At 38.1% G+C, this 288,358-nt stretch overlaps 1 protein-coding gene across 2 annotated transcripts; it reads left to right on the forward strand.

The window, feature by feature from the left end:
- Positions 1-1,052: 1,052 nt before the first annotated feature.
- Positions 1,053-170,369, forward strand: ANTXR2 (ANTXR cell adhesion molecule 2). Of its 2 annotated transcripts, none has more exons than XM_061145723.1 (17): positions 1,053-2,040; positions 2,697-2,768; positions 4,870-4,941; positions 23,728-23,809; positions 24,521-24,628; positions 24,757-24,825; positions 26,190-26,270; positions 44,283-44,343; positions 46,433-46,531; positions 48,836-48,905; positions 64,710-64,788; positions 77,786-77,881; positions 94,143-94,187; positions 95,098-95,190; positions 100,202-100,369; positions 100,658-100,738; positions 121,078-121,353. In XM_061145723.1, exons 1-17 carry the CDS (start codon positions 1,889-1,891, stop codon positions 121,294-121,296), a joined length of 1,647 nt encoding a protein of 548 aa, XP_061001706.1. In that variant the 5' UTR covers positions 1,053-1,888; the 3' UTR covers positions 121,297-121,353. The 2 variants fall into 2 exon arrangements, with proteins under 2 accessions (XP_061001706.1, XP_061001707.1); XM_061145724.1 differs by lacking the exon at positions 121,078-121,353 and adding an exon at positions 168,455-170,369 and having other exon boundaries at positions 1,061-2,040.
- The last annotated feature ends 117,989 nt before the right edge of the window (positions 170,370-288,358 follow it).

Below are 288,358 nucleotides of genomic sequence, written 5' to 3' on the forward strand. Positions count from 1 at the left end.
GCCTGCCAGGCTTCTCTGTCCATGGGATTTCCCAGGCAAGAATACTGAAGTGGGTTGTTATTTCCTTCTCCGGGGGTCTTCCCGACCCAGGGACTGAACTGTGTCTCTTGCATGGGCAGGCAGATTCTTTACATAAAGTAGATCCTAAGGTGATGGATTTCTATCTTCAAACAGCTTGCAAATCTGGTTGTACTCAAAGACAATGTAAACGAAAAGTTAAATATGCACCACAACTATTCAAATTGCTGAGACAACATATAATGTAGTACTACATGAACTTTTTAGCATAAAGCCTTGACTTAATTCAGATGAAGAGGAGGTGACGCTGAACGTTACTATCCATCACTGGTGGGATTCTCTGGTGGCTCAGTGGTAAAGAATCTGCCTGCCAATACAGAAAACTCAGGAGAGGAGGGTTCAATCCAGGGTGGGGACGATCCCCTGGAGGAGGAAATGGCAACCCACTCCCAATATTCTTGCCTGGGAATTCCCATGGACAGAGGAGCCTGAGGAGGTACAGTCCATGGGGGTCACAACGAGTCGGACACGACTGAGCGTCTAACATACCGGTCAGATGGTTAGGTTCTACAAGCCAGTTTCCACTGGGGGAAGGCAGGTTGCGGTGGGGGCAGAGAGGAGAGGTTGAGTGCAGAATGGGTAAGCAGAGAATCCAAAATGCCTGCAAACTTTTGCTCCTGTGCAAGTTTGGCAAGAGTGACCCAGCTGGCTCCAAGATGAAATTCTTAATATCTGGAGCTTGAGATGAATGTCAGTGGGATGCAATGTTTTGAGATACAACTGTTCACTCCTGAAGAGTTTCCCACCTTTACTCTCCCCAACCCCCACACCGATAAGTTTCTAGCTTTAGTGAGATGAAACAATGAAGTAGTTTTATTTAAAAAAAAAAAAAAAAAAGAGGAAGTTGCCTTCTTTAGATACCGGAGCAGCAAGTGTGCTTGTGATAATGGGGGTGGGGCAGAGCGAGGGGGCATGCCCTTTCTCCAAACCGCTAGACCTCAGTCTCCCAACCCCGCCAAGGGCTGCTCTGCACAGCTGCTGCAACAGGCCGAGCCTGCAGGGTACAGGAAGGGGGGTTGTTTAGTTTCTAGAGGACATCTGTTTTTCTAAACTACTTCTCTCCTTTCCAAAAGCTGGCAAGCCTTAGTCATCTCGGCTCGGCACGAACCCACAAGTGTGCGTGTGTGGCTCGGCTCAGGCCCCGCCCTCGGGCGCACACCGCCACCGCGGGGACCCGGCCGGATTGCGGTTCTGGCCTTGGCTGCGAGTGGCTTCTCCGGAGCCGCCCGGCCTCCTCCCCTAAAGAGGACCGCCCGGCCGCCGCGCGGTGCCAGAGCTGAGTACGAGGGAGAAAAGTTTGCAGTGCCGGGCGGAGGCGGGGAACCCCGAGCCGAGGGGGTCTTCCGCTTTTTAAGTGTGCGCGGCGGCGGCCGCGTCCCGGGCGGCTCTCCCGGAGGACCCGCGCTCCCGAGCGGAGGCTGCAGGCTCGCCCCGAGGCGGCGGAGGAACTTCTGCCGCGAGCAGTCGCCGCGGGCCCCGGTCGTCTGCAGGAACTCTCCGGAATCGGGAGGGGGAGGGCCGGATCGCTCTTCCACGGGGATTCGTCAAGAGTTCCGGCTGCAGCGGCGGCGGCGGCGGCGGCGGAGTCTCCCTTTGTCCTCCTAGGACCTCCCTCCTTCCCCGTCTCCCTCCCTCTGTCAGCCTGTGGGTCCCGCTGACCCAGGCGCCGGCGCCCTAAGGGACTCGCTGTCCCCCCACCTCAGGGTGCGTCCCTGGTCACTCCCACCAGCCTAGCGTCGCCCCCGAGTGGAGCCGAGCCGAGCCGAGGGGGGCTGCGAGCAGGAGGGAGCCGCCGACCCCCGGCCGCAGGATGGTGGCGGGGCGCTCCCCGGCCCGCTGTCCCGGGCGCTGGCTGGTCCCCGGGCTGTGGCTGCTCGCTCTCAGCGGTCCCGGGGGGCTGCTGAGCGCCCAGGAGCAGCCCTCCTGCCACGGAGCCTTTGATCTCTACTTCGTCTTGGACAAGTGAGTGCGGGAAAAGGGATCCAGGGTCTCCGGGGAGCGTGGTCCCGGGTGGTGAGCTGTGGTGGGGGGAGGCTGAGATGTCCGTGCGACCTGGGGAGGGGTGAGGGGTAACTCCGGTGATGGGCGCCCAGTTGCTATTTCTGTCCGAAAGGCGAGCGCTTTGGGATCGGTGCGGGCTGCGGGGTGATAGGAGGAGACCCGAGCTGCTAGGCTCTCTAGGGAGATGGGCAGTCACTGCTGGCCAGTGGTGGGGTTTCTTGGGAAATGGGAATGCCGTCACTTGGGGTAACCTTCTGCGACCCTGGGATCCACGTAAGACTCCTTCTGGGTCCCTCAGCCCTCAACGCCTCACGCTGGCTAAAGTTTGCCGGGTTTTATCCTGAGCACAGCGCTTTCATTGTAGCTTGGCAGTCTGCAGTTAACGTACTCAGTGTGGTTTGCGTTTCCTTCTAAGGAAGGCTGTGTTTATTTGAAGAGCTGGCATCTTAACTCCGGACAATTAGCAGGCAGGTGGTCCCTGAAGATGGGTAGACTCCCTAGGTTCTTGTAGCACCTACCTTTCAGCTGCTGATCCTGTTAACTTGGCTTGAAGAAGAGGTCAGGTGACACCCCTGTAAATGTGTTGTTTTTCTGATTTGTTCAATTTTCTTTTTCAGGTCTGGGAGTGTGGCAAATAACTGGATTCAAATTTACAATTTTGTCCAGCAGCTTACAGAGAGATTTGTAAGGTATCTCTCCTACTTTCCTTTTCTAAGCAGGGGACTTTGAGGTGGAGGCAAGTAGACCAAAGGCTAGATAGGGTATCCTTTTTTGGAAACCATTTGCAGGGAAAGCCTTTCCTGAAGTGTTGATTTTTAAGTGCCTCAAGGTCTTATCACACACATGCTGTTATTAGGACAGCCCTTCAGTTGTTGAGGGCTTATTTCATCTGGATCCCAGCAACTTGGCTCAGGCTCTGGGGAAGTATCTTCAGATATGATTCCAAATGTCTTTTCCTTTGTGAGTTTTCATCTGTTTTGAATTTCATTTATGCTTTCTCATAATTTATCACTTTAAAAGTTTATGCTAATAATACCCATAATATATTTTCCATTCCACACAATTCTTAGCATTATTGAGGTCCTCATTAAGAAAAAAAAGTGTTGGTAAACTTCAAATGAGCATGTGTTAATAACCCACTACCAGAAAAGGCACTTGTGTGTGTGTGTATGTGTTTAAAGAAATGACTTGTGTTTACACAATGTGTGGGTGTGTGGCTGGTTTAAAATTTAACTGTTCTATATATGCAATAAGCCTTACTAGGAAAGATTGGTTTGTCTCCTATAAAAAGCATAACTGCTATGATAGCCAGCTTACTCTCTTATTTAGAGGTAACCAGAAATTAGTGGCTTTCTTATTTAAAAGTAACCCTAGGACACTAGGCTTTTGAGGCTTTTTTCCTCCTCCTCTTTTTTTTTTTTTCTTTTTAAAGAAGAAAAAATGCAATGAGGAAATGCAAGTTTATCAAGATAATGGAAAGGACATGAAAAGGAGCTGTATCATTAAATATTGCTTCTTTCAGTCGTGTTAGCCCAAATGTTTTCTTTAAAACAGGCTTGGATGATCAAAACATTTTGAAAGTCATGTTGCAAGTAACTTCAAACAATCTGTAGAGGCCTAGGAAATCCTTGCTTTCAGTTATTGGCAGCAGTAAGCTTATCCCTATAAAAATGTATGCTTGTCCTTGTTCAGTCATCAGTCTCCTGTTTAAGAAGCCAAGTATAACACTCATTTCTGGACAGGGTCTAAGGTAAACTTGTCTAGGAAAGAAAAATAAACAAGGCCTTATATCCTTAAGTGTCAAAGGCAGGAGAGAGAGTTGTTGATAAATTTTCTGATTTAAGCCAAGAGTGGGCAGAGTGTCTCACAGATTTTGATCAAAAGCAGTGGGTCATTTCAGTACCTTTCCAAGAAGTATGTCTCTTATTTGGTCTGGTTTACAGATTGGAATTCCGTAATACACAGTTCCCTGGCACGAGTTTAGTTGTTCAGTTACTAACCCATAATATATTGTAGGAAATGAGTAAAGGGTGACTACTGAAGAGAATAACTTTTCAAATATGTGTAACCCTTGGGCATCATTCTGCTCTTCAGTTTAGAGAGCTGAGTGTTACAGCTTCAGGTTCAGATCTTAATTAACGTTGCATAGAGTGTCTTTGAAACAGGAATCATTCTATGAGATCAAGGCTTAGAGCTTAAAAGGTGTAGCTTAACTAGGGCAGTTGTTGCCAGTCAGAAGTATTGATGCTTAAGACTTAGAGAACCGAACATGTCTAATCAAAATGTGATTTGTTCTTCTCTTTCACATTGTCCTTGACACTCTTTAAGTAATCCTACCTCAGGATAACTTGTATGAACTCCTCTCATAGTTGTGGTAATTAAATCAAACCAGCTTGTCTCCAGCCCTAAACTTGCAATGATAATCATTCTGAAGGGATTGGCCTCCTTGAAGGAGATGAGGTAGAAGGCCTAAGAAAGAGCTTTCTACAAAAAAAAAAAAAAAAATTCCACTGGCCTGGAATTTATCTTTCTAGGTAATTTCTTCTTAAAATGGCCCTGTGGGTCAGAGAGGAGTGCCTGAGTCTTGAGCAGCACTGACTAAATCCAGAATGACTTATGTGATGATGGTAATGTTGAGCAGAGTTCATGTATCTACTTAGGGGTTCCATTTAAAAGAAGGCTGGACCATTCAGTGAGACTGATTTTAAATGAGACTCCCTAGCTATACATCTGTATTATATCAATATTTCTTTTAAAAATGTTTTAACTGCCTCTTTTCTTATTTTGCAGCCCTCAAATGAGATTATCTTTCATTGTGTTTTCTTCTCAAGCCACCATTATTTTGCCATTAACCGGAGACAGGTTAGTGCATTAACACTTTGCTGCAGGCTTTTAGTAGAGATTGATCTTAAAGGAATGATGGATATTTCCAAGTGGTGATTCAGGCCTCTCAGTGGACTCAAGCAAGTACACACAGACAATTTAGTTCTCTTCACTAATAGAGGGAAAAGGAGGTATGAATAATATAAAAGAGCAGCTAATCTGAAAATCAATATCATTCATATTGCTGTGGAATGTACGAGACCCAGATCTCTGCCTTAGTTGTGTTTACTGCCTCCCACCTTTCCCCCTTTCTGTTACTGTAAGTAGTTCTACATCTTTCTTGTTTAGATGTAATATATTAATCAACTAGGAATTTGAAGAACCTTAAGGAGGAGAAAGATATGGATCTATTTGGATAATTTACTAGATGGAGCAGACATCCTGCATCTTTAGACTTACGCTGAGGTCCACTGATGCCGAATATGTTTACCTTTATGAAAGAACTTGCTTTTAACTTCATAAATATATGTATTTATAAATTTGAATTTAATTTCATATATATATAAATATAATTTCCCCCAAATCAATGTCATAATATTTTATATGACCATTTTGATGTCATTTGAACTAATCATTGTGGCAAGTTAGAAGTAATCATTGATGTTAGGTGGCAGCCTGGATGGGAGGGGAGATTGGGGAGGAATGGATACATGTATATGTATGACTGAGTCTCTTTGTTGTGCATCTGAAGCTGTCACAACATGGTTAATCAGCTATACTCCATCATAGAATAGAAAGTTAAAAAATTAAGTAGTCACTGACATTTTAAAGAATGGTTCTTTCCATAGTGGGAAGGGAAAGTTTCTACTTCATTTAACACGAAGTACACAAGGTAGTTTTTGATCAATTCTTGAATAAATGAGTGGGTTAGTTTTATTGTGAAACCCAAATTCTCCAAACTGTAGTTTCAGCAAGGAAGACTGTTGTACCTTGTTCTGTGTGATATGTGGATTTCTGAGAAGTTTTGTGTTTATAGTTCCTTTAAATAAAGTATTTTTTTTTTTTTTTTACTTTAAAAATGTCGAGAACACATAATATTTAAAAGAGCTTACAGAGGTAACTTATTTAAAATTCCCAGAATTGATTTGGAAAATCCATCAAACTTCTAATGTATTTGTGCTTTAAGTTTCACTTTTCCTGGAGAGGAAACCTCTCTGTAGGTGGGGAGTCCAGCTTATGACCTCAGTCTCCTCTCTGATACTTCGTTTTGTACTTTCTCATGTGCATCTGGGTCTCATCAAAGGCCGGGGCAACAGTAGTCCCTAACAACCCACATACAACAGCTGTTTATTCCCATTGATATAACAGTCCTTGCCTTCATGAAAAGAATTTTTTCCGTTGCCCAGCTTAATTTCCAAAGAAACAGCGTTTGATTCACCCCAGGTCGCTCAGTGGTAAAGAATCAACGTGCCAATGCAGGAGCTGCATTGATCCTGGATCGGGAAGATCCCCTGGAGGAGGAAATGGCGATCCAGTCCTGTATTCTTGCCTGGGAAGTCCCACGGACAGAGGAGCCTGGCAGGCTACAGTCCATGGGGTCGCAAAGAGTTGGACATGACTGAGCGACTGAGCATATACATAGCACATCTGTTAAGACAAAAAGAGAACCATGCTAACATTTGTGAAGTGCATATGTAGAGAAAAGCGTTTAGAATATTGCCAGCCACACAGTAGACTCTCAGTAATTGTTAACTGCATACTTTGTGCTAGGTTCTCTGTTAGGTACTTTATATGTGAGTTTTCTAGCACTTTGATGAAGTGTAATCACAGGTCAGCAAGATTGGTATTGCATCAGCAGACGTGGAAAGGGTTTAAATTGTGTTAATCTCACTAACACAATTTTTACTATTATCATACACTGTAGTAATATTAAATTTATATTACTGTACACAATCTCACTAACACCATTTTAACCCAGGAGTTGGTGATGGACAGGGAAGCCTGGCATGCTGCAGTTCATGGGGTCACAAAGAGTTGGACATGACTGAGAAACTGAACTGAACTGAATCTCACTAAAGATTTTCTGTTACCATTGGTTGAATCTAATAAGGCAGAGGTTGGGATAAAGGGGCTTCTGTTTCCAGAGGCAGCATAATATTGCAGCTGAAAGTTGCTGAACCAATTTCCTAGCCAAATGGTCACAGAAAAATGACAACCTCTTTATGCTTCACTTTTTTCCGTCTGTATAATGATGATGATGATGGTCATAATAATAATACCTACCTCATAAGACTGCTGTAAAAATTGAAGTCAGTGAGCGTGGACAATGTAGGACAGAGTCTGGCATATATGTATCTCGAAGAGAGCGTTGTTGTTGTTGTTATTATCTGCAGTTAGGGAGTGTGCATTATTTTAATGATGGGGAGACATTATCCTTATATAAAGGGATTATTGTACTGCTTGAAAGGATTTATAATAGTCCAGGAGAAATTCTAATATAATGCTACTTGCAACTTTTAAAAAAACATAGTTGGCTCTTCTGTCTCTTTTTAAATAGAAATAAGTTCCGTTTTAACAAATTTCCCTGTTTACCAAATTGCATTAGTTTGGGGTAGCAGAATGTACACTAACAAGGCTAAGAGTTCCAGTTTTGCTACCTACTGGTTAGAGACTTGGGATAAATCATCTTCTCATTGTGTCAGTATTTGTGTCTATAAACTGCAGGCATAATCTACTGTGTTTTCTTTCTTTCTTTCTTTCTTTTTAAACTGTGCTTTCTTAAGAGATTTGTGGGGATCAAAAATAAGACAATGCATAGAAAAGTATTTTGTATATTACAGAACAGGTTCCAGTAAAGGATTATTTTCTGAACCTAGTTGTTCTTTTACCAATTTTATTTAATTAAATTAGTGACTTTTCAAATTTCTGTGGTCCTCTATATTTGGATATAAGGTCACTTTTCATTCATTTACCCCCTTTTTCTAAAAAAAAAAAAAATTGGGGTATTGTTGCTTTAAAATATTGTGTGTTTCTGCAGTACAGCAAAGTGAGTAAGCTGTATGTGTGCATATAACCCTTCCCTCTTGGACCTTACTTTTCCTGCAACCCCTTCCCCCTCCTCCTCTCCTTCCACCCTCCTCTGGCCCCAGCATCTCACCCCTCTAGGTCATCACAGAGCGCCGAGCTGGGCTCCATATACTATACAGCAGCTGTCTGTTTTACACATGGGTGATGTGTTTATGTCAAGCCTAATCTCTCAATTCAACCCACTCTCTCCATGTCCACATATCCATTTTCTACATCTGCATCTCTATTCCTGCCTTTTAAGTGTGTAGAAACCATTCGCATATTTAGATGCAAGATCACTGAATGAATGTTGCGACAGCTATTGGGGATCCTTGTTTCAAAGTCTAGAAAGGGGAATTCTATGCATGAACTTTCTTGATGTCACACTTAGACGTCTGAGCACATAGAAAAAGCAAAAGTCAAATACATCAGGTTTCACAATTTTGTTTCTATTTCTCATAATTCTTCCGTACTTTGGTAAATATGAGAAGTACCTCTTTCATGTTTCAGAGTGTTGCTAAATATCTTCAGTAGAGAGGAAGCAAGATTAGAAGGCAGTAAGTCCTTACAGTTGGACTGTGTCTTCTGTTAGGGTTTCATCAGGAAGTCTGGTGCTATGTAAATGCATGAACAGAATAATAAAACATGGCAAGAAATGATCAGTTTTCCATTTTATATGCTCATGACTCAAAACCATTATTTTTTTAAAATTTATATTTATTTATTGGCTGCATTGGGTTTTCATTACTACATGTGGCCTTTCTCTAGTTGAGGTGAGTAGGGCTACTCTCTAGTTGCGGTGTGAGGGCTTCTCATTGTAGTGGCTTCTCTCATTGTGGAGCATGGGCTCTAGGGCACATAGGCTTCAGTAGTTGTGACACATGGGCTTGGTTGCCCTGTGGCATGTGGAATCTGCCTGGATCAGGGATCAAACCTCCGTCCCCTGCATTGGCAGGCAGATTCTTAATCACTGGACCACCAGGAAAGTCCTAAAAACATTATTATTTTGGATATTTCAATTTGAAACATTCTCTTATTTTGCCCTCATGATTTTTATTTTATTTTCCCTGTTGTTGTTGTTAATATGCTGAGTCCTGTCTGACTCTTTGTGACCCCATGGACTGTAGCGTGCCAGGTTCTTCTGTCCTCCACTGTCTCCTGCTCAGATTCGTGTCCTTTGAGTTGGAGATGCTATCTAACCATCTCATCCTCTGCTGTCTGCTTCTCCTTTTGCCTTCCAGTTTTTCCATCAGGGTCTTTTCCAATGAATGTCTCTTTGCATCGTGTGGCCAAAGTGTTGGAGCTTCAGCTTCGGCATCAGTCCTTCCAATGAATATTTGGGGTTGATTTCCTGTAGAATTGACTGGTTTGATCTTCTTGGAGTCCAAGGGACTCTCAAGAGTCTTCTCTTTTATCCTCCATATATCTGGTAATCCCTCCACTCACCTACCCACCATCCTGCTTTGCCTACCCTGTTATACCATGTTTTGAGCATTATGTGCTCTGCAGGTAACACAAGGATGGATAATTGTGTGTGTGAAAGTGAGGAGTGTACACAAACACATATAACTCAGGGCCGTATTATAGGATCCAATAAGAGGAAAGTGCTGAGTGTTGATTCAGTATGGAAATATCCAGCCTCTCAGTATTAGAGAATTTGAATCAAGACTCATTTAAAAGGATATTTTTGCTTATTGTGTTGAATAATTGGTGATCGTGAATTATGCTTAGTTCTGTTCAGTGTAATCTTAATGAGGTAAAAGTGATTTAGTTGGAGACATTTAGTGAACATTTTTATGTGCTAGATACTGTGCAAAATGCTTTCCATTCATTACTTAACTTAACCATTATATCAACTCCATGTCATAGATACTATTATCTCAACTTTATAAATGAGGAAACTGAAGCTGAGAAAGGAAATGTAGCTTGTCCAAGGACACACAGTTAATCAGTGATGAGGAGTATATTAGCCAGAATGGTCTCTTGAAATGTAGAGGAGATCATGCCACTCTTGCTCTTAAGACAATCTGATGGCTTAGAGTAGAAAGCACGCATTTCCCAGTGGCCTAAAAGCCCTACCTGACTGCTCACCCACTCCTGTCCTAACTCTGTATTCCACAGTCTGGCCCACTGGCCGCCTTCCCTTCCCTGCACGGGCCTCGCATGTTTCTGTACTAGCTGTTTTGCTCTTGGTCTTCCCTGGCCTCATCCCACGCGTCACCTCCCCCGAGAGGCCTTGCCTTGGCATCAGGTATGACGCAATCCTACCTCACCTTCCCAACAATGTCTCACAATTCTCTATTTGGTTGTCAGTTTTTGAAATTGTTCTGTTAATTAATCTATTTATTTTATCTCCATAACCCTAATGTAAACTTCATGAGAGCAGAGGGGTCTTCTTTGTCTTGTTTACCTTCACCTCTATATCTTAACACCTATAACAGAGCTTCAAACATAATAGATGCTCAGTAAATATATGTTGAATGAATGATTGGGTTGGTCTGACTGTACAACCTGAGTTATTAACTGCTATCAAATGTTTTCTCTCCTTGAGAAATAATAAATGATGATTTTATATTTGCTAATCTTCTCATTCCTATTGCTATAGGTCAGTTGCAAACATTTTCAACTCTCTTTTTGATATACTTGTCCCCAACTTGAAAAAGTCGTATACTTGTTTGACCTGAGAATAATAATCACTTAAGAAAAAATATTCCATAGGCAAACTTCTAGGAAATTAAAGATAAGTCATTTGATTAAATTTATATAAGAAGTGTAAGTAATATGTACATTTCTATTATTTGAAAGGATTTCTTCTAATTCCTTTAAATCCAAATTAAAAATTTACTTGTGATAGATAGTTGGTAATTTATAAGTTGGTTCATTCATTTTTCAGGGAAATTTGTCAGTATCTGTAAGCATTTAGAAGTCTCCTATCAGCAATTTTACTTTTTAGGACTATGCCCTGCTGAGATAGTAGCATCAGTGTGCAAAGATAGGTATGTGGGAGATTAAACCCTGAAGAATTGTTCATAATGTGAAAATGGTAGTAAATCTAAATGCTCATCAGTTGATGATACTATAATTAAATTAGAGTATATACATAGAATTGGATACTATGCAGTCATTCAAAGAATTGGAAACTCTATATATATTGCTATGAAAATATGTCTAAGATATACTAGTTGAGAAAAGCAAGTTGCAGAATACTCTGTTAAAGATGATAAACAAAAACAAAAATTTTAATGGTTTTTATGGTATGTGTATATGATAATGAATGCATGGAAAAAAGTCTGGAAGATGAGCAACAAATTGCTAACAACAATATTGTCTTAGCAATGAGATTCAGGGTGGGGGTTCCTTCAGTGAGATTCAAGGTGGGTGTTCCTTCATGTTTATAATTTCTATACATTTAGGTTATTCAATTTTATTTGAATAATGTACTATTTATAAAAAGCAAATGCTTAGGTTTAAAAGAAATATTACTGACTTATGTAGTCAGAGGCAATTCTCTTGGTATCAGAATGGAACTCAGGAGTTAGAAAGTATCAGTTCAGTTCAGTTCAGTTCAGTCACTCTGTCCTGTCCGACTCTTTGCGACCCCATGAATCGCAGCATGCCAGGCCTCCCTGTCCATCACCAACTCCCGGAGTTTACTCAAACTCATGTCCATCGAGTCGGTGATTCCATCCAGCCATCTCATCCTCTGTCGTCCTCTTCTCCTCCTGCCCCCAATCCCTCCCAGCATCAGGGTCTTTTCCAATGAGTCAACTCTTCACATGAGGTGGCCAAAGTATTGGAGTTTCAGCTCCAGCATCAGTCCTTCCAATGAATACCCAGGACTGATCTCCTTTAGGATGGACTGGTTGGATCTCCGTGCAGTCCAAGGGACTCTCAAGAGTCTTCTCCAACACCACAGGTCAAAAGCATCAATTTTTCGGCCCTCAGCTTTCTTCACATTAGGAATAGAGCATTATTGCTGTTCAGTCACTCAGTCCAGTCTGACTGTTTGTGAACCCATGGACTGCAGCATGCCAGGCTCTTCTGTCCTCCACCATTTCTTGGAGTTTGCTCAAATTCATGTCCATTGAGTTAGTGCTATGCTGTGCTTGGTCGCTCAGTCATGTCCGACTCTTTTTGACCCCATGGACTGTAGCCTGCCAGGCTTCTCTGTCCATGGGGATTTTCCAGGCAAGAATACTGGAGTGGGTTACCGTGCCCTCCTCCAGGGGATCTTCTTAAGCCAGGGATTGAACCCAGGTCTCCTGCATTGCAGGCAGATTCTTTATTGGTCTGAGCCACCAGGGAAGCCCAAGAATAGTGGAGTAGGTAGCCTATCCGTTCTCCAGGGGAACTTCCCAACCCAGGAATCAAACTGGGGTTTCCTGCATTGCAGGCAGATTCTTTACCAGCTGAGCTACCAGGGAAGCCCATTGAGTCAGTGATGCTTTCTAACCATCTCATCCTCTGCTGCTGATTCTCCTTTGGCCTGCAGTTTTCCCCAGTGTCATAGTCTTTTCCAGTGAGTTGGCTCTTTGCATCAGGTGGCCAAAGTATTGGAGCTTCAGTTTCAGCATCAGTCCTTCCAATGACTATTCAGGGTTGATTTCCTGAATAGAAATAGAACATATTCAGCTGTTAACTTGGGGAGTCCTGAAGTGAAGTGAAATGAAAGTTGCTTAGTCATGTCCAACTCTTTGTGATCCCATGGACTGTACAATCCATGGAATTCTCCAGGCCAGAATACTGGAGTGGGTAGCCTTTCCCTTCTCTAGGATATCTTTCCAACCCAGGGATCGAACCCAGATCTCCCACATTGCAGGTGGATTCTTTACCAGCTGAGTCAGAGGGGAAGCCTGGCGGGGGTTGCGGATCCTGAAGGTTGCTTGTTAAATGTAAACGTCAGGACTGGACTTTGGGTCAGAAAAACATAGGTGCTGTATACGAGCTGTGTAACTTTGGACAAGTTATTTCACCTCTTGCTACCCAATTCCCTTGTCTGTTATAAGGAGCTAATCATTCCTACGGTGTAGAAGTGTTGGGGTGATAAAATGTGGGGATGATTAAGTGCACGTAATGCATGAGAAGGCCTGATTAATGACTAGGTGGTAAGGAGGCTGAGGCTGAGATGGGATCTGGGTCTTATCACTGTACCTCCTCAGCACCATTATGTGCCCAGATTCTAGCAGAAGTTTGAAGTCAAGTGACTTTGCTTAAAGTGACACAGCCAAGTCAGGGCCAGAGTTCACCCCTGCGTATGGCTCTTGAGCATGAGCACCTACCCATTCCACTGCCTCAGAATCTTTGTTCGCCTTTCTCCAGCTGGTTTCCAGAATTAGCCAGAATTGTCATAATTCAAAGATATATTCATCCTCTAAATTTCTTCTGTTCTCTTACAAACCAGTGACGTGATGAGAGGAAGTGACTAGTTGTTTTTGTTTAGATTCTAATAGGGAAGTAATTTTTCCTGTTGAGAAAAGTCAGTGCTGGTCACACATTGTGCTAATTCTGAGAGGTCTGAGCATGGCAGCAACTCAGATTCTAGTCGTGGATATGGGAATAGTTGCTTTCAGCGAAGTCCCATGTTTGCTTTATGGGTATGTTCTAGAAAATTAAATGCATTCTTACTCATGTCTGGAAGACAGGCCTGGCACACTCAGGTGGTAAAATGCAGAGGTCATTTTTTTCATGGCCCAGTAAGGTGTTGAATGAGGAAATGGGGTATAAATATACAAGATACAGCAGATAGAGACTTTAGGTGTCATCTGGGTACCTCACTTAGATAAGTGTGAACTAAATTAGAGACGAATTTTCACAAATTTTCACAGATTGTATGGGGCATTTTGTAAGCAGATATTTTTGAATCTAGGTCTGTGACCTTGGATTCATTGGTCTGGAGTCTGTACCACAGAGACCTTGACATATATTGGCCTTAGAGTGACATGTTAAATAAAGAGTAAGCAAGTTTTTATATAAAGCATGAGTTCCTAAGATAATGTATTAGCAATGTTTGTGTCTGAAAAATCATCTTTCACTCTTTTGAAACCCTTGAAAATTTTTTAAGTTGAGCTAATAGGGAACAATTTTTTTTTTTGCAGTTTATTCTTCACACTGTATCATATAACAATATATAATGGCATAATTAAATAGATAGCTAGGATGGTCCCGCATTTGAAAGAGTGAGCAGATTTCCCCTCCTGTAATTTTTCTAATTTTGTCAGATTGATTATATAATATGTGGTTTATTAATGGAAGGAGACAGAAGTAGTAAAGTTTATTGAGCACTTACTATGTATCAGACATTTTGCTAAATGCTTTATTTGTAATTGCTCAGGTAAAGTACAATGCTAAGTGGATTATAAATCATTAGTAATTTTGTATGGACATGAACAACATCTTGAGAAGATTGTTTTGTCTCATATTCTACTCAATCTACTAAGTTTATTTTCCAAGAGCAATATTTATTTATGTTATGTAACTATTCTTCGGCCACCTGATGTGAAGCGCTGACTCGTTTGAAAAGACCCTGATGCTGGGAAAGATTGAGGGCAGGAGGAGAAGGGGATGACAGGATGAGATGGTTGGATGGCACCACTGACTTAATGGACATGAGTTTGGGTAAACTCCAGGAGTTGGTGATGGACAGGGAGGCCTGGCGTGCTGCGCTCCATGGGGTCGCAAAGAGTCAGACACAACTGAGCAACTGAACTGAACTGAAATCTTTATAAAGTTTCTGTGTATTCCTACATTTTGTTTGCAGTTTTGTTCATTTCATATCACTGACTGATATTCTCTTGAGAATAAAGTACAGTTCAGTTCAGTTCAGTCACTCAGTCAAGTCTGACTCTTTGCAACCCCATGGACTGCAGAACACCAGGCTTCCCTGTTCATCATCAACTCCCAGAACTTGCTCAAACTCATGTCCATTGAGTCTGTGATGCCATCCAACCATCTCATCCTTTGTCGTCCCCTTCTCCTCCTGCCTTCAATCTTTCCCAACATCACGGTTTTTTCCAATGAGTCAGTTCTTCCCATCAGGTGGCCTAAGTATTGGCGTTTCAGCTTCAGCATCCGTCCTTCCAATGAATATTCAGGACTGATTTTCTTTAGGATGGACTGGTTGGATCTTCTTGCAGTCCAAGGGACTTTCAATAGTCTTCTCCAACACCACAGTTCAAAAGCATCAATTCTTTGGTGCTCAGCTTTCTTTATAGTCCAACTCTCACATCCATACATGACTACTGGAAAAACCATAGCTTTGACTAGACAGACCTTTGTCAGCAAAGTAATGTCTCTGCTTTTTAATGTGCTGTCTAGGTTTGTCATAACTTTTCCTCCAAGGAGCAAGCGTCTATTTTAATTTCATGGCTGCAGTCACCATCTGCAGTGATTTTTTAGCCCAAGAAAATAAAGTCTGTCACTGTTTCCATTGTTTCTCCATCTATTTGCCATGAACTGATGGGACCAGAGGCCATGATCTTAGTTTTCTCTATGTTGAGTTTTAAGTCAGCTTTCTCACTTTCCTCTTTCACTTTGATCAAGAGGCTCTTTAGTTCTTCTTTGCTTTCTGCCATAAGTGTGGTGTCATCTGTGTATCTGAGATTATTGATATTTCTCCTGGCAATCTTGATTCCAGCTTGTGCTTCATCCAGGCCAGCATTTCGCATGATGTACTCTGCATATAGGTTAAATAAGCAGGGTGACAATATACAGCTTTGATGTACTCCTTTCCCAGTTTGGAACCAGTCTGTTGTTCCATGTCCAGTTCTAACTGTTGCTTCTTGACCTGCATACAGATTTCTCAGGAGGCAGGGCAGGTGGTCTGGTATTCCCATCTCTTTAAAAATTTTCCACAGTTTGTTGTGGTTCACACAGTCAAAGGCTTTGGTGTAGTTAATAAAGCAGAAGTAGATGTTTTTTGGAACTCTCTTGCTTTTTCGATGATCCAGCAGATGTTGGCAGTTTGATCTCTGGTTCCTCTGCCTCCATACCTATAACACTTATGCTTACAGAGTTATCTAAACTGGCATTTGGTAGCATAGATGTATGAGACTTTTAGGTTTTGTGATAAATTGCTCTTTTGTGACCTCCAATAAAACACAGAATACATATAACATATAAGCATACATGTGTGTGAGTGCACACACTCAGTTGTGTCTGACTCTTTGTGACCCCATGGACTGTAGCATGGCAGGCTCCTCTGTCCAAGGATTTTTCCAAGTGAGAATACTGGAGTGGGTTGCCGTGTCCTCCTCCAGGGGATCTTCCCAACCCAGGAATTGAACCCTATTCTCTGGCATCTCCTGCATTGACAGGCAGATTTACCACTGAGACAAATATGATTATATATGTAACAGGTATAATATATGTGTATAGAAGTATTTTTATATATTTATATATGTATATAAGTAAACACATGTTTATATATTAACTATATATATTTATACATACACATGTATTTACATATATGTCTATAAGTATTTTTATTTAAATATATAATTTAAAAAATGTGGGCTGGGCCTATGGCTCACTTTAACCAATGGACTGCAACAGATATGAATGAGCATGAAACAGCCTTCAGTAGCAATTTTCTCACTGCCTTTCCAGTCTTTACTATCCATCTCTTCAAGGTCATTTAGCTTTTACTTTAGTCACAACTTTTTATTTTGATTATCTATTGGTGCATAATAAACTACTCCAAAATTAAGGGTGTAAATACAACTGGTCATTTCTCATGATATTGTGCATTGAATGGGCAGTTCTTAGGCTTTGCCTGTTGTCAGCTGGAAAGCTGGAATGGCTAGAAGAGTTGAAATGCCCCCAGCCACATGGTTCGAAAGTTCGTGCTGGTGCTGGCTGTGGTCTAGGGGCTCAGCCAGGACTGTTGACCTGAGTCTTCATTCTGCTACACATGACTTCTACTCATGGCTAGGTTAAGTGTCCTCCTACCATGGTGATTTCAGGGTAGTGAAAGTTTTTGTATGGCAGCTAGCTACCAAGGGTACATAAAGGGAAAAGTCCTGTGCCTTATTTAGACTTAGTCCTGGAGCAGGCATGGTGATCATGAAAAACCACCCCAACATTTAGTGGCTTAAGCAGTGATTTTGTTAGCTCTCTCAATTCTGTGACACGTGGCTCAAAAGGAAGCTTTCTCTGCCCCACACTATATTATCTGGTGCTATAATCATAGAGGGTGGTTACTGTTTTGGAGCATAGCTAGTGCTGTTTACTGGAATAATATGTTCTCCTCCGTGGGACCTCTGCTTGTGGCCTGGGCTTCTCACAGCATGATCACTGGGTCCAAGAGTGAGTACCATGAGATGGAGGAAGCAGCGTCTCCAGTTCTCTTAAGGGTTGGACGTCTAAGAATATCACTACCTTGTTCTAGTGCCAGGTAGTAACAGGGCTGGGCCAGGTTCAAGGGGATGGGGGATAAATTTCAACTTTTGATGGGCGAATGGGTGGATATAGAGTGGGAAGAAATTGATAGAAGTCATATTTAGAGATTCTGTACCATAGTTTATACAGAAAGTAATAATGAAACTCCAAAAATGCATCTCTTTCAGAAATAAACATGCCAGCTAAGAGAGAAAAACAAAAACCCTTGTGTGTAACCAAAATAGCAAATTAGATTGGTAATTTTGGCATGAATCTTTAGATTCTGCTGTAACCCATAAACCATGTCAGCAAATTTTGAATGATGTGTTATTTACTTTTATTTTTTATTATTAGCCTCTCACTCTCATTCCTCTTATTCTTTTGTATGAATTAAAACTGTTTATTGACCACATTAATACTTTCTTTTTGTATTATCTTAATATTGTCATTATTTCCTTCTTAAGTTAGGTTGGAATAGATGGGCACATTTCCTTTTACTTTCATGACTTTGAATAGTATATCTCAATTCAAACTCTCAAAGTTTTAAGAATTAATATGTAAGGTAGAAATGTAAGGTGAGAATTGAAGTTTTATTTGTTAGAAATGATAATTTTCCTAAAATAGTTTAAAATTGTGCTGTGACAGAAGTACATTTTGGGATTGTTGGTATTCACCTATTCAAGAGCAATACTGAACACATGCATATGAGTTGGAGTTTGTATAACTTAATATAAAGTTTAAAAATTCTATGTGTTTTAGGAGCACTAGTGAAGAGAAGTTCTCAAATAAGGCTCCCAAACTGTGAAAAACAAAGGTGATAATTCCTATTTACATTACCTTCAATGGTTAAGAGGGCAGTACAGTGAATTGATGGGCTTCTTTGGCAGCTCAGATGTAAAGCATCTGCCTGCAATGTGATCTTTCTGAGCAACCAACACTTGGGCTTCCCTTGTGGCTCAGCAGTAAGGAATCCACTGCTGGAGCCATAGGAGATGCAGGTTCGATCCCCAGAAGATCCCCTAGAGGAGGACATGGCAACCCACTCCAGTATGCTTGCCTGGAGAATCCCATGGATAGAGGAGACTGGTGGGCTGCAGTCCATGGGGTCGCAAAGAGTCGGACATGACTGAAGTAACTTAGCATGCATGCACAGAAAATTGATAAAAACAGTTGGTATTGATTATGGAACACTTAGGTGCCATGCCCTGTACTCACTCTTTACAAGTAATAAGTGAAAGTTGCTCAGTTGTGTCCGTGGAATTCTCCAGGCCAGAATACTGGAGTGGGTAGCCTTTCCCTTCCCCAGGGAATCTTCCCAACCCAGGGATCGAACCCAGGTCTCCCGCATTGCAGGCAGGAGAAGCCCAAGAATACTGGAGTGGGTCGCCTATTCCTACTCCAGTGGATCTTCCCAAACCAGGAGTTGAACCAGGGTCTCTTGCATTCCAGGTGGATTCTTTGCCAACTGAGCTATCAGAGAAGCCCTGAAAATACAAGTAATAGTCCCTTTAATTTTTATAACAACTCTGCTATATAAGTACTGCCAATGTTCCCATTTTCAGAGGGTAGAAATGCAAGCTCAGAGAGGACACAACTTAGCAAAGTCACAAAATTACTAAGGCTAGTGAGTCTAAGAGCTGGGAATTAAGGTGGCCAGTGCACCATGTTTGACCTCTGGGTTGCGCTCATGGTATGATGCAGGGTGGCATAATGAAAGAACGAGGGCTGGCTGGCAGATGACCCCGCTCAGTTCCTGGCACATGTGATAAAGGAATAATAACTAATGTCTATGTCACACTGACTTTGTACTGAATTCTTTATGTGCATCGACTCCTTTAATTTTTCACAGCCACCCTGTGGAGTTAGTGTTGGTGTTACGTTTGCTTAACATGAAACAACAGAAGGATGCGGTGATAGATAACTGGCTGGAGCAGTCTGGACTCCTGTCCGTTGTGCCACCTGTCACCTCACATTCAGCTTGCCACAAATTGTAGGTTTTCTAGAAGAGCAACATGGCAATGTAGGGGAGAAGCTGTAGTGAAGAGGGTTTGTTTTGGGCACTAGCCACTTCCTTTCTCTGTTCTTATCTCCTGTAATAGCTCTTCTGTCCAGACCCCACAGCTTTCTGAATGTTCAAAGCTGCCAAATATAATAACATTATATGATAAAGATGATGGGCTTCCCGGTGCCTCAGATGGTAAAGAATCTGCCTGCAATGCGGGAGACCCAGGTTCGATCCCTGGGTCAGGAAGATCCCCTGGAGAAGGGAATGGCTACCCACTGCAGTGTTCTTGCTTGGAGAATTCCATGGACAGAGGAACCTGGTGGGCTTCAGTCCATGGGGTCGCTGAGCGACTAACACTTTCATAAATGTGATAGTAGTCATCTAATAAATGTCTGTGGAATGAGTGAGTGAAGACTCATTGGGGCAGCCATTCTTATTTACATTTTATGGATATGGAAGCTGAGCTGCAGGAAATTAAACAATTGCCAGTGATTACACTAGTTGCAGAACCGAAGTTTTAGTTTGTTTCTGATTTACTCCAAACCTGAGTCTTCCCACCTCATTCTATAGCTTTCCATATAATTTGTTCTCACTAAATCTTCAGCATAAAACTTTCTTTCCTCTATTCCTTTCCCTCCTCCTTTTTGGGTCTTTATCAAATTTTTTCAACCCTCAGTTTGCTGAGTGAGCTCTCCTTAGAATCAAGAAGAAAGTAAACTGGGTGAACAAAACCCTACGAACAGAGGAATGACCAGTGTCAATAACCATAGTAGCTACAACTAACTCTACTTTTTTTTTTTCTTGGCCATGCTGCATGGCCTGTGTGATCTTAGTTTCCTGACCAGGGATTGAACCCGCACCCCCTGCATTGGAAGTGTGGAGTCTTAGCCCCTGGACAGCCAGAGAAGTCCCCTAACCCAGTACTTACTATGTGCCATTTAATCCTCACAATGGCCCTGTGGTACAGGTATTTTCCTCTTTGTTTTATAGTTGAGAAAATGAGATTGGGCTTGGAATTAATCCATGGTCTCTCTGGCTATAAATCATACATCCCAGAAACTGCTTTCTACATTTTAAAAGATTATCCTAGTTACCTTCAAAACCCCTTCAGTAGAAGAACTTTCTGGCAAAATAGGTAAGGAAAAGAGCATTCCAACAACATTCCATGGAATTCTCCAGGCAAGATTACTAGAGTGGGTTGGCATTTCCTTCTCCAGGGTATTTTCCCAACCCAGGGATCGAACCCGGGTCTCCCGCATTGCAGGCAGGTTCTTTACCAACTGAGCCACCAGGGAAGCCCTTTCCAACAACTTGGAAAGGTTTTTAAATTAGATTGGATCAGAGTTTCATAATTCTTGGCCGCACTATAGAACACTCGGGAGAATTTCCAAGAAATACCCTGACCCCAGCACACATCAAGTAAATTATATTTTTTTCCATTAGTGTCCAGAAGATATATATGTTTTTAAGCCTTTTAGGTGATCCCAGTGTCCAGCCAGGGTGGAGAACGACATTGCCCCTGTAGATAGGTGAGAGGGTAGCTGTAGACTAGGCGTAAATTGTTCTCATATCACCGTGTAAGATCACAGCGTTCACATGTGTGGGTGCTCAGCCAATGTGTGTAGACTGACTGACTGAAACCTGGAAAGAGCTTTGAAATCAGGAAAGTTAAGGCAATGCACAGAGTTCAGTTTAAGTATAGAGATACATTTATAAATGTGTATCTTTAGTCACAAGTAGAAAGGACTTAAAATTATGCCTGAATTGTGTTAGTTGGGCAAGTCAGAATTTTCTGCGAACTATTTAATTATGCTACTATTTATAAAATATATCTTCACCTTAGTTGTGACATCATGCACACCTTCCACAGTTCCAAGTGTCTTGTGGCTGCAGAAAGGCCACTGATGTGGCACAGTGCCTCGCAGTTGTTGCTGTTTCCTTCCCGTCCCTTCTCTTGTCTGCTTATCTTTCCTCTTCCCTTCTTATCTCTTCTTTTCCGTACTCAGCAGAGAAATTTGAAGGATACTAACAGAGCTGAGAGTGTTAATTTTTTAGATTAAAAAATGAGTCAATATGTTTTTGCCTGTGCCACTGCCCACCTCTCTGCCTCACCCCCTCTTTTCAATCAACATAGTTATAAAGTCAAGAAGAAAGAGTTGATTATAGATTTTGGTTCCCTGGTGCCCAATAACAACAACAAAAAAAACAATAGCGACAGCAATCAAACAGAGGTTTCATATCCCATTTTATTTGTTTAAATTCTGCCTCTTTCCAAAAAGTATTTGAAGTCACACAGAATACAGTAACATTGCAGAAAATTAGTAACATCTGAAAAGAGAAGTTAAGATCTTAGAAAAGAGGAGATAGCAATATGATAACCATATGAGCTTAGCAGAATTTTCTGAATGAGGAAGACTTTTACCATGCAGTTCCTGATAGTCAGGGCAAGAAGTAGCTGTAGTTAGCAGAAAAGAGGAAGTGTGTAGCGATTACTCAGGGATGGTAAAGAAACTTCTGCCCTGTGAGCTCATAGGGGACTTTGAATGTCTTGATAGCTGCCACCTTGGCTACAGAGTCACAACAAACTCCAAAGTAGTTTCGGTATTACTGTTTGTTGTAGCTGAAGACAACGTTAAAGCCAAGCTCAAGTGAATCTGATATTGATTTGAGCTGATCTTCATAACATACACATTTTGTCTTCTTTTATTATTAAACATTTTCTCCCTTGCTTTCCTTTAGAACATTAAGTCACAGTATAAATGGACGAGTTGTGTTTTTGACCTACTACATGATTTTTTCTCCCTCAGTTCACCATTTACTAATAGAGAAAATTTAACTTATTTTTAGTTACTTGGGATCCCTCAAAGGCCCTATCTTGTTTTGATTTCCATTTCCCATTTGGTGACACATTTTTTTTTTTTTTCAATTTAAAAACCTTTTTATTTATTTGGTTGTATCAGGTCTTAGTTGTGGTGCACGGGCCTAGTTGCCCCATGGCATGTGGGATTTTAGTTCCCCAGGGATCAGACCAGCATCCCCTGCACTGAAGGTGAACTCTTTATCACTGGACCACCTGGGAAGTCCCAGTGATACTTGTTAGAGGAGAGGCTGACGGAGTATGTAGTTACTCTGGAAAGTGACAGACCTGGGCTCATGTATGTTGATGTTGTTGGGTGTGGCCAAGGGACACTTTTCCTCTTAAGACTCTGTAGCTGCAAAAGTAATGAGCAGTTCAGAGCAACTTAGAATGTCACAGTGGCTGGTATGGATACAGGCAAGAGTGCTCTGCTGCTTTCAGCGAAATAAGCAAGCAGAGACCTACCTTCCCACTCTGAATCCCACATTGGGCAAGTTCTTTCTGCTTAGAGTCTTCTACTAGTGTTGTTTAGTCCTCAGAAGTAATGATGATTAGAATCTGAACTAAATGGAGAAGGCGATTTTTACCAGGCAAAAGCTGTTTGTGTAAACTTGGATTTCAGTTGTCTTTTTTTCATTTCTCTTTTGGCAGCCAACATTAATGCTTGAGGACACGCTGCCACTCATTTCTGGGAAGCACCAAATATTTGGTTTTTATCTGCATTCAGACTGAGTCAGTTTCAAGTTGTTTCTGTAGATATTAAAACATAAATATTTAGATAAAACAAGTTTATAAATTATGTAATTTACTCCATCATCTGTGGAACTATGAATTTTTTTCCTAGGGTAGATTGAAAAATTTATTGAACACTTACTTTGTAAAAGGCATTATAATAAGTAATTAGTGCAAAGTTGGGGGGGTACATTATAAATAATAGACATGGAGATAGCCCAGTGTAGGCTTCCCGTCTAGTTAAGTGAAAACGTTAAATCAGTGAAATTATTTTAAAGTAGAATATTTTTGAGATACAGAATTGTTCATTGCGGTAAAAGTTGAACATGAATATATTTGGGGTACCTTAGAAAAAAGAGTGTACTGAAGTTAGTTAGGTTCAGAATAGGTAGATTTTAAAACAAGTATTAAAAGAGACAATCAACATGGGTTGGTGGAGGTGACTGAGTTACAAAGAAGTAAGATTAGGATTATACTTTGAAAGTTTTGTTTTCTGGAAACTTCCTGAGATGAACTTGTCTGATAATAATTTTTACTACAATATTAAAATAGAATCCTTAAAATTAAAATAAATTATTTTTATATGTGGGCGAGGCTCTGGTGAATGATTTTATGCTTAAAATACAGACATTATGAAATAGTCCATAAAATGACAGTATGAGGAGTTATCTGCCTTCAAAACCCAGGGCAAAACTGCCTTAATTGCAAAACTGCCACATTTTTTGAAAAGTGCTTATTGTGATCTTTCCCCATTTTTCTTTTGTTTAATTTTATACTGTATTATTTTCAGAGGCAAAATCAGTGAAGGCTTGGACAATTTGAAACGTGTTAGTCCCGTAGGAGAGACATACATCCATGAAGGACTAAAGCTAGTAAGTTCTTTTATACTTATAAGTATGGGAAAGAAGTTTTCCTTACTCTGTAATAAAATAAATTATAACTCCCTAGTAAAACTGGAAGATGCCATTACATGTCTACCTTAAAATTAAAAAAAAAATTCTTTTAGTTGTTCTAGGGATAAGACTGATAGAATTTACCATGGTGATAAAAGAAGTTTGGATGACAGTTTGCCTTTTAAGGAATTTTCCATTTTCTCTGTGACTATATTCAGAGAACCACATTTTCTCTGTGGTTATAGTCAGTCAAGGCTAAAAACCTTTATCATTTACACCCAATAGTAATTACTCTATAATGTGAATATATGTATATTTCAAATTAAAGTAGTTAATATAAAATACCCTGTTTTAAAGAAAGAAGAAAGAAAGTGAAGTCGTTCAGTCATGTCTGACTCTTTGCGACCCCATGGTCTGTAGCCTACCAGGCTCCTCTGTCCATGGGATTTTCCAGGCAAGAGTACTGGAGTGGGTTGCTATTTCCTTCTCCAAGGGATCCTCCCAACCCAGGGATCCAGCCCAGGTCTCCCACATTGCAGGCAGACGCTTTACTGCCTGAGCCGTCAGGGAAGCCCTACCCTGTTTTAAAAGCCAGTTTGATTTTGCCAGACTTAAAATTCAGCTTGATGGAACATGCTGGTTAAAAGTTAAGATTATTTTGTGAGTTGGACACTTTTTCTTCATTTTCAGGCAAATGAGCAAATTGAGAAAGAAAGAGGCTTAAAAACCTCCAGTATCATAATTGCTCTGACAGATGGTAAGTTGGACGGTCTGGTGCCATCATATGCAGAGAAAGAGGTGAGTATTGAACGGAAACTGCTCTTTACACCCCAGTGTATTTTGCTGTATGTCTCTGTATGTGTAGCCTGATGTGTGAATCATTCACCTGTCTCCCTCTCTCTGTCCCTCTCTCTTTCTCTCAATAGGCAAAGATATCCAGGTCACTTGGGGCTAGAGTTTACTGTGTTGGTGTCCTTGACTTTGAACAAGCTCAAGTAAGTACAGCAGATCTGCAGCCTTGAATCTAAATCACGTAATAGTCTTAAGCAGAGTTGATCAGATTTTTAAATAACGACTTGCACGCATGCTTCCTTGGTGGCTCCATGGTAAAGAATCTGCCAGGAATGTGGGAGACCCAGGTTTGATTCCTGGGTTGGGAAGATCCCCTGAAGAAGAAAATGGCTACCCACTCCAGTATTCTTGCCTGGAGAATCCCATGGACAGAAGAGCCTGGCAAGCTACAGCCCACAGGGTCACAAAGAGTCAGACATGACTGAATGACTAACACTTTCATGCATGCTAAGTTGTTTCAGTTGGGTCTGATTCTTTGTAGCCCTGTGGACTAAAGCCTGCCAGGCTCCTCTGTCCATGGGAGTCTCCAGGCAAGAATACTGGAGTGGGTTGCCATGCCCTCCTCCAGGGGATCTTCCAGACCCAAACCTGTGTCTCTTATTATGTCTTCTGCATTGGCAGGTGGGTTCTTTACCACTAGTGCCCCCTGAGAAGTGTTAGTCACTCGTGGGGTCTGACTCTTTGCAAACCTGTGGACCATAGCCTGCCAGATTCCTCTATCCATGGAATTCTTCAGGCAAGAATATTGAATTGGGTTGCCATTCTATTCTCTAGGGGGATCTTCCCAAATCCAGGGATCAAACCTGGGTCCCCTGCATTGCAGCAGAATTCTTTATCATCTGAGCAACCACGGAAACCCAATTAATTGTTGAAGATTTTCTGTAAAAATGGCCCCCTGTCTCGAACTCTGTGTTAGTAATGTCTGATTTTGATAGGTTTCATTACCTAACTAAACTGAAGACAAAACTCTGTTTTTCTTGAACATTAATAAAATAATATGCATGCTCCTCTTTAATCAGCTGACAAGGTTATCATGACAAGTCTTGTTTAGATGTTTTGGTTTGATTGAAAACTTGACTTGTAGGAGCTTAGGATTTGGGAAGTCTGTTGGAAAAATCTTTAAGGAGTTTCCTTAAAAAAATGTTTTTTTCATGAAGTTTACAGGGTTTATGTATTAAATTTTTTTTTCCCACTCACAAAATGTTTTTACATTTAAATGTCTGGTTGAGTGTGAGTGAAGTTTCTGTGTCTCATAACATTTACAGCTGGTAGAGCTCTGTGCTGTTTTGAAATTGCAACTTAAGGCCAGTTGTAAAGGGGCTGTGCCTGATCTCAGTTCATTTTGTTGTGATGCGTTTAGAGTACACCAGTTACTCCGGTCAGTTCCTGACAAGGAATTAATCCTCTGGTGTAAGTTTTCAGATGAATGTAACTAACAAGTAAGGAAGGGTATAAAAGGTTGTATGTCTCAGTCACCTCTCAGTGAACTTTTTCTCCTTTTTTAAAGCTTGAAAGAATCGCTGATTCCAAGGAGCAAGTTTTCCCTGTCAAAGGTGGATTTCAAGCTCTTAAAGGAATAATTAATTCTGTGAGTATTTCTTTGGGGGTAGGAAAGGCTCATCATTTTAGACATATTTTAAATTAAAAGACTTAAAAAATTTTTTTTATTTTGTTTGGGGATGTAGCTGATTCACACTGTTACGATAGTTTCAGGTGAACACTGAAGGGACTCAGCCATATGTGTACATGTATCCATTCTCCCTCAATCTCCCCTCTCATCCAGGCTGCCACATAACACTGAGCTGTGTTATACATACAGTAGGTCCTCATTGGTTATCCATCTTAAATATAGCATTGTATAGATATCAATCCCAACCTTCTTTACCATCCCTTCTCATTCTTTTCTCTGGCAAAAACTTGTCCCCATAAGTTTCTCTAAATCACAGATTCTCTGAATCTATGAGTCTCTTTCTGTTTTATAAGTTCATTTGTGTGATTTCTTTTTAGATTCCACATATAAGGGACACCTCTTAGATATATTTTAAACTATAGGAAGTAATCTTGTTATCTTGAAGAGAGAATTGAAGAAGGAAATTTGTTGAGTATTTTACCTGCAGGGAAATTCTAGAGATCTGGATTTTGTTTGTAAGTGAGATTTGGAATTAACTCTTACATATTGAGCACTGTGAGCCTGGGTTTGTGATTTCAAGTTTAAGATTGTCATCACCAGTCTCAGAGCGACCTTTGAGCATGAAGCTCCTCACCGCGTCGCTATCTTGAAAGTTTTATAGGCTTTATAGAAGTACAAAATAAAAATTTGGATTGGAATGTGTGATTGCTTCCTGTTCCAAATATGGGTATTTCTTAGCTTTCAGTCAGGCAACTCGACCCGGCGGCAGAGTATTTGACTGCGGTTGTTGTTCTTTCCATTTTAAATGATTAATAGTTTCACTGGAGCTCATAATATTTCTGTTTGGAATTCAGTTGAGCTGTCTCTGGTGATTGTTAGAATCTGGGCCATCCTAAACAGGGGAAGGGGAAGTGGAGTGATGAAATGCAAAGCAAAACTCCTGGGCTTTCACAGCTGAGGTTTATGTTTCGTTTTACTGCCTTTTGCTAGAAGCACTAGGAACAGTTGCTATTAAGTATTTATGATATTTTGGTAAACAACATCCTAAAATGGAAGTGAATAATATATATATTCTCTAAGCCAAAGCTTTTCCTTTAATCTTTGGATATTTATTGAAGGGAAAAAAAAAAAAATCTCAGTTTTTTTTTCTGACATTTGGTTTTGGCATTTAAAATTTCTTTTTAAAGATCATGTTTTTTTCAGAAACATAGGGTGAGATTTTTTTTTTAATTTGTTTTTGGTAGCATGTAGGCTTTTTTCCCTCATGATAAATGGGGCTTTTCAGGGAAAACATGCAATTTATTTCTATCACATATACGAATGGCCAGTGGACAGGCCAAACCTAAGTGCAGAATGGAACAGAGTTCCATTTAGGAACTCCATTTAGGAGTTTTACGTATGTATTTCGTTTCAGGAAAAAATTTCAATGTAAAATTAGTAAATATTTTTAGAGATGGATTCAAGGTACATATTGCACAACTGTGATTTGTTTTAAAATATAGGATAATGTATTGGCAATGCAAAAGGGAGGATAGTTTGACCCTGTAAAAAAAGTGTGCTGTGCTGTGGTTAGTTGCTCAGTCGTGTCTGATTCTTTGTGACCCCATGGACTGTAGCCCGCCAGGCTCCTCTGCCATGGGAATTCTCCAGGCAAGAATACTGGAGTGGGTTGCCATAACCTTCTCCAGGGGATCTTCCCAACTCAGGGATGGAACCCTCATCTCCTGCATTGCAGGCAGATTCTTTACCGTCTGATCCACCAGGGGAGCCCAAGAATATTGGAGTGTGTACCTCCACTCCCTTCTCCAGGGGAACTTCCTGACCCAGGATAGAACTGGTGCCTCCTGCATTGCAGGCGGATTCTTTACCAACTTAGCTACTAGGGAAGCAAGTGAAAAAAAGTGTATTGTATTTTAAATAGAATTTTATTGTACTTGGGAATTTTCAGTTATTTTTATAATTATAGTGTGAAGGAGAGAAGACCTCTGTGGGTTTAGCCCCTTTGGAATTATTTTCTATCAGAGGATTAATTCAGAATTCTCCTGGTGATTAACTGGCATCTGAAAACTCTCTTTTTGTGGGTTATGACTACAGATTTCTCCTTCAGGAAATTTAGTTGTTGATTATTGGAGGAGATAAAGTTGTTGTTATTTAATTATTCAGTTTCATTTTTAAAATTTGTATTAAGGAAACTTTAGAATGGGGTTCTCCAGCCAGGAATACTGGAATCAGTTGCCATGATTGTGTTCTTTGCAGTCAAAGATGAGAAGTTTTATATAGTCAGCAAAAACAAACCTGGATCTGACTATGGCTCAGATCCTGAGCTCCTTATTGAAAAATGTAGGCTTAAATCAAAGAAGGTAGGGAAAACCATTAGGCCATTCAGATATGACGTAAATCAAATCCCTTATGATTATCTAGTGCAAGTGACAGATAGAATTCAAGGGATTACATCTGGTAGACAGAGTGCCTGAAAAGCTATGGACGGAGGTTCATAACATTATACAGGAGACTGAGCCAAATCCAAGAGAAAACAAAACAAAGAAATGCAAGAAGGCATTGTGGTTGTCTGGGGAGACTTTACAAATTGCTGAAGAAAGAAGAGAAGTGAAAGGCAAAAGAGAAAGGGAAAGATATACCTAACTGAATACAGAGTTCCAGAGAATAGAAAGGAGAGATAAGACGGCCTTCTTGAATGAAGAATGCAAAGAAATAGAGGAAAACAATAGAATAGGAAAGACTAGAGATCTCTTCAAGAGAATTGGGGATATCAAGGGAACATTTCATATAAGGATGGACATGATAAAGGACAGAAATGGTAAGGACCTAACAGAAGCAGAAGAGTTAAGAAGAGGTGGGAAGAAGATACAGAACTATATAAGAAAGGTCTTCAGGACCCAGAAGGTCTCACTCACCTAGAGCCAGACATCCTGGAGTGTGAAGTCTGGTGGGTTTTAGGAAACATTACTATGAACAAAGCTAGTGGAGGTGATGGAATTCCGACTGAGCTATTTCATGTTTTAAAAGATGATGCTGTTAAAGTGAGGCACTCAATAGGTCAGCAAATTTGGAAAACTCAGCAGTGGCCACAAGACTGGAAAAGATCAGTTTTTCTTCCAATCCCAAAGAAGGACAATGCCAAAGAATGTTCAGATTACCATACAGTTGCACTCATTTCACATGTCATCAAGGTGATGCTCAAAATCCCTCAAGCTAGGCTTCAACAGTTTGTGAACCGAGAACTTTCGGATATAAAAGCTGAGTTTAGGAAAGGCACGGGACCAGAGATCAGATTGCCAACATTTGTTGGATCATGGAGAAAGCAAGGGAATTCCAGAAAAACATCTGCTTCTGCTTCATTGAGTACACTGAAGCCTTTGACTGGATTGCCACAAACTGGAAAATTCTTAAAGAGATGGGAGTACCAGACAACCTTACCTGTCTTCTGAGAAACCTCAGAAGCAACAGTTAGGAACAGAAATGGAACAATGGACCAGTTCCAAATTGGGAAAGGAGTATGTCAAGGCTGTATATTGTCACCCTGCTTATTTAACTTATATGCAGAGTACATTTTGCTTAATGCTGGGCTGGATGAATCACAAGCTGGGATCCAGATTGCTGAGAGAAATATTAACAACCTCAGATATGCAGATGATACCACTCTAGTGGCAGAAAGAGCAGAGCAATTAAAGAGGCTCCTGATGAGGTTGAAAGAGAAGAGTGAAAAAGTTGGCTTGAAACTCAGCGAAGTTTCAGAATACTAAGATTGTGACATCTGGTCCCACCATGTGTGCAGGTGCGTGCGTGCTAAGTTGCTTTAGTCTTGTCCGACTCTTTGTGACCCTGTGGAGTGTAGCCTGCCAGGCTCCTCTGTCCATGGGATTTTCCAGGCAAGAATACTGGAGTGGGCTGCCATTTCCTTCTCCAGGAGATCTTCCTGACCCAGGGATCGAATCTGTGTCTCTTAGGTCTTCTGCATTGACAGTTGGGTTCTTTTACCACTAGTACCACCTGGGAAACCCCCTGGTCCCATTACTTCATGGTGAATAGAAGGGGAAAAAGTGGAAGCAATGACAGGTTTTATCTTCTTGGGTTCCAGAATCACAATGGACAATGACTGCAGCCATGAAATTAGAAGATGCTTGCTCCTTGCATGGAAAGATTTGACAAACCTAGACAGCATATTAAAAAGCAGACATCAATTTGCTGACAAAGGTGCATATAGTTAAAGCTATGGTTTTTCCAGTAATCATGTATGGATGTGAGAGTTGGACTATAAAGAAGGCTGAGCACTGAAGAATTGATGCTTTCAAATAATGGTGCTAGAGAAGACTCTTGAGAGTCCCTTGGACTGCAAGAAGATCAAACCACTCAGTTCTAAAGGAGATCAACCCTGAATATTCATTGGAAAGACTGATGCTGAAGCTGAAGCTCCAGTACTTTGGCCACCTGATGGGAAGAGCCAACTTATTGGAAAATACCGAAAATACTGAGAAAGATTGAAGGCAAAAGGAGAAGAGGATGGCAGAAGATGAGATGGTTAGATAGCATCACTGACTCAGTGGACATGAATTTGAGCAAACTCTGGGAGACAGTGGAAGACAGAGGAGCCTGGTGTGTTACAGTCCATCGGGTTGCAAAGAGTCAGACACCACTTAGTAACTGAACAATAACAAAGTTATGTCAAAAGACTTAGCTTGAAGTTAGAAAAATTTGGGTTATTTTAGCCACCAATCATGAACGAAGCCTTTTGTGTTTCATCTGGAGGGAGCTGATGGGTATAGTTATTATCTCACTGTAGTTGAACTTTAGCTATTTAGTCATAAAAGGAGGAATAAGTGATCCTCAGGGAAGTCAACCTCTGGGGAAACCTTGGTGGTGACTTGGCAGAGGAGGCACGTGGACACAGAGCATTGCAATCAAAGTTGCTCACACTAATGGTTGAGATTTTTATCATCATGATGGTAACTTGGGATTTATGCTCATTTTGTAGAAATTTAAAGCAAGTCAAGTACTTTCTCTCTCTTCAAGGCAGAGACTGCACCACCTCTGGTAATATACAAAAGCTGTATATCGGCCTCAAATTTGAATTACCCTTTATATTTAGAATATCATCTTATCTTTAAAAATTGTATATGGTATTTAAAACAAATATAGTGTATCTATTTCAGGGGATAGAGCAGAGAGAAGAGAATTTCTGTCTGTTCTTTATGGTTTACCAAACTAATGGATTACACTCTACTGTGGAATGTTTTACACAAAGCTAAGCAGGAGACATGAGAGATGTGGGTTCGATCCCTGGGTAGGGAAGATCCCTTGGAGGAGGAAATGGCAACCCACTCCAGTATTCTTACCTGAAGAATCCCATGGTCAGAGGAGCCTGGTGGGCTACAGTCCATGGGGTGGCAAGGAGTCAGACATGACTGAGTCACTAACACTAAGCAAATGGAAGAAATCATAAAATTTAAATTTTTTAAATGTTTGGTACGCTGAAGGCAGAATATTTGTGAAATGGATTGATAATTTATTTTTCCTGTAGAATTTATTTAAATCCATCTGGCCTTATTAATTGTCAGTATATTAATTTCCATGACGTTCATCTTTAAGTGAGAAAAATTGATAACATGAATTTCTTGTTTATTTTGTCCTCCTTCCCCTGCCCACCAAAATTCAGTGACCTAATTGGTCTGGTCCCCTCATTGTGTAAGATATCACCTTTTGTTAACACATAGTTTGTTTATAATCGACTTCTTAATCAGCAAGGATAGGAGTTTAATTTTGGAGTCTTTCTTCATTATAGTTTTTTTTATTTGTCTATAATTTTTAATGTGAAATTTATATACAGTGTAACAAAACAGTTGCATGAAATGAACTACACAGATCTTTATTATGCATTCAGTGAGTTCTGACAAAGGCATGTACTTATGTTCAAAAACCCAATCAAGATATAGAACATTTCTTTCACCCTAGAAAGTTCCTTCATGGTTCCTCTTAGTCCATCTTTGCCCTCTCCCTCTCCACCCCAGAGGCAGCTGCTGTTCTGATTTTTTTGCAGCAGAGTTTAATTAAACCTGTTGTAGAACTTCATATAAATGAAATCATATAGTATATACTTTTCTATATAAGGCTCCTTTCACTTAGCAGAGTATTTCTGAGATTCATCTGCCCGTTATTTGTACTTGCAGTTTGTTACTTTTTATTTCATTGTATGACTATAGCACAGTTCTCCTATTGATAGACACCTATTTGGGGGTATTGTGAATAAAGCTGCTGATAACATTCATGTAGAATTCTTCTTGTTTCTGCTTTTATTTTTCTCAGGTAAATACCTAGGAGTGAAGTTTCTGGCCTGCCTATAGGGTAGGCATATGTTTAGTTGTGTAATATGCACATAAAAAGAATTTTTTTTTAACATCATTAGTCATCAAGGAAATGTAGTTAAAAATCATAAGAAGATACCACTACATTCCCACCAAAATGGATAAAATTTAAAAGACTGACAACACAAATGTTGGTGAGGATGTAGAACAACAGGAAGTTTCATGTATTATTGGAGCAACTCCAACAATTTAATCACTCTGGAAAAAGTTCTAACAGTTTTCATTATAGTTTTTCTAAAAAGAAGAAACACAGTAGTAGTTATAACTTTTATAACCTCAAAAACAAGGAACTTAAAAGGTCTTTGTTATGAATATATTAACAAATAACAAATTTTCTAAAATTTATTTGGTTCAGAAAATCATTTTAATGTTCTATTTTAATTTGGAGGGAAATGTATCATCAAAATTTTTAGATTTCTATCCAGGGAAATGATGTATAACTTTTTTTTTTTTTTTTTGCATAACATTTTTTATACCATTGGTTTAACCTCCATGCTTAATTAGCATATATGAAGGTTTAGAATTCATTATCTCAAGGTGGTACTAGTGAAAAACCTTTTCTCTTTTTCACCCTTCTTCTCCTAAAACCTAATGTATTCTTTTATTTATTTACTTAGTGATCTCTTTATATTAGGGCATTGTGTTAAGCTTGGAAGAGAGGACACAGACTTAAATAAGACAAATTCTCTGTTCTAAAGGGGCTGGAGAGTGACAATTCAGGTTTTGGATTATGGTGGCGCCCTCCAAGAATTATAAAGTATGAGAATTTGGAAAAGGAAAATTTCAGTGAGTTACCCTGTGTGATAAAAGTAATTCTGTAATGCAGTTTGTGGTAAAATGCCAATATGATTAAAGTTGACAGGAGGGTGGAATAAGTTGGGTTATATAAAGTCATGGGAGGCTTATTATGGTGGGATCTGAACTGCACTCTGACAATTAGAATAGATTAATTAGAAATAAAGAACACAGAACCTCAGAAATAGCTTAGGCTAAGTGGCTGAAGCACGGGGGAGTTTGGCCTGGATTGTGAAGTGATGTGAGGGATAAACATTGATAGGTAGGCTGGACCCAGATTATGGAGACTGTCCAATGCTTGGATGGTGAATTGGCACTTTTTGTGTGAATAATTGAGGAACCATGGAAAATTCATTTAGAGCCTGAAATTTATAAGAAAGCAGTGGAAATTCAGGTAGGATATTCCTGTGCTAATATATGGGATGATTTGGAAGATGAAAACCTGTATTATAAGTCTCTTGCAGTAGTGCTTGTGAGATGTGGTATCAGGAAGCCCAATATTGAGAAGACAAAATGAGACTAGAAATAGGAAGACCTGAGAGCGAGTTCCAGTTCGGCCAGTGTCTAGCCATGTGACCTTGTGTGTGCTATAATGTAATCTTTCTCAGTTTTAAAATTCTCATTAGTCAAATGAGGATAATGATATCTATGTCATTGGGTCGTTTTGTGAATTACATGAGATAATGATTAAGAATGATCTAACTCAGAAGCGCTGGATTTTAAAACATGTGATAGGAAGCTAGGAATGGCAAGAAGCTAGGACCATGTAGGATGGGGTTATTGATCCTTCTGTAGGGCAGATTGTCCGTATTCTAAGTGATCAATGACTTTAGATCTAAAGAGGGGTGATATTAGATGTGCAAGGATCAAATCTAGCAAGGGGTCAAAACATCAAGGACTTCTAGATTGTGTAGCTACCCAAAGTCAAGATCTAACTGTGCCTTAGTTCTAAGTTCTCAGGATTCAGGTCTCGGGTTTCCCGGGTGGCGCTATGGGCAAAGAACCTGCCTGCCAGTGCAGGAATTGCAAGAAACACGGGTTTGATCCCTGGGTTGGGAAGATTCCCTGGCGTAGGAGATGGCACCCCATTCCAGGCTTCCCAGGTGGTGCTTCCCAGTGGTAAAGAACTCACCTGTCAGTGCAGGAGAGACAAGAGACTCGGGTTTGATCCCTGGGTCGGGAAGATCTGCTGGAGGAGGGCATGGCAACCCACTCCAGTATTCATGCCTGGAGAATCCCTTGGACTGAGGAGCCTGGTGGGCTACAGTCCATAGGGTCGCAAAGGGTCAGACATGACTGAAGCAGCTCAGCATAGCCACTGTTCTTGCCTGGGAAATCCCATGGACAGAGGAGCCTAGCAGGCTAAACAGTCCATGGGGTTGCAAAGAATCAGACCTGACTCCAGGGAACAGCTGAAAAAGTAGATTCAGAATTCCCGTGGCAAAAGCTGTGTAGAACTTCAAGATTCTCCATCCTTGTTGGGGAGCTCGGTACTAATTAGTGATTCAGAGTAGAAACCTTACTTTGTTAGGGGGAAACCACACCCCAGTGTATCATAGGTCTTTAGGGCTTATTTTAGGCACTGGGATTCTAGGTCTTTCCCAATCAAACTAGGTCAAGGATGTCAACGGAAGTGCTAATAGATTCACTGTCCTGGTCAGAACTACATCAGGAGCAAGGTGGGGCTGATCCACTAGGTATAAGACTGTTGTCTCTTTCTGAGCCAGGCTCTGAAGACTCCAGTGAATGTTACCTGGCAATTAGTTGCTGCTGTTAAAGTTGTGATGGCAGTGAAACTGGAAATAAAATGGTGAATGTGGCAAGCTTTAAAAAATTAATAGAACCTAGGAGCTCAGTGGCTATAGGATGAAAAGGACAGAGGGGGGAGTCAAATACAACTTCCACTCCTGATAATGTGACCGAGTATCTAGAAGCATTGAAAGTGAAAATTGTTTTCACAGAAGGGCCAGAGTGTTAGAGGACAGAGTGAAATTGGGCCTGGGAAGAAATCCCAGTGGGGAATGTCACTGAGGAAAGTGGAAATCCAGAGAAATGTTCAGGCCAGGACACTGTAGACTTGAGTCATTCTCCATCCTCTTGATCTTTCTCCTCTCCCACTGCCCGCAGACACAAGGCTTTTATTCTGTTTTCCACTTTAGATTAACTTTAAAATCTTAGAGTGTTACATACTTATTTTCAGTTTCTTGGAAAGGCAAGTATGGGACTTTTATTTGAAGATGAAATTTTATTCAAGCCGGGATGGGTCAGACTAGCCTGTGGGTACCACATGCTTTCCAGTGCAGTGTTTCGTTATGCAGTGCTGGGGAAGAGAACATTGAAAATAGAACAAAACCATGATTAGTGAATAATAGGGGAGGAATAAAAAGCAAAATAATCTGTGCAAAACCTCCCTCCCTTTTTTTTCCCTCTAAAAACAAGGCCGTGAGATGTTGGTTTGCAGTTGGTTCCACAAATTTTCTTGATACAGTACCTCAGAAAGTATTAAGCAAAAGACATGAATTAGTTGTGGAGCTGGCTTTATAAATAACACCTGATCCAGAAGAATTAAGAACACTACGTCCTAGGTGATGGCAGCAAATGCTAAAAGTCCCTAAGTACGCAATGGGAAAATAAGAGAGCCTAAACAGGAAGAGCATGGTCACTCAGACATGTAGAAAATTTAAATGAAACTGTTTATAAAGGGAAAAAAGTGCAATATACATTTCAAAAGGTAACTTCATTCATAGTGCTGGGAATATAAGCTTCATTTGACCTTTGGAGCCAAGTTGTTTTTCTTAGCCATATCTGTTGTTATTATTATTTTTAAAAAGTATCTAAGAAAGATGTCTAAACTATGTTTGAATGGAATGAGAAAATATTGCAAAGTCATTTTCTGTACAGGAAAATCATTTTCACAGAAGAGGATACCTAATAAACTACCCGAAAAGACTTTAGCTTAAATACTTTTGGCAGGTTCTGCTCCAGATGTTGACTGCTTAGTTGTGGGAATCTCTACTTATAAAATCATGGCTGGATGAAAAACCTAAAGTCTGAGCTAACTATGAAGATATCTTCATAGGAAAACAACCTGAACTGGTGCAACTTACTCAAAATTGGAAGTCAGTTTCTAGGACTCCCTTTAAAAAGGGACAGGCTGTAATGTAGGCCCACTGTATGTCAGATTCTCCTGGGCTTCAGTTTATCCAAGAATCGTTAGTATTAAATGTAGATGAGGTGTCTCTTTTCATAACATCCTTCACATTAACAATAGAAAGGTTTGGACTGTATTTCCCTCTGCCTCCTTTTTTTTTTTAACCCAACTCTAATACAGTGTTGGGTAAGTAGACACTGCTCAATTCCCATTTATCAGTGAATGAATAAATAAAATCTATGCTCCTTGAAAATATTTTTATAATATAGTTATGGTGTATTTAAGCATCAGAAAAATCGACTCATCTTTTTTTTTTAACCAGAAAATACTTTATTTTGAAGTGACTTTTGATTCTACATTACTTTATTTCATCCTTTTGTTTACATTCCACTGTATTAAGACTTTTGGTTACAAGTGACAAAAACCAAGTGTATAGTAGCTTAAGGGAAAGGAAAAGAAAGTTATTGGCTTATCTAACTCATTGGTGGTCCAGAGGAGGAAATTACCCCAGGTGCAGTTGAATCCAGGGTACCAATCTACTCTTAAAGTCTTCTCCCTTTCTAAGTTTTGCCTATGATTCTGTTTGCCTCTGGAGAAAGCAATGACACCCCACTCTAGTACTCTTGCCTGGAAAATCCCATGGACAAAGGAGCCTGGTAGGCTGCAGGCATGGGGTCGCTATGGGTCAGACGCAACTGAGTGACTTCACTTTCACTTTTCCTTTCATGCATTGGAGAAAGCAATGGCAACCCACTCCAGTGCTCTTGCCTGGAGAATCCCAGGGACCGCGGAGCCTGGTCGGCTGCGGTCTATGGAGTCACACAGAGTCGGACACGACTGAAGTGACTCGGCAGCAGCAGCAGCTGTTTGCCTCATTCCATGCTTGCTCTGTTGATCATCAGAGGCAAGTTAATTGCCAAAGGTTTCAGCTTACATGGGCATCAATTAGCAAGCCCATTGTCTCAGCATTAGTATATTCTATCCCAGTTAAGGACTCTGGTTGACTCAGCTGGGTCAAGTGCTCATTCTTATAACAAATACATAGTCAACAGACATATTTGGACTAGCCTGAGTAACATGCTCACTGATATGGTGGAAGGTTGGGAACAAGGTGGAGAAAGAGAAGGTACCATGATTGATAGCCTCACCAGAACCACGTGGAATAAACAATTTTCCCAGGAGGAAGGCAACACTGTTTATAGACATGTAAAGATGAAAAAATGTTAAGGATAGGGAAGAAAAATCAATATCTATGAGAGTCCACTATATTAAAATATATTCAAAATATTTTAAACATATTCTAATAAGGTACTTCATTTTTTCCTAATTCCAATTAACTAAAAATTACAAATAGAAAGTTCACTTTAAAATATTCATTTAATTTACTGAACTTTTATAATCTTGACATCTTTTGTTCAATGGTCTATTTGTATTTGCATGATAATTTTGCTTAATATTATTCTTTCCTTTTTCATTATTTGGTGGGGATTGAAGTATAAAGAAATCAAATCCACTTTTGATAAATAATTACAACTTTGTGATATTTTGTGAGAAAATGCCAGTGGTGGTATTAGGTTGCATCGCCAAAGTTAAGTGTCAAATGTTTATTTTTTACGTTAATCTTTTGGGCTACAAAAGAAGATAAACTTTTAGAGGCTCACTTGTTTGTGAAAGTAAATTCGGTTAAGTAGGACATTGAAAAGGGGGATAAAATGGTAAGTTTTATGATTAAATGTACCATCAGTGTAAATCCCATAATTTTAATGCACTTTTAATGTAAAGTCTATTGTTCATCCATTAAGAAAGCACTAAATGATTATTCTGAGTTTGTGCTGTGAACAAAAGAAAAAAAAGGAGAGGCATATAAATTTTTGTTTTGTATCACAATCCAGTTTGGGGCATATTTTTATGTTATAGTGAGAAAGGAAGACCTGCTAATATGATTTGTTATGAAAATTGCAATTATAACAGGAGGAAGAACTTTAAAATGTCATTTCAGTATTTTGTTTCACAATTTGTGATATGGGCATAATTTTACTAACATTGTACTCAGAACTGCTCATCTGTTACGTTTGGAGCAGAGAAGAGTAGAAGGCAATGATTGTAACTTACATTCTTCCCTAGATTTATTAGAGTAGAAGTTTGTTTAGAATTTATCACTTGTGCTTATATTACTCAAAGGGAGAAAGAATCCATATTTAGAAATGGGTCATGCTGTATTGAGCAACTGGCGTTTTGAAGCTCCAAGCATTAAAAAAAAACAAACACAACCAAACATGTGACTACAAGTTATAATTGTTTTCATTGAATCATTACCTCTTAAAGAAAAATATATTTGGTAGGATGTTTTAAAGCTAGAGAGAAAATAAAAATTGCATCTAAATATTAAAAGGTAAAAAGCAAACAAGAAAAGATTGTGAGAAACATCTTTCCATTCGTTTTAGTTGCTTATTTTGTGTACATGTGTAGTTAATTACTAAAGCTTTATTTTTGGGGGAACTTCTTTTGGGAACTAATGTTCTTCAGTTATTTTTCCTTATGAGATTTAAACTTGGAATCCTTCATATTTGGGATGAACTCCTGTTGTGCTTAAAGACTCTCAGTGAGTCAGAAAAAAATAGATTATATATTTCAGCCCTTTTTATTATCCTTACTGATATTTTCTGGCATGCTGTATGTCATGCAAATTAACAGTTTCTATTTGTTAAGGATACACTGAGGGTACTCGTAAATTATCTATAATGTTCTGTTGTATGTGATGTTATTTACTCAAAGTCCGTATTAGAGAGTTATTACTAGAATGAATATTTTGAATTTTGAATAACATTGAAAATGTTGGAGATGTTTGGGTAGCATATAGAATTTAAGAGTGAAGAAATAATCCAGTTTGGGGGAAAAATCTTTTTATTTAAAACTGACCTTTAAAAAGGATGTCACAGAAGAAACCATTCAATGGGATTTAATGTCATTTTTCTCTTCCACATATCCTATCTAAAATTAACCCTCTTTGTAAAAGAAGGTGCATTTCTTAAATTTGTTTCTTTTTTGTATTTGGCTCAGTGCCTTATTAGTGCCATTGGTTACCACAATTTGAACTATACAAATACGTTTTCCTTTCCTTGTGTGTGACCAAAGATGTGATTTGAAAAGCACTTTAATTTTAAATATGTTTAACTGTCTATTGTTACACACCCTGTTTATTTATCTTATAGTCAAGATGCTTGTTTTTTACTAGAAAATTTTGCATTTACTCAGTTAATTCAATAAATATTAACTGAGCAGCTGCTGTTTATAACTTTGTGCTATATACTTTTTATATTAGATTGGTTTTAAATATGAGGTATTATCATTCATTAAAAAAAGTGTTTACCTAGTTTTATGTGTACTGGGCTCTATTCTGTTTTCCAAATATAGTATCCTTACCATCACCATTTAGAAATTGGAGGGACTTCCCTGGTGGTCCAGTGGCTAAGACTCTGAACTCCCAGTCCAGGGGGCCCAGGTTTGATCCCTGGTCAGGGAGCTAGATCCCACATGCTACAACTGAGACCCAGAGCAGCCAAATAAATAAATAAATAAATAAATAAAATAAAATAAAATAAAAAAGAAATTGGGAAAAATATAGATTTAAAAAATATGTCTTGATGTATATTAGTTGTAGGAAGTGGACTTTTGCTTGTTTATTTAAACTGGGTGTTTGCTCTTCAAATCATAAGACAGATGTTGCTCCCAAATTCAGTATAAACTTCCAAGACACTGTAGGTGCTAAGTAATATTTTGACTTTGTCACCTCATCTTAACTAATTCCTTGCTAAATTTTACCTTGGATGCAGCCCAACAACAATTCTCCACTAAATTAATCTCATTTTATCTTCAGTGCCAGAAGAAAAAGGCCAAAGGTCTATTCATTGTATGCATTTTGGGGGGCTATAATATGATTTACACTACTTCCTACATATTCGGTATTTGTTATTATAGCATGTGTTCATTATGTAAACATATTCAGAAACTTACAGATCTCAATCAAAATGTGGTTTCATATGTATCTTAAAATAGCTAAGAAAGAAGAAATCAAGTCTGATGCTTTCTGGTTATTTCTGCTGTAAATATTTCCTAGATTAATACTGTTAATTTATGTAGTTATTATTCAATAATTTTAAAGATCTGATCCTGACACTATAGATAAGCAAGATAAGAAATTGCTTTGTAGCCACTGGGATTCTTGGAAGAGTTGTGTCTCTGAGTTAGCGGTGGTGCTTACATAGCCATAAGTCTTGCCAATTCTAGCTCCAATGTACATGTCTGCCCCCTTGTTGCTCTGTATGCAAATCTGGCCTCTAGTGAAATCCTGCAACCTAAGTACATTGATGCTAGATGCAGAGTCAATTGAAATTAATTTGGAACATGCCTGGAATACCCAGGGTGAAACACCATTCTGGTACTTCATTCAAGTTGAACTTCAGGCAAGGGACAGCACAATGGAATCTACTTTCATCTCCTGCCAAACATCTGTAAGAGACCAGCTGGCAGTATGGTCAGAGCTGACCCCCAAGGCTACATCCGGTCTTTTGGCTAACCAAAACTAACCCAGAGAGGGGTGTAAATAACCTTATCTTATCCTGCCCCGCTCCCTTGCGAAATAGAGAAATTCCATGATACCCATGTTTACAGAGTTCACCGAACTGTTGAGAGTATTCTGATGGTCTAAATTGTGCAAATAACGTATCAAAATTGTATGCAACCAGTTAGAAACAACTGGTTTCTAAATAATTATAGAAATAATTATAGAAAATAAATAATTATAATTTGTAAGGCTGAATGCTCTTGTTCCCCCTGCATTTATTCCAAACAACTCAGAAGAGGGGGATTACTTGGATTTTCACTTTCTTGTGATCACGTGTTTCTGGCTTTTTACCATACATTTTACAGTAACTTTATTTATTTATGATTGTGCTGAGTCTTTGTTTCCGCACGAGTGCTTTCGCTAGTTGCAGTGAACAGAGGCACTCTGTTGCAGTGTGTGGGCTTCTCATCGTAGTGGCGTCTCTTGTTGGGGAGCATGATCTCTAGGCGCATGGGCTTCAGTAGTCGCAGAGCTCGGGCTGAGTGGTTGCAGCCTGCAGACTCTAGAGCACAGGCTCAGTAGTTGTAGCGTACCGGCTTAGTTGCTCCGCGGCATGTGGACTCTTCCCGGACTAGGGTTCAAACCCCTGTCCCCTGCCTTGAAAAGTCCTATCATACCTTCTAAAGGAGGCATTCAAAACAAATACATTTTAAATAGGACAGAAAGTTTTGATAATGAGAAAGGACTATGACTATTATTATAGAGATTAAATATATAAAACCATCTTCTAGGCATTTCACAGTTTGGGACAGTGAGCTGGAACATAGACCTTTTACACAAAGTAACAAAATTTAGAATTCTATATCTTTCGGCCTCTTTTTTTATTATAGATTTTTTTACTGGTTTATAAACACAGGTCTTGCAGACAGTCTTGGGTATACCATCAACTTCTCTGCCCAGACCTCTCCCCACTGGAAGGTCACACTTTTACCTCCAACCCAATCTGTGCCCTGTGGGTTCAACTATCGGTTAAAAACCTTTAACAACCCTGTGGTTCACACATACAGGAGGGAAAGAAACTGAGAAAAACAGTAACAGAGGAACAGACCTCCTTCAGGAAGACATGTAAGCAGAGGCATTATTTTCCACCATTGGCATCTCATTTATGTAAAAACATAAATTCACTTTATTCTGCTTTATCTTAGTCCTTTTATGATTATTGATTTGCATACTAGACATTTTTAATATTCTTATTAATTAGTATGTTTGGTCTTTATTCTCTAAGCAGTTTTTTTTTTGTTGTTGTTGTTGTTGTACTGTGAATACAAAACAATGTGGTACTCCTGGAAGGCTTGCTCAGTATGATATCCCATTTCTATGCTCTAAGAATTTGTGTTCTAGTAGAGGGGGTGATTCAACACTCAAAACATTTTTCTGTAATGCTGATAAAGGTGTGCCTAAAATAACTAGAGTAGTAAAAAGATTGTCAGCGCTAAGATCAGTCACTCTTCTTAATAGGATTTATTTTCAAATAAATTCTTTCAAGAATTGTTACCAGCTAAAATAGATTTAGGGGGTTTATGCTTTCCTTTGACCTTCCATTTTCGTGGCTCAGTTCTCACTGTTATCTCAGACTGGTCAAACCTGGAGCAATAATGCACCTATTTTGTTAACTGGAACCTTTTTAGCTTCTTACTCTTTTGGCAAAACTTTTGTATTCTGTTCCCTTCAGAGTCTTGTTATCTGAATTATGTCAAACAGTTTAAAGATGTTAGTGATTTGAGATTCTTTCTTTCTAAGAGGGCACATTAACTTTTGACAGTGATCCTCAATTCTTAAATGAACAAAAGTGCTTGCTCTTCAAAGGAATGAGTGTTGATTATTAGAGATAGAATAGCAGACCAAGAGTTGCTGAGGCCCGGACAGTCTTCAGGTGACGCTGGACTCTCTTTGGTCGTTTCTGAGTTTAAATGGCTCTCACTCAGAATTTCTCAGTTACAGTATTTTACTCCTCAATCACTATGTGAAAAGTGGGTTCACTGGGAAATGACCCTAAAAAGTACAAATGTGCCCTCTTTCAGAGAGGCATATTCAGCAACAAAAATTCCATGATTTGACCAGCTGATTTTTAGATTCTGACAATTTATATTTCTACTGTTATTAAAGAAAGCACGGAAAGCATTTCTATATCCTGCCACAGTCCTTCCTTCCTGTCTTAGTTATGAGCAGGAGACTCTAGAAACTACTGTATGTCGTCTGTCCTCAACTTCCAGCAAGAAAGAAATGCCTTTCAAAGATCATCTGGAACTTGTCTGCCTTTGCTAATGTAGTGCAGAGCAGTTCTAAAAATAAAGACAGGATTGTTGAGTCCATGAGGAGCAGCTTATTTCATCATTGTTGTTTTTCACTTGTAGCCTGGTGCCTTCTATGGTGGTTTCTGTCTTGCAGAACACGCTAAGAAGAGCTGTTCTGTTCCTGTGCTCTGGGAATGCTGGAGTAGAGAGTCTGTGCTTTTGAGAATAATATTTGGCTCATACAAGGGGCCTGTGTTCTGCAAGTGTAATGTTTGATGCGTGTAAGGAGGATTAGCATCCATGGGAATTGAGGCAGAGAAATTGAATAGAAATGCCAGAGTCAAATAAAGAAGTGTTTATTTATTGATATTATGTTGAATCTTTTAATAGAAAATGTTAAATTAGCATAATTAAATAGGAGGTCTGATTTTGCTATCTTGTTTTTGCTTGATGGGACAGTCAGCGTTGATTTTATGGCTATTGAGAAATTTTAGTTATCTTTTCATACCCAAGGCTCCCAGACTTTGAAGCAACAACTCCTTTTATCTGTGCTTGTCTGTATTTATTCTAATCAAATAAGCATTCCTACAGAATACAGTCTTGAAATATACACTACAAGGTGACACAGAAACTTCATAAGAGCTTGGTAGCTGTATATGTGGCTAACAAATTTTCTCTGCCATTTATTGTAAATGGAGGACCGCAGATTATTAGTAATCTTATGATTCATTTTACATATTATGATTTAGTTACATATCTTGGTCTTCTTTTTTATTTCCTTTTTAGATACTAGCTCAGTCATGCACTGAAATCCTGGAATTGCGGCCCTCAAGTGTCTGTGTGGGGCGTAAGTACTTAGAATTTAAAAATACCTTGTAAGAAATTGTACTTTTTTTCCCAGTTAAAATATATGGTTTGAAACTCATGTTGGAAAGAGAATAGCAAAATTAATTTTCTGGCATCTTTTTCTGCAAGAATTTTTAAATAATTCCTTGAAATATTTCTATTTTAAATTCAAATTTTTAAGATTGGAGTGTTATTTTAAATAATGAACATATTGTGTGACAGGCTTTTAAAATCTTCTGTATATTTAGTTCATGTTTGAGACCTTTCTTATGACAAGTAAAATAAAATAGGAAATTTTCTCTTTTATCTGATTATACAAACAGGCATGTATCTGTAGACTTTGAGCTCCATGTTTTGATGACCTGGCCAAAGTACGTCCCTGCCAGCTCAGGGTGGATGGCAGGAAAGAAGCAGGTGCCTTGATCAGCTGGTGCTAAAAAACAGACTCAGGTTTTAGCACTTTCAAGCCATCCAACCCAAAGAGAGTGGGATTCTCTGTGGCCTATATACTTTCTTGAGGTTTTAACCTGGAGTTCATTTTAACCCAACTTTTCTTTCGAAAGTTAAATATTGGGCCTGGTGGCCTCCCACCTGCTGGACATGGGATGAAGTTCCACATCTTTTAGTGTTCTGTCTTCTTACTTGCTCAGTCATGTCCGACTCTTTGCGAGCCCATGGACTGTAGCCTACCAAGCTCCTCTGTCCATGGGAATTCTCCAGGCAAGAATACTTGAGTGGATAGCCATGCCCTCCTCTAGGGTATCTTCCCAACCCAGGGTTTGAACCCAGGTCTCTTGCATTTCAGGCTGATTCTTTACCAGCTGAGCCACCAGGAAAGCCTAAGAATACTGGAACGGGGAGCCTATCCCTTCTCCAGGGGATCTTCTTGACGTATGAATCAAACCAGGGACGCCTGCATTGCAGGCATCTTTTAGACCCACCCTTCATTAATGGTTATTGAGATGTTTAAGAGGAATAGTGCATTTGAACATTCTAGAGTGGGATGGTGTTCTTTGCATTTGTAATTTGGCCTAATCCTTACAACAACACTATTCAGCAGTTTTATAATCCTGGATTCACAGATGGGGAAACTGAGACAGAAATATATTCAGTGGTTGCTATTAGTAAATGTCCTGTTAGATTCTTGTCTGTCTGACTCCAAAAGCTCATGTTCTTTTTCTGAGTCACATTTTACATTTCACTTGCACTTTATTGTGACTTATAAGAACATTCTTTACATTCAGTAACGCACTGAATGGAGAGTGGCCTGGCAGCATTTTCTTCCACAGTTAATTGTTAGATATGTGTTAGATTATCTTGGGTAGGGGGGGTCTCTGAAGAGGATTGAAAGTTAATTACTATTAAAAGAGTTGACATATCTTCTTGCAGCTAAGCAGCAAAGATATAAACATTTAAACTTTTCTTCTAGCATGTTATTTCACTCTCTAACATTTAGTGACTGCTCCTCTTACAGAGTATGAGTCAAATCAAGTTCTTTTACTAATTGGCCACAGATTATTATTAGTCCAAAGTGCCTGACTTTTGGTGAGTTACAAGTCTGTATGCAACAGAAGTTAAAAGTAGGATTAGATATGTGAAGAAGCTATTAAAGAAGAGCTCTGTATGGGGTGTCATAGGTTAAAGAAAATACAATACACGGCTGTTCTAAGAACCAGGTGAAATAAGGCATTAACTTCTTCACATTCTCATACCTCAGTGCCTAAGACAAGAGGAAGACAAAGGGTTTTTCTTTCCTACAGATATTTTCCTCAGGATAGAATTTGGGCAAGTTTGTACAGTATCTGTCTGGGATGACTGTTGTGCTTCAATTCTATTGGTCAATTACATTTCAATTCTTTTTGGTTACTATTGGAAAACACTTTGTTCATAAAGTAAAATAATGCATCTCTACCTGGCAGTGAAGGGTACCTCCACTGTATTTCCTTGGAAGATCTAAGAAAACTAGTAAGACCATGTCTTTTGTTATTAGTTGGCTGAATAGTATTAAAAAATTCCTTGTGCCTTGATGCTTTTTGTTGTTGTTTTTGTAAAGTAGTATTTACATTTTTTATTCTTCCTTTTACTTCTAGAGGAATTTCAAGTTGTTTTGAATGGAAGAGGATTCAACCTGGGGAGTCGGAATGGCAGTGTTCTCTGTACTTACACTGTAAATGAAACATACACAATGAGTATGTCTCCATAATTTCAGTATTGCTTTAATATCTGTGCAGTATTCCAGCATGAAGTATTTTTCTCAGCTGAAACCAACAGTGCCATATATTTTTAATCAGTAAAGAAAGGAAGTGCAATAATAATGCAAGTAGTAATAGTAGTTACTTAATAGTTATTTAATAATGGCAACAGTTGTTCATAACTTGGTAAATGCTGGACCATATCTGAAGTATCCTCATTATAGAAATTATGGCCTTGTGGCTGAAAGAGTTGTATAACTTGTCTCTGATCACACAACTAATAATGGGCTGAGCTGAGAGTTGAACCCAGTTTTCTTGACTGCACTCTGTGTGGACTATACCCACCCGCTGATTTAATTGTCTCTTTCTCCACATTTGTTTCCTGTCACTCTTGCTTGAAAGTCTACCGATCTTGGACTACTCTACTACTTATTACCTCATTTTATTGTCACTTGCTATCTTTGTCTAATTTGCAAATAAGTTGTCAGCCAGTTTCCTGAGGACAGACTTCTTGCCTTAAAGATATGTCTCCAATGTCTCCCTGGTACAGTATTTGTTTATAATTATCATATTTAAGGAATTAAATTTCACTTTCCCTAGCTTGACTTTCAAAAAAGCAGATGAGTGTAACATTTTAATCTTTATTCTGAGAAAAACTTCTCCTCTTTCGATAAATAGATCTTAATATTCTGGGCATTTTGGGTCTCTTTTAAGACTTTTCTCCTTGTTGGTGATTATATTGTCTTCTAAAATTTTATACTGTAAGGCAGATGCTGCAACTCTGTGAACTCTGGTAGAAATATTTTTTGAAAGGATCATGTACAATTTTATTGTTTATCTGATTGTTATAAACTCTCTGCTTAGCACAGTTTTGTCTGCATGCAAAGTAACTGCTCAATATGTTTGTTGAATTAAAGTATTAAGGGTCTCAGCATGGTAAATGGCATCATTAATTCCTGTCTTTTCTATTAAAATCATCATTTTGGTAAGGAAAGGCAATAATATTTGTAACAAACTCTCTTGTTAGTAGGTTCTACAACTGAAGAGGAAAAATTATTTCCATATTTTTATTTAGTAGTCATCTGTATCCAAGCATTAACTTTACCTAACTTCTTTTGATTATAGGTTGGAGTTTATTATAATAGAAACATACTTTATGTTTAGCTATATAGGATTAAATTTATTAAAATAAATCTCAAATAAATTGAGTCAGATTGTATTTTCATCATTTGCATTCTAAGATTATCCAACTGATTATGTAGCTTTTCTGAATATTTATAGTCTAGATCATTTTTCTCATATCTATTAAAATTTCAAGGCAACTTAAGTATTCTATAAAATGTATTTATATATTATTTGTTGTTGTTTAGTTGCTAAGTCGTGTCTGACTATTTTGACTATAGCCACCAGGCTCCTCTGTCTATGGAATTTTCCAGGCAGGGTACCAAAGTGGGTTTCCATTGCCTTATCCAGAAGATCTTCCAGAGGATCCAGGGATCAAACCCTCATCCCTCATCTCCTGCATTGGCAGTATTCTTTACTACTGAGCCACCTAGGAAGCCTGTTTATATGTAATAGACCCAATTATTTTATTAAGCTCTTTATTAAGCTCTATTAAATAAAGAAATTTATTATCCTTTGGATATTTATCTTCTTTATCATTTTAAAATTCTGCTTTTTAAAATATATATCATTTTTTCTTGAATAGTATATTGACAAAGTTGAGGGAGAAATGGTGATAATTTTATAGTATCTACAAACTATATGTGAACGTTATATAAAAAAATCATAATTTATGATTTACCAGTACTGTATATCAGAGAAGGCAATGGCACCCCACTCCAGTACTCTTGCCTGGAAAATCCCGTGGACGGGGGAGCCTGGTGGGCTGCAGTCCATGGGGTCACGAAGAGTCGGACTCAACTGAGCGGCTTCACTTTCACTTTTCACTTTCATGCATTGGAAAAGGCAATGGCAACCCACTCCAGTGTTCTTGCCTGGAGAATCCCAGGGACGGGGGAGCCTGGTGGGCTGCCGTCTATGGGGTCGCACAGAGTCAGACACGACTGAAGTGACTTAGCAGCAGTAGCAGCAGCAGTACTGTATATCAATGAGGCATCTCTATTTTTCATTCTGTGTTTCTTCTCTTCTTTCTTTAGATGAGTATCTTTTTGTTTTTTCATGCTGATGTATCTAATGCCCCACACTTGAACACTGATTGCTGTATCTCTTCATATCATTAATAAAACTGCATGAGATACATAAAGCCCTTTATTAATTCAGTGGCATCTTATTTTCTAGATGTAAAGCCAGTAAGTGTGGAACGGAATTCTATGCTTTGTCCCGCGCCTACCCTGCATGAAGTTGGAGAGTAAGTGCTTCATTAAAACATTTTAAAACTTTTTAGCTACAAATTATAAGGAAATTGTGACACAGTAGGCAGTAGTTGCTTTATCTATTGTTGGTATACAGATTGAACATGGGATAGTAAAGCCCAGGCAAATCACTCTGGTCAGTACTTTATACATTTCTTAGTAGATTTGAAATTGGTAAAGTCTGTTTTATCTTGTTTCTTAAATATTGATGAAAAGACTCTATACATATTTATCTGGGTAGATTGGAGAACTATTGTTAGAGTCGTCAAATAGTAAAGCCATGGCCAGTGTTTTGAATTTTAGTGTATTGAATTTACACACACACAAAAATTTCAAAAGTGGGATTTTGACTAATTACTATAGTACTGGAATATTAAGATTGAAGAGCAAAAGGAATGTGGCTCAGTAAGGCACAACTTAGATTCGGAAATATGTGTCCCAGTCCTGTTAAGGTCTATATTCTTATGTTCTTTGGTGTGCAATAAACCATGGTACCTGGATAAACTAAAAGCTATTTAGTTTATAGGAAGGGCTAAAGGGCTAAGATTTTAGTCACCTAAAATACACAGATAGTTTTATCAGTAACTTAATATTTCCATCTGTGACTTTTCCCTCTGCTCTCTTTATTGTGCAGAAAATGATCGTGAATAGTTCACATGTTCTTTTGTTCCACAGTGGTGGATGCAATATATTTAGGATAATGAATAGGATACAGTTCAGAGAGGGAGGATTATATTTTCCTTTGTGGAACCTAAGAAAATTATTTTAGCAGTTTGAAGTTGACTTGAGCACTTGAATTATGTGGATGCTTAAATACGTAAGATATCTATTGGACATTGGTTCTGGTCAACTGAGTAAACTGGAGTGGTATCAGCTTTCTATTTTAAATTGATTATAGAAGGCTGTATAACTTATAAAAGCAAGACTATCAGAATCTTTTTCTTTCTATAAAAAAGTATTTGTTTTCTTTGTCATATAATAATTTAGCTTTATTGATAACATGCTTATACCAAATTAGACTGCCTTGGGATTTAAGGCCAGTCCATTTTACATTGAGCCATCTTTACCCCAGGGGCACAGTGGGGCTCAATGTCTTTCTGAACAATACTGTCTTGTATTAATAATGGTAAATCTATTGACTTAAAGTTTGGTCTTATTTTATTGAATCTATGACTCCATATTGATTCCCCTGATTGTTCCCCCAGCTTTCAGAGCTGTCTTCTCTTTCTTAGTCATTGGCAGCTCCATCCTTTTTGTTGTTCAGGTAAAAAAAAAAAAAAAACAAAACAGAAAAACTTTGAGTCATTATTGATCTCTTTTATGTAGGCCGTCAGCAGATCTCAGCTCTGATTTCAAAATATATTCGGAATCCAGTCCTTCCCCACCACCTCTACTGATACATCCTAAAGCAAGCCACTGTCAGTTCTTGCTTAGGTTATTAGCCTCTCAGATACTCTTTCTGCTTCTGTCTTTGGCAAAAGTGGTTTTATTAAAACAGATCAATTTATATCACCCCTTCACTTATCCCTGATAATGAGTTCTGCATTACACTGAAAGTCTAATCACTGCAGTCAGTGTTCTACAAGGTTCTCCAGGATCTGGCCCGTGCTGCATCTCTGGCTTTATCCTCTTTTGCCGCTTCTGTGAAGGGCACACTGGCCTCTTTGCTCTTCATTAACCACGTGAGCTTACTCCCACTCCAGCGTCTTTTACACTTGCTGTTCTCCCTGCTTAAGAGGCTCCTCCCCTCTTGTCTCACTGTTCAACTTCTTCACGTTTTGTTTATATATCATCTTCTCGGTAAGCCCTTCCCAGTTACCCGATTTAATCACAGAGTCTACTCCCTCCTTTGAGTCTACCACTCTCTATTTCCTTTTCTTGGTTTACTTTTTCTCCAAAGCATTTGTTTGTTGTTGTGTCTCCTTCCTGCTAGAATGAATTTGTTTTGTTTCTTGCTGGACTCGATGCTGGACACATAATAGATTCATGAAATACTTGTTACATGTTTCTCAAACATTTTGATTCATTATTTATATGTGGACTAAAATAGTGCATTTGGTTACTGGGTATTTCAGGTAGGGGAAGGAGGATCAGACTTCTGTTTTGGGGGTCATACCATTTAAGAGAGCAGAAAACTAACTTGGATTTTTCATAGTAATGACTAGAAAGGGAAGACACCTTACTTTCTTTTCCAAAGTACTTACAAAATGCCATATGCCTGTTTTGTCCAACACTGAATTTGTTTTCTGTAGAACTTGCCTTGGGGCACAGTCCCCTTTTGAAGAGGCTGCCGTACATACTGCCTGAAATTTTTTAGTGATATGTAGACAGAGCCTCTTCTCAGCTTGCTTGTAGGTGAAATATTAACATCAAAAGCCAGACAAATGATTGCTTCTCATGCCTGATATTTATTACATCTTATATGGTATTTTTAAAAATACCAGGCACAAGAAATCATCATTTGTTTGGCTTTGGATGTTAATATTTCACCTACAAGCTAGCTGAGAATGTTTTGAAAGGAGATCTGTCTAAAATAATTTTGCTTTCCTCTTTTTTTTATCAAGTATATGATACCTCTGAGGCAAAATTGGAGAAGATTTTGTTTGTTACTGTGTTGGACATTTGGCAACATCATCATGTGTTCCACTAAGTACTTTGCAAGTCACTTGGACCTTTCCTTTGCCTTGCATTTCCTTCAGATACTTTTGTAGGTGATGAGCCCTCTTATGAGATTGGATTAAAATCAACACCACTGAAACAGTTTAGCCTTGTAAGGTGACTGATGCTTACTATGTTTGTCTAATTAGCTTTTGGCTAAGGATTCAAACCCATTAAGTCGCTAGTTAGTCTGTGTTTCAAATAAACACATCTGGCCCAACAATGAATGGAGGTTTTTCCTGTGTGAGGGTGACAGATGTGGTGATGGTTCCCCCTGTTCTCTCACTTAAATAATTAACAACATGCTGGTGAAGTAACCCTAGACAGACAGCCTCAAAGCCAGATGCACAGTCTCAGAGCTGGAGCCACGGACATGTGTCTCATCTCATTAGAGTGCTTGCTCGGTCCCTTTCTTATCTTTATGTTGCCTGCCGAATTACATTTTCTTTGGGGATGATCCCTTTAAAAATCCAGGGCTCATGAATTTTGGTTTGAAAGAGGCTTCACATGAAGATGTTTTCTTGAAGATGGGAATTAAGAATGCAGCAGGGTAGCTAGGACAGAAGTTTGCATTTGGAAATTGATGTCATAGAGAATCCCAGGCACTGTAGCCTGGAGGGCTTACAGTCCGTGGGGTTGCAACTGATGTGGCTTAGCACACATGTACAGCATGTCATGGCGTAACCAAAAGTTAAAGCTGTCTGGGCAGATCTTATCCGGGTATATCATTGCTTAGTATTGCTGGAATGGGTCTTTGGAGTCCTTTCTTTGAGGGGATATCTATGTATTACATTTCTTTATCTGGTGTAGAATTTTACACCAAAATGCACAGATTCTTAGTCATTAAACAGAAAGAATGTACAGGAGGTAGTTCTTTTCTATTTTTTTTTCCATTGGACACAATTTAATTTTAAAAAATGTCCTATGGTTAAACATGTTGTCTTACCTAGAAAGACGTATAGATTGGAAGGTAGTTTCTGTCAGTGGTTTATTTGTACCAAAATGTCTTGAGTAGGAAGGACTCTGTGAAGCCCTGCGGATCCCACCCTTTCGAGGGCAGTTGCCTTTCGAGTGGGATGTGCAGGTGTCATCATTCTCGCGAAATGGGCTTATTTGCTGACCCTTGTTTGGTGAGACATCAACAATAGCACAGCTGCTCTGCACTAGTTGAGATCTCAAACCTGTAATTTGGCAAGAAGAACAGAGCAAATTGGGTAAATATACATAAACACATTGTGAAGAAAGAAAAACAGAACAGAATGAACCAGAGCCTTATCCTACAGCTTGTTTGATAGAGATGATTTAAGGAGGCATATGGTATAGTTAAATGTGCTTTCAAAAACATTGGCCAGAATCTTCTGGCAAATATGAAATAAATATCTCAATCAGATGAAACTGATAGTATTAGTTCTCTTAAAAGGCTGTGTGGAAAGACAGTTGACAGTGTTTTGAGTAAGAGGAGGTGGGACATCAGTGTATCTGGAAAATTTGAAGCAGCTGATACTGAAGGATCATGGAGATGCATGTGTGGCAGACGGGGTTAGAGCCTGACTCGGTGATAGAATCTTCTTTTCCTCAGTGTTGTTATTTTTTCAGTATAATTAATTTTGCCTGGAATAAAATTAGTTGCATTTCCCTTCCCTGGTTTGACAAATTCTGCCTTTAGCCTAGCTTCTCACATGAACAGTTTTAATATATTTGTATGATTAGGTGAATTTCATCTTGTCAGTTTTTTGTTCTTTGAGAGGGAGATTTGACACAATTTTTTTATCAGAAAAATTCTTTAAAAAGCACTCCAAAACTGAGGTGATGAATCGGTCCTCGACAGGTGACATGGCGGATGAGGCTGTCTGGCTGCACTGGATTCCTGCTTCCTCCCTTGTTCAGCGTCCAGTCAGAGCAGTGCCATAGCTACTGGGCCCCTCCTGAGCTCATGGTTGGACCAGGGACCTGAACTGTGTGACCTGTGAGCCTAGGCACCTTGGCCATGGTTGTTCTCAGTATGTGTGCTGAGTCACTTCAGTCGTGTTCAACTCTTTGCGACCCATGGACTGTAGTCCTCCAGGCTCCTCTGTCCATGGGATTCTCCAGGCAAGAATTCTGGAGGGCGTTGCCATTCCCTTCTCCAGGGGATCTTCCTGACCCAGGGATCAAACCCATATCTCCTGCACTGCAGGAGGAATCTTTACTGGCTGAGCCACCAAGGAAGCCCATGGTTGAGTGCTTCCAAATAACAAGCTGGTTCTGAGCAAAACCATGGCCTGAGATGAACTCCTTATAGTAGGGGACCAGTGGATGGAGCGTGTCCAGAAGCATCCACAGCACTCAGGCCCCATAGCAGACATTCTAGATGTGAATGTGTCTGTCAGTGGGTTTCCTTCCAGTTGCCAGGACATTGGACTGCCAGAGACACCATGCTACAGCCTTGACAGCCTCTTGAGCTGGGGTGAATGTCTATAGGGGAACTCATCTACTCATTCCAGGAGCACTAGGCCACACCGTGGCCAAACGTACATTTTTATACATATACTATTATTGTTTTTAGTCACTAAGTCATATCTGACTCTTTTGTGACCCCATGAACTGTAACCAGCCAGTCTCCTCTGCCCAGGAGATTTCTAAGGCAAGAATACTGGAGTGAGTTCCCATTTCCTTCTCCAAGGGATCTTCCCAACCCAGGGATCGGCCCATGTCTCGTGCATTGGAAGGCAGACCCACAGGGAAGCCCTGTAAATGTGATAAATTCACCTAATCTGCACTGAATCTTGGTCCTAAATATGATTTTCAGTTCTGGAAATTACCTTTTAAGAGAAACAATAATTAATTAGAGTACATCCAGGGGTGGCTAACAGAATGTGGTCAAGTATTAAAATGTTAAATAGGATGTAGTTAAAATACTGAAAAAGACATAATCTAGATGTGGACACCTCAACTTCCTTCAAACTTCAGGTCTGTTGTGTGAAAGATAGATTTGATTTATTCTGTATTGCTCCAAGAACAAGAGAAGAATGAAAGGTAAAGGGAGGTACATTTCAGCTCAGTATAAGGAAGAGTTCTGTAAAAATTAGAATCATTTAGTGAGTGTTTTGGTAACTAAAAGTGTTCCAGGAGGGACAGCCATGCGATGATACGGAAGATGTGGTAGTTCAGTTGCCAAGTCGTGTCCAACTCTTGCGACCCCATGGACTATAGCCTGCCAGACTCCTCTGCCATGGGATTCTCCAGGCAAGCATGTTGGAGCAGGTTGCCGTTTCCTTCTCCAGGGGATCTTCCTGACCCAGGGATCGAACCCAGGTCTCCTGAATTGCAGGCAGATTCTTTACCAACTAAGCCTCTGGGGAAGTAAATATGTATTTAAATTCTCTTATATATCTGCTTCTAAATTTTATATTATTAAAATTTTGTTATTATTAAGACATTTGACATTTTTGGATGAAATACACTAAAAATTGAGTGATCTTTTCTAAGCATCTTTTGAGTACTTTTCAAAAATACACAGTGCAGTTAAAAAGGGGTTATTTTCAGTGTAGTACTGAAAGCATTTCCAATACAACTTTAGATGTAATATCCAGTACTTCTCTGATATAGCATTTTTTTTCTTCTAAAATCTAGCGATCTTCCTGAATGCAGTGTATTTCTTTCAGTTTTATATAAATATATTGAGTATCTCAAAAAGAAATTATTTATTTTATCCTTTTACCCTTTGAAGAAAATATTCTTAGATGAAACATTAATTTACATCTATATTCATAACTAGAAATTGAATCTTTATTCACAAATATGAAATTTGATTTTCAACTCATTATTTATTGTGCATAAAGCTAACTTTTAAAAAGCTCTATAGAGTATTAAATAGTAGCACTTGGTTTCAAAATATCTTCAGTTGACATAATTTTAATAACTTTTTGAGTAGTTACCAGTTTAATTTTCAGTATGTACAAATTGGAGGTAAATTATTTATTACTTTCAGCAAATGTCTCTCACAATTTTATTTTTAATTTTTTCATCTTTTTTAATGGATCATAAAATGGCAGTCTTTTATTGGTTATGCATAAAGTAAGCAGCAAATGAATACTTTGCAAATAGGTTACTGTGGATTGAAATGTCAACCATATTTCATGGAGTATGAAATTTCTCAGATCAGAGTAACCATAACACGTGGCACTGAGCTGTTCCCCTGTTTTGGAATTTCCTTACATCTTTAGACATTAAATAAAAGCACTGTGACCATTAAGACCTTGAATTTTACTTACTGCATTAAATATCCCAATACTATTGAATAATTTCTCATGTGGAAAGAATTAGTACATTTGAATTTAGTTTTATTGCTATTTCTTTGAGAAGCAATTGACATTAAAATGCACTTCCAACAATCTTTCTGTTAAGATGTTTAGGTTTATTCTATCCTTCTACTTAAAAAAATATTCTGAGGATGGAGCAAAGAGAAAACTAACATTTGTACATGATTCTAAATGATGTAGCACCAATTTGTAGAAAACAAAGTTGAAAGAGTCGTCGGTTCTGAGCCTCACCTTCCCTAAACACCCAGAATTGTCTGTACTGTGGGCCAGTCCTGTCTCAGAAGGTTCTCCCTGATCTTTCCCGACTTCATGGTCCCAACTCCCTGGCTGTTTCTTCTCTAATGTCACCTGTGCTTCCTCTTCTTGTGGTTCTTGTCAGTTTTCACCATGACTGGATTCCTAGCCCATAAACTCGCCTTCTCTAAGGCTTCCTTTTCTTGATGAAGAGCTCCCAATCTCCAAACAAGATCTTTCCCTTAGCTTTAAGCCAACTATTCAGATGTCTACTACCCAGATGTCAACTAACTCACTTGTATTTCCCCTAGGCACCTTAAACCTGAAGTTCCCAAATTAAACCCCTGTACTTCCATTTAAACCTATTCCTTTCATGATTCCTATTCAGGATTACCCACCTTCCTATGCAAGACAGAAACTCTGAAGTCATCTTTAACTCCTCCTTCTTCCTCACTTCCTGCATCCTATAAATGTCCAAGTCCTTTCTATTTTTAATTCCTTAATATCTCTCAGTTTTCATTTTTGCACTACCCCCATGGACACTATTTGACTCAATTCTATTTGGGTTTTTATTTGAAATGCACTAAGAAATTCTTTAAAAATTTTTTTAAATTAAGATAACATTGGTTTGTAATATTGTATATGCTTCATGTGTACAATGTTAAGTTTTGACTTCTGTATACACTACAGCATGTTTACCACCAGAAGTCTAGTTTCCATCCATTAGCATACAGTTAACCCCATTTACCCATTTCACCTTGCCCCTCTTCTCTGGGAGTCATCAGTCTGTTCTCTCTATCTGTGTGCTTCTTTTTGTTTTGTTTTGTTTGCTTGCTTTTATATTCCACATATGAGTGAAATCACACACACTTGTTTTTCTCCATCTGATGTATTTCGCTTAGTACTCTCAAGATCCATCCATGCTGTCATGATAGCAAGATTCTATCTCCTTTAGGCTGAATACCCTTCCATTGTACATGTACATTGTACATCTTCTTTAGCCATTCATCTCCCAGTGGACACTTAGGTTGCTTCCATGTATTGGCGATTCTAAATAATGCTGCAGTAAGCGTCCAGGTGCATAAATCTTTTGAGTTAGTGTTTTTGTATTCTTTAGATTAATACCCAGAAGTGGGATAACTGGATTTTATGGTAGTTCCATTCTTAACTTTTTCAAAAACCTCCATACTGTTTTTTGAAGTAGCTACACCAATTTACATTCCTACTAAGAGTGGAATACACCATGGTTTACTTAACTGGTCTTCTACTGTAGAAATTATTACTCTTCCAACCGTTACTCTACAATGTAACACATGTGATATTTGTAAAACATAATTATGACTGGATTATGACAACTACTTGTCTTAGAAGTTCATAAGACTGTTCCCAAACATCTAAATGTAGCATCCTGGGTTCTTCATGAGCCTTCTCCTATTCTCCTTTTCAGCCTCAAACCATATATTCTCACTCTCATGTTCTGTGTTGCTGCCATATTGAATGACTTTTTAGTTCCTTGACTATTCTGTGCCTTTCTTACCTTCTAGCTTTTCAAATAGTGCTCCATCTTCTTAGATTCCTTTATAATCTTCTTTCCTAATTCTTGATCATTCTTTAGGATTCATCATAGAGATGACTTCCTGCAGGAAACCTTTGTTGATGCCCTAATGCAAGGCTGAGTTGGTTGTATTTCCTACATTGTGCTCTAGTGCCTTTCTGCTGGTACCTATTTTACTTTTTTTTTTTTTTTTTATTAGTTGGAGGCTAATTACTTCACAACATTTCAGTGGGTTTTTGTCATACATTGATATGAATCAGCCATGGATTTACACGTATTCTCCATCCCGATCCCCACTCCCACCTCCCTCTCTACCCGATTCCTCTGGGTCTTCCCAGTGCACCAGGCCCGAGCACTTGTCTCATGCATCCCACCTGGGCTGGTGATCTGTTTCACCATAGATAGTATACATGCTGTTCTTTTGAAATATCCCATCTTCACATTCTCCCACAGAGTTCAAAAGTCTGTTCTGTATTTCTGTGTCTCTTTTTCTGTTTTGCTTATAGGGTTATCGTTACCATCTTTCTAAATTCCATATATATGTTAGTATGCTGTAATGTTCTTTATCTTTCTGGCTTACTTCACTCTGTATAAGGGGCTCCAGCTTCATCCATCTCATTAGGACTGGTTCAAATGAATTCTTTTTAATGGCTGAGTAATATTCCATGGTGTATATGTACCACAGCTTCCTTATCCATTCATCTGCTGATGGGCATCTAGGTTGCTTCCATGTCCTGGCTATTATAAACAGTGCTGCGATGAACATTGGGGTGCACGTGTCTCTTTCAGATCTGGTTTCCTCAGTGTGTATGCCCAGAAGTGGGATTGCTGGGTCATATGGCAGTTCTATTTCCAGTTTTTTAAGAAATCTCCACACTGTTTTCCATAGCGGCTGTACTAGTTTGCATTCCCACCAACAGTGTAAGAGGGTTCCCTTTTCTCCACACCCTCTCCAGCATTTATTGCTTGTGCTGGTACCTATTTTAGTTAACATCACATTCTATTGTAATTGTTTTATGTGACTTCCTTTCAGTTACATTGTAATTCTGTGTTTTCTTTGTTTTTGCAGCCCTATTACCAAGCACACCCTTGTTTGACCTATTGTAGGTAATTTATAAATATTAGAGCAATAGACTGATTGAGTGAGTGATTGAACTTATTGGCAGACATTCAGAAACCAATTTGGAGTGTAGTTTTAAGTGTTAAGTTCAAGCACACAGTCAACACAGTGGTAATGTTGGGTTTTGTCAAGATAACATTTTGTAACAGGAAGGAAATAGCTCTGAAAAGTTTCTTTAAATAAACTTGCATGATATTATATTCTAGGCATTTTTTGAACAATTTAGCTTTCTCTATTTTTATATGAAAGTAAGGGGAAGAGAAATTCTTTAAACAAAAAAGTATTGGGCAATTATCTCATTGCTGCAACACATTCTTCAGTATTATCTGTGTTGCTTTTTAACTTGGTATAAAAGTATCTTGATATTCTGGATAATTTTTTTGACAAGTAGTCTGATGTTACAGTAGTTTATAGAGTATATTCTGTGTTCTGAGCACTGTGTTGGACATTTTGTGGACATTATTTTGTCAAGCTTTTTCCCCCCAAACTCTGAAGCAGGTACAAGTATCCCCATTTTACAGACTGAGGAATGCAAGATTGAGAGTATAGTGACTAGGGTTCAAACCTAGAACTCCTGATTCCCCAATATGTGGGCAGAATCTATCCTCTTTTTCAATTTTATTTTATTCTTGGGACAAATAAAGATGAATTGTTGACTCACCTCTCACTGATATATGGAATTACATAAAAACAATGACTTTGATACATTTCTGTCCATAATAAAGTTTCTGTAACTGAGAGGATGAGTTCTACTGTTCTAAACATTACTAACCAGCAACAGAGGTTATATAGCAATCAGAATGAGAAATCCATAAATTCTAGCAGAATTACATAAAATGTGACAAAACATGATATGCTTATATTGGAGTCTTGGGGCAAAGAAAGGTCAAGGTATTGAGTCTGGGTTAGAGGATGAGGTGGCTTTATCAGTCTGTGTGCCATCAATGAAGGAGCAGAGCTTTGGACAAAGGTATCAACTCATAACGGTGCCATTCAGTTCCGTCTCTCAGTCACATCTGACTCTTTGAGACCTCATGGACTGCAGCACTCCAGGCTTCCCTATCCATCATCAGCTCCTGAAGCTTGCTCAAACCCATGCCAATCGAGTCGATGATGCCATCCAACCATCTCATCCTCTGTCGTCCCCTTCTCCTTCTGCCTTCAATCTTTCCCAGCACCAGGGTCTTTTCCAATGAGTCAGTTCTTCGTACCAGTTCAGTTCAGTTCAGTCGCTCAGTCGTGTCTGACTCTTTGCAACCCCATGAACCACAGCACGCCAGGCCTCCCTGTCTATCACCAACTCCTGGAGTCCACCCAAACCATGTCCATTGAGTCGGTGATGCCATCCTGCCGTCTCATCCTCTGTCGCCCCCTTCTCATCCTGCCCCCAATCCTTCCCAGCATCGGGGTCTTTTCAAATGAGTTAACTCTTCACATGAGGTGGCCAAAGTATTGGAGTTTCAGCTTCAACATCAGTCCTTCCAATGAACACCCAGGACTGATCTCCTTTGGGATGGACTGGTTGGATCTCCTTGCAGTCCAAGGGACTCTCAAGAGTCTTTTCCAACACCACAGTTCAAAAGCATCAATTTTTCAGCACTCAGCTTTCTTCACCGTCCAATTCTCACATCCATATATGACTACTGGAAAAACCATAGCCTTGACTAGATGGACCTTTGTTGGCAAAGTAATGTCTCTGCTTTTAAATATGCTATCTAGGTTGGTCATAACTTTTCTTTGAAGGAGCAAGCGTCTTTTAATTTCATGGCTGCAATCACCATCTGCAGTGATTTTGGAGCCCCCAAAAATAAAGCCTGACACTGTTTCCATTGTTTCCTCATCTATTTGCCATGAAGTGATGGGACCAGATGCCATGATCTTAGTTTTCTGTATGTTGAGCTTTAAGCCAACTTTTTCACTCTCCTCCTTCACGTTCATCGAGGCTTTTTAGTTCCTCTTCACTTTCTGCCATAAGGGTGGTATCATCTGCATATCTGAGATTATTGATATTTCTCCCTGCAATCTAGATTCCAGCTTGTGCTTCTTCCAGCCCAGCGTTTCTCATGATGTACTCTGCATATAAGTTAACTAAGCAGGGTGACAATATACAGCCTTGACATACTCCTTTTCCTATTTGGAACCAGTCTGTTTTTCCATGTGCAGTTCTAACTGTTGCTTCCTGACCTGCATACAGTTTTCTCTCTTTGTATCAGGTGGCCAAAATATTGGAGTTTCAGCTTCAGCATCAGTCCTTCCAATGAATATTCAGGACTGATTTCCTTTAGGTTTGACTGGTTTGATCAAACACTGCCATTATCATACCAATAATCTCAAAATATTTTTCTAAAGAAACAACAAATCTAAAAGCAGAAATAACTTTTAGAGTATGCTTTTCATGCTTGCAACATTTCTGAAAAAAACTACCAACAAATATATATCCATATAAAAATATACAGATATATTCACAAATAAGTATTTTATATAGTAACTGTTAGTTGCTCAGTCATGTCCGACTCTTTGCGACCACATGTACTATAGCCCCGCCAGGCTCCTCTGTCCATGGGATTCTTTAGGCGAGAATACTGGAGTGGGTTGCCATTTCCCTATTCATTATATAGTAAATGCCAATGTAATTAGCCATGAGAAATAACATGAATATTGTAAAAAGTTGGAGGAGTGACACAAAATTTTGCCAGTGAGCAAAAATTAAATATCAGACCCTAAAGCATTTATCAAGGACTAAGGTAATGTTCAATAGAAGTGAAAGCGTTTGACTACAGAGTCAAGAGAAGTCCAGTTTGGGGCAGGTTACCTTTTTAAGCTTTAAGTTCCTTATTTGGAAAATGCAGATAATGGTACAGGCTCCCTCAGTGGATTGTTGTGAGAATTAATTGAGAAGATGAGTTAGTGTGTTGGGTTTGACAGCTCACGGTGAACAATGTCAGATTCATGATCTCCGAAGAAGATTTAGCTTTGGAGCCAGGGACGAGGCTTGATCACTCAAGAGCTTTTGTATAGCAGAGTTTTATTAAAGTATAAAAAGGGACAGAGAAAGCTTCTGACAGAGACGTCAGAAGGGGGATGGGGAGTACCCCCCTTTGCTAGTCTAATGGAGGTCTTACATACTTTTACCAGACCCACTCCCACAGCATACATTTTAAGATAACCAGATTAGTCAGAAGGTCCTTGTGAAAAAGGAGCATGTCCTTGAGCAAGATACATCGTTGTTATATAATCCTTAGTACAGAGCTTAAGGAAAAACAACCCTTGAGCCATTAACTCTGGGCTTAAAGAAAACATTTTATGTGACTAAGATGAAAGAATGTAGAAAAAACCCATTTGTCCTTTTCTCTTCCTTGAGAACTCCAGACCCCTTTCTCCTCTCCAAGGGCTTTGGACCCCTTTCTCCTCTTTGAGGGCCCCAGACTCCTTACCAACCTACCTAAGAATTAACTCCTCAGGTTCATAGTAAGGAATAGGCAAATGCCATCATTGTTAATATTGTTGTTAATGGTAATAGTTTGATAGTGCTAACTACTGCTTTCAGGAAGTGGAAGGTTATATTGTTTCAACTGAGTCCATGTGTCCAAGGAATCATCAGGTGGATTTCCATGTCTGTGGAGACTTAAGTCAGTTTTATTTCACCAACCACATTATACTAGACTGAGATTTTAGGAATAATGTGCAGTTGTTTTGATTGCCTACAAGAGCTCATCAGCATGCTATGGGAAACTATAGAAAAGAGTGAACTTTGTTGTAAAAAATATCTTCTGTTTTTATTCCATTTGGATAAGCATTAAATGTTTTGAATGTTTCCTTTGTTAATTAGAGAACTGGTTCATGTCTGGTGAGTTCTACCTGCCAGATTATAAACAATTTATGTCAGTGTCTCCTGATCCCTTCAAAGTTGAATCAATAAGATTACTTGCAACAGTCATACAGTGTTATGACTCCAATAAATCTTCCCCAAAACCAAAACCATGCCTTCTGTCTCATGTGCTTTCTGGTGCATGCTTAAGAGTGGAGGAATTAAGATCTAGGAAACATTATTTTTGGATTCTACTATGCTTAGTCTTCAAAAAAGCAAAACAAAACAAGGCACTCAATTCTGCAGAATAAGCAAGTAATTTTAAGTTTACTTTCTTAAATAAGCCGCTTCTCATTCTGTGTTGGAAGTTCATAGAAGTTCAGTCAAGTTGACATAAACACCCTAAGTTGTTGCTTGTTTCTGGATTTAGTTAAACATATTTTTAAAAACAAAATGTTTTGAAGGGAATAATTTACAGGGAATATTTTTAATAGGAGTAATGCTGAATTTTGAAGACGAGTTTATCTAGAAGTTTACTAGTTTTATCTTTCCTGGAGACTCTAGTGCTGTAAAAACTCAAGCTACATATCACATTGAGAGAATAATAAAAAAGAAAAACACAGTAAGAACTTTCATTTCTTCAAGCCTCAGTGATATAATGGAAAGAACTTGAAATTTGTAAGAATCCTGTCTTAGCACTTTGGACAAGGTAATTAGCATTTTGGGGCCTAATGTACCTCAGCTATAAAACTGTGAAATTCCTTATTTTAAGAGTTATAAGAATTAAATGAGATAATATCATAAAATGCCCAGGATAGCATCTGGCAGGAACTGAATAATATTTGTCATCACTGGCATCATTATTGAAAATCTTACCAGTGGCTTGAGATTACTTCTGTTTTATTCTGTCTGTAACTAATAGTGTTTGACACAAAATTCAAGGCCTAAAGTAGAACTCTAATAAATTTAACAAGATTCTACTAATCCAGAGTAATTAAGGCAAAGTTTCTGGCTATTAATTCTTGGAATTTAGAATATTTTATGAACACTGGGGCATGGTGTGGTATAGAAGCTAAATTAACAAAATGTTGCCTGAACTTTAATGAATGGATAGCTTTGTTTTCTTGGTATATTGATTATTATAGGTAATATACTTTGTAAACTCTTTTGGAAAAGAGCTGTTTCCTTTAAAATCTCCTTGTCACTATTCCCCATTTGACATCTTCTTGTGGTGGTTTATTTGCTAAGTCCTGTCTGGCTCTTGCGACCCCATGGACTTTAACCCACCAGGCTTCTTTGTCCATGGGATTTCTCAGACAGAAATACTGGAGTGGGTTGCCATCTTCCTAAAGCTATGAAAAAACACATTACCAACTGAACCCAATTAATGAATTACTATAATAAAACCTGAATTAATGAAATTTTAATTATTTTTAATTATAATTTGAAATCATATTTTCAAAGTGAGAGCTGTATTTTAATTACAGTAGTTCTCAGCAATGGACAGAAATTATTCTTTCTTTTCTCTGCCTTTTTCAGGATATGTTAAAATCTTGGGTATTTGCAACAAATGCCTACAGATATTTAAATGTATTCTTTTTTTCCATTCAGCTTATCTCTGTCTTTCATTATCACTTTCTCTGTATTTTATCTTTGAATGGTTGGTTATTTTTGTATTCTTAAACAATAAGCTTGTAATAATTGTAATATCTACAGACAGGGAAAAGCGAAATGGGATGGAACAATTTTTCTCGTTTTTAAAAAGATTTTTGTGAACCTGAAAAATCTCAGCATTTTTCTGCGTTAAAGAATTCTTTTAAATCAACTTTTTGTCCAAAAAACAGCATTTTTAAACTATAAGGACAACCATAGGAATTTTTCATGTTTGTATTTACATTAGTGCCTCTTTTAGGAACAATTGAATCACTTAAGGAATTTGCCTTTAGCTACCGAGTAAGGACTGGAACTAAGAAAGAAAAAAGCTAAGATAAACCAACTGATCAGGCACTTGACTTTTAAAGTAGACTTTCTGGTTACTTTTGAATGATTTAAAGAAAGAAAAATCTCCCACAAAGCTCTACTTTTTAATTCATTGTTAATTATTGTTTCTTCATTTTCTTTCAGAACTCTTCATGTTTCAGTGAGTTTTAATGAAGGAAAGTCTGTCATCTCGAGTTCACTAATAGTCACAGCCACAGAATGTGTAAGTCACAGTTTGCATAAAGTTGCCTTTTAAAGATAACTCTATCCGGAAATAATTTATGGTCTTTCAGTGTTGCTGCATACTACAATAAAGTACAAACAGTAACACTGAAGACCATTGCAAGAAAACACTTGCACTTGTAGATTGTTTTGCATTTTCCTTTAGTTTCATTTTAAAAGGGATTTTAAGAGAGTATACGTTGTGTTTTGATATTTATAAATTTGGAAAGTCATATCAGAATAAGGTAGGAGAATGATTTCCAAATGAAGCTATTTTTTAATTAAAACAAAAACTATAAAGAAAGTAATGTCTTTCTCTTAATGAAGGTTGCATTGTAGAATCTAAGACATTTATCATGTTTTTGAAATTATTAGTGCATCTTAATGAGTGAGCTTATTATTTTGTCCATTTTAATGTTGGTATTTTCTCATGAGTAAGGAATTTGATTTTGAAAGCTTGAAAATATCTTGGCTTGAAACTATATTGAAGCTATAATTTAATTGAGGTGATAGTTTTGTATCATAGATCATAGTGGACCTAAAATGCAATATTTTGATATGTAAAGTCCATTGATAAGACAATGTTTTCCTTAATTTTTTTGGTTTAAGTCTTGATATTAGATTGTTGAACATGAAAACACAAAGCATTAAAAGGAACTGATCACATAAGACTGTTCATCTTATGATTGCATTTTCTTTGTAAAAAATAAATAAATCAGAGCAAAAAAAAAAAAAAAAAAGAAATTCCTGCCCTTCAAAAGACCAAAATCCCAAACCTAAACATTGTCCCACATCTCATGATTTCATGAGATGGTTTTACATTTTGATCTTTTATTTTGAGAGACGTCCTTCCTCCAGAAAAAAAAAAAAAGGCGACTCAATATTATCTGTATAGAGATAGTTTATTTCTTCTTGTAAAAAAACATTGCAGGGAAAACAGCATCCATATGGACTCTTGGGTCATTATTGAATTCCCTGGATAACTCTTTTTCAACACTCGTTTTCATTTTTTTTATTTTAAAAATAGCTAGGCCCTCCCCACTCAATCCCTGCCTTTTCATCTTCAATTCATGTTGCAATTTGTAGATTTTGTGGATGTTGCAGTTTGTATATTTTCTGGTCCCTCAGGATGTGGTTGAGATTACAAACATTTGTGGTTTATGGTTTCTCAGTGTTCCCTCACTGAAATGGCTTTCTTTCTCCATCCATCCTATTCTGCACCTCCAGCTGTTTTCTTTTTTTTTTTAACCTCTCTTCCACTCAAGTGTGGTTATAGGATCTTTATCTGGATCCTATAACCATACACAGTTTACATGTACAGGGATGCTGAAGTTATATGACCCATTTGGAATTTATAGGTTGTATGCTTCCTAGAAAGAGGAAGTCTTTCTAGGTCTTGCTTGTTTTCAGGGGAGTCTAAGATCATGGCATCTGGTCCCATCGCTTCATGGCAAATAGATGGGGAAGAAGTGGAAACAGTGACAGACTTTATTTTTTTGGGCTCCCAAATCACTGCAGATGGTGACTGCAGCCATGAAATTAAAAGACGCTTGCTCCTTCGAAGAAAAGTTATGAATAACCTAGACAGCATATTAAAAAGCAGAGACATTGCTTTGCCAACAAAGGTTCGTCTAGTCAAGGCTATGGTTTTTCTAGTAGTCATGTATGGATGTGAGAGTTGGACTATAAAGAAAGCTGAGCGCTGAAGAATTGATGCTTTTGAACTGTGGTGTTGGAGAAGACTCTTGAGAGTCCCTTGGACTGCAAGGAGATCCAACCAGTCCATCCTAAAGGAGATCAGTCCTGAACATTCATTGGAAGGACTGATGCTGAAGGTGAAACTCCAGTACTTTGGCCATCTGATGCGAAGAACTGACTCACTGGAAAAGACCCTGATGCTGGGAAAGACTGAAGGCTGGAGGAGAAGGGGACGGCAGAGGATGAGATGGTTGGATGGCATCACCGACTCAATGGACATGAATTTGAGTAAACTCTGGGAGTTGGTGATGGACAGAGAGGCCTGGCGTGCTGCAGTCCATGGGGTCACAAAGAGTTGGACACGACTGAATGACTGAACTGAGCTGAATGTGACTCGAGGTGGTTTAAGAGTAAGGTGATTTCAGGAAAAAGGGACATTAGTTGTATCAGAGATGGAGAGAGAGTGTGGGGGCATGTTGTAATATTAAACAAAGGATCTCAGTCACTTCCATGGAGAAGAGATTTGAGCAAAGACTTGAGGAAGGTGAGGGAGTAAGCCTTGAAGACCATGTAAGGGAAGAGTGTTTATGCGGAGGGAGCAGCTAAAACAGCCTAAGGTGGGACTGAACCTGGCTGGCTTAAAGAGGAACAAGGCAGCCGATGTGCAGGGAAAGGCAGCTAGGGGAGGAGGAGGCTTTAGATGGGTGGAGGAGAGGAGAAGGAGGGGAGAGATCATAGTGGGTTGTATAAATCATTGTAAGGACTTGAGTTTTTCTTCTCAATGAAACAGGGAGCCATTAGAAGGTGACGTGGCTGTTGTTGTTGTTCAGTTGCCAAATCTTTCTGACTCTTTGTGACCCCATGGACTGCAACACGGCAGGCTGCCTCATCCCTCAGCATCTCCTGGAGTTTGTCCAAGTTTGTGTCCATTGAATCAGTGATATCATCCAACCATCTCATCCTCTGTCGCCGTCTTCTTCTGCCTTCCATCTTTCTCAGCATCAGGGTCTTCTCCAGTGAGTCGGCTGTTCGCATCAGGTGGCCAGAGTAGTGGAGCTTCAGCTTCAATGTCAGTCCTTCCAAAGAATATTCAGGATTGATTTCCTTTAGGATTGACTGGTTTGATCTTGCTGTCCAAGGGACTCTCAAGAGTCTTCTCCAGCAGCACAGTTCAAAAACATCAATTCTTTGGCGCTCTGCCTTCTTTATGGTCCAAGTCTCACATCCATACATGCCTATTGGAAAGACCGTAGCTTTGTTATATGGACCTTTGTTGTCAAAGTGATGTCTTTGCTTTTTAATACACATAGTTTGTCATAGCTTTCCTTCCAAGAAGTAATCGTCTTCTAATTTCATGGCTGCAGTCACCATCCACAGTAATGACATGGTATGACAGTGTTTTAAAAGGATTATTACCCACCAGGGTTCTTGGCCTCCTTCATCAATAGAAATTGATCAGAGGCCAGACAAGAAATTCAGGCAAGGTTTTTTTTGGGGCCCCTGTTGCAGCAGCGGGGAACGAGAACAAACAACAAGTTCCTCTGTTTTTCTGCTTGCTGGGCAGGGAGTTTGTCCCTCTTATGGGGTGAGGGTAGTGGTGTGTCCAGGGGTTGGGCCAATGGGGTGGCTTAGGTGGTGCCCACCCTTAGGTGGTGTTGTATGCAGGGGGCAAGGGCAGTACCCTGCTTTTGTTCTGACTCTTCAGAAGTGGCAGTTTGGTTTTTTGGTCTCTTTGTATCTTTTGTGCAAAATTTGCCCTAACTGTGCATGCACACAGTTTCTCTGTATTTTGTTGTTGGAGGAGAGGCTTAGGTACAAGCATGGCAGCAATGTGCCGCAAATGGCCTTGGGTTCCATGTCTGTCGCAGGATCATTCTGGTTGCTGTACAAAAACAGACTTGGCAAGATAGGGGCCAAAGTGGAGACCTAGAGACCAATTCTGTGACTAGTTTAGTAATCTAGAAGTGGAGGGGCAGGGTGGTGTGTGTGGCTCCATTATCTGCTAGGGAGATAGCAGTGGAGATGGTGAGAAGTGGTTAGATTGAACATATTTTAAAGGTGAAGTCTATGGGATACCTAGACAGATTAGGTGTGGTTGTGAAAGGCAATAAGGACAGTTCCAAGCTTTTTCACTTGAGTAGTTAGAAAGATAAGTTGTCATTGGTAGGGTTGTTTTTGGGAAAAAATGAGGGGCTCTCTTTTGGAAATGTTGAGTGAAAGATGTCCATTTATTTTCATCTCAGGGGAAGTATCAGAAAGGCTACCGAACACGCAAGTCAGAAGTTCTAGAAAGAGGTCTGGATTGGAGGTGCATGTTTGGGAGCTGTTGTATGGAATGAAAGAGTTAACCAAATTCTACATGATTTTTAATGGGAAAAAAAAAGAAGCTTTAAGAGGTAGAGCATGAAGGGGGAAGAAAATGAGACAAAAGTTTTTATTTATGGAGAAATCTAGATAAGCTGAGTCTTGAAAGGAGAGCAGATCTTCAGCAAGGAGAGAGAAGTGGGGGAGCATTTTACAGATAAATAGTAAACAAATTGAAGCGGGTAAAGACAAATCAGGGGTCTGGGACTAACAGATATAAATCATTATATATTGAATAGATAAGCAACAAGGATTTATTGTACAGCCCAGGGAACTATACCTGTTATCTTATAAAGCCTTTAAAGAAATATTATCTGCAAAAATACTGAATCACTATTGTAAAGCAACTATACTTTAATAAAAAATTAATTAATTAAAGAAATTGAAAGTAGATACATTTGGTTGGAGTAAAAATAGTGGAAGGAAAGCTTGGAAATAGAACATTTAGATCAGATTATCAACAACCTGAAAAAAAAAAGAACTTAGAGTTCATCCTACAAGTCTGTGGTTCTTCAGCTTTAGTACCCAGAGATGTCACTATTAAAAATGAATGAAGGAAAGAAAATCTGTGTTCATGAGAGCTTGAGCTTAACTCTGTAGAGACAAAGGTTTAGAGAGTTTTTTCTTTTCAGTTGTATTAATATAATTGACATATAGCACTGTATAAGTTTAAGATGTAAAGCATACCTATTTACTTACATAAGTTAAAAAGTTAGTTAAGTCGCTCAGTTGTGTCTGACTCTTTGCGACCCCGTGGACTGTAGCCCACCAGGCTCCTCCCTCCATGGGATTCTCCAGGCAAGAATACTGGAGTGGGTTGCCATTTCCTTCTCCAATTTACTTACATAATCATGGGATGATTCTTTTTTTCTCATTAGATCTAATCATTATTTTTATTCAAGCTCAAATATGTCTGGTTTTATTGTTGCTAAGTCATGTCTGACTGTAACCCCACAGGCTGCAGCACGCCAGGCTCCCCTGTCCTTCACTCTCTCCCGGAGTTTGCTCATATTCATGTCCATTGAGTCAGTAATGCTGTCTAACCGTCTCATCCTCTGCCTCCCTCTTCTCCTTGTGGATGGTAGTAATATCACCATTTTATCGATATGGAAAGTGAGACTGGGGCTGATGAGAAAGGACCAGTGGACGTGTGCATTACATCTCTATTCCGAATAGAAGAGGACAGTGGGTAATACTATGATATAATAAATACTGAGCATTGTATTTATGTGATACCTAGCATGTTTCAGGCATATTTGGGTATGATAATTAGGGAATGTTTTGAAATATTCAGATATTGATAATTAGGTTAGTAATATTATTCATTCTAGGATGATGTTTTTGGCTCTTCATAGGCATTTGAAAGTCACACCAAATAAAATACCATCGCCTTAGCAGTTGATTAATCCTTGTGGAAATCCCACAAATAAAGAATCCCCTCTGTTCTCCAAGAGCATCTGGGCTTGGTCCTACTAAGGCACTTAAGTCACTGGTCTGTAATTTCCTGTTTACTTCTCTGCCTCTCTCTGCAGGCTGTGGCTTGCTCACCGCCTCCCTTTTGGTGTCTGGTGCTTACACAAGGCAGGTGTTCCAAAATTATTTGTTAAAGGAATGAATGACAGTACCTATATATTCGAAGTGGGGATCCTAAGGTTTAGACTTAAGAGATTTAAGCTTAGGGTCTGAGGAGGGCTTAGACTTAGGCTATCTGTTCTCTCTCTCTCTCTCTTTTTTTAAAATTTTGGCCATGAACATGTAGCATGTGGGATTTTAGTTCTCTGACTAGGGATCAAACCCATGTCCCCTACTTTGGAAGCACAGAGTCTTAACTACGGGACGGCCAGGGAAGCTCTCAGGGAGTCATTCTCTTCATTTGTCTCAGAAGGTCTCCTAAATGTGTCTCTGTTTTTAAAAATGCAGGGAGAGATATTTGTTCTCCCCTCTGGAACCACTGCTCTTCTGATTCAGAATAATATACTAAGAATGTATTTTCTGAACAAGAGTTACGTTTCACTGTGCTAAGCCCTGCACGTGTGCTCAGCACTTTATGATTTAATTCTCACCACTGAAGAGAAGGCTGTTATTATGATGAGAAAACTTAGGAACACAGAGAGCCACCTCCAATCTTTACTGCCCATATATGCACAGTAGAAGGTGCTTCCTCTTGTTAAGTGGATCTAACTCTCAGTAGGGTACACACAGCTTGATGTGCAGAATATTAAATGATTTCAGCCTTCACCACCCCCAAGAAAGGGGAGACTGGGAGCCTGGAGACTCTGGAGGTTAAATTATTTACTCAGTTTCATAATCAAGTAAATGCTAGAATTGAGAATTGAACCCGTCTGTCTGCCCCTGTTGCACAATCTTCCATTCATTAGCAGGTCCTGATCTGATTTATGTAAGATAAACGTTGGCAATTTTTTTTTGTTTGTTTGGTAAAAGGTCAGATAGTAATTATTTTCAGCTTTGGTGGCAATACGGTTGCACTACTCAACTCTTCCATTAGTGCAAAGGCAGCTATAGATGTATAAACAAATGGGCATGGCTGTGTTCAACCAACTATGTACACTAGCCTTTGAATTTCATGTAATATATTTTTCTTTCATTTTTTCCCGGCTATATAGTAATGTAAAAATTTATTTTAGCTTGCCAGGTTTCTTATGAAATTGTTGAGTTGATTTGGCCTGTGGGTCGTAGTTTGCTCCTTCCTGATATGGAACATTTCAAAAGAATCCAGTAAATAAAATCATCACCTATTTTATGACCTTTTTTTTTTTTTCTTTCCCAAGCTCTGAACTCGTGAAATGAAGTTGTAGAGATCTAGTTCCCCTTTTCTGTTTCTGTTTTATTCTAATGTGGTTGCTGTGATTATTTATTTTCTAGATAGATTGCAACATGCTGTTCACAAAGTTTTGAAATTTTTGAGTGATTCCTCTTTTCTTGTAGTTATTTTGCAAGTACAGTAGTAACTCTGATTTGTTTTATACTTCTTTAATGACTAGAATTTCACATCTGTTTGGCAGAGTAAAGTTTTTCATTGTACCTTAGAGCTTGCTTTGAATGAAGAAAAGGAAATTAGATGCAGGTAAAGTTAAAAGACTAAATGTGTCCAGGACAACTAGAAAATATATTCCTTTTACCCCAAATCAAGCTCAAGGTTCTGTCCCCAGTTGAAACTAAAAAGTTTTGGCTTCACAGCCTTGACCAACACTTGGGTTAGTTAGTTGCTCAGTTGTGTTCAGCTCTTTGTGACCCTATGGACTGTAGCCAGCCAGGCTCCTCTCTCCATGGAGTTCTCCAGGCAAGAATACTAGAGTGGATTACCATTCACTTCTCCAGGGGATCTTCCTAACCCAGGGATCAAACCTGGGTCTCCTGCACTGCAAACGGATTTCTTACCATCTGAGCCACCAGGGAAGCCCCAAGGTACTAAGTCTTTAATTTGCCTCCTCAGCTAACTTGTCTTTGTAGATACCTGAAAATGCTACTTGTTCAGAACTATAGTTAGGAAGAATTGATCCAACAGATAGCCACTTGGAAGGTCATCCAACAAATTTGTTAGGTATTAACCCAATAAATGGCCAGTTCTCTCTGTAATAAAGAGGATTCCTGCTTTCCAGAAATTTGTGTTTCATTAGTTTCTTCAGTTGCTTCAGGTCCCCTCAGATTGTTTTCCAGCCAAAGTTGTCTTTTCTTGTCCTTGCAAGAAGCCACTTATTAGACCCCTGCTTCTTCCGGGCTTTCTCATACTTTCCCAGGAGGTCCTTTGAGAACCCCAGTGCAGGCTAGTTCCTTCTTTGCCTGTTTCTATTGTACCGGCTTTCTGTCCTCCTCACATTTATGATTGTGTGTTCGAGGGTTGTCCCTCTAACCTGTGGGCTTCATGAAGACTTGCACAACATAGCTTCGGCAGCTTTTTAACTTTCTACTGTTTAAACAGCCTTACACCTAAACAGAATTGAGAGGCTTTTAGTTTCTCCCTATGATACAGATCTCTGTGTAATCAGATCTGCTTTCATCTGACTTTGAAGTCTGCACTTTGCATTACAGCATCTGCTCAGAGCACTGAAGTCTATGTGTTTGACCTTTTTTCTTAATTTGTTTATAAAGTTATCTGAACAATGAAATTATTTCCCTTTCATTGCTGAGGTCTTTCATGTTCTGATAACAGCTCTGGCAAATCAAAACAAAGGAACTGTGGAAGCCTGGATTTGTATCCAGTTAACTGAGCTAATGTCTGGGACCGGGACATCCAGGGAAGTGTTTATGGCAAGTTCCAGTTGCATTCAATTCTTTGCTTACTGCGACCTGTTCTCCATCATGCTTAACTTAAATATGATAAAGATGAAGTCTGTAGGTCTGTGGAAAGTGTATATTTTCATAGTTTTCTTGTATACTAATCTTCAGAATCAGTTGAGATGATAATATTATTATATGAAATGATATTTACATCTGGAGGTGCACAGTGTTTTGCGAGTGTTCCTCACAGGGACATTTTTGAAAGAAAATGCAAGAATTTTGACTGCCTGTCATGGCTAGCCCATCTACTTTATATTCTGTCAGTATGATTTTCTGAATTTCCTGCTCATGACACATTTGTAGAAAGAAAAAAAAAACACTAACCACTAAACTTGTAGCATATTCACACCCTCTAGTTTCATGTCTTTATTTCTGAACATAGGATTTGAATTCTAAGAAAAGGGGAAAACAAATGTTCGTAGTACCCTTTTGGAATTTGTGAGCAGAGCCAAATGGTAAGCCATTTCCATGGACACGCTGTGGCTTGATCCTCATGCCGGAAAGGTCTGGGGGAAAAGTTGTGTTCACTCCATACATGAACAGTCACAGATTGGGGGTATTTTATGGAAGAGCTTAAAGGTGGGATCATGAATTTAACACACTTGACAACATGTCTCCCATAAGATATCAGAGTTTTCTATGTATTCTGTTGACATTCTTTTCCTGTTATATTCTTGTTTGTCAGATTTCAGAGCTTAGTGTAATCATTGCATGATTTGTTCATGAATGTTTGGAATTCCACGTAGAAAGATGCACTTTAAGTGCTTTCATAAGTATCCTGATGTGTGCTCTGAATTACTTCCTTAGGTTTTGAGGACAGAGAACTTAGATAATTACCTGAACATTTTCTATAATGTATTTATCTTCTCTCTCTCACTGATACATACACACACACACACACAAATTTCTATCTGCAAGACGCTGACTTAGATCTTTAGGCTACATCAATAAATATATGTTGAGTTTGCACTTTATTTTTTTTTTCCATTTATTTTTATTAGTTGGAGGCTAATTACTTTACAATATTGTAGTGGTTTTTGTCATACATTGACATGAATCAGCCATGGATTTACATGTATTCCCCATCCTAATCCCCCGTCTCACCTCCCTCTCTACCCGATCCCTCGAAACATGTGTATTATCTAGAGTGAAACAGATCACCAGCCCAGGTTGGATGCATGAGACAAGTGCTCGGGCCTGGTGCATTGAGTTTGCACTTTAATTCTATCAAATTGTACATCAAGAAGTTACTAGATGACTGCATGTCTTTTCATTTCTTAAAATTAAAATTGATGTTTTATGGTAAATACTATGTAGTAGCATCTTCAAGTGCCTTAAGAGTGGGCTAATAGTAAATAATAGAGCTTTATGAAGATTGTATGTGTGTGTGTGAAGTTTCTGTACTTATTTTTGTTGTCTTCTGAAAATAGATTACATGACAAGTCAAAGATTCTAGGTGATATTTTGGTGGTGTCTGTTTTGGTTAATTTGCAACCTAACATCAGTTATATAAATAGCTTGTATGGTTATTCCCTCTTATATCCAGGTGCAAAATTAGAAAGCAAAGGATGGCTTTCATTGTTCATGTATATACTTGATTGTTAATCTTCTCCTAAAATTTCTGAAGTCAGTGCATGTTTTTATGGTCTATGTTGCCCTGAGAATTATTTTAAAAGTTTTTTTTAGTGGATTTATTAAAATTGAAATGCAGTTAATAATCAGTGTCTTTGAAAACTGATTTGTTTGGAGATAGTTTCCAAGTCACTGTATGGTAATCTCTCTTTTTTTTTTTTACACTGTGATATACTAACAGATGATACAGGGAAACTATGACTCATATTTCAAGATTTTTCTGATAAGCTATACAAAGAATATTTTGCTAATGCTTCTTAAACTATTACTTTTGCAAACTACCTTCTCTTCTCTTCTTCAATTATTTATAAATAACTATCTACATAAAGAGGCTTCCCTGGTGGCTCAGTGGTAAAGAACCCGTCTAGCAATGCAGGAGACACAAGTTTAATCCCTAGGTTGGGAATATCCCCTGGAGTAGGAAATGGCAACCCATTCCAGTATTCTTTTGCCTGGAAACTTCCATGGACAGAGGAGCCTGGAAGGCTACAGTCCATGGGGGTGGCAAAGAATCAGGCCCGACTGAGGGAGTGAGCAGTCAAGCATGTCTACATAAAGATCATTATCTCTTTGTGCATAAGTTATTATGCATTACAATTCAAATTCCATCATAAAATGTTCTAATTAAATAACAGCACCATTGTTACTTCAACATCCAAAAGTCTTTTCACTTTTTGATCAATCCTAACATTTCCCCAAATGGATACTGGGGGATCCTAGTTCTGTAGGATATTGATAATGTTATGAGAAAAAAATTGATTTGTGCTGATCTAAGTTGGACTTTTTTTTCCTACTACAAAACCATTTAGAGCTTTAAAAATATGTTAATGTGCACAGTGCTTTTCTAAGAGAGATATCCTGGTTATCACTTTGCCACAAAGAATTTCATGCTTTGGGAACAACTGACTTTATTATTGTATAGATTAGAAAACAGAGTCCCCTAAAAATTAAACAGTTTGTTTAAAATTAGACCTCCAGACTAATACTTGTAAGGCAAGGCCATTCTAAGATGAGTATTGGTAGGTTCTTTCAGCTCCAGGCTCTCTCTTTATCAGCTTTTGGGATAAATGTGAGTCTTGCTTTGATTTCTGGGCTTGTACTTCTTATTTGTTTTGAATGACAGAGTGTGTATCTCAGAAAACCTACCTTATGGAGACCCACATTCCCACCCAGACAGAATGTATTGATTTATTTACAGGTTTTTTTTTTTCCCTTTCTTGAAGTCTTTTCTTTAAAAATTAAAAACACAAACAGAACATGTTTACTGGGGAATCTCAGAGAGTAAGCATTTGAAAGAGACACTTTGTTCTCTTGGAAAATTGATCTCTGTGCTAAAAATTAAGTAAATACTCTTCTTTGTGTCATAGCTCAGTTGGTAAAGAATTTGCCCGCAATACAGGAGACCCTGGTTCGATTCCTGGGTTGGGAGGATTCTCTGGAGAAGGGGAAGGCTGTCCATTTCAGTATTCTTGGGCTTCCCTTGTGGCTGAGCTGGTAAAGAATCTGCCTGCAATGTGGGAGCCCTGGGTTCAATTCCTGGGTTGGAAAGATCCCCTGGAGAAGGGAAAGGCTACCCACTCCAGTATTCTGGCCTGGAGAATGCCAAGGACTGTATTCCATGGAATTCCAGGGGGTTGCAAAGAGTCGGACATGACTGAGCAACTTTCATTTCATGTTTGTGGCTCTTGGAGTCTCATTTATTTGGAGTTCATTCTCTTAGTAAATAGTTCTACATACCAGGCCTGGAGTATACCTGGATAAGTAGATTGGGAATAGGCCCTGCCTTCCTAGAACTCATAGTGAATATAGAAAAGACAAATAATAATTGTAGTTCATCAGAAATAAATAAGCAAATCAAATAAATAAATTGTGCTAAGTGCTGAAGTTTAAGGTTCAGAGAACCATGCCTTGTAAAGTAAGAAGGGGTATTTTCTAGTCAGAAGGTACAAGGAAGGCTTCCTGAGGAAGTGGCTTTAGCTACGCCCTGTAGGATGAATAGGTAGTTGGTAGATGAAGCAGGTAGGGGCTGAGCCCAGGACAGAGGTGTTAGGGCTGGAGGAGCTCGTCATTAGGAAGCGTAACAACACCAGTGTGGTTTGTGGTTGTGAGTAGGTTGTGAGTGGGTAGCACTTGAACTGCCGTGGGTGATCTTCTGACATCCGAATGCATACCGTTGCATCCTTTCGTTGACACGTGTGTACCACTTGCCAACAAGAACGTTGTTGCTGGTTTGTCACCTGTTTGGTGAGCTTTGGTATTCATCCTGTCCTGCCATTTAAGTGTATGAAGAAATAATGCTCCATCATCAAAAAGTCTGGGGAAATTCTGCATAAATTCTGCCTAGAGGTAATCGTGCTTGTAACCAGAATAATCTTTTCCCAAAGACATAAGATAGGGGGCATAGGGACTGTTCATGCGGCTTCCCAAGTGGTGCTAGTGGCAGAGAACCTGCCTGCCAAGGCAAGAGAGGAGAGTGACATGGGTTCGATCCCTGGAGGAGGAAATGGCAACCCATTCCAGTATTCTTGCCTGGAGAACCCCATGGACAGAGGAGCCTGGTGGGCTACAGTCCATTGGGTCGCAAAGAGTTAGACCTGACTGAAGCGACTTAGCAGATACAGTACAGGACCATTCACACAACTCCAAATTGTGATTTTTTCCCTCTTTTTCTTTAAGGTATAATTTCAAACACTTTGGGAGGGTTTTATACTTATCCTTGCCTATCTTAACATAATATATATAAGGTATAATGTGAGGAAATTTAATACAAATAGATTATATTTAGTATATTATGTAAATATAATAAAATGGGATATAATGTAATTAGTATATAAGTAGTAAGATAATTTATACAATTTAAAGAATGTAAAGGAATATATTAGCAGTCTGGTTTAATATTATGATGCTTCCTGTCATTTTTTCTGGTGTTTCCTTCAAAAGTACATGTTTGGGATTTGACTGTCAACTTTGCTGACCGCCTTGCTTTTGTTTTCGGCTTCCTCCAGTCTAGTGGGATTGCAGCCCTCATTGCTATTTTGGTGTTACTGCTGCTCTTGGCTATTGGACTGATGTGGTGGTTTTGGCCCCTTTGCTGCAAAGTGGTAAGTAAGAAGGATTTGCAGTCTTCTTCTTTTTTTTTTTTTTAGCATCAAGGTGTAAAGTACGGCTGAAATATGAATCAGTGCCACATTGCTCAACAACAGCAAAGTTTCAATTAGCAAATTGAATTTTAATAGTTATATATTTTAATCATTGTAAGAAATTCTATTCATGCCTGCTAATAAATGTTTACTATAAAACTTCTAGGAAGCACTTCAAAATCAGGTTTAGGGGAAGAAGAGAAGAAGAAGGTAGGAATGATGATAGGGATAAAGGGTTTCCCACTCAAGTACAAAAGAATTTCACGTAAATTGAATGATATTTTCTACTGGATTCATTGAGAGGGGTTGATAATCTGTCAGGTTTTGGGTTTGTTTTATTTTGTTTTCATTGCTTATTGAATGTTTCATTATCACTTTGAAAGATACACTATTTCAGGACTTTTTCTGTTTGCCTCTTGGAAAAACATTTTAGAAATAAGTCACATGAAAATGTTAGGGTATCTGTGAAATAGTCACTTTGAAGTTATGACAGTTGGTTTGAGGTTGTGTCATTTTTCATGCTTGAGTAAAACCTCTGAAAGAACATGGATATACACAAGCTTTCTAGTGCTACTGTAGCAAATTGCCACACATTTGCTGGCTTAAAGCAACACAAATTTATTACCTAACAGTTATGTAATCACAGATCCAACATGGGTCTTGCTGGGCTAAACTAAGCTGAAAAGTATCGACAGTGATACATTCGTCTCTTAATGCTCTAGAGGAGGATCTGCTCCCTTGTTTTTTGCAGCTTGCAGGGGCTCCTTCCATTCTTGTCTAGTAAGCCCCTTCCTCCAGCTTCAGAGCCAGGCATGCTGCATCTCTGTCACCATTCTTCTGTAGTCACATGTCTTTCTGACTCCAAACCCAGCTGGGAAAGGACCTCCAATATCAAGGAACCATGTGATGAGGTTGGACCCACCTTGATGCACACATGCATGCATGCATGCATCATCTCCCATCTCAAGATCCTTCACGCTGATCACATCTGCAAGGTCTCTTTGGTCCCGGAAGACAGCTCATTCACAGTTCCAGGGAATTAGAGTGTGGATATCCTTGTATGTGTGTGTGTGCTCAGTTGCTCAGTTGTGTCTGACTCTGTGACCCTATGGACTGTAGCCTTCCAGGCACCTCTGTTTATGGGGTTCTCCAGGCAAACATAGTGGAGTGGGTTGCCATTTCCTTCACCAATGGATCATCCCGTCCCAGGGAACGAACCCCCATCTCTTGCATCTCCTGCTTTGGCAGGTGGACATCTTTATGGGGCCGTTATTCTGCCTGTCACAAGGTGGAACTCTGAGTACATTTCAAGCAATATAACTTGGATTGTTCAGGCTTCATAGAAAAGGTTCTTCTGAAGAAGCACTCCTTCAAAGCATGCCTACTGCCTATTTTGGTATCCTCTTCTTATCAGCACATTATATTGAACTTTATGTTTTGTGGATCACAGTAGTGTTTTATGTAATGTTACTAGACTGACTCTTCCCCTGTCACCCTTGCTGACTGATTTCCTCTCCTTGCAACTTCAGGCAGTGCTTTGTATTACTTCTACATTTATTATTCATTGTACATCAGTCCACTTTCATGAGGCAACTTCACAATCCTTTATCTCAGAGCAGTTGGCCACGGAGGAGGCACAGAGTTAATTTAGACAGCAGCAGAGACAAGAAGCATCCTGTCTCTGCTGAACTAATCAGTTTCCTGCCATAGCAATTTATGCCCAGTTTCCTGTTGTAATCTTCATTATCTTAGATATGGTGATTTTGAGACGAGCTAACTTTCTTGCGTCTCAAATTAAAAAGCAAAAAGGTGCCTTAATGTGATTTGTACTCCTTACTTTTTTAATTTAAAATTCACAGGGATGGTTTTCATTCTTTTGTTACTTTGCATTTTCATTTACTATTGACCAGAGGGCTCAAAAGTGTCAAAGTGTATGGTTTTTTTAAAAGGACACTAGTGAACACTGAACTGGGCTTCTTTGTGAGGTTGCTGCATGCCCGCTCAGTTGCTAAGTTGTGTCTGACTCTTGTGCAACCCCTTGGACTGTAGCCCACCAGGCTCCTCTGTCCATGGAATTTCCCAGGCAAGAACGCTGGAGTGGGTTGCCATTTCCTTCTCCAGAGGATTTTCCTAACCCAGGGTTCAAACCCAAGTCTCTTGCTTGGCAGGCAGTTTTTTTTTCACAACACTTGATGTAATCAAATGAAGTCTTCACTGTCACATGGGATGTTATAGAGGGGATTCGATCATCAGATAGTGAGAATAGATCCATTCCATCCCTGAAACTCTGCAGATTGGGAATCAGGAATTATATTTCTTTATGCAGGGTGCAGACTTTATGCAGGACACCATTAAGGTGTGTTTTTAGGATGTCAGGAGGGCTTCCTATATACAGAAACATCATGAATGCTTACTAATTTCTGCAACTTATTTAATAGAGAGAATCATCCTTATTTTACATTTAGAAATAGAGACTACAGAGCAGTTAGTCTTGAGTATGAACTTGCATTTAGATCTAAAAATAAATGAATTGGGCTTTCCAGGTGGTGCTAGGAGTAAAGAACTCGTGTGCCAATGCAGGAGATATAAGAGATGCTGGTTCGATCCCGGGGTCAGGAAGAAAATGTAGGAAATGGCAACCCACTCCAGTACTCTTGCCTGGAAAATCCTATGGACAGAGGAGCCTGGTGGACTACAGTTCACGGGGCCACAAAGAATCAGACATTACCGAGTGACTGAGCACATAAATGAAGCAGAACAAATGTTCCCTAAAAACACAGATTTAAAAGCAGAGAGAAAGTAGAGGCAAAATTCTGCATTCAGCCCTTAGTAATCTGAGCCAGTACTGGGCTTGGAATTAGGGGTTCAGAAATGACTACCATATGATATGGAAACTCATATTTTAATAGTGAGAATGGAGGTTCGTGATTACACCCAGGAGCAACACATGTCAGGAACACAAAGGAAAGAGGGATTTGCCAGAATTGAGGGATTGTTTCAGGGAAACTGGGTGGAGCTGCCAATTCCAAACTGATTTTGAATATTGAACAAGACTTTGGCAGTTGATGAGGGACATTTCCTATGAAGTGTGTGTGGAATTATAAGTTATTCAGGCGTGCTTTGAGATGTCCCAGGCTGAGGTCTAGCATGCCAGGGAAAGGAGTGGTGGAAGATGGTTTAGGATCTAGGCATGAACCTCCTATGTCTTTGAGGAAGTTTGAACTCACCCTAGGGATGAGGAGAAAACACTGGAAATATTTGATCACTGATCCCCTGAAAGAAGCTTCCCTTGCTGTACATGCTGCTGAGATCTGGTCCCGGTGGGGATTAAGTCTTATCCAATTGAGTTCCATCAGCTATGGCAATACAAGCCAGTATAGATGGTGCGCTTTAGATATGGCAGTGGGCAGGGGAGGGGCAACATAGGGATGGGGGGAGTGGGGAGTACAAACTACTGGGTATAAGTTAGGCTACAAGGATGTATTACACAACACATGGAATATGGCCATTGTTTTGTAATAACTGTAAATGGAGTGTAACCATTAACATTTGTATTTAAAAAAAAGATACAGCCTGAGCAAAGTATCTCTAACAAAGTATAGAGAGCCGGAATATAACAAGTAAGCTAAATCAATTAGAGAAAGATGAGGAGGTGATGTGAAAAGGAAGGGTCAAAGGAGACCGTAACCTTATGAAAAACAGGATCTTGAGTATAACAGAAGGTGTACTATGATAGTACAACTGCAGGATATTTATTTATTTGATTATGTTTAGAGAATATATTTCCACAATGTTGGCATTTGAATATGATTAGTTAATTGTTAGCAACGTTCAATTATCAGGGATCATTTTGGACTTTGACCATCAGCTGTTACCAGTAATAATACTTTTTAATAGGAAATGAAATGTATTTATTTCAGCTTAGTGTTACTCACTCAGTTGTGCCCATCTCTTTACAACCCCATGGACTTGTAGCCCCTGTCCATGGAATTCTCCAAGCAAGATTACTAGAGTGGGTTGCAATTCCCTTCTCCAGAGGATCTTCCCAACCCAGGGATCGAACCTAGGTTTCCCACATTGCTGGTTTATTCTTTACTGTCTGAGCCACCAGAGAAGTCCTTATTTCAGCTTGGTATTGTGTAAATTCCTTTTGTTTGAGTGTCTTTTAAGTACTGGGGCAAACATTTAGTCTTTCAACTGAAATATGATTAAACAGCTTAAAATGTCTGTTTTCAGGCACATTTAGACTATGTCAGCCATCACCTCCTTGGGAATCATATGCTTAGGAGCTCTTATCGAGATAGAAATCCTGGAAAGGAAAAAAAAAAAAACCCTGAACAGAGGCACCCGTATCTGTCACACATTCTTCATTGAATCATTTCATATTTTTAAAAAATATCTTGTGAAATAATTTAACCATTCATTTTTCAGAGATTAAAATTTCACAGATATCTAATTAATGACTCAGAGATGACAGTGTTACCTATATCTTAGCCCAGATTTTTTTTTTCCTGCTCCTATAATTGAAAGGCTCTCAGAGTAGGTGCTGTCAGATTTCCACCTGTGGTGTCTCTCTCTAAGGGGAAAGGTCGGTTGGGTGATACATTTCCAGGGATCAGTATGGTTTAGGATAGCCCCTATGGTAAGGTCAATAATGATCCCTAAAGATATCCAGGTCTTAATTCCTGGAAACCGTGATTGTTGTCTTCTATGGCAAAAGAGGGCTTCCCTGGTGGCTGGGAGGTTAAAGCGTCAGTGAGACTTTGCCGATATGATTAAATTCAGGATCTTGAAATAGGGAGATCATCCAGAATGACCTAGCTGGCTCTAAATACCATCACTGTGCCCATATGAGAGGGAGGAGATAAGACCACGGATGGGGAGAAGGCAGTGTGACCATGGAGGCAGAGACCAAAGTGATGCAGCTTCTAGGCAGGAGCTGGAAGGGGGCAAGGAGCGATAAACTCCTGGAGCCTGCAAAATGAACCGGCTCTGATGACACCCGACTTTAGTTGTAAGACTCAGTATGGACTCCTGGCATCTAGAACTGTAGGAATATAAATTTATATTGTGTTAAGCCACTAAGTTTGTGGTGATTTGTTATTGCAGCATTAAAGATCTAACAGATTCCCTACGTGATTCTGATATTCTCCAGAGTTGGGGAATCACTGCTCAGGGGTATTGATTTGGGGGAATTCTTACATAATATGTTTTCGAATCAACTCATTACAAAAACTGTCTATGGAGTGCAAGAAGTTGTAAATGGGAGATAAGGAAATATTCTTAAAATGTTTGCAGTGATTCTGTGGCAGTGAAAACCTGTGGGCATTCTTTAAAATTAGAATTACCATTCTGTTTTGTTTTGGGTCAACTGTCAAGTAAATATGCGTAATGCTTTATATACTGAGTAGAATTTACTCACTGTTTCAGAGTGACAGGGATTTGTTGAAGAAACAGGTTTCTTATTTTAAGAAGTATCCAAGACATATATGTTATTAGAACCCATTGACAGCAAAGATCTGTGGTCAGCTTTCTCAGGGTGCCTGTTGTTTGATGGTAGAAACCAGTACAATTCCGTTCATATTCAGATATGTACCACTATTTCAAAATTGTGAGAGATAAAGACAAATACCATATGTTTCCACTTATTTGTGCAACCTAGAAAACCAAACAAAGGAACGAATATAACCAAACAGAAAACATGGATACAGAGAACAAACAAGTGGTTGCCAGAGGGGAAGGGGTGAGGGACGGGTGAAATGGGTGAAGGGGATTAAGAGGTCCAGAATACAAGTTGTAAGATAAATTAGTCATGAGGATATAATGTATGGAACAGGCAAAATAGTTGTATTGTTATAACTTTCTATGATATAAAAATATTGAACCACTATTCTATACATGCGAAACTATTGTAAGTTAATTAAACTTTAAGAAATCATGATAGTTCCTGGACCTATTATTATATTTCATTATTTGATGAATTAATAAAGAAGCACATAGTATTTCTGTTTCACAGATCTGGTTTCTTGTTTTTAAAAGTAGATTTGACAGTTACATTTCAATACAATTGGATTCCTTTTAATCCTGTGTATTTCAATTTAGCTTGTTTAGTCTAGGAAGGGGTTCGTTGGTCCCCTATAATCAGATTGCCATAGAGGAACATAGAATAAAAAAGGTTAGAAAAAAACTCCCCAGATAGAATATCTGGCTACCAATGATGCTTTTAACATGAGACTATTTTAAAATGTTAAATCTTTCAATTCATTTAATGAGTATATTCAAGGATAAAAGAAACAGGTGATATCATTAAAGACAGATTAAAATGTTGCAGATTTGTGTCCTCTGTGTGCCTAGGTTTTCCATGGCAAATAGGATCTAAATCAATATCTTTGGAGAACTTTCTCTCGTAGTAGTAATAGTAGTAATAATAGCAGAACCCTCATGCAAAGCTGGAATTTTTAGGCGTTATCATTAGCGAACTATAGAGTATGTTGAGTTTGCAAACTATTCCATCAGGGGGGAAGTTCTCATTTTTGTATAAAGTTATTTCTCACAACCTGTTTATGATTCTGTTTCCTACTCATTGAATAACCTCACATCCATCCTTTACAACTGCTTTTCTATAACAAAGATGTCAGCAGCATCCTTCCTTTTCCTTAGATTAAAAAAGGGGAGAAGTTAACAATCATGTACTGAATCATGAGGGAGATATCAGAAAATACGGCTCTTTACATCACTGTTTAACTCGTAAGATGTGTTGAGTTTATGGCAGGTTTGTTTTACTACCAGCATAGCAGAACTGAGCGTCCTGTAGTTGCATCACTTGGAAGAACTGGGCATTCTGCAAAATTACAGATGTAAGGCTAATGAGGTGGCAAACAAAGACTTTCTGGAGTGTTGTCAATTAGAGTGTGTTATCCAGCTGCAAATAAATATCTGAATATGCTGGAAATGATAAATGTTCACTTTGCTCTAGTGTCCTTGGCCAAAGTTCTCCCTCCACAGGGGAAAACTACAAGCTCATTTTTCCTCAGTACATTTAAGACATTGCATAAAGATCTCATAAATCTTTTTAAAACACCATTTTAAAAAGTTATCTTTTTAAAGCCCAATTTACTTATAAGTAAGCTGGGCTTTCATGATGAGGATATATCTGACTAGAGCTATATAGAATCATTTTCTTAGCCAGCAACAGCTGTGCTGTTCTTTCTAAATAGTAATAATGCTTCTACATTGCACTTGTTTTTTATTGTTGAGGAGGGCTCTTGGTGCCTTTATTGAGTTACTTTGAGAGCAGCCTGATTTTTTTTTTTAAGAATGCACAATAAAATAGAAGGAATTTAAATTTTAGTATGCCTTCCTTGTACCATTAATTAAAATGATTTATGTTTGGTTGCCTCTTTGAAATAGTGTGATGTTAGTGCTTATTGGTTCTATCGTGATGTTTTCCAACAGAGCATCATTACAAAACGGTATCACAGTCTTCCCGGTCTTAGTTTATTTACCTTGATGGCAGTACCTTTACTTAACTCCAGGAGAATACACTCTCATGGGGCTTCCCAGGTGGCCCAGTAGTAAAGAATATGCTTGCTGATAGAGAAGACGCAGGTTTGATCCCTGGGTGAGGACGATCCCCTGGAAAAGGAAATGGCAACCCACTCCAGTATTCTTGCCTGGAGAATTCCACGGACAGAGGAGCCTGGCGGGCTACAGTCCATGGGGTTGCAAATCAATTGGACACAACTGAGCATGCATGCTCCCCAACCCTTCAAAGCACACTCTCACATTGTTCTTCCCAGTCCTCATTAGGCATTTAAAATTTTATTTATTGTCTGGACTTCCCACTATTATTTGTTTATTCAAAGCAGTCTCTTTGAACATTAATGAGTCTGTCAAGGAGGAAAGAAAAGGTAGGCAGATAACCCGACCATATCTTGGTCTGATTGTTGAAAGCAACTCACTTTGTGGGATTTGGAAAAGGATTTCCTAAACACTAATGTCAGAGAACTTTGTATTCATGAGAGGAAAGGCATTGCACTTGTTCTATGATCTTATCAAAAAAGAAAGGGAAGAGTGAAAGGAAATCCCACATATATTTTAAACAAGTTTTCGTACACACTAAGAATGAGTTCTTGAAGTCTGTGGACCCTTAGGTGCTTAGATGACATTGCTGAAATATTGGACATTTGTTTCTGTCACTGGCAAGAGTCACTTCTGAAATACTACTTGATCTACAGTCGTTACACAGTATCTTTTTTTCAAATCCAAGGCAGTTCACTGTTGACAGTTCTTTTCACTCTTTTCTGAATATCGGAACATATGATTGCATCAAGCTGGCTGCAGGCTCCAGTGCTGACATTTTCTAGTGCAAAGAATGCCCACATCACTCGAACATTTGAAAAGTGTTAATGAGCAGATCAAAAGGACTGTTGCCTGAAGCAGCTAACTTTTTTTTTTTTAATCGGCTCTCCTCCAAACTGAAATCTTCATTCTAGCAGCTAAGTAGATGAGATGTAATCCTTTCTGATGATGATAATAACAAATGAAAAAAAAAAATTGGAGAAGAATCAAACTCTGCATATGGTTCATAAAGTGGTGAAAGTGTTTTCCAGAATCTTCAATATCGAGTTGAAGGATGCTAAGTAGAAAAAATCCTGGCAACTAGGCAATATTATGCCTTTTAAAATCTGCAAATTCTCATAAAATATGGTGCATGCGAATACATCCTTTTCTGAGATGAGTGTTCTTCCACTATTTAATACAAGAATGGGATTCTCATGACTGTTATTTTTAATGTATTTGGACTAACAATCAGGTTTCCTTTTCTCCTGCACTAATTTTACTGAAATGTAGGGACATCAGTGGACACAGACTTTTGCCATTTTTGGCTTTTGGACTGAATGACTTCAGATTATTTTCACTCTTCTTTGTTCCTTATGAGGCTGTGTGGTACAATGGAGAGACGGAGCATTTAGAAACATCAAACACACACAACATTTATTTCCTGTTCCAACATTTCTAGGGCAATGATGTTGGGCATATGAATGAAAATGTTACGTCCCTATAAAATGAGGATGATGGCATCTGTCTCATATAGTTACTGTAAATATTGATCTGTATCTGTTTGTCTATCTCTATCTTATCTACCTATTCATATATCTATCTAATCAGCCATCCATCCCACCAAGTAATGTTCTTCTCAACACATCTTAAACCTTTTCTCCTGTACCCTTTCCCTTGACAATCAAACCTTATTTTAAGAGAATGTCATGTGCCAGAGAAAGTTGAACCCGGAGTTTGGAGGTAGGTGGACCAGTGTCCTGGGTTTAAATGCTAATTCTAATGTTTTCTCTATATATCCTTGGACAAGTTACTGAATTCAGAGCCTCCCTCTCCTTATATTTAAAATAAGCATAGTAACCACATAGCACTATTACAAAAATGAAAAAAATATAGGGTGTGTGGCATATGCCAGCACCAATAAAATGTGGTTATTGTTAATAGTATTAAGAGCGCACCGATGAGCCTTGGGTGTGTTTCAGTTTCTGAAAGTGCTGTTATTTGTTGTGGTGGTGGTTGTGTCTCTTAATCTACAAGATCAAATTTTTATTTATGCAGAGTTTTAAGGGTTTTTTTTTCCCATTGTGAACAATGTATAAAGTATACTTACCAGGATTTCAAAATCAATTTAAATTTATAATAAGTCATGCATTTAGTCATACATACAATTAATTACACATTATTGGAAAAACAAACCCTAATGTTCTTTTCTGAAATAAGGTGAATACAAATACATGTAGACGTAGGGCCTACTTAATTATGTAAAGGCATAGAAGCAAAAGACCAATTGGGAAGTATTGTGATACATACTTTGTCTTTATTGTTCTCTTAGAATTTTCATTTTGGAAAGGACCTGTAGTGAATCAAATTTATTTCCCAGATGAAGAAACTTATCATGGTCTTATATTTTCCCATCTGTCTTTGAGTTCATTAGCTCTTGGACTTTATTGGTCAAAAGAGAAATTTGATACTTCATTTTCTTTGGAACTAGCAATATTTTATTTTCATGGAAATCTTTTATCAGTTATCATTTGCATCTTTTTTCTCCATTAAAAAAAAATAAATTTAGAGGTTGGCTATGAGCCTTTGCAAACATTCTCAACTAGTTCCTTCAACTCACTTTCAATCATGTTTTTAGTATCTGTTGTTTTCACAGCACTTTATTAGGCACCGTGATATTTTTAAAGAGGGAGAAATGATATTGCCCCTAAGAAATCAACACTTCTGAGGGGTAGTTGAAAAATTCCAAAATAAACATATAAACCCAAATTGATGAAACATGAATGGTTCAACTGTGCGGTAATGTGTATATTGTTAAAAGTTTTAAAGTTTCTAGGTAATGGAATGGAAAGTTGGTAGACTGCTCTGTGAAGGATGGAAGGGACTTAACATGGAAGCGGTCATTTTATTGGGGGTAGCAAAGGGGTCTTCAGTCAATCTGGAGTTAGAGGTACACAAACAGAGATTTTGTAGATAGAGTGTTAGGGCTGAATTGAGGGCCATGCTAAGGCATTTGAACAATGAGGGGGCAAGAGGACTCATGCACTCAAAAAGGACTTTTTGTTTTCCGGGTTGCGGCTTATGATAACAGATAAAGAGTCTCTGATAAAGAAGGTAAAAATGCCTCTCATTATCCTGTTGTGAGGATGTCAGCAGTGGTCATATGAGGATTTTAAATTGAAACTTGATTTGCCCATATCCATGCTAAAACTCGATGCTATGCAGGATAATGAGCATGACAAATATGACATAAAAAAAGAGGTGTTATGGCGGTGGATGTTCAGTAATTCTCAAGGGGATATAGTGTAAAGAACTATAGGGGCACTAGTGTAAAGAACCTGCCTGCCAATGTAGGAGACATAAGAGATGCGGGTTGCATCCCTGGGTTGGGAAAATCCCCTGGAAGAGGGCATGACAACCCACTGCATTATTTTTCCTGGAGAATCCCATGGACAGAGGAGCCTGGTAGGCTACAGTCCGTGGGGTCACAGAGAGTCACAACTGAAGCAAGTGAGCAAGCACATGTACATAATGTAATATAGGATTGGGGATACTGTTTCCGTTCTCAGAAATTCATATACCCGTACAAGATGTACATGTAGTAACCAGAGTTAATTTAAAATGCTCACAAGGAAATGAAAATGAGTACCATATATTAAACTTAGACTTACTGGCATGAAGGAGGTACCTTAGCCTCTGCCTAGTGAAAGAACTCTAGAGCACTTTAGGATAATTTGCAAAACTGAGTGAAAGCATCTTGTGTAAGGTTCCTCCAGAAATTCAGTCATTCCCTGATTTCAGTTGTGGTCACTGGAACATTTGATCCATTTTGACTAGAGAAATGATCAATTAAGCTCCTGTTGCAATCAATTAAGCTTCTTGAGAGTCCCTGGTACTGCAAGAAGATCAAACCAGTCAGTTCTAAAGGAAATCAACCCTGAATATTCATTATAAGGACTGATGCTGAAGCTGAAGCTCAAATACTTTGGCCACCTGATGTGAAGAACTGACTCGCTGGAAAAGACCCTGATGCTGGGAAAGGTTGAAGGTGGGAGGAGAAGAGGGCAGCAGAGGATGAGATGATTGAATAGCAGCACCGACTCGATGGACACGAATCTAAGCAAACTCTGGGAGATGGTGAATGACAGAGGAGCAGTCCATGGGGTTGCAAAGAGTCAGACACAACTTAGAGACTGAACAGTCAACAACAACAAGCTTAGAAAAATATTGACTTGGCTGCATAGATTAGAATGAAGGATGAGTTAGAGATAGAGAAGCAAGCTGCATGTGTAATTTAGCTACAAGTAAAACATGTAGGGGCTTCCCAGGTGGCTCTGGCGGTAATGGACCTGCCTGCAAATGCAGGAGACATAATGAGACACCGGTTCGATCCCTGTATCGGGAAGATCCTCTGGAGGAGGGCATGGCAATCCACTACAGTATGCTTGCTTGGAGAATCCCATGGACAGAGGAGCCTGGCAGGCTGCCATTCATAGGGTTGCAAAGAGTCGGACACGACTAAAGCGACTTTGCACACACACACGCAAAGCATGTAGACATTAATGCCAAAATAAAGCTATGGTAATTATAGATCAATCCTAGTTTTCAATATGTTATTAATTAAAATGCATGGAATGAAGGTGAGGACTGCCAGGGGTGCATCTGTTTTTTCTGAGTACCATGCCTTTAATTAATGGCTTGGCCACACTTAAAATGCTATTTATCAGTTCTAGAATCCACACTTTGAGATGTTGTACAAATGAATACATGCCAAAGAAACTGACCAAGATCACCCAATATCTCAGATTGTTACATGAAAAATGATTGTGAGGTTTAGCTCTCAGATGATATATGGTTAGTATTCAAAAACAGGAAACCCTCTCTTATGGAATTAAAAATAGTTGTCTGTGTGTGTGTATACATTTCACACTGTAGGATCAGGACTAAAAAGTGGAAACTACGAAGAGGGAGGCTTTGGCTTCATTTAGGGGAAAATTTTTCAAATGATGTGGGTTCCTTGCCAGTGGAATGAATTGCTTAGTGAAGTAGTGAATTTCTCTTTATTGCAGGAATTCAGACATAGTTGGATGACAACTAGGTGGGGATTTTTCAGAATAATGAAGTTCTGGTTGGATGCATTGGAGAAGTTGAAAAATATTGTACTAGATATTTTTAAGGTCCAAAGACTCTCGAGTTCATGATTTTAGGTAGTGATAATGGGAATGGATGTGAGAGTTGGATTATAAAGAAAGCTGAGCACCGAAGAATTAATACTTTTGAACTGTGGTGCTGGAGAAGACTCTTGAGAGTCCCTTGGACTGCAAGGAGATCCAACCAGTCCATCCTAAAGGAAATCAGTCCTGCATATTCATTGGAAGGACTGATGCTGAAGCTGAAGCTCCAGTACTTTGGCCACCTGATGCGAAGAGCTGACTCATTGGAAAAGACCCTGATGCTGGGAAAGATTGAAGGCAGGAGGAGAAGAGGATGACAGAGGATGAGATGGTTGGATGGCATCACCGACTCAATGGACATAAGTTTGAGTAGGCTGTGAGAGTTGGTGATGGACAGGGAAGCCTGGCGTGCTGCAGTCCATGATGTTGCAAAGAGTTGGACATGACTGAGTGACTGAACTGAACTGAACTGAATGGGAATGGAATGTAAAGAACCCTTCCTTCTTCCTGTCATCTTCCTCTCCTCCTGCCTTTCCCCTCGCTTCTTTCCCTTTCCTCCCTCCTTCCTTCCTCCTCTCCTCTCTCCTTCCCTCCCTCCCTTTCCTCCTTCCTTCCTTCCTTTCTTCCCTTCTTCCTTCCTCCTCCTCTCTTCCATCTTCTTTTCTTTTTCCTGCCTTACTCCTTTTTCTCTTTTTCTATATTTCTTTCTTCTCTTCTTTTCTGCTAGACACTTTGCTAAGTTCTGGGAATATAATCAGGAACAAAGCAGGCATAAATAAAATTCATCCTCACAGAAGTTACGGTGTTTTGGAGTTGGATAAAATTATCAGTTGTGATCAATTCTAGGGGAGAACAAACAGGCATCCGTGCATATTAAGGAAATCTGAACTACTTTGAGAAGACTGGGGAATTCATGGTGGGGAAAGAAGAGGAAAAGATAGGAATGTGGGGTGAAAGAAACAGATGCACACATTACATACACACTGCAGAGACTGGAATATTACAAAAAGTCTGTTGGCCATGGTAAATGATTTGGTGAAGTCATTCAGAGGTGAGAATAAATTATAGATTATGAGAAAATTTTAAGGCTGCAATTTTAAAGAAAATGGTTTACTTGAAAGAAATAGGGAAGACAGGAAGAAGAATTGGCTTTTAAATGAAGGTAATTAGGTTGGTTTTGACTCTGTGGAGTGTGAAATATTGACCGATCTGCTTTTCACTTATTTTGGACATGCACGTTGATAATGACCTGTGTGCTTCTTTTCTTTGATTTGCCATACTTTTATTCATTTATTTTCTAGATTACTGTTTTTATTTTTTAAATTTTATTATTGAAGTATAAGTGCTTGACAGTGTTGTGCTAGTTTCTGCTATAAAACAAAGTGAATCTGCTGTTTGTACACATACACCCCCTTTCTTGTGAGCTTCCCGTCCACCCTCCACTCCCATCCCACCCTCCTAGGTCATCAGAGCAGTGAGCTTAGCTCCCTGTGTGGTTTCCCACTAGCTGTCTATTCTCTGCATGCTAGTTATATATGCCAGTGCCACTCTCTCAATTCATCCCACTCTCTCCTTTCCCCTCACCTTGTCCACATATCCACTCTCTACATTTGCATTGCCATTCCTGCCCTGCAAATAAGTGGAGTGCTTCCTTTTTATAAAGGAAATGCACCTGTAGCATGATAACCTTTGTCTTATTTTACTCCAGTATTATTTTAAATCTTTATCCTCTCAGCATTTATTTCTGGGCTGAATCTCAAGATTCACAGATTTCTGTCCTTCATTATTACCAAAAAGAACTGGAATTTTATGTTTATTGATAAAATGAACTTGGATAATAAAAGGGTTAAGTAAATATAACAGCATTTCTTGTAGCATTCAAATGCTATGATGAATTAGTTTGAGATTCAATCAGATTAAATTACTGTCCAGTTATATCCATGTGATTGTGGTTACTGCCTGTTTTTTTTTTTCCTTCCTGAGATTTAGATCTAAACCAAAATCAGAATGATAAAGTAATATACATAGAAAATATTATGAGTCAGTTCTCTAAATATTTTTTAAAAACCTTTCATTATGGAAAATTTCAAACATATGCAAAGAGAAAGAGTAAAATAATGAATCCTCCATGTCTTCTTCACACACCTTCAATGATTCTCAATTATGGCTAATCTTATTTCATCTGTAACCCTATTCACTTCCCACCTCTAATTATTTTGGTGAAAATATCAGAATTATATCATTAACCTGGAAGTGACTTGGTATATATTTTTAAAATATAAGCAGTCTGTAAAAAACACATTCAGGGATAGTTAGGGAGTTTGAGATGGACCATGTACGCACTGCTATATTTAAATTGGATAACCAACAAGGACTTACTGTAAGCACATGGAACTCTCCTCAATGTTTGTGGCAGCCTGGATAGGAGAAGAGTTTGGGGGGAAACGGATACATGTATATGCGTGATTGAGTCCCTTCACTGTTCGCCTGAAACTGTTATAACATTGTTAACTGGCTATACCCCAATACAAAATAAAAAGTTTAAAAAACAAATAAAAACATATTCATGATAATAGGAAGATACCGGTACACTAAAAGAGTTCTTTGATGATATTCATTTTCAAAGCTACTCTTTTAAAATTTTAAGTATCTCATAACAGAATTGAAACATTTGACCTTAAATGAAGTGAAGCAGTTATAGTTTCAAAGTTTTCCTTCTTAGTATACAGACTCGGATGTGCACCCGAATTATCAGAAGCCATTGGCACTTGGTCAGTCATTTTCTATCAGGATGGTATGAAAGTCCAGATACCCCAATACCAGTGAAGATCATTTAAATCAGATTTCAGTTTATATTCCTCTCACATAAAGAATTAATCATATCAGACTTGATGAAATAATCTACTGAGTAATGATTCACAGGAAAGGAATCTTAGCTCAAAGGTTGATTTGTTTCTAGAAAAAAAAGGTGGGGAAAGAGAGTATATTCATTTCCCTTATCTCATCCAAAGCAAGCTGATTTTTATATCGTCAATTTGAAAAGAATCAGTGAGTCACAGCAGGAAGAGTTTGCTAGTAAATACCCTCTCCATTTGAGGGAACAAGCTGTAATCTAGTGAAAAATGTTTGCATTTTAACATTAGAAGAAACACCTAGTACAAGGTATTTGACAGTTTTCTTGTTATTTGACTGAAAAATGTAGCTATAATGTATCTACATCATAAAGATAAAGTGAGTGAATGTGTTGGTTGGTTAGCTAGTTAGTTAAAAAAAAACTACTAGTAGTTGCTAGTTAGTCAAAAGCTAACTAAAAAAACCTAGTTTAAAAGGGCGATAGGGGCATAAGTATTGAGAAGCTAAGTTGATCAGGGACATCTTTGGCACCACCACAGTATTTTACTAATCTAATTATTTTTGTACATTCTTATTGTCTCCTCTCGATGCCACTGAAGTTCCTACATTTTTTTTTTTTTTTTTTTTTGGTACAGGTTATCAAGGATCCTCCTCCACCACCACCTTCTGCACCAAAAGAGGTAAATGAGTGCTTAATAAGTGATGTGGGTATTTTTTTTTTTGTATTTAGATATTATGCCCAGATCTAATCAATTACATTGTTGTTAGGTAACTCTGATATACTGACTTTTGAATTTATGAAAGTTACTTGTTATTTTTCAAACCTTGTGGTTTCTTTTACATGTTAGAAGATGGGAACTTCATACATTGATAAACATAGACTGGCCGTCAGGAGCAATAGTACATAGAGATTTAATTTACTTTTATACCAATATATGAATAATATGCTGTTACTGACCTTATTTACAAAAAGTTGGAAGATCCAAGCTTGCAGTTTAAAGATATTATTACTTTCTTCAAAATTATTATTACTTTTATATTACTGCTATATGCTGTATTACTATACTATTAACATAGTATATATTAAATATTTTATTCCTAGTATATAGCATATACTAGTAATATTATGTTAGCAAGAAAAAACATGGCATTGTGCATTTTCGAAGCTTCTCAACTACCTTTTTCGTACCAATTTTGCAGGGTTCAAATTGACACATATGTTGAGACTTTAAATGATCATTCAAATGTGGTCCTAATTGTAATGTTTTATCTTTTTACATATGAAATGATGAATAAATCTGGAAAAAACAAATGAGGTTCATAGTTAAGGAGCAACTTCTGGTAGCCTAGCAAAATAAGGTAGATTCCATGAATTGTGGAATGAAAGGAGCCCTATATTCTGTAGAACTTCACTTGAAATTTATACACGTAAGCAGAAGTACATACACATGTGCTATGTGTAATTTTTACTATATTTCTTCCATACCAGTGGTATTATTCAGAAAAATATCTAAATGTGAGCCAGTTATGACTTAAGTAACATTTTAAGAAATTAATTAAACACATTTTTAAAAACTTGTATCTGCATAGGAGGAAGAAGAACCTCTGCCTACCAAGAAATGGCCAACCGTGGATGCTTCCTATTATGGTGGTCGAGGTGTTGGAGGAATTAAAAGAATGGAGGTTGGTATATCTTAAAAAAAATAGAAGCTGCTAATCTGGAATATATATTTTTAGAACTATTAAGCCATGGAAACTACTTTGCACAGCTCAATTTCCTAATACCATCCAGTATTTCTTAACATGTGGTATTTTTTTGGGCCGTTTTTTTCCATGGAATAATTCTAGCCATTTCAAAACTGTGCAAGAACTGACTTCATTAGCCAATGGACTGCATTGATAAGATGCATGAATTCTAAAGGGCAAAACAAAATTAGGGATTTTCCTCACTGTTTTGGAAAAAATGATGACAAAGAACATCAGCTTTGAAGAAGCCAACTACTTAAAGTTGCAACAATGCTTGTCTTTGAAAAGAGTCAGTAGTTAAGTACTGTTTGGGGAGAAAAAAATGTTAAAATATTCAGGAGAGTGGATATGACCTTATCACAAATGTAGAGGAAGTACCTTTAAGGCTTTTAAAAAATAGGTTTTAGTTGCCACTTATGAATAATCATAATTAATATTAAATATCATTTATAGAATGTATTAAATTTTTAGACTGGCAAAAAGTGTGGATTAAAATAGAACTTAAATATTATATCTTAACCATCAAATGAGGTCTTCTTATCACCACAGACATATTTTTCAATGTGATGGAATAATTAATAATAAGCAAGCCCCGTCAGCTCTGACCCCTTAACAGTGGCAGAGATAAGCCAGCCTCCCACCCAAGGGAGCAGTTGGAGGGATTTTGTCATTGATATCATGACTTTTTTATTAAACACAGATCCTGGCAAAGCGTGTATATAAGAAGATGTATGCAGGGGGAAAACGGTTAGACAGGAATTGGCACACGTGTTAGTAGTTTTCTTTGAATGGAGTGATTTTCAGTTTGTGTTATGTATTATTTCCCTGCTTGTTCATGACCTATTTGTCAGTGAGCATGTACTAATTTATATCAGAATAATAAGCCTAATTCCATTTTGAAATCCACACGTATAAAATAACACATGACAGTGGGGATCAAATACATTCCATGTGTGCTCCGTTGCTCAGTCGTGTCCAGCTCTTTGCGACCCTGTGGACTGTAGCCCGCCGGGCAGCTCTGTCTATGGGATTCTCCAGGCAAGAGTACTGAAGTCGGTAGCCACTCTCTTCTCCAGGGGATCTTCTCAACCCAGTGATGAAATCCAGGTCTCCTGCATTGCAGGTGGTCCTCATCTGAGCCATCTGGTATATTTGTTCTTATTGAAAACACGAGGAATTGTGGCAGAGTTTTGTTACTCCAATATTCTAGTATTCCAGAGATTAGGAGTCTCTTTCTACAGAAAAGAAAAGCATATGCATGAGCTCCTGAATGGGTTCCCAGTTAAAAGGCATATTATTGGAATATGGTCAGGAAAGCCACGGGGCCATGAACGACCTTGAGTAACTCACATTTCAAGTTTTAAGAGTTATTGACTCTTTTATTTAAAATTTAGTTGAATTGAAATTTATTTATTTGTGTTTTAGTTTTGACTTAATTAATATGAAATTACATTGCCCTTCCTTTTTAGCTGAAGAAAATTTCTGAGAAGGACTCATTTACTATTAATAAAGCAGAGTCCATTTTAGTCACAGATAATTTTTCTAAAGTTTTTTCTTTAATGTGGACCATTTTTAAAGTCTTTATTAAATTTGTTCAATTTGTTTTACATTTGATTTTTCGAAACAATATTGTTTGTTTCTATTTTACATTTTGTTTTTTTTGGCTGTGAGGCATGTGGGATCTTACCTTCCCGGACAAGGGATCAAATCCGCTCCCACTGCATTGGAAGGCAAAGTCTTAACCAGTGGACCACCGGGGAAGTTCCCTAACCATGGATAATTTTGGCTATATTTTATGGACTAGTCCATCAGTGAGGTGGAACTAAGGATGGGATGATGGAAAAAATGAGCAAGTAAATATGGGCATCACAAAGGGGAAACACAATATATAAAAATACACAATAAAAATATACTGAGAATTAAGCACCATTAGACTTTTTTAAGCATGAATTTATTTAAACTTGGAGAGGAAAAATAGAAAACATACCTTGTTTTAAAATCATGCCTATTCAAATCTGGAAAGTATTTTCCTTAAAAAATAAATACCTTAAAGGGAAAGTAAATGGAATTATAGAAATCATGGTACATCTGAATTAAAAAATAAGTCTTTGTAACTAAATGTTATTTTAAGCCAGTATAGGAATTTTAGTAGAAAGTCTTTCTTCCTTCTCCTTTACATTAAATATTTAAACACTGTGGTAATGGCAATTTGCAGAAAGCTAGAGCTGAACTGATGTTAATAACAGCTGTTAGCACAACTGATCACAGTACCTGATGACTTCACATGTGTGTTTCTGGCAGTGCAGCTTGAAACTGTTTTTGTTTCTTTTCTCAGTTCTGAAATTGCTCCTTTATAATACAACCTCTGAATATGCTCAGAAATTATGGGATTTCATTGTTTATCATGAAAACCAAATAGAATTGGAAACATTTAGCTATCAAACTTGCACTTTTTTTTAAATAGTCAAGAGTCAGATATATCAATTTTGTCAAGGCTGCCTTTAGCAACCTGTTCTTGTTATTCTTTTATCCTTTTTGGCTATCTCAATGTGGTCAAACTAAAATACTAAAATTTATACATATAAGGGTGTATATATATATTTAATTGTTTTTAAGAGTTTAAGGAAAACTATAGTGTTTCCTAGCTTTAGAATTTGAAGCTGAGTGAGAATTGATTGTGCTGTTGTTTGTGGTGATGGTGATAATGATGAAACAGCTATGATGAACTAAGAATAATGGATTTATGTAATGCATTTATTTTAGACCTCAGCAACTATAATTGGGGCTTCCCTCGTGACTCAGAGGTAGAGAATCTGCCTGCCAATGCAGGAGACATGGGTTCAATCCCTGGCTCGGGAAGATTCCCTGGAGAAGGAAACAGCAACCCAATCCATGGGTTGCAAAAGAATTGGACGTAATTTAGTGACTAAACAGTAGCAACACCAACTATATATTGGGTTGGCCAAAGCATTCATTCAGTTTTTTCCATAAGATGTTGTAAAATGGACTTTTCCACCAACCTAGTATCATACATTTAGTTGTTTAATAGTTGAGTCCTTAGAAATGCCATGTTGGGTGAGAACTCATGTTCATCTATCTTCGTGTTCTTTATCTGAGAATGGTGCCAGTGTTACTTAGAGGAAGGATACAATTACCATTACCTCTGTGATATCAACTGTGAATGCTGCACTAGTTAAAATCTAAGTTAAAAATCTATAACTTCTGAATGGTCCTAAATTTTACCTACTTATACTTCTACTCCGAATTACTTCTCTATGTTATGATACTATTTGACTATGTATCTCTCCCCCCCCCCCCCCCCCCCCTGCTTGGAATAGAGACTTTATAACTGCAGGAGATGGGTCCTGGTTTTAGAATTTTTTAGTTCAATTTAGATATGTCTAAAGATTTTTAAAGTTTTAATTAATCTGGGTGAAGACACTGATTTGAAAGAGAAGGTCATTTCTCTGGAAAGAAAGCCAACTATCTAGCTCTAAAGGTTTAATGGTGTTTAAAACAATTTTAACAACCTCATAAAGAACATTCTAGTACCACTGATCACACTGAAAGATACAGATACATTTTAATGACTCAACAGGGTCCACTTGAAATTGAAAACCTATTCTAAAATTGTAGTTAAAAAAGGTAAAAACATCTAGGTAAGCCTTATCAAAAAGCTATGAATAGATCTTTCTATGAACAGTAATCATCTGTATTCCTGTCCACTAATTCAGGTCATTAAAATGCTTTAAAAAATCTTATTAATCATTTTTTCTTTGTAGAAATTACTTAACACTGGTGACTCACTGCATGCCCAGACAGGCCTTCCTGTTTCTTTTTAGAGCTTCACTTATCTTTGTCTTCTTTGGTAACATCCTTGCTTTTTAGACTTCTCTGCTGCTCTTGGATGAACAAGGCCTTCCTCCAGGGGCTGCATCCTCTTCACATGTCCACACTTGAAAAAAATTTGGCTCAGATTTAGCCAATTTTCATAGAAAAATAAAGAAAACATCATTTGACCTTGCAGTTTTTTTTCAGTGTCCAGGGTTTTCAGAGAAAGGAATTCCCCCAAATTTGTGGAAATCTCTGATTGATGTCTCTGAATTCTTCTCTTCAGAGTCTTTTCAGATTTGTCTTTCTTAATGAAAAATGTATATATATGTCAAATAACCATATGCATATGAGCAGAGGAACTGAAGACTGAGAGCTGCTTTACAAAGTGAAGATGAAACACATATAATTATTTTTACTTCCAAAGGCAAAAGTTTAATCATATTTTTGTCCTTAGTCAAACTTGATGGAAACTTTGGAAGGAAAAATTAACTCCTTTTAGAAAATATATTTGTAAAATTCGAACCTAGTTGAAACATCTTGTCCACTTCAGACTAACATGTTCAAATCCCTGTCTTGCTACTTACTGTGTGGCTTTGGGCTCATCACTTAACCTTTCTATATCTTTGCTTCCTCCATGGGAAGCAAAAAACACAGTATTTACCTCATAGCATTTTTTGTATGGATTAAATGCAGCTTGGCACATGACAATTATTCAGTAAATGCTAATTATCATCATTATTACCATCTATTTCAACCATTGTCATCAGTATATAGGAGTGTGTGTTTAGCTAGAAGGAGAACATACCTAGAGAATAGAATTACACATTTCCCTTGTAAAATATAAATTAACTCCTTATTTGAAACAATGGAGAAATGGTTGTATCAAATTTAATTGATGCCAAATTTTTATAAAGGGTCTTTATTTCTAGGATCTTGATATTAAATACATAAGGAGTAGTGAAAAACCTGTTAAATCTCAGAAGAAGAGGAATTTGGAGTTAGGTTACCTACTCATTTTTTGACTCTGAGGTGTTGAGCCAAGTACCAACTGAACAAGAGTCTGTTCTCCTGAGCCACTATATGTCTGATAGCAATATTTCCCTTTTTTTTAAAGGTTCGTTGGGGTGATAAAGGATCTACAGAAGAAGGTGCAAGGCTAGAGAAAGCCAAAAATGCTGTGGTAACCCTTCCTGAAGAACCAGAGGAACCCGTCAGACCCAGACCACCTCGATCCAAACCCACACACCAGCCTCCTCAGACCAAGTGGTACACGCCAATTAAGGTGACTGTTCAAACTTTGTGGGATTTAACTGCAATTCCTAAAGTGTAATCCTTTTAGTCTCCCTGAAGGAGGACCAAGGTATATCAAACAGCAGATATTCAAGTCACCTTCTAACAACTGAGTCATTTCTCAGTAACAAGAAACTCTGTTTTTGTTATTTATTCATTTAATTAATGAAAGAAATGAGAGTAGAGGAAAAGACTTTATCTTCTTCATTTTAGCTCATTTATCTAGCAAGCAGAGGTTGAATACATTTCCCAGAGATTGACAGCTCATGTTTTCCTTTAGGGTCGGCTGGATGCACTCTGGGCTTTGTTGCGGAGGCAGTATGACCGAGTTTCCTTGATGCGACCTCAGGAAGGAGATGAGGTTTGTACCTGGGATCTGTTGGGAAAAAGCTAGATTATTCTTTTAAGGATGTAATAATTGATGAGATTAATATTTTCAGTGCCAAGCTTTATTTAGTGTTCTATGATTCTAGCGTGGTGTTTAAACTATCAAAACATCTAAATCTTAAGATTTTACTTCTATGAGATGGAGATAATTTTAAAAACATCTGAGTTCAACCATTTAGAAAACCAATTTGAGAAAATATTCCTGGAATATTCCCAACAGATCATTTACCCCTTGCTGTGACCATAGGTAGAGAGAATTAGGTGGTTTTTGAAGCAGGCTCTTTCATTACCAAACCACTGTGGTTAATACAAAGTTCTTGTATTTAATGAAGTTTGTGCCTCTGTTTAAATTAATGCATAATCTAGAGTTCTGCTTCTCAAACAACATACAGCAACTCTCTTCTTCAGTATGCTAGACTTTCACTTTATAGGTTTTAAAATTGTTTTCATGCATCATCTTAGTTTTCTGTCCCCCAACTTAGACATTAATTTTCAACATTTTAAGTGTTGGGTATAGTGGTAGCACTGAAGATGTACTAGCAAAAACAAGAGAGTGGTTCCAACACTCTTGTCAGCAACCTTTTATATTCCTTTATGATTAAAGGATTCCTTTATGATTCCTCTCATGACTAAAATTTAGTTTTATGGCCTTTTCTCATTTGTACTAATTTTGACTTAATTCACTAATTTATAGATTATAAATATGCACAAGTAATAGCATCTGGTAATATTGAGGGGTACAGATAATGGCCTTTGCCCTTAAGAAATCTAAAATTTGGGATACACACAAAAATAAAATTTATTCCAGAATATGATCTAAGCCATATGTAGATAAACATCAAGGACTCTTGAGTACATGGAGGAAGAGACATTAACTCTTCCTAGAGGAATCTGGGAATGTTTCATCAAAAATAGAGGCCTGCTATCTTTGAAAATGCATAAGGTTTCATCAGGTGGAGCTAGGTGGAATGAGTATTTCCATAGATGAAGCATCATGAGCAAAATCTCCGAGGTAGCCAAGAACAGTGATAGTGGCTTAAAAAATAGTCTGGGGGTTGGGGTTTCAAGCCAGAATGATGAATTGGGAATAGAAGAAATCTTTGAGTTTGGATAAATAGATGCGTTTGTGCTTCTGAAAGATGCATTATAATCATTCTTTCATTAATTCAAACAAATACCTATCTAATGTCTAAAATGTACCAAACACTTTGTTAGATACCAAGTAAATCTAACATTCTTCTTATAGTGCTAGAATAGTTTACATGTTGCCCCAGCAGGTTAAAGCATCATTTATTTTTCCATGATTGCAGAATAATGCTTTCATTATTTTGACCAAAATTTCCTTTGTTTTTTTTGAGAATTTGCTCATTCTTCAGTCTGATATAATCCTGGAACCTTTATCCTAACTCTTGAGGTTAAGTTGTTTCAAAACTCAGAATCTTTCAGATTTTAAGAATCTGATACAATCCATATATCTGTTTATATACTGTGGAAAGCATCATCTCCTGAGCTCAATGTTGAGACATTCTGCTACAGAAATATTGATTACTACAGGTGGATAATAATAGACCATAAATACTCTCCAGTTAGTTCAGGTCAGTTTTTTCTTCCAAATGTATTTTAGTGACACAGTTAACACAAAACTTTCAGTTTTTAAAGATTTTGTATTTAAAAAATATAGACAAAAGATAGTAAACTTTTATTGTTTCCCAGTTTTTTGTTTACCACTTTTTTCACTCTTCACATATATGTGTGATTTATGATTTTTAAATTTGTTTTTGTTTAAATGCAGGACTTTAAACTTAGTAAATATCAATTGTTGATTCAGTTAATTGATTTGCTTTTCCATCAGATATATATTATGATTCTGTGTGTGTCTGAAATAGTCTGATTTAATCTTTATTCATAATACCTATTCTTGATGGGTTTGCTGCTTCCAAAATTTTGTCAACTGCAAATTTTTGTCACTTAGTTCAAGTTCAGACCTCAGTGGGGTACTCCATGAGCACCTTCCACACAGACTGACACTCCACACCGTTAATTAAAATGAATATGGTAAAGGTAGAAGCCCACCAATAGTATTAACTCAATTTATCATCTTATTCACAAGGATATTTAATAAATTTTATTAGTTTTCTGTATTTAAGGTATAATGCATATTTATGTATTCCCCCATTCAACCAAATCAGTGATGCAAAATTATTTGGTCCTGGAAATCAAGTAATTTTGACATGATTTTTTTCTTACTTCTAATTCTTGCTATGATCTTTTATAATATTTATCATTTTTATAGACTAGGGTTTGATGTCAGACCTATAGTTTACAGCATATAACTTTTTCCCTTTAGACAGCCTGGGAAATCTTTGCCCTCCCCTCTTTTTATTTCTCATTTCCCCATTTTTCATGTTTCATAAAGATTATTAAGAATATCTGAGTTTCTGTCACCTTTGTATCATCTGCCAGGTGCTCTTTATTTGATAGAGTTAATTCCAATATTAACTTCCCATCCTCCATGTGCTAATTTCTTATATGGGTTTATGCATTTCTTATACAATATGCTACTTTTCTTTCTGGCTTCTTCTTCTTCTGAAGTCTTTTAATTGCTCTATTCTTTTTCCTCATGAGCTTAGTAGATACTATTATTGATAAGGCCAACTCATGGGACTTTGGTACTTGTGCCCCAAAGAATCTGCATCAAACATAGGACACTTAATCTTAGTAAATGTTTAGTGGGTTTTATTCTTAAAAACTTTACAATGACTGGAGTATATCAAATATTATTATTCAAAAATAATATTTAATTATTTCTCTAAATAAAATTGCTTGCATGGTACATGGCATAATCTGTGCTGATACGCCAGCATCCCACAAATTTTATTTTTAAAAAAGATCATATACTATTTTAAAAACTCCAGTACTTTTCTTTTGCTTTAGAATAGCTTTCATTTGAGAAACTTAATTTACCTAGTAAGAAATTGAGGACCCAGAGGAAGGAGGAGAATAAGTGATACAGAACATATTTGGCACAGCTTATTTTTATGTATGATAGTAAGATGGGATGCTTTGCTTTCATAATTATCTATGCAGGAGAAGAAGACCATGGCTCACTGTAACCTTCTATTTATTGTGGCTGGTTAGGTAAGCTCTCAAAAATTAAACTGTCTGAACTGCAAGGTTTTTGTCAACTTGGTTTATATAGATATGGTTTATCTCATAGGATTACATGGAGTAGAGGAAAATTTAAATTTAGAAGACAAAGATGTCCAAGTAGCAATGTCCTCTAGTTTTCTGCCTATTCTTTGTTTTGGATTTCCTAGGCAAGCGGGGGCATAATCACTTAATGAGAAAATTAGTCTTGGAGGTCTTTTTGTGACACATTTAGATAGCCAGATTTACCTATGACTAGGCTCCGCCAGCATAAGGAAGGATAAAATTCTATCTTCAACTTGACTCCCCTGAAACCAATCAGTACTTGATAAAATTAAGTTAAAATACAGATCTCTGACTACTCGGACAACTCATGAAATATTTCTTAAATATGTGTGTACTATATATATAGTATATATAGGTATATATATGTATCAATATTGATTCCCACTAAAAAGATTTGTCTCTGCATATCAAATAGTTCATTGGAATATATGTTATTAGCTGTTCAAGGCCAGTTCTTTTTAAGAAAAACTTAATCTTATCAACAAACTGGTAAATAAATTTTGCAAATAATTTTGTGATTTTTCTGTGCTTGTAAAGGCTTGAGTGTGTTTACTTTTGACTATGCTTCTTGTGACGTGTGCATAATGGTATAAGAGGTGTGTGTGTGTGTGTTTGTGTGTGTTTAAAGCAATTTGTACATTGCAGAGATTAGGAGGACTTTTGGAAACATTTTCATTTCGTTGGGCATGGATGCAGTTTTGCTGTATATTGTCAAGAAACAAATGAGAAGGCTTTCTCATTTCTCAATTTTAAAGAAAGTAATAGTCACGCTCTTTCTTTGGGGGGTAAAAAAAGACACAACAAAAATGCTTGAGAGAGAATAAAACACCACTGTTTTCAGATTGTGGCTGATGGTTCCAACATAACACCACCTCCCCTTAGTCAACAGCGCGGTTTTCCAGCCTGAAAACCCATCCAGTCATGGATTTATACATTGTTTACTGCAGACTCTGCCTCTTGAGAGTCTAGTTTCATAAACACATCCGCGCCCGTAGAACCAAACCCGGAGTCACGCACATTTCCCCGGCAAGGCCCGTCACGCTGAATTTCCAGCCAAATGGCTCTCCTTTCATGGCTCCGAGGCCGCAGCGGGCTCAGTGGCAGCATCCGCGGCCGCACTGAAGCCCTTGATCAAGTAACTGAAGTTCAGGCCTCGAGTATCAAAGCGGCGCCAGACACCTCCGGCTCGGCCCCCGCGCTCCGGCTACCTGTGGGCGCCGCCAGCCCCCGCCAGGCGGCGGGACGGCGGGGCTGCGGGCGGCCCGGGGGCCGGGCTTTGATGGCGGCCGCGGGTCCTCGGAGTCATGAATGTTTCAGCGCGCGGGCGCGAGGTGCGGGCGGCGCGTCCAGGTGTGAGCTCGCAGGCTGTCGCCGACATCTGTTGGCCGCGGCGGCCTCCCCCGGCCCGCAGCGAGCGGCCGGATTGTCAGCGGAGGTAGTTGAGAGCGGCAGGACCGTTTTGGTCTCCCTCTCGCTGCCTGCAGGCCTGAAACACCAAAGGTAGGAGCAGGGGGTGGACACAGCTGCGCTCCCGAACTTGCCTTAGGCGCGAATAAAGAGATCTAATGCAGTTTGACTCCGTGGCGGTGGGGAGACGAGGACGGAGAACCACTTCAGAGACAACTTAACGCGGCAACATCTGCCGCCAAGTTTCCAGGGAGTGACGGGGGACAGCAGGTACCGATCGAAGTCTCCACATAAACAGCCTCCGTGAAGCCGGGGACTCTTTTGAAGGGCCTCCATCAAACGGGCTGAGGTCTGCAGCAGGCGTTTGTTTGGTTTTCAAAGCGGTGTTTTGTTTTTGCCATAACAAGGTAATTTATAAATGATGCATTAGCAGGCGTTCTCTCTCTGTCTCTCTTTTCTTTTCCTTTTTCTATTTGAAAAGAGAGTTAGAGAAGCAGCAAAGCAAAGAAGAAAGCGCAGCCCTGGTTAGGGAGCCGTTCCACAAGCCCAGTCAATCTCCAAGGAGCTTCTTGTCTGTCATCGAGGTTATGTTAACCTTCAGACCGCAGCCCCTCGTTCACCAGTAAGCAGACAGAAATTGAAACAGGGCCAGAAAAGAATGCTGGGGATAGTAACACCCGTGAAGTATGCCCACTATGTCTTTGTTTTTTAAACTTAGGGCTTTTTATTACATGGAGATGAAAGAGAATTAGGTTTTCTTGCCAGATGTGTTTAAATTTTTAGTAAGACAAAATGGAGAAAATTGCACTGACTTTAATTTTCTTCTCATTTATAAAGGCTGCATAGCGATAGTTGGGTATTAAAAATCAAAAGTAAGAATAACATGTTAATAGGAGCGTTTTTTTCCCTTTTAAGGCAGTTTCCTCCTCTACTGTCTAGATTCAGCCAGAAACAAATCTTAAGGATTTGTAAAATTCGCTGAGAATATTGCAAAAACTTATAATTGTGCGCACACAGTATTGGCACAACAGATTTGTAAAAATATTAGTCTGACAAGTAAAGCTCCCGGGTATGGTAAGGTAATAAGGATTCTATGGTAGTATAAACTGTTATGGTTAATAATATTTAGGCAGCCTCACCTGAGAAACTAGTTGGGCCTCCACGAAGATAAAGGAAAGGAGCTGATCCAAAGTGGCCTTTGGAATGAGGGCAGCCAGGGAGCAATGACCTGAGGAGAAATGCTGGCACTTGGCAAAGTTTTCATTAGTCAGTGGTGAAATAAGCAATATAGGTGCATAGCGAGTTGCCAGTTAAGCTAAGTTTATTACATGGAGAAGATTTCCATTAATTGTGCAGATATTCTCATTTTTAAAAATGATTGATGGTAGCTGCTTAAAAAAAATGTTCATTGTAACAGAACTCAGTGCTAGTCCTCTGATTTTTAAAAAGATCTACAGAAAAACTCTCCCACCAAAACCCAGTCTGAGAACATAGGTAGCACGGGTTCATTTAGATGGCGCCAGAGAAGCCTGAGACCCTCAGAGGCAGATGATTCCGGCTGGACCTCTGGCTTCCATCTCCAGATCTAGATTGAGGTTCAGTCCTTTCTTTGTCAGTCCTGTTTCTGAATTCTCGCTCTCCAAACTCACGGCCTCACCTGTTCAGTGGCGGCTTTTTCAAGGATTCTTACCCTCCCAAGGATCACTCTGAACGCTCATGCTTACAAAACAGCGCTCTGTGCTATCAAACCACTTCATCTTCAGATTGAAGAGGCATCTGGAAGGCAGCGATTTCGTACCAGGATGCCTTTAAATTCCACATCACATTTGCAAGACGGAAACCACTTGTGGGTGTTTCTGAGCAGATTGAAGCCTTCACTCGGACGATTTGATGTGTAAGATGTCTTCAGTGCTTGGAACTGTGCTGCTAATAACTGCATTCTTAAACTTCATTTTTAGATTCCACGTAAACACTTTGTGTCATATAGCCAAATGTAGATTTTAGGGACTGTACTTTAGCCTTACTGAGTCAGTCCTACTGAACACAAAATGCCTGCAATGCTTTCACTTTTCCCTTTTTATACTTAAAGAGTAGAGAAAAATATCACTTGTAAAAACTCTTAAGTGACTGCTTGCCTTTTGTTTCTATAAGATCTGAAATTTTGTACGGTCCTTTAGGCCAAGTATGATGCAAAAGCACTTGAAAAGAGTACCAGTAGATGTTTCTATCCTTTTTGTTACCACCATATCTTTCCATTCTTACTATCTTTCTCCCCCCCCCCCCTTTTTTTTTTTTCAGAAAACAGCCTTAGTAGGTAGATTTCTTTATTTAATCTTTTGGCTGTACTGCATGGCATGCGCGAGGATCTTAGTTCCCCGACTAGGGATTGAACTCTTACCCCATGTACTGGCAGCATGGAGTCTTAACCACTGGACCGTCAGGAAAGCCCCAGTTCTTATTACCTCTTGTCATTACATGTCAGGGCATCCTTAAAATACCTTAAATATCCCACTTAAATTAGCAGAAAGAATTAACTTCGGTTTACACTTATTTGAAAGACAAATGTTTACTAGAATAACTCATGTTGTGAACACGCCATTGTTACAATTTCCAGTCTGATTTATGAGTGTGTGTGTGTATATATATATGTGTGTGTATAATGTTTAATATAAATGTATATGTATATATAATCCTACAGAACATATTTTTCAGTGTATATGTCTTTGACTAATGTCTGTTTCAGTGGAAAATAGCAAGTTCAGAAAATAGAGTGCTTTTTTGATACCATTTTATAACTTAAATAAAATTGTTGCTTAATTATGCACATAAGCTGGTGAAAGTGTTGACTCAATTTGATTCCCCAAAGTGAAAAACAGAATATGCAAATTTTAATCATTTAAATTACCAAAAAAGTTTTAATTTTTCAACGAAAGTATAAGTAGAATATAAGATATTTAATTGGCTTTTTACCCCTTTGATCCAAAAATGTGTTTAGTGGCCTCATGTATATGTTATATATTAATTTGTAAGTTTAGGTAGAGATATTTCTTGGTTAGAATTGATCAGCAACCTTTAGCAAATCATGAGACAAAAATTATTAAATTAATATAAATATCCTCTTCTTGAATTAATGCACTGAGTTTAAAAATAAGTCTCTCTCTGGTTTTTTTTTTTTTTTTGTCACCAGTGAGCTTTGGCACACGAAAAGAATGCTTTAAAAATATCAGCCTTGTTAACATTGGTTCCATGGCCAAATACATTATTGTATTTGTGGGGAGGCTGTCATCTCCCCGTCTTACTCCTCCACCATCTTCTTCTGCTCTCCCTCTGGCCAAGTACTTTATTTTCTTAGGCTCATATACAGTTTTGTTGTTAAGCATCTGGAGGGCATGAATTAAATCATCCAATTGGGAGTAGAAATGTCAGCAAAGGTAGAATTTTAACCTTTCTTTTTCTGTGTTTTAAGTACTTTTTCTGTAGCCCTTATGTAATTTTAATTACAATAGATTAAATTTATATTTATTTAAATGTCACCTTGCAATTTCTGATAATTTACAGAAATTTATATTATTCTGTATATCTTAAATATTGCTTTCAATTTAGAGCTCAGATGATATAGTCCAATGAAGGAAAAAAGTACATTGTTTTGTGGACAGTTTATTACTTTAACAGAGAGCCTAGTGATGGTGACTTTATGTCTACCAGGCCCCCATTTATAAGTTCAGTTTAAGGAAACCTTTCTAACTCAGTTAAGAAACTTGGCTTGAGTAGGATGCTTTCATTGTCCCCTTCTTTTAAAAATGAATTTATACTAATACATTGTATAAATGTATACTTTTAAGGAGAAATAAATTACATTTTTGGCTAAATAGCTTTCATTTCTTTTTATAAAACACTATAATTTTTATAATATACATTTATAATCTAAATCATCTTTAAAGTTGCTTCACATTATCCTATATTCTTCCCTGATTCCACTCTGAATCAAATCACAGTCTCTAATATATGAGGAATTTGAAACTGTTGTAAACTTTGAGGTAAAAAATAAAAATGATTTACTATTCAGACTTTGCAAAAAGTATGTTTAAGAATGCCAATGGCCATTTACTTGTTTACCATTTTTATTTATCTGACTTTGGATTAAAAATTAACTCCTTTTATTTCAAAGACTTGTAAGAAATTTTTTTCTCCTAATGCTTTTCTTTTTTCTTAATGGATTTGGAATAGTTTACAAACTCTTTCCCATTTCAAAATAATTTTGTTCACTGATATACTTTGTATTTCTCACCCTAGAGAACTCTTTTCACTTAGAAAATATGGGGGGAAAAGGTTGTTCTAATTTTCTAAACTTTAGATTCCCATATGCTTCTTCAAAAGCAGGTTAGTGTATTGAGAATAATATATATTATATATTTTTTTCATAATCCTGAGCAGTATTAAGCAGATTTTGGTTTGCAATCATACACACATACATCATATCATATCATATGATATCCTATCTTGATTGACAGTAAATCTGTAAAACATACTTCAATAAAATATTCAAATAGCACATCTATATACAGTTTAGAGGTCGATAGTAAAGAATGATTACTCTCCACTTATCTTTGCCTAACACTTTCATTTCTCTCCCTTCTCCTATCACCTAACATTGGTTGATTCCTACAGTTTAACCGTTGATCTTAAGTGTTCTCTCCTCCTGCTTTCTCTAGAGACCATATAGATTTTCACTGCCTTGCCCTCATCATGATACACACCATTTTAGACAGTTCTGGCCTCCTTCCTCAATTCCTCTTCCTTGTCTCTGAAGACGTGTATGAATTTTCCTCTTAAGTGTTGTATTATTACCACATTCTCTGTGTTTAAGTGGATTAGCATATTCCTTATGTGTGTTTTTCATAAATACTAACTTTATTTCTGTTATTCTAGCTACCCTTCCCCTGCTGCATCTAAGCTGAGGCTGAACAGACCTCATGGTTCACACAATTCAGTAAGCAGAGACAAGACCTTAACTTATTCTGAGTATGATGTCTTATGCCAAAAAATCACAATATTACCCTATAACGTATACAAGGTACTGATTCAATGAACAGAATTATGTGATTTAATGTCCCTTTTAGCTTTATTGTAATTGATTAAGATGAATTCTTGATGAATTTATGTAGTAAACTTTACTGATGTTGAGAGATACATATTTTGATTTTGTGGAACTTAAAAAGTTTTTTGTAAGCAGGACTAATAATTTTACCTTCATTTTTCCACCCTGAAACTAAGCTACTGAGAAAATTATGACATCAGAGCAATTCTTAAATTTGACAAATATGAATTGTCTCTTAATAATAGTATGACTGAGGATGCTGGTACATAAAAATGCTATTTCTCTGGAGCTAAGGTTTATCATTTGGGGACGATGATTAATTTTTAATTCATAATTAAATCTGTTGAACATGTTCTGAGTTATAAGAGCATGACACAATTATTTCTCCTTAGGTTGAATTCTAAATAGATGAAGGCTTATAATTTTTATTAATTCTCTTTATTGGGATATGTTTATTATTTTCTTGCTTGCAGTTGCATTCTTCTTGTTTTTTTTTTTTAAACAGATTTACTCTTTGTTTCATATTTGATCCAAGAAAAATTTTCAATGACTGGAATTATTGTAAGATGTATGTTTATCCCAGTGAAATTATACATTATGATGTCAGTCTTTTGCATTATCATCTTCTGTGTAAGCATACATGTGGCTTATGCTAGCTCTGAGTCTCATTAGTCCAGTTTATAGAAACACTGACTCTTCTCAACAAAATGACCAGAAAGCTGACAACTGAACTCAGTCCCTACTCTCCAGAAGAAGCATGATGGCTTTATCTGTTCTCTGAATCCAGATTTATGAACTAGTCCTATGCTCTTAACTAGATTAGTTCCTTTTCCATTAACTGCTTAAAGTAGGGCAGCTGTCTGAGCTGTTGGTTGTAAATTTGCTAATGTCTACTTCGTTAATCTCAGGTACAAAAGGCAGCACATAACAGGATCAGAGTTTCAGGACCTGGGGTTTTCACAGCCTGAAATGAGCATGGAAGGGTCAGTGGAGTGGGGAATTGAAGAGATGGGAGGAAGTGTTACATTAGGGAGAAAAGGATGACTTCTGTCATTAATCTTAATTAATTGCCAAGAGTTTTAAATCTGAGTTATTAACACTGAAGTTAAGCCCTTAATATACTGTTCATGCTTTGGCATCAGATGCTCTTTTATAAGATAAAAGGTTTAGGAGGGAGAGAAGAGTGTGTGTGTGTGTGTGTGTGTGTGTGTGTGTATCTTACATAAATATTTTCATTTACATCTTTCAAAGATTTCCCTGGGTTAATATTCAGGCCTTCACCTTTTGACAGTTACTGTAGGGCAGTTAGGAATTATAGACAAGTGACAATAAATCCAAATAAAATTTCTAGGTATAGCAACAGCAGTAAATCTGAATAATATTGCTTTCATGTTTACCAGCATACAAAATACTTCACTGAAGAGGAAATGTCAGATTATGGGCTGAAATAGAAGGAGGAAAGATCATGAGCACAAGTGGGAAAAGAAGCAAATGAAAAAGAAATGAATGAGAAAGAGATTATTCTTCTGAAAAACTTTCAGGCAATAGAATTAGTGTTTATTTAAATATTCAACTACATATTATATGTTTGTATAGTTCCATATTCCCCTATTGCAGCCCTAATCATTTAGAATTAAACAAATTGAACCTTTAAATGACTAAGCAGCCTTTCCTTTAAAATTCTTTTTTTTCTCCCCACTTGGCTGTTCTACTCATGTTTGTCAGGTTTACCCTACTTTGCTATTAAATCTCCCTTATTATTCCATGATACTTTGCAGTGTGAAATTGCAACTAACTGTATTAATTGTGAGTATTTTGGCTAAGGAGGCTATGGAATAAAGCTTGCAGTACTTCCAGGGAAAATCGCCAAAAAGCAGGTATGGCTTAAAGCTTCTGAATTATGATTTCAGAATTATATTTCAAATTCTCCATGTATTTGGACAAATGAAAAGGTCTATAACAAAAGTATATAATGCACTTAAGTTAATTTTTACATGTGTATCTTTCTTCTGATGACTCTGAACTGAACTGCAGTTAGCAGGTTATAGCCAGTGACTTGAATATTGTTGTCCACGAATTTAAAATCCCAAATTAGGTTTTGAGATATATAATGTTTTATTCTTTACAGAAGTGTTTTCTTCTTTTTATGATTAGCTTTAAATATAAATAAGATAAAACATGAAATAGTATTTATCTGGCTACCTATTTTGCACACTAATTATTGGAGAGACAGTGCAAAAATCTGAAGATATCAAGAGTTTAGATTTTAATTTATAGGCAGTGGAGAGCCAGTAAAGTTTTGGAGCTGGCTAGTAATGTGACCGAATGAAATATGGGACAGGAGTGTAGATAATTTTTTGTGTGTGTGATAATCTAGTATCAATGCTTTTATATTTATGTGTAGTCTTTCATCATGAGTTGCAGAAAGAATCACTTGAAAATTATAATATAGGAGGCCTGATGGATTGTCAAATGACTAAGTGGTTTTTGGATAAAATAACACTTTTTTTTCTAGTAGACATCCCATCCTTTTTTTTTTTTTTTTTAATATTACTTAGGTTAATTAGCTAAAAATCTGATATTTCATGGCTTCATGTATTTTTCCTGATTTGTCAGAGGTCTAGAGGTCTTTCTTGCTTCTTAATAATATTTAGATAGATAATTAAAGCTCGGACTAGCAGATCAAATGTACATGAATACTTATATTTATTCATACGTGCATGTGGGCATGCATTGGAGGGTGGTTATGCATCTGATGGGGGTGACAGCAGGGCATCACGGTTGTTGAGGGCACTCATAGTTTCAGGAAAGAGGGAACACTTTCTCTTGCTGGGAAGGATTTAGGACTCAAGTTCAGCTGATCATTGAGCACTTATTATGTCTTCCCTGGTGGCTCAGTGGTTCAGTGGTAAAGAATCTGCCAATTCAGGAGACAAGGGTGTGATCCCTGAGTCAGGAAGATCCCCTGGAGAAGGAAATGGGACTCACTCCAGTATTCTTGCCTGGGAAATCCCATGGACAGAGGAGCATAGCGGGTTATGGTCCCAGTGGTTACAAAAGAGTCAGACATGATTTAGCGACTAAACTATGGCAAATGTCTTAGGTATGTTCAGTTAGGTGTGTTCAGCTGTTAGTGCTTAGAATTAGGTGTCATTTCATTCCCATTTTATAGATGAAGAACATGAGACTCAGAGAAATTTACTGCATTTGCCAAGGTTACATTGCTGAAAAGTAACAGCCTAGATTCAAACCCAGGTTTTATTTATTTCCAGTTCAGTGAGTGCCCCACTATGCCATACTATCATTGTCCAGTGTTGCTCTTTGTTCTTCTTCCTAGTCAGTCAATAACTCAGTGAACTAGGGCTTTTATACAGGTAGAGAAGTGCTTTTTAAAATTTCCAATTTTGAATCTGATTCTCTTGGGCCAGAATGATCAATTTTGTATCTGTGTCTGTATCCGTAATTTTTTTTAGCATATAGAGTTGAAATTCAGTCCACTATTGGTTGAATCTGTGGATGTGGAAACAGTGGGTAGAACCATTTCAGATGAAGGACTTGAGCATCAGTGGATTGTAGAATCCTGAGGGGTTTTGGAGTCAATCCACTTTGGATACTCAGGACAGAGACACTGTGTACTCAGAATGCATCAGTTCAGTCAGTTCAGTTCAGTTGCTGTCGTGTCCGACTCTTTGCGACCCCATGGACTGCAGCATGCCAGGCCTCCCTGTCCATCACTAACTCCCAGGTTTACTCAGACTCGTGTCCATTGAGTCAGTGATGCCATCCAACCATCTCATCCTCTGTCATCCCCTTCTCCTCCTGCCTTCAGTCTTTCCCAGCATCAGGGTCTTTTCCAGTGAGTCAGTTCTTCACATCAGGTGGCCAAAGTATTGGTGTTTCAGCTTCAACATCAGTCCTAATGAATATTCAAGACTGATTTCTTTTAGGATGGACTGGTTGGACCTCCTTGCAGTCCAAGGGACTCTCAAGAGTCTTCTCCAACACCACAGTTCAAAAGCATCAATTCTTCGGCACTCAGCTAAAATTTTTTATAGTCCAACTCTCATATCCTTACATGACTACTGGAAAAACCATTGCTTTGACTAGATGGGCCTTTGTTGGCAAAGTCGTGTCTCTGTTTTTTAATATGCTGTCTACGTTGGGTATAACTTTTCTTCCAAGGAGCAAGTGTCTTTTAATTTCATGGCTGTAGTCACCATCTGCAGTGATTTTGGAGCCCCCCAAAAGAAAGTCTGTCACTCTTTCTATTGTTTCCCCAACTATTTGCCATGAAGTGATGGGACCAGATGCCATGATCTTAGTTTTCTGAATGTTGAGTTTTTTTTTTTTTTTTTTTTTTTTTTACACTGAAACCAACCTCCATACCTGAATGTTGAGTTTTAAGCCAACTTTTTCGCTGTCCTTTTTCACTTTCATCAAGAGGCTCTTTAGTTCTTCTTTGCTTCATGCCATAAGGGTGGTGTTATCTGCATATCTGATGTTATTGACGTTTCTCCCGGCAATCTTGATTCCAGCTTGTTCTTTATCCAGCCCTGTGTTTCTCATGATGTATTCTGCATATAAGTTAAATAAGCAGGGTGACAGTATACAGCCTTGATGTACTCCTTTCCTGATTTGGAAACAGTCTGTTGTTCCATGTCCAGTTCTAACTGTTGCTTCTTGATCTGCATACAGATTTCTCAGGAGGTAGGTCAGGTGGTATGGTATTCCCATCTCTTTCAAAATTTTCCAGCTTGTTGTGATCCACACAGTCAAAGGCTTTGGCATAGTCAGTAAAGCAGAAGTAGATGTTTTTCTGGAACTCTCTTGCTTTTTCGATAGTTCAGCAGATGTTGGCAATTTGATCTCTGATTCTTCTGCCTTTTCTAAATCCAGCTTGACAATTTGGAAGTTCACAGTTCACACACTTTTGAAGCCTGGCTTGGAGAATTTTGAGCATTACTTTACTGGCATGTGAGATGAGTGAAACTGTGTGGTAGTTTGAGCATTCTTTGGCATGCATATTACCCTATTACATGTATATATGTATATTATATATTCATGTGTATTACCCTATTCAGTTCAGCTCAGTTGCTCGGTCGTGTCCAACTCTGCAACCCCAAGAATCACTGCACACCAGGCCTCCCTGTCCATCACCAACTCCCGGAGTTTACTCAAACTCATGCCCATCGAGTCGGTGATGCCATCCAGCGATCTCATCCTCTGTCGTCCCCTTCTCCTCCTGCCCCGAATCCCTCCCAGCATCAGGGTCTTTTCCAATGAGTCAACTCTTCTCATGAGGTGGCCAAAGTACTGGAGTTTGAACTTCAGCATCAGTCCTTCCAATGAACACCCAGGACTGATCTCCTTTAGGATGGACTGGTTGGATCTCCGTGCAGTCCAAGGGACTCTCAAGAGTCTTCTCCAACACACACATATATAAATAAGTTAACTTTGCATGCATCTATAAATAAAAGCTGATGTAGAAGTGGCAGTAAATTGTACAGAAATTTCATGAGCTGCATGGAATAAGGAACTTTTGCATCATAAAAGACCTCAGAAGTTACATAATTCAACACCTTCTTACACTGCAACTTCTACCGCTACCTCAATTCTGGACTCTAAAGGAAGAGAATGTTCAAAGGCACAAGGGATGAAATAACTTTTATATTCCAGGAATTGCAGGTAGTTTCCTTGGCTGGAGCAACAAACTGGGAGATGGAGAGAGAGGTTCAGAGAGGAGGGCAGAGTTATAGCAATTCCTAAAGCTCTTGGTGGCATATTGGAAAGATCATTGCGTTAGGAGTCAGAAGACATTGTCTTGAAAACTGCCACAAATTTCCTCATCTCTCTGGTCCTCAGTTTTCTCATTTGTGTTAAGAGAAATAAATGATCACAAAGGTAACTTTGAATTCTCAAAATCTTGATTTTTATTTAATTCCAACCACGCCAGCTCCCCATGAACATGGCACTTGTCCTGTCATGCTTACTAGTATAACCCCAGGAGTTTGTGCATTGGCTCTTGGACAGTGGGCTTTGATAATCTTTGAGGAATGAAAAAATTTATGTTGATAGAATGTTTGGTTCATTGTTTACAAAGCTGTTAAATTCATACATTTTTAGTAATTAGACCTTTCATGATATCATCAATAATTACTGCATATAACCATATTACAGGTTACTACAAGAATTAAAACTGGCATATGTATCTCAATATTCTGAAATACACTTGAATAACTATGCCAATGCTATGATTATAGATCCATAATGGATATTTTACTACTATTATGCTTTAAATAAATTGATAATAACTGCACATGGAAGAAAGTAAAGAGGATACAGAATTAAGAGAGCAGTGTATTTAAATGAGTTTTATGAGTTTTCTATCTTTCTATAAGACATCTATTTTTTGCTGCTTCTTTCAAAACAAAAAGAGAAGATATTAATGTGTGATCTTGGATTATCTCCTTTGTCATTTTGATATGTGGCAGATTTCTGTCTTGTGTCACAACTACAGAATAATTTAAACACAAAAGTTTCTTTTATTTAATACTATTGTAAGCATTGAAGTACTAATGTGTTCTTGTCATTAAATATATATAGCTACATGGGACTGTTCTCCCATTGGGTCATTCTGAAATTGATTTTCTATCTTGGGCTAACAACAGTGGACAAATGTTAAATGAAAATCAATCACTTTGATTTAAATCAGTTAAATACACTCCTTTTATTAAGTGGTCTTTTCCCCTACAGCTAACTAGAAGACAACATTTGTTTTGATCTTTAGCCTTTGAACACGTTTAACATAAAACTCTGAGGACAGTGGTTTGATTGCAATTTTATTCTAATATTAAAATTATCTTATTCTTGATTAGTTAGATAAAAGTAGTTTTAGATATTTATAAATAGAAAATTCTTAATATTACTTAACCACAATTTCTTAGACTTTTATTTTTTTTTCCATTTATTTTTATTAGTTGGAGGCTAATTACTTTACAGTATTGTAGTGGTTTTTGCCATACACTGACATGAATCAGCCATGGATTTACAGGTATTCCCCATCCTGATCCCCCCTCCCACCTCCCTCTCCACCCGATCCGTCTGGGTCTTCCCAGTGCACCAGCCCTGAGCACTTGTCTCATGCATCCAACCTGGACCGGTGATCTGTTTCACCCTTGATAATATACATGAGACCTTTAGTATTTCAAATCTATATCAGAAATATCTCATTATGAATACAACATGGATATAAATAGTAACATGTTATTGTGAAATACTAGGATGTAGCAAGACATGATTTCTCCAATAGTCATGTACAGATGTGAGAGCTGGATCATAAAGAAGGTTGAGTGCTGAAGAATTGATGCTTTTGAACTATGGTGTTGAAGAAGACTTGAGAGTCCCTTCGACTGCAAGGAGATCAAACCAGTCAATCCTAAAGGAAATCAGTCCTGAATAGTCATTGGGAGGACTGATGCTGAAGCTTAAGCTCCAATACTTTGGCCACCTGATGTGAAGACTGACCCACTGGAAAAGACCCTGATGCTGGGAAAGATTGAAGGCGGGAGGAGAAGGGGACGAGAGAGGATAAGATGGTTGGATGGCATCACCAACTCGATAGACATGAGTTTCAACAAGCTCTGGGAGTTGGTGATGGACAAGGAGGCATGGCATGCTGTGGTCCATGGGGTCACAAAGAGTTGGACACAACTGAGCTACTGAACTGAACTGACTGAGAAAGACTTGGAAACAGTAATTTTTAATTTCTTATTTGCATCTAGAAAAGATAAATCAGGAAAGACCCCAATGTAACATATGCCTTAGATAACTACATTGATGTTGGGACAGTGTCAGGATCCAAAACTGTGATGGCTGGTATGGAAAGTCAAAACTTGAAGAATATACTTAACTAAAAAATTAAGCTAGTTCTATGGAAGTCAGTGTACATGGCTATCATTTCTAATATCATCATCAGTAATGAAAAAACGGCATAATCTATAGAGCAGCAGCTATGTGCCAGGCAATGTGCTAGTGACTTTGTGTGTGTCACCATAATTCTCAAAGCAACTCACTTTCCTTATCCCCATGCTTATGAATAAGGAAACTGAGGATCAGAAAGGTCAGGTAAGTTGTTAGCATCACACAGAGGAGTAGTGAGTGAGGGGTGTTGACTTTGTTTGAACTTTAGGTTATAGGAAAAATTAGTGTACCATTTAAATTCTACTTTATGTTTTAAAGTTAATTGGCCAGTTATATAGACAGGCATTCAGTGTTTTAGTTAACAATTTATAGACCCTTGCATTGAACTGATGAAATTAAATTGCAAAGTCCAATATAGAAATGGGAATTACAAGTCAACTGTTTAAATAACATAGGAATCACTAGTGACTATTTAGATACAGTATACCCAGCAAATATATATAAAGTATTTCAATCACATTTTTAAAATATTGAGGTCAGAAAATTATGTGTGGATTTATTTGGGGGTACTTGCAGGTATTATGGAGAAGCCAAGAATAAGGAATAATTATAAAACATTTTCTTTTCAAAAACAAGTGAGATATAATTAATGGTAGAAAATATATTGACAGGTTAATCTTAATATTAAACTTTTACAAATCAATGGTTATTTCTAATCTATAAAATCAAACTAGAAAGTAAAGTTCCATCCAGAGATTATGACACAATTCCAAGTTATGTTTTCCAAATGTGCTTCATATCAAAACTCATATTCACTAAAGAAAGGCCATAATTTTTAGTTTAGGATACTGTTGGCACAGTCGTGTAATTTATTGTTTAGAATCCCTCTTAAAATCTTGTTTTCAGAATATTTCATCATCATTTTCGACTTCAGTTAAATATTTATTGAGTCTACTGTTTTATTTCCTCGATCATTTTGTCCTGCTTGAGCTCTCATTTTGATCTATGGAGCAAATGATTCCACTTGTCAAATTTATCCCTTGATCTAGCTGCAAATAGCGTGCCCCAAATCATCCTATAAGAGCCCACTGAAATGGTTTTTAAAGTGTCTTCTAAGGTACATTAGTGAAAATTGAAGCAAACAGACTGTCAACCATTACTTTTAAGACAGATCCCTAGCATGTAAGTAGCAGGAACTGAAGGTTGACATTTGTAGGTTGATAGCTACATTGTGATGGTGTAAGTGGCCCTTATGTTCCTTCCACTTCACACGGGGAGGCCAGGGTTTCCTTGTCATAAAGCTGTCTTTGATGAGGCATCTAGAAAGACTTTTAAGACATGGCTTGCTGATATTATCATTACAACCGTTGTTGTTGTTTTTTTGCTGAGAAAATACCTTTTTAACAAATTATGAGAAATACTGTTTCCCTTATTTCCCAGATCTCATTCTATGTGCTCTGTCTCATATAAACTACTAATATTAAAATTAATAGTAATGATAATTTCTGTAACTGAAGGCATGAGAACAATGTCCTTATAAACTATGGTTTTTTTAAAAAGTAATTTTATTTATTTAGTTTTGGCTGTGCTGGGTCTTCATTGCTGCTCAGGCTTTTCCCTAGTTGCAGAGGGCAGGGACTGCTCTCTTGGGGTGCACGGGCTTCTCATCGCGGTGACTCTTGTAGAACACAGGCCGAGGGCACGTGGACTTCAGTAGTTGCAGCACGTGGCCCTTCAGTTGTGGCTCATGGGCTCTAGAGCACAGGCTCAGTAGTTGTGGCTCATGGGTATAGTTGCTCTAGGTAATGTGGGATCTTCCCGGATGTGGGATCGAACCCCTGTCTCCTGCCTTAACAGGCAGATTCTTTCCCACTGAGCCACCAAGGAAGCCCTAGACTATGTTTTAAAGCCTAGTTTATTATATTTATAGTAAACATTTCTTCTGATGCTTTATAAACATTTACTGATTTGTTTATAAAATCTTTTTTTAGGAATAAGAAATAGGGAAAACAATGGAATAGTTAATGGCATTAATGAAACTATATGGTCTATAAGATTGCTGGTGGATATCTTTGAATTTAAAAATTATTAATGCTAGAGTTTTTCTTTTTATGTGTTGGAAAACATGCATTTAAACACATTTCTCACTTTCAGTTAAAATGCTTTTCAGTAAAATTAGGCTGATAGGAAAATGAACTATAATGTTGTCAATAGACTCTTATCTTAATTAAGAGAAACATTAAAAAAAATTAGTGATGACTTAAAAAATTACTTCTTGTCCCTAACCTTCTAGAAATTTATGATCTATTTGGAGTAGAGGATAAAGTAAAGCCTCAAAAATTATAATTCAAAGCAAAGCAAGCAAAATTCAGTTAAAAACAAATCTAAAAAAATAAAGCCCATTGTACATTCTGGATGGATTCTAATTTCTACTCCAGTTTTCTACTCCAATTTTTGTATAGCCTTGAGATATATGATAGTGATGCTTTTGATAAATGCTATATTTGGAAAATTAATATTGCTGCTTTGTTAGTAATACATGCACAAAGATATTACAGATAATCTATACTGTATATTAATGCAGCAAATAAAAGTGTAAAATATATATAAGTTCAGTTCCATCGCTCAAGTTGTGTCCAATTCTTTTTTTTTTTTTTTCTTTTTTTTTTTTTAAGTTGTGTCCAATTCTTCGCAACCCCATGGACTGCAGCATGCCAGGCTTCCCTGTCCATCATCATCTCCCAGAGCTTGCTCAAACTCATGTCCATCAAGTTGGTGATGCCATCGAACCATCTCATCCTCTGTCGTCCCCTTCTCCTCATGCCTTCAGTGTTTCCCAGCATCAGGGTCTTTATATCTACACAGTTATAATTTCATATCAAATGGTAGTTTGACAAAATGAGCTAGAATTAGAATGTAAGAGGCATTAAAAATAGTAACTTTTTTCTTGAGCACCTTGTGTTTTTAAGCAGTCTTTGAGCTCCCAAAATATTTGGTACATAGTCTTCAGTAAATTTTTGATCTATTCAAAGGATCAAGAATACATATATAGAAAATAAAATAATGAGGTATTTAAATATCAGTTCAAGGCAGTAACAAGAGATGTAGCTAATGTGTTGCCTAATTAATTTCCAAATGAATGGTCTAGACTTTAATTGGTATTTGAGTTATCAGGGAAGAGCACTTCAGAAGAGGAGATAAGATGACAGTTTATAGAGGAAGAAAGGTTTGAATTAACCTTGAAGGATTTGTATAGGTAGAGAAGACAAAAAAGTTCACATGTGTTCCAGGACAGTGGCTCAACTGTATGCTTTAGTCACTTCCAAGTTACATGTTGGGAAATAATGGGGAATAAATATATGTCATATCTATTTCTGAGGGTTCCAGTATATTAGATTTACATTTAGCACTCAGTATCCAGCAAGTATTTCATTGCGCTGTTTCTCAAGCTTTTTATTTTTAAATCTTTTTAGATTTTTTTTTTAATGTAGACCGTATGAAATCCCATAGAGAGAGGAGCCTGGTGGGCTACAGTCCATGGAGTCTCAAAGAGTTGGACAGGACTGAGCACACATGTGCGTGTGCACACACACACACACATACACACGCACACACATTTTAAGTCTGTACTGAATTTGTTTCAATATTGCTTCTCTTTTATGTTTTAGTTTTTCAACCACAAGGCGCGGGGGATCTTAGCTCCCCAACCAGGGACTGAACCCACAATTTTGTCTTAGTCACTGGACTGCCAGGGAAATCCCCTCAAGCTTTTTAAAGTTTTACCCCATCAGACAAAAACATTTTATTGAATATTGCTTTCTAGTTCTATATTAGGGCCTCATGGAAACAGTTTTTTAGAGAGGATTAGCTTCACAACCTAAATGTCCATTGACCGATGAATGGATAAAGAAGATGGGGAATGTGATGAAATATTACTCAGTCATAAAAAGGAACACAGTTGGGTCATTTGTAGAGATGTGGATGGACCTAGAGTCTGTCATACCCAGTGAAGTAAGTCAGAAAGAGAAAAACAAATATTGTGTATTAATACATATATATATGGAATCTAGAAAAATGGTGCAGATGAACTTATTTGCAGGGAAGAAATAGAGATGTAGACATAGAGAACAGACGTGTGGATACAGGGGAAGGGGAGGGTGGGACGAATTGGGAAAGTAGGATTGACATATATACACTAGCACATATAAAATAGATAACTAGTGGGAAGCTTCTGGATAGCACAAGGAGCTCAGCTCCATACCCTCTGATGACCTATAGGGGAGGGATCGGGGGTGGGAGTGGGAGGGAGTGGAGATATATACATATACACACACACGTGCACACACACACACACGTGATTCACTTCATTGTGTAGCAGAAACGAACACAACATTGTAAAGAAATTCTACTTCAATTTTTTTTTTTTTTTTTAAATAAAAGAGTATTAGGTTCATGACAGATAGTATATTCTTGGATAGATGGAGGGAAAGATCAGGAGGCTGGACTAATGCAGGAACCACCAGGTGAGGGCACCAGTCAGGGCAGGGGACAGTGGGATTCCAACGGAATGGGAAATAGAGTGGAAAATGGGCTCTGAACAGGACTTGATCACTAAGGGGAGCTAGATGTGCGACAAGGAGAATAAAGAAAAGAGGAAGGCCCTGAGGATGGTGCCAAGCAATTGAGCTTGAAGAAAAAGTTGGAAATGTCAGTGGAAAGTTAAGAAATACTGGTTTGGGGGGGGGGAAAAAACAGACCTGGGCATGAAGATTGGAGAGGCTCCTTAAATAGTTGAAACTGTATTTAAGAGACTGAGGATTGGTTTTCTCCTTTAATATTGGGTATTTTCTTTCTTGTGAATCAAAACTGGCATCTGGTTTAATTTTTAAAAATTAGAATTAGCATCCCAACCTCTCCTTGGTATAGGTTTGTACTTTCCAAATCTTCAGCATTTTTGATAACACGAAATATACAGAAACTGAGGTACTATTGGAATAGTTTACAGTGGAGGGTGGGTCAGCAGAGGGAATGAGAAAAAGGGAGAAGAAATGTGGGATTTGGTTTGAAAAATTCTGAAGCAATTAACTTGTTCCAGCTATTTTCAGCAGCTTAGTTCATTTTTATTATTAATTTTTATTGGAGTATAGTTGCTTTACAATGCTGTGTTACTTTCTGGTCTACTGGCAGGATGAATCAGAGGGACATATACCCTTTTGGACTTCCCTTTCAGGCCACCACAGTGCATTAAGTAGAGTTCCCTGTGCCTCAGAGTGTGTTATCATTAGTTATCAAGAAATATGTCAATAGATTTGTAGCTACTGGAGATGTAACCCTTTTTCTCTTGAAGCAGCGGGAGTTTCATAAATCAATGAGGAAATAACTGAGAGATGAGAGTCTGCGGGTTCTTGTAAACCAGTGTATCTGAAAGTAGTGTTAAAGAATGATGTGAATGATGATGTTGGATGTTTTGAAAGGAATAGTGCAGATAGTAACTTCTGATGTCTTAGAGTAGGGGAAGAGTATGAATGAAGATATAATAATGGAATTTTTTATTATTTTCTACAACTGTTTCTAAGATTGATGATCCAACAGAGAGTTTTGGGATGATCATTTAGCTTAAAAGAATGTGAAGTGATACTGAATAAAGTAATGAATATTGAGTGGGAATTTTTTAAGAATGGAAGTTTTCTAGTAGTTTTGCAGACTTAGTTGTAATCATGCATATTCATGCTGTTCTAGTCCTTTCCTTATCCTAGAATTTTGAATATAATCATCAGTTTTGTGCCTCATTTTTAAATATCAGACCATAATTCATAAATTATAGGGTTTGTAAAATTGATGTCTTTTCATAAAATCTTGGTAGGAATGATACATGTTCACTCACAGAAAGCAGTTTAGGTTTGACCAACTTGTTCAGTGGCTTAGGAGATAACTAACAATTTATACTGTCTATGTGCCCACTATGTAACATTCATTTTTCACTATAGTCCTCATAAAAAGTAAATTCCCCATTATGCACACACACAGGATGTTAAAAACAGATTAAACAGCTGACAAGTGGTAAAGTTTAAACTCAGAGTTTGCTGATACCAAAGCTCTCATGTAAATTACACTGGAGTTAGTGACTTGTAGAGGTATAATCTACCAAGAAGTAAGTTCTTGGGGGTACTAAGGCCCTGAGATTTTATGCGCTTGTTACTGTCTATATTATTACTTGTATTTTTTAACCTGCGGTATCGGCTTGTACTTTCCCAGGAAGGACCTCTGTAGAGACAGGGATTCTGGCAGTATGGTCACCCACCTGCGCCGGTGACAGCTGAATCCAGCCCCTGTCATCATTAATGACCCGCATTTGACACTTTATCCCAGCCATCCTTGTTTAGTGTACGATGTATTGCATTAGAATAATTACCCCCTGTCATCCTCTATTTAACAGACAGCTCCTAGTCATCGCAGACGTGTAAGTGTCATGCGATAGTACGCCAGACCCGTCTTAGCTCCTGTGTTCTCGTCTTGTTTGTGGATACCTGTGTCCTCTGTATTTCCTTTTTTCTCATGATATTTAAATACATTTTATACCTCAACTGAAGTATTTTCATTCTTTCACTCACATGGAAAGGATTCATCTCCCTAGTTTTTAAATACTAGCCAGACATTTATGAAGGGATAATATTTCCTGAACATAAAACATGGCCAAGGGATTTAGAGTGGCTAGTTGTCCTACTAAAAATACTGGAGAGCTAGAGTAGAGGTCAGAGAAAGGGAGGATGATGACCAAATTTAAAGGATATAGATTATGTAAAGAAGGTATTCTAGTGCCTATATTAAAAACTTTGCTTTAATTTAAAGATCTGAGATACTTGCAAGGACAGTTTCCTCCCTCTCTTCCTCCCTTTTGTCTTTGCATTTAGTTTGAGAACACACAGGAGATTCACTATCTTACTGAAATGGAAAGGTTTTCCATCATGATTTTACGTCATCAAAATATTATTACATACTTGAATGCATTTAGAAATTCCTTTGTCTCAGAGATTGAAGACTGTTACTTTATTTTTTCAACTTGTATTATCTTTGTTTTGCTTTAGACTCATAGGCATCTGTTTTGGCTTATTTTACTTAGGAGAGTTAATCTAAAATGTGCTTCTGAATTTTTATATATCTTAATTTGACACTTAAAGAAAGCAAAATGTCATGCCTGAAATTTGGAATAACACATGCTTTGTATTCATTATATGATATGCCCCAGCTTATCGTCAAAAGACCAGGTTCAAATATCAGCTTTTGAATTTACCAACTGATTGGCCCTCAGCAAGTTGTATAATCTCTGAACCTTTTTATTAACAAAACTTTTCAACTGAGGCCTTTTATCTGAATCAGGGAACAGAGAAAATAATTTAAGGAATTATTTTCTCATTCTTCCAAGGATGCTACACAACTCACATCAGGCTCGGGTGAGAAGCTAGCTTATCATATACAATAGATGCCTCCAAAGGTATTAATGCATTTACAGAACCCTGGTTGAGAAAGGCTAATGAAAATAAAAAATAAATTGCACTCTACATATTTTCGCCACTACTTTTCTCACTAATTGAGAAAAAAGCTTTGGCATTGTAAGCTAGAGGTGAATGCAGTCAAGTAGCAATTTATTTTCTTTAATTCCCTGATTACCAGTCAGTGAAAAGGAGATTTCTCTGAAGCTAAAATTAATTTCTCAAATATGTACTTTCTGGATAAAGTATAACTGTATAGCAATAATAAACAGAGAGGACAGGACAGAAATCTGTTTTTAGATGGTCTTATATTTTGATATATTAGTGATACTCAGGTTATATATACATTATATTAAGTTTGGAAAGCAACAGTGTTTAGAGCTTTGTAATATTTACTGATAAGATATTTAAATAATTATTATGCATGACTATATACATTTTTGCAGTAAGTTGTATCATCACTCAAAAGTGACCTTGTTAGGTGAGGGGGAAGGCAAGAGAGACATCCAGGGCCTCTTGAGAACAAGTGGAGTGATGCGTATCAGGAGCAGACACTAAAGATTTATTGTCTGTGGCAAAGGAAACACAGATCTCTGCTTATGCAATAAGTGTTTTTGACATCGCCCACAGTAAAAGGTGATTGGAAGCTGTAGGTTAGAAAATGTTCTGCTGGAGCACAATAATAAATATTTTTAGGTCATTGTTTTTATTATGAGTTTGTCTTGCTATTTAGTCTCTGTGGCACTGAAAACGTGAATGATGGTCACGCTAAACCAATCCTTGTTGTAAATAGGACCTTGCTACCTACATAATCAGATTTACCTAATTGAACCAATATGCCGGAGCAGATTTGGTTATGAGAGGAGGTAGCAATGCAGAGCAATGTAATTATTATTTTTTCTTCCAAATTCATATTTTGCTTATGAGCACTTTCTTCCCTGTTTATGTATGCTAGTTTAAAAGAATTAAATCAGAGCATTCTCTAATACAGTATACAAAAAAAAAAATAAAGTCAAAATGGATTAAAAACCTAAATGTAAGACTAAAATTCCTAGATGAAAACATAGAATACTCTTTGACATAAACTGTAGCAATATTTTTTGGCTCTGACTCCTAAAGCAAAGTAAATGAAAGCAAAAATAAGCCAATGAGACTAATTATACTTAAAAACTTTTGCACAGCAAAGGAGAGCATCGAGAAAATGAAAAGGCAACCTACTGAATGAGAGAAAATACTTGCAAATTATAGGGCCAATAAGGGGTTAATATCCAACATATATAAACAGTAAACAAACTCAATTAAAAAAACCAAACAACCCAATTAAAAAATGAACAGAAAAACTGAATAAACATTTTTCCAAAGAGGAAATGCAGATAGCCAACAGGCACATGAAAAGATATCAATGTCACTGATCAACAGGGAAATGCAAATCAAAACCACAATGAAATATCACTTCATACCTGTCAGAATAGCTGTCATCAAAAAGAACACAAATAACAAATGTTGGTGAGGATGTAGAATAAAGAAACTCTTGTACACTGTTGGTGGGAATGTAAATTGGTGCAGCCATTATGGAAAACAGTATGAAAATTTCTCAAGAAAACTAAAAGTAGAACTACTATATGAGCCAGCAATGCCACTCCCAGGTATATATCTGGGAAAAAAAACTAATTTGAAAAGATACATGGACCCCAGTGTTCATAGAAGCACTGTTTACAATTTCCAAGATGTGGAAGCAACCTAAATGTTCATCGACAGATGAATGGATAAAAATGTGGTGTATATATCCAGTGAAATACTACTCAGCCATAAAAAAGAATGGAATTTTGCATATGCAGCAACATGAAGAGACTTGGAGAGGGGTATTGTACTAAGTGAAATAAGTCAGAGAATGACAAATACTGTATGATATCACTTAAATGTGGAACCTAAAAGACAATAGCTAGTGAATATAATAAAAAATTAGCTGACTCACAGAAATAGAGAACAAACTAGTGGTTACAGCGGGGAGATGGAAAGAACAATGTTGGGATAGGAAATTAAGAGGTGCTAACTACTATGTATAAAATAAATAAGGTATAAAGACATATTGTACAACATTTTACAATAACTTAAAGGGACTAAATAACCTTAAAAATTGTGAATCACTATATTTTACACACCTGCAGTATAATACTATACACTGACTGTATTTCAACAGAAAATTTTTAAATAAAAATAGAATAAAACAAACGTGAATAATCTACTTGGCCTGAAATTTGGAGAGAGAACAATTCTAATGGGGAGAACCACTTTACCTTAGGGTGGCCATTCTCTTTAGTCTTAAAATAGCCCCATCTAGCTGAGAAGTAGAGATTACAATTCAGTTATTATAGTTGGTTCCTGTTTGCTTCTGGCAGAATAAGTAGGCATCTCACATAATAGAAGAGGCTCATAGCAAGTTTGAATATTGTCTCACATGGCGATATAAATCCTTACTTTACTGAGAAAAGAGAGAAAGCACTGTGCCTTTTTTATTTTATATGATATCTAGATCCTAAGGTTTAGGGATAAGGACTTGAGCTGGCAGGACATAAACTGTCTGGTATAGATCTTCAGATAGTATTAATGTTCTAAAAAAGGAATGCCTTCAGTTAAAAAAACAAAAACGGAGGTCGGTGATGCGTATTACCATTTCACAATCTTTATTTATTTATTTATTTCTGACTGTGTTGGCTCTTTGTTGCTGCTCAGGGCTTTCTCTAGTTGCTGTGTCTGGGCTCCCTCCCCGCCAAGCATATGGTCTAGGCACGCGAGCTTATTAGTTGCTCCATGGCACGTGGAATCTTCCCAGACAAGGGATCGAACCCACGTCCACTGCATTGGCATGCAGATTCTTAACCACTGGACCACCAGGGAAGTCCCTCATTTTTTTTTTTTTTAAATAATGGACAGTTCACGAGGACTGGATTTCCTCTGACGTTTCCATAGTAGTAGACTAGGACAACCCACATTCAGTGAACAGCGTGTGCAGAGGCTTTTTAACCTGAAGCTCCAGAAATTTCATGGAATTGGTTGAGGCCGCTGTTGAAACTGCAACACAAAACAAATTCTCTGTTTGTCCAGTCCTGTGTTCTTCACAGAAACAAAGGTTGTTTCTGACAGTGCCGCCCAGTAAACCTTTTGCACACAGATGTTCAACTTAAAGGTCTGTTCACAGGGGCGTATGACTTAACTGACTTATGATACCTGGGTTCCATTCTTGGTTGTATGGTTTCCTCTGTGCCCTTAGGCACATTCTCGGGCTCTCTAAAGCTCATTTTCCTTTTTAAAAAATATTTAAAACAAAAATTATTTCATAGTAGCACTTACCACCCCTGGTTACTGAAGATTAGATGAGATAGTGAAGCACATAGCCCAGTGACTGAAATCCAGGACATTCTTAATAAATATTTGCTGTTATATACTTATTATATTTCCAGATTTGGCTGCCTCTGCTTCTCAGTTTCATTCTCACTCTGCATTTTTACCACTTTGTATATTCTGCTCTAGAAGAGCTTACTTTTCCTGCTTTTGGCTTTTAAATTTTTTATTTTTAAAAATTTTAGTGGATAAATCTGGGTATATATTTATGTGTAAGAACAAATATGTTAAGATAGGGCCTATTTGTGATGATCAAAATAAATTAGGCTCTAGTTGGTATAATTCAGACCTTTCTGACTGCATGGGGCTCCTTCACTCATTTTCCTTCTACCAGAAGTTTGATGGCTGAGGCTCCTGGAAGAGTGCCAAGTGAGCTCCACAAAAGCGAGTCTGAAGTGGCTGTGATTCAAAGGGATCTAGTGAAGACTGAGTATTTTGATTTCAACTTGTATTGAAAATCTCAGATCAATAGATAGTAGGTTTATTAAGATGAAAAACATGAATACTCCAATATAAAATAAAAATTTGAAAGGAAAATAAAAACAAATCTTCCCCTACAAAATATGTTCCAAACATTAAAGATATCTGTATTAAAAAATTTCTATATAGTTATGGAATTCAGATGGTAAATTTTCTTATGGTAAATGCTATCAAATAATCATATTATATTTTGATTTGCTAAATGGATAAGCAGAAGGACCTAAGCACTTCTTTCTTGGCCTTTTAAAAATTTATAATTCAGTGTATAGTATAAGCTTAGGAAATAGCATATTCTTTTCTGGACGAATCCAAAATATCTGTCTGTATTACATCAAACTAGTAACAGCAGTAGTGTGTTAGTCGCTCGGTTGTGTCCTTTTTGCAATCCCATGGGCTGTAGCCCACCAGTCTCCTCCATCACTGTGATTCTCTGGGCAAGAATACTGGAGTGAGTTGCCATTTCTTCTCCAGGGGATTGTCCTGACCCAGGGACTGAACCAAGGTCTCCTGCATTACAGACAGATTCTTGACTGTTTGAACCACCAGGGAAACCCATCAAATCAAGTACTTCTCAAATGCTGAATAAAAGGGTTCTGCATTTCCATAAATGCCCCAGGGTTCTAAAATAAGCAGTATCTTTCTTTATAAAAAGGAAAACATAAAATCGCCTCCTTGGCATTAAGTCTTATAAATACCCTGCTTAATTTTGTGAAGACCGTACGAGTTATGACATGTAAAACACTTAGAACATTGCCTGGCATGAAGTCAGTGTTCAGTCAGTGTTAACATGTGTTTAAGCCATTAGTAACAGTAACAGTACATAGGAAATCAGTGCACTTCTTCCAATAAAATGATATAAGATGGATGGTGGTTGACTTACAAATCTGGAAGTTGAAACTGTAATGGGAATTTTGAGGAATATGATTATTCCATATTGAGGTTAACAACTACTACATAAAGTAATTGGGGAGTATATTCCTAAAGAAGGGATTTTCATATTGGACTTTTGTCCATATTTCTTAACATACCGAGTTTTCTCATTGGGCAAGAAATCTCCACCTGTTTGCTTTCTCATCTTTCCTTTCTGTGGGCAATTCTCTGTAGTATAAATGTGAAGGGGGCAGAGGGAACCCCACACTCATCACCAAGGTAGCTCTATCATGGACGAGTCTGTCTCCAACGAAGCTGCTTGAAACTAAGCCTAGATTTGAGTTAAATCAAGTCATGTTTGTAAAAACCAGCATTATCTGTTTGAAAAGCACTTAGGCTTCATTTTATGATGTTTAAGAATAGAAAATTATACTGTCACTAGGCAATTTCAAAACAATTCTGTAAATTTAAATGAACTTCTCTGCCTTCCTGATTGCAGGAGTCACTCTGCTGAAACCTCCAGCTCTAGGGCAAAAACCCTGAGCTAGAAGGAAGGAGAATCAGAGGGGCAGGAGACCCTGGCAGCAGGGATGGACATGCTTAATGTATTTAAAAGATTAATAGGCTATTGAAATTAAAATGGCCAACACAAAGCACGCTGTTCCAAACTCACAAATGTGTGTGTAACAACCATATGGGCTCCAGCATTAGGCCAGTGGCTTGCTTTTCTGTTGTGACATGCATAGAGTAGGACTTTTTAATTCTGAAGGCTGAAAGAGATACCTTTTATTTGTCTCACAAATTAGAAATATACACGTAAGTACCAGAACTCATGTTCACATTTTTTTTTTATCTCCCAAGTAGTACAGTACATCATTTTTTTGGTGTGGTGCCAGAATTGGGCACTGTAAAAATCTGAACGTTTTTCTCCTACTGCAGCAGTTTAAAATGGTCTTGTGATTTAGTGGCTTTTAATGAGTATAACAGTAGTAATTATTCCTATATATAATACAATATATTAACCACCATGAATAACAAAGTAGCAGTCCTTAAAGTAATCTCCTTTTTCAGCATCATTCGCATTTTTCTGTAGGGACTGAGTTGCTTATAGAGAACTTGGCATGAAAAGGCAGAGACATTTTGGATACATTTAATGAGCTTGAATTCTAGACCTCTCTTCTCTTTCTTGCTTTTCTGTTACTGTTCTGTGGCTCACAGAGATATCCTCTGGAGTGAAATATTTTGTAATTTGTATGAGTAGCGCTACCAGTGGTGGTAGGCTTTGCAAAGCCTCTGGCAGGTTTTAATTAACTTGATTCAAACTCAGAAGTGAATGACACTCTGCCTTCATACTTAGCAAGAGAACTTACCATTTTGTTCAGTGTTCTTTCCTTCTGCCCATCTCTGTCTAAGTGGACAGCAGTAACGTGTGTTACCAACCTCATGCATGGAATTTTTTTGTGAGGAGTTGAAACAACAAATTCCTAAAACTAAGGGATGGATAAGGCATCATTGATTAGTGAAAACTAGAATAAAATAGTAACCAGATGTCAAAATATAATTTCTTGTTTTCACTCAAAAGCAATGAACTATTCAGAAATATTAGGGCATTTTTGAAACACCAACACAAGGCTAGGCAGCATGGTTGATGTTCAGTACAAATATTTGGCTTAATTGATACTTAATTCCTCAAGTTGTACTTTGTCAGTGATTTTGTGATTTCTTTATTTCTGGTTCAGATAATGAAACAGAAATCTGTTGTTTAAGAATGTCACAATTCAGGCAGTATCTATATCAAGGTAAATATGAGTTGAAAATTAGAATTGGAAAAAAGTGACCAAAATGAATGGCAGAAAAGTCACTTGCAGACAGACAGTTTTCTATGAATTTACTAGAGTGAGATTGTTGATAAAGATATGTCTGAACACATATAATCAGAATTTGGCTGCCTTAGCCTAAAGTTTTATGGATATTGCAAATAATCTTTCAGAGAATTTCATCTGCTTTGCTTTGTGCTATTTTAGATGGTTATATGAGATTGGTTTTCAAGGAATTTAATTGAGCCAAATCTGAATCTTTTGAGCTTTTCCTATTACTGGTAATTGCCTCATTAAGGAATTGAAATGGGCACCTTGTTTTCTTAATACTACTGTTGAGACTATAGTGATTGCTTCCTGTTCTTTATCACTGAATTAAAAGCTTAATTAAATTTCTGATGTTTTTAAGTTTATAAAATTAAGGCTCCTTCATTTATTAATTTTTTAAAATAAAGAAAAAAGTCACCAACACACTTTTTCTTCTCTGTAACAAAGATTTAAATGAGAAATGCCTCCAAATGATTGAATGAGTGCATAGTGAAGTTATTCATTACTTGCTGACTTTGTGTCTAGAATTGTGCAAGAGACAGAAAAATAGAAAATAGAAAGGTAGCTCTTATTCTTGTATAGTACTGGGTAGGAATGTGTGTAAGTGCAAAAGCCATTACACATCAGAGTGCAATAAATAACCAGAGCTTAAAGTGAATTATTTTAAATATTGTGCAATAATTTTTAAATTAATTGCTCTCTGATTATTTCACATGTTAGTTTTTTTTCTTTACTATCTTTTAGTTTTAATATGAGATTTTTATTTCTTTTGCATCATTTTCCAATCCCTGAGACCAATTTGAATACTGTTGAAATATTTCACCATTTCTTTCCATCAGCAGTTATGCTTGAACTTTTATGAGAAAATAAATTTTCGTAAAAGGAAAAGAAGCATTCATTGAATTAGAAAAATGTGAGAACATTTTGGCTGTTCGTTTAAGTTTTAGATGTGTGATTACGGGGAAAACTTGTGTGGGACTCATCAAAACAGGACTTTAAGTACATTTGTCCCCCAGTATCCAGTATCCAGAGCATTGGTTCCAGAATACAAAGTCTGTGGATGCTCAAGTCTTTTATGTAAAATGGTAGTAGTATTTGCATATAGCCTACACACATCCTCCTGTGTATCTTAAATCATCTCCAGATTCCTTATTATACCTAATACAATGTAAATGCTATCTAAATAGCTGCAAGTGCATGGAAAATTCAAGTTCCACTTTTTGGAAATTTCTGGATATTTTTTCCAAATATTTTGTCTGAGGTTGGTTGAATTTGGCAATGCGGAACCCACAGATAGAGAAATTGTAGGTAGGGAAGGTTGATTACAATGCTACCAATTATAGTACTACTTCAGGAAAGAGAAAACTACCATGGTAGTAGTTTTGAAAGAGAATAGCCAAGTTTTGATGACAGAAGACCTGAAAATAGCAGTTGAATAGCATTGTATCATTTAAAAATGTATCTGAATGTTGTTCTGTTGCTCAGTCATGTTCAACTCTTTGTGACCCCATGGACTGCAGCATGCCAGGCTTCCTGTCCTTCACTGTCTCCTGTCCTTCATGAGTTTGCTCAGACTCACGTTCACCAAGTCGGTGATGCCATCCAACCGTTTTGCCCTCTGTCATTCCCTTCTCCTGCCTTCAATCTTTCCCAGCATTAGTGTCTTTTCCAATGAGTCGGCTCTTCGCATCATGTGCCCAAAGTATTGGAGCTTCAGTCTCAGCATTAGTCCCTCCAATATTTATTCAGAATTGATTTCCTTAGGATTAACTTGTTTGATCTCCATGTAGTCCAAGAGACTCTCTAGAGTCTTCTCCAACACCACAGTTCAAAAGCATCAGTGTTCATCTTCGGTGATCAGCTTTCTTTATGGTCCAACTCTCACATCCATACATGACTACTAGAAAAGCCATAGCTTTGACTAGATGGACCTTTGTTAGCAAAATAATGTCTCTGCTTTTTAATATGCTGTCTACGTTAGTCATAGCTTTTCTTCCAAGGAGCAAGCATCTTTCAATTTCATGGCTGCATTCACCATCTGCAGTGATTTTGGAGTTCAAGATTTTGGAGCCCAACAGAGCCCAGTGCTACTGTTTCCATTAGTTTCCCATCTGTTTGCCATGACAAGATGGGACTAGAAGCCATGGTCTTCGTTTTTTGAAAGTTGGGTTTTAAGCCAGCTTTTTCACTCTCCTCTTTCACCTTCATCAAGAGGCTCTTTAGTTCCTGTTTGCTTTCCGCTCTAAGGGTGGTGTCATCTGCACGTCTGAGGTTATTGATATTTCTCCTAGCAATCTTGATTCCAGCTTGTGCTTCATCCAGCCCAGCATTTCTCATAATGTACTCTGCATATAAGTTAAATAAGCAGGATAACAATATACAGGCTTGACGTATTCCTTCCCCAATTTGAAACTAGTCTGTTTCAGTTCTAACTGTACCTGAAATGTATCTGAATAGAGATCAATTAAAAATCCAGCAAAAGAATGAGCCTCTGACTAAATAATTAGGTCATTTATTGTATACTTGTTTAAGAGCAATGATTGAAACAGCTTTAAATTCCTTTAAAGAGAAGAATTGTAATGGTTCTGACAATGGTATGATTACTCCCTACCTTTAGGACTATGAATAATATTTTAGTTTTAGAATATATGGCCTGTAATTTGGTTGTGCGTGTATGTGTATTAAGTCACTTCAGTCGTGTTGCACTCTTTGAGACCCCGTAGACTGTAGCTGCCAGGCTTCTCTGTTCATGGAATTTTCCAGGCAAGAATACTGGAGTGGGTTGCTATGCCCTCTTGCAGGGGATCTTCCCAACCCAGGAATTGAACCTGCATCTCTTACCTCTCCTGCATTGGCAGGTGGATTCTTTCCCACTGGCACCACCTGGGAAGCCTGTAATCAGGTTGTACATATGTCAAATACTGATAAGTCCCATTTTCTTACAACTTTAGAATGGGATCATAGTTCTTGGTGCTTTTTTTTTTTTTTCAAAGCAGGCATTTATCATTTAAGAAGATAGATTCTACTAGAAGCTAAGTCATCTCCTACAAGTAGTTTAGTTCAAGTGTCATTCTTGAGCGTGGCTCTACCACAACTAGACAGCTATAGAAACGTACTACCTAGTAACGCAGTGAATGTGAAATAGTAAGTGTTCCTTCCAAAAACGAGTCGCCAACATACTCACGGGTGGACACAGCATCTTCACTCCAAGTCACCTTAGATGCTGGTCTTTTGATTGAATTGCAGACATCTTGAAATTTCTACATATTACAATTTCCACAGCCAAGAGAAATCAGACTTCCTTCCCACTTTGTGCCACACATCATAGGCATGTAAGCCTAAGTATCAATGTGGTGTCTTGCTCTTTGGTTTCTACTTTGCTTCCTCATATTCGTGTTTGACCTCGCCCTCACCCAAATTACTGTTCCTTGTGCCATTTCCTGCAGTTTTAGATCCTCTTTTTTCCAGTCCAGCTCACTTTTGAGCTCTTCTTTTTGTGTTCAGTGTTTTCTCCTGAAACAGTGTGCCTCCCGCATTGTCCCTCCTTGTCACTGCTTCATTTTTATATTTGTGGTCCATGTTGTGTTATCATGAGCTATGTATAATTTCAGCAATGCTGTTTCTAGTTGAGTAAATTATGTCCTGGGGATTCCCTGGGGATTCAGTCAGTGAAGAATGCACCTGCAATGCAGGAGATGTGGTTTGATCCCTGGATTGGGAAGATCCCTGGAGAAGAAAATGGCAACCCACTCCAGTATTCTTGCCTGGGAAATTCCGTGGACAGAGGAACCTGGCGGGCTACTCTCCATAGGGTCACAAAGAGTTGGACACAACTTAGCCACTAAACCACCAACACCAAGTCATATCTTGTGTAAAGGTGAAAACTGAGGGCAGAACGAGGTGTGGGCACTGAAATCCAGCCCATTTGTGCTGAGAGGTTGGGTTAGCCTGGTGGAGAGGGTGCTTGTTTTGACTGGCAGATGCAGTGCCTTTTTTTTAAAAAAAGGAACATAAAAATTTTAAACTCTCCACACTGGTAGAGGGCATGCATTTTCATCTTAGGAGCATATTACAAACCTGTCTGTCCTTAGCTCTGGCTGACACTGTATAGTTGTTTTCTTAATACAGTGTCCACAGTCAATCCTCTGAAAGCACACAGGATCTCACTCTGATGACTGTGTCTCCTTAATGAAAGAACTGCTGAATAGGTAGTATTTCTCTGGATTGGAACTTGACTAATGAAGACTTTTTTTTTTTTTTTGCTCCAATATCTGCTTTGAAGTTTTATTTAAAACAATTCTATGCACCATACTATTTGCCAGTTCCTCTCTGTTAGACAGAAACAGTGGTAGGAACACATGGCATTTATTAGTAATCATCATCTGTCAGGTATTGAACTTCACAGGCATGCCCACAGTTCTCCCACTTACTGCATGAGGCCATGCTATTGTCCAAAATTTATAAATGAGGAGACTATAGTGGAAAAGACAAATTACTCAAAAAAAAATATACATTACTCCAAGTCAAGTGACTCTCATTGGAGACTTGGTTTTCAGAGATATTAGAAAGAGCCCGCCTACTCCTTTCATCTTACAGATGCACTGATGGTCATTTACTGATACTCTTTGTTCCAAAAATTCTGTTCTGTTGTTTCTTGTACACATTTTTCATATGCCACAATTTGTATCTGAGAGAACATTCAAAATATTAACAGCAACTTAGTTTCTTCCAGTAATTTGATTCAAGATGAGACTACAGTTTACAGTTAACTTCAGTTTGTGTGTATGTGTGTGTGTGTGTGTGTGTGTGTGTGTGTAATAAGGTGGGGTAAAATACATAAATAACTAAAATGGTAAGTTATCTTTCAACTCTTCATTATTATAAACCAAGCAATTACTAACAAAAAACTGTAAAAGTTTTAGGACAGAGAAGAAAGTAGTATCTTATAGAAAAAAAAAGTGAAAGTGAAATCTGCTCAGTTGTGTCTGACTCTTTGCGACTCCATGGACTGTAGCCCACCAGGCTCCTCTGTCCATGGGGATTGTCCAGGCAAGAATACAGGAGTGGGAAGCTGTTCCCTTCTCCAGGGGATCTTCCCAACCCAGAGATTGAACCCGGTCTCTGGTATTGCAAGCATATTCTTTGTCTGAGCCACCAGGGAAGCCCAGAAATCTTCTTATAAGTATCACATGAACCAAAACTATTAAAGACAATATCACTTCAAAATTTTTCTGAACTTTTTTTTAAATATAGATGAAATCATACTATATAAATACTAATTTCCATCCTGCTTTAAATTTATATCATTTTTGGTTTTTACATTGTTACACAGTTTTTATGGTAACATTCACATAACATTTTACCAAGCATTTTCCCATGGTAAATGTAGGCACCCCCTAAGTTTGCATCAGTTCAGTTCAGTTCAGTCGCTTAGTCATGTACAACTCTTTGGAACCCCAGGGACCACAGCACACCAGGCCTTCCTGTCCATCACCTACTCCCAGAGCTTGCTCAAATTCATGTCCATGTCAAATTCATGGCATCGGTGATGCCACCCAACCATCTCATCCTCTGCCGTCCTCTTCTCCTGCCTTCAGTCTTTGCCAGCATCAGGGTCTTTTCAAATGAGTCAGTTCTTTGCATCAGATGGCCAAAGTATTGGAATTTCAGCTTCAGCATCAATCCTTCCAACGAACACCCAGGACTGATCTCCTTTAGGATGGACTGGTTGCATCTCCTTGCTGTCCAAGGGTCTCTTAAGAGTCTTCTCCAACACCACAGTTTAAAAGCATCAATTCTTTGATACTCAGCTTTCTTTATAGTCCAACTCTCACATCCATACATGACTCCTGGAAAAACCATAGCTTTGACTAGACAGACCTTTGTTGGCAAAATAATGTCTCTGCTTTTTAATATGCTGTCTAGGTTGGTCATAACTTTTCTTCCAAGGAGTAAGCATCTTTTGACTTCATGGCTACAGTCACCATCTGCAGTGATTTTGGACCCCCCCCAAAATAAAGTCTGTCACTATTTCTATTGTTTCCCCATCTATTTGCTATGAAGTGATGGGACCAGATGCCAAGATCTTAGTTTTCTGAATGTTGAGTTTTAAGCCAACTTTTTCACTTTCCTCTTTCACTTTGATCAAGAGGCTCTTTAGTTCTCTTTGCTTTCTGCAATAAGGGTGGTGTCATCCACATATCTGAGGTTATTGATATTTCTCCCAGCAATCTTGATTCCATCTTGTGTTTATCCAGCCCAGCAGGGTGGATATATACAGGGTGACAATAAGCAGGGTGACAATATACAGCCTTGATGTACTCCTTTCACTTTCTGGAACCAGTCTGTTGTTCCATGTCCAGTTCTAACTGTTGCTTCCTGACCTGCATACAGATTTCTCAAGGGGAAGGTCAGGTGGTCTGGTATTCCCATCTCTTTAAGGATTTTCCACAGTTTGTTGTGATCCACAAAGTCAAAGGCTTTGGCATAGTCAATAAAGCAGAAGTAGATGTTTTTCTGGAACTCTCTGGCATTTTCAGTGATCCAACAGATGTTGGCAATTTGACCTCTGGTTCCTCTGCCTTTTCTACATCCAGCTTGAACATCTGGAATATCATGGTTCATGTACTGTTGAAGCCTAGCTTGGAGAATTTTGAGATTTACTTTATTAGTGTGTGAGATGAGTGCAGTTGTGCAGTAGTTTGAGCATTCTTTGGCATTGCCTTTCTTTGGGATTGGAGTGAAACTGACGTTTTCCAGTCCTGTGGCCACTGCTGAGTTTTCCAAATTTTCTGGCATATTGAGTGCAGCACTTTCACAGCATTAGCTTTTAGGATTTAAAACAGCTCAACTGGAATTCCATCATCTCCACCAGCTTTGTTTGTAGTGGTGCTTCCTTTAGGCCCACTTGACTTTGCATTCCAGGATGTCTGGCACCATTGTGATTATCTGGGTCGTGAAGATCTTTTTTGTACAGTTCTTCCATGTATTCTTGCCACCTGTTCGTAATATCTTCTGCTTCTGTTTAGTCCATACTGTTTCTGCACTTTATTGAGCCCATCTTTGCATGAAATGTTCCCTTGCTATCTCTAATTTTCTTGAAGAGATCTCTAGTCTTTCCCATTCTGTTGTTTTTCTCTATTTCTTTGCACTGATCACTGAGGAGGCTTTCTTATCTCTCCTTGCTATTCTTTGGAACTCTGCATCCAAATGGGAATATGTTTCCTTTTCTCCTTTGCCTTTCACTTGTCTTCTTTTCACAGCTATTTGTAAGGCCTCCTCAGACAACCATTTGGCCTTTTTGCATATCTTTTTCTTGAGGATGATCTTGATCCCTGTCTCCTGTAAATGTCATGAACCTCCTTCCATAGTTTTTCAGGCACTCTATCAGACCTAATCCCTTAAATCTATTTCTCACTTCCACTGTATAATAGTAAGGGATTTGATTTAGGTTGTACCTGAATGGTGTAGTGATTTTCCTGACTTTCTTCAATTTAAGTCTGAATTTGGCAATAAGGAATTCATGATCTGAGCCACTGTCAGCTCCTGGTCTTGTTTTTGCTGACTCTATAGAGTTTCTCCATCTTTGGCTGCAAAGAATATAGTCGATCTGATTTCAGTATTGACCATCTGGTGATGTCCATGTGTAGAATCTTCTCTTGTGTTGTTGAAAGAGGGTATTTGCTATGACCAGTGCATTCTCTTGACAAAACTCTATTAGCCTTTGCCCTGCTTCATTCTGTACTCCAAGGCCAAATTTGCCTGTTACTCCAGGTATTTCCTAACTTCCTGCTTTTACATTCCAGTCCCCTGTAATGAAAAGGACATCTTTTTTGGTTGTTAGTTCTGGAAGGTCTTGTAGGTCGTCATAGAACCATTCAATTTCAGCCTCTTTGGCATTACTGGTCGGGACATAGACTTGGATTACTGTGATATTGAGCGGTTAGCCTTGGAAACGAACAGAGATCATTCTGTCGTTTTTGAGATTGCATCCAAGTACTGCATTTTGGACTCTACTGTTGACTATGATGGCTACTCCATTTCTTCTAGGGGATTCTTGCCCACAGTGGTAGATATAATGGTTATCTGAGTTAGATTCACCCATTCCAGTCCATTTAGTTCACTGATTCCTAAAATGTCAGTGTTCACTCTTGGCATCTCCTGTTTGACCACTTCCAATTTGCCTTGATTCATGGACCTAACATTCTAGGTTCCTATGCAATATTGCTCTTTACAACATAAGACTTTACTTTCATCACCAGTCCCCTTCACAGCTGGATGTTGTTTTTGCTTTGGCTCCGTCTCTTCATTCTTTCTGGAGTTATTTCTACACTGATCTCCAGTAGCATATTGGGCACCTACCAGCCTAGGGAGTTCATCTTTCAGTGTCCATCTTTTTGCCTTTTCATACTGTTTGTGAGTTTGAATACATGATAGTTTTTCATGGTGTGAATGGTAGCATTATAACTAATGCAACAATGATTGGTTTTATTCCAAGCTGTGTATTTTTGAGGAGATAATAAATAGGTTTATAATGAAGAACTAGGAAGGAGTATCTTTTGCTAAGGAAATGCATCATTCCTTTATTAAGAGTTACTGTGCACCATTTCAATCACGAAACAAGGAAATCCTTTCTGCCCTGATGTTGCTCTTCTGGAATATCTCCTTCACTCATCTTCCTGCTTTTCCTAGGCTAGACAATCAGGTGGTGTTTTTCATGAAACAGACAGAACTCTAAGTAGGCAGTGGTGGGATTACTAAACACAGTTAATATTATTATATTAATGTTTTGCTCATATTTAAAACGTATCCAAGTATCAATATTAAAGGCCTAAGTTAATTTACCAAATAATGGATATTTTGTGAGCATTCTAAATTTATAGTATGGTGAGATGACTTGGTTTTTAGAAAAAAAAAAAAAGAAGGGAGAAGCTCCTCAAAGTAGCATTATATCAGCAGTTTACAGTAAGTTTGAATGGACATCAGAATACTGTTACTTAACATGCAAGCATATGTTACACGTGAGTGCCTTTATTCACCCCTTTTTTCTTTAATATTCAATCAACAATTTATTACTTTGCACTGAGACAGGTAAACAAGATAGATCAAGGCTCTCTTCTGGTGGAGTTGAGTTCAGGGGACAGACAGAAAATAAAGGTAAAATAACCATGAAATGTGAAATCCTTTGAAGAATGATTGAGTGAAAGTAGCTAGGGGAGGCATATGTTGGTATATTAATAGGCATAAGATAATTTCAGGTAGCAAGAGCTATAAAGAAAACACAATGAGGTAAGGAAATAGAGAGTGGCTGGAAAGAGTCTACAGATACTCAGATGGACATGAATTTATGAATGTGTTCAGTTGCAGGAATTAGATGGTCCTCATTTAGTGTTATTTCTAAGGCTATTTCACTTATCTAAATACCATCTAAATTAATGCTTTGGTGGCAAATAAAACAAATTAAATATGCTCATTTGCTCAAGAGTCTCTATTGTTGATCTGGGAACAAACAGTGCGCTCTCACGGTGGCAGCTTTAACCTTGCCAATCACAGACTTCCTGCAAGTGCACTCCGGTTCTTTGGAACCTTTTCTGGGTTGGCGTTGGCATCCTTTTGCTAGATTACATTTATGCATTAGTGCCATCTGCGTCTGCTGCACCTTCTGTGAGCGAGCCCTGGCCAAATGACTGGCATTTATCTGAACGTGGAGAGAGGGAGAGAGAGAGAGAGAGAGGGAGGAGAGAGAGAAAGAGAGATCCTAGAGCATGTACTTCACTCACTGTTGGCACAAATGCAATTTAGAAAAGGACAAAATATTTGCAGCTGGTGTCCTTCCTGCCTGCAACCCTTATATAATGAACTATTAATTTGCTTTCTCTTTAAAAAAAGTATATATGTGTACACATACATATATATGAAATAGTTATTTACTTTCAGCCTGTAATATGCAAATGAGATTAAAACCAAGCATTTAAATAAGGAAATATAACAAAGCACATTTGCAAAATTTTCAAGTTGAGAGAAATTATGTTCAATTCAAATATATGGGCACTTCTTCTATGACAGTGAATATACATAAAGTAAGTTTGGTTTTGTTGATTAGAGCTGGTAGGCTTCTTGATTTGAACTCTATTTTGGTAAATGTGTTGAAATTGAGACTTAAGAATATTACCGTCATATGTACGGAAAGTATGGCTCTGTACTGAACATATAATCAACTGAATTTATTTTGTAGAATCTTTGTGAAATTATGTATATTAAAATATATGGTATTGCAAAATAGATCCGCAACTTTCATACCTAGAGCATACTCTAGAGCTGTAAATGGATAAACGATTCTCCAATCAGTAAAAATAGATTTTGAAGAGTCCCAGCTCTTTACACTACTATCTACTTTTATCTTATACCTGCTTTTAGTGGGCTTGATTATCTGGTTTCCATACCTGTGCAAGTTAGAAGCAATATAATAAAATCGGAGTGCAAAAGATACGTATATCACAGTAATGAGAGGTAAGATTTGCAAGAAAGAGAACGAGAAGAGGAATGGACACAGCACTCAGACAGACGCTGCAGTCTGGAGTTGTTTAATGTAATAAGAAACTTCATATTCCCCAGAATGCCCTAAGGATCTTGCTGGACTACATCCTAGTATAATTATCAATTTCCATCGTTTCAAAGCTTTGTCTTAGATATAAGAACATGTCAGACAACTGAGGCTAGGAAGATAGAGTGTGAGTGTGTTATTGAGAAGAGTTCCATCCTAAATGAAAGTATATAAAGTTTGGGGACTTAATGTAGTCGATCCACACCTACCCTTACATACTAGTTTGTATTGTGCAAGTGCTAGACGCCTGAGTTCATTTTATTTGGCTGTAAATAGGTAAGGTCTCTCTCGCATAAGTTCCCTTTATACAGTTTATAATTCTTTTCATAACATTCTTCAGATTTAATTTGTAATGTATTTAATAATTTCTGGATTCTCACTGGATGTAAGTTTCATGTGTGCCAAGCCCTTCAGTCAGACTTTTTGGGACCCTATGATCTGTAGCCCACCATGCCCTTCTCTCCATGGGATTTCCCGGGCAAGAATACTGGAGTGGATCCCCTCCTCCAGGGGATCTTCCTGACCCAAGGACTGAACCGGCATCTCTTAGCTCTCCTGCATTGGCAGGCGGGCTCTTTACCACTAACGCCACCCTGATAGGCATTTTCCTATATTCCCATCCAGTAATGTTTTATCATCTTTAATGTAATTTTAAAATATCTATACATATATACAAAATAAAGAATTTTATTCATTCATAATCAACACCCATGATGATTTATGGGTGTTAGAGGTTGACTCTCCTGGGTCCATATCCTGGAGCTGTTGCTTATTTGTAATGAACTTTTTTGAGTAAAGGGTTTGCTTTCTCCAAGCATCACTTTTCTCATTTGTAAATTCAAGATATCACTACCCACCACATAGAAGTGGTGGGTAAACAACCCCTTACATAACCTTTAGAAAACCCTTACATAACCCTCAGAAAAGCACTTGATATATATGGACTAAATTATATAATGGTTGGTCATAATTATCTTTGCTGTTGTTGTCAGAAAACTATTGGTTTTATTCCTGAGGAATATAGTGGGTTATGGCTCAAATTATATTATTAAAAGTGATTGTAACTGGTTTCTCTGATGATTTTACATATGTTTAACCATGTATCAGTTTGGAAGGATCTTCAGAATCACAGTGGTATTGGCACTTTAGCACTAGGCGAGAGAAATGTTGTAGTGTTTGCTCTTCTCCTTGGCCCTGGGTCCTGTCTCATTTGGAGAAAATAGCGGTGGCAGCAACATGAAGGACAACTCACAAAAAGTTTATTCTTCCATTGTTAGTTAGAATCTTTACATTTTTGTTTTTGGTGGCTGAGTCTATGTGCCCAGTGGTTGTCACCTACGTCCACCAGATGATAGGTAATAGGGAGAGGACTCCTATTAGGGCCTACTTGAATGACTGAAGGAATGGAATAGAGGCTGGGGGAAAGCCAGCAGCATTTTTGCTGTTCATTTTCAATTATCATGATAGTTTTTCCACTCTGAATTACTTATTCCCAACTACTGCATACAGTCAAGACTTTATTTGACTCTGTTACTATTTTACTGAGATTAAGACAGGAAATTATATCTAAAATAGGATTTTGAGTTGACTTTTGAAATATCAAATATTTTCTTGGCTATGTGTCTTACAAAATACTTATTAAGCAATAATTATTTTTTCATGCTGTCACTGGTTTTATTACATTAAAGTAAATTGACTATCATGACATAATTATGATTTACATATAGATAGGTAGATAACCACACATGAGTAATATATGGTGGTGGTTTACTTGCTAAGTCATGTCCGACTCTTGCAGCCACTTGGACTGTGGCCTGCCAGGCTCCTCTATCCATGGGATTCTCCAGGCAAGAATACTACTGGAGTGGGTTGCTATTTCCTTCTCCAGGGGATCTTCCTAACCCAGGAATCAAACCTGGGTCTCCTGCATTGCAGGCAGATTCTTTACCCAATGAGCTATGAGGAAGATGAGTAGCATATAAAAGTCTGTTATATCTTTTAGAATAAATATTTTTTCTTTAAATATAACAAATCTTCCAAAATATTCCTAACTTAATCTTTACTGGTATGTGAGAACTTTTGATTTTTTAGATCTCGAGTTCATCTATCATGAATTAAATTCTACAATTTAACTAATCTGTAAATTATGGTAATAATCTCAGTTGACTTTTAAATTCTGTAAATAATAAATATTTTTTTAAATTAATAATTCTTTATTGTGGTAAAATACGTACCATAGTACCATATAAGATTTACAGTTTTAACCATTTTCAAGTGTCCCGTAGCATGAAGTGCGTCAAGATTGTTGTGCAGCCATTATCACTGTTCATCTCTGGAACTTTTTAGCAAAGCAAACTGAAACTGTGTACCTATTAAACAATAACTCTCTCTGTTTCCTGTCCTCTAGCCCCTGAGGACCGTTATTTATTTTTCTTTCTTTTTTAATTTGACTATTCTAGGTACCACATAAAAGTGAAAATCATACAATGTTGTTGCTGCTGTTCAGTGTCCAACTCTCTGAAACTCATTGCAGCATGTCAGGCTCCTCTGTCCTCTACTGTCTGCCAGAGTTTGCTCAAAATTCATGTCCATTGTGTCAGCTGATGCTATCTAACCATCTCATCTGCTGCCACCCCCTTCTTTTGCCTTCAATCTTTCACAACATCAGAGTCTTTTCCAATGAGTTGCTCTTTGAATCAGGTGTCTTCAGTATTGGAGCTTAGGCTTCAGCACCAGTCCTTCCAGTGAATATTCAGGGTTGATTTCCTTTCAGATGGACTGGTTTGATCTCCTTGCTGTCCAAGGGACTCTGAAGAGTCTTCTCTGGCACCGCAATTTGAAAGCATCAATTCTTTGGTGCTTAGTCTTCTTTATGGTCCAGCTCTCACATCCAAACATGAGTACTTTGTAGGCAAAGTGATGTCTCTGCTTTGTACATTATTCTTTGTATATTTTTCTACTGACTTCTTCATGGGCATCACCTCTGTAATAATGCAGTTAAGTGGATAGATTGAAGTTGTTACACTAGAAGTACTCACTGGTTGCTGCTAATTAATTTATTCACTGGTTGATTTGTAAAGGTGTTATTTTTAATATTGCTCAGTAAGAAATGACCCCAAGTCACACGAAGGGAAGAACTCTCTTGGCTTCATCCTTTTAAAATCTGGGATGAATTCTGTAGAATCTGAACAGTGAGATATTAACCATGGAAATTTTAAGTCCTGTAGGTTGGTATGATTATAGTAAAAGAGATTATATTTTTGTTGTTTCTGAGTCTCAATAACCTGCATGATTTGAAATGACTATAAAGTAATATTTGTGCTTGGATTTCAGATTTGCTTTTTCTTATTTCCATATGCTGTGTCTTAAACATATGTTAAGCTGTATATTTAAATCTAGAAGTACTAAAAAACCCACATAAAAATATGTTTTCTTCATTATCAAAGGCTTCAATGCCATCATCATTTGGGGGAAAAAAAGAGAAACAGTGAATATAATTTAAGTCTCTAAAACAGACTTTTAATAGCACTGAGTGGAAGGAACATCTGGCTTTTTTTTTTGCAAGGTGCATTGATGTTGTCAGAAGAGACTGAATAAAAATGCTGATACAATTGTCCAGGTTTGGGTTTTGCCAGTACAAGCATATTTTATTCATTCAGTTTTCTCTACGTCCCAAAGATAGATGTTGACTTTGATGAAAAAATACAATGATATATATTTAGTGTGACCCATCTTCCACATTTAAATCTAAAAATGTGCTGCTGCAGTTGGATTTTTCTCAAGGATGCCATTCAAACCACACATTACATTGTCATCTCACATAGCCTTTCTATCTGCGGTGATGGGACGCTAGGTTAGGACATGACAGCTCGGCACAGCTCTCACTGGCGGTGTACTGATGCACGGCTTCCAGCACTTCTCTTCGTTTCAGTCAAAGAGACATTTTCCAGTGGCAAGTTTTTGGAATTGAATTTTCATTGTCATATTTTAAAAGTGTGACGAAAGACTGAATTCAAAGAAAGCAAGCTTTATGAACATTTTATATATATATATATATATATATATATATATTTGCAATTGCAAAAGGCAGTTTCTGGCCTTTTACTTTCATGTTTCTGACTCGGAAGAATGTTCTGAGTGCCAGAACTGCCACAGAATTGATACTTTTCTAATAATATCTTATCAAAGAGAGAACAACTCCAATAATGCAATGTAGATTAAATATTCTTTCATTTTAAATAAGGAGTCACCAAAATTGATCTATCAAGTTATATTTTATTCCTTTTAAGCAGGTTTTCATTCTTTTTAAGCTCAAGTCTTTACTTTTTGATAGAGTTAGTATAGCTCAACTGGTAAAGAATCCGCCTGCAATGCAGGAGACCCCGGTTCAATTCCTGGGTTGGGAAGATGCCCTAAGTCAGTTCAGTTCAGTCACTCAGTTGTGTCTGACTCTTTGTGACCCCATGGACTGCAGCACGCCAGGCTTCCCTGTCCATCATCAACCCTCAGAGCTTGCTCAAGCTCATGTCCATTGAGTCAGTGATGCCATCCAACCATCTCATCCTTTGTTGTCCCCTTCTCGTCCTGCCTTCAGTCTTTCCCAGCATCAGGGTCTTTTCAAATGAGTCAGTTCTTCTCATCAGGTGGCCAAAGTATTGGAGTTTCAGCTTCAGCATCAGTCCTTCTAATTCAGGACTTATTTCCTTTAGGATGGACTGGTTGGATCTCCTTGCAGTCCAAGGTATTCAAGTATCTTCTCCAACACCACAGTTCAAAAGCATCAATTCTTTGCTACTCAGCTTTCTTTATAGTCCAACTCTCACATTCATACATGCTACTGGAAAAACCATAGCTTTGACTAGAGGGACCTTTGTCAGCAAAGTAGTGTCTTTGCTTTTTAATATGCTGCCTAGGTTGGTCATAGCTTTTCTTCCAAGGAACAAGCATCTTTTAATTTCTTGGCTGCAATCACCATCTGCAGTGATTTTGGAGCCCAAGAAAATAAAGTCTGTCACTGTTTCCATTGTTTCCCCATCTGTTTGCCATGAAGTGATGGGACCAGATGCCATGATCTTAGTTTTCTGAATGTTGAGTTTTAAGCCAGCTTTTTCACTCTCCTCTTTCACTTTCACCAAGAGACTGTTTAGTTCTTCACTTTCTGCCATAAGGGTGGTATCTGTGTATCTGAGGTTATTGATATTTCTCCTGGCAATCTTGATTCCAGCTTGTGCTTCATTCAGCCGATATTTCACATGATGTATTCTGCATATAAATTAAATAAGCAGGGTGACAATATACAGCCTTGATGTACTCCTTTCGCTTTCTGGAAGAACTCTGTTGTTCCATGTCCAGTTCTAATTGTTGGTTCCTGACCTGCATACAGATTTCTCAGGAGGCAGGTCAGGTGGTCTGGTATTCCTGTCTCTTTAAAAATTTTCCAGTTTGTTGTGATCTACACAGTCAAAGGCTTTGGTGTAGTCAATAAAGCAGAAGTAGATGTTTTTCTGGAACTCTTGGCTTTTTCGTGAGAGCAAGATCCATCCAATGGATGTTGGTAATTTGATCTCTGGTTCCTCTGCCTTTTCTAAATCCAGCTTGAACATCTGGAAGTTCACAGTTCACATACTGTTGGAGCCTGGCTTGAAGAATTTTGAGCATTACTTTGCTAGCTTGTGAGATGAGTGCAATTGTGTGGTAGTTTGCACATTCTCTGGCATTGCCTTTCTTTGAGATCGGAATGAAAACTGAAAGAACTTTTCCAGTCCTGTGGCCACTGCTGAGTTTTCCAAATTTGCTGGCATATTGAGTGCAGCACTTTCACAGCATCATCTTTTAGGATTTGAAATAGATGGAGTTCCATCACCTCCACTAGCTTTGTTCATAGTGATGTTTCCTAAGGCCCACTTGACTTCGCATTCCATGATGTCTGGCTTTAGTTGAGTAATCACACCACCTATGGACGAAACTATGGATGGAGGTTCGTGACATTGTTCAGGAGGCAGTGATCAAGACCATCCCCAAGAAAAAGAAATCCTAAAGGGCAAAATGGTTGTCTGAGGAGGACTTACAAATAGCTGAGAAAAGAAGAGAAGCTAAAGGCAAAGGGGAAAAGGAAAGATATACCCATCTGAATGCAGAGTTCCAAAGAATAGCAAGGAGAGATAAGAAAGCCTTCCTCAGTGATCAGTGCAAAGAAATAGAGAAAAACAATAGAATGGGAAAGACTAGAGATCTCATCCAGAAAATTAGAGATACCAAGGGAACATTTCATGCAAAAATGGGGACAATAAAGGAAAGAAATTATATGGACCTAACAGAAGCAGAAGATATTAAGGAGATGGCAAGAACACACAGAAGAACTATACAAAAAAAGATCTTCATGACCCAGAAGATCCCCTGGAGAAGGGATAGACTACCCACTCTAGTATTCTTGGGCTTTCCTGGTGGCTCAGATGGTAAAGAATCCACCTACAATGTGGCAGACCTGGGTTCGACACCTGAGTTGGGAAGATCTCCCAGACAAAGGCTTGGCAACCCGCTCCAGTATTCTTGCCTGGAGTATCCCCATGAACAATGGAGCCTGGTGTGCTACAGTCCATGGGGTTGCCAACAGTTGGACATGACTGGACAACTAACCACAGCACAGTATATATTAAATATTAAACATTCACAATTGTCAGCAAATGTCATTAATTTTAAGAGAGTTTTGAAAAAAATATGTTTTGGGAAGTCTGCATGAATTATGCTATATTGTTTTCAAATCTCATGATGTTAACAATAGAAAATATAGAATAATTTTTCCTGATGCATTACTTGATCTCTGGAATTTTTATTGACACACATTGAGATATACCCCTTATATTAAGAAGTACCGTGTTTCTTCAAATATTAATTTCTTTGACAGGGAATAGCAGAGTCATAAAGGAAAATAAACACCCACAAAATTGATTAATTGGGCACAGATTTAATATTTCAGTACTTCATGTCATGTTTACATGTGGTTAGGTTACTCGTAATGACCACTTCCTGCTTGTCAGACATGTGTTGTATTTAGATCTAAGTATCATAATGGATTTGGAATATGTACCATTATCTTCTCTGTCTGTTGGTGATTTCAAGCCTGAAGCAGACCTCACTTCCTACCATCTGTTCTCTATTTAAAATTGACATCAAGTTCAGTTCCTCCCTGATGCCTACTTGTTTTCCAGCTTAGAATACTTCTATCCTCCAGTTCAGCTCTTTCTCTCTTATGCCTAGCACTGGGCTGATACATAGGAAAGGAGACCTCTAAGGATTGCTTTGAATATCCACATCACAAAAAAAGCCAGGAAGACTTTGGCCATGGAACGATGCCACTATTGTTTAATTATAAGTTAGCAAAAATTGAAATGTCGTTTCGTAGTTTTGTGTTTGTACATATAGGCAAGTGAACCACTGTCTTTTATTCCTAATCATTGTGTGGTTAAATTGAACTACCTCACTATTTACATGAATATCTATATCAATATCGATTATATGTTTGAGAGAGACAGTAGCTGCATAGATCAAATTTAATATTTCACACTCAGTTGTTATCATTAATTCAGCAAGTATGTTTTAAGCACAGACTATAGGGTGAATACTGTTTTACACATTTACAAAATGGTAATAAAAAAACGATCATGAAACTCATGTGTGTTAGTTGCTCAGTTGTGTCCAACTCTTTGCAACCCCATGGACTGTAACCCACCAGGCTCCTCTGTCCATGGAATTCTCCAGGCAAGAATACTGGAGTGGGTTGCCATTCCCTTTTTCAAGGGATCTTCCTGACCCAGGTATTGAACCCAGGTCTTTTGCATTACGGGTAGATGCTTTACCGTCCAAGCCACCAGGGAAGCCCTCATGAAACTTACAGTCTGGGAAAGAAGATAGAGTTTGAACAAATTTTTTTTTGTTAAAAAATTAGAAGAGTTGTTATACTGCTGAACAAACTTTGCTATCATCTGAAATCTAATTATATCTTTTGTAGTAGAATATGAGTGTTAGACACTCAGTCATGTCCAACTCTCTGCAACCCCATGGACTGTAGCCCACCAGGCTCCTCTGTCCTTGAGATTCTGCAGACAAGAATACTGGAGTGGGTTGCCATTTCCTTCTCCAAGTAGAGTATTAAGCCAATTATATTATTTTTGGTTTAGAAAATCATTTTGGCTTAGAATAACAGAATTTGTTTTTCTGAACTAACTGAAAATTGATTTTTATATCCACATCTGTCTACCTGTATATCTTCCTATTTATTTATCAATATCTTTCTATGTATCCATCCATCCATCTATCCATCCATCCGTAAATCATCTAACACTAACACTAGACCCAGTATTTAAGTTGTAGATAGACCTAAACTCCAGTTTCTGGTTTTGGGATTTATGTTGAATGATTACATTTAACAATCAAATGGAAATTAAATAATCAAAGTCAATAACTTAATTATTTGACCCAAATGTACATGTCTTCAGCATTTTTGAGTTCTATGGCTGAAGTATAAATGTCCTTTGTATATAGAGGTAAATTATTACACATGAATAGGTCATTAGTATTCTGAAACAGTACCACAATCATGTTTGTCTACTTATTTGAGTATATGTATATGCTTATCTTTGTATAAATGTTTAAACTTTGAAAGTCTGTCCTTCTGAGGGAGATTATATCTCTTGAGATGGTTTAATATTACCTCAGTTATTTTAAGAGTTATCTTGTTAGTTGATATGTTATTTAAGCAAGGAATGCCTGTATTGATCAAGGGACAAAATTCATGTTTAGTTTCTTTTCATAATGTGAAAACCAAGGGATTCCCGTTAATTGTCATTGTATACTCATTGATAAGTGAAGTGACATCTGGGTCACAGTGACATCTATCTTTGCAATATGAGTCCTGGTGGCTGTATCTGAAAGGTCTGTTCAGACTTGGATCTGCACATAAAAGCAAGGATAGTCTTCACACTGTTATCAGCCTAATTTTCATATCAACGATTTAAGGTGCTGCTTGAAGTTTTGTTCTTCCTGGTATAAATTTAGCAGTAAATGTAATCATTTGGCTGCTGCTCTGGCAGTTTAGAATGTTGAAGTGTATTGTGAATAATTTTAATCTACATTACTTATGTGTTATAAAAAAGTATATATCATTTCATGTCTTAATATTAGTTGGTAATAAATGTTCAAAATGAAATCCTGACTTTGGGGATTTGGATACCATTATTAAATATAAAAATGACTTCAACAGTTGTTCAAAATTGTTTTTCCCAAATGTAATAAAAATATCTAAGGCATAAATTTTTTGGTCCAAAAATTGAAGATATACATATGTCCTGTGTTCAAATTGAATGTCTGGAATGAGTTCATTAAATATTTGCTGCACTGAAGGGAAAGAGCATAAAAGTGACTAATTTTCCAGCTAAAGCTTTAGGGAGATTTTTGTATAAATTTTTTTCCATTTATCATCTAGAAAGTAATTTATAATTTCCCCTCAAAATGAAGCTTTAAAAACTGTAAATCTTTTAAGGCATTTTTAATTGGTATTATCCATTAAGTATTGATTTTAAAACTTAAAGTGCAGTCTTTAATGTTTGTTTTTCTTTGAAAGATCTTGTTAAATGATTGGAGTTTGTCTCAGATTAGCTGGGAATTTAGCTCTCTGACAAATGACCCGAAGAGCTGTGAATACTTTAGAGACAGCTAATGAAACCATTTCCTTCTTCAGGGGATCTTCCTGATAGGCTGAATTCATCAACACATTTTTAGTTATTAATTTTTTTTAACTGGGACAACATACACTGACTGAAAAGTGAGGATGTAATTCTTAGGATCTAAACTTAGTTAGGAAGAAATCATTGTATTACTAGGATTGTATACATTAACAAAATGTCCCGATAAATGTTTTTCAGTGACAATGGTGTATAAGCATTTGGGGTTTTTCTTTTAATGTGCCAAAATCAGTTTGATAAGACAAATGAATTATCTTGATGCCTAATTTTCTAGGAAAAAATACACAAATTGCATGTAAAATTATTGCTCTGTGATATTAACAACTGGAGGTTAAAATTTTAAGTCTATAAATACTCAGGTGAAAATTAATATTTTCATGCATCATTCTTCCATGAGTGATTTAATTTATTCTGTTTTCCACCTGATTGAAGAGTTGTGATATAACATACTTTTTGTTTGGATTTGTCAGCATTTATATAAATACATAATTCAAACGTGGGTTGAGTTTTCAATTAGCTATTATTTGACATAGTGGTTGGAGTTTGGGTTTTTTATCCTGATATTATTTGTTGAGTGTATGTGGGAAAGAGAGAAAGTGTGTGTGTGTGTGTGTGTGTGTGTTGGTCTTAAGAACTTTGAAAAGGAAATCACTTAACATCTTAGCTCAGTCTATTGTAAAAGAAATGAGGAGGAATACAGGTGTTCAGTCAGTTCAGTTCAGTTCATTTGCTCAGTCCTGTCCAACTCTTTGTGACCCCCTGGACTGCAGCACGCCAGGCTTCCCTATCCATCACCAACTCCCAGAGCTTACTCAAACACTGAGTTGGTGATGCCATCCATCCATTTCATCCTCTGCCATCCTCTTCTCCTCCTGCCTTCAATCTTTCCCAGCATCAGGGTCTTTTCAAATGAGTCAGTTCTTCACATGAGTTGGCCAAAGTATTGGAGTTTCAGCTTCAGCATCAGTTCTTTCAATGAATATTCAGGACTGATCTCCTTTAGGATGGACTGGTTAGGTCTTCTGACCAGTCCAAGGGACTCTCAAGAGTCTTCTCCAACACCACAGTTCAAAAGCATCAATTCTTCCGTGCTTAGCTTTCTTTTTGGTCCAACTCTCACATCCATACATGACTACTGGAAAAACCATAGCTTAGACTAGACGGACCTTTGTTGGCAAAGTAATGTCTCTGCTTTTTAATAAGCTATCTAGGCTGGTCATAACTTTTCTTCCAAGAAGCAAGCACCTTTTAATTTCATGGCTGCAGTCACCATCTGCAGTGATTTTTGAGCCCAAGAAAATAAAGTCTGTCACTGTTTCCGTTGTTTCCCAATCTATTTGCCATGAAGTGATGGGACCAGTTGCCATGACCTTAGTTTTCTGAATATTGAGTTTTAAGCCAACTTCTTCACTCTCCTCTTTCACTTTCATAGAGGCTCTTTAGTTTTTCTTCGTTTTCTGCCATGAGTGGTGTCGTTTGCACATCTGAGGTTATTGATATTTCTCCTGGCAATCTTGATTCCAGCTTGTTCTTCATCCAGTCCAGCATTTCTCATAGTGTACTCTGCATATCAGTTAAATAAGCAGGGTGACAATATACTGGCTTGACATACTCCTTTCCCAATCTGGAACCATGTCCATATTGGGACATGTTGTTGTTCCATGTCCAGTTCTAACTGTTGCTTCTTGACCTGCATACAGATTTCTCAGGAGGCAGGTCAGGTGGTCTGGTATTCCCATCTTTTTAAGATTTTTCCACAGTTTGTTGTGATCCACACAGTCCCGGGCTTTGGGTGTTAACTTTGTGTAATTAGTAACTTGGCTTTTAAAAAGAGAATTTATGACAGTTACTGCTACAGGACTTTATATCATAGGGTCTCTGCCTTCCTCTCTGACCTCATCTTCCTCCCTTCATTGCTCAGTCTGCTCTTGCCGTACTGTCTGTATTACTTTTCTGTGGAAATGCCAGTTACACTTTCCACTTGATTTCTCTACCAGAATTATTCTTCCCCAGGTAGTCATAGTTTCATTGACTTCCTTAGAATCTGTGTGCCATCTGGACATTTCTATAAAGTACAGCTCCTCCGGCACTGGTCTGCGGCACACACGCTTATATATACTGGCGCTCTGTAACCATTTACTCTGATTCAAATTCACCTTTTTATGGCACGGATTATTAATAAGTGGTGCTATGCACTTGGTAATGTACCATATCAATTGTTCTACTATTTGTGATGATAAGTTCGATCAGAGAAACCATATTGCAAAAACCTAATGGGTGGATGGCATCACCAACCTGATGGACATGGGTTTGGGTGAACTCCAGGAGTTGGCTGATGGACAGGGAGGCCTGGCGTGCTGCGGTTCATGGGGTCGCAAAGAGTCGGACACAACTGAGCGACTCAACTGAACTGAACTGAGTTCATGTTGGTTATTATATCTTTTTGACACGGCCCACATTAGTCTTTGATAAATTTTCTTTAGTTTTGTCAAAATATGTCCCATATTCATCTTTTGTATTTTTGTTTCAAAACTGGAATAAATCATTCAATTCCAAGGAGATTTAGATGTTTTTAGTAAATAATATTATTTAGATAAAGCATGTTTGTATATGGGGGTGCTAGTTGTTTTGGGTATTCATTGTTTCTAAGCATTTTCAGCAGGTAGAACTAGAAAACCAGTAGTTTTGAGAAAATCATGAGTTTATGGTATATTTTCAATTCTAATTTGGAATTAAAGGCTCTTACTAAATATTTTTTAATTCCTACTTGTACCTATTTTCTCTTACATTAAAAACCTCAACCTTCCCAATATTTAAGTACTTATCTGCCCTGTGCTATAAAATATATTAGCTACAAATTAATAATAAAGTAGCATTACCAAAATTTAGACTAGTGAATGAAATAAAACATTTTTTGTTAGTCTGTTTATTCTTAAATTATTTTCTGTAGTAGATACACAAAGAAAATACTGTGTTAAGTCTCCTGAAATAGTTGTTTTGTAAATGTGATTATGTATCCAGTTCATTGGTTTCCGTTTATTTTCAGTTCTTGCATCTACTGTATTTTATTTGTATTTGTCCTATCCATTCTTTATTCCCCTGTTTCCCTTTTTCTGACCTCTTTTGGATTAATATAGTATTTTATGTAATATATTAAGATATACCTCTGTGCTATTTTTCAGTGTTTTCTCTGGAGATAACTTTTCTTAATCTACAATCTAATAATTGTATACAAATTTAAAGTAATATATAAACATTACCATGCCCTAACTTTCATTTATTAACTTCTATTTCTATGTTTCTTATTATCATATATTGTACTTCTACAGATGTTATGAATTCAGTAATATGTTATTATTATTTTTGCTTTAAGTAATCAGTAGTGTCATACAATTTTTATTTTTTATATATTTATATTTCACATTTATGCACATATTTACTCCTATTTCTCTTTGTTTCTTCCTGCACATCCAGGCTTCCATCTAGTGTCTTTTCTTTCAGTTTCAAGAAATTCATTTAACACTTGTGGTTGTTGCAGTTTATTGTAGATAAATTATGTCAGGTTTTGCTTGTCTTAAAATGTCTTTATTTTGCTTACCTTCCTGAGGTTGACTATTTTCCTCCCCATTTAGCATTTGAGAGAATTCTACTGTCTTATATTTTCCATTGTTTCTGATAAAATGTTAGTTGTTGTGCTTACAAATGTTTTCTCTATATAGACTATCTTTGGCTGGAATGATGAGGGGCAGAGAGTTATACTCTTATGATATTCTTTGATTTTTGTAAGTTTTATTATATATTCTCTGGTAAGGTTTCCTATGTATTTATCCTGCTTGAAGATCACTGAGTTTCCTTGATATGTAGGTTTATGCCTTTCATCAAATCTAGGAAATTCTTAGCCATTTTTTTTTTTTCAAATTTTTCTGCCCCATTCCTTCTTCTCTTTTCTGAGACACCAATTACTCATGTGACAGACCATTAGATATTGTCCCAGTGGTCTCAGATTATCTTTAGTTATTTTTTTCCCTTTTTTTTTTCCAATATGAACAATTTATAGTCTCTTACCTTCAAGTTCAATGCATTTTTCTTCTGTTATTTTAGCCTACTTTTACATGAATCAAAAACACTCTTTATATCTGTTACTACTTTTTTATTTCTAGTTTTTCCATTTTGCTCTTATTGAGAGTTTGCATATTTCTGCTGAATTTCATATTTTTATGCATGCTATCCATCTTTCTCATTAGAAATTTTATTAATAATATTTTATCATATATATTTTAAAGTCCTTGTCTCTTAAGTATAGATTTGCTTATATTAACTGTGTTTTCTGTTGCTTTCAGATCATATCATCCTACTTCCTTGTGAATACCATAATTTGCAATTTTATGATGGACACTGTCATTAAAAAATAAAAACTAACCTAGATAATATTTACCTCTGGAAACATGTATACAGTTCCTCTGTCATGTTGCTGATTTAGGGTTGAGCTGGTCTCAGTTTGTTGCCATCTTAGATTTAGTGTACTACTGGCTTCCAGACATTTGAGGGCAGGATCAAGGATTTTCCTTTAGTAGAGCTCTCCTTCCACCCCACCCCCACCCCCATCTCATATCTATCTCTGTCTCTCTCCTTTACCACCCATCTGTGAGCTTCCTAGTTGTTGGGGAGTTCTCTTTGCTCTCCAGCGTCCAGGACCACACCTTCCCTATTATCATTTTCTGTACTTTGAAAGACCCATTTCCATATTGATTCCTTGCTCTACATCCTTTGGTTGGCCATGTTCCCTGTACTGTCAGAAGGCCCCATGAATCCTGGAGGGATCTTTCTCAGTTCTCCTCTTCCAGGTTTCAACAGGCTATTGCCATGTGGATCAAGAATGTTCTGAGTCCCTCAGGGCTGTTTTTCTCATTCCTCTTCCCATTTCCCAAACCTTCAAGGGCTGTTTCCTTTTTCTTAGGGAAGGCCCTGTGTGTGTTTGAAAAGGTAATATTTCACTCCCCTCCTGCTTTTCTCCCTAGCTTTCACTTGATTGCTTTGCTTTCAAGGAAAATGTTATGTACTGTGTAGGGGTCTCTCTCAGTTTTCCTGCTATGTCCCTAGCTTTTGGTAGGGTTCTGCCTTTCATTTAGTGAAGGCTCCTTTAGCCTTTGTGCCTTACTATTATGAGGTACGAATTAGATGTTTCATTAACTGCCAGCTGTATGCCTGAATCTCAGAAAAATAAAGACACATAGATATTTGCAAAATAAATGTTACCAGTACATGTAGAGTCACTAAAAGTTTGCAGGCGCCATAACAGAATGAAGAGGAAAAAATTGAAAGGTGACTTCATCAGGCAAAGTTAGTACTTCCCTTCATGACATTAACTGAATCTCTCTATGGTGTCTTGTCTCCACGGTAAATGGAACATATGGTATAGGTTGGGCTTCTGTTAGAACAAAAGTATATGGATTATATTATATTTTGGCTCAGTATTTTCAGTTTTTTTTAAAGCAAGATGACACAGATCCTTACCTATATAATATATATCATAATATATAAATAATATATTTACATATATAATTATGTATACATTTTATACATATACATTTGTGTATATATTGGAGAAGGAAATGGCAACCCACTCCAGTATTCTTGCCTGGAGAATCCCTTGGACAGAGGAGCCTGGCAGGCTACACACTCCATGGGGTTGCAAAGAGTCAGACACGACTGAACAACTAACACTTAACTGTGTATATATATATCTTTCTCATTATGTGTGTGTACAGCATATATATGTATATGTTTTATATACATATATAGTATGTATATATATATATATACATATATATATATCTGATAGTTGAATGTAGTCTTATTATGCTATTAGTATTAGATATGTAAGCTTCACTAACTTGCCCTTTCACTAAAAAAATGAAATAAACCTCTCAGGAAGTTCTGACATTTAGACAGAGAGAGAGGATACCACCCTTCCCTCCCTCTGTACCTCCTGTGGCTACAGGAAATTTTCACTCAATGTTCTCAGGTCCACATTCTTTCCTGACATTTGTGATTTCCTAGACCTCTTCAGTTGTCTTGGGTCTGTTTCCGTGTGCATCTCTGCTTTGTACACAATTTTAAATTTGAGTCACTATTCACTGTTGCACAAAGCATGAAGGTTTAGTAAAGTCTTTTTGAAGTGCAGATATAAATAAATCAGCTATCTGTGTTTGAAAAGTCTAAACTAAAGTGCAGTTGTATGCTTCAGCTTGTCAGTGGATATTTATGAGGTGAGCATAATGCTGTAATGGTTATAGCAGTGAAATATATCCTGTGCAGAACGCTAGTAAAGGAGCTTGCAGGTGTTAATGCCAGCAGAATTTTAATGCTCGAGAGATGGGAAATGGGGCACTTCCTCTGGTTAGTGCTACTCTGGTCACACTAACAATGGCTTGGCAAAATCAATTTTCAAATATTGCTACAGAGTTGGGGTCTATGCACTTAACCAACAGTAAATATATTGGTTCCTACTGTTGTCTAGTTTTAATCTCCTGGTTTCATTAGCAGAACAGTAACGGCACTGGACATTTTTATTTGGGGTCTCAACTTTCTACTCCTACTTAGTATATGACCCAAGAGAAGGTATTGCCAACGATGAAATGTCAATGAACTTCTTACTCTAATAGATACTTGGTGTTTCCTGAAAATCACCTAAGTGGAGTTAAGTGATGTACCTGTTTGTAATATATCCTTGGTACATTTTGTTCCTTCTTATACTGAGAGAAATTGAGTAAAGCCTTTGCATAGACCTCAGCTCTAAGAGATGAATTGGCATATAAGTACATTTAAAGTTTATAAAGCATCATATTGTGCTTATTTTTTTCTAGCTATCAAAGAAAATGAAGTTAAGTGTCTAGTCTTTAGACCTAGGAGATTTATTTTTGTAGAAGAACTTTTGGAATTTTATGAAATAGTGTAGTTTCAACCTGTTTGCATGTTTAAGCTTCAAATTCATATAGGTTAAGATTAAATTGACATCAGCTATCTCTATGGTACTTCAGTAAGTCCTACCAGAATAAGAAAAGGCAACCAAGAAGGGAATTAGACAAGATTTGATCTTTTGTGTAGGACAGAGATTGAGGTATAATACATTTGTTGGAGGGTTTTAAAGGGTTTTAGATGAGTGTGGAGTCTTCATAATTAAGAAAGTTGAGAATTAAGAGAGAAATATATTCATTTACAATTACTTATACCTAATCCACTTGTAAAGAAATATTGAGGAAAATGTATAATAAAACTTAAGGATAAAAATAGAGAGATAATCATGGGCCAAAGTTTTAGCTATACCAGAAAATGTACACTAAGAATAGCAATGCTTTAGAACATGATATAAGTCTGAGCTTTTGGAAGTCAAGGCGCAAAGAGAAAGGCTGAGTTATACAGTTGGCATTACATAATGCAAGGGAAACACGTGGACTTACCAGAAATGACAAGCTTTTTCCTACCTAGCTCTGAACTCCAAAAATTGGTCCTCGATAGCATCTTTCCAAAATGCAAAATTCTCTATTTATGATCAAACTTTCATATGGGTTCTTGATATGAGCAAATGTTGAAGGGATAATGCTTTAATGTTATCATACATTTATTTAGGAAGGCATTATATTTCTTTTTTTTTTTTGCATATATGTATATATATATGTACTTTTTCAAGTTCTTTTCCACTATAGTCTATTACAAGTATATTTCTTAAGAGAAGTAAAGACACCAAGTCCAGGTATATTGATAGTTTACTGGTGATCTGGTTTTACATAGGTATGAATAGCTTGAATAATAGTTATCAAAGTACAATTTTAGTTTAAGCAAAAACAAAATCTTATATGAATTGTGATTTTAAAGCATAGATAAGAGTACAGCTTCTTGATTCGAATTAGGAGAGCTTGTATTTGTCTGTTTCCTCCATTGTTGTGCACTGTTCCAGCTGAAGTGGCTCTTTTAGAACCCACAGGACATCATGGACTACAGCATGAGAAATCAGACTGACCTAGAGAAATCAATGGCTAGCATTTCACTTAGAACCTCACTTTCAAAGATAGTTTCACCCACAGATCTGGGGAGGAAGGATTCCAAAATTATTATTGATGAGTGCCTGAAGTATACATATTCTATGTTGTTGATTGAGTGGATACACACACACACACACACAGACACATACACACACCTTGCTTCTTTGTGCCTCAGTGGTAAAAAATCTGCCTGCCAATGCAGGAGACACAGGAGATATAGATTTGATCCCTGGGTCAGGAAGATCCCCTGGTGGAGGAGATGGCAACCCACTCCAGTGTTCTTGCCTGGAGAACCCCTTAGACAGAGGAGCCTGGCAAACTACAGTCCCCAGGATCACAAAAGAGTTGGACACAACTGCATGACAGAGCACATGTGCCTACATATGCCTTAGATTCTGTGCATCTTATTGGAAAGTTTGATGTCGTATGAAAGTTTTATCTTATATTTTCATTTAAAGGTAATCAACTCCCGTATGCACAGGGTTTGAGGTAGGCTATGTGTACACATGTACACACTCATGAGTGTGAACCCGCACACACATACAAACATTTAAAGAAGTTAGATTGCTGATTGTGACCTGGACAAATCCTTGAACAGGGCTTTTATGGAAACTCTTAGTATTGTGTACCATAAAAATGAAAATACTGTGGATTATAAAATGTATTAATTATCATCTTCTGCCATACTCATGCCCTCTTGAGTAGAACCGCACTCACATAGGTTCATCAGGATATTGACTGTAAAAGACAACCTTGAGGCAAGTAAATGAGGTGACCTGTGGGAACATGAATGCTGAAGAACTTTGGCATAGATGGTAGATGATGGTGATTCCTGAGAGCAGTCAGTGGGTTCCTGGGCTGATTTTTAGAAACATAAATATAGATCGTTAGAAAGGATCACATTTTTGCTGATTGAATTTACTCTTTGAAAACTATTTTTTTTTTTCTGAGAACTATCCTGCTGAAGAATAAATTATTCTTTTTTTTTTTAATTTATTTATTTTTTCAGTGGGTTTTGTCGTACATTGACATGAATCAGCAATAGATTTACACGTATTCCCCATCCCGATCCCCCCTCCCACCTCCCTCTCCACCCGATTCCTCTGGGTCTTCCCAGTGCACCAGGCCGGAGCACTTGTCTCATGCATCCCACCTGGGCTGGTGACCTGTTTCACCATAGATAATATACATGCTGTTCTTTCGAAACATCCCACCCTCACCTTCTCCCACAGAGTTCAAAAGTCTGTTCTGTACATCTGTGTCTCTTTTTCTGGAAAACTATTTTTTTAAACTATCAAATGTATAAATATACAGAGAAGATATAAAATAGAATGTAAGAAATCATACAGCTCCACTCCTTATGGTATGTTTGTTGCAGTCTGTCAGTCTTGTCTTTTACTCTTTAGACGTACATTGTTAGTTGCTCAGTTGTGTCTGACTCTTTGTGGCCCCATGGACTATATGAGCCCTCCAGACTCTTCTGTCCATGGAATTCTCCAGGCAAGAATACTGGAGTTGTTAGCTATTCCCTTCTCCAGGGCATCTTCCTGACCTGGGTCTCCTGCACTGCAGGCAGATTCTTTACCATCTGAGCCGCCAGGGAAGCCCACCAGACATATACATTGCATAATAATAAATAGAGTAAGTAAGTAAGTAAGTGTTAGTTGCTCAGTCGTGCCTGACTCTTTGCGACCCCATGGACTGCAGCCCACCAGGCTCCTCTGTCCATGAGACTTTCCAGGCAAGGATACTGGAGTAGGTTGCCATTTCCTTCTCCAGGGGATCTTCCCAACCCAGGAATCAAACCCTGGTCTCCTGCACTGCAGGCAGATTCTTTACTGACTGAGCTACAAGGGAAGCCCAATAATAAGTATATATATATATATATATATATATATATATACAAATTGGAATTTTTTTCACTTATTATTTCCCTACATCTTTAAATATTTTTAAATTTTTCTATTTTAATGGCTACATATATGATAATGAATAATAATTTAATTTTACTCTGATAGAAATAAATATAAATTAACTGTTATATTTTTCATATTATAAAAACCCAATGGTAAACATTTTGAAATCTTTGTCTAGACACTTTACTGGGCTGAATTCCCAACATGAAATTACTGAGTCAAGGAATATAAGCTTTTAAAGACTTATTACACATGTGACTTACTATATAATTTTTGCTAATTTATGCTTTCACTAGCAATGCGTGAGAGTTCTCTTGTCACAGAAGCTCACTAATTAGGTAATGTGCTCAATATAAAGTTGCATAAAACAGTTTTACGTTCAAAGTGAGGCAGTTTTATTCCTTTTAAGCCATAATTTTTATTAGGTAAATAAAATGTCATACCCAGATCATAATACCATGGTTTCAATTATTAATATATAAATGCCTTTCTAATATTCTACAACTTAAGTTGGTAAATATGCCCATAACAATATTGTTTATAGTTTATTTGCCTTATTGATTGTTTAACATATTAAGAAGGTAAATTGTAACCTGGTCAGTCATTATCTGAATTATCATAGTTTTGAAATTAATGTACTTTAAATGTATTTGGCTATAATCTAAAGTCAGTAGTTATTCTGTTTGTTCTACCTAACCTTAATTTTTTAAAATGTTTAATTAGTTTTGCTCCTAATCTATGTCATACAAAATGAATAAATTTAATAATTATTTCATTGCATCCAAAGAATTCTATACTCTCAAGGCAAAAGAATAGAATATATTCATAGTTCATTTTTAAATGAATGCAGTCCTAAGGATGCTATTTTAATTCAGTTTCATATTGACTATATGTTGTTACTGTTGAAACTTATGAACTAGTGATTTACAAGGCATGGTATGAAATTCAGATTGGTTGTAGTGATTGACTAATTGAATAAATAATATGGTGTTACCTAAATCATCACAACAACAGTATACTTTGATTTTACCCATTATTTAGATGCATGATTAGAGCATGATTTTTAAGTCAGGAAAATTATTTTTAAAATATTCAATAAAAATTTGGAAATATAGAGAAAATTAATGTTTTTTTCCTGCCTGCAATGCAGGAGATCCAGGTTCAATCCCTGGGTCTGGATGATCCCCTGGAGAAGGACAGGGCATGGCAACCCACTCCAGTATTCTTGTCTGGAGAGAAGCTTGGTGGGGTCCATAGGGTCTCAAAGAGTCAGGCACGGCTGAAGCAACTTAGCATGCATGCATAATACAATATTACATGTTATTATATATTATTCTGTAAACACTGTGTCACCTGAATTCAAGCTTCTTTTATTATTTTGTAAAATATAGCATAAATGCAATATTGCATGCATGCTCAATTGCTCAGTTGTGTCCGACTCTGCAGCCCTGGGGATTGTAGCTCCTCTGTCCATGAAATTTTCCAGGCAAGAATACTGGAGTGGGTTGCCATTTCCTACTCCAGAGGACCTTCCTGACCCAGGGATTAAACTCGCATCTCTTGCCTCTCTTGCATTGACAAGCGGATTCTTTACCACTGAGCCACATCTATCTATTTTAACTCTTGCTAGCAGAAACCTTGCGTTCATTTGTTTTAGCATATTACAATTTTAGTGGTTTATTTTTGAGAGTCTATAGTCCTTTACCTGGTACTAGTATTAACCTCTATTTAGAGAATAAAATATTAAAATTATGTATCTATGTATATTTCTGTATATTTAGGTTAGTTCAACTGACTTTTTAAAAAATTTTCAGAGCTTGATTGTTTATAATTACAGTGAAATAGTGGGGCTTCCCTCGTGGCTTAGCAGTAAAGAATCTGCCCGCAATGCAGGAGATGCATGTTCAATCCTTGGGTCAGGAAGATCCCTGGAGGTGGACATGGCAACCCATTCCAGTATTCTTGCCTGGAAAATTCCACAAACAGAGGAGCCTGCCAGGCTACAGTCTATAGTCACAAACAGTTGGACACAACTGAGAGACTAAGTGCACACATGCATACTAAGTGAAATAGTCTCAGGAAAAGAATTGCTATTTACTACTAATATTTTCCATTCTGAACCATTCAGTGATGAGTCATTTGCTCAAGCTATTTCATATTGCTTTCCTTGTTACCTTGGTAACAAACCTGTATTGTATAGGCATTGTAAGCATGAGGATATAGCAAACCTAGAAGCCCTGTCATAGCCCATTTCCTGTGAACAAAAATTGCTCTGCAGTGTTCTGTCCTAGACTGCTTGCCTTGCCATGTGATATCAATGGCAGCCCAAACATTCTTGACCCTAAACATAATTAGCATGATATTGACAGGTTTTGTAAGCTTAGTATTGAGTAGTATTTGAAGGCCCACAGACTCTTAATTATAGCCACTTGCAACCAGGGTATGTTGCCGTGATTTTAGAATATTCTGGTAAGTGAATGGTAGTAGCTAGCATGAAATAATCCCCTGGGAGTAAGATAACTGATGGAATACTAAACAAAAATTTCCTTTGGCCAACAGTTTCTTTTTTTCTTGATTATTCTTTATCTGTCTTTTCTTTTTAGAACTACTCCATTCTATGTTTTTCCATATTATCTTCTCTCCTTTCCACTGTTGTATTTTTCTCCTTTGTAATCCATTTTTCTCTCTCTCTCAAATTTGTACTTTTTCTGTTTTCCCATTTTCAAGGTCTTCTTCTCCCCAAGTAGAGGTATTCTTTTTTTAATACAACATCCAGTTGTTTCTAAGCAAGTATTTATTACATGTCTTTTCTATGTTAAACATTGTGCAATGATGTCATAGACAGGAGATAGATAGTGACTGGTTTTTAATTGAGAGTTTACTATATGCCAGGTACTATTCTAAGTGCTTTATAGATATATATTAACAGACTTAATAGTCTTTATAAACATTCAATTTTTAATCTCCATTTTATTGATGAAGAAACCATAAATTGCTCATGATCCCACAGTTAATAAACAGCAGAACTGGGATACATATTCAAGCTTTGGAGCACTCAGATTGGAGCAAGCAATTATGATGCAATGTGGTTTGGCCATTGAAAGTGAAAGTGAATTCGCTCAGTCATGTCTGAGTCTTTGTGACCCCATGGACTGTAGCCTACCAGGCTCCTCCCTCCATGGGATTCTCCAGGCAAGAATATTGGAGTGGGTTGCCATTTCCTTCTTCAGGGGATCTTCCTGACTCAGGGATCGAACCTGGGCCTCCTGCATTGCAGGCAGACACTTTAACCTCTGAAGGCTTAGACAAAGGAAGTAACTTCTGAACAAGACTCTAAGTTACCAACTTCTGAATTCCTATAAATTAAAACATGATCAGATCTTGATAAAAGTGAAAAACACTGAGTCCATGATGAGAAGAAGAGGAGGTATTTGGTTGTTTTTATCAATGTGTGTGCTAAAATCCAGGGTATATATGCTATTCACCAGGGTTTTGAGGTACTTAAATCAATAGACTGATGATCAGTACTTAATCCCAAGGTTGGGAAGAGTTGGAGTAAGGACCTCAGGGTGAAAAATCAATAGAGCTTTCTTCATTTTAGTTTCTAGTCTTTAATTAAACCACATCAAATGAAATAGAAAATAACTTGGTCTGGAATAGTTAGATGTTGACATTATTTTGAAAATTCAAGTGGACTATGAATTTCTCTGTTTAAACTCTCCAGTTGCTTAAAATAAATGAATCAGGGTCACTAAGATTAATCTGGTGTGTAGAATAGAAATGGTCAGAGAAAGAACCTTACACCTAAATCTAGTTAACTAGTGATGAAATCCAAATAAAAGTAGAAATTCATGATAACTTCTTTTTCAAAATGATATAGAAAAGAGAAAACCTTTACATTTTTGGTCCATAATAAATACACAAGAAAAGATGTCATTAATTTGTATCTTTGCTCTCTGAATGCTATTCCTTATATATTTCCTTTTCTTTGGTTCTGGAAAACTGCCAGAAAATAATATTTTTAATATACATCATTGTTTTAATATGCACAGTTAAAATCTATTTCTCATTGTATGTATTTATACTGTTTATACTATCGTGGCTCAGAAGGACTGATTTACTGCTTTGCCCAAATATTTATTTTTTATGTCGTTTTCCTTCCTACCCCCCTGGAAAAATTTTTTTCAAAAGGCATATATCATGAAAATAACATTTAAAAATATTTTTCTTGGCACTTGATGCTAAATGTAGCTAATCTGGAGAAAAGCATCTTTTCCCTTAATATTCGTAATGAAAATCTTGTTTGAAGGTTCTAGATAATACAAAAATACAGTCTAAGTACATGACCTGTGACCATTTCATTATCAAGGAATTTTGATCTCATTCTAAAGTAGTCTTCTCCATGATTTTCTCACACTTCCTTTTGCATAGATACTATCTGTAGATATTAGGCACAAAGCAAGGAATAAAAGCAACAATCGTGGTAATAACATTACCTCCAAAATTATTTAGAAGGCAGATAATTTGATGAATATTTGCCTCTTAGGCAGGAACAAATGTAAACTACCTTGCTTTAATATTTCTTATTGATTTCTGAAATTTCCAACTTGTTGTACAGTGATTTTTGAGAGGAAAACAGACCAAAATCTTGTTTCCTTTTTAATGTACCACGTACATAGGATGTACACTTGAAATAAATGTATTATTCATATTTAGAGGGAAACGAAAAAACAGTCTAAAATATGAAGTTAGAGAGCAGATATTAAGAGAAATAGGAAAATCTCAATAAGATGATGATCTGAACCCTAAAGTTGAAAGCAGTGTGGTAGCTTTGGACTAAGGAATCTGGATATGATTTAGACTGTACAAGACATCCTCACTGTCAAACCAAGGAGGGGGAAATAGGGGATCTTTTATTACTAACTGGAACTTTATTTTCAACTAATTCTTGGATTATTTATAGTTACATATAAAACAATGTTTCTCTATAAGCTGTATTGAAGTGCTAAGGAACTGGATTGGCAGACTGTCTTTGGAAATGTGGAGTGCAAATAGAGTCACTACGTGTAGAGACCATGTAACAGTGGTGTGCAGTTGTAAGACATGGTCGAGAGTAGTCGACAAGAATGCTAATAAGTCTCTTGTGAAAGTCTATTATAAAATGGAATCACAAAGAAATGGCATCTCTCCCTTTCTCCCTGACTTCTTATCCCCAATCTCTTAAATATACTCCTCATGTATACATTTTCGAAGCACCAATTTTATATCAGCTTTAAAAGCACCAGCTTGAATAAAGGGATACTTTTATTTCATTATAGAAAATGTAGGTTTGTGGCTTTGATATTTTTATTGCTAGGATAGTGATACTGTTCTTTAAATAACAATACCAAAGTTGTATTTCCCATAGTTTATTTTTTTTTCCACTCTAATTCTGTCATGCCATTGTGTAGGTGTACTTGCTATGGTAAAGATCTGAAAAAACCATCATGCTTTGACACAGAGGAAAAAAAAACTTATGACCATGTTTCATCTTAATGTCAACTGTACCTTGGGTAATTGTTTTATCATAGTAGAAAAACTAGGTGTTCTTGGGCTTTTTAAATAATTATTTCAGTATTTCAATAAGTATTTGTTTCTTTCCTAGGGCCGGTGCATAAACTTCTCTCGAGTTCCATCTCAGTAAAAGGAAAACAAGAAGGCCAAGAGGTACAAAGGTGGTACATGTTCACAACGCCGATGAAACAAAAAGTGCATTTCAGAAGTTTTTGGAAGAGCAGCTTTATTCCTCTCAGTCAGGAAATGTTTTCTCTGCCTTCTGCTTTGCTTCACCAAACATTTTCAAACACTTGTTCTGCCGTCTACATGGGAGTTGATGAAACTCAATGGTAACTCATGATTCAGGACGTTGAAAATAAAGAGGAACATTAATGGACACGCTGTGGTTTATACAAGAAGGTCTGCTTGAATGTGTAAAAGAGGAAAAAGTGAAAACAAAAGTGTGAAGATGATGTCAAAATAGGGAGAAAAAAAACAATTGGTCGAGGTGGATCCTGAATGGAGAAAGGAGTGTTTTACATAGAAACATGGCACTTGTGTGTTTACATGGCAAGATTGTTAGCCAAAGGCAGAGTGCGAAATCTCCCACCAGGCTCAGCAGATAATGGAGTCTATTGCCTTATAGCTATGTCAGATCACGAAAGCCTTCCAAGTCCCCCTACCACAATGTGCCTTCCGGGAAGCTTCTGACTGGAAAATCTTGTCATTCTAACACTGAAAAGTGCACACGCATGACAAAATGTAGACAGGATGCCTCAAGGTATTGGTAGCAAGCAAGATTTTGCCCTTTAGTTTTTGAAGACACCTTCCTTTCATTATGCACTTGGGAAAAGAAGAAAATTAATAGTGCATTATTCCACAGGAAGACAGCCTCTAACCAGAGATCTTGAGTGGAGTTTAATGGACTCATGATTTGAGAACTTGTCCCTGTGATGGGTCGATTTACCCCTCTTGCTATGTTTAGGGCTTAGTAGTGCATAAAGCATTAATATCTGTAAACATATCTAGGAGTTTGTTTTGCTTTTAATTTAAAGGAAGCAGTAACCACAAAGCTTCCGCTCAGGGTTTTTTCTTCCTCCAAGTCTCCAAGGGCTCTTCAGCGTCACAAGCCAGCAACTCTCTTTGCATGAAAATTTCAAAGTTTAATTAATATAATTAAAGGCAACAGCAAGCAGCAGCCTGTGAAGATTTTGCTCATCTTTTTTATGCCTTTTGACATTGAATGACCTATTACTGTATGCGTATTTCTTGGATTTTTGAGGGGCACTCTACCTTGGTTGTGATTCAGTAGAGAAAAAAACAAAAAGACCTCCTCTCGTCAAATTATAAATGAAAATATCAGGAGGGTCGACCACCCCGAAACATCGAAAATGTCTGTATTATAATTTCTTTCAAGAAAAACCACCATCATGTCACGTCGACGATGCCAAATTATGTTAGCGTGAGCGGAAAGACTGTGGGGGAGGAAGGAGGCAGCAGCTGAAGAAAAAGCTCAAATGATCTAGTCACTTTCGATACTGTACTTCAGATGCGAAATGGATATTCGACTGGAGACCTGACAAAGTGCGCCTGCTTTGATGTGAACTGGTATAGACAATGACCAGTGGCTGGGTCAGTGGGATGTCTCTCTGCGAGCACAAAGGCTTATCAAATGACACTAAAAATAAGTTCAACAACCATCATGTTGGAAGGGAGAAGGCGAACATTTCATGTTTGGCGGGCATGTGAGTGCACAAGATGGAAACAGCGATTTGGAGCATCCCAGTATAATTACCCCCATTGTGCTCTTAATGGAAATTTCAAAGGACGGGAGTGATTCTGATGGTTGGTGTTCAGATCTGTGGCACTGTTCCAAGAAGCCTTACTCAGACACACGAATTTTTATATATAGATATACGTATATATCCTCTAGCTTGAATCTTTTGCTCAAGTTTATTTATGTCACTGGCTGGCTGGATCCAAAGTCATGTGTCTCCATATTCATAAATAAAATTTTACCTGTGCTTTGGCTCCCATTTTCTTTAAGCCCACATACACTCAAACCTTGTTTGGTTGAATATTGAATTGTCTTGGCTAGTTGCAGGGACAGAATTGTATCCAGTTCCAAAATGTCTGTTATGTTCACAAATGATAGTGTTGGTAGTAATTATCCATGTGTGCAAGTGTAACTTGGAAACCACATACATCCCCATTGAGTTCTTGTAGACCATTGTTCTACATTTGCATCTGGGGCAGATGCTGTTTTCTTAATTTGGCCTTTCATTTCTGATCAGTTGTTGTTTAGTCACTAAGTCATGTCCAGCTCTTGCGACCCCATGGACTGTAGTCCATTGGGCACCCCTGTCTATGGGATCTCCCAGGCCAGAATGCTGGAGTGGGTTGTCATTTTCTTCTCCAGGGGATCTTCCGGACCCAGGGTTTGAACCCGTGCCTCCTGCACTGGCAGGTGGATTCTTTACCACTGAACTATCAGGGAAGCCCTTCTGATCAGCGCACACCACCCCTAAATGGCATTGAAGAGCATCAAGGGTACATACAGAAGCTAAGTCTGCTTCTTTGGTAGTTCCTTTGAGTTCGTCTAGTATCATATGGCATTTCTATGACACTTTTATTTTTTATATGAGCAATGTAAGTAGACCTTTGCCCTTAAGTGGCAAAGTAGGTTTCTGTAGATTGTAAGGAAAATGGATTTCCGGTTCTAATATCACTATGAAGAGCTCTCAGTGAAGAGGGAGAGGCAGTGGTCTATATACAGACTACAAACGTATCATTCATGAAGTTCAAAGACATGGAATTTTATTGCACTTGAAGATACAAACTAGATCTAGGTTAATGATTTTCTCTGATTTTGCTAACTAGCAAATTGAGAATAATTTGCTTAAAAAGTGTTGTTTTCTCACAAAAGGACAAAATTGAAAACCTCTGTGCCTTTCAGTTAAGAAAATAAAAGGTTAAAATAAAGCCATTTCTTTAAGTTTAATAGTGTTTTCTATTGAGAAACAGTTCCTGTTTAATTTTCTGGACATAATGTCAGTCAAGATCTACTTTCTGTGAATAAGCCAGTTTAAGTCTTTATCCACAATCCATTTGTGTTGCATAAGGTTGCAAAAACAATTAAGTGGGAAATGACTCCTAACTTATGTGTCTACTCTGCCTGGAAAGAAAGTTTTGAAGGCATCTATATATATTTCATAACAATGTCTGTTCTTTATGGATTTGATCCATAAATATTTATCTATCTGAAAACTTTGATACTTGGAATGTTTTCCTTAAAGCATTTGGTGCTCCAAGAAGAAACATTTGGTGCTAAGAGTTACAGCACTGATGTCTTTCCCCAAGTTAATTCTATTTTAAATTTTTATATTTCCTTCCCAATGAGATGCAGAGTAAAATTTGAGACCCTCCATTAAGTGGGGAGCAGCATCTGTCATCTATGGATAATTACTATTTTGGCAAAAATATATAAGGTTTAAACGTTCTACATTTTAAATTGTTAGAAAGGAAATGATTTGCTTATATTTTTCCTGAATTTTATTCTAACCACTTTAAATCATAAATTATTCAATATTTGTTTTTCTAATAAATCCTTACTGGATACAAGATCTGAGTGTCTCTGTGAACTTAACTTTATTATCTAAATATCACTGACCATTGTTTACTGCTCAGAGGCATTTTGTTAGATTATTTTAAAAATTAAAACAGCCTGTACTGTGGCCAAGAAGGTGTCTAAAGTGTTTTTTTTTTAATTGAACTGCTTACATATATTATTTTTCAATTTTAAGAGGGTAAAATATAAATGAGTAACATTTACAAATATTGTAAATATTACAACTTCCTCTATCACAAAGCCTTATGGTTAACTTTTACTAGATTTTGTTCAGCATCACATTACTTTAGGAAGTTTATCACTTCTCTATTGCTACTGGAAAAATGTTAGTATTGCACAGGAGAGAAATACATACATTATTTTAATATGAAATGAAATACCTATTCTAGAGTCATCCAATAACTCTGATTCATCTCTTGGATGTTTACATAAAGAAACAAGCAGGTGAGACTGGAGCGTGTTGTCTGCAGGTGATGAAGTGAGTGTGGCCACATACTCTAGACTCAGTTAGATTAATATTTTACCAAGTGAATTTCTATGGCTTATTTCAGAGAACACTTCAATTTGGGGATGTTTCTACTCTTACCAGGATCTAATCCAGTCAGTTTGACAAAAGATAGAAAAACTTCTTTCTCATAGTGTAGCAAGCCCTGTGCTGGGTTTTTTTTTTTTTTTAATGCATTTTATTTTGGGGCTCTTCTGCCAAAAGAAAATGCTGATAAGAAAGTACAGAGTATAATATGCAAATTTATATTAAAATGTGCTTGTTCAGATTGCTTTGCAAGAACTATATTAAGGTAAAGTGTGTGTGTGTGTGTGCATGAAGCAGGCAAGGAAGAGAGAGACATGGAGAGAGATGGAGGTTGACTCAGACTGCATGCATGCTCAGTTGCTCAGTCGTGTCTGACTCTAGCCCGCCAGGTTTCTCTGTCCATTGGATTTTTCAAGGGAAGAATACTGGAGAGGTTTACCATTTCCTCATCCAGGAGATCTTCCTGATCCAGGGATCAAACCCACATTTCCCATCCTTATTCTTTGCAGGTGGATCCTTTACCACTGAGCCATTGGGGAAGCCCAAATGTGCTACGAATTGTTTTGGCTTAAGAATCAGATGATGGAAGTTCTGGACCTAGATCTAGCCACAAGTAGCTTGATGAAATTGAACAAACTAGCTTCTCAAACACAGAGTGAAAGTGGATGACCTGGAAATACCTAAATTTCCTTCCAGCTCTGACATTTTGAATATACATCTTATTTGATGTTTTAGTATTTATGTATATCATATTTTAATGACTGGATTCATTTGTAGAATGTGATAATATTAGCTCTGTAAACTGCCATTTCATTATAAAAAAGGCATTGAACTTTATAGTACAAGATCTGATAATTAGCCATGATAGAGTAATTTCTCAGTAAATTTCTTTTAACTATACTTTGTCAAAGATGCAACTGATAATAAACTTTATATCTGCTGAAACCTCTCAAAAGTTGTGTAAAATATTGGAAAATATATCCATGTGTTTCACTTAGACTTTATAGTCTTAACAAGTGTCTCAAAGGCATATGTAAAGATAAACAGAAATTGTTAGGAGATATTTATGCTACAATTTTAATGATTGAGCTACTTCATACCCTGCAGAAAGTTAAACTCTTCTTTCCTTAGTCAAAATTGGGGGGGAAAAAATCTTAATTGATGATAACTATGCTTGTGCATCCCACAACAAGTACTCATTAGAAAACATTTTATTGAGTAATGTGAACACAGCTGAGTATATGTACTGTGTTAAAATTGCTAACCTTTCACAAAGTCATCACTGTCTTATAGTAAAAGAAAACTCGTGGTAAAGAACCAGCTTGCCTAATGCAGGAAATATAAGAGATGAGGGTTTGATTCCTGCAGAAAGGCATGACAATCCACTCCAGTGTTCTTGGCTGGAGAACCCCATGGACAGAGGAGCCTGGCAGGCTATGGTCCATAGGGTCTCTAAGCGTCAGACATGACTGAAGTGACGTAGCACGCATGTACAGACCCTTAACATTGTCTCCTAATTACTGTAAAGTTATTTGTATCTTAAGTGAATTGTATTTTCAAGATCATAAATGTCACTGGGTAATCCAAAATAAATTGAAAACTTACTGAAATGTGCATTGAAGTAGTTTGGTTAGAAACCTTGAGTTAATTTTCAAGAATGTAGACTATTAAAAAGATATGCATTGCCTTTATGTACTAAAAGGAAAGGCAATTTTAAATAATTTAGATGCAAAACAAAGGATCTGGGAGCTTTCAAAGTCATAGATGATAGAAAAAGGAAGTTGTTACATCATGTGCTAAATTAGAAGCAAATCTAAACCTCTCCGCATGATTTTGTACTCCACCATCTGATTTGTGTAAGTAACTAGGGAAAGAAAAGCTCATATTATGAAAGAAGATTGACTAGTTCGAGCAGATGACACCTGTAAATAGAATTTTTACAAGTTGAAATTCTGATGTGAAATGAAATGATTATCATTATCACACTAAGTTTTCTTCTGCATTCTTTTTTTAACATTCTCTAATTCTAAAAGTCTCTTGTTAATTAAACAGAGCAATGACAGACCTTCATCTTCTTTAAATACTTTGTTTGTGTGAGGCTGTCACATGGGAAGAAAGATTATATTTTAAACAATATGTTCAAGTGTAAAAAATCTTCAATAAATTCTTAATGTTTAAAAAAATGGGAGAAAGTTCCAGGGCTTCAGCAATTAAAGTCTTGGGACTCTTCCGAGGGTGCTGGATATTATAGAAAATTTGAAAAGATTTAGAATAATCTTTATAAAGGTTATCAACATTAAGTGATGACCTGGAATAGTCAATGTACTCTTTCTGATATGAAAAATAGTAGGACACAGCACTAAAAACAAAAGAAAATTATGTTGGCATTGAAAATACTACATGTCTGTGTTCCTGTCATTCCCAGAAAGCACTAAAATGCTGTATTGGTAGCCATGGTTTTTTTAAAGTTCTAATTCAAAATGATAAAGGCCAACTCATGAGTGATTTCAGAACCATTGAATCTGTTGTACTCCTCAAATTATTTCTTCATAATCATGGATAAAATGGAAGGGATGACTGATTTTTGTTTATTTATTTATTTATGGCTGTGCTGGGTCTTTGTTGCTACACGGGCTTTTCTCTAGTTGTGGCGAGAAGGGGCTACTCTCTAGTTGTGGTGTGAGGGCTTCTCATTACAGTTTCTTCTCCTGTGGAGCATGGGCTCTAGAGCACGTGGACTTCAGTAGTTGGGGTACGTGGGCTCATTATTGTGGCGCCCAGGCTTTAGAACACAGGCTCAGTTGTGGTGCTTGGCCTTAGTTGCTTCTCGGCATATAGGATCTTTCTGGACCAGGGACAGAACCTGGGTCTCCTGCATTGGCAGGCAGCTTCTTCACCACTGAGGTACCAGGGAAGCCCCTGACTCTGCTTTTAAAAATATTTCCCTCAACCTCTTTAAAAATCAGTCCAATAATTCTCAACCCAAGGTTTGCTTATGTTTATAACTTCTAACTTTGAAAAAGACACTTTTAGCATCAATTCGATTGAGAAGAGAAGGCTTATATAATAGCTTTCTAATGCTCCTGTCACGAATTACCACAAACGTAGTGGCTTAAAAGAACACAGATTTATTCTCTGACAGGTCTGGAGGTCAGATGTCCAAAATCAGATTCACTGAACTGAAAAATTAAGATCGATCAGGGTTAGTTCCTTTTGGAGGCTGTTTCCTTGCCCTTTTCAGCTTCAAGTGGCTGCCTGTATTCCTTGGCTTGTGGTCCCTTTCATTTTCAAAGTGTATCCCTTCAGCCTCTGCTTCAGTCATCACCTTTTGGCTCTGGCCTCCTTCTTCCTTTTTAAAAGGACTGCTGTGATTACATGGGACTCACCTGCATATCCAGATAGCTTTCTCATCTCAAAGTCCTTAACCTCGTCACACCTGCAGAGTTCCTTTTGCCATATACGGTAACAGTCACGGGTTCTGGGATTGGCCATGGACACCTTGTGCCCTGTGCTTAGTTGCTTGGTCCTGTTCTGCTCCTTCCAACCCCTTGGACTGTAGCCCACCAGGCTCCTCTGTCCATGGGATTCTCCAGGCAAGAATACTGGAGTGGGTAGCCATTCCCATGGACACCTTGGGAGGCTGTTATTCAACATACCATAAAGTTTATAATATTTTTCCTTTTGTAAATATTTTCCTTCTATCTGACACCATAAGAAAATATATAAGTTGACTTTAACTTTGTTTTTTTTACAGTTGTTTTTTCAGTCCAATTCAGTTCATTTGCTCAGTCGTGTCCAACTCTTTGCAACCCCATGGACTGCAGCACTCCAGGCCTCCCTGTCCATCACCAACTCCCAGAGTTTACCCAAACTCAGGTCCATTGAGTTGGTGATGCCATCTAACCATCTCATCCTCTGTCGTCCACTTCTCCTCCTGCCCCCAATCCCTCCCAGCATCAGGGTCTTTTCCAATGAGTCAGTTCTTAGAATCAGGTGGCCAAAGTATTGGAGTTTCAGCTTCAGCATCAGTCCTTACAATGAACACCCAGGACTGATCTCCTTTAGGATGGACTGGTTGGATCTTCTTGCTGTCCAAGGGACTCTCAAGAGTCTTCTCCAACACCACAGTTCAAAAGCATCAATTCTTCTGTGCTCAGCTTTCTTTAGAGTCCAACTCTCACATCCATACATGACCACTGGAAAAACCATAGCCTTGACTAGATGGACCTTTGTTGGCAAAGTAATGTCTCTGCTTTTTAATATGCTATCTAGGTTGGTCATAACTTTTCTTCCAAGGAGTAGTGTCTTTTAATTTCATGGCTGCAGTCACCATCTGCAGTGGTTTTGGAGCCCCCCAAAATAAAAGTCTGCCACTGTTTCCACTGTACCCCCATCTATTTGCCATGAAGTGATGGGACCAGATGCCATGATCTTAGTTTTCTGAATGTTGAGTTTTAAGCCATCTTTTTCACTCTCCTTTTTCACTTTCATCAAGAGGCTCTTTAGTTCTTCTTTGCTTTCTGCCATAATGGTGGTGTCATCTGCGTATCTGAGGTTATTGATATTTCTCTTGACAATCTTTATTCCAGCTTGTGCTTTATCCAGACCAGTGTTTCTCATTATGTACTCTGCATATAAGTTAAATAAGCAGGGTGACAATATACAGTCTTGATGTATTCCTTTCCCGATTTGGACCCAGTCAGTTGTTCCATGTCCAGTTCTAACTGTTGCTTCCTGACCTTCAAACAGATTTCTCAAGAGGCAGGTCAGGTGGTCTGGTATTCCCATCTCTTGAAGAATTTTCCACAGTTTGTGGTGATCCACACAGTCAAATGCTTTGGCAGAGTCAATAAAGCAGTATTCAATATTTTTCTGGAACTCTCTTGCTTTTTGATGATCCAACACATGTTGGCAATTTGACCTCTGGTTCCTCTGCCTTTCCTAAATCCAGCTTGAACATCTGGAAGTTCACCATTTCTGTACTGTTGAAGCCTGGCTTGGAGAATTTTGAGCATTACTTTACAACTGTGTGAGATGAGTGCAATTGTGTAGTAGTTTGAGCATCCTTTGGCATTGCCTTTCTTTGGGATTGAATGAAAAATGACCTTTTCCAGTCCTGTGGCCACTGCTGAGCTTTCCAAATTTGCTGTCATATTGAGTGCAGCACTTTCACAGCATCATCATTTAGGATTTAAAATAGCTCAACTGGAATTCTATCACATCCACTAGCTTTGTTCGTAGTGATGCTTTGTAAGGCCCGCTTGACTTCACATTCCAGGATGTCTGGCTCTAGGTGAGTGATCACACCATTGTGATTATCTGGGTCGTGAAGATCTTTTTTGTACAGTTCTCTTGTGTATTCTTGCCACCTCTTCTTAATATCTTCTGCTTCTGTTAGATCCATATCATTTCCATCCTTTATTGTGCCCATCTTTGCATGAAATGTTCCTTTGCTATCTCTTAATTTTCTTGAAGAGATCTCTAGTGTTTCCCATTCTTTTGTTCTCCTCGGTATCTTTGTACTGATCACTGGGGAAGGCTTTCTTATCTCTCCTTGCTATTCTTTGGAACTCTGCATTCAAATGGGTATATCTTTCCTTTTCTCCTTTGCTTTTCACTTCTCTTCGTTTCACAGCTATTTGTAAGGCCTCCCCAGACAGCCATTTTGCTTTTTTGCATTTCTTTTCCATGGGGATGGTCTTGATCCCTGTCTCCTGTACAATGTCACGAACCTCCGTCCATACTTCTTCAGGCACTCTGTCTATCAGAGTTTATTTTTTTACTTGAGTGTTATTTGTTCACAGTGTTATTTTCTGCTGCACCATGAAGTGAATCAGCTATATGTACACATAGATCCTCTCCCTCTTGAACTTCCCTCTCACCCGGGCATCATACCCCTCTAGGTCATCACAGAGCCCTGAGCTGAGCTCCCTATGCTAGACAGCAGCTTCTCACTAGCTATCTACTTTGTACATGGTGGTATATATATGTCAATCCTACAACTTTCTACATTAGATCTTTGCCTGCCCAAATTATTTAGATCTTGTCATCACATGAGTGGTTTTGTTTTTGGAGGAATTCCATTTGTCCTCATTCTGTGGCTTTTTATTTTACTTGAGATTTCTCTCATAAAAGGAAAAATGCCAGGGGGTAAATTCTTGGAAGATTTCTTGCCAGATGATAAACTTCACATGAGACTGAGAAGTATATGGGCAGGTTTTTCTTGCCTCCGGAGTATTTACCTGATCTATCTGGCATAAGCCCCAAAGTTAACCTAGATTTAGTTCCTGTAATACTTTTTGCTGTCATACTGAAAATCAATTTAGAAAGTATTAAAAGATCACTAGAGCTAAAGAACAAAAATATGTTGACATTCTAATGCCAACATGAGCAACAAATGAGGGATAAGCAATATGCAGATTAGTAGGGAATAAGTTAAGGAATAAGTTAGTAAGTTAGGAATAATTAGTAAGGAATAAGTTAAGCCCTCATTCTGGTGGAGAAAAAAAAAAAAGCACCTTAAGTAAATGGGTAACAAGTGGGACAGACGTTTTGAATGTGTGTGAGCTTTGGTCTAGGGTTTCAGGGGAAAATTGAAAGAAGCAGAAACTTTGAAGGATAAAGACCCAAAGGGAGGAGGAAAGAAGAATCTTATAGACAGTGGACAAGTGCCCCAGAAGTAATCAAAACTAAGGCTACCTTTGAGGATGGAGAGTTTGAAATTACGAATAGAGAGCCAGGAAGAGTGGGAAAAGATGAGGCAGGATGATTTAGAAAGAAATCAGATTTTCATTTCTCTAATGATGAGCAATGTTGAGCATCTTTTCATGTATTTGTTGGCCATCTGTGTGTCTTCTTTGGAGTGATGTCTATTTAGGTCTTCTGCCTAGTTTTTGACTGGGATGTTTGTTTTTTTAATATTGAGCTGCATGAGCTACTTGTATATCTTGGAGATTATTCCTTTGTCAGTTGTTTCATTTAAAATGCCATATTATACTGGGAACTCTAATTAACGCACTCCGGTGACCTGAATAGGAAGAAAGTCCAAAAGGGAGGGGACATATGTATATGCACGGCTGATTCTCTTTAATGATTATTCATTCGTTCACAGTAGAAACTTACAACATTGTAAAGCAACTATATGCCAATAAAAATGAACTTAAAACCAAACAGAAAGAAATCAGAGAGCATAGAGCCATATTCACTATTTTTGACTGTTATCTTCAGGATGAAAAGAAGCCATTCAACCAAGGTTTGAAGGTCTAAAGCAGGAAAGCAGTTTGTATTCTCAGAGTGACATTTTGAAGCAATCACAGATTACAGAGGAGACCATAAAGGAAAGGATGTACTGCAGATGATTCAGTATCTCATCTCAAATATCACATCATTGTGCACTGTCTAGATGTTACATTTCTGAGTTTATCATTATTCAAAACTCCTTTGAAGTATGGGAACATTTATCTTCTACTACTTTAGTTAAGACATATTCCCCCTTAGTTTTAAGCAGATGCCGTGTGTTTAAGGTTAGAACTAGCCATACACACTTCTATTTTTTTCTGTTACTTTTAAAGATTCAAATGAGTACTATTTTGAATAATTTTGTTACAGTTCTTTGCCCTTCCCCTGCACCCCCTGTCTTTCCAGGGTATCTCACTCCTATGCCTAGAGCTCTGGGGTCTGGCCTCTACCCAAGTCTCTCATTGCCAATCTGAATGCTTCAGCCTTACCCTCATATTCAGTTCAGTTCAGTTCAGTTCAGTTGCTCAGCCATGTCCATCTCTTTGCGACCCCATGGACTGCAGCATGCCAGGCCTCCTTGTCCATCACCAACTCCCAGAGTTTACTCAGACTCATGTCCATTGAGCCAATGATTCCATCCAACCATCTCATCCTCTGTCATCCCCTTTTCCTCCTACCTTCAATCTTTCCCAGCATCAGGTATTGGAGATATCCAATACTCCAAAGTATTGGAGTTTCAGCTTCAGCATCAGTCCTTCCAATGAATATTCAGGACTGATTTCCTTTAGGATGGACTGATTGGATCTCCTTGCAGTCCAAGGGACTACCAAGAGTCTTCTCCAACACCACAGTTCAAAAGCATCAATTCTTTAGCCCTCAGCTTTCTTTATAGTCCAACTCTCACATCCGTACATTACTACTGGAAAAAACATAGCTTTGACTAGATGGACCTTTGTTGGCAAAGTAATGTCTCTGCTTTTTAATATGCTGTCTAGGTATGATTAGCTAATGTCAGTACAATCGACCCTCCATATCCACAGGTTCTCATTGGTTGAATCTGCAGATGCGGAAGTGCAGAGATGGAGGGTCAATGACAATACTATGTCATTGTATAAGAAGGAGTTTGGTATCCATATAAGGTGGAGTGTCCTAGTACCAATTCCCCATGCATACCAAAGGACTGGATTTCACAGGTGGTGCTAATGGTAAAGAACCTGCCTGGCAATGCAGGAGACATAAAAGACGCAAGTTTGATCCCTGGGTCGGGAAGATCCCCTGGAGGAGGGCATGGCAACCCACTTCAGTATTCTTGCCTGGAGAATCCCATGGACAGAGAAGTCTGGTGGGCTACAGTTCATAGGGTCGCAAAGAGTCAGACATGACTGAGCGACTTAGCATGGCACATACCAAAGGACTACTGGGCAACCAGTTTCACAATATCAGTGTCTCATGTCCAGAAGAGCTACTGTGATGTGCATTAGAATGCCATGCCTAGTGTTATTCAGAAGATCTGAGGCTTCTGCAGCAACTGAAACCAAAAGAGCCCCGTATAATAAAATTTATTAAAAGCCCATTCTGGGTGTTGGAGGAAATAGAAGAAAAGAGAAAGTTCCCTACTTTATATTCAAATGAGAAAATAGAAAATAAACAAGGGGATGTCTAGAGAGATGCTCTCAGTGAAGTATCATATATATATATATATACACACACACACATAGATATGATATATATTTATGTATATACATGTGTATATATATATCATGTGCTGGGAAGAAAATAAAACAGAATGACATAAAAACAGTTAAAAAGATTTGCAGTTGAGGTGATCATTGAAAGTCTCTCTGAGGGGTGAGGATTCCAGGCACAAGACGGAGCACATTCCCAGGTCCTGAGACAGAAATGAGCTTGGTAAGAACAAGGACGAGATGGTTGTATGGCTTCACCAACTCAGTGGACGTGAGTGTGAGGAAACTCCGGGAGATAGTGAAAGGCAGGGAAGCCTGATTTGCTGCTGTCCATGGAGTCACAAAGAGTTGGACATAAATGACTTAGCGACTGAGCAACAACAAAGAAAACAAGAAGTTGAATGAAGAAAGGCAGAGGGGCTGAGAGAGAGTGTGTGAGAGAAGATGGGGTAATGGGAGACCATGGCATGCAGGGCTTGGAAGGCCATGTAAGGACGTAAGATTATACTCCATGATGGGAAGCCAGCTCTTGGAGGATTTGAGCATTATAGTGATATGTTCTGCTTTATACTTTAAAACAAAAAGACTCGAGCTTCTTGATGGAGAGTAAGCTGCAAAAATGGAAGGAGGGAGACCAGTGTGTAGTGCAGAGAGCCTCTATTCTTTAATCTGTGTAAGTGTAAGATTGTTCACATATTTTTCAAGGAACACTGATGAATAATATTGTTCAGTCGCTGAGTCATGTCTGACTCTTTGCAACCCCATGGACTGCAGCCCATCAGGCTTCCCTGTCCTCCACTATCTCTGGGATGTTGCTCAAACTTAGGTCCATTGAATCGATATATTCCAAGTCGATCATAAGATTCTTAAAAGAAACACCAGGAAATTAAAAATATCTTGTACTCATTTGCTTAGGTACCTGTGTAACTGGAAAAATAAACTGCCTCTCCACTCCTCTTTGTAGAGAACTAAAGAGCATTGTCTAAGAATGTAATTCAATCAGAAGGGGCTCTTGCAAGTTATGCATTCATAGCTTCAGCTCAGTTCTGCCATATGAAGTGAACCTCAGATCTCAGTTTTGCCATAGAGGCTGGACAAAACTGAATTTCTCTGCCTAAATAAAATATTGGAGGGATTCTCTACTCACCCCATCCACTCCAAATTGAAGGGAAATAAAATAGAGAAAAAAGAAGAGAGAGAGGAGGCTGAGCAACTTTACAGGAGGTGAGAGCATCAATTGAGAAAATGACAGAGGAAATTTTTATGTTTTTAAGAATGCTATTTTAAGAATCCTTGCTATTCCATTTTAAATGGCATTCATTCCAGCAGTGTAAACCCTTCTATCTCATAATTTCAGTTGTCTACTAACTCACATTTTCTGTCACTTGAGGAAGTTGGCCAAACTCAAGAAAAGCAAAATGATCCCTCAAATTAATATAAAAAATAAGCCTCTGGAAATTTTCAGAAATATTGAGGAGTGGCCATTCCAAAACTGATGAATGGATTCAAAGTGATAGTATTAGGTTGGTGCAAAAGTTGCAGTTTTTGCATTGTTGAAATTTGCTTTTGATATTGGAATACATTTTTAAATAAAGTGGTTATGTTATACATCATTTTAATGCACAATTCTCGCTTTATGTTTTTTTGCTGATGACTTATTGCTTGCTGTGTATTTTATATTTATTTTAGACTAGAGAATTAATGTTAGACAAAAGCAAGTTCCAGCAATTTTCTTTTTCAAGTTCAAAATGGGTCATAAAGCACCAGAGACAACTTGCAACATCAACAACACATTTGGTCCTGGAACTGCTAATGAATGTGTAGTGCATTGGTGGTTCAAGAAGTTTTGCAAAGGGGACAAGAGACTTGAAGACGAGGAACATATTGACTGTTCATCAGAAGTTGACAATGTCCAATAGAGAGCAATCATTGAAGCTGATCCTCTTATAACTACATGAGAAGTTGTTGAAGAACTCATCATTGACCATTTTATGGTCATTCAGCATTTGAAGCAAATTGGAAAGGTGAAAAGGCTTGATAAGTGTGGATTTTATACAAGTGGTGATGACCAGCTCAGTGGCTGGAAACTGAGAAGAAGTTCCAAAGCACTTGCTGAAGCCAAACTTGCACCAAAAAATGGTCATGGTCACTGTTTGGTTGTCTGCTGCCAGTCTGATCCACTACAGCTTTCTGAATCCCAGTGAAACCATTACATCTGAGAAGTATGCTGAGCAAATCAATGAGATGCGCCGAAAACTTCAAAGTCTGCAGCTGGCATTGGTCAACGGAAAGGTGTCAGTTCTTTTCCACGACAGTGCCCAACCACACATCGCACAATCAGCACTTCAAAAGTTGAACGAATTGGGTTACAGAGTTTTGCCTATTCTGCCATATTCACCTGACCTCTTGACAACCAACTACAGCTTCTTCAAGAATCTCAAAAACTTTTTGCAGGGAAAACACTTCCACAACCAGTAGAATGCAGAAAATACTTTGCAAGAGTTCATCAAACCCTGAAGCAAAGATTTTTATGCTGCAGGAATAAACAAGCTTATTTCTCATTGGCAAAATGTGTTAATTGCAATGGTTCCTATTTTGATTAATAAAGATGTCTTTGAGCCTAGTTATAATGACTTAAAATTCATGGTCTGAAACCAGAAATATGTTTGTACCAACCTAAATATATAGATCTTAAACAGCAAGATCTCCTCACCTGTTAGGTGTTTTCTTCACAGAATAAACAAAAAGTCTTTTTAAATAAAGGAGAATGATTTTAATGTTATTAAAACTAGCATCTACTTAAAATATTGTTCAAGTAGTAATCTTGAACATGACATCAATAAAACTGATAAACTCTAAAATGTTAGAAATAAAAGGGATCAGATTTTCCAGCTAGATTTCCCCTAAAATACAACATTATATACAATCAATCTTGAGTATTTAGGAAAAATTATGAAATTCTTTACATTAACTAGGAATAGTGTTCATGTTGCTCATAATTTTTGTTACTTTATGTAGCTATGTACATACGCAAAGACACACAATCCTTTCTAGGGAAAGATGCTAAAAATTACTCATAATATGAACTCTAAGTGGCCCACACTCCTAAAGATAGCCTTGATTATTCACGTGAAGCAATATGACATCAGACAATGATTTTTCAGCATGTTTAAAGATAACCAGGCAAATCACCTGAAGACATTAATAATGTGCACTTATTACTGTATAATTTTCCAAAGTACTATGACATGTGTTGTTCATTGTTTTTATTTAATAAATAAAGTACTGGCAGCATACAATATTCAGTGTTAATTGGGCCAAAACTTAGCAAATTAAAGTGTGAAATTGCGGTGTAAGCAACTTGAGTGGAGAGAGAGAGAGACGGCCTTCACAGGATGCTCAGTAAAAAGCAGTCTTACTGCATGAATCCTGAGTAGCCCATTGGAAAATAAACCCTGATCACATAAAATGAGATTTAATGCTAAATGAGGCCTGTTTTATATGGGCAACCCTAGATAAACTCTGTACCACGGAGAGTATCTCATTTTGCTGCCGCACAATTTCCCATGTACATTAACAGCCTTCCTGAGGGAGCAAAATACTTTTAAATCATTCTATTTGTTGCAAAACATGACTTTAGTCTAAGTCACAGATAAGTGAAGCCACATAAAATTGTAATATCCTCTAAGTATAAACAAAACAAAACAAAATGACATAAAAATGATGAGGTTAAGAAGGTTGAGATGTTTCCTAGGGAAAAAAAAAAGGAGGTTTTCATAGGAAATTGCTTTCAGGGCCAGCTGAAGGACATTACGATAGAGATCATTGCTTTAACATAATTTCAGAGGCAGTTAATGTTGAACAAGAAAGGAAAGAAAACCCAACACAGTGAAAGGATAATTAATTCAGAGTCTTAGTTTTAATTTCCAAATATTGTATGGTGAAGTGACCCTTCACAATGGAAAACTGAGCAACTAGATTTATATTTTACATTTTAACTCTGTGATAACGAAACTGTTCCAGGTGTTTATTCTGTTTTGATATCCATGTTTTTCTCTTTGCTTTACCCCCTGACCTACACAAAGCAGGTAAAGAACAATGCTGTTTAGGGTGAAGCCAGATGCCCATACCATCCTGATTTTCTGATAGCACCTGGAGAATAGCAGAAATAGCATCATGGTGGAGTCCCCGGGAGTAGAGGAGGTTAGTTGCCCTGAGTAGTCAGAAATGTAAAGACTTGCCCCTCCCTAACCCTTGCTAGATCAGTGCAAACCATGTCTGAGGTCAGGAGATAGTTCTGTTGCCAAGAGAAAGGAGCCAAAAACTGATCAAGAAAGTCAGAAACCCAGCAGCAACTGTACCAGGGATGAAAAACAATGATAAGAACAAAGCCAGAGAGGAGGGAAATTGCACACCCATTAGCATAATTAATGAAGACGGGTAGGTGCCTACCTCATGCTGGCCTCTGTGCTGGGCGATGGGATACTGCAGCAGGAAGGACAAATCGGTCTCAGCAATCTCACTGGCAAGAGGAGACAGGTCTGAACAAAATGATGCAAGTCACGATTCACATAAAGTGCTGGAAGAGTTTGTAATAGGAAGGGGCTAACCTAGGCTGGAAATGGCAGCCCACTCGAATATTCTTGCCTGGGATGTCCCAGGGACAGAGGAGCCTGGCGGGGGCTATAGTCCATGAAGTTGCAGAGTCAGACACGACTAAACAGCAACAAACCTAGGCTGAGTGGTTAGGGAAAGCTGTGAAGTTCTTGCAGAGACTGGGAAGATGAGCAGCATTTCCTCCCTCCACCCCTACCCTCCTTCCCTCCCTCTCTCCCTCCCTCCCTTTCTCCCTCCTTTCTTCTTCAGTCCTAATTGCTTAGCAACAAAGCACTGAGCATCAGTCCCTCAGTCGTGTCCGGCTCTTTGTGACCCCGTGGACTGTAGCCCGCCAGGCTCCTCTGCCCACGGAATTCTCCAGGACGGAATACTGCAGTGGGTTGCCATTCCTTCTCCAGGGGATCTTCCCGACCCAAGGATTGAACCCAGGTCTCCTCCATTGCAGGTGGATTCTTTACTGTCTGAGCCACCATAAGCAGAACATAAAATAACAGTGTCACAAATAATAGGCTCTCAGTGAATATTTGTTAATAAGCTAAAAAATGATTATTCAGATTTTTAGCTCCTTTAAGACTGAGTGGTCCCCTTTCTCCCATGTCCCCCTTATTACAACTAAAAACCCTGGACCTAACAAACAGCAATGACAGCAACAACAACAAAGAAAACACTGGAAGCCTCTGAAAGGTGGAAAAGAGAAGGCAGACTGCTTAGAACATGAAGAAAAACTTGCAGGTGAGTCTCCTGGGTTTCTGTATTGCCTTATCACAAAGAGGGTACCTCAGGGAGAGACCCACCGTCTTGGCAGACTAACACCCCTATTGAGGCTGATCTCGCTCTCTCTCTTCTCTCTGTAAGTAAAGAGTTATTTCATCCAGCACTGGACTGCATTATATTTTCCTTGGCATCTCCAATACCAAAATGCAATGGGCAGAGTGTTTAAAAGTCCTCCAGTAGGACTGGTAACAGGTACTCTACTCCACATATATTTTCAATTTTTTCTTTTTGTGGTAAAATACACATAAGATAAAGTTTCCCATCTTAAGTATTTTAAAGTATGTAATTCACTGGTGTTAAATACATTCATAGTGTTGTGCTACCATCACCACCATCCATCTTTCAAATCACACAGTTAAGCATTTTTGGAATTGCTGCAACATTCAAGTGGCTTGACTACTTTTAGCATTTTTACAAATTGACTGATGTGCCATTTCCTTCTTTTATTCTGATTGTAGCACAAAGGTTAAGCTTTCCTCTGCAAAAGAGTGTAATTAACATACTTATGAGTGTGTGAGTGTGTGTGTGTGTGCACGTGCATGTGAATGAGCATTCTTTTAAACTACTTTAACTTGTTCATTTAGGTTCAACGTTAAAAGACCTCAAGGCCATACCATAGTTACAATGAGATCCACAGTTTAGAGGCTACATTAGTATAGTAATGCATTTCATGCTGTTTCATAATTTGCCTAATCAAATAAAATGAGATCAAGCATTACATTGGAAGGGTCCAACCTTCCCATTCATACAGTTATATTTAGCTAATTACATAAGAAATTACTTTTTTCCCAAGGTTTTGTTTGCATTTTTTAAGCTAGTTAGAGTCAGAATTTAATCAGTAAATTCTATTTCTCTCCTAAAATCGAGTGAGACGATTTCCCTTACTGAGTAAAGCCAAAATAAATAAGAATAATGTATGGGGCTTAATTAGTTAAATCTATAGATATTTGCTGACTACTGTCTACATACCAGGCATTTTGTTGGCCTCTTCTTTACTGCACTGAAAAAGACAGAAACATTATCCCCACCTTTCATGAAGCTTATCTCCCTAATTTTCTGATGCTATTGCAACAAATTACAACTCTCTCGTCTTAAAGCAATACAAACATACTAACATTATCTTACTGTTTGGGGGCGTCAGAAGTCTGACTGCATTCCTAAGGAGAGTGTAGGAGAGAATCCATTTCTTTGAAGTTACAGGACTGAGGTCTCTTTGTTCCTGGCTGGTCGGGCTGATGTCATTCCCAGTTACCATGGGCCTCCCACGTTCCCTGGTTAATGGCTCCCTTCTTCCATCTTCAAAGCCAGCAGTGGCAGGTCAGATTTTTCTAACTTTGCATCTCTTGACCTACTTTTTGCCTTTCTCTTCCACTTTTAATGAATGATTAGACCAAACCACCTAGATAATCCAAAATAATCTCATTTCAAAGATCTAAATCTTAAATGATATTGATGATTTTTTTGACATGTAGGGTACTATATTCATTAGTCCTGGATATCTGTGGGTGAGGAGAGCACTATTTTTCTTCCCTCAATAATATACACAATGAATTTAAGAATTAGGCCTATGAAAATATTTTCTCAAATATATTTCAAGTAACTGCTTAAACTAAAAAGATCCTGATGCTGGGAACAATTGAAGCAGGAGGAATTGAAGGCAACAGAGGCTGAGATGCTTGGATGGCATCACCAATTCAATGGACATGAGTTTGAACAAACTCTGGGAGATAGTGAAGGACAGGGAAGTCTGGTGTGCTGCAGTCCATGGAGTCACAAAGAGTCAGAAACGACTGAGCAACTGAAGAGCAACATGCTATGAGAATAGAACTAAATTTAAAATTAAACTAATTCTCATGATGACATTTGAAATTTTCTGTTTTAATTTCAGATAAATCCAATTTATTGAAACACAGGTGAAAAAAATTCTGTTTTCCTCATCTCAATAGAGATTTCTTTTCTAATAATTTTGAATGGCTGAACATTCTCAGATTCTTTGTCTCTAGTCAATTGGCCACACCCACCATAGAAATTCCTAATTCTAAATTGTAGCTTTCAATTTTCCCATTGCACGTCTGAAGGACACTGCTGGAGGATTTTGAGTCAATCACCAATTGGCACTATATGTGTGTGTGTGTGTGTGTGTGTGTTAGTCACTCAGTCGTGCCCGACTCTTTGCAACCCCAAGGACTGCAGCCCACCAGGCTCCTCTGTCCATGAGATTTTCCAGGCAAGGATCCTGTAGTGGATTGCCATTTCCTTCTGCAATATATATATGTGTGTTTGTGTGTGTGTGTGTGTATAGATATGCACACACACACAAACACACATATATACACATACATATGCACAAGTTTCCAGTATCATATATAGCTCTACTGCAGTTGAGAATAAATAACTCTTCAGGACGGCAATTTTGATATCTGACATAAAATCCTTACATGTACACTCTCTAGACTCAGATAGGTTTTATGTTTCCTTAAAAAAAATCAGAGGTATGAACAAATATATAGCCATTTGATTGAACATTGCAGAACCATCAATAATAATAAAATATTGGAACCTGCCTCAGTTCAATTCAGTCACTCAGTCATGTCCAACTCTTTGCAACCCCATGTACTGCAGAATGCGTGGCTTCCCTGTCTATCACCAACTCCTGGAGTTTGCTCAAACTCATGTCCATCGAGTTGGTGATGCCATCCAGCCATCTCATCCTCTGTCCTCCCCTTCTCCTCCTGCCTTCAATCTTTCCCAGCATCAGGGTCTTTTCCAATGGGTCAGTACTTCATATCAGGCAGCCAAAGTATTGGAGTTTCAGCTTCAGCATCAGACCTTCCAATGAATATTCAGGACTGATTTCCTTTAGGATTCACTGGTTTGATCTCCTTGCTGTCCAAGGGACTCTCAAGAGTCTTCTCCAACACCACAGTTCAAAAACATCAATTTTTCAGCACTCAGCTTTCTTTATAGACCAAGGAACCTGCCTAAATAACAATAATAGCATATTGGTAAAATAAATTCTGGTACATATGATATATTGAAGAATACTTCATCAAATGGAAAATGTACATGCCAACAGATACATATATATATATATTTGTTGTGAAACATTAGGTTATAAAATGTAGGTAGACTATGATTTTCATCCTAGAAATAGTTAAAATCATAAAATAGAAATAAATGCACAAAAAGATTAAAAAACATACAATTTAGATATCAATATAGATGTACACAAAAAGGTTGAGTTGAACATGCAGATTCTTGGGGCCCCCTTCAGACCTACTGAAAAAGAAATAGAAATTCTGAAAGTGGGCCCAGCAACCTGTGTTTTAATAAGCCCTCTCAGAGATTTTTGATATATGAAAATATTTGAGAATCAGTTCTTTGCTTTCAGTGGTATTCACACAAGTGTAACAAATGATCAATAAACCAAGGTTTAGAAACTTTTGTATTTGATTAAATTATGCTCATTAAAACAATCAAATGGCTCACTGTCTCCCAAAAAACAATGACATAAATTTGGGGATGAAAATAAAAATAACATAAAAGTAAAACCCACCAAATGATATAAATACTACAAGAACATAAAAAATTACCAAAGAATCCAAAGAATGCATAAAGTTTTGTGAGGAAAACACAGGTGATAATAGAGGAGTAGATATCCACCTGAAGTTAAAGAAATCTGATGTTCTATGACTAGTTAAAATTCTCAAACTTGAAGAAAAGTTAAATGGCTAAATATTTCAGAAATATTTGTTGATTAGTATGTGATATGAGGTTAATATATAAAAGAGAAAAATGCAAGTCAGTTTTAAGTCATCGGAGAGAATTCTGTATAGTTAATGGTCTTGGGTGAACATGAGATATCAAAGATCTGCTAAAATAGAGCTTTATTCAATATCCTGCTGAAGGTTTTAGCATTAAAGCCAGGCTTAGTTGTGTGGGAGAAGAACATCTTTACATTCATATGACCTAACTAGTCAATTACTGGACAAGTCCTAACAGCTGAACTCAATTAAAGACAAAATATGAGCCCTAACAATTCATCACTCTTAATATATATATTTGTACAAGTCCCTGAATGACCATTTGTAGTGTAAAGTATGGTAGTCTTGCATTTACTGAAGCATTTAAGGAGACACAGCAGGCGGATTCTATGCTGTTGGAGCCACCAGGGAAGCCCAGGTAAGGAGCAGGGTCATTAAAGTGGGAGTCAGTGTCGTATCATTCTAGGAGGAAATTTTAAATTCCTTGGATGCCCTTATGGGAAACTTTTGAAAAATTCAAATGATCGATAGCTTTTGTACATCTCCCCATTATCATTATGTTTTCTTCTTAGTGGTAAATTTAATCCACAGGAGGAAAACCCACTTTTAAAAGGTATAAAAAAAAAAACTATGGAAACAATTGATTTTCACAAAATTCGTCTATTCTAATTATAAGGTAACATAAACAAAATAAGAATCCAACATTATATAGAGTGATTCTTTAAATAGTTGCAGAAACAGAAGAATTTATGAAGAAATATCTCCTGATATTAAATCAAGGTATGGAACAAAGTTTCTGATACTGTGGCAGTGACTTCAGAAATATCCTCTAGGATGTACTACTGTCGTCTCACACTCAACAGCATCAGCAACAACGGCAATTAATAATCTCTCATCTTGACCTCTGCATAGCCTGGCATTTCCTATAGCCATCAATTTATCAATTAATCATTATATCTAGAAAACATCATGCAACTTCCTCCTCTCTTTATGTTCCTATTTCTTACTAGAACTAGCTTTTCCTTTCTTTTCTTTGCTATTTGTATTCCTGTCAGTTTAATCTTAAATGGTACTGTTTCACAGATCTCGCTGAGATTATGGAAAATGCCTATGAATCTGCACTGTCCAATGGGGTAGCCACCAGCCACATGTGGCTGTTGAACACTTGAAACATAACTAGAAAGTCTGAGAAAATAAATGTTCAGTTTTACTTATTTTAATTCTAATCTAATTTGTCCACAGGCTGTGACTAGTGTCTGTTATATTGGATGAAACAAGCTGAAGGCTTCATAAACTCAGCTCATCCATACATGAGTTTAGTCATTTAAAAATACCTTTTGGCAAACACTAACGAGTATGAAAGAGGAAATTAATAGTAACACAATAATAGTGGGAGACTTTAATACCCCACTCACAACTATGGATAGATCAACTAAACAGAAAATTAACAAGGAAACACAAACCTTAAATGACACAATGGACCAGCTAGACCTAATTGATATCTATAGGACATTTCACCCCAAAACAATCAACTTCACCTTTTTCTCAAGTGCACACGGAACCTTCTCCAGAATAGATCACATCCTGGGCCATAAATCTAGTCTTGGAAAATTCAAAAAAATTGAAATCATTCCAGTCATCTTTTCTGACCACAGTGCAGTAAGATTAGATCTCAATTACAGGAAAAAAATTGTTAAAAATTCAAACATATGGAGGCTAAATAACACGCTTCTGAATAACCAACAAATCATAGAAGAAATCAAAAAAGAAATCAAAATATGTATAGAAACGAATGAAAATGAAAACACAACAACCCAAAACCTATGGGACACTGTAAAAGCAGTGCTAAGGGGAAGGTTCATAGCATTACAGGCTTACATCAAGAAACAAGAAAAAAGCCAAATAAATAACCTAACTCTACAGCTAAAGCAATTAGAGAAGGAAGAAATGAAGAACCCCAGGGTTAGCAGAAGGAAAGAAATCTTAAAAATTAAGGCAGAAATAAATGCAATAGAAACTAAAGAGACCATAGCAAAAATCAACAAAGCTAAAAGCTGGTTTTTTGAAAAAATAAACAAAATTGACAAACCATTAGCAAGACTCATTAAGAAACAAAGAGAGAAGAACCAAATTAGCAAAATTAGAAATGAAAATGGAGAGATCACAACAGACAACACTGAAATACAAAGGATCATAAGAGACTACTACCAGCAGCTCTATGCCAATAAAATGGACAACTTGGAAGAAATGGACAAATTCTTAGAAAAGTATAACTTTCCAAAACAGAACCAGGAGGAAATAGAAGATCTTAACAGACCCATCACAGGCAAGGAAATCGAAACTGTAATCAAAAATCTTCCAGCAAACAAAAGCCCAGGACCAGATGGCTTCACAGCTGAATTCTACCAAAAATTTAGAGAAGAGCTAACACCTATCTTACTCAAACTCTTCCAGAAAATTGCAGAAGAAGGTAAACTTCCAAACTCATTCTATGAGGCCACCATCACCCTAATTCCAAAACCAGACAAAGATGTCACAAAAAAAGAAAACTACAGGCCAATATCACTGATGAACATAGATGCCAAAATCCTTAACAAAATTCTAGCAAACAGAATCCAACAACATATTAAAAAAATCATACACCATGACCAAGTGGGCTTTATCCCAGGAATGCAAGGATTCTTCAATATCCGCAAATCAATCAATGTAATACACCACATTAACAAATTGAAAGATAAAAACCATATGATTATCTCAATAGATGCAGAGAAAGCCTTTGACAAAATTCAACACTCATTTATGATTAAAACTCTCCAAAAAGCAGGAATAGAAGGAACATACCTCAACATAATAAAAGCTATATATGACAAACCCACAGCAAGCATCACCCTCAATGGTGAAAAATTGAAAGCATTTCCCCTGAAATCAGGAACAAGACAAGGGTGCCCACTCTCACCACTACTATTCAACATAGTGTTGGAAGTTCTGGCCACAGCAATCAGAGCAGAAAAAGAAGTAAAAGGAATCCAGATAGGAAAAGAAGAAGTGAAACTCTCACTGTTTGCAGATGACATGATCCTCTACATAGAAAACCCTAAAGACTCTACCAGAAAATTACTAGAGCTAATCAATGAATATAGTAAAGTTGCAGGATATAAAATTAACACACAGAAATCCCTTGCATTCCTATATACTAACAATGAAAAAACAGAAAGAGAAATTAAGGAAACAATACCATTCACCATTGCAACAAAAAGAATAAGATACTTAGGAGTATATCTACCTAAAGAAACAAAAGACCTATACATAGAAAACTATAAAACACTGATGAAAGAAATCAAAGAGGACACAAACAGATGGAGAAACATACCGTGTTCATGGATTGGAAGAATCAATATTGTCAAAATGGCTATTCTACCCAAAGCAGTCTATAGATTCAATGCAATCCCTATCAAGCTACCAACGGTATTTTTCACAGAACTAGACCAAAGAATTTCACAATTTGTATGGAAATACAAAAAAACCTCGAATAGCCAAAGTAATCTTGAGAAAGAAGAATGGAACTGGAGGAATCAACCTGCCTGACTTCAGACTCTACTACAAAGCCACAGTCATCAAGACAGTATGGTACTGGCACAAAGACAGAAATATAGATCAATGGAACAGAATAGAAAGCCCAGAGATAAATCCACGAACCTATGGACACCTTATCTTTGACAAAGGAGGCAAGGATATACAATGGAAAAAAGACAACCTCTTTAACAAGTGGTGCTGGGAAAACTGGTCAACCACTTGTAAAAGAATGAAACTAGAACACTTTCTAACACCATACACAAAAATAAACTCAAAATGGATTAAAGATCTAAATGTAAGACCAGAAACTATAAAACTCCTAGAGGAGAACATAGGCAAAACACTCTCCGACATAAATCACAGCAAGATCCTCTATGACCCACCTCCCAGAATATTGGAAATAAAAGCAAAACTAAACAAATGGGACCTAATGAAACTTAAAAGCTTTTGCACTACAAAGGAAACTATAAGTAAGGTGAAAAGACAGCCCTCAGATTGGGAGAAAATAATAGCAAATGAAGAAACAGAAAAATGATTAATCTCAAAAATATACAAGCAACTCCTGCAGCTCAATTCCAGAAAAATAAATGACCCAATCAAAAAATGGGCCAAAGAACTAAACAGACATTTCTCCAAAGAAGACATACAGATGGCTAACAAACACATGAAAAGATGCTCAACATCACTCATTATTAGAGAAATGCAAATCAAAACCACAATGAGGTACCATTACACGCCAGTCAGGATGGCTGCTATCCAAAAGTCTACAAGCAATAAATGCTGGAGAGGGTGTGGAGAAAAGGGAACCCTCTTACACTGTTGGTGGGAATGCAAACTAGTACAGCCACTATGGAAAACAGTGTGGAGATTCCTTAAAAAACTGGAAATAGAACTGCCATATGACCCAGCAATCCCACTTCTGGGCATACACACTGAGGAAACCAGATCTGAAAGAGACATGTGCACCCCAATGTTCATCACAGCACTGTTTATAATAGCCAGGACATGGAAACAACCTAGATGCCCATCAGCAGATGAATGGATAAGGAAGCTGTGGTACATATACACCATGGAATATTACTCAGCCGTTAAAAAGAATTCATTTGAATCAGTCCTAATGAGATGGATGAAGCTGGAGCCCATTATACAGAGTGAAGTAAGCCAGAAAGATAAAGAACATTACAGCATACTAACACATATATATGGAATTTAGAAAGATGGTAACGATAACCCTATATGCAAAATAGAAAAAGAGACACAGAAATACAGAACAGACTTTTGAACTCTGTGGGAGAAGGTGAGGGTGGGATGTTTCAAAAGAACAGCATGTATACTATCTATGGTGAAACAGATCGCCAGCCCAGGTGGGATGCATGAGACAAGTGCTCGGGCCTGGTGCACTGGGAAGACCCAGAGGAATTGGGTGGAGAGGGAGGTGGGAGGAGGGATCGGGATGGGGAATACGTGTAAATCTATGGCTGATTCGTATCAATGTATGACAAAACCCACTGAAATGTTGTGAAGTAATTAGCCTCCAACTAATAAAAAAATTTAAAATAAAATAAAATAAAATAAAATCAAGGGAAACAAAAAAAATAATAAATAAAATTTATTATTATTTTTAATAAAAAAAAATACCTTTTGGAGAAAACCTCCTGTGTATCCAGGCATAGTGAAGATTCAAAGTCCCAAAGGTCTAGAAAAGAAAGTCACTTACACTTACATGTAAACTGTATAAATGGAGATTTTAAATAGAGTTTCAGATATATGATTTATAACTCAGGAGAGAGATTTTTTTGAAGCCATGGAGATGGAAGAAAATAACTCAAAGAAAGTTTGGAGAGTGGAAACAGAAGGGGGCAAAGACAGAACTTCTTCTAGGAAATCTTTTGTAGGGAATACTTGCAGTAGGAAAATACTGATGGAAGTGGAGCCCAAAAATGATTCTAAAAACTAATAGTCAAACTGTGTGAGAATGAAGAAAGAGTGATAGTATTTTGAAAAGGAAGGACTGGCTATAATATGTCACTTTAGGTTATATGCTACTCCTGGAGAGGAAGATTAAGGGAAAGGATGATGACTTTTAAGTATCTCTTACATTTTATATTTTATTTCTATTTTCACTAAGATAGAGTTCAAGAAAACACAGCAAAATGGCTATATCTATATATGTTTAATTTGAATGGCAAGTAACAAATGTCTCATATCTTTATATGTGCTTTTATATTTGAACACATACATTTGAAGTACTTCTATTAATACAATTCAAAGAAAGTGATTAACTTTGCCAAATCCTACAGAAGGTCAAGGGGAGCAAGGACTGAAAAATGTCCATTGGATTTAGTAATAAAGTGGTTAATAGGGTCCTTGATAAAATAATTTCAGTGAACTAGTGATGGTAGAAGCCAGTTTCCACTGGGATAAGAAGTTAATATAGAAAGGTTGCAGACTTCCCTGGTGGTCCAGTGGTTAAGACTCTGAGATTCCACTGCAGTGGGCATGGGTTCTATCCCTCATCGGGGAATTAAGATTCCACATGCTACACAGTGTAGTCTATATATGTGCAGATATACATACATACATACATACATACATATATACATACATACATACATACATATATACATATATATATATATATATAGAGAGAGAGAGAGAGAGAGAGAGGATGGCTGGAAAGGTCAGAAATTGGTTTTTGTAGGCTCAAAATTATAGAAGTTATTATACTTTTGTTACTGTTTCCTTCCAAAGCAAGGTAACTTAGATTTATTTATAGATTAAGGGAAAAAAGCAAAGAAGCAAGACTTGTAACACCAGAACAAACCCCTCAAAGAGCAGAACAAGATCCAGAAGGCAGATAGAAGCCTTGTCATAAAAAGACATGCTTTCTCTTTCTGTGTGTGTATGTGTGTGTGTGTGTGTGTGATGGGGGAACAAAAAGTGAGAGGTAAAATTAGTGGTTGCTGCCATAGCAAGAAAGTGAAGGAGACATTGAGATAGGGACAGATGAGAATGGGTAGTTTGATGAGAGTGATGACATCTGGTAACTGTTTCAGGAAACAGAAACCCACTTGTTAACCAAAGTGTTCCTAGTACCTGGGAGTTACGGTCTGAGTTACACAGGCTGGTTTCTCAGAAGCAAGATGGAGCTTGGGATATGAATGTTTATTGAGGATCGCTACTTATGAAAGAGTAGAAATTATTGAATGATTTTTTTGTGGGCCACTAGGTGAATAAGCTGTGGATCATTCATATAGTTAAAATAAGTGAATCAATATAGATCAATCCCAAGAATTTAGCATCGAGTGAAAAAAAAGCAACCAGCCAGAAGTTATCTAGCATATGATGAAATTTATGTCAATTATAAAAACAAAAGAGTAATATATTTTATGTCATGGATAAATATAGAGAGTAATAGTATGACAAAATTCCTGGAAATGATATTAAAATAAATCAACTTGGTTACCTCTGGTAGCTCATAAAATGTGAAGGAATAGGAGGTTATATGCGACAAATGAGTCAAGGCTTGTGATCAATACATAGTAAACTCTATGGGTGTTAGCTAATATAATAATAAAACTTATTGTTGTTGTTCACTTAGTTGCGTCCAACTCTTTGCAACCCCATGGAGTGCAGCATGCCAGGCTTCCCTGTCCTTCACTATCGCCCAGAGTTTGCTCAGACTCATGTCCATTGAGTTGATGATGTCATCCAACCTTCTCATCCTCTGTGTTAACATATGTTTATTCTTATTTTTGTACATACTGGTGTCTGTTATATCATTTCTTTTTGTTGTTGCTGTTGTATGTTTGAAAACATTCATACTAAATGTTTTTGTTTTTTTTTTTTGGAAAAAAACATATTTGGAGACCCTTTCCTAATTATAACAGGCCAGTATCCAACATAATATGTGACATTTTTTTCACCTTTTTAATTGTTCTTCACTTTATTGCACTTCATAGCTACTGTGCATGTGACTTTAATCTTAACTTTCTGAGGGCTAGACCTATTTGAATTGGTGACCAAGTGAAAAAGTCAAGTCAGACATACTCTTTGGACACACACGGACATGCACAGGCATATTCACACACATGAGCTTTCTCTTAGTGTAACAGAAGCACCAATAACCTCATATAACAGCTAAGGCCAAGGACTTTTGTCTTCTCTCTGTACCTGATGAATTCTTCAAGGGCAGAATGGTGTCCTTTTATTGCTCGGCCATATGTCCCTGGCATATTGTGAGCACTCAACAAGTAAAAATTAATTGAGTCCCTTAATAAATAAGCATGCATTTACTCACTAAATAATAATGAATGGTAAAATAGCTGACAAGGATGGCAAAATTTGAAAAAAATGTTATAAATGGGCTATACCTATTTAAATCTAATGAAATATCATTTTTGTGGAAGATGTACTCAGAACTTGAGTCTTAGGAGTTTGTTATAGATACTTATGTCTTAGGTTTTAGAAAACTCTTGTTCTTTTAGTCCACCTTGCCATCAATGTCTCAATGGTATTCGCATGATTTATTTAAACCTGTGTTTTGTATGCCTGTGTACATGTGTGTATAAGTACATATTCCTATATATGTATACATAGATATATTAGTACATTTATTAACATGTTTTTTACATCTCAATCTACATGCCACTGACCATTGGACAGTTGTGAAGCATTGCATTTCTCTTTGAGGGTGTGTATGTGGGAGGAAATCACTCCATCTTCTAATACTACTGACCTTGTAGTGGTTTCCTTGTGCATCAGATCTTCTGTGCCCCATTTCTCAACCATCATTTCAGTGTGTGTGTGTGTGTGTGTGTGTGTGCACTCAGTTGTGTCCGATTCTTTGCAACCCCCTGGACTATGCCTGGCTCCTCTGTTGATGGGATTTCCCAGCAAGAATACTGGAGTGGGTTGCCATTTCCTCCTCTGGGGCATCTTCCCAACCCAGAAATCAAACCTGTGTCTTCTGCATCTCCTGCATTGGCAGGCAGATTCTTTACCACTGAGCCACCTAGGGAGCTACTTTTCAACTATCATATGTGTTAGCTGCTAATATTATCACTGTCAGATTACTATTTAATCTTATAAACTAATTTGTCATGAGGTATTAGTATCTCAGCGAATTACTTTCTTATCCTAATAAGAACTGTTGATCCTTTCCTCTGTAAAAGTAAATGATTGCATGAATTCCAGAAATATCTGTAATGGAAGTACAATTAAACAGGGATCCTTTGGATTCTACTTAAATTATGATGTTTTTACATACTTTTGGTAGTGAGTTCACATGGCACGTGAGAAATAAATTTGCCCTGTCATTTGTTTCTAGAATCCAACTTTTTTGTTTCCAATCAAGTGGAAATATTGATTTTGCATTGTTACTTTACTTTAAGGTCATACATACATAGTCTTATTAAAATGTAAACCAAATTCAGGAAATTGTTTGGTAAATAGAGCAACACATTAAAAATCATGCGACAAGTTGTAATTCAAGCTAAGCTGACATGACCACCATCATTTACCAAATTTCCAGTTTATTTTTCACTTGCATGTTTTATTTAAGACTCATTTATTTACTCCTTTCCTTTCACTAACTGTAATTGAAATTAAATACTGTTCATCTCATTCAGGATCCAGTATGAGCCTCTTAGAAAAACAAATAAATGTCTGCTCTTTCTCAGTTAATTCCATAGAGCTGCTACCAAGAGTAAATACCACATTCAAAGAAACATATAATTCAGACAAGGCTTTTACTGATGAGAACAATTTTGCTAAAGCATGAAAGCTTTTTTTAAAAGAGGATAATGTAAGAAATAGATGTAATAAAAAGAATGAGCCCTTTAGATGACAATGGGGTGATAATAAGAATTTGATGCTATGCTTATGAGTTATTTTGTTATTTTAGTCTAATGATCAAAAAGGTCCTTTAAAAATCATCTAGGTGGATGGATACATATTATCCAGAGACAATAGTGTACGTGGCTGTTTCCTTTTAACTTTAAAATAAAGTTCACAAGTCAGAGAATTTTCTGTGTCATGTTGGGGCATCAAATTATATACTTTTGAAAGGCATGATTTTCATACACAAAATATCTTCACAATGTGTGCCTATTTTAAAAGAGTTCTCTTACTTGAAATGTAAAATTACAAAAATAAATAAATGCTTCTATTTAACCAGGGAAATTGGTTGAGTCCTCTGAATGGATTAAGGAGTCAACTCTGCCCCTTTAAATCTCACCTTTGTTTCCAATGCCTGAGCCATCACTGAAGATTAAAGACAGGATTCAAAGAGGGCTATTCTTCATATTTTACCTGCTCATTAAATGCCAAGATAGTTTTTTATTCAATTATATATCTGCCAATGAAAATAGTGAACAAAGGCAACATCAAAGCCATGTTTTCATTTCGATCATTGTTCCCTAGTGAATTACAAGGTTGTGAGCTTTCCTACAACAATTTATATTGACCCAAGCTTCATAAATCTGGTATAGTAGACTGAGTTGCTAAGCTATATGTTGTGATCATGTCTTTCTACCAACAACATTAATCACCTGCTCAAGGGGAAGTAGCAATTCAAGAGTGTTCTGTCTCATGCCCACATCACAGAGGACATCTTAGCAGAAGCTTTAATGTTGCCCTTTTTCCCCAGGGATTTTAATACTCACTCCTCCCTATAGGTTTCCAAGCTCTAACCTATCTTGTACTCTTTATCAGGCAACGTCAAAGTGAGCAAAATATATACAAAGACTTATATACCTGTAAGAAAAATATTTGTAAGTTACAATTTCTAAAGTTGAAGATAATATTAAAAGTAAGCTAGATGCACTTGCCTTTGGCAAAAATCTTCCATGTCTAGAGTCAGTCAATGTTGGAAATGCATCTTAGATAAAATGATTTTGATTTAATTTTCTCCTTCAGGAAATACTAAACTTAACTGGAAAACAGCCAGCACATCTGTCTCTGAAATGCTCCAAGGCAAAGATACCAATAATAGGTCCAATAGGTTATGCATCTGGCCACCAACATTTTAAGTAGAAAAAGGAGGGCTATGACTAATACACAGGAAATTATGTTATTTGACACTGTACTGTATTAGAGAACAAAACAGAACAAAAAATTAGGCTAGTATGAAAGATAAGATAAAAGATTGTTTTAGGTATCACATATTATAATCCTGCCATTTCTTCCCATTAGTTTAACACATAAAAAGAGTCATCACTCTCTATTTTATTTCACCCAAGAATCACTAAAAGTAGAGTATGGAGAAAAAGAAAGTCTCTTATACTGTTGGTGGGAATGTAAGTTGGTGCAGCCACTATGGAAAGCAGTATGGAGGTTCCTCAGAAAAACCAAAAATAGAATTACCATATGATCCAGCAGTCTCACTCCTGGGAATATACTCAGGCAAAACTATAATTCAAAGAGATACATGCATCTCTATGTTCATAGCAACACCATTCACAATAGCCAAAATATGGCAAAAACTATGTCCATTAACAGATGAATGAATAGAGAAGATATACATAAATAGGAGATGGTACATATATACAATGGAATACTACTTAGCCATAGAAAGAACAAAAATAATGCCATTTGCAGCAACAAGGATGCGACTAGAGATTATCTTAGTAAGTGAAGTAAGTCAAAACGAGAAAGACAAATACCGTACAATATCACTTATATGTGGAATCTAAACTATGGTATAAATGAACCTATCTGCAAAATAGAAACAGACTCACAGACATAGAGAACAGACTTGTGGTTGCCAAGGAAGGGGTAGGGAAGGGAGAGGCATATCCTGGGAGTTTGCAGTTGATAGATGCAAACTATTACATGTAGAATGGATGAACAGCAAGGTCCTAATGTATAGTACAGGGAGCTATATTTAATATCCTGTGATAAGCCATAATGGAAAAGAAGATAAAAAAATAATGTGTATATGTGTATAACTGAGTCACTTTGGTTTACAGCAGAGATTGGCATGAGGTTGTAAATAAACTATATTTGAATAAAAAATTAAATTTTAAAAAAAGAATCAGTAGAAGTAAATGAATTACACGCCCTTTTACAATCTTGTAGTTGTTATTAGGTAACTTTTACGGGAGATTGCATTTCCTTTATGTGTAACATACTTTATATTCAAGCACTCAATAATTTAAAAAAGTAAGGCACATTTTATCAAACACTATTCTCCCTGACACTCCTGGCTAGTCCATAGAACATATCTTTCTCTCTTTCCTTTATTCTCTTAAAAAAGAAAAGAATACTTCCATAAAGTACATAGTATGCAGGGGACACTTAGTTTTAGTTCTTAAAGCAAATTTTATTGAGAAGAAACACAGAGAAGCATTCTCTGCATTTTTATCTTACCCATGGGGAACACGTGTCCCACTTTCATGAAAATGTTGTTCCTGTCTTTTGTTCCATCATTTGTGATAATTTGAAGAAAACACATTTAAACAAGAGTTTAATTGTATACAATTTATCTGATTTCTTTCATATTGCTGGCAGTTTTAATTACTGTTGATAATATTGATTTGCCAATTATACGGAGCCTGGAGATAGGAAGGTCAATTGAGTTGACTTTTTAAAATACCTAAAGTGGTAATGATTTTCCCCAGCTTTTTGTGCAAAGGACTAAAGTTTTAATCTCATTTCTGTCACTGACTGGCAGCTTGTAAAGCCATGGATTCTCTCAGCTTTATCTGTATGATAAAAACCATTTTTAATACTACAATCTCACGAAGGATATAGAACCAGATTGTTGAAAGATTTGTTCACTGCTTATTAAGTCATTTTTAAACCATCTGTACCTGGACTACATTTTGCTTATAATAAAATTAGAATGAGTCTGTAGGGAATAAAGGCATTTAAAAGAATGTTGGATAATCAAATTCAAAACACTAAAAACAATACTAATATTAATATTATTTTGTACAAGTACAATGCAATATGGCAGTAAAATCATTGTAGCAATAGTTTTTTTTATACTGTAAAATAAGCTTACACGTTATGAAAGCACAAAAAATGTAAAGGATAAAATCCTTCACAATCTTAGAGGATTAATATCATTTTAGAACATTTACTCTCACTTTTTTTTTCTATTCACAGAATATTTTGAATTGAATGCAGATTTATAAATTAGGATGTCTGTAGAATCCTAATGTATATTGAAGCAAAAACATTTTTCATGATGAAGAAAATCTTTTTGCATACATGAAAATAATTTATATCACGTGAAAGAATGTTTTAAAAGGTCATTTCAAAGACTGGATCTTTGACAATCTCTCCTCAACTGTGCATATATGCTAAGTCACTTCAGTCATGTTCAGCTCTTTGCAACTCTATGGACTGCAGCCCACCAAGGGTTGAACCCGTGTCTCTTATGTCTTCTGCATTAGCAGGCAGGTTCTTTACCACTAGCAACACCTGGGAAGCCCCTTCTTGAACTATAAGCCTGGTTATTTCACAAAAATAAAATCCAGGTCCTTCAATACTGAAATAACAGCAGTCTCTAGGAATATCCCCAGATTAATTAAGCAATAAATGGAAGGATTGAGATTGTGATAGCCATTTTGTTTTTCATGTATAAGACGGTTTTAGATATATTTTTTTACAGAGGAGTTACATGAAAAGAAATGAAAGTTGTCTCAAGCAATGCCATGGCAATTACCACAATGCCAAGGAAATTGAGTTGCTCCATTTTCAAAAAGGTAGGCCAGTTAAAAAGTTCAGAAAGAAAAACATGCTAAAAGACTTGCACCACATACTTCCTGGAAGCTTTTCCAATATCATCCATGTGCTACAGAGTTTTACTTTTTCTACACTTTTACTTTTCCTTACATTTTTCCTACAGTGTGGGCTCTCTTCTCACTCCAGACTCGGGTACCAAACTGTCTCCTACCAACCTTTGGGAAGATTTGGAGTCAGCTTCTCCCCATCATGCTCAAAGATGAACTGACACAACTTGCCTAAGCCAGCAACAAAGGGGGAAACCTTCCTCCCTTCAAACTCCATATTCAAGCACCAGCCCTGTCGTTGTGCTATGTAAGCATCTCTTTGCACTGCTCCACTTGTGTTGCATGATGGCCCCTCTTATTGACCACTATTGTCTCTCATCCAAACATGCTCCAATAGCCTCCTAGCTGACCTCCTGCTTACCTTGTTCCTCGCCAATCCACATTGCAGTAAGAAGGAGAGAGGGAGAGACAGCTAGGGGGTGAAGAGAGAGGCGACTAAGTGAAACTCTGATTTAGACTTTTGATAAAAATCTAAATATTTTCCGAGTCTAAACAATGGAAAGTGGACTCCAGTGGCTTGCTGACCTGATTCTTGCTTTCCTTTCCAGCACTACCTCTCCAAACCTCTTGCTTTAAACTCAGAGTTCCAAACTAACTGAAATATTATTCAATACAACATGCCCCTTTGTTCTTGAATCTCTGCATGTTTCTGCCTTTTCTTGAAAATGATATTCTTACCCTTTGCCTGGCTCATCTCTACTCATCTTTTCATATTCATCCCTAGATCACTTTCTAAATGTAGCCCTCACTGCCCCAAAGACTTGGCTAGATACCCCCTCCAAGGTACTTGCAAAGCACTTTGCTTTCCTCTCCAGAGGACCTACCATACTCCATTGAGATTCTTGGCTCCTTGGAAGGTATCGTTGCTGTTGTTGTTAAGCTGCTAAGGCATGTCTGACTCTTTGCCACCCCACAGACCTTAGCTGGCCAGGCTCCTCTGTCCATGAATTTCCCAGGCAAGAATACTGGAGTGGGTTGCCATTTCCTTCTCCAAGAGATCTTCCCAACCCAGGGTTGAACCCATGTTTCCTGTGTCTGTTGGTTGTTTTCAGATTATTCCAAGGATATTTTACCTCCTAAAGCAACTTGTGAGTTCTTGAGAGGTGCTTTCCAATAGGACTCTCCGCTGTAATGAAAGTTTGAAGTCAGGGAGCCAGCATGGTCAAGTTCTGGTGAGAGTGCTCTTCATGTCTTGCCCATGGCCATCTCCTCACTATATCTTCACATCATTTTTCCTTGGCATGTGTGCATAATGAGGGCAAGAGAATCTTCTTCTCTTCCTCTTCTTTATAAGGGTACCAGTCCTATCAGATTAGGACTCCACCCTATGACTTCATTTAAATTTACCCCCTCAGAGTCCTATTTAGGACTAGGGATAGGGTTTGGGGGCTTGGGCTATTGATATATTGGGCTTCAATATATCAATCATGGAGATATACAGTACAGTCCATAGCAGGGGAATATTATAAAATAAAGGTAGAAAGAAAAGTGGACTATATCATGCATTACCTGTTAAGGAATTTAAATTTCTTTAGAGATCAAGGGGAAAGCATATAAAAATGGGGAAACCTTAGGTACTAACTCAGCTTTCTTTCAGCTTCTAGAAAATGTATTCATCCAGGGGACATAAGAGAAGCACTAGGACAAATTCTAAGATTACAAGGATAAATCAATCATAGCTGACCTCTGAGAAGCTCACAATTAAGGAAGCCCACGGTAAAAGATAAACTCATGAGTAAGGAGAATCTTTTCAACAAAGGGCTTGGGAACAACTTTGACCCCTATCTCTCACCATATACCCTGGTGGCTCAGATAGTAAAGAAATGACCTGCAATGCAGGAGGCCTGGGTTCAGTCCCTGAGTTGGAAAGATTCCCTGGAGTAGGAAATGGCAACCCACTCAAGTATTCTTGCCTGGAGAATTTTATGGGCAGAGAAGCCTGGTGGGCTACAATCCTTGGGGTCACAAAGAGTCAGACATGACTGAGTGATTAACACTTTCATTTTCTCACCATATACAAAAATTAATTGGAGATAGATCATAGACCTCAATGTAAAGGCTAAAGCTGCAAAAGGCTTATAGAAGTAAACATTGGGCAATATCTTCATAACCTTGGGGTAGGAAAAGTTTTTAGTCAGGAAAAATATGTATAATATAATGCATAGTTAATAAATTATAATACAATATACTACAATGTGTATTACAGTTCAAGACAATGTAGTATAATTAAAATATAATACAATAATTGAAAACTGTGCTTTATTAAAATTAATAAAAATCTTTGCTTGTGAGAAAATACTGTTAGAAAATGAAAAGGTAAATGCAAACTCAGAGAAAATATTCACAATACAGACATTAATCTGGAAAGAGACTTATGTATCCAGCATATACAAAATGCCTTACACTTGAATATTAAAAAGACAACTCATTCAAATGGGCAAACAGATACTTCATTTAAAAAAAGATATGTGATATATGAATGATCAATAAGCACATGAGAATATGTTCAACATCATTAGTATTCAAGGAAATGCAATTTAAAACCAAAAAGAGATACCACAGCACACTCTAGCATTGCTAAAACAAAACAAAACAAATACAGGTGATACCAAATGTTGGTATTAATATGGAGAAAGTCAACTTCCACATTACTAGTGAAATTGTAAAGTGGTATAGGGAACATTTCATGCAAAGATGGGCACAATAAAGGACAGAAATGAAATGGACCTAACAGAAGCAGAAGATATTAAGAAGAGGTGGCAAGAATACACAGAAGAACTAAATAAAAAGATCTTCATGACCCAAATAACCATGATGGTGTGATCACTCACCTAGAGCCAGACATCCTGGAGTGCGAAGTCAAGTGGGCCTTAGGAACTATCACCATGAACAAAGCTAGCGGAGGTGATGGAATCCCAGTTGAGTTGTTTCAGATCCTAAGAGATGATGCTGTGAAAGTGCTGCACTCAAGATGCCAGCAAATTTGGAAAACTCAGCAGTGGCCACAGGACTGGAAAAAGTCAGTTTTCATTCCAATCTGAAAGAAAGGCAATGCCAAGGAATGTTCAAACTATTGCACAATTGCACTCATCTCACACGCTAGTAAAGTAATACTCAAAATTCTTCAAGTCAGGCTTCAACAGTACATGAACCATGAACTTCTAGATGTTCAAACTGGATTTAGAAAAGGCAGAGGAATCAGAGATTAAATTGCCCACAACTGTAAGATCCTCAAAAAAGCAAGAGAGTTCCAGAAAAACATCTACTTTTGCTTTATTGACTACACAAAAGGCTTTGACAATGTGGATCACAACAAACTGTGGAAAATTCTTAAAGAGATGGGAATACCAGACCACCTTACCTGCCTCCTGAGAGATCTGTATGCAAGTCAAGAAGCAACAGGTAGAACCAGACATGGAACAACAGACTGGTTCCATATAGGGAAAGGAATATGTCAAGGTTGCTACCCTACTTATTTAACTTCTATGAAGAGCACATCATGCGAAATGCCAGGCTGGGTGAAGCACAAGCTGGAATGAAGATTGCCAGGAGAAATATCAATAACCTCAGATACACAGATGACATCACCTTTATGAAAGAAAGTGAAGAAGAACTAAAGAGCCTCTTGATGAAAGTGAAAGAGGAGAGTGAAAAGCTGGCTTAAAACTCAACATTCAGAAAATAAAGATCATGGCATCCAGTCCCATCACTTCATGGGAAATAGATGGGGAAACAATGGAAACAGTGACAGACTTTATATCTTGGGCTCCAAAATCATTGCAGATGGTGATTGCAGCCATGAAATTAAAAGATGCATGCTCCTTGGAAGTAAAACTATGACCAACCTAGACAGCAAATTAGAAAGCAGAGATATTGCTTTGCTGACAAAGGTCCAACTAGTCAAAGCTATGGCTTTTCCAGTAGTCACATATGGATGTGAATTGGACTATAAAGGAAGCTGAGTGCTGAAGAGTTGATGCTTTTGAACTGAGGTGTTCGAGAAGACTCTTGAGAGTCCCTTGAACTGCAGGGAGATCCAACCAGTCAATCCTAAAGGAAGTCAGTCCTGAATATTCATTGGAAGGATTGAAAGGACTGATACTGAAGCTGAAGCTCCAATACTTTGGCCACCTGATGGGAAGAACTGACTCATTGGAAAAGACCCTGATGTTGGGAAAGATTGAAGGCAGGAGGAGAATGGGACGACAGAGGATGAGATGGTTGGATGGCATCACCGACTCAATAGACATGAGTTTGAGCAAGCTTCAGGAGTTAGTGATAGACAGGGAAGCCTGGTGTCCTGCAGTCCATGGGTCACAGAGTTGGACACAAATGAGTGACTGAACTGAACTGAAATGAACAGATAACCATTTAGGAAAAATAGTTTAGTATATCCTGAGATGGTAGAATGGTGTCACCAATTCAATGGACATGAACTTGGGCAAGTTCTGGGAGATGGGGAGGGACAGGGCTGCCTGGCATGCTGCAATCCATGGGATTGCAAAGAGTTGCACACGACTTGGTGACAACTTGAACAGCACCAACAACAGAGTTAATCTTATGCTTACTGTTTAACCCTGTAATGCCAGTCCTTGTATTTACCCAAGGTATATGATAACATACATCCAATAAACAGTTGTATATGGTGCCCATGCTAACTTTATTTATAACAACCAATCACTGGAAACAAATGTCAATCAACAGCAACAAAGAAATAGATATCAACTTCTGCTCTATTCTTTTGATGGAAAAACAGAAATAAAAATGATGATACATTCAACATCATGAATGAATCACAAAAATTTTATACTGAACAATGCAAAAGAATGCACATAATGTGATTGCATTTATAAGAAGTTCAGGTGCAAGCAAAACTAGTCTATACTGATCAAAACCTGAAAATATGTTTCAGGGAGAAGTATGGATAGGAGGTCAGTATTGACTGGAAAGGGATGTTTCAAGGGGTAAAGAGAAAAAATTCTTATATATCTTAATTGAGTGATGGTTACACAGGTGTCATTTGTCAAAATTCATCCAACTCTACTCAGGTAAGCTCTGCACATTCTACTATGTGTAAAATACAAAATGTAAAAACTTAAAATAAATTTATTAGTAAAATGTGATGAGTAATAAGAGTAGTCATGTATGGATGTGAGAGTTGGACAATAAAGAAAGCTGAGTGCCAAAGAATTGATGCTTTTGAACTGTGGTATTGGAGAAGACTCTTGAGAATCCCTGCAAGGAGATCCAACCAGTCCATCCTAAAGGAAATCAGTCCTGAGTATTCATTGTAAGGACTGATGCTGAAGCTGAAACTCCAATACTTTGGCCACTTGATGGGAAGAACTAACTTACTGGAAAAGACCCTGATGCTGGGAAAGATTGAAGGCAGGAGGAGAAGGGGACGACAGAGGATGAGATGGCTGGATGGCATCACCAACTCAATGGACATGAGTTTGGGTAAGCTCCAGGAGTTGGTGATGGACATGGAGGCCTGGCGTGCTGTAGTCCATGGGGTCACAAAGAGTCGGACACATTGAGCAACTGAACTGAACTGATGAATCCTCCCATTAGTAGAATCTATTGTTTTGATCAGGTCCTGAGTTTGAACCCTGGAAGGGTGGAGAATCTGCCACTTTGGAGCTTGTTTCTGTTGTTATTCTGTTGCAGCTTGAAGAGTATTAACCTTTAGGGCCTGGGGCAAGCCCCATCTGTTCAGCCTCATTACTAATGGAAAGGCGTTTCAGCTTTAGTCCCTCTGGGATGGGTGGGGATACAAACATTTTATTCTCTTACTCATTAATTTTAAGTGCATGCAGAAGGCCAGTGGTTGAATACTGGCTTTAAAATCAAAATCAAAATGAGACAAATTAAAATTAATAAGTCCAAGACACGGAATTAAAAGATTTACAGCTTTTCTATAGCGATGTGGGAAGATAAAGATAAACTTTGCACAGACTCAGATAAAAATTTGAATAAGCACTTTTTTTAAATACCATTTAGCATTCCTTTTAAAGGCCCTTTTACCTTTACTTGTTTCACTGACATGCTTCCCGTTCACCTACTATCTACTCAAATATTCACACCTGCTGTATCTCCAGCTCAGAGCCTAATTTATTCAGCCACAATACTAGCAGTATACCTCTATGATATCATTAAATCTATATAATAACCTATGATGTATGTACTATTATTTTCCCTTATTTACATATGAAAGAAAAGGCACAGAGAAGGTAAGTACCTGGCTTCAAACTACACAGCCTCTCAGACGGCATTTTAACTCAGACAACCTGATAGAGATGGGATGCTTAACCATTTAGGTAAGGCTACAGTTAGATCAGTGGTAAAGAATCTGTTTGCAAAGCAGGAGTAAGTGAATTCAATCCCTGGGTTGGGATAGATTCCCCTGGAGAAGGAAACAGCAACCTACTCCAGTATTCTTGCCTGGAAATTCCTATAGACAGAGGAGCCTGGCGAGCTATAGTCCATGGGGTCACAACTAAACAACATACAAACTATTGTCACCTCCTCCATGCTCCCCCTTCTTCCAGTATAACTTTGTGTTTTACATACAATATCTAATTTAATCTTCACAATGACTTTCAAATGCAGGACTTAACATCTTCACAGTTTTTAGAAAAGAAAACCAAGAAACATTAAGTTCGAAAGGTTGATTAATTTGCTCAAGTTTGTGTGGCTAGAAGGTGTCGATGACACCTGTATTTGAAACTCTCTGTGCCTTCAGGGCTATGAGTCTTTCCACCTGAGACTAAATTTTAACAGTAAAATTTCTTCCCAGGCCTCTTTGTATTTCGAGAAGTTTCTAATTCACAAACTGTGACTATTAGGGTTTCTGAAGAAGTTATTTAGGAAGACAGTGGATGAAGGCCCGTACGTGTGGGACAAAGGCCACTTGTTCCCCTTCTTTTTTTTTTTTTTTTATATTTATTTATTTGGCTGCATCACATCTTAGTTGTGGCTCATGGGCTTAGTTGCCCTTTGTCTTGTGGGATCTTAGTTCCCTGACCTGGGATCAAACCCACGGCCCCTGTATTGGATGAAGATCCCTAACCACTGAAACATCAGGGAAGTCTCTCTTTCCCCTTCTTGTAAGGCTGGTGCCGAGCTGAGATGTGAAGCAAAAGCAATGGAGACTTGGGGACCACTCCTGTCTTCTGTGCACACTGGCAGATAGTCAGTGTCTGCTTGGTATACAGGGGTTACTATCCACACTTGGCATCTGACATTTGATTTCCTGGTCACTTCATCACATTACCACTCCAACCACTTGGGATTTTCTCAAGTTAACTCTTCCTTCCATCTGACCTTGACAGTTCAAACAAGGTGCCTCGTTGTGATCAGGCTTCAAGCAAGTATTGTAGAGAAGGGATTTCAAATGTGTCTTTGGAATCCATTTTCATGTATGATTTAATTAATTAGGTTTTACTTAAGCTAGTATTAAAATAGTATACGTTCTTTGGCAAATATATATGAAAGGAACACAGAAGTGACCTGGAAGTCCAGATAGAACCAGGCAGTGTGGCATCCATACATATTAAATAAGTATTTTTCAAAATCTTAAAACCTCAGTACTCTTCTAGTCAATTAATACGTTAAATTTCCCTAAACCTTATTTTCCTTATCTTTAAAGTCAAGACATTGAACCTGTTGAATTTTAAGAAATTTTCCTGTAGCACATTTATCCTCTCTCTATTATAATAAGCTATGTCTATATATATCTTTATTTATTTTTGATTTATGAGGAAATTTTAGTTTTTAAGTCTACATTCCACTCTTTTTGTTAGAGTATAATCGCTTTACAATGTTAGTTTCTGCTGTCCAACAAAGTGAATCAGCTATATTTATACAGAGATCCCCTCCCTCTTGGAACTTCCTCCCACCCACCCCAATCCCACCCCTCTAGGTCATCACAGAGCACCGAGTTGAGATCCTTGTGCTATGTAACAGCTTCCTACTAGCTATCTGTCTTACATATGGTAGCATGTCTATGTCAATCCCAATCTCCCAATTTGTCCCACCTTCCCCTCGCCACCCTCAAGTCCACATGTCCGCTCTCTATGTCTGTGTCTGTATTCCTGCTCTGCAAATAAATTCATCTGTACCATTTTTTTCTGGATTAAACATATATACGTGTAAGTTATCATTTCATGCATTCATCATTATTTCATGTATTCATTTTTTTTTCATCTCCCCAAATATATTGAGAAACTATTAAGTGAAAGGAACTATGTTGACTCAGGTACAATAAAGATAAATAAGACACAGAGCTTGCCTTCAGAGAGATCTGTGCTTAGAATTGGATAAAACTATACAGAAGGCTAGTGAAATTCTCATGGGTGACAAACTTCCCAGAGATGACAGATGACAACTGCTTTTCCTTTCATCACAAAAACATACAAAAGGTCCATTTATTTCATAAGCCAGAAGGCACATGTCATTCTAGCAGCATTTCTACCTTTTATGCAACTTCCTCAGGACCAGAAGGTTTTTCTTTTTCTTTTTTTCTTGTGGTACATAAATGAATAATACAGGAGACAATCACTAGCCAGTTTATACTCCCTGCTGTCCTTCCAAAGCTTCATAGCCCAAAATAAAGGTGCTGCGGAGGTGGAGAACCCACTTTCCATTCTAAGTTTCACACAGTGGGTTTCAGTCAATTAAAATTTCTGTTCCTAAGAAACAGTTGCTTATGGAGGCAAGTAGCACCCACAGTTTTTGGAAACGGTGATCTTGGTCTAGAGGAACTATCTTCCTCCCAAACCTGCTGAGACCCCAGTCAAGGGAGTCTATTCAGTTGCTGTAGGGATGTTGTAAATCTCATGTCATCTCCTTTCCCAGGCATCAATGTCTTATTACCTGGGTTTTGACTCCTCTCAGCGACACAATAAACATCTTGGGGGTGGGGGAACACATGTTTGTCGTTCTTTTTATCCTCATGAATGCATTGGAACTAGGCCATCTGGCTGCCTTTTGGGTAAATCCATTTTATAACAAGATTTTTGTGTGTGTGATTCAGTAATTAAACCCCTTTGGAAAGAGTTCAAGATGGACCTGCCTTATGCTGAATTTTGTTCCATAGCAAACTGTTAGTCACAGGTGCCAGTGAATTTATAAATCAGGATGAAAAATCTCTTGTATATTTCAGAAAATTAGTCATCTCCCCAAGTTTCTTTTGACCTTAGATCCACTCTTCTTTAGAGGTGAGCAAAGTGAGAACATGCTTAAAATTACCTGAGCCTAGCATTGTTAAGATTGTTACCCACCACCTTTATCATGAGAGTCTCTTGGACAGCAAGGAGATCAAACCAGTCAATCCTAAAGGGAATCAGCCTTGAATATTCTTTGGAAGGACTGATGCTGAAGTTTCAATACTTTGGCCACCTGATGCAAAGAGCTGACTCATTGGAAAAGGCCCTGATGCTGGGAAAGATTGAGGGCAGGAGGAGAAGGGGGCAACAGAGAATGAGATGGTTGGATGGCATCATTGACTTAATGGACAGGAGTTTGAGCAAACTCTGGGAGATAGTAAATGACAGGGAACCCTGGCAAGCTGTAGTCTGTGGGTTCGCAAAGAGTCAGACACAACTAAGCAACCGAAAAACTTTTATCATAAATCTAACCAACTAGGGCTAAAATGTTGAGGTTAAGACCGGAGAGCCTTGATGTTGTTACTCATTGCTAAAGTATAAACATCATCATAGTCTTAACTGTTCACTCATTCACTTAAAAAATGTTGAAAGATACTAGGCTGGAGATCCAGAAATAACTAGAGAAACTCATGAGTACAGCTTTATGATTACAACAGGATTCAGTAGACACCCAGTATTCCTTTTTTACTGTCATTGTTACATGGGGGCTTCAAACATCAAAATATGATTTGACATGATATCATCTTTGGAATGCTTTCTGAGAATAATTTATTTTGAGCAAATTTGCCTTGTCTTAAATTCAAAAAGTATAAATCAATACACAAATGTGGTTCAAAGTCAAGCAATCAGTCATGTTCTCCTAACTGTCATGGCTGCTTGAGGTACTATCTGGACAAGATGTTTAGGGCTCACTGTCCCCTCCAGTGAGGATTTCTGTGGGCAGACTCAAGCTGGAGACATTGTCTAGCCTCTACTGCCCTCTGGGTAGAGACATCTGGATACATTCCAGCCCTTACCTGGGGCAACCAGTGGGCAGGTAGGTGGGAGCATTTTTTTTTTCCCCTACAGAAGCATCCTTACCTCAGCTCCTAGCACCTCCAGCCCCTCAGCTCCACTATGGTGATGTGGTGAAGAGGGACCAATGCCAGAAGAAAGGGGGCTGTAGACCACCTCTCACCATTTCCCACCCCAAGGCCACAGGGCAGCTGGGAAGAGGACCAGTATACATTGACCTCCATTCCCTGCATGAGGGCAGGGATACAACCCCCTGCTCTGCCCCCCATTGCATGGGGGAGACATAAAGAATTATTTATAAGCAAAAAGAAAAAAGTCAAGGAATCAGTCATGATATCCCAGAAGAGGTAAAATTAAGGCATTTGGAGGTATTTAAAACTGTTTTCTGAGAAGAAGCAATGAAATACAGCAAGACCTTTGTGGGTTGTACCTAGCTGGTGCTGGTGGAGGGGCCCAGTAAACACTCTGCCACTGACCTGTGTGGCCAGAATGATGGAAATCTTAAGGTGATCTTTCCTGATATAGAGATGGAATGTCACTGACTCTGGGCTCTGGGTCTTGTGGGGAGAATTTCCACTTCTCAGCTAGTTGTGCTCCCAATTTCTTTGGCCACGAGTCATTGAAAGAGATATTCAGTTTGAGTTTTCTTCTGGTCACTGATTCATAAGAAAATCCCTTCACAAAACATGATTAATTTTATTGGACTTTAGCTCTTTGGTTTTCTTCTTGCTGTCTCCTCTGTACCTACTTTCTGATTGGTGAGATGAACCATATCTCAACAGGTCTGTGTGTTTTCTTAGCTATAATACGGTTGTAATGTCATTCATATCAGCAGCACTGACTGCTTGTTTGACAAGGAAAGCAACTCTGACATGACAGTTAATTAGGTAACAATTCACTTTTATATGAAGTTAAATTGTTTGAATCTTTTAAATAGATAATGAACTTGGAACCTCTTCTCAGGCATAAGAAGAGCTTGCCTTGGGAGGAGTAGGCTATTTGAGTTCTGGCATTTTTCTGGCTTGGACATAGATATGCTTTCCTTTTTGAGACCCTATGAATGGTTACTGTGGTTCAGCCTCCTTGAGTAGGGACAGAATGTTCCTAAAATTTGCTGGAAATTCACCAGATGGTAACAGATTTCAGAAAACAAGGTGACTTTGACCTCCTTGTGGCTTCTGTGTTGGCCAACATAAACTACACCCCCATGAATGGATAGCTGATGTTTGTAATTAGAGAGGAATACGCTATATGGTTTATGTCTTGACTCTGCAAGGACTAATAGGGTTACTTAATGGATTTGGGGCCCTACACCTATTACATTTTGGTCTCACATTTGGGAAGAGTTTTCATCTTGTTCTCACTGAGGTTCTTAAAGGCTGTTTATACAACTGTAATTCACTTTGAAACTTCCTGAAAACAAACTTCATCGAAAGATTTTTAGGCATTTTTAGTTCTGGTTTTTTCTAAGATAATTTTCTAAGAGAAAATTATCTAAGTAGAAGCTAAAGACATGCTGCCTTCCAGACATGCTCACAAAGAGGTAAATTAATGCAGGTGCAAAATCCTCTCAAGAGCTCACCGAGTTCAGATAAAATTAAAAATTGTTCAGTCACTCAGTCATGTCCAAATCTTTGCGACCCCATGGACTGCAGCACATCAGGCTTCCCTGTCCATCACCAACTCCCAGAATTTGCTCAAACTCATGTCCATCAAGTCAGTGATGCCATCCAACCATCTCATCTTCTGTTGTTCCCCTCTCCTCCTGCCTTCAATCTTTCCCAGCATCAGGGTCTTTTCAAATGAGTCAGTTCTTCACACCAGGTGGCCAAAGTATTGGAGCTTCGGCTTCAGCATCAGTCCTTGCAATGAATATTCAGGACTGATTTCCTTTAGGATGGACTTGTTTGATCTCCTTGCAGTCCAAGGGACTTTCAGGAGTCTTCTCCAACACCGCAGTTCAAAAGCGTCAATTCTTTGGCACTCAGCTTTCTTTATGGTCCTACTCTCACAACTGTACATGACTACTGGAAAAATCATACCTTTGACTAGACAGACTTTTGTTGGCAAAGTAATGTCCTTGCTTTTTAATATGCTGTCTAATTTAAAATAAATTAAAAATAAAATTAAAATAGTTAATTTTATTAAATTAACTATTAATTTAAATTAAAATAGTTAAAAATAGTTCATTGCAATATTGTGAAATGTATTTTTGTCACACATTCTTGTGAGTACTATGACATAATCATTTCAAAGAATTATCAAACTGATCTTATAATCATAGGGTTTTTGTATGATAGTGGTTTTTTGACTTGTAGGTTTTATTCTTCTTGGCCACTGTGGAAGGCTGTAGGCATAATGATAACTGGATGAACATTGGAAGGGATTAAAAAGTATATTGATGAACTTTACAACTTGCTAGTTGGAAGTCCTCCTTATTAGTGGAGGGGGTAAACTTAAAAGATTCTCCTGCCAAGAGTAAAGTCTTAAAAACCTGTACTTCCCCCAGTGTTAAAGACCTGTGTTTGATGCAATGACTCTGAGCTGATGAAGCCTCAAATGTGCTCAGTTAATATTTGGAACTGCAAACAGAAAATGTGCATCAAGAGGATTACCTGTGCTGGTCAAATTACTGAACAAAGCAATGGGACATATTGCTGTGTAAATAAATTACCCATTTTTTAAGGAGTCAAACCTGTGATTATGAACGAGTAAGAGAATGGTGGGTAGGGTTTTGGGTAAAGGGCCAAAAAAACCATTTTTCTCTCCAGTAGAGTTGGCAAAAATTATGCCATTGGTGGAAAAGCCACTATTGCATGAAGAAGCTGGAAGTTTTTTGAGGGTTAATAAAATTTTTGGTTTTATATTCCTTCTGATACATTAAACTATTCACCTTAATTTTATTTGATTTCACCCATGTACAGAGATTTTAATTAAAACAAAAGTATTCACCGATCACACTCATCCCTCATTCCTGTGTTCTACTTCCCAACATGAACCCTTTCAGTTGTTTCTTATGAAATTTCTCCACTTTTGTCCAAATAGCCAAATAATATTGTCGTTTCCTAATTTAAAAATTTTAGAAATTATTGTTTTATTTCTTGCTGCAAACCATATTTACACCCACTCCCCCTCTCAGGCAGCTCAAACTATAGACATACAAGTTTCCTTCTTCTATCATTCTAATATAATTGTTCTATTAAGTCAATATTCAGTATTTACATTGCTCTTAATACATAGACATGTCTACTGCTGAGCCATTTGATATAATAAAGTATTTTCCATTCTTTTATACTTTTTGTTATTTCTAGATTAATAATTATCTTTTAGAATTTATTTATAAATTATTAATTCATAAAAACTATGAAATAACTGACTAAACACATAAAATAAGCTATCAGTTAAATTATTTTTTTTCTTCTAGCCTTCTATATTTCTCCTGGCATTTTCAATTTTCTTGTCCCCACCTTGACTACTAGCCACTAGATTTACTGCATTTTCTCCTTTTGTATCTTTGTTCCCACATTACTGCTCCTCTCGTGTTCTGTCTCATGACTCACTCACTCCTTCTGTTAGACTACATCCTGCAGTAGCTTTCTGAGAAAGGTTCCCTGAGATATTGATGTTTTGAAGCATTGCATGTCTGAAAATATTTCTATTTCATTTTTTCAATCATTGGTATTTTTGAATGCTATTCTGTAAATTCTATTTTTTTTTTTTACAATATTCTATTTTATTTCTCAGTGCTGCTGTTGAGAAATCTGATATTTTCCTGATTACTGATCCTTGTTGTATGACTTGTTTTTGTCTCTCTGAAAGCTTTTAAAATCTTTTCTTTATTCCATTTTTTTTCCTGGTATTCTCACTGAGATATTTCACTTTGAATTCACAAACACATGTCCCCAAGTTCTAGAAAATAAGAAATATACTTGTATTGTTCCTTCAATAATTTCCTCTTTGATTTAAAAAAAATTTTTTTTTAGCACTCCTATGAATTGAACGTGAATCTCATGGATTGATTCTTTTTTCTGTTTTTTTTCCCCATTTGTTTGGCTTTTGGTTCTACTGTCTGGGTCAATTTTTTAGCTTTATTTTACAACATTCCTATTGGTTGTGTATATTTCATTTTTCATATTTTTAAATTCCAAAAACACTTTCCCATTATCTGAATGTTTTATATTTATTTTGCTGTTCTTATTGCATAGCTGTATATTCCGTACTTACTTTTGTATGTTAATTATAAAGTTTTCTTTTCATCTATTTTTTGAGCCTCTATCTTTTATGTTAGAGTCTTTTCTCAAATTTCAGGTTTCTCTTTATATTAAAGAGATAACACACACACACCTCTTTCTGGAAATACGAAAGATTAGGTATTCTAAATGTTCATCTTAATTAAACAAATTCTGGATAAAATTTTAATTAAATTCATTATGGACCTTCACAAATGAGTCTACAAGAGACCAAAGACAAAACGAAGAGGAACCCTTGAAACTAAGACTCACCCAAGCATGCCTTCATTTGAGGGAGCCTAAAGAGGGGGAAAGAGACTTAACAAGACCACTGGATTGGACAGAAGGCTACAGCGGTCATTCCAGGTTTACCACTCTTTGGATGCACATTTAAAAATATATGTCAGATATTAGTACATATATGTAGAATCTAGAAAAATGATACAGATGAACCTCCTTGCAAGGCAGGAAAGAGACGCAGACACAGAGAACAGATGTGTGGACACAGCGGGTGGATGTGAAGGGGGAAGTAGAACGAACTGGGAGATTAGGATTGACAAAGGTTCGCTACCATGTATAAACAGATAGATAATGGGAACCTGCTATAAAGCACAGGAAGTTCAGCTCAGGTCTCTGTGATGACCTAGAGGGATGTGACTGGGGGTGGGATGGGAGGGAGACCCAAGAGGGAGGGGATATGTGTATACATATAGCTGATTCATTTCATTGTACAGCAGAAACTAACACAATATTGGAAAGCAACTATACACAAACAATATTATTTCTCATTGTCTTAAATATGACTGAATTTTATATAAAGGATACCCCCCCCAAATTATAGCATTGTGTACAGATGGAGTGGAGGCTATGGAAGAGGGGCAAACATCATAGAAGTTTTGGTGAGTAGAGTTTCAGAAACTCTGTCTATTGAGAGCTAGGAAAAATTTCCTACCACTTACCAATGGAAACTGAGTAGACTAATATACATTTCTTTTACTTTCCTTCTATTCCAAACTCTTCTTAAGGGTAAACTGAGTCAGATTTTCCATAAGTGATAGCTTCTCTCATTCTCTAACTTGAATATGTCATGTTTTTCATGAATTTTTTTGTTGTACAGTAATAATCACGAGACATTTCTTTATCCAATATTCTACCAAGTCTCTCTGATGCTTATTCAGACCATTCTTAGTCATTGACTATTTCATACTTTCTGATTGGGATGACATGACTAAATCTGGAAGCTTTTCTTTTCCCCATTTGTACCATAGATCCCTATTGAATTTCTTTTTTACTGTTTTGCTTTGAAACAAAATTTAAAATAGTATTTCACAAATGGGCCAAGAAAAAAGGAAATTATTCCTCATCCTTTGGGTGTAAAAGCAGAGTAATAATCTGATACTAAGAGTCTTTACAATAGTGTCTAGCTTGAAAGTATTTCAGAAACACAGGTGTTAGAAGAGAGAGAAACATATGTCTCAGCAAGCAGGAAGCAGTACAAGAGAAGGATTTCTATAATGACTTGTCTGCATTTCTGGAAGCTTGAAATACTGCATAAGCACAACCTTAAAATAGCCACAACAGACAGCAGAGTGTGACTTAATGATCAAATAATAAATTGCAAAGAAAAAAATTAAGCTACAGGTGTTGTATGGTAAAGCATGAAATGGAACCCTGAACTATGGAGCAGAACTCAATAATTGTAGCACTTCTACAAGATATAAAGATCTCTGGATTGAAATAAAATCCTTTTAAGAAGATAAACATTCTATCTTTTAAAAAATGTTCTTTTAATATGTATTCTGTCTATTATGGTAGAAATTATTTCTAGTTGGTGGAGGCTTCCCTGATGACTCAGCAGGTAAAGAATCCACAGGAGACACAGGTTTGATCCCTGGTTCGAGAAAAATCCTCTGGAGGAAGAAAATGATGACCTATTGCAGTATTCTTGCCTGAAAAATCCCATGGACAGAGGACCCTGGTGGGCTACAGTCCAAAGTCTCCCTAAGAGTCAGACATGACAGTGATTATGCATGCATTAAAAATGGATACTCATTAACTCAGTCAGGCTGAAGGCTGAGTGCTAAAGAACTGATACTTTTGATTTGTGGTGCTAGGGAAGACTCCTGAGAGTCCCTTGGACTACAAGGAGATCAAACCAGTCAATCCGAAAGGATATTAATACTGAATAGTCATTGGAAGACCTGATGCTAAAACTGAAGGTCCAATACTTTGGCCACCTGATGTGAATAGCTGACTTATTGGAAAAGACCTTGATGCTGAGAAAGATTGAGGGCATGAGGAGAAGGGGGCGACAGAGGATGAGATATTTACATATCATCACCGACTCAGTGGACATGAATTTGAGCAAACCCCTAGAGATCGTGGCGGGCAGAGGAGGAGATTGTGGAGGGCTGTGCTGCAGTCTATGTGATCACAGAGTTGGATACAACTTAGTGACTAAACAACAACAACAACAACATTAATTCAGTCATGCGTCAAGCAAGGCACAACAGATGCAAGGACATCTCAAGGTTCATAGTCCAGAAGTAGAGATAAATAGCAACTGTACAATTACGCTACAGGGTGATGAGTTCTGTGATGAAGGAGGCAAAGGATGCTGTGTAAGGAGGGCTGCCTAACAGCCTAGAAGACTCTAAGAGGGAGCTGATACCCAGGCTGAGTGAGATTAATTTTGAAGAATGATTGGGAGGGCACTTCTAGGGAATGGAAGAAGCATGTATAACAGCATGAGAGACTTGTGTCAAATAGGTCATTTTGAGTTGAGTATACTGGTATACAAGGTACAAGACTGGGTAGGTAAACTTAGATAAGTGCCATTGTGAGATTTAGAAAGATCAAATTGATGACAGTGTGGCATGTAGGTTAGAAGGATTGCAAGTGGAGATAGAGAGCCAAAAGACTACTATAATAAGTAGAGTAAGAACAAATAAGGTTTGAAACCAAGGTAATCACAGTTGATATATGCAGATATCAAGATTTAAGAAATATTTTAAAAAGTAGAATCAACTGAAAATCATGACATAAGGAATATGTCAGGGTAAAGGAGTAGGAGAAGATGTGGGTCAAAGACGATGTGCAGGTCTCTGATATGAACCATGGGTTTGGTCCTGCCATCCCCTACTCCAGTATTCTTGCCTACAAAATTCCACATGCAAAGGAGCCTGGCGGGCTACCATCCATGGGGCCACAAAGAGTCAGACACTCCTTAGCGACTGAGCACAACTCACCCAGATAGGGTAGTCTGGGAAGAGAAACAAATATGGAGGGAAACTGATGGGCTCAGTTTGAGAAGGGCTCTGTTTATAGTTTTTCTTTTAGGCATCCAATTGGAAAGTCCCATAGTTGTTGTTTATGAAGCCTAGAGGTCAGGAGGGAAATCTAGGCTTGAAGAAGTATATCTGAGAGTTATTGTATAATAATAAAATAATAATAATAATAATAGCTGATGCTATTATTATAAATGTATAATCCAAGAGGATTGGTTTAAGGACCAGATAGAGAAAGAGGAAATTATAAAAGAGATTGAAAAGCAATAACTGGTGAAGTCCAAGTGTAACCATATGAGACTTGTCTCCCAGAGTCAAAGGACTTCAAAGAAAGAGCCTGGGTTACAGAGGCAATTATTGCAGCACTGTCAAGCAACTTAAGGATTGCAGAGTGGAAAGAGTGATGGTATAAATTATTATTCAACATAGAATAAATTTGAGAATTAAAGAGATTGTGATCCTTGGAAGAAAAGTTATAACCAAACTAGACAGCATATTAAAAATCAGAGGCATTGCTTTGGCAACAAAGGTCCATCTAATCAAACCTATGGTTTTTCCAGTAGTCATGTATGGATGTGAGAGTAGGACTATAAAGAAAGCTGAGTGCCGAAGAATTGATGCTTTTGAACTGTGGTGTTGGAGAAGACTTCAGAGTCCCTTGGACTGCAAGGAGATCCAACCAGTCTATCCTAAAGGAAATCAGTCCTGAATATTCATTGGAAGGACTGATGCTGAAGCTGAAACTCCAATAATTTGGCTACCTGATGCGAAGAACTGACTCATTTGAAAAGACCCTAATGCTGGGAAAGATTGAGGGCAGGAGGAGAAGGGGATGACAGAGGATAAGATGGTTGGATGGCGTCACTGACTCAATGGACATGAGTTTGAGTCATCTCCAGGAGTTGGTGATGGACAGGGAGGCCTGGCATGCTGCAGTCCGTGGGGTCACAAAGTGTTGGACACGACTGAGTGACTGAACTGAACAGAACCGATGGTTGAGTGTATGTGTCAAGTTGACTGATGCCTAGTGTTTTGGATAAACATTCACCATGTGTCTGTGAAGGTATTTCTAGATGAAATTAGCATTTGAATCACTAGAGTGAGTGAGATTGTTCTCACCAGGGGGCATCATACAATCAACTGAAGGCCTGAATGCAACAAAAAGGCAGAGGAAAGAAGAATTTGCTCTTTCCCAGGTGGTGCTAGTGGTAAAGAACCCACCTGCCAATGCAGGTTCAGTCTCTAAATCAGCAAGATTCCCTGGAGGAGAACATGGCAACCCACTCCAGTATTCTTGCCTGGAGAATCCCATGGACAGAGGAGCCTGGAGGGCTATAGTTCATAGGGTCACAAAGAGTCGACAAGATTGAGCAACTTAGCAGGCACACTCCCTGACTACTTGAGCTGCAACATCAGCCTCTCCCAGCTCTCAGACTGGGACTTGCAACATCGGCATTCTTGGTTCACAAGTCTTCAGACTTGGATTGTAATTCGCATCATGAGTTCTCCCTGTTCTCAGGACTCTGGATTTGGACTGAAACTATACGACCAGCTTTCTTCAGTCTCCAAATTACAGATTACAGATCTTCTCAGCCTCTATAATCATACGAACTAAGTCCTTGTGATAATACATTTCATTATCTCTGTCAACTATCTATCCATCTATCTGTCTGTCCATCATATATCTGAGGCTTTCCAGGTGGCACAGTTGGTAAAGAATTCGCCTACCAATTCAGGAGGTCCAAGAGATACAGTTTCAATCCTTGGGTCAGGAAGATCCCCTGGAAAAAGGAATGGCTACCCACTCCAGTATTCTTGTCTCAAAAATTTCATAGACAGAGGAGCCTGATGGGCTACAGTCCATGGGGTCACAAAAAGTTGGACACTATTCAGCATGCATGCACATCTTCTATCAACACAATCTTTTGGTTCTGTTTCTCTGTGAAAAACTAACTGTTACAATAAGAAAAATATTAACTAGAAGGTTTCCAGGCAAACCAGGATGCATAATTACTCTCCACTTGGAAGAATTATTTCAATGAAGTGATGGGAGTAGAGGCCGCAGAAGGTGAGAGTTAAGAAGTAAGGTCAATGACAGGAAATTAAATTACTTGTGTACAGACAAATTTTTCTTTTTGCAGTAGCTTGTATTTAAATTGGAGAGACTGGGTGGGAGTTAGTAGTGAGTAGAAGGTTAAAGGAGAGTGTTTTGCATGGTAGAGGCTTGAACAATCTTGTATGCAAGAGAGGAAATGTCAGTGGAGAAAGAGAGAAGTCAGAGGACTTGCCTTAACAGAGAATAGACGACTGAACAACTTCTGTCTGGAAGCTGGAGGGGATGGCAGGATTAGCTTCAGAAAAGAGGACAGTCTCTTTTCTGGAGAAATAGAAGAAAGAAAAATAAATAGAAAGCAAATATAGCAAAGTGAGTATGCATGTGAAGTTGGACAAGTTTTCACCTGATTGTGTTTTCTCTGTAGAATTTGAGAGGAGGCTTGTCTGAGAGTGAAAGGTGAAATTACGGGATAGGGGACTTGTGAAAAGCAGGTAAATTTATAATAGTTATGCTGCATCGTAAGATACAAGCTGATAAGGAACACACTACAGGGGCTTCCTTGGTGGTCCAGAGGTTAAAAATCCATCTGTCAGTGCAGGGGACACGGGTTAGATTCCTGGTCCAGGAAGATTCCACATGCTGCCAGGCAACTAAGCCCATGAGCTGCAACTACTGAAGCCTGTGCTCTACAACAAGAGAAGCCAATCACCACAGTGAGAAGCTGGCACACCACAATTAAGAGTAGCCCTGCTGGCCACACTAGAGAAAATGCTCACAGTCAATAACTATGCTTCAGAGTTTTCAGAAGCACCTGGCACCTAGTTAGCACTCAATAAATGGCAACCATTGCTGCCACTATTACTTTTAATGGCCTCATTTGTTGGGAAAAAAGATAGCATGACAATAGTTTGAAGCTAGAGCTCTGATTAAAAATTAGGCTTCTAAGGGGGAGTTCCCTGGTGGTCTTGTGGTTAAGACTCTGCCTTCTAATTCAGGGGACATGGGTTTGATCCCTTGATCCTTCGGGGAGTTAAGATCCCACACGCTGTAGGACAACTAAGCCCATGTGCCACAACTAGAGAAGTCAACACTGCAATGAAGACCCAGCACATAAAAATTTAAAAAATTTTAAAAATTAGGTTTCTAAGCAGAATATTGGTAAGAAATCCTGGAAGAGGTGTGCCAGGTTTAAGATGAATTAAACCATTAGAAGGGCTTCCCAGGTGGCTCAGATGATAAAGAATCTGCCTGCAATGCAGGAGACCCGGGTTTGATTCCTGGGTTGGGAAGATCCCCTGTAGAAGGGAATGGCAACCCACTCCAGTATTCTTGCCTGGACAGAGGCTTCCATGGACAGAGGAGCCTGATGGGCCACAATCCATGGAAAGAGAGAATGCCTTCCTTGTACTTTAATAACAACTACTAAATTCCTATCCAGTTACTCTGATCAAGCGCTTTTGGGGATACCAACTTCCTGGGTAAAGCATGGATTCTCTGGGCAGAATGACAAGGATGCTTTTTAACTCAGGGAAGAGTGTAGTAATGTCTCTTGTTTCAAATCTACTCTTACCATGCAAGATGGTAAAAATTTGAATGAGGGTGTGACTGTAGTTTCTAGTTAGTCTGTGCCTTTCCTAGATTTCCTTTGATTTTGCAAACCCGTGAGTTCCAATGATAACCACTGTCTGTAGTATTCACTTTTCCCAGAAATCCTGAGTTATGAAAAATAAATCTTCACACAAAATTATTTTAAGTTATTTAATTCATATTATACATTGGCATGTGGAGAATTGGGATGTGATCTCTATCAGCAAACCCAATTATCTAACCCAAAACTGACACTTTATTTCTTTCCTGGATTTGATTGAGACCTTGTATCTTAGTTGCATCTTGGCTTGCTTGCCTCTATACTTTGACTCTTATTCCTTCTCTATCAGTCCTGGAAACATCTTTGCTGGGGATAAGTAGCTCCTTCCTTCTCCAAAACTCACTCTAATACCCTTAGAATGTACATGATCAATTCCAACTCTTTTACACAGATTCTGGCGCAGCCTACAATTTTCTCATGCTGTAATAATCCTTTTGCTTTTGCTTTCTTGCTATAAAAATCCACAGGCTGCAACATAGCTCCTCTCCATCTCAACAACTTTCCATGCAAGTCGTCAATATTCCACCCTGATTTTTCCAAATAGCAGAGGGGAATGTTTCCTTTCAATGTAGGAAACCACTTTGGTGTCACTAGTTCTCTCATTTCTCCTCCAGTTCACAGCGAACTTTGGACCCTTCTCAAGATTTTGCTCCAATGCAAAGAATGGAGTCCAATGTTCCTGTGATGCTTCCTTTGGTTGTGGCATTTTTCAAGTATTCGGCATGAATATTGTAAATTAAAACATGAGACTTTTTGTTCAACAGAGCCAAAACCATGAGATTTTATTTTTTTTCTACAGAGTCAAAGCCATGAATCTCTGCTCTTGGCTCTTCTGCATCAGCGTGTACCACTGGATACGAAGCTCTCCTAAAAGCCCAGAGAGTGCAGGGGTCTTGACATGATGAGGTGACTCTGTTGCTATGGTGATTCTGTAGCTGACCAAGTGGTCACTGGTTGGTTTACCCAGCAGGAGCTTTTGCAAAAATTACTTTGATGAGTGTCAAACAAAACTCTTATTTTTGTCACCCCTGGAAGCTGTAGTAAAGATGAATCGATAAATACACATTTTCCTTAATCAATGATGAAGAGCATATGGGAGAAAATTTTAAGGAAGGGCTTCGGTGAGGGTAATTACTGGAACTCAGCTGAAATAAATGCTGATATTGTTTTAAGGTTAAAGACTAGAAAGACTGAAGTTAAACTTGGCTTGTTTCTGTTATGTGCTAAGAAGAGAGGTTTGGGGAAGTTGAATCCCTTTATACACAGATAGAACTATATGATCATGAATTTCTATAGGACTAATTAGCTTTAATCCAAAAAGAAATCACTTGATAAAGTAAGAATATAATGCCCAAGACAATTGAGAATCTGACAATTTTTTTCCTGCTATGTTATAGATCTGAAGAGTACTACAACATTCAACAGAATGAGATGAGTATTTTATCTGTTTTTATTTCTGCTGCTCAATTTGTTACTTAGCATCCTCACCATCATAAATGCTAAATAATCTGTGAGGGAATCAGAACCTAAATCAGGCTTACACAACTGTTCTTAAAACTGCTAAACTTGTTTGGACATAGATGCAATCTAGCATGATAGAGTCTTAAATTGTTTTTCCTATTGATTGAAATATAAATTCATACAAACACATACAGGCACACATGTATTCCTAAACTGATGATTAAATCAATATTTGGGTGTGTCAGTATATGTGTATCAGTATACACATAATATCTTGTATATATTACCTCTTCAAAAATGGCTGATGAATGAAGAAAAAATGAATAAATAAACATATTGTTGTTAGGATTTCGGGGCACTGTTTTACCTGAAAACCTAATGTGAATTTTGCATTTTACGATGTATTCATGTTTGTCTTAGAATTATAAGTGTTATGTCTTATGATAACTGTTAAAGAGGAATAAAATATAGCAAAAGATTTTCTTCCTCAAATCTTTGAGTAAGATGGATTTTCCAGAAAGTTGCGTTCAGTTTTTAGCCTACACTTTGGGGTACGACTGGGTACACCAGAGTGTTGCTAATTTCAGTGGTCGTAGAAACACTAGAGTACCTTTTTGAAAATGCCATTGGTGGGCCTCCTTGAAGCCCAATTAAATCTGAATCTCTAGGAAAGATTTTTCTAATCTCACCAGATGAACCTAGTGTGCACCCAGGGATGAGAATTCCTGCTATACCTGGAGACTCAGCCCATTTGAGAAACATGGATGAGGTTATATTAGCTACCATCTACCTGTCTTCAGGTCACACTTCTCTTTGAAATTGTTTCCTTCATCACTGGAACCTTAGGACAGCTGTAAACACAATGGCGACCTGATTGTAGGGAAGTGGAAACCTAGTCCTCACGGTAACCTAGGCCAGCCCCCTGGAGATTCTGACAACCAGCCTCCAAGCTATTTATTCGAGAGAGAAACAGAACTACTACCTCTTAATAGTTAGGGCTCTGATTTTTCTTTTCTGAAGGAACTTCCTGTATCCAAAGAAAAATTTTAATTTGACCAAATCCAAATTGGTGATTCCTAGAAGTCTTTAATAATGATCATTTTATCAGTTTGACTTTTAAAACCCCACCAAATTCTCTGACAATATTTTCAGTATTTGCTGAAGGATAACATCCCCCTTGCCTTAATCAGGAGCCAGATTACTCGTAAACCTGGACCATATGCCACTGCAATTTGCTGATGGGCCCAAGCTGTTTTGGTAGATAAAAAATCCAAGGGGATTAAATGGCTCAGTCCTCACTATGAACAGAGCAACAGCGGTGGGGCGGCTCCATACTCTCCTTCGTTTGCTTCTCTGTCCATTACCTGTAGTCGCTGCACTTAGGACATTTGTAACTCAAAACCCAGAGATCACATGAATGTCCACAAAAATGTATTTCACCGAATAAGGTCTTTCTTTAGACACTTAGACAGAAACCAAGTTTCAGAGACACAAAGATCTTGTAGGGGAGGGAATAGAGGTCATTATGTACCAAAGTAGGAAATACTTCCCCTGTTTTGGCTTTAGGATGGCCCTGGGGGGAAAAACACTCCTAAATTGATGAGAGACATGAATTGTGTCTTTCTCCTTCACTTGGCTCCTGTTTGCTGTCCAGCACAGTTAATGGTGTAATTCTCTGTCATCAGTGTTTGAATGACTACAGTTTTTCTGTTTATAATAAAATGAAACTCCATGACTCTTGACTTGAAATCAGAATCAGATGGTTGATTAAATTATTAAAATTTAAAATGACCTTTGGGAAAACATAATTTTCTGGAAGATACTTTCCCATTTTCCCTTTCTGTTGCAACTGAAATTTTCCCCAAATAAGGAGGTCAAGGTGACTTATATCTTGTGTTGTGAGATCCGTGTTCTTGATAGAAGCCACTTGTTTTAAATATGGTGTCTTTAAAGATAAAGCAATAAAATAGATTGATTTGAAGTATAGGAATTACTCATATACCTAAGAATGCTTTATGCAAATATAAAACAGTAGGAAAATGCTAGTTATTCAGATTTCTGTGTTATTATTAAATAATCTACATACTGAACAGTTAGTTATGTGTGGACTTTGAAGGGTAGGATACTGGAAGTTTAGAGCTGGAGGTGGTGTACAACTCATTCAAAGCAATGGAGGAATTTTCTGCATTTTTCTCTGTTCAATTCAAGAATCTTCTCTAATTATCCCTGAAAAATCTTATTTGAACACTCCTTACGATGAGGAGGGCTTCCCTGGTGGCTCAGATGGTAAACAATATGCCTGCAATAGAGGAGACCTGGGTTCGATCCCTGGGTTGGGAAGATCCCCTGGAGGAAGGCATGGCAACCCACTCCAGTATTTTTGCCTGGAGAATCCCATGGGCAGAGGAGCCTGGCAGGCTACCATCCATAGGGCTACAAAGGGTCAGACCCGACTGAAATGACTAAGAGAGCCTTCTTTTTACTTAATTTGAATCTTAAACATTATAGCTGTTGTTAATAGTTCTGCCTTTGAGAACTCAGCAGAATAATGTTAATATTGTCTTTCTCCATGACCACCCTTCAAATACTTGTCTGACAGACACACTCTATCCTCAGGAATGTAACTGTCATGATGGCAAACTTTATAGAAACATTTGCCTTTCACTAATGACCCCCCCTTCCTAAATACAGGGAGCGATATTACAACAGCATTATCCAGTATTACAACCAGCCAATATCAAGAAATGTGTTCAACATGAATCAACCACCTATTGACAGATTGTCTCTTCTTGGAAGTCAGAAAGGGATCATGCTCTCCTTACTTTCTTTTTTTGTCTAACATTAAAGTACAGCTTATTTAAGAGATCTTGCATCACATTATGCAAAGTGACGCCGATCCCTTTCATAGTCCTTGTGGTGAGAATTCTTCTTAATCACACACAAATGAAATAAATAATTACTTCACTAACTTCTTCCATTGTCTCAAGCAAGTTTCTTTTAGTTGACAGTGACACAAACCTAACTCCAACTCCCATTAGAAACAAAGGAATTATTTCCATTACTGTTATTACTGCACAAGCAAGATTCAGGTTTCCAGCCATGTAACCGAGACTTCCTTTTTCTTGACATCTTGCCATCTGGGGGAAAATGCATTGGGTTTTTCTTTCCTGTCACATCACTGCCACACTTACAACACTTCTGGCCCCAGATGTGTGGGTTTATTTCCGACCGTGACCAATTCTTCAACACCAGTTGGGTGTCCTACAGTTCAGTTTAGTTCTGACATTATCTACCTGGAGTTAGTGTTAGAACACACTTGTCAAGGGTTCGGTCCCACAAGACTGCCCCCATTTCAGATGCCAATCACAAGTCCCAGCTTGTCACCTGTATTTCTGACTGACTGCTTTCTTCAAGTTCCATCCTAAAATGCCTTTGGCACCCGTCCCCCCATGGCAGCCCCAGTGACACCAGATGCCAAATGTTTCCTGAAGGACACAGCAGCTGCAGAGTCAGACCATGTTGAAGGGGGAAAATTAACAACAATGAAAGAGGTTATTGTTCATGTTCAAGGGATTTGGGTTATAGAATATGTGCATATTGATACTTAAATTGCACCTTGACTAGTGTGCTTTTTTAAACTCTTGCCACAGATTTCTCATATTTGAGATTTTAAGATAGTTTTATTATCCTTGAATGCTAGATATCAGAAGTAATGTTTTATAAATCCAATAGTAAAAAAAAATGATTTCCACAATCATCTCCTTGGGTTTGATCATTTGCTACAACAACTCACAAAGCTCAAGGGATCATTTACTTCAAGTTGCTGGGCTTTCGTATGACAAAGGATATGATCAAAAGGATAAAGATGAACAGCCAGATGAAGAGGTGCACAGACTGCTGTCCAGAAAGGACACAAGCACAGACTCTTCCATCCTCGTGGAGCTGGGATGCACTAGCCTCCTGGAACGTGGATGTGTTCACCAATCGTACTTTAGAAAATTTTATAGCGGCTTTATTATGTAGACACAATTGATTATTAACTCATTTTCTAGTCCCTTTCCCTCTCTGAAGAATGGGGGAATGGAATTGAAAGTTCCAAACATCTTGGTCTTTCTGGTGACCATCCTCCATCCAAGAGCCCATGAACAGTCCCCCCCTCCCATTAAAATAAGAGATGCTCTTACAACTTGGGAAATTACAAGGGTTTTAGGAGTTCTGTGTGAGGTCTGTGTGCAGGCTCAGTCATTCAGTCGTGTCCCACTCTTTGTGACCCTTTGGATTATAGCTGGCCAGGTTCTTCCATCCGTGGGATTTTACAGGCAAGAATACTGGAGCAGGTTGCCATTTCGTCCCCAGGAAAAGTCAAAGATCAAATGTTAGCAAGAACAAGAAGCAGAGACCAAAACATGTATCGTCATACACGGGGAGAGCGTGAAGACAGCAACCACCTTCCAAAGTCTCTGGGAGAGGATTACAGTGGACTTTTAGATGTGTATTTAACTGGAAGCCTCACTCCTCGGGTTGCAGCAGTGAGGATAATCTTGACAGACCTCTTTCTCAGGAATACTGGGTATTTCAGCTGGCTGCTTCTGTACTTGATGCTGGGGTGTAGCTGCAGTGAGTCCTTGTGAGCCGTTTAAGAGCAGGTTCTCAGTTCAGGATAACCTTACGGGTCTCGTAGACACAGCCTCATTGGCTTTCAAAATTAGACGGCTTGGGAGTCCCCTCTCAGGTGCTGATCTTAAAAGCTGAGCTACCAGATTCAGGGTGCAAACCCTTAGTTCCTCAGGAGAAGTACATGAGTAAGTTACCTCTTGACTGTGGGTTGCTGTGCTGGGGGGTTATGATGAGATTATGTCTCAGTCTCTTCTCACATGTGGGTTTTTTTTCATGATCATCCAATGTGTGGGAGCCGCTCAGACAGTCTGGAGGGTTCTCTCATATGTAGCTGCAGATTTGGTATGCCTATGGGAGGAGCTGAGTTCAAGATCTCTCTATGTGATTTTTTGGTATTGTGAAAGGTGGAAAAATGCTCTTTTTGAAATTACTATGATTTAACTCTACTGAACTTCATCCACGAAATAGCCTCACAAAATGAAGGCAGGACTTCCCTGGTGGTGGTCCAGTGGTTAAGAATCCACCTGCCAATGCAGGGAATATGCGTTTGATCCCTGGTCCAGGAAGATCGCACATGCTGCAGGGCAACTAAGCTCATGTGCCACAACTACTGAAGCCAATGAGGCCTAGAGCCCATGCTCCACAAGAGAAGCCACTGCAATGAGAAGCCCAAGTACAGTAACTAGAGAGTATGCAAACAGAGAAAGCTTCAGTGCGGTAGAGAAGACCCGGCACAACCAAATTAAATACAATAAATAATTTAAGTGAATACACTTCTGAAATTTGTTGTTGTTGTTCTAGGATCTATTACATCATTAAACCCACACAAAAGATCTCTGTCATGTGGAAAAGATGTAAGGTGGATTTATTTACAGTGATTAGAAAACAAAACAGAATTTATGATGAGGGCTCTGAGTTAGGAGAAATGTCTCAAAGGTGTTAAATAGATTTCAAAGTCCTTTTCGTCCAAAGAAAGCTTAGCAATACCAAACTCTATAAAGAAGTATTTATTTAGTTTTGATAGTTAAATTACCATTTGAAAATTCTTAAAATCTTCAAACATCTGAAGTAACTCTTATAAACAGAGTACAAGATGTGGGAAGTGTGAAATCAACAATGTTTTCACTCATTAGAGATGACCTTATATAGTTTCACCACTTACGAGTTATCAGGACATCTGTAACTTGTGAAAATGATTCTCCTATCTCATTCCCAAATATTATGTATTTTCTCTTTATTTTTGAAAACATGTAAATATGCAAATGCACATATTGAGGGATACATTTTTCACATTTACTTAGTTATACCAAGGTGTTAAAATAAGAGTTAAAAAATCCATTTGTTAAGACATCCCAGTGAAGGCATGACTAAACATACCACCAAAATTATGTATGTCCTGCCTCCTTCACAGAAAAGGTCACTTTTGCCTTCCCAGAGGCATAACAAACTGGTGCATTGGGAAACAGAGAAACGTCAATAAGGTCAAGTACATTTTTCACTTGTGTACTAAAGGTGCAGTAAAAAGTGAGCACAAGTTAAACAAAAAATTTAAAAAGGGGAAAATGGGGACTGGAAGCTCAAATGCATTAAGCAGATAAAGAAATGGAAATCTGTTTCCATACAACCACTTCCAGAAGATGAGAGGCACTGTTTTCAAGAGACGGGTTGGAAAAGCCAGGCTGACTTATGGTGTGATTGTGCCAGCTGGCATCTGTATTGGGTGCATCACACTTGCTGCCTCACACCTTCCTGGGCCACTTTTAACTGCATCCTTTGCTGCAGCGACCAGTGGTGAACAGCCCTCACACAGCACAGGACTTGGTCTCAGCTGCACCTCCATAGCCATGTCTCCATGGAGTAGGGTGAGGTGGAAATGATGCCAGCTGATGCCACATTCTACGGGGCAGAACAGAGCAAGAGAGCCCGTGCCAGTGTGTGGAGCAGGGTGGTTTGCAATTTTCAGTAAAACAGCCTATGAAGACCTCACTGGGAAGATGACATAACAACAAAGACCCAAAGGGAGTGATAGAGGGAGTCTCTCTGGGAAAAGGGCTTTGTGGGAAAGGGAAACAGAATTCTGAAGCTCTGACGCCACAGCACGGCTGGAAGTTTCCTGAAGAACTCAGGAAGCCAGCATTCCTGGAAGACAGTGAGCCAGAGAGGCAGAGAAGCAGGAGCTGAGGTGGGAGATGATGATGTCGGGACACCAAGAGCTTCCTAGGTCTCCCCAAAGATGACGGCTTGTACTCTGATGGGATAGGAACTCAATGGAAAGTTTTGAGAGAGGAACTTACATGTCATAGCTGATGTTGAGACTAGACTGGAGACTGTGGGGGTGAATGTGGAAGCATAGACTTTTTTTAAGGAAACTATTGGAATCATTCATTTGAGAGACCAGAGCAGCTTTGCAAAAGTTGGGAGCAGTAGATGCAGGAAGATGAGGTGAGATTCTGGATATATTTAGAAGGTAAAACCAGTAGAATTTGCTAACAGGGAAGATGTGAGACATGAGGAGAAAAGTGAGATAATTTCAAGGTTTAGTTGAAATTCAGGAGGAAGAAGTGGCTATTAACTGAAACTGGGAAGACTTTGACTTGGTTAGTGTGTTTAGGATCAATTTGGGGGTACACTAAGCTTGAGATAGTGATTAGACATCCAAATGGAAATATAAATTAAGCAGCAGGCTGCATATCTGTGTCCGGAATTCAGGAGAGTGCCTGGGATGAGCTGTGAATTGGGGAGTTATCATCATCTAGATCAATGAGCCCCAACATTTTCAGCAGCAGAGACTGGTTTCATGGAAGACATTTTTTTTCACAGACCTGGGGAGGGGGATGGTTTGGGAATGATTCAAGCACATTACATTTATTGTACAATTTTATTTCTATTATTATTACAACAACTTCACCTCAGATCATCAGACATTAGATCTCAGAGGTTGGGGATCCCCTGATCTAGATAGTATTTAAAGCCACAAAACTGGATGAATCCAGGAGGTAGGGTGTGCAGGGAGAAAAGAGAAGAGACCTACGGATTGAGCTGTGGATCACTCCAATGTGTAGAGGTATGGTGAGCTAAGGAGAAGCTTGCCAAGGACCAGAGAAGGTATGGACATTGAGGTAGAGGGTAACAACTTCTAAAGAGAAGACCAGAGTGAAGTCATGGCTATAAGAGTACTGTGAAGTCAAGGGAAGGATTCCTTTGTTACTATTGGAGACATGATAGCAGGCATATAAATGGGTTAGAAACTATTTGGTAGAGGGGGAGAATTGGTGATGCAAGAGAAAGGAAAGAATTGCTGGAGCCATGGCCTCAGCCAAGCAAGAGGTCCTGTGGTTTTGTGTATAGAGGACCTTAAACAGGAATACAGGTTGTGCAAAATGACAGCATAACAGGAAGCAGGCAAGAAAGGATACATGGGCACAGATGCCAAGAGGTAGTTAGGTGCAATGATTCAAGCTTTCAAGCTTGTGAGAGTTGTTTTTTCATCATTGCTATTTTCCTGTTAAATGGGAAGCAAGGTCGACAGTTGATGATCAGGAAGAGGTACTGGGTGTAGCATGAGAACCCAGAGGCTTGAAACAGTCTTCTGGAAGTGTGGGAGAGGGAGTGGATTAGGGAAACGTACTTTGTTTCTGAGCTACATTAGGAACCCATTTGACAGTGGGGCATGTTCAATCACAGTTGTGTGCCTTTTCCGGTCATGTCTAGCTGGGTTGAATTCAGAGCGCTGAATTTAACCAGGATGGGGTTGCGCCAGGCTAATCTGATAAAATGAGAGAGAGGAGGGGACTGAGGGTATACACAAGGGAGGAATTTCACGCTAGCAATGGCATTTTAAATTAAAAAAAAAAAGTCAATTTGTATATTTATTTTTGGCTGCACTGGGTATTTGTTGCTGCACGCGGACTTTCTCTAGTTGCGGTGTGCAGGCTTCTCATTGCAGTGGCTTCTCTTGTTGTGGAGCACAGGCCCTAGGCGCCTGGACTTCAGTGGTTGCAGTACATGGGTTAGTTGCCCTGCAGCATGTGGGATCTTCCTGGCCCAGGAATCAGACTGGGGTTCCCTGCATTGCAAGGCAGATTCCGGACCACCAAGAAAGGCCTAGCAATGGTTTTATGCTGTAGCTTTTTGTTTTCTTTCTCATCAGCTTTAACCTTTCTACCAAGGGTATCATCCCTCACTCATCCAACTTTGGGATTTTTGGAGTCATTTTTGTGTCTTCTGTCCTCTCGGCACACTCCCACCCCCACCAGTGTCACTGTCACAGAAGATGTGTTTAGGAGCTGCTGATGCAAAGAAGGGAGATAACATAAGGTGGAGAAAGCAATCTAGTGTCAGAAGCTGGAGGGTCTAGAAATCTGAATTAGAGAATACTATTCTTAATTAAATTCTCCATCCCAGGAGAACCAGGAAAAAGCTGTGTTCCTGGTGAATCTGAAGCTTTTGATGTGTAATCACAGAAAACATTCAATGAAAGACAAAATAACAGCCTGTTGCTGTTGTTCAGTCACTAAGTTGTGTCCAACTCTTTGCGACCCCATGGACTGCCGCACACCAGGCTTCCCTGTCCTTCACTATCTCCGAGTTTGCTCAGACTTATGTCCGGTGACTCAGTGATGCCACCCAAACATCTCTTCCTCTGTCACCCCCTTCTCCTTTTGCCCCCAATCTTTCCCAGCATCAGGGTCTTTTCCAATGAGTTGCCTCTTTGCATTGGGTGGCCACCGTATCGGAGCTTCAGCTTCAGCATCAGTACTGCCCATGAATATCCAGGGTTGATTTCCTCTAGGATTGACTGGTCTCATCTCCTTGCTGTCCAAGGGACTCTGAAGAGTCTTCTCCAGCAAGAAGAAAATAAAATCTGTCACTGTTTCCACTTTTTCCCCATCTTTTTGCCATGAAGTGATTGGACTGGATGCGGTGATATTCTTTTTTTTTTTTTTTTTGAATTCTGAGTTTTAAGCAAGTGATAGGTAAGAAGTGGATTTATTTAGAGACAAATACACTCCACAGACAGAGTGTGGGCCATCTCAGAAGGTGAGAGACAGAAATATGGCATCGTTGGTTTTTTTGGCCTGAGTAATTTCATAGGCAAATGAGTGGAAGGATTATTCCAGTTATTTTGGGGAAGGGGAAGGGATTTCCAGGAATTGGGGGAAGGGGAAGAGATTTCCAGGAATTGGGTCTCCACTCTCTTTTTGAGCTGGCCCCAGAATTGTCATGGTGCTGATGAGTGTGTCATTTAACATGCTAATGTATTACAATGAAAATACATTGAGGCTCAAGGCCCACTGGGAGTCAAATATTCTGCCATCTTGAACCTAGTTGATTCTAAGCAGTTTTTGTCATGTCCTATGGACATACCATTCTTTTAAAGGTTGTGCCCTGCCCACCTCCTTACTCTTCTAGTTGCACCGTCCTTTCTGAGCTAACCTCAGATATCTGAGTTAAAAAGTAACCTGCTTTTGTAAATAACTTTTGTTAGAACACAGACGCATCCATTTTTTTTTTACATGCCGTCTATCTGTTTTTACATTTCATCAGCAGTGCTGAATGACTGCAGCAGAAACTGTATGGCCCGTGAAGCCTGAGCTAGTTACCACCTGGCCCTTGGCAAGCAAAAGTTTGCTAACCTCTAATCTGAAACACAAAGGAGTGTCCTAAGTGGGAGCTTTCAAACTGACCAGTCTTGGCCTTTGTTCTATAACTGAACCTCATAACACATGATGAGAACCTATAGTATTTATAGAGTCATATCTACTCAAAAATCAAATTCCTCAGTGAGATTAGGGGGTCATCCCTACCCCTCATTTCCCATCTCCAGAGATGCTCCTAAGACAAGACAAAATACATGAACTGCACCCAGATTTAAATATTAATTTTGGGATGTTTGCCAGACCAGATGGTTAGAAAAGCTAAATACCATTGATTTATTTCTTACCCTTTATGAGGCAACATTAGAGACAATGGGCCTTATCAGAACAAATGAGAATAAACAACAGAATGCAGATCAGAGGAGAATTAAGAACAAATGCTATTGGATTTTATTGTGCTATAATTAATTTGGTATGTAGAAAAGCACTAATAATTAGCAAATTGTAAACCGCACCAACAGAGCTTTACTTCACAGCAGTTGGGCAAGGACGGACTTTTCTGTTTCATGAATATCATTCCTCCTTGTCTAGTATCGTGACCACAATTTCCAGCACCCTGAGAGTGCTCTCCTGCAAAGGCAGTTAATCATCCATCAAATGCCTTTTGAGCACTCAGCACATAGTAGAGGCTGGGGAACAGAGATGAATAAGACCTGATTGCCACCAGCAAAATGTTGCAGTACAGTGGTGATTTGCACCCAGAACTGCAACAATTGTTTTGGCATTGTTTTAGGGTTTTTAGATCACAAATCCTTTGAGATTGTGATCAAAACCGCAAATCGTAATTTTAGGGGGGAAAATGTGCCAAGGCACATATAAGCAGAATTTTTCATGTCATTTCAAGAGATATTTTATTTCCTGAAGGTCATTTATGAAAGCCCATATGGGAGTTTATCCCATTTTTAGAATCTTTAAGGTATATATGGTACAACTGAAAGAGTGAGCTGGAGTGTGTGTATATGTGTGTGTACATGTGTGTTTGCATGTGCAAATGTCTTAGTTTCTTTAGGACATTAAGATGGAAAAATATTTTCTAGGTGGGAGGAACAGCTTACGCCAAAGTAATGAGACGTGATACAGCAGGGGAATCCAGGAAGTCAAGACAGTTTGGCCTGACATGTTCCTAAGGTGGGAGATTAAGCCTTGGGAGAAGAGCTGAAAAAAGACTAGAGATGGGATCACGTCGGGTTTTGTATATTGTATGGGCAGACCTGTCACTTTTCCTGAAGGATCGTATGTTATTCAGGGGGACACAACTAAGGGACGTGCTGTTTATCACAGAACACATCGAGAACATATTTGTTTGCCTCTAGCTGGTTGTTTATTGCTGATTTTCTCTCTTCTTGATTTTTTTACTGCTTTCTTTCTTAAAAAAAATTTAAAATATATGCTACAAAGGAAGGATCTTGATACATACTGTATCATAGAATTTCAACTTTGTAGCAATCTTGCTAGACAAGTTTATCTCTTTTAACCACAAGAAAACTGAGATCAGAGAGGTAACTAATGTGATCAAGCCCACACAGCTAAACATGGCAGAACTGGTAACAGAACACCCTTTTTTTTTTTTCTGACTTCAAGTTCTATACTTTTTCCTCTAGACTTATGACATTGCAACAGGTAAATTTTGTGTTGTAGGATAATTGATCATTTCTAGGATAATGCAAAATACTCCCTTAGAGTAAGTTCGGTTATTAATTAAACCCATCATTTTTAATTCAGTATTTAACACAGTAATTTTGGGGGGGCCAATGATTTTTGAGGAAATAGAACTTATTTCCATTTTTCAGTGACCTTTCACTCTTACATACCCTGACTTTGGTTTTTATTTTGGTTTAGAGGAAGTTGGAAGAAGGCTTGAACTGAACAAGTTGGACAGACTGGTAAAGGCTTGGAAGGGCTAAGACATGGATTACAAAGCCCTGGGCATTCCTCCAAACATAAATTCCAAGCAACAGACAAAATGATTGCACATCATAAAGAGAATTACACATTAAGAAGTTTTTAAAAAATGTTTTTTACCTTCTTCAGGGGTAGCAAAAATATGTAATGACATAACCACAAAGCAGAGAGGGCAGGAGAAGCTCTTGATATTCAAACAGAATCCTCTCCAGCATCAAATGTGAGTTGACTGCTGTTAGCTTTGATTTTGTTTTTTTTGATGTAATAGATTATTTCTAGAGGTCTTTCCAGAATTTCAGCCCAATTAACACAGGAACTCCTATTGAGATTTACCAGCCAGTTACAGATTACAGGTTGTGATGTGACAGGAAAATAAGGAAATGACAGGACCTGAGTCCATGTTGGTTGTGGGAAGATTTAGGGAGAGCACACTTGGGCGTGGCACTCTGACATTAGATGAGGGCAGTTCCAGGGTGTTCAAAATTCAACAGAGAAAGAAAAGTGATTGAAGATGTGAAAGGGAGGAGGCTTCAGTAGATTCATCTGGCTCACTTCATAATTGTGCTGAGGGCCTGCTTTGAACACAGTACAATGAGGTTCCTCACTTGGTGAAATAATTTATAATGAGACACTGAATCACAGTCACAAGAAAGGGGGGAGAAACAGTCAAGGGCACCTCCCAGTGTTGTGTAAATGGCAGGGAAGCAGACCTGGGGCAGAACGTGGTGAGCGCAGTTTGTGCGTCCTCACCGGAAGAACAACCTTTAACCCCATCAGCCCGGATCTGGTCAGGTTACAGCTCTGTTTATGTGAAAGTTTCTGTGGCCTTTCTGGCAGGCTTTCCCCTCAGCTGGATCCCAAGCACAGTCCCATTTCACAGCCTTGCATCATTTTCTCGGAACCGGGCCAGGTAGAGAGGGAACAGCTGGGGAGGGATGATTGTAAAAAGCCCCAAGGATTCTACAGAGGGTCCAAAAATCCCCTTCACTAAGGAAACGTAAGGAGCCCGAGGGCATTTTCATAAAACACAGCGACAGTGTGAGAAGAGAGACAAAAAATGCAAGCTGATTGGTGTGACCACATTGCAGGTCAAAAGACATTTGTCAAGAGGCTAAAAGTTTTTTGTATATTTCTTAGCATTTGAACACAGACATGTTCACAAAAGCCCAGGAACAGATGCTCTTGATTCAACCATAGGACATTAAGTCCCACAGCAAATACATAAACTCCTACTATATTTCATAATTGAAATACATATTTTAAAGACCCTTTCAATTGTTCAATGCCACTGCACACACAATGACTCATTTAAAAAAAGAAAGTCACTTTCTAAAATGACTCTTTAGTAGATTGCTAGTGGATCTATAACATGAAATGAAATTATTTTAAGAGGATATCTGTTGTTATCATTTATCCTATCACTCTCAATAGAAAGCCATTATTACTAAAGCATATCTTGAAGAGATATGATGCCATTTCCCCCTGTATTTTGGTTATTTGAATACATTTCATTGCTGTTTCATGACTTATAAGCTGGGTATCATTGTGGAACTTCGAATTGTTGCTGAGCCTGTGTTATTGCAGCTACAAAAAGGAGAAATCATAAAAATCTACCTGACACAGTTGTTTGAGAATTAAGTAGAATAATATATGTAGTGCTTAGCAAAAAGCTGGGACATAGAAAGTGCTCAGTAAGTGCTGGCAATAATAATTTTATCATCACATCATTACTCATTTAAATTCAGGTTAGTCAGAGAATATACCAATTTTGAAATGATAAATTTTACATTTGAAGATAGCTTATAACTTCTGATTATTATCTAAATGTAATAACACTACTGCCTAATTTGAAAATGTACAAAAAACCCTCCAAATCGGCTTGGTAAGGGAGCCATATATACAGAGAGAGAAGTTTTTAAAATTATTTTTAAATTAAAAAAAAAGTCCAAGTTTAATTTTCAGGCATGATAATGTTTGGCTCATGACCAATCTAAAAACTTCAATGATTGAAATTTCTTGACAATAATATTTGCACTAAACATTTGATGTAATCTTTAAATCTAATATGCCAACATAGAGTCTCTGATGTTTTCAGTACAGTTCCGTTCAGTTGCTCAGTTGTGTCTGACTCGCTGCGACCCCATGGACTGCAGCACGCCAGGCTTCCCTGTCCATCATCAACTCCAGGAATTTACTCAAACTCATGTCCATCGAGTCAGTGATGCCATCCAGCCATCTCATCCTCTGTCGTCCCCTTCTCCTCCTGCCTTCAATCTTTCCCAGCATCAGGGTCTTTTACAATGAGTCAATTCTTTGCATCAGGTGGCCATAGTATTGGGGTTTCAGCTTCAGCATCAGTCCTTCCAATGAATATTTGGGGCTGATTCTCTTTAGGATTGACTGGTTGGATCTCCTTGCAGTCCAAGGGACTCTCAAGAGTCTTCGCCAACACCACAGTTCAAAAGCAACTGTGTTCAATTCTTCAGTGCTCAGCTTTCTTTATAGTCCAACTCTCACATCCATACATGACTGCTGGGAAAACCATAGCTTTGTCAGAAAAGTAATGTCTCTGCTTTTTAATATATGCTGTCTAGAGTGGTCATAGCTTTTCTTCCAAGGGGCAAGCATCTTTTAATTTCATGGCTGCAGTCACCATCTGCAGGGATCTTGGAGCCCAAGAAAATAAAGTCTCTCACTGTTTCCATTGTTTCCCCATCTATTTGCCATGAAGTTATGGGACTAGATATCATGATCTTAGTTTTTTGAGTGTTGAGTTTTAAGCCAGCTTTTTCACCCTCCTCTTTCACTTTCACCAAGAGGCTCTTCAGTTCCTCTTTGCTTTCTGCCATAAGGATGGTGGCATCTGTATATCTGAGGCTACCGATATTTCTCCCTGAAATCTTGATTCCAGCTTGTGCTTCATCCAGCCCAGCATTTCACATGATGTACTCTGCATAGAAGTTAAACAAGCAGGGTGGCAACATACAGTTTTGATGTACTCCTTACCCAATTTGGAACCAGTCCGTTGTACCATGTCTGGTTCTAACTGTTGTTTCTTGACCTGCATACAGATTTCTCAGGAAGCAGGTAAGGTGGTCTGGTATTCTCATTTCTTGAAGAATTTTCCACATTTTGTTGTTATCCACACAGTCAAAGGCTTTGGCGTAGTCAATAAAAAAGAAGTCAATATTTTCTGGAACTCTTTTGCTTTTTCGATGATGCAATGGAGGTTGGCAATTTGATCTGTAGTTCCTCTGCCTTTTCTAAATCCAGTTTGAACATCTAGACGTTCTCAGTTCACATACTGTTGAAGCATGTCTTGGAGAATTTTGAGCATACTTTGCTAGCATGTGAGATGAGTGCAATTGTGCAGTATACTTTGAACGTTCTTTGGCATTGCCTTTCTTTGGGACTGGAATGAAAACTGACCTTTTCCAGTCCTGTGGCCACTGCTGAGTTTTCCAAATTTGCTGGCATATTGAGTGCAGCACTCTAACAATATCATCTTTTAGGATTTGAAATAGCTCAACTAGAATTCCATCACCTCCACTAGCTTTGTTCATAGTGATGCTTCCTAAGGACCACCTGACTTCAGACTCCAGGATGTTTGGCTCTAGGTGAGTGAGGACACCATTGTAGTTATCTGGACCACTAAGATCTTTTTTGTATAGTTCTTCTGTGTATTCTTGCCACTTCTTCTTAATATCTTCTGCTTCTGTTAGGTCCATACTGTTTCTGTCCTTTATCGTGCCCATCTTTGCATGAAATGTTCTCTTGGTGTCTCTAATTTTCTTGAAGAAATCTCCAGTCTTCTCATTCTACTGTTTTTGTCTGTTTCTTTTCATTGATCACTGAGGAAGGCTTTCTAATCTCTCCTTGCTATTTTTTGGAACTCTGCATTCAGATGGGTGTATGCTTCCTTTTCTCCTTTGCCTTTAGCTTCTCTTCTTTTCTCAGCTCTTTGTAAGGCCTCCTCAGACAACTGTTTGCCATTTTGCATTTCTTTTTCTTGGGGATTGTCTTGATCACTGCCTCCCATAAATGTCATGAGCCTCCATCCGTAGTTTCAGACACTCTCTCTCAGATCTAATCCCTTGAATCTATTTGTCACTTCCACTTTAATCATAAGGGATTTGATTTAGGTCATATCTGAATGGTCTAGTGGTTTTCCCTACTTTCTTCAAGGTAAGTCTGAGTTTGGCAATAAGGAGTTCAGGATCTGAGCCAGTCAGCTCTTGGTCTTGGTTTTGCTGACTTGATGTTTTAAAATTTGTTTATTCCAAGAAACCATGAAAACCTTTGTCTACAAATGTGGAATGGTTTTAAAAATGTGCCACTCAGGGAAAGCTGGGAACAGTGTCTATGAACCTCAAAAATCCATCCTACTTGCTCTAGTTTAGGGCAGCAGATTCTTCAGCTTTATTGAGAAATGTTTAGCAATGAGCAGAATGTGTTTTGAAATCAGAAAGAGAAGATGTGCTTCTGTGCTCATCTGTCAGAACACAGAGACCTCGCTGCGCTTAAAGGCCAGCCAAGCATTGTCTTTTGATCATTGTGTACACACCCCAGTGACGTGATTGGGAGTGTCAGGTTGAAATCTTTCCAGACTTGGAGGCATCATACCCTGGACTTTTTGGACTTCCATAAGAGAATCCTTTCCAGGCTTAGAATCAGATGTAATAACAATGCAATCGTTCTTTAAAAGTTTCAAATCTAATTTAGTTGAGCTAAGTCCTGACATAACAAAGCTTCCCAGGTTCCTGTGTAGAAATATAATGACTTGATGTGGTTCACACTTCCATCTTTCAGAAGTTCTTCTGTTCCAGCTTACCATGGCCTCAGTTTCTCTAATAGTAATCTGTCTTAGACATTCTCTGAAGGAAGGTTTTAAGACAAAAGTTTCCATGTAAGTACTTGATCCATGGGTGCTGTAAAGCATGAAACAAGTGATTCTGGAAAGCAAGAAGTGATGGATGGTTGGACAGAAAGGAGGAAAAGGCAACACAGACACTGAGTGGGCCACAGTCAGTTCTGTGGTCCCTTCTGAAGAGTCTTCTGGTGTGTGTTTCAGAATTAACCAGCTGAATATCAAAAGGAACATCTATTCCTTAGCTTCTACCCCGCATTGGTCAAGGGAAGCCTCACTGATCCTCCCCTGCACTTTAGAATGATACATAAGTATTTACAGACATCCCAAGCAGATGCATTGAAACCAACCGAATTTAAAACAAAAATCCAGGCAAAGATTTGCAGATGTTAACACAGGCCTGAGTCAAGTGCTGTCAGGTTGCATTGGTGGGAAGCTGGTTGAAACCTTCAAAGAAAGGGCCAACACTGCAATTCTGGAATACAATGTGGAGAAGATTTGAGGTAGAGCCCAAGAGGTATATTTCATTCCCTTTAGAGTGCCCCTTTCAAGGTAGCAGCCAAACTTCCAAGGATTTACTGGGCACGTACCCAGAGGAAAACATAATTCAAAAAGACATATGTAGTCCATTGTTCATTGCAGCACTGTATTATAATAGCCAGGACATGGAAGTAACCTAAATGTCCATCAACAGAGGATTGGATAAAGCAGATGTGGTACATACATAGAATGCAGCATTACTCAACCACAAAAAAGAATGAAATTGCATTATTTGTAGAAATGTGGATGGACCTAGAGACTGCCATACAGAATGAAGTAAGTCAGAAAGAGAAAACCAAGTATGGGATATGAACACATATATGTGGAATCTAGAAAAGTGGTATAGATGATCTTATTTGCAAAACAGAAATAGAGAAACAGATGTAGAGGACAAATATATGGACATCAAGAGGGGGAGAGGGAGTGAGATGAACTGGGAGACCAAGATTGGCATATATACACTATTGATACTATGTATAAAATATATAACTAATGAGAATCTACTGTATAGCTCAAGGACACCTACTCAGTGCTCTGTGTTGACTTAAATGGGAAGGAAATCCAATAAAGAAGAGATATGTATACACATATTGCTGATTCACTTTGCTGTAAGGCAGACACTAATGCAGTACTGTAGAACAACTATATTCCAATAAAAGTTAATTTTAAAAAAGAAGATTAGTTGAGCGAGCTGCAGGCTTTACTTCTGCAACTAGTTCTAAAGCCATAATGGGTATCTTCGTTCTCCTCTATGATCCATTGTGAATTTCCATTAAATTTGGCAAGACAGTCTAGTCGTCTGCCAGGTGGAGTGACCCTAGACCTTTATCCTCAGGGTTCAGAAAAACAACCACATTTTGGAGGTCTATGTGCCATCCTCTCAAGATTCTATGCCTATTAATACTGTTCTATTCTAAGTCAGATATTCTACTCAGGCCAAGTGCTTCTGAGTGATGACGTGTGTAATAAGTCTAATGGATTCTATGAATATGGAACCATTCTTCTATCTCTTTAGCTGTAAAATTGGTCTGTAAACAGATTCTTCTTTTCAAGATGAAGCAGCAAAAGAGGGCAGCTGTGCTGTTCTTAGTCACTCAGTCATATCCAACTCTTTGCAACCCTGTGGACTGTAGCCTACCAGGCTCCTCTGTCCTGGTGGATTCTCCAGACAAGAGTACTTAACTGGGTTGCCATTCTCTTCTCCAGGGGATCTTCCTAACCCAGGGATCGAACCCAGGTATCCTGCACTGCAGGCAGATTCTTTACCATCTGAGCCACCAGGGAATATGTTAAATATATGTGCAGCTTTCTATGTAATCTAAATAATGATTTTATGGTGGATGCAACCCACAAGGGTAACAGGATTCCTTTTGCAAATCGTTCAGTGAATCCAAGCTCATGTGCACATGGTGTGATGGTTAATGGTGATCAAAGTTTAGGGATTTTTGTTAAGAGAGCCATCTAGACTGGTGCCTTTTAGTTTCAGGAAGACCCTGGTTGATGTCACCAAGTATGTGGGCGTTGAAAGAAAAATAGAAATTCCTAGATGTTTGCTACCTTCTCCTCCCCTTCCTTCTCCCTGGAACAGCTGTTTTAGCTTCAGGAAGCTCAAATACTGTGGGCCATTTAGAAAAAGAAATTGAGGGTTGAAACTTTGAGTTTGCAAAGTTCTGTTAAGAACAGTCATGAGTTTAAAAAGCAAAATTTTTATGGATTTCTCACCAGCTGCAAAGTGTTTTATACCAGAAAAAAAAAAAAAACGGGCAAGAATGCAATATGGTTCATTTTGCAACTTAGAATAAAGACTACTTGAATTGTGTAAGAGAGAGAGCATGAGCAAAGTGTGTATACAGGCCCTGGGGCAGACACTGCACAGCGGGTCTAGGAAACAAAAGAAGTGAGTCTGTGCTGCTACTGGAGCTCAGACAGTGAGTGCTGTAGTTATTCATCAAGAATCCAAAGCAACAGCTGGTCTACAATGACCATGAAGTAGCCGAAATAGAGGCTATATCATTCTTGATGAGAGAAAGTTTGTGCTAGGTAGTCCATGGATAGCCTCTGTCCCTGACACAGTGACCACGTCATTCATAACTCATTGCATCAGTACCACTGGGCTGAATCAATAAAGTGATTGACACTCATGGGATGGGATGGATCACCTGGTCCAGTTGGTTATTGAATCTCTCTTTGGTGATGAATGCATATCAGTGGGCATTCATGTGGGGCATAAACATTTGGATATTCTAAGGCCCATGTTCCATCTACTTGCCTCTTCTCCAGATTTCCTCGTGTCTGAACATTGACTGCTGTGTCTTCAGGCACAGGAATCAGTGTATATTCATAACTCAAACCACTATCCCCTCCATACAAGATAAGCAATAAGTGGTACTATTCACAATTTTCAATACAGAGAATTACTTCACCCCGGTTTTGGGGGACCACCTTTGAGGAAGGCTGCAGGGTGACAAAGTCCACGTCTTGCTAGTCTTGATGTAATACATTAAGATGTATTACATCTTCCCATCTGTGGACTGGACCCAAGTTCTTCCTCCTCTGTCAGTTCAGTTCAGTTCAGTCACTCAGTTATGTCTGACTCTTTGCGACCCCGTGGACTGCAGCACACCAGGCTTCCCTGTCCATCACCAACTCCCAGAGCTTACTCAAACTCATGTCCATTGAATCAGTGATGCCATGCAATGATCTCATTCTTTGTCTTCTCCTTTTCCTCCTGTTTTCAATTTTTCCCAAATCAGGGTCTTTTCAAATGAGTCAGTTCTTCGCATCAAGTGGCCAAAGGATTGGAGTTTCAGCTTCAACATCAGTCCTTCCAATGAACACTCAGGACTGATCTCCTTTAGGATGGACTGGTTGGATCTCCTTACAGTCCAAGGGACTCTCAAGAGTCTTCTCCAACACCACAGTTCCAAAAGCTCTCACATCCATACATGACCACTGGAAAAACCATAGCTTTGACTAGATGGATCTTTGTCAGCCAAGCAATGTCTCTGCTTTCTGATGTACTGTCTAGGTTGGTCATAACTTTTCTTCCAAGAAATAAGCATCTTTTAATTTCATGGCTGCAGTAACCATCTGCTGTGATTTTGGAGCCCCCCCAAAATAAAGTCTGCCACTGTTTCCCCATCTATTTGCCATGAAGTGATGGGACCAGATGTCATGATCTTAGTTTTCTTAATATTGAGCTTTAAGCCAAATTTTTCACTCTCCTCTTTCATTTGCATCAAGAGGCTCTTTAGTTCTTCACTTTCTGCCATAAGGGTGGTGTCATTTGCATATCTGAGGTTATTGATATTTCTCCTGGCAACTTTGATTCCAGCTTGTGCTTCATCCAGCCCAGCATTTCTCATGATGTATTCTGCATGAAAGTTAAATAAGCAGGGTGACAATATACAGCTTTGACATACTCCTTTTCCTATTTGGAACCAGTCTGTTGTTCCATGTCCTTACTGTTGCTTACTGACCTGCATACAGATTTCTCAAGAGGCAGGTCAGGTAGTCTGGTATTCCCATCTCTTTCAGAATTTTCCATAGTTTATTGTGATTCACACAGTCAAAGGCTTTAGCATAGTCAATAAAGCAGAAATAGATGTTTTTCTGGAATTCTCTTGCTTTCTCAGTTATCCAGTGGATGTTGGCAATTTGATCTCTGGTTCCTCTGCCTTCTCTAAAACCAGCTTGAACATCTGGAAGTTCATGGTTCACATATTGTTGACACCTGGCTTGGAGAATTTTGAGCATTACTTTACTAGCGTGTGAGATGAATGCGATTGTGTGGTAGTTTGAGCGTCCTCTGTCAGTTGATCATAATTGTTTCAGGGTGAGTTTCTCAGGATGCCGACTTTGTTAAATGGATTTAAAGAGAGAGAAGGGAGCTGTGATGCCCCCTCTCTCTGCAGTGTCTCCACCAACCCTGCAAGAAGACTGAAGACCAGGAGACTCTTGAGAGTTGTCCTGACTGAGACAAGAGAACCAGGTCTTTAAAAAAAAATTATTTATTTTTGGCTGTGCTGGGTCTTCATTGCTGTGAGGGCTTTTCTCTAGTTGTGGTGAGCGAGGGCTACTCTTCATTGTGGTGAGTGAGCTTCTCATTGCAGTGGCTTCCCTTATTTTGGAGCACGTGTTCTGGGTGCACAAGCTTCAGTAGTTGCAGCTCCCGGGCTCCAAGCATAGTCTCAATAGTTGTGGCACATGGGCTTAGTCGCCCTGTGGCACATGGGATCAGGGATGGAACCTCTTTCTCTGGCGTTGGCAGGTGGATTCTTTACCACTGAGCCACCAAGGAAGCCCCGAGAACCAGGTCTTTATATGCTTTTTCAGTGGTCACTGAAAGTAGGTACTCAAGGAAGGGAGTGATCTTAGGAAAAGAAGCTCTGTCCAGCTAAGGAAAACTCCCACAGGGCTGACAGCTGAGGGCTAGCTATTACAGTGTGTGACATAATGAATCCTTTATTCCTTAAGGGAGACCTGGGTGGTGAATATCAACATACACCAGAGCAGTCAACCTCTAGAAGGTATGATCTAAGGAAAAGGCATTGATACAGGAAAGACAATTTTCAAGGGTGTCTGTTCTCATAATTTGCCTGTTCTTTCTGAACCTGCTCAAGTCTGAACCCAAGTAAAACACTCTCCCCATTCATACACAGGATAGCTGCTGGGCCTAGTGGACCTTATGGTTTGGTTGGTTATATAATACCCAGCTCATGGTGGGCAGCTCTGGCCCGATCGTCATCTGGTGTCCTAGGGAAGGCTCCAGAACTGGATATTCACATTTTAATTTATAGGAGACAAGCAAGCTAAATCACCATCAGGAAATTTATCACATTCATGAAGACCTTGTCCTTAGGAAACATCCGGCTCTGCTTTCAGTCTCTATGGTTTATTGATGACTATGGCAAGTCCATGGAGCACTGGGTTATTAGAACACTCAGGTACACATGAAAGTTACCATATGGTGGAGCAAAAAATGACATACATGATATAAGATATAAGATAGCCTTACAAAATATCTTTGATTTGTTCTTTTGGAAACCAATCTCTGAATATAGTCACAATTGAAGTTTCTTTGTTTATAGTGTTTTCATTTCAGGATGTAGTTTCATATAACCCTTAGGTTACTATAGATCTTGGTATCTTAATATCTAAATATCTTAATGTCTAGTTCGTGCCTTTACCTATAATTAAACATCTATTTTTAAAAATATTAATCCTCTAGAAGATATACCAATCTTTTAATTATCTATTTTAATACTTGACACCTGTAAGTGGAAATTCTTAATATCTACATCTGACCCATAGATGCAAATTTTAGGAGAATTTATATATGAATTATATATATAAAAATAAGAAGTATATACATATGTCCAATATATTATATACACCTGATATGTAAATATGAAGACTTAAGAGAAAATTAACCTGAATAGCATGGACTCAGATTTGCAAGACTATGTGGTGATTTTAAGAGAAATTGTTTGAACTTCTTCCCATTAAGATTTGGGGTCTAACTACAATATTGTAAAGTAATTAGCCTCAAACTAATAAAAATAAATGGAAAAAAAAAAAACTAAAAAAAAGAATGAGGAAAGAAAAACAGGAAAAAAAAAAAGATTTGGGGTCTAAATTTCCCTCCATTTGAAACTGGACCAGCTTTAGCGATTCTCCTACAATTGGGTAGAATTTAGTAGATGTGCACTCTGTAACTACAATTTCAGATCAGAAAAGACTATGATGCTTCCACCTGACTCTCTTAGAAAACTCGCTCTGAGAGTATTTAGAAACCATGTAGATCTGGTTATGCTGATATCTCAATGCTGGAGAAGACAGAAGTACACACTTTAGTCAAGAGTTAGGCCTCCAGCCTATAATCAGCTCTAAGTGTCAGCATTTGAGAGTCTTCTTTCACAGCCAACCTTTTCAAACATTTTTGACTGAGTCTCCCAGCCAACATCTGAGAGCAACCATATCAGAGACCCTTAGGATGAATGGCTCAGCTAAGCATTCCTCAAATTCCTAATCTATAAAATGAAAAGAAAAGTGAAATTTTGATTTCTTTAGTTTTGAGCTTATTTGTTAGACAGCAATAATGACTAATTGGGGCTTACCAGGTGGCTCAGTGGTAAAGAATCCACCTGTAAATGCAGGAGATGCGGGTTCAATCCCTAAGTGGATAAGATTCCCTGGAGTAGGAAATGGCAACCCACTCCAGTGTTCTTGCCTGAAAAATTTCATGGACAGAAGAGCCTGGTGGGCTACAGCCCATGGGGTTGCAAAGAGTCAGACACGACTGAGCATGCACCCAATACTAACCAACTGATACTGTCTGTGCTACTCCTCTGCTTTACACCTTCAGTTCACTCCTTTAATCTTGACACAAAGGCAAAGTGAGTGTTATTTCATTTTCAAAATGGCGGTGTTGGAAATGGTCACTAAGAAAAGCATGACTGTAGGTTGACCCGCAACCTGCAGTTGGAGGCTCCCCACCCCTTCCCCACCCTCAGAACGCATGTTCTGTCCATCATTCCCTCAATGGGAGCCATTTTCAAGGTTGGACCCTTGAGAGAGCTCTGTGTTTGTAAGATTATCTAGACAGTACACATGGCTGAACCCCAGGAAGACCTCTGTAAGTGTCTAAGATTCTGGCATGTGGGTGTGGACATTTACTCTTGCTGTGGCCACACAAGACAAATCTTTCACGTAAGTTCCCCTGCTTCTTAAACTGACCACCTACCAATATAGGTCCCCTTCTTTGGTCCCTCTCTGCCCTCCCTGGACAGGGGACAGTTTCAAATCGCGCCTGAACAACTCTGAAGGTTACAAACTGAGATGACGAAAGTGAGTTTCAAAGAGGTTTACACTCTCCTGATGTCATCCAGCTAAGAAGAGGCAGTGCTGAAAGTCAAACCCAAGTCTGCCTAACTGTAAGCTAAAAAATATGATCTAAAGAGTCTTATATTTGTAGAGAAAGGCCTATTCTTTAAGTGGCAGTGGGTGGGGTAGGGGGAGAATGGGGAACGGATCTGATATTAATTGAATTTAAAATACCCATATTTAAATAAAACAATTAAAACACTTTCTGGAGTTCAGCATGTGCAAGCTGGAAATGAAAAATTTGGATGAGAGGGCCCTAGTGAAACAAATTTAACTATTACCATATGAACATTGTTGCCTGAATAGTGATGATGCCAAATGGCTGAGCAAAAGGTATTGGAAATAATCTGTAACAACTTTTGTAAAGATGTTTTGGCATAAAAATGAAGAGCAATTTTATTTTGAAATACTGAAAAGCATGAGTGAAATTATAATTAGTATCTGTAAAAAGTGAATAATTATAGTGCTTTGATTTAAATGACCTTTGATGAAATGCTAGTTCTTCAGTAAGCCATTACCCATTTAACCTAACATAAGAAAGGAGAAATCAGGTTTCTTTTTTTTTTTTTTTTTGTCTTCCATCCCCTCTATAAGCCTACTGTCAAAACAGAAATATAAACTTTAAACTACTGTATCATATGCCAAGACTGGTTAAGGGACTGTAATTATTCTTGTTCACACACTAAACATATTTTTCATTTGTTCTGATTATGTATGTGGTTTGTAATTTATTTATACCAAATAAAAGCTCTTTTCTATTTCTATATTCTGCTTTGCTTATGTAGTTTTTTACATATTAACTCTGAATACTGGTAAAGAAACTTTCATCAGCAATTACCCCTTCACCTCTCTGATAGCTCTTGTGTCTCCTTCAGAGGTCTTATCCCTGTATGACCATTGATATTCAGGGAATAGGTTGAATGTTTAGGGTACCTTTACTAGGATTTGGTTGTTTAATCCATGGTTCTGGAGTATTCATACGTGGAAGGGTCACCCAGGGAGTATATGATTGACACTATAGATTCCTGGGTCATAGCCCCAGAGATTCTAATGTGAAGGATGCAGAGTGGGGCTTAGAGATCTATACTGATAAGGGGGATTCTACACTGTAGAGATCTACACTGGTAAGATCTTTTGCAGATGGCCTGAGTATCCTATTTGGATAAATGCTGTCCTGACTGCAATGCCAGTAATTTCAGTAACTTCTATCAGATTGTAGGATGCCATTTATTATAATTTACTAAGTGTCTCAGGCTTCCCTGGTGACTCAGATGATAAAGAACCTGCCTGCAATCCAGGAGACCCAGATTCGATTCCTGGGTCGAGAAGATCCCCTGGAGAAGGGAATAGGCTACACATTCTAGTAAACTTGCCTGGAGAATCCCATGGAGAGAGGAGCCTAGCGGGCTGTAGTCCGGGCTGGGGTCACAAAGAATGAGACATGACTGAGTGACTAACATTTTCACTCTTCAAGTGTGTAAACCTCATCCATATAAGGTATATAGGTTCTTAAACATTTCTTTCTAAATTTTTCATACTTTAAAAATATTGATCAAAATAAATAAAACCAAATATATATTCAGCAAGGGTTACAGTATACAACAAACTTAGCACAGAATGTATCCTTTATAAAACTGATCCTAAGTATATGTGGTTGTATGTTTTTATTACATAAAATAGAATATATATATAAGATATATATTCTATGACATAATTATCTACAAAACAAGTGCTCAGTTGTGTCCAACTCTTTGCAGCCTCGTGGACTGTAGCCTGCCAGGCTCTTCTGTCCATGGGATTTTTCTAGGCAAGAATAGTGGAGTGGGTTGCCATTTCCTTCTCCATGGGATCTTCTCCACCCAGGGATCGAATCTAGGTCTCTTGCATCAAGATATATATTCTATGACATAATTATCTAGAAAACATAACAGTTATAACTGTACATTAAGAAAAACAATCATTATTTAAGTTAATTTTACTCTCTAGCTTGATTAAAAATTTCACGGCAATATGCAGATAATAAAAACTATCCAAGCTTGCAAGTTGGCTGTTTATTTATTCATGTGCTTGCCATTGTCTTGAAATATCAAAGGTTGATATAAAACCTATGAATGATCTTACTAAGTGTTCTTAGACTTGATTTATCTTTACTTGTATACTCTTGTTTTTCAGACTATTTACCTCCAGTGTTTCTATGTAGAATTTCTCCTCATAATCTACAAATTGTCATATCTTAAAATTATCACCAGGTGAAATTAAAAATGAAAAGGACAAAGCTGGTAAAATTTCTTTCATCACAATTCATTTTTGTATTAATTTGGCAACAAGCTTATTAAGTAATCTGCACTACCAGACACTCCCTCAGTACTCAGAATATAAAACAATACAAGTTTACTGCTCACTAACAATGCCTACTACAATAGATAACAGGTTTCTGCATTTCAAAATCTGTGTTTTCCCGAAGTAATCATTTTTGTTTTATATCCCTTCTTTGCTATTAAATTAGTTAGTGTAATATATTAAGAGTAGGGGTTTTGAAGTCTGCATTTGTAAGAACTCTATTCAAATTCTTGCTCACGGATGGATTGTGATATGAAATAAGAATACTTGTAAAATAAGGATAATATTTAATTCACAGTGTTTATTTTCAGAGTATTTCAAAATTTCCCAAAAAAGCAAGGTAATGTGGAGGCTCTACCTTCAGTATGACAGTGTGGGGGCCTCTGTGAACCTGCTTTCCAGCAAAAATTTTAAAAAATGTAAGCACACATACAACTGTTTAAAGTTTCTGGAAATGGACCTAAGGGCATACAGCAAATGAAGAATATTCATTCAAGAAAATCTACTAAAATTTGGCAAGAGCCATAAGAATCAATGGTATTTGAACCAAGACTCACTCCCTTCTTTGCTCTCCCATCTTAGTGAGATAGAAACTCCACTCCAGACTTGTGTGATAGAGAACACAGGACTCCCTCTCATTCAAGCTCCAAGTTAGAGGGCTGTTCTCTTAGGAGGGGCAGGCCAACAGCATTTCTTATCCTGTTCTGTTGTTTCTGGCTGAACCTACGTTACCAGCAAGTCTGACTGACAGGTGGGGGCTCCTTTCTTCTACTCAACCCCCACTCCTGGGACAGGGGCTCTACCTTGACTAAAGCATCACTGAGAACATTGAAGCCTGTCGTTTCCCTTGATTGTAAGGTGGAGATTCCATACTGAGAGACGCAAGCTGAGAAGACCTGAGGTTACTGTTTGCTCCCCAACCCCCACCTTCCATTCAGCGTTCAGCTCCAAAGCAGTATGTCTTAACATTGTCCTCACATCCAGCTCCAGAGCCACGGCCTATATATCTTTTTCTGGAAGGAGAATCAGGCTGTGGTTGCATGTGCACTAAGTTGCTTCAGCCGTGTCCGGCTCTGTGACCCCATGGACTGTAGCCGGCCAGGCTCCTCTGTCTATGGGATTCTCCAGGCAAGAATAGTGGAGTGGGTTGCCAAGCCCTCCTCCAGGAGATTTTCCCCACCCAGGGATTGAATCCGTGTCTCTTATGTCTCTTGCACTGGTGGGTGTGTTCTTTACCACTAGTGAGATCTGACTTCATTTGCAAAAAAGTGTGAAAAAATTTAAACCCTGAGGTGTTCTCAAAACCAGCAGTAGTTGCAGCAATAAACATTTGATGAGATTGGTAGATTCATTGGGAATACAGGCAAAACTGTTGGCTAACTTTGCCAGGGAGAACCAGGGAAAGAGACAGCTGCAAAGAGTACTCCTTGGGTCAGAACAAACCTCAAACAGTGATCTTAGGAGCTGTCCCTTCAAAGCAGCTTAAATTTCATTGGCCTGTTAAACAATTCATGCCCAGGACATTGCTGAAAACAATAAAGCAATTAGTCAGCAATTGTTACAGTTTATTTATTTATTCATTTTTCATTTATTTTTATTAGTTGGAGGCTAATTACTTTATAATATTGTAGTGGTTTTTGCCATACATTGACATGAATCAGCCATGGATTTACATGTGTTCCCCCATCCTGAACCCCGCTCCCAACCTCCCTCTCCATCCCATCCCTCTGGGTCATCCCAGTGCACCAGCCCTGAGCACTTGTCTCATGCATCCAACCTGGACTGGTGATCTGTTTCACACTTGATAATATACATGTTTCGATGCTATTATCTCAGGTCATGTTGCAGTTTAATAGGTAGGCAAAGGCAGAGAAAGAAACAGTTAAAGAAAGTGCTGCCAAACTACTGTCATCTGAGAATGATCTGGGTTCTCCAAGGCTGTGTGCCTGGACAGCAGCATCAGAGGCTTGACAGAGTGCTGGGTGGGGTGGGGTGGGTGATAGACTTCACATAAACAGCATGGTCAGTAATAGTAACAAGCCCCAGAGGGAAGGTACTGTTGCAGGAAGAAGGACCCCTTCGAGGGCCTAAAACCGGGCTCTTGTCTAACACTCAGAAATGAATTGTCTAAGGAGACACATGTGCTGACAAAGCAGGAGATTTTATTGGGAAAGGGCACCCGAGCGGAAAGCAGGAGAGTAAGGGAACCCAGGAGAACAGCTCTGTCACATGGCTTGCAGTCTCGGGTTTTATGGGGATGGGATTGGTTTCCGGGTGGTCTTTAGCCAAACATTCTGACTCAAGAGTCCTTCCTGGTGGTGCACGCCTTGTTCAGCCAAGATGAATGCCAGAGAGAAGGATTCTGGGAGGTGTTTGGACATGTGCTGTCTCCTTTTGACCTTTCCTGAACTCTTCTAGTTGATGGAGGCTTATTAGTTCCCTGTTCCTTACCAGGACCTCCTGTCCTAAAACAACTCATGCAAATGGTTACTATGGTGTCTGGCCAGGGTGGGCGGTTTCAATCAGTGTGCTTCCCCTAACAGTAACAGTACCAGAATTGCTTCAGTGTATTATCTATAATGTCATTTCCAAGAAATAATTCTGAGACATGCAAATAAACAAGAACATATCGCCTATACATTGGAGAAAAAAGCAGACTGTAAGTGACTAGATGTCAGGTTTAACAGATAAAGACTCAAAGTAGCATTATAAATATGCTTGAGAAACTAAAAGGAAACTGACTAAAGAGGTAAAGAAAGGCATAATGGCAATGTTGCAACAAATACAAAGTATCAAAGAGCTATAAATGATGAAAAAGGAACTACATGGAAATTCTGGAATTGAAATTTTCAGTGAAAATTTCATTGGAGGGGCTCAACAGCAGACTTGAGAAAGCAGAAGAAATAATTAGCAAAGCTGAAAATAAATTGATAGGGATTGTACAACCTGAAGAGCAGAAAGAAACAAAAGAATGAAGAAAACTAGACACTCAGAAGAATATGAGACATTACTAAGTATATCAGAATACCAGAAGGAGAGGAGAGATAAGAGCAAAAAAAGTGTGAAGAAATAGCAGCTGAAAATTCACAAAATATATTGGAAAACATTACATATCCATGAAGTTCAGCAAAGTCAAAGAATAAATGCAAAGAGATCCACAGACAGAGAAGTCAGAGCAAAAATGGTGAAAAGTCAAAGGCAAGGAGAATAATCTTGAAAGCAGCAAGAAGAAAATAACTCATTACTTACAGGGAACCCCACTAAAATAAACAGGCAAATTCTCATCAGAAACAGTTGAGGTCAGACATCAGTGAGAGAATGCATCCAATGGGCTGAAAATCATATCTGTCAACCAAGAATCCTAAATGTAGCAAAGTTATTGTTGAAAAATAAAAGTAGGAAAAAGATGTTAAAAGATAAGCTAAAAGTGAAAGAATGCATTAATCACAGATCTATCTTTGAGAAATCTAAAGAAAGTTTTTCAGGCTAAAAGCAAATGATCTTTTTTTTTTTTCAAATCCACACAAGAAAACAAAGAACTCTATAAAGGTAATCATGCAGTTGTGGATAATATAATTGTGAAAGAGAGTATTAAAGTGTATTTCTTATCTCTTCTTATCTCTTAACTGATTTAAAAATCAATTGTATAAAGCAAAACAATATATAATAAATTGTTGAACCTATGATATATAGAAATGTAATATATTTGCCATTAACAGCACAAAGGAGGTGAGTGGGAACACAGCTTAGCTGGGCTTAGGAAAATTCCAAATGCTACCTCAAATTCATAGAAACAAAGCAATACATCCAGAAGCAGTAAAGGATGACTATTCATGGTCTTTCCCATAACCTCTCTTTGCTAAATGTGATACTGATTTTATGTGCTCGGTTTTTCACCCTCTCCTGAAATCCTAGGTAGTTGCCCTGCTGGTACTTTTGTGATGCAGGAGGGAAAGAAGAGAAAGAAGATCAAGAGGCAGGAGCCAAGGATCAACAAGGGGTCCCTTTGCTGCATTTCCCAGGGGAGCTGAACCCCAGGAGTTAAGAGAAGTTGTATGCAAGAAAAGAGAAGTTAAAGAAGGATGGCTGTGGAATTTTATCAGGATGTTCAATTAATTTACATAGAAAGGAGAACTAATTTTGACACTACCTTTTGCTTGCTGATCTGTGCTTTGGATAGGAAGCTTTCTGAGCTACACTATGTTTAGGAAAAAAAGTACCTACTACATTCTTTACTAGCTTTTCTCACATTTGCTTCAAGTTTTCCCTTAGTGATTTTTTTCCCATCTTATATTTTGGACATTTTACCACTTGGCTCGAATGATATTTTTTTATTTTTTACATCAGTAATGTTAACGCTGATGCTGAAGCTGAAACTCCAATACTTTGGCCTCCGAAAAGGAAGAGCTGACTCACTGGAGAAGACTCTTATGCTGGGAAAGATTGAGGGTAAAAGGAGAAGGGGGCAGCAGAGGATGAGATGGTTGGATGGCTTCACCGGCTCAAAGAACATGAATTTGAGCAAACTTCAGTAGATAGTGGAGGACAGAGGAGCCTGGTGTGCTATAGTTCACGGGGTCACAAAGCATTGGGCACCACTTAGCAACTGAACAACAACAATGTTAATTAATAATCATCTTTATTATTTCATTAATGATATTAATTGTTAACGTTTCCTAGCCAAATAAGAGGCAGTTTGAAATAGAAAGAGTAGTTAAGTGAGACATTGCGTTTTAGTACACTTTCTGTCATAAATACCCTGGTGTTGGATTATCTATTTAAATCCTTTGAGTATCAAGTCTCTAACCTGTTAAATGATGGAGATGAATTGCTCAGGAGTTGCAGGGGTAGACTTCAGTAGGTTTATGAACACCCAGAAACTCTCTGTGCAATTTTCTCAGTGTATATGTCTAGTTATTGTTTGGTGGTTTTAATCAGGAAAGAGATTCTATAGTTTTCCAATGATTTCCCAATGATAGAATGATTTCCCAATGATAGAGTGACTTCCTTAGAAAGGTTACAAAAAGCCCTCTGGACTATATTTCAAGATCTCTTATACCTTTAAAATTATGTAATAGCATTAACTAAACATTGCATTTTTTCGTTCTTGAGTATTCTAACTTTGTTTACCTGTTGCCATGCAAAATGTGATTGCTTCTCATTATTCAGTGTCTTACTGTCTGTGAAAGGACTGGTTCAAAAATGAAAAACATTTTGTTGGCGTCTCCTGTTATGTATTCCTACATCAATACTCCTTTGATTCACAAAGGCTGTGTGACTGCTTTTGTATTGGAATCAAAAGAGAGGTGTCACCGGTTCTGCTTGTTGTTTGTTTAAATCTATCTTTTCAGCTGGAGTCTTAACAGATCATTCAGTCCAGCCCATTCCTGAATGTTGAAAATAAGGAGTGTGAAGGGGAACTAAGCATTTCACTGATTTAATTGAGACTGCACTTCTAGTCCTGAGCAGCGCTGGGGCGAGTATCTTTCCACCACTTTTTCTAGTCTTTTTAGAACATTATCTTGCTTTTTTTGTTGTTTGTCTTTTGCTTGTTTTTCTTTTCCCCAATCTTTTAGAGCCTTGTTTTACTTTATGCTGAGATTTTACACCTCTATTTTATACTCAGTCATGAACTATACTGTCCTTTTCCAAAAGCAGAAGACAGTGGGAAATAGTCTCCTGTGATTCAAGCAGTCGTGGGATGAAGCATGAAAAAAAGATTCTTTTAAAAGATATTTGAGGAAGTATAGCTTTGTTTCACTTCTAGTGAAGGGGGTAAAGTAATTTAAACGGCTCTTGTTTATTAATTGACACACAGATTGAATTGTACTTAAAAGCACACACTGCAACTTTAATCACAGTTTAATTCTTGCCTTTAAAGTCTTAGCTATTAATAACACTTTTTCTGTAGATGATAGCGTGATTCAGTACACAAAGTAAGGGAAAGGGGAAAACCTATTTTATGTGTAATGTTAAACACAGAGAACACACTTATTTTCCTTGATGTTTGTGAGCTAGTCAAAATCATCTCACCTTTATTTACCCAGAACAAAGCTAAATGACATTCCTTCAAGAACTGGGGGAATACACTATTTGAATCTTGTTTATAGAAAACAGTGGAATATTTTCCAGGTGACTGTTTCTGATAAAAGCAGGTAAAGCTCATTAAAAAAAACAAAGAACACACATAAGCAACTTTTATACAACCTGCTATGGAAGGATATAGGAAAATTTCATATCCTGGAAAATAGTTAAAGAAGGCATATCAGTCAGGGTCCTGCCAGAAAAAAAGAAATTATTTGAAGTGCTTCAAACACAAGAAAGTTGATAAAAGGAATTTCTGATACATGAATAGAAGAATAGCTGAACTGGTTTTGATTGGAGTAACCCAGAAATTAGCTACAGCAGGAAGCCCTTACTTTCCCAGTGGAGAGTAAAACAAAGGGAGATATGATATTACTAGAACCCAGAAACGAGGGTATCTGAAGAAGGTAGAACCACAGCAGTGGCTGCCTAGCAGGAGATGAAGCCATGGATAAAATACAGTACCCATTAAGAATAGTCTCTGGAAACAGAAACACCCCAGATTCTCCTCTCCCTAAACTTCCATGAGCTTCTCTCAATGCTGAACTTGCTGGGAAGCTGAGAGTAGGGAGTCTGGGAAATACAGATTACATAATGCAGAGCAGAGAGGAAAGAGTAGTGACGGACTCTGATAGCAGACAGGGAGAAGGCAAACAACTGGAGAGGTAGTCTGTTTGCAGAAACAATACCAACTATTCAATGATCATATGGCAGTGTAAGAAAATATGTAACCAGGTGCTTAAAATTAGACAGACGGATACTTTCAGTTTCAGTTCAGTCGCTCAGTCGTGTCCGACTCTCTGCGACCCCATGAACCACAGCACGCCAGGCCTCCCTGTCCATCACCATCTCCCAGAGTTTACCCAAACTCATGTCCATCGAGTCAGTGATGCCATCCAACCATCTCATCCTCTGTCATCCCCTTCTCCTCCTGCCCTCAATCTTTCCCAGCATCAGGGTCTTTTCAAATGAGTCAGCTGTTTGCATCAGTTGGAGTATTGGAGTTTCAGCTTCAACATCAGTCCTTCTAATGAACACCCAGGACTTATCTCCTTTAGGGTGGACTGGTTGGATCTCCTTGCAGTCCAAGGGGGTCTCAAGAGTCTTTTCCAACACCACAGTTCAAAACCATCAATTTTTCGGCCCTCAGCTTTCTTCACAGTCTAACTCTCACATCCATACATGACCACTGGAAAAACCATAGCCTTGACTAGATGGACATTTGTTGGCAAAATAATGTCTCTGCTTTTTAATATGCTGTCTAGGTTGGTCATAACTTTCCTTACAAGGAGTAAGTGTCTTTTACTTTCATGGCTGCAGTCACCATCTGCAGTGATTTTGGAGCCCAGAAAAATAAAGTCAGTCACTGTTTCCCCATCCATTTGCCGTGAAGTGATGGGACTGAATGCCCTGATCTTAGTTTTCGGAATGTTGAGCTTTAAGTCCATTTTTTCACTCTCCTCTTTCACTTTCATCAAGAGGCTCTTTAGTTCTTCTTCACTTTCTGCCATAAGGGTGGTGTCATCTGCATATCTGAGGTAATTGATATTTCTCCTGGCAATTTTGATTCCAGCTTGTGCTTCCTCCAGCCCAGCCTTTCTCATGATGTACTCTGCATATAAGTTAAATAAGCAGGATGACAGTATACAGCCTTGACTTAACTTTTCATTAAATATGAGACATATCTCTGGTTGGAAGGCACATAGAACCAGAAGAAGCTGAGATGAGATGTGACTTGTCCTGTGACAAGATTTGATGTGGAGAAAAAGTAGGGAGTTATAGAGGAAAGAAATGTAGTAAAAAAAAAAAAAAAGGCAAAGAATTATCTGGAAGTATATGTATGAAATGGAGATGGAGAAGGAAATAGGTGGTGTGCTCAAGTGAGGAGACCAGGAGAATAGCTCCTTCCTCCTCTTTCCCTTCCTTTTGTCCTTACTTCCTTTCTCCATTAAATCAATAAGTGTTTATTGAGCACCTTCTATTTGCCTTTTTAAAAACTTTTTATTTTATGTTGGAGTATAATCAATTATATTAAATAGAGAGCATATTAAAAAGCAGAGACATTACTTTGCTGACAAAGGTCTGTCTAGTCAAAGCTGTGGTTTTTCTAGTAATCATGTATAGATGTGAGAGTTGGATCATAAAGAAAGCTGAGCACCAAAGAATCGATGCTTTTGAACTGTGGTGTTGGAGAAGACTCTTGAGAGTCCCTTGGACTGCAAGGAGATCCAACCAGTCCATCCTAAAGGAGATCAGTCCTGGGTGTTCATTGGAAGGACTGATGCTGAAGCCGAAGCTCCAATACTTTGGCCATCTGATGTGAAGAACTGACCCATTGGAAAAGACCTTGATGCTGGGAAAGGTTGAAGGCAGGAGGAGAAGGGGATGACAGAGGATGAGATGGTTGGATGGCATCACCCACTTGGTGGACATGAGTCTGAGCAGGCTCCAGGAGTTGGTGATGGACAGGGAATCCTGATGTGCTGCAGTCCATGGGATCTCAAAGAGTAGGAGATGACTAAGTGACTGAACTGAACTGACAGTCAGTTAACAATGTTGTGATAGATTCAGGTGGATAGCAAAGGCACTCAGCCATGCATATGCATACACATATACATATACACACACATATACATATGCATATACATATACATATATCCATTCTCCCCCAAACTCCCCTCCCATCTAGAATCCCACATAACATTGAGCAGACTTCCCTGTGCTATATAGTTGGACTTTGTTGATTATCCATTAAACATAGAAGTACACATGGCAATCCCAAACTCCCTAACTACCCCATCCCCTAACTTTTCCCCCTGGTAACCATAAATTCAATCTCTAAGTCTGTGAGTCTGTTTCTATTTTGCAAATAAGTTCCTTTATATTGTTTCTTTTCAGAGCCCACATATAAGGGATGTCATATGATATTTCTCCTTCTCTGTCTGACTTTTCACTCACTATGACAACCTCTGGGTCCATCCATGTTGCTGTTAATGGCGTTATTTCATTATATTTGCCTAGTGTCCCATCGCTCAGTCATGTCCAGCTCTTTGTGACCTCATGTACTGCAGCATGCCAGGCTTCCCTGTCCTCCACCATCTCTGGGAGTTTGCTGAAACTCATGTCTATGGAGTCTGTGATGCCATCCAACCATCTCATTCTCTGTTGTCCCCTTCCCCTTCCTTCAATCTTTCCCAGCATCAGGGTCCTTTCCAAAGAGTCAGCTCTTCTCATCAGGTGAGCAAAGTATTGGAGCTTCAGCTTCAGCATACAATAACCTATAGTAGGCACAAGAGACAGTGAGTAAAAAGGCCTGGCTCTTGCCTTTGTGGAGCTTACAGTTTAATTAAATAAATAATAAATGCATCATTAAACAAAGAAATGTGTCATTTCAAGTTGTGGAAAGGCTATAAAGGAAACAAACATGATGACATTAAACATTAAAATGTTCCATAATAAGAAATAGATCAGATCTTTAGACCCTTTGTGCAGGAAGTGTTAAACAATATTTTGGTCATATTTCCTGGTACTATGGAAAATGATTCATTGCAGATTCTTGACCAAGGAAGTGGGTAGCATGGGGGAAAAATGATGTTTTTTGCTTTTTGTGATGGAATAGACTCAATATGCTAGGCTATGACAGCAAGATAAAATATAAATTTAGACTGTGTCAACAGTTGTGGACAGAAAATAGCTAGGCAAGATATCTCAGCACTTAAAGACAACTTTGATTTGGGATTTAAGAAGAAGTCAGTTTGATGAATTTAACTTGGTTGTTAGTGTTAGTCGCTCAAGTTATGTCTGACTCTGTGCGACCCTATGGACTGTAGCCTGCTAGGCTCCACTGTTCATGGAGTTCTCCAGGCAAGAATACTGGAGTGACTAGCCATTTCCTTCTCCAGGATATCTTCCTGATCCAGGGATCAAATCTGGGTCTCCTGCATTGCAGGCAGATTCTTTACCATTTGAGCCACTTGGGAGGTCAAAATAATAATGATGTCATGGGAAAAGAAGTAGATTTACAGAGGAAAGACTGTTTTGAACACATAATCTTAAAGATGATGTCCATTAGATAGTGATGAAGATTATTCACTGATGTGAGTGATTTATTTGTAAATAGTTAATAAAGAGAAACTGCAGTGTGGGGATGGTCGGGGTATGCTCATAGAAATTTGGAATTTTGTAATATGTTTTTAAGACAATGACAGGGTGTAATACCAGCTACATCACCTTTGCTTTTATGCTGTCTTCTAGACTTCCTCGGCTTGAAATAAAGATAATGAACTACTGTACGTGATACAGTATTGCACAGTAAAGTCCACAAAAGTGCAACCACTTACAGAGCTGAAAGGAAATAAATAAATAAATAATTTTTAAGAAAGCTTGTGGTGAGAAAAATCAGACTATTTTATCAGACCAGACATTATTCTGCCCTGCTCAAATTGCTGTTAGTTTCTGCCCTTTTGGAAATTGGAGGCCCAGAAAATGTCACATTAAGATAAATTACATCTGTCTCTGACTTGTTTGGTCAATCTCACTTCTGTTAATTATTTGTGTCCTTGGCTAATTAAGTTTGAGATTTAATCTAATCTGTGTGTATCTGGGGAGGGTAGGGAGGTCTATTTTTGCTTATCCACAATCCCAACACAAAAGCCTATAAGTTCAGCAATGAAGATTGTAATACACTATTATTTTCAGCTTGGAAGTTAAGAATAAAAAGTGTGAGCAATACTTCTTTGCTAGTGATTTCTCTATTTCGGTGTTCAAGAAGAGGTTTCATGGCAACTGCTTGAGGATACTGCAGTAAGAATTCAAAGTGAAACCTGAAACTAATATCATATTGTATGTTAATTATACCAATAAAAAAGAATTCAAAGTATGAGGAGGATAAGGATTAGATGAGATTGTGTCTAAGATATCTTCTATCATGTGCTTTATTGTTGTAATGATATCAACACAATGAAGTTAATAATAATTTGAGCGCTGTCTTTACTTTATGGTATAACTCAAACAAGTTGCCACTGGCAAAGTAGAAAGATGAGTTTTATCTACAGCAAATACTTCCCACATCCTGACCAATGAAATAATGGAAAACAGACTGGGAAAGCACAGAATTCTGAATCATATTACAAAGGAAGCTTTAAAGTTTCCAGGAAAGTTTGGACAACTCTCCTTGGGAGACTCTTGTAAGGTACACAGAGCCATGAATTAAGTGCTCATGAGAAAGAGGATTTTTAGAAGCCAGAAGAAGATAGATGTTTAAATATGCTTATGCTATTTTATTTGAAGCCAAAAAAGGAGACACTGGGATTGTTTGTCATATCTTAACTGTTGCTGAGAAACTAAGAAAGGTATTTCCAAACTAAGATGCCAGCTAACGCTGGAAAACCTTGGGGGCTGCTTGCCAAGACTGTAAACTCCATTTGTCACAGAGCCTGTGTAGTACAGAGCTTCTTCTAAATTTATCATTTCCATTTGTTTTTGTCATGGGCTTATAAACAATGTGAGGTTAGACGCATGAAATTGCTATATGTGTTGCTTCTTTTAGCTCTGTCAGAAGCAGCTTTGTTTAATATCAACTGCACTGTTAAAATCTATAAGGACTCAAATCCACTAGATCATAAAGTTTTAAAAGGTTTAGGGATGGTTACTTTGTTCCTTTCTGTAAGTTCTACGTTGCCACCGATGAATGAATGAAAGAAAAGAATGAATAAATTATGGACTAAAAATCACCCTAGAGGTGTTTATTCAATGTTTTGTAAACTGTGCTATTGAGTAGATATGGTAAATAGGGCCATATGAAATTGTTGACATATTATTATTATTGATCTACAGAAGTGATTTCCTGTGGTTCATCTGACTAGTTAGTAGTTCATTTGTCTTTCCTTCTCTATAGTATCATAATCAGGATAAATCAGTTTGTTAGGCCTCTATTAAGGGCCAGATATTCAGGTAAGTGTTTTTCCATGTTATCTTATTTAACCCTTAAAGCAACCCTAGTAGGCAGAATTCTAAAATGGCTTCTGAGATCTCCACCCCAGTGTACATTTTTGTATATTATTACTGGGACTGTGAACCTTGTAGATTTTATTAATATAATTAGATTGTTATGTAGCACCATTGACTTTAAGAAAGTGAGATTATCTGGGTGGGCCAGACCTAATCAGACAACCCCCTTAAACAGTATGGGTGCATAGACGGAACAAAGAGCAAGTCAGAGGTTTGGAGCAAGAGAAAGATTTGATGGGAGGGAGATGTTTCCATTGCTGGCTTTGCAGATGAAGGGACCGGATGTCAGGGAATGTGGCAGCTTCTGATATTGAATGGTTGTCCACTGACAAATGAAAGAATAAAGAAGATGTGGGACATATATATAATGGAATATTACTCAGCCATAAAAAGAAATGAAAGTGGATGGGCTTAGAGTCTATCATACAGAGTGAAGTAAGTCAGAAACAGGAAAGCAAATGTTGTATATCCACACACCTAAGTGGAATCTACAAACATGGTACCGACGAACCTAATTGCAGGGCAAGAATAGAGATACAGTGGTAGAAAATGGGTGAGTGAGCATGGGGCAGGGGAAGGGGAAGCTGGGATGAACTGGGAGATTAGGTTTCATATAAATACACTACCACGTGTAAAACAGATAGCTAGTAGGAAGCAGCTTCCAATACAGGGAGCTCAGTTCGGTGGTCTGTGATGACTTAGATGGGTGGGATGGGGGAAATGGAGGTCCAAGCTGGAGGAGAGGGGGTGGTGTATATATATACATATAGCTATTCACTTCACGGTACAGCAGAAACTAACACAACATGGTAAAGCAATTATATTCCAATTTAACAAAAAAGGGTGGTCCTACACCTACAGTAATAGGAAAACAAAAGACTCAGTACAGCAAGATCAAGGACATACATTCTGCCAACAGCTCATGAGCTTTGTACAGGCTTGGGCTCAGTCACTCGGTCGTGTCTGATTCTTTGTGACCCCATGGACTGCAGCCCGCCAGCCTTCTCTACTCATGGGATTTTCCAGGCAAGATTACTGGAGTGGGTTGCCAGTTCCTCCTTCAGGGGATCTTCTCGACCCAGGGATGGAACTCTCATTTTCTACATCTCCTGCATTGCAGGCAGATTCTTTACTGCTGGAGCCTAAATCCCAGATGAAAACTGTAGATGTAGCTGAAACCTGGGTTTTATTTGGTGAGGCACTGAACAGAGAACCCAATCATGTGTGATCCACAGAAAGTGAGAGTATTTGTGTTGTGTTTAAGTTCATATGTTTGTAGTGTTGGTTTTACAGCAATAGAAAATGAAGGCAAATCGTCTAAACCTTTTCATTTCGTGTTACAAAAAAGGAATGAAGACTTGATAGTAATGCCTAATTTTCTCAAGGACAAGCAGAAAATGTTTTAACACAAAGATTTTTGATTATGTGTAATGTGCCCTTACGAAAGAGGTTTGGAAGAAGAAGTGAGAATTAGACTTCTGTCAAGTTCATGGTAAATTCTCCAGAGACGAGAGATCACAAAAAAGTCCTAGGGAAGGTCCCTTATTTGTGGCTCTACCATGCTTCTGATATTTCTGGGTGTTTTTATGAGGAAGGTAAAGAGCCTCTGTGAACTCAGTTTGGGTATGATCAAAATGTATTTGGCAAGAAAGAATCACATGGTGTCAGGTGAGCTTTAATATCTTTTAAAAGTTGAAGATGCATTTGTGGTTTGTGGCAACTTGCAGAGTTCATGTGATTCCTCCTTTCTTTCTTGCTAAGAAAACAGCACACCAAGCCCAACATGTGATGAACTATTTTCTTATAAATCACATTATACCATTTCCTCACATGTTGCTATGTTTTCTGTGGATATCCAGGACTAAGAAAAGCAGCATTTAAAAAGATCACCCAGTTAGCTCCGTATCTTATTACGTTAAACATTGTGTGTGCGTGGGGTGGGGTGGGGGGGTTTGTGTGACTATGTGATATCATTTTGATTCCTAAAACTGTGGTATGGGATGGTCATATTTCATATAAATCATGTCACTAAAAAAAGTCCTAAGGAGTTTTTTTCAAGTTACGTATAATCCCAATATACAGAAGCTTACTGGTTTTTTTTTTTTTTTTTTAATTAGCTTTCTTCTAGACATAGAATATTTATTTGCAGATAAAAGGTAGAACAAAGATTAATAGACTATAATACTATTTTAAAATAAATAAAATAAAATTTTACTTGGGAGAAAAGAAATTAAAGGCATACTGAACTTCAGATAATTGACTTACTAACCCCATGATATGTTAGTTCTAAAAGAACTCTCTGAAGCAGAAATGGGAAAACTTCTTATGTAGAAGACCAGTTAGTAAGTATTTTAGGCTGTGAGCCACACACTTTCTCTCACACATATCCTTGTGTGTGTTTATAGGGGAAGGGGGGCATGTTTTACAACCTTTGATGTATTTAAAAACCATTCTTATATCCAGGGCCGAACAAAAACAGGTCATAAGCTAGAACTGGCTCAAGCAAAAATAAAATATTATGACAAACATTAAAAGATTAGAGTGATTTTTTTTAGGTAAATTCTTTTATTAAAGCACAATATACTAAGAAAATACACAAATCATGAGTGCATAGCTCAAAACATTTTCACAAAGTGACCTCATTTGAGGAATAGACTGAATTGGAATAAAGAAAAGAGACATTTATAGCAGCTCAGAAGCCACTCTTCTGCCCTGGCAGCCATGGAGGCGTAACCCATGTCTGTCCTTGAGAACAGACTTGCTTTTCAGCTGCCTGCAGTGCCAACAAGCTGACTGCCCTGACCTGCAGCTCTTTCATGTGGCCACTGAGGCTCAGGTCTTCTGGGGCAACCTCAGCCAGTAACCAAATCCAGCGGGGTTGTTACGGCCGGACCACTTCTGGCCAATGTATTGATGAAAGTGAATGTGTTAGTTGCTCAGTCATGCCCAGCTCTTTTTGTTAGTTGCTCAGTCATGTCCAACTCTTTTGCAATTCCACGGACTGTAACCCTCCAGGTTCCTCTGTCCATGGAATTCTCCAGGCTAGGATACTGGAGTGGGTAGCCATTCCTTTTTCCAGGGGATCTTCCTGACCCAGGGATCAAACCTGTGTTTCTTGCATTTCAGGCAGATTCTTTACTGTCTGAGCCAGCAGGGAAACCCCAATGTACTGATAGAACTCCTCTGTTGGACAATCATTTTGTGGAACTTCCCATTGGATTGGCTGAGATTTTCTGTAGCCCACGTTACACTCTGAGGTTTTTCTTGCTCTATTCTGTTTTCTTGCACAGGTGTCAGAGCAGCACGGGGTATAGAGACAGTCATTTCTCAATAAGGCTTTCACCCACTTGTATTTTTCAACTGTTACATGTCAAGAAATCTATTGCTGTCCTAATTTGTCTCAGCACCTGCTTCCTAGAGGACTCGGACTGACATCTATCCCCTTCCATCCTCTCCTCCATGGTGTCAAGTATAACCACTACCCCCACTTCTAAACCTTTGGCAGTTCCCTAGATTAAATTGAGCATCAGTTGAACCATACACTAGATAGTCTTTTGTAACTGGCTTATTTTGTTCAGTATTCTGTTTGTGAGATTCATCTTTCTCATTCTTATGGCTATGCATTGTTCATTCTTGTTTAGTGTTCCATTGTATGAATGCACCATGATTTATTTATCCATCCTACAATAGATGGACATTAGTTGATGGTATTATTATATAGAGAGTTGTCACAAACATGGTTGCATGTGTCATTTGGTAAACACTTGATTCATACCTTTTGCTTGGGTTTATACCTAGGACTGCATTACTAGGTCATATGGTGTGCATATGCTCAGCTTTAGTCGGTTTCATCAAACAAATTTCCAGTGTTCTTTTATAAATTTACAGTCTCATCAGCAATGGTAGCTCCAACTACTCCATAAAAAAGTCTTTCATATTTTAGCCATCCTAGTGGGTGTAAAGATAATTATATTATATTTATAACTTGAGTGCTATTGAGAAATAGAAAGCAGTTTGTATGTTTATTGGCCACTTGGATGTTCTTTGTAAAGTATCTCCAGGTATTTTGCATATTTTCCCTTCTACTGTATTCCATTGTACACATTTTTCATATTGATTTTTTGATGTTCTTTATATATTCTGGATAGTAATTATTTGCTTAATATATACATATATATTTCAAATATATTCTGCTGTTTTTACTCTTTCAATGGTGTCTTTTCATGGAAAGAAGTTTTTAATTACAATGTCATCTAATTTATTACTTTTTCTTTATGGCTAATACTTTTTGTGTTTATTTGCCTGCCCTAGGAAATAATATCATGGAGATGTTTTCCAAAGTCATCTGCATTGTTTTAACAGTTAGCTTTTGACTATATTTTTTGTGTATTAAATGAGGCTGTGGTCATTATTCACTTTTTAATAAAAACATTCAATTTTCCAGCACATTTATTGAAAAACCATCTTTTCAGCAATGCATTAAATAGACATCCAGATCATAAAAAGAAATGATGCTTTCTCTACTTTCAATTCGGTGTCATTGGTCTGTTTCTTCTTCCTTGTCTTATTATCATATTTTCCTAATTAGTAGAGCTTTGTACTGTATCTTGATATATAGCACTGCAACTTTCAGCTTTGTTCTTCTGCAAGAATGCTTTGGCTACTCTTGGGCCTTTAAATTTCCTTAAATATTTTATCATCATCTTGTCAATTTTCAATCAGTTCAATAAATTAAATCTATGGATCAAATGAATGACAATAGATATTTTTACAATACTGAATCTCCAAACCTTGATCATGGAATAGCTTCACATATATTAAATCTTCTTTAATTCCTCTTACTCTTTTTTTGGTGTGAAGGTCTTCTACATATGTTTTACTGTACCTATTTCTAGATGTCTATTATTCAAATATTTTTTCTGCTTTTATGATGCCCTTCCTGCCTTCCCTTTTCCTACTTGTAATTGTAAGTTTGTTTTCTATATCTGTAAGTCAGTTTCTGTTTTGTTATAGTCTGTTTTGTTATATTGTTTTATTTTTTTAGATTCCACATATAACTAATAATATAGAGTATTCGCCTTTCTCTGACATTTCAGTTCAGTTCAGTTCAGCCACTCAGTCATGTCTGACTCCTTGTGACCCCATGAACCACAGCACACCAGGCCTCCCTGTCCATCACCAACTCCCAGAGTCCACCCAAACCCATGTCCATCGAGTCGATGATGCCATCCAACCATCTCCTCCTCTGTTGCCCCTTCTCCTCCCATCCTCAATCTTTCCCAGCATCAGGGTCTTTTCCAATGAGTCAGCTCTTTGCATCAGGTGGCCAAAGTATTGGAGTTTCAGCACATTTCACTAGGCATAATGCCCTCCAAGTCCATCAATGTTGTTGCAATTGGCAAAATTTCCTTCTTTTTTTTGCTGAGCAGTATTCTATTGTGCGTGTATGTATACATATAAATATATATATAAACGTACCCACAAGACTTTTATCCATTTATCTGTTGGTGGACTCAAGTTGCTTTCATATCTTGGCTGTTGTAAATAATGCTGCTGTGAAAATTGGAATGCATTTATCTTTTGAGCTGAATTTTCTCCAGATATACACCTAGGAGTGGAATTGCTGGATCACATTGTAGTTCTAATTTTAGTTTTATGAGGAACCTCCATACTGTTTTCCATAGTGGCTGCATCAATTTACATTCCTACCAACAGTGTACCAGAGTTCCGTTTTCTCCACATCCTTGTCAACATTTGTTATTTGTAGACTTTTTGAGGATAGCCATTCTGACTGGTGTGAGGTGATATCTCACTGTGGATTTGATTTGCATTTCTCTGATGATTAGCAATGTTGAGCATCTTTTCATGTGCCTATTGGCCATCTGTATGTCTTCTTTGGAAGATTGTTCAGGTCTTCTCCTTTTTAAATCAGGCTACTATTTTTTATATTGAGTTTTAGAAACCACATGTATTTTAATATTACCCCATATGAATATTAAATATAATATGTAATGTTTAATTTTAATATCAAATATTGACATCAGTTGCAAACATTTTTTCCCTTCAGTAAGTTAGATATCATCATTTTGATGATAGTTTTCTTTGCTATGCAGAATACTCTGATATAAATCATACCAATATTTCCTTGAATCTGTCTCTGAGGCAAAGGAAACATAAGCAAAAATAAACAAATGGGACCTAATTAAACTTAATAGCTTTTCTTATTATTATTTTGAATGAAGCTAATTGTTTGTTAAAGAATCATGTGGGGATAAATGGAGGTAGTGAAATAAACCAGTCAGCTTCTTCATGGAATTACTATTGCAAATATACTCAATAAATTTGCTATTTCCTTGCCCAAGGGACAACTTTCTTGTCACTGTTATTGTTGTTGTTAGTGTTTAAGAGGGTTATTGAGGAAGTCTTTAGGTCATAGCTCTCTGTGTTGCTACCAGACAACCACTTTATGCTTTTTCTCCTTGATCCTGTTTTACCCACTAGTGGCTCCCCAGGCGAGCATGATGTTCATACAAATACTTAATCAACACATTTGCTCCTCTAGTTTCACTTCCCTTTACATTCCTTGCCCTCACACAAGGTCTCTAACAGGGTTTCATCCATTTTTTCATGTGATACACACACACCCCTAGTTCTTGTCTCTATCAACAAGAGATATTTGTATAGGTCCCTTGTGATAATGCTTCTGAACTTTAAGAAAATTATTAAAAAAAATTGGTCAAATCTCATTTTTCCTCTGCATTTTGGTCCAGATTTTATAGAAATTTGCAAGTGTGTGTTGATTTTCAGATTTTCTGTGTTTTAAATATTATTTTTCATGAATTAAAAAAAGGAATTGGAAAAAAACTTTATTCTGCTATATTTAAGAGTCCAGCCAGTACATTTTGAAGTGCTCAGGTTATATTGCACCTTTTGGGTAAAATAGATATCAGAGATTTGTGATGCTTCTTTTGTGCTTCGGGTGTTTTAGGATTTCTTGAGTCCTGCAACACAAATGTTACAGCATCTTGAATAAAACTCTCAGCTTAAGTGGTACTTATTAAAGGGAGTAGCGTAGTGCAGAGGCTAATATCATCGTGTGAAGTTACAAAAGCCTAGGCTAAAGTATTAAGTTTACCACACACATGTTGTATAATAGCTGAGAAAATTGCTTAATTTCTGTAAATTTTAATTTCTATTTCTTTATGTTGATGATGAAAATACCCACCTCACAGAGATGTGGTAGGAATTAAATGAGATAACACAGAGAGAACGATTGTTGCATAATTGTTGCTAAATAAACTACTGACAAATGTCCGTTATCAAAGTTATGTTTTTTCCAGTAGTCATGTATGGATGTGAGAGTTGGACCATAAAGAAAGCTGAGCACCAAAGAATTGAAGCTTTTGAACTGTGGTGTTGGAGAAGACTCTTGAGAGTCCCTTGGACTGCAAGGAGATCCAACCAGTCCATCCTAAAGGAAATCAGTCCTGAATATTCATTGGAAGGACTGACACTGAAGCTGAAGCCTCGATACTTCGGCCACCTGATGCGAAGAACTGACTCATTGGAAAATACCCTGATACTGGGAAAGATTGAGGCAGGAGGAGAAGGGGAGGACAGAAGTTGAGATGGTTGGGTGGCATCACCAACTCAATGGACAGGAATTTGAGCAAGCTCTGGGAGTTGGTATGGACAGGGAAGCCTGGCGTGCTCCAGTCCATGTGGTCGCAAAGAGTTGGACATGACTGAGAGACCAAACTGACTGAAACAGTGACAATTACGATTATTATTCTACATAAAGATGTCTGACTAAATCAAACTGTGAAATTGTTATAAAGTTTAATTGCAGAATTCCATTTTTTATAATCCTTGGACAGAGAGATACATGTAATTCTCCATATACAAGTAAAATCATGTTGCTGGAGAAACAGAAAACTTGTAGGCAATGATTCCTATGTTCTAGGACATTCACTTCTGAGGGTTGAGCTTACTGGGAGAAAAGTTTTGCACATGGAAGTGTATGCCAGCTGGTGGCATGTTATCTTTGCCTTGTCTACACCCTGACCTTTCAGCTTTATAACTTCCAAATGTTTATATAATGAGAACTGCCCTTTTAAAATTGACACAGTGATTAAAATTGAAAATGAGAGCCGAGACTGTTCTCTAATAAATAGGCTGGATCTGAGCATACATCTGTCCAGCAAAAATCTTCTAAGCAAGCAGGCACACATTTCTTTGCTTGTATCTAAAAAGTGAAGGTGACATTTATACCGTTCAATAATTTTTCTCTCCATCTGTTTATTCAATGGTGAGATTTAAGTTGGCAAATGCTACATTCACATTGATACTATTCCTAGGCTATCTTTCAAGTATTCAGCTTTTAGAGGGATGCAGCCAGAGTTTTGTTGACACATACATCTCTTATAAATTTCAACTTATAAGAAAACACTCCTTCAAGAAGAGAACTGTAGTCAAAGCAGAACCTACCCTACTCTGTTGGCAGTTCATCTTGCCAATGGATCTCCCAGCTCCATCAGTTTCACAGATCCTCTAATGGGTTGTTTTAATAACTTTCCAATCATATATATAGCTTTCTTCATACCTGGATAGAGATGTATCACAATCACGCAAAATCATCTTTCTCAGTGACTAACGGGTGCATTCCCCAAAGCATATTAAGAATATCCACAGTAACTTCAGCTTTATACTTAAAGGAGAATAAACATTCATGAATGAATGAATGGTATTGTGCTCAGTTGTGTCTGACTCTTTGCTACCCTTTGGACTGTAGCCCACCAGGCTCCTTGGTCCACAGGATTTTCCAAGCAAGAATACTGGAGTGGGTTGCCATCTCCTCCTTCGAGAGATCTTCCTGACCCAGGGATTGAACTCGCATCTTCTGTGTCTCCTTCATTGAAGGCAGATTCCTTACCTGCTGAATCATCAGGAAAGCCCATAAAGATTCATAGATAAGATTAAATACAATAGATATTTTTATTCAAATATAATTAAAATCAAGTCACAGATGTCGACTGACAAAGGCATTTTAATTTTTTCTCTTTTTTACCTAGCTTTCCTCTACCTAAATTCTAGTCACAGTGGCCTTCTGATTCCTTGATCAAGTTAGATCCATTTAACTAGTTTGTAGGGCCATTATCACCAGCTGATTCCTTTCCTGGGAATACGCCTCCATATTCATTTCTCAATTCAAAAGTCACTCATTCAAGAGGTCTTTCCTGACCATGACTGTTTAACCTAGAACCTTGTTTTATTTTCTTCAGAGTGCTTAACATTATATAAAGTTATTTTATGTTTGTTTTTTTTTTTTTCCTACGAAGTCATTCTCCCTCCACTAGAGTGTAATCTACATGACAACAGATACTTGTGATTTGCAGTGTTTCCTGTGTGTAGAAAAGACTTGTAATACAGTAGGTGCTCAATAAGTATTTGCTGAATAGGTGAATGAGTGACTACTATTTGCCAACCAGATTTCAGCTTTCTTCTAAGCTTCACTGAGGTTTGATTCCAACACCTTTTGTTTTAAGCTAGGATCCAAAACTAACCAATTTAAGTCATGGTGACCACATTATATTATATTCCGTGATACATTTATATCCCATGATACACACTGTTCAACTTTATTTCTGGTTACCAAAATCATTTTTTTTTAATATTCCTATTGTGAAACAACACAGACCTATTCAATTAATATAGGCTCAGTTATGTCTGACTCTTTGCGGCCCCATGGACTGTAGCCTGACAGTCTCTTCTGTTCATGGGATTTTCCAGGCAAGAATACTGGAGTGAGTTGCCATTTCCCTCTCCAAGGCACCTTCCCCAACCAGGGATCAAACCTGGGTCTCCTGCAGTGCAGTATGTAAAAAATGACTCCATCCCTTAGCTCTACTCTCTGGAAGCAGCCACTATCAAACTTTTCTTGGGGATTCTTTGAGAAAACTCTCACCCCCCCTCCAAAAAAAAATGTATATATATATATGTATATATATATATAATTATATATATATATCTTATATAAAAGTTATGAAGATTAACTTATAAGTTATATATATTTTATAAGATTCAGATATAAGTTATAGAGGCTTTAAAGTACAGATTGGAATATAAAATACACACTACTCTGACTTGTTTTTTATTTTACAATGGATTTTGATTTTAAAATGTACAGATCTACTTCATTCTTTCATTAGGTGCAGAGTATCCCATTGGAAAAATCCTGATTGGCATAAGTTTACATGCATTTGTGAGACTGTATAGGATATATTTTCAATAAAGGGTTTATTGGGGCAATTTTTCATTTATTTCTGGGCAAGAATTTTGCTCTTTTAAAAGATAGCTAATTATTACTTTGTTCTAAAATAACATAAAATAGTTACTTTTTCCCAAGTTCCATAGTAAATCTTCTCTTTGAAAGGAAAAAGTATGAGATAAGTATGTACCTTCTTTCAGTTTTAGAAAAACAAGATGGTATTTTTAACATTGCTTTTGGTTAGTACCTTTAAACCTAGCAAGTGAATATACAGTATATATCTATGTATGCTTTTACTTTGGAAATAGTAGCATGTTTTTACAGTAGAATTGTGAGAGATTAATTGTTAAGGAAGTGACTGTGTTATTTTATTGAACTTTGAAGATAAACATCTAGAAATGCATCCACCTACTGTTCTATAATAAAACCTTTTTATTTTGAAATAACTTTAAACTTACAGAAAAGTTGCAAATCTAATACAGAGAATTCACACACAGCCTCCACTCAGATTTCTGGTGGCTCAGTGGGTAAAGAAACCACCTGCAATGCAGGAGACCTAGGTTTGATCCCTGGGTCAGTAAGATCCCCTGGAGAAGGAAATGGCAATACACTCCAGTATTCATGCCTGGAGAATTCCACGGACAGAGGAGCCTGGTGGGCTACAGTCCGTGGTGTCTCAACAGAATCAGACACGACAGTGATCAAACCAATACCATCCTTGAGGATGTCAGTGCATTTCAAATTCCCATGATGTTAAACCATAGTTCAATGATCAAACCAGGAAATTAACATTAGCAAGCTCTTATCAGCTAAACTAAAGACTCATTCAAATATTAGTTTCCCTGTTATACTCCTTTTCACTTTCATAATCCAGTTAGGATCCCACGTTACATATAGTTGCTGCATCCTTCATCTTCTCTAAGCTGTGACAGTTCCTGAGTCTTTCCACATCTATTGTGACTTGGTATTTTTCATCTCATGGTTAGTTATTTTGTAATTCTGATGTTTTCTCATGATTAGAATGAGGTTTTATATTTTGGCAAGAAAACTGCAGAAGTGATGTATCTTTTTCGCTGCAGTATACCAAGGGGAAAATTATTTTTATAATGTATGCATCATAGCTAGTGCTATAAACTTCAATCACATGGCTTATGTGGTGTTTGCTAGGTTTTCCAATGTAAGTTTACTATGTTCCCTTGGAAATTGATAAATATCTTGGGAGAGATATTTGAGCTTCTGCAAATATCCCATTTCTTCTCAAACTTTCATCCACTGCCTTCTTTATCCATGGGTGGATTTTGCTTGATTCAATTATAACTGTGGTGTTTACCTAATGATAATTCTACATTCCACTCAGTACTTCTACATTTATCCATAAGTCTTATTGATATAAATAAGTAATTGAGTAAATAAATAAAAGAAGTAGAAACTCTAAAAGAGTTTCTTATGGATATTTATTTTATTCTACAGATTTTAATTAAACACTGTCATTACTTTTTTGCTCCAATTGTTCCAAATTTGGCTATTGAAAATGTAGCAGAATATCATAGACTGGGTGACTTAAGCAACAGAAATCCATTTCTCACAACTCTGGGGACTAGAAATCCATCAAAGTGTAAGCAGGTCTGATTTCTACCAAGACCTTTCTCTTGGGGTTTGCAGACACCCGTCTTCTCATGATATGCCTACTGTTTGTGCATGAACATCCTTTGTGTTCCTCTTTTCATAAGGACCACAGTCCTAGGATCCCACCCTTATAATCTCATTTAACTTTAATTACTTCACTAAAGGGTCTATCTTTAAATGTAGTCAGATCGGGAATTAGAACTTCAAGGTATGAATTCAATACATAATATTTATTTATCTTTAAGTGTCTAGTGGTCAGTTGGCAGCCACCCACAGCCTCTCCTTCTGTACTTGCAATCTGCTTCTGCTGAGGCTACCATGGTGTTTCCTTGATTCCTCATTTTGCCTTTTCTTTCTGTTTCTCTAGTATGAAAAGGGCTACGATGAAGCTTGCACTTGTTCACTCTCTTCATTCTTACTGCAAGTAGAGTCATGGTTTGAGCTCTTCAGGCCTGGCTGATTATAGGGACACTGCATATGAAAGGTCAGTATTTGTCGATGTCCCTTCAGAAACCTTTTTAATTTGCTATTAATCCCCCTGGATTTGATATCTCTTAGAGAAGGCAATGGCACCCTACTCCAGTACTCTTGCCTGGAAAATCCCATGGACGGAGGAGCCTGGTGGGCTGCAGTTCGTGGGGTTGCTAAGAGTTGGACACGACTGAGTGACTTCACTTTCATTTTTCACTTTCATGCATTGGAGAAGGAAATGGCAACCCACTCCAGTATTCTTGCCTGGAGAATCCCAGGGATGAGGGAGCCTGGTGGACGGCCGTCTATGGGGTCGCACAGAGTCGGACACGACTGAAGTGACTTAGCAGTAGCAGTAGCAGTCATAGTCTAAGATTTACTGTGTGGATCACAACAAACTGCAGAAAATTCTTCAAGAGATGGGAATACCAGACCACCTGATCTGCTTCTTGAGAAATCTGTATGCAGGTCAGGAAGCAATAGTTAGAACTGGACATGGAACAACAGACTGGTTCGAAATAGGAAAAGGAGTATGTCAAGGCTGTATATTGTCACCCTGCTTATTTAACTTGTATGCAGAGTACATCATGAGAAAGGCTGGGCTGGAAGAAGCACAAGCTGGAATCAAAATTGCCGTGAGAAATATCAGTAACCTCAGATATGCAGATGACACCACCCTTATGGCAGAAAGCAAAGAAGAACTAAGGAGCCTCTTGATGAAAGTGAAGAAGGAGAGTGAAAAAGTTGACTTAAAGCTCAACATTCAGAAAACTAAGATCATGGCATCTGGTCCCATCACCTCATGGGAAAGATGGTGAAACAGTGGAAACAGTGTCAGACTTTATTTTTGGGGGCTCCAAAATCACTGCAGATGGTGACTGCAGCCATGAACTCAAAAGACGCTTACTCCTTGAAAGGAAAGTTATGACCAACGTAGACAGCATGTTAAAAAGCAGAGATGTTACTTTGCCAACAAAGGTCTGTCTAGTCAAAGCTATGGTTTTTCCAGTGATCATGTATGGATGTGAGAGTTGGACTGTGAAGAAAGCTGAGCACTGAATAATTGATACTTTTGAACTGTGGTGTTGGAGAAGACTCTTGAGAGTCCCTTGGATTGCAAGGAGATCCAACCAGTCCATCCTAAAGGAAATCAGTCCTGAATATTCATTGGAAGGACTAATATTGAAGCTGAAACTCCAATACTTTGGCTACCTTATGCGAAGAACTGACTCATTGGCAAAGACCCTGATGCCAGGAAAGATTGAAGTCGGGAGCAGAAGGAGACAACAGAGGATGAGATGGTTGGATGGCATCACCGACTCATTGGGCATGAGTAAACTCCAGGAGTTGGTGATGGACAGGGAGGCCTGGCGTGCTGCAGTCCATGGAGTCGCAAAGAGTCGGACATGGCTGAGTGACTGAACTGAACTGAGTCATGGTCTATGGTTTCTCTGTGCTTTTCTAATTTTACTGCAGTTGTGTTCCCCTCTGTCTTCCATCCTCTATGTTTTTAGTTGGCTTTGAGAAAGTGAGATGGAATGCCTTTCTTTGGCCATTATATTTAATTACAGATAAACTACTGGGGAATTGGGAGAAGGGGGTGGCAACCCACTCCAGTACTCTTACCTGGAGAATCTCTTGGAGAGAGAGGCCTGATAGGCTACAGTTCAACGGGTCACAAAGAGTGGGACATGACTGTGTTACTAAACACAACTCTCAGATAAACTAAGATAGTCATTGGTATTATTAGTATTACGGAAGTTCTAAAACGAGAATTGTGACTATTAACGGAGACTATATACTGGTCAATTTTAAGACTTTTCTCAAAATATTTGTCTGTGCTCTTTATAATAACAAATAAAATAAGAGCCACCAACATGTATTGAACTCTTACACCATGCCAGGTATTGTGCTAAGTATTCATAATAAAATCTAATTAACTCTTGTAACCACTCTAAAACAGAGATAATAGTATTAAATTTTACAAATGAGAATACTTGTTCAAGGCCACACAAGTGAAAAATATGAGAGCTGGACATCAAAAGCTTGTCTATCAACGTAAATTATATATTTTCAACTACTATTTTATAGAGATTATTTTTGGAAGAAAAAAATGCAAAGAAATAAATACAGAAGACACAACAATATCAACAAACATACTTCAATATCTTATAATGCTATTTCATTCACTGAATATTTCTAATAACTTCCCTACAATGTACATTAATTCATAAATGTACTCATCAAATAAAGCAAACACATATATGCCACGGTCATTATTATGGATAATTTTTCACTTACAAAAGCAACATATTGCCTCTGTTCTGAGTAACCCATTTGTTTCATAGTTAGTTACTTCCTTATACACCAGCTCTACATAGGGAATGAGTCCTGGCACTGGTTACTTTGTACTAATATGGCCAATACAGATTGATGCAGTTTTCTCTCCATGCCCAAATATCTATTAACATGGAGAAAATCTGGATTATCTGTTACTGAATGTGCAAAAATGAGTTCAGCTTTCTGTGCTGGATGATTGAATGCATCCCTGGATCAGCCTATCAAGGTTTAATTGAACTACAAATCCAGTGATAATTGGAATAGAACTTTGGTCCAAAACAGGACACAAATAGTCTAAGCTTTAGTTAATGAACAGAAGCAAATGGAGACTTCTTCTTGCATTCATGGCATCCTTTGATTTTATCAACCACTCAGAAACCATGGCATTGTAATATTTAAAGTGAGCAGTTATATATGAAGTGGTCACTTTGTGCTCATAAATGAGGCTAGAGAAATAAAATATAACAATAGGACATTTTAAAATACCTTCATCTCTGTCTTAGATTCCTCAAGACTATATGTTTCTTCCTACAGTATTAATGCAGCATTAGGCGCTGTGCTGTGCTTAGTCACTTAGTCATGTTGACTGCAACCCCGTGGACTGTAGCCTGCCAGGCTCCTCTGTCCATGGGATTTTCCAGGCAAGAATACTGGGCTGGGTTGCCATGCCCTCCTCCAGGGGATCTTCCCAACCCAGGGATCCCACAATACGAGTGGATTCTTTACCGTCTGAGCTACTATGTACCTAACTACAATTAGGTGCATAGTAGTTGCTAAACACATGTTTGATTTGTGTGTATAAATGGTTAGTCTTTGGAGGAAATAGATTAGTAAATGAGATATAATAGAATCTACTCATCACGAAAGTTATATCTGTCGATAAAAAGATTTGGTCACTGAATAAGAGGATGTTTATCAGTTAGTACAGTAGTTACCATTGTCAACATTTTCAACTGACATTTTGAGTGAGTTCATTGTTTTAAAATTAACAAAACTAGGTAAGCTGCAGGCAAATTCACCTAACATTGTCACCTTGTCAAGGTTTGAGAGCTGTGATGCTTGCTTCTGAAATACTTTTGAAAATGTCATTACTTTAAAAAATGCACATTTACAAATGCCCAAGGAACTAAAGTTAAAAGTGAATGAGTAAATCACAAAGACAAAATTGTAAAGATGGAGAAGAGATTTGAGGTTGCTAGGGGTGGACATGAGCTGGAAGAGGGAGAAGGGTGTGACTACAGAAATCTCTTGTAAGATGGTTGTGATGATGGAATCTTGTGGTAGTTGTAAGAATCTGCGCATGTAATACATGTTTTAGATGGCATTTGTAATAAAATGGTACAGACACATTGTATCAAAATGAATTCTCTGTTTTTCATATTTTTCTATTGTTACATAAGATGTAGTCATTCAAAGGGACGGGGTGGATGGTACATGGAACCTCTTCACTATGTTTGCAACTCTTTGTGAATCTATAATTATTTCAAAGTAAAAAATATAAAAATGATGGGGCTGAGTTAATCTTGACTGAGTATAATAGCTGTGAGTTGTTTTCCCTCACTGCTTCCAAATAAAAGTTTTCTACAATTCTACTCTGAATGATGCTATTTACAAGCTGTACATAGAGCTTTTGACAAGCAGTTGCAGGTGGCATATCAATGTACCAGCTGCATCGTAGACTCTTGTTAAGTGACAAATGCACGGTATTCAACCTGATATTTCTCTTTAGAGGGCAGAATATCTCAAGTGTTTGGTTCCAGACATTGTTGTGACACTTACTGGTTTCTACCTTTATTGCATATATGGTTTATATATATTTCACCAGTATAATAAAAAATGTGAAATACTGGAGTTGTACTGATTTTATAGGTTTCTCTGTCATGTCAGTTTACTTTGAAGCAATATATCAATGTTCTGTTATTTGCTGATTCTTTCTTGTGTTCATATATACATATATTATGCTTAGGTGAGTGGTGTAGATCTTCCTTATAATACACAAGTAATGCTGTGAGACACATAGCTGGAATCTTGGTATATATGTATAAAAGTGGATGAGAATAATACTAGAATTCTCTTTCCTTGTCATCAATGTTAGGAACCCCTAAAAGGCAAATATACCATCTCATTTAGTTTGCATTTCCTTAAAAATTAGTGAAATTGAGCATAATATTTACTTCTGTTTGTGTTTCCTATGAAACACAATGAATTGCCTCTTTATAGTGATTTGTCCATTATTTTTCTACATAGATAATATTCTTTCCCCAGTTGACTTAAGGAGCTGCTTTGCCTACATGGAGCTTGAGTTGTATGTGTTGAAAATAGTCCTCCTAAGTGTATCTTCAGTGAGAGGAAGGTGAACACATTGTACTCAAGAAATTGATGACAAAAGAAAGTAAACAAACAAGCAAACCGGGTGTGGCTGATGGAAAAAGAGTGAAAGGTAACAGGAGTGAAAAACAGTGAGAAGTATAGAAATATGGAGGCTATGTAAAGGATTTTAGTTTTTATCCTGAAGGAATGAGAAGCCTCTGAAATGTTTTAAGTTAAGTGTGGGTAGGATGAAGTATGGAGATGATGGTGATGTTGTAAATGAGGTTTATTATAAGAATTCTTTAAAAATAATCAATCTAAAACTCTTAGCAAAGAATGGAACATAGTAAATATTTAACAAATATCTGTCGTTCATTGTTAATATGAATATAATGATGACTATTAACATTTCCATCAGAAGGCGACTGAAGTCTGGTGAGGCTAAATGATTGTTCCAATGACATGGCTATAAAGAATCACAGATAGAGGTTTCTAGGCTAGATCTCACTCTCATTCTGATATCCAGAGTGTGAGTATGTCTACAGCAAGCAATTCATGAGCTCACAACACAAATCTAGCCAGGAGAGTGACCCTGTTACAGGGTAAACATTAGGAGTATTAACAACAAAAACGCAATTGTGCACTAGGTCACTCTCACGGGAGTCATACCACATGAGTGTGATTAATGTATTGGAGGCCGAAAGACTCAGTTACAATAGCATTTACACAGAAGAGGTCTTGGGAAACAATATTATCCTCATTATAGAGTTAGTCGGCCAGGATTTACAAGTGCCATTTTTTAAAATTAAATAATCTGCAAGCTTCGTGTTCACAAACACACACATACTCTATGAGCCCTCAATAAATACTAGCTGACTGACTGACAGATAAACACCCCCATAAACAGATAAACACTTCTAAGTGAAGTGCAGCCATATATTTAAAGAGGCAGTATCAGATCTACGTGTATAGAGATTAAATATATGAGGAACAGAGTGAAAATGCAATAGTGAAAATCTCTTTCTAAATTGTGAGCTGCTTAAAGAGCAAATGAATAACCCTACAGCAATTATTAAAGTATCCCAGATGAAAGTTCTATAAAATAGCTTTAGTCCACAAATTAGATGCTCTTCACCAATTCTAAACAAATCCATTTTTGTAACTTTAAATCTTTACCCCATCTATCAGTTAACTTGCAAATAACACTAACAGTGACCTTGTTAATATGTGTGATATATCTTGAGAAGGAGATACGATTCAATATAAAGAAATAGGAGAGTTGAAACTGAAGACCAGGATGTGGGCATTTCATTGGGACTCCCTGGCAGTCCAGTGGTTAAGACTTGGCCTTCCAGTGCAGACAGTTGGGGTTCCATCCCTGGTCAGGGAGCTAGATCCCACAGGCTTAATGGCCAAAAAGCCCAAACCCAAAACAATATTGTAACAATATCAATAAAGACTTTAAAAATGTCTACGTTAAAAAAATATTTTAAAAATTCTTTGTTAAAAAAGCAGGCATTTGATTGCATCCTCTCCTCTCAGTTCTCAGTATGCTTAAGTCCTATTAAATATCCTTACCTAAATTAATGAATAAATCCTTAATAATGTAACTGAAATGCAGCAACACAGACTCACAATCTTGATGTAAGTACTTAAGTAGTTTTAATTAAGGTCTTAAGTGAGATTTAATCTTCCTTAATATTTTTTATTTCAATTGGAATAATTTAGTAAACCATTTCTTTGTATGTTTCTTTAAATATGTGTAATATCTGGTACAGTGCTGGGCTTTTAATAAGCAAGACATGTCTTCTTTGCTGATATTAGTTACTGACTGATAGTGAAAATGACAATTTCCCCAGTAACAAAGGTCTATTTAGCTTCAGTCTCTCATGACGATGGGACTGTAGTGAGGAGTTCTGGGTGTGAGAGCTGAACTCACAGGATGAGAGAGCTGATGGATCTCTGGAGGACAGGACAAGTCTGGTCGAAAGATGGGTCCTGCTTTCCGGGCTAGCATAGGTTAGGTGCTTGAATTGGTAAGTTATTCTGGCCAGACCCAAAAGAGAAGCTGAAGCCCATGAGCTCACCTTAAGAGGGAGGCTAAAGGATATAAAGAGCAGTAAGTACAAGTGAAGAGAAAACTCTAAACCCTGGAATAAAGGCATGATCCAGCCAATTGGATTAAGGGGCCAAGAAGAGGGTTTTGTTGTGGTGGCCATTTGTTGGTTTTGTTTTAAGAACTTGTACTCCCCATTCCTTCAAGTTATATGGTGTATTGATTTCAGTCATGCCTAAGACTAACTGAATATTTTTCAGCATCCCAGTCACTGCATCATTTTTTGCAGAGGTTATAAGTTCTTTGTAAGGACTGAAGATATATAGTGACACATTTTAAAGATTGCAAGTAGCACAATTTCTGAATACTGTATTAATAGGGTAATAATGAATACTGTTGATAGTGTAGAAAGTGGCTTATAAAATGCCTGAAATTATGCTCTTCCTATACCTATTTCTTCACTTCCCTCTTTTGCTTGAAAGGGGGCTAAGATGGAGTGGAAGGTACAGGTCTGCAGTGCTAGGCATTCAATTTATCTTCTAAAATGACATCAAATGTTTTCTTCCTAGAGTTTTTAATAATCCTGTAAGAAGCTATTTTTAGGCCAAATTTAACTGAGAGAATGTTTAGAGAACAAAACTAATGAGCCTAATATTAAATATTAAGAGGTAGAATTTGAAACTAAGAATGTTTAAACTTCAGGAAGGCATACCATGTTTCTGGTTGGAAAGATGCTATTATATAGAAGGATGTAAAACAATTCCAATCTATATACACATTAAAAAAAGTTACAGTCAAAACTCCAAGGTAGCTTGTTTTAGCTGATCAAATAATTTTTGAAAATATATGGAAGTATAAGAATGTAAGAATTGACAAGAAATTTTTAAAAAGAAGAATATGATGGAAGAACTTCCCCTATTAGTTAATAAAACATGTTAAAGCTGCAAACAAAACCATATGACAGGAGCATAAGAAAAAGAGTAAGTGGATAATGAATGATTTTGGCTGTAAACTCCTATTAAAATTACATGAAGAGTAAATTTCCTAAGGACTGAATACCTCTACTTGGAACAACAGACTGGTTCCAAATAGGAAAAGGAGTATGTCAGGGCTGGATATTGTCACCCTGCTTATTTAACTTATATGCAGAGTACATCATGAGAAACGCTGGGCTGGAGGGAAAACAAGCTGGAATCAAGATTGCCGGGAGAAATATCAATAACCTCAGATATGCAGATGACACCACCTTTATGGCAGAAAGTGAAGAGGAACTAAAAAGCCTCTTGATGAAAGTGAAAGAGGAGAGTGAAAAAATTGGCCTAAAGCTCAACATTCAGAAAACTAAGATCATGGCATCTGGTTCCATCACTTCATGGGAAATAGATGGGGAGACAGTGGAAACAGTGTCAGACTTTGTTTTGGGGGGCTCCAAAATCACTGCAGATGGTGATTGCAGCCATGAAATTAAAAGACGCTTACTCCTTGGAAGGAAAGTTATGACCAAACTAGATAGTATAAAAAGCAGAGACATTACTTCACCAACAAAGGTCCGTCTGGTCAAGGCTATGGTTTTTCCAGTGGTCATGTATGGATGTGAGAGCTGGACTGTGAAGAAAGCTGAGCACCGAAGAATTGATGCTTTTGAACTGTGGTGTTGGAGAAGACTCTTGAGAGTCCCTTGGACTGCAAGGAGATCCAACCAGTCCATCCTAAAGGAGATCAGTCCTGGTGTTCACTCAAGGGACTGATGTTGAAGCTGAAACTCCAATGCTTTGGCCACCTCATGCGAAGAGTTGACTCATTGGAAAAGACCCTGGTGCTGGGAGGGATTGGGGGCAGGAGGAGAAGGGGACGACAGAGGATGAGATGGCTGGATGGCATCACTGACTCAATGGCATGAGTGAGTAAACTCCGGGAGTTGGTGATGGACAGGGAGGCCTGGCGTGCTGCAATTCATGGGGTCGCAAAGAGTCAGACAGGACTGAGCGACTGAACTGAACTGAACTGATGTAGTTAGAAGGCTTCCCAGGTGGCACTAGTGGAAAAGAACTCGCCTGCCAATGCAGGAGACATAAGAAACCCAGCTTAGATCCCTGGGTCAGAAAGATCCCAGATCCCTGACGCTGGGAAAGATTGAAGGCAGGAGGAGAAGGGGGTGACAGAGGATGAGATGGTTGGATGGCATCACTGAGTCCATGGACATGCGTTTGAGCAGGCTCCGGGGGATGGTGAAGGACAGAGAGGCCTGGTATGCAGTCCGCGGGGTGGCAAAGAGTCAGCCATGACTGAGTAGCTGAACAGCAACAAATGGACGGGAAAAGGCTGAATGGTGAACAGGGCACCACAGACAATTTTAATGGCACAAAAAAATTAGAATTTAATTTTATTCCATACTTTTTGTCAAAATACTTTTATGAACTTCCCCACAAGCAATAAACCACATATCATCTTAAAAGTCTGAATGTGTCAATGACCTTGTTGTTGGAAAGAATAAAAACTTTTATGTGATACTTATCTTCTACCCCAATCATGCATCTCAAAATATTGAAGTGAAAGATGTACAAACTTCCTCTACCTAAGAAAAACATTATTTTGAAAATAATTCCTGTTGATAAATGCTGGGCTTTTTTCCTCCCTAACTCTCACTTCTTCTCTCCCTTCCCTCATTTTATCTTTTCTTCTCATTAGTAGTTAATGGAAAAAATATTTTCTTTTCCCTGGTTTTCTACTGCTGCTATCTTTAGGAAGATCCTAAAAACATATTTACTTTAGTTTTTCTTCACTGCTGTCTTACATTCTTTGGTATCTTTGGCATAATGGATATGTAATTAACATTATTGGTGAGTAGAAAATAAACTTTATAAGATCAAAAGCCAGTAATAATCTTAGAGAAATTATTCCATGCTCACCGTATGCCAGGCATTATGTCAAGGACTTTATGTTTTATCACAGTTTATGAGCTAAGTCTTATATAATTACCCTGTTTGCAAAAGAGGAAACTGAGGCTTAGAGAGATTAAGATTACAGGGCTAGTCACAGCTAATGATGAGCGATTCCTGAAGGCTGAGATGTCTGAGTCTAAACTAGAACATATACCCTACCCCACTGCGAGATGGGTCCTGGAAACAAGTCTTGACTCTGTGGGGACACCGTATTTCAAGAATAGTTTCAAACAATTCAAGGCACTTAGAAATAACTTGACATTGTGCAGTCCAATGGTGAGTTAGTATGTGTGCCAAGTCCTGCGAGAGAGAGAAGGTCTTCCATCTCTCTGCCTCGTGTTTCTCGTTTCTTTATACTTGTTTGTAAGATCAAAGGTAAATTAATGAAATATTCAGTGAACAGCCCGGCTTCATAACGAATATGCCCAGCCCGCTGGTTTTGTAGATTTTTCCAGACAATAAATCTTTTAGCGTATTTACTCTTTTGCTATTTCAGTGGATAAAAGTGACCCTGTTGAAGCTCAGCCCTCATCTTCATCTCCTGGTTGCGACCAGGGCAAATATACCTTCAGGTATTATTCAACAGAAAAGACACATCCAATCTCATTCCAATAGGTATCTGA

This window comes from Dama dama, chromosome 6 (assembly GCF_033118175.1).
Source record: "Dama dama isolate Ldn47 chromosome 6, ASM3311817v1, whole genome shotgun sequence".
Lineage (NCBI taxonomy): Eukaryota > Metazoa > Chordata > Mammalia > Artiodactyla > Cervidae > Dama > Dama dama.

What these genes read in the sequence shown, in the direction of transcription:
- ANTXR2 (XM_061145723.1), top strand. Translation starts at nt 1,889, where the DNA reads ATGGTGGCGGGGCGCTCCCCGGCCCGCTGTCCCGGGCGCTGGCTGGTC. An exon ending in TTGCCATTAACCGGAGACAG is followed by an intron (nt 4,942 to 23,727) that starts GTTAGTGCATTA and finishes TATTATTTTCAG; the next exon opens with AGGCAAAATCAGTGAAGGCT. An exon ending in GGCCCCTTTGCTGCAAAGTG is followed by an intron (nt 77,882 to 94,142) that starts GTAAGTAAGAAG and finishes TTTTTGGTACAG; the next exon opens with GTTATCAAGGATCCTCCTCC.